The 246,422-nt window shown below is 38.9% G+C and overlaps 2 protein-coding genes across 2 annotated transcripts; one reads left to right on the forward strand and one right to left on the reverse strand.

The window, feature by feature from the left end:
• Window positions 1-13,568: 13,568 nt before the first annotated feature.
• On the reverse strand, window positions 13,569-213,492 carry ank2b (ankyrin 2b, neuronal). The gene is made up of 46 exons (XM_062444328.1): window positions 213,201-213,492; window positions 89,977-90,078; window positions 84,228-84,326; window positions 81,922-82,020; window positions 81,638-81,736; window positions 80,054-80,239; window positions 74,178-74,276; window positions 73,219-73,317; window positions 72,507-72,605; window positions 71,206-71,403; window positions 70,937-71,035; window positions 69,828-69,926; window positions 69,584-69,682; window positions 69,259-69,456; window positions 65,828-65,926; window positions 65,125-65,223; window positions 62,920-63,117; window positions 62,604-62,702; window positions 62,248-62,346; window positions 61,665-61,763; window positions 61,390-61,488; window positions 60,962-61,034; window positions 57,176-57,317; window positions 56,215-56,302; window positions 55,905-56,005; window positions 52,324-52,548; window positions 48,523-48,677; window positions 48,199-48,410; window positions 47,454-47,658; window positions 47,263-47,359; window positions 46,928-47,156; window positions 46,627-46,752; window positions 46,318-46,440; window positions 45,023-45,055; window positions 44,720-44,741; window positions 36,978-37,055; window positions 36,699-36,830; window positions 36,436-36,585; window positions 36,095-36,329; window positions 35,705-35,762; window positions 18,909-19,001; window positions 18,270-18,353; window positions 17,973-18,137; window positions 17,639-17,827; window positions 17,383-17,474; window positions 13,569-16,433 (listed from the first exon to the last, which is right to left on the reverse strand). The coding sequence occupies exons 1-46, from the start codon at window positions 213,285-213,287 to the stop codon at window positions 16,178-16,180; spliced, it is 5,817 nt and encodes a 1,938-aa protein (XP_062300312.1). The 5' UTR covers window positions 213,288-213,492; the 3' UTR covers window positions 13,569-16,177.
• Window positions 213,493-226,900: 13,408 nt separating this feature from the next.
• aco1 (aconitase 1, soluble) lies at window positions 226,901-240,526 on the forward strand. The gene is made up of 21 exons (XM_062445442.1): window positions 226,901-227,021; window positions 228,475-228,607; window positions 228,725-228,893; window positions 230,019-230,156; window positions 230,269-230,338; window positions 230,436-230,619; window positions 231,673-231,812; window positions 231,898-232,069; window positions 232,369-232,469; window positions 232,555-232,671; window positions 233,690-233,849; window positions 233,953-234,088; window positions 234,991-235,075; window positions 235,325-235,481; window positions 235,841-235,965; window positions 236,054-236,158; window positions 237,026-237,168; window positions 237,296-237,443; window positions 238,068-238,190; window positions 238,517-238,702; window positions 238,790-240,526. Exons 2-21 carry the CDS (start codon window positions 228,499-228,501, stop codon window positions 238,904-238,906), a joined length of 2,685 nt encoding a protein of 894 aa, XP_062301426.1. The 5' UTR covers window positions 226,901-227,021; window positions 228,475-228,498; the 3' UTR covers window positions 238,907-240,526.
• Window positions 240,527-246,422: the final 5,896 nt, after the last annotated feature.

The raw sequence follows: 246,422 nt of genomic DNA on the forward strand, positions 1-246,422 counted from the left end.
TTGAAATAACTGTTGTAGTATGATTATCAGGTGACCCTTGTTGTGTAGCATGATTTTGGTGAGTATACAGTGTATAATATTAACGCTATTGACTTTTTTTCACAATGAAATTCCCCACAAATAGGCAAAAAGATTTTTTTCTGAAATAACTATTGTAGTATGATTATCAGGTGACCTTTGTTGTGTGGAGTGAATTTGGTGAGACTACAGTGAATAATAGTAACGTTATTGACGATATTTCAATATAAAATTACCCAAAAATATGCAATTTTTTTTCTCCTGAAATAACTGTTGTAGTATGATTATCAGGTGACCCTTGTTGTGTAGCATGATTTTGGTCATCCTACACTGTATAATATTATCGCTATTGACGATTTTTCACATTAAAATTCCCCAAAAATAAACAAAAACAAATTTTTCTGAAATAACTGTTGTAGTATGATTATCAGGTGACTCTTGTTGTGTATCATGATTTTGGTCATCCTACACTGTATAATATTATCGCTATTGACGATTTTTCACATTAAAATTCCCCAAAAATAAACAAAAACACATTTTTCTGAAATAACTGTTGTAGTATGATTATCAGGTGACCCTTGTTGTGTATCATGATCTTGGTCATCTTACACTGTATAACGCTATTGACGATTTTTCACAATAAAATTACCCAAAAATATACAATTTTTTTCCCCCCTGAAATAACTGTTGTAGTATGATTATCAGGTGACCCTTGTTGTATAGCATGATTTTGGTGAGTATACAGTGTATAATATTAACGCTATTGACTTTTTTTCACAATGAAATTCCCCAAAAATAGGCAAAAAGATTTTTTTCTGAAATAACTATTGTAGTATGATTATCAGGTGACCTTTGTTGTGTGGAGTGAATTTGGTGAGACTACAGTGAATAATAGTAACGTTATTGACGATATTTCAATATAAAATTACCCAAAAATATGCAATTTTTTTTCTCCTGAAATAACTGTTGTAGTATGATTATCAGGTGACCCTTGTTGTGTAGCATGATTTTGGTCATCCTACACTGTATAATATTATCGCTATTGACGATTTTTCACATTAAAATTCCCCAAAAATAAACAAAAACAAATTTTTCTGAAATAACTGTTGTAGTATGATTATCAGGTGACCCTTGTTGTGTATCATGATTTTGGTCATCCTACACTGTATAATATTAACGCTATTGACGATTTTTCACAATAAAATTACCCAAAAATATACAATTGTTTTCCCTCCTGAAATGACTGTTGTAGTATGATTATCAGGTGACCCTTGTTGTGTAGCATGATTTTGGTGAGTATACAGTGTATAATATTAACGCTATTGACGATTTTTCACAATAAAATTACCCAAAAAAAGGCAAAAAGATTTTTTTTTTTCTGAAATGACTGTTGTAGTATGATTATCAGGTGACCCTAGTTGTATAGCATGATTTTGGTCATCCTACACTGTATAATATTAACGCTATTGACGATTTTTCACAATAAAATTCCCCAAAAATATACATTTTTTTCCCCCACTGAAATAACTGTTGTAGTATGATTATCAGGTGACCCTAGTTGTATAGCATGATTTTGGTCATCCTACACTGTATAATATTAACGCTATTGATGATTTTTCACAATAAAATTGCCCAAAAATATACAATTTTTTCCACCCTGAAAAAAATGTTGTAGTATGATTATCAGATGACCCTTGTTGTGTATCATGATTTTGGTAATCCTACACTGTATAATATTAACGCTATTGATGATTTTTCACAATAAAATTCCCCAAAAATATAAAAAAAATGTTCCCCCTGAAATAACTGTTGTAGTATGATTATCAGGTGACCCTTGTTGTGTATCATGATTTTGGTCATCCTACACTGTATAATATTAACGCTATTGATGATTTTTCACAACAAAATTCCCCAAAAATATACAATTTTTCCCCCCCTTGAAATAACTGTTGTAGTATGATTATCAGGTGACCCTTGTTGTGTAGCATGATTTTGGTCATGCTACACTGTATAATATTATCGCTATTGACGATTTTTCACAATAAAATTACCCAAAAATATGCAAAAAGATTTTTTTTCTGAAATAACTGTTGTAGTATGATTATCAGGTGACCTTTGTTGTGTGGAGTGAATTTGGTGAGATTATAGTGAATAATATTAACGCTATTGACGATATTTCAATATAAAATTCCCCAAAAATATGCAATTTTTTTTCTCCTGAAATAACTGTTGTAGTATGATTATCAGGTGACTCTTGTTGTGTATCATGATTTTGGTCATCCTACACTGTATAATATTAACGCTATTGACGATTTTTCACAATAAAATTCCCCAAAAATAGGCAAAAAGATTTTTTTTCTGAAATGACTGTTGTAGTATGATTATCAGGTGACCCTTGTTGTGTAGCATGATTTTGGTCATCCTACACTGTATAATATTAACGCTATTGACGACTTTTCACAATAAAATTCCCCAAAAATATACAATTTTTCCCCCCCCTGAAATAACTGTTGTAGTATGATTATCAGGTGACCCTTGTTGTGTAGCATGATTTTGGTGAGTATACAGTGTAAAATATTAACGCTATTGACGTTTTTTCACAATGAAATTCCCCAAAAATAGGCAAAGATTTTTTCTTCTGAAATAACTGTTGTAGTATGATTATCAGGTGAACTTTGTTGTGTGGAGTGATTTTGGTGAGACTACAGTGAATAATATTAACGCTATTGACGATATTTCAATATAAAATTCCCCAAAAATATGCAATTTTTTTTCTCCTGAAATAACTGTTGTAGTATGATTATCAGGTGACCCTTGTTGTGTAGCATGATTTTGGTGAGTATACAGTGTATAATATTAACGCTATTGACAATTTTTCAATATAAAATTCCCCAAAAATAGGCAAAAAGATTTTTTTTCTGAAATGACTGTTGTAGTATGATTATTAGGTGAACCTTGTTTTGTAGCATGATTTTGGTCATCCTACACTGTATAATATTAACGCTATTGACGATTTTTCACAATAAAATTCCCCAAAAATATAGAATTTCCCCCCCCCCCTGAAATAACTGTTGTAGTATGATTATCAGGTGACCCTTGTTGTGTAGCATGATTTTGGTAAGTATACAGTGTATAATATTAACGCTATTGACGATTTTTCACAATAAAATTACCCAAAAATATGCAAAAAGATTTTCTTTCTGAAATAACTGTTGTAGTATGATTATGAGGTGACCTTTGTTGTGTGGCGTGAATTTGGTGAGACTACAGTGAATAATATTAACGCTATTGACGATATTTCAATATAAAATTCCCCAAAAATAAACAAAAACACATTTTTCTGAAATAACTGTTGTAGTATGATTACCAGGTGACCCATTTTGTGTAGCATGATTTTGGTGAGTATACAGTGTATAATATTAACGCTATTGACGATTTTTCACAATAAAATTCCCCAAAAATAAACAAAAACAAATTTTTCTGAAATAACTGTTGTAGTATGATTATCAGGTGACCCTTGTTGTGTATCATGATTTTGGTCATCCTACACTGTATAATATTAACGCTATTGATGATTTTTCACAATAAAATTCCCCAAAAATATAAAAAAAATGTTCCCCCTGAAATAACTGTTGTAGTATGATTATCAGGTGACCCTTGTTGTGTATCATGATTTTGGTCATCCTACACTGTATAATATTAACACTACTGACGATTTTTCACAATAAAATTCCCCAAAAATAGGCAAAAAGATTTTTTTTCTGAAATGACTGTTGTAGTATGATTATCAGGTGACCCTTGTTGTGTAGCATGATTTTGGTGAGTATACAGTGTATAACATTAACGCTATTGACGATTTTTCACAATAAAATTCCCCAAAAATAGGCAAAAAGATTTTTTTTCTGAAATGACTGTTGTAGTATGATTATCAGGTGACCCTTGTTGTGTAGCATGATTTTGGTGAGTATACAGTGTATAATATTAACGCTATTGACGATTTTTCACATTAAAATTCCCCAAAAATAAACAAAAACACATTTTTCTGAAATAACTGTTGTAGTATGATTACCAGGTGACCCTTGTTGTGTAGCATGATTTTGGTGAGTATACAGTGTATAATATTAACGCTATTGACGATTTTTCACAATAAAATTCCCCAAAAATATACAATTTTTCCCCCCCCTGAAATAACTCTTGTAGTATGATTATCAGGTGACCCTTGTTGTGTAGCATGATTTTGGTGAGTATACAGTGTATAATATTAACGCTATTGACGATTTTTCACAATAAAATTCCCCAACAATAAACAAAAACACATTTTTCTGAAATAACTGTTGTAGTATGATAACCAGGTGACCCTTGTTGTGTAGCATGATTTTGGTGAGTATACAGTGTATAATATTAAGGCTATTGACGATTTTTCACAATAAAATTCCCCAAAAATAGGCAAAAATATTTTTTTTCAGAAATGACTGTTGTAGTATGATTATCAGGTGACCCTTGTTGTGTAGAATGATTTTGGTGAGTATACAGTGTATAATATTAACGCTATTGACGATTTTTCACAATAAAATTCCCCAAAAATATACAATTTGTTTCCCCCTTGAAATAACTGTTGTAGTATGATTATTAGGTGACCCTTGTTGTGTAGCATGATTTTGGTGAGTATACAGTGTATAATATTAACGCTATTGACGATTTTTCACAATAAAATTCCCCAAAAATATACAATTTGTTTCCCCCTTGAAATAACTGTTGTAGTATGATTATTAGGTGACCCTTGTTGTGTATCATGATTTTGGTCATCCTGCACTGTATAATATTAACGCTATTGACGATTTTTCACAATAAAATTCCACAAAAATATAAAAAAAATGTTCCCCCTGAAATAACTGTTGTAGTATGATTATCAGGTGACCCTTGTTGTGTATCATGATTTTGGTCATCCTACACTGTATAATATTAACGCTATTGATGATTTTTCACAACAAAATTCCCCAAAAATATACAATTTTTTCCCCCCTTGAAATAACTGTTGTAGTATGATTATCAGGTGACCCTTGTTGTGTAGCATGATTTTGGTCATCCTACACTGTATAATATTATCGCTATTGACGATTTTTCACAATAAAATTACCCAAAAATATGCAAAAAGATTTTTTTTCTGAAATAACTGTTGTAGTATGAATATCAGGTGACCTTTGTTGTGTGGAGTGAATTTGGTGAGACTATAGTGAATAATATTAACGCTATTGACGATATTTCAATATAAAATTCCCCAAAAATATGCAATTTTTTTTCTCCTGAAATAACTGTTGTAGTATGATTATCAGGTGACTCTTGTTGTGTATCATGATTTTGGTCATCCTACACTGTATAATATTAACGCTATTGACGATTTTTCACAATAAAATTACCGAAAAATATGCAAAAAGATTTTTTTTCAGAAATAACTGTTGTAGTATGATTATCAGGTGACCTTTGTTGTGTGGAGTGAATTTGGTGAGTATACAGTGTATAATATTAACGCTATTGACGATTTTTCACAATAAAATTCCCCAAAAATATACAATTTGTTTCCCCCTTGAAATAACTGTTGTAGTATGATTATCAGGTGACCCTTGTTGTGTAGCATGATTTTGGTCATCCTACACTGTATAATATTATCGCTATTGACGATTTTTCACAATAAAATTACCCAAAAATATGCAAAAAGATTTTTTTTCTGAAATAACTGTTGTAGTATGAATATCAGGTGACCTTTGTTGTGTGGAGTGAATTTGGTGAGACTATAGTGAATAATATTAACGCTATTGACGATATTTCAATATAAAATTCCCCAAAAATATGCAATTTTTTTTCTCCTGAAATAACTGTTGTAGTATGATTATCAGGTGACTCTTGTTGTGTATCATGATTTTGGTCATCCTACACTGTATAATATTAACGCTATTGACGATTTTTCACAATAAAATTACCGAAAAATATGCAAAAAGATTTTTTTTCAGAAATAACTGTTGTAGTATGATTATCAGGTGACCTTTGTTGTGTGGAGTGAATTTGGTGAGTATACAGTGTATAATATTAACGCTATTGACGATTTTTCACAATAAAATTCCCCAAAAATATACAATTTGTTTCCCCCTTGAAATAACTGTTGTAGTATGATTATTAGGTGACCCTTGTTGTGTAGCATGATTTTGGTGAGTATACAGTGTATAATATTAACGCTATTGACGATTTTTCACAATAAAATTCCCCAAAAATATACAATTTGTTTCCCCCTTGAAATGACTGTTGTAGTATGATTATCAGGTGACCCTTGTTGTGTAGCATGATTTTGGTCATCCTACACTGTATAATATTAACGCTATTGACGATTTTTCACAATAAAATTCCCCAAAAATATACATTTTTTTCCCCCCCTGAAATAACTGTTGTAGTATGATTATCAGGTGACCTTTGTTGTGTAGCATGATTTTGGTGAGTATACAGTGTATAATATTAACGCTATTGACGTTTTTTCACAATGAAATTCCCCAAAAATAGGCAAATAGATTTTTTTTCTGAAATAACTGTTGTAGTATGATTATCAGGTGACCTTTGTTGTGTGGAGTGAATTTGGTGAGACTACAGTGAATAATATTAACGCTATTGATGATATTTCAATATAAAATTCCCCAAAAATATGCAATTTTTTTTCTCCTGAAATAACTGTTGTAGTATGATTATCAGGTGACCCTTGTTGTGTAGCATGATTTTGGTGAGTATACAGTGTATAATATTAACGCTATTGACGTTTTTTCACAATGAAATTCCCCAAAAATAGGCAAAAAGATTTTTTTTCTGAAATGACTGTTGTAGTATGATTATCAGGTGAACCTTGTTGTGTAGCATGATTTTGGTCATCCTACACTGTATAATATTAACGCTATTGATGCTTTTTCACAATAAAATTCACCAAAAATATACAATTCTTCCCCCCCCTGAAATATAATAATATTAACGCTATTGACGATTTTTCACAATAAAATTACCCATAAATATGCAAAAAGATTTTCTTTTTGAAATAACTGTTGTAGTATGATTATGAGGTGACCTTTGTTGTGTGGAGTGAATTTGGTGAGACTACAGTGAATAATATTAACGCTATTGACGATATTTCAATATAAAATTCCCCAAAAATAAACAAAAACACATTTTTCTGAAATAACTGTTGTAGTATGATTACCAGGTGACCCATTTTGTGTAGCATGATTTTGGTGAGTATACAGTGTATAATATTAACGCTATTGACGATTTTTCACAATAAAATTCCCCAAAAATAAACAAAAACAAATTTTTCTGAAATAACTGTTGTAGTATGATTATCAGGTGACCCTTGTTGTGTATCATGATTTTGGTCATCCTACACTGTATAATATTAACGCTATTGATGATTTTTCACAATAAAATTCCCCAAAAATATAAAAAAAATGTTCCCCCTGAAATAACTGTTGTAGTATGATTATCAGGTGACCCTTGTTGTGTATCATGATTTTGGTCATCCTACACTGTATAATATTAACGCTACTGACGATTTTTCACAATAAAATTCCCCAAAAATAGGCAAAAAGATTTTTTTTCTGAAATGACTGTTGTAGTATGATTATCAGGTGACCCTTGTTGTGTAGCATGATTTTGGTGAGTATACAGTGTATAACATTAACGCTATTGACGATTTTTCACAATAAAATTCCCCAAAAATAGGCAAAAAGATTTTTTTTCTGAAATGACTGTTGTAGTATGATTATCAGGTGACCCTTGTTGTGTAGCATGATTTTGGTCATCCTACACTGTATAATATTAACGCTATTGACGAATTTTCACAATAAAATTCCCCAAAAATATACAATTTTTTCCCCCCCTGAAATAACTGTTGTAGTATGATTATCAGGTGACCCTTGTTGTGTAGCATGATTTTGGTGAGTATACAGTGTATAATATTAACGCTATTGACGATTTTTCACATTAAAATTCCCCAAAAATAAACAAAAACACATTTTTCTGAAATAACTGTTGTAGTATGATTACCAGGTGACCCTTGTTGTGTAGCATGATTTTGGTGAGTATACAGTGTATAATATTAACGCTATTGACGATTTTTCACAATAAAATTCCCCAAAAATATACAATTTTTCCCCCACCTGAAATAACTCTTATAGTATGATTATCAGGTGACCCTTGTTGTGTAGCATGATTTTGGTGAGTATACAGTGTATAATATTAACGCTATTGACGATTTTTCACAATAAATCTCCCCAAAAATAAACAAAAACACATTTTTCTGAAATAACTGTTGTAGTATTATTACCAGGTGACCCTTTTTGTGTAGCATGATTTTGGTGAGTATACAGTGTATAATATTAAGGCTATTGATGATTTTTCACAATAAAATTCCCCAAAAATATACAATTTTTTCCCCCCTGAAATAACTGTTGTAGTATGATTATCAGGTGACCTTTGTTGTGTGGAGTGAATTTGGTGAGACAACAGTGAATAATATTAACGCTATTGACGATTTTTCACATTAAAATTCCCCAAAAATAAACAAAAACACATTTTTCTGAAATAACTGTTGTAGTATGATTATCAGGTGACACTTGTTGTGTATCATGATTTTGGTCATCCTACACTGTATAATATTAACGCTATTGACGAATTTTCACAATAAAATTCCCCAAAAATATACAATTTTTTCCCCCCCTGAAATAACTGTTGTAGTATGATTATCAGGTGACCCTTGTTGTGTAGCATGATTTTGGTGAGTATACAGTGTATAATATTAACGCTATTGACGATTTTTAACAAGAAAATTCCCCAAAAATATACAATTTTCCCCCGCCCTGAAATAACTCTTGTAGTATGATTATGAGGTGACCCATGTTGTGTAGCATGATTTTGGTGAGTATACAGTGTATAATATTAACGCTATTGACATTTTTCACAATAAAATTCCCCAAAAATAGGAAAAAATATTTTTCTTCTGAAATGACTGTTGTAGTATGATTATCAGGTGACCCTTTTTGTGTATCATGATTTTGGTCATCATACACTGTATAATATTAAGGCTATTGATGATTTTTCACAATAAAATTCCCCAAAAATATACAATTTTTTTCCCCCTTGAAATAACTGTTGTAGTATGATTATCAGGTGACCCTTGTTGTGTATCATGATTTTGGTCATCCTACACTGTATAATATTAACGCTATTGACGATTTTTCACAATAAAATTCCCCAACAATAAACAAAAACACATTTTTCTGAAATAACTGTTGTAGTATGATAACCAGGTGACCATTGTTGTGTAGCATGATTTTGGTGAGTATACAGTGTATAATATTAAGGCTATTGACGATTTTTCACAATAAAATTACCCAAAAATATAAAAAAATATTTTTTTTCTGAAATGACTGTTGTAGTATGATTATCAGGTGACCCTTGTTGTGTATCATGATTTTGGTCATCCTACACTGTATAATATTAAGGCTATTGATGATCTTTCACAATAAAATTCCCCAAAAATATACAATTTTTTTCCCCCTTGAAATAACTGTTGTAGTATGATTATCAGGTGACCCTTGTTGTGTATCATGATTTTGGTCATCCTACACTGTATAATATTAACGCTATTGACAATTTTTCACAATAAAATTCCCCAAAAATATTTAAAAAATGTTCCCCCTGAAATAACTGTTATAGTATGATTATCAGGGGACCCTTGTTGTGTATCATGATTTTGGTCATCCTACACTGTATAATATTAACGCTATTGACGATTTTTCACAATAAAATTCCCCAAAAATATACAATTTTTTTCCCCCCTGAAATAACTGTTGTAGTATGATTATCAGGTGACCTTTGTTGTGTGGAGTGAATTTGGTGAGACTACAGTGAATAATATTAACGCTATTGACGATATTTCAAAATAAAATTCCCCAAAAATATGCAATTTTTTTTTCTGAAATAACTGTTGTAGTATGATTACCAGGTGACCCTTGTTGTGTAGCATGATTTTGGTGAGTATACAGTGTATAATATTAACGCTATTGACGATTTTTCACAATAAAATTCCCCAAAAATAGGCAAAAATATTTTTTTTCGGAAATGACTGTTGTAGTATGATTATCAGGTGACCCTTGTTGTGTATCATGATTTTGGTCATCCTACACTGTACAATATTAAGGCTATTGATGATTTTTCACAATAAAATTCCCCAAAAATATACAATTTTTTTCCCCCCTGAAATAACTGTTGTAGTATGATTATCAGGTGACCCTTGTTGTGTAGCATGATTTTGGTGAGTATACAGTGTATAATATTAACGCTATTGACGATTTTTCACAATAAAATTCCCCAAAAATATGCAAAAATATTTTTTTCTGAAATGACTGTTGTAGTATGATTATCAGGTGACCCTTGTTGTGTATCATGATTTTGGTCATCCTACACTGTATAATATTAAGGCTATTGACGATCTTTCACAATAAAATTCCCCAAAAATATACAATTTTTTTCCCCCTTGAAATAACTGTTGTAGTAGGATTATCAGGTGACCCTTGTTGTGTATCATGATTTTGGTCATCCTACACTGTATAATATTAACGCTATTGACGATTTTTCACAATAAAACTCCCCAAAAATAAACAAAAACACATTTTTCTGAAATAACTGTTGTAGTATGATTACCAGGTGACCCTTTTTGTGTAGCATGATTTTGGTGAGTATACAGTGTATAATATTAAGGCTATTGATGATTTTTCACAATAAAATTCCCCAAAAATATACAATTTTTTTCCCCCCTGAAATAACTGTTGTAGTATGATTATCAGGTGACCTTTGTTGTGTGGAGTGAATTTGGTGAGACTACAGTGAATAATATTAACGCTATTGACGATTTTTCACAATAAAATTCCCCAAAAATATACAATTTTTCCCCCCCCTGAAATAACTCTTGTAGTATGATTATCAGGTGACCCTTGTGTAGCATGATTTTGGTGAGTATACAGTGTATAATATTAACGCTATTGACGATTTTTCACAATAAAATTCCCCAACAATAAACAAAAACACATTTTTCTGAAATAACTGTTGTAGTATGATAACCAGGTGACCATTGTTGTGTAGCATGATTTTGGTGAGTATACAGTGTATAATATTAACGCTATTGATGATTTTTCACAATAAAATTCCCCAAAAATAGGCAAAAATATTTTTTTTCGGAAATGACTGTTGTAGTATGATTATCAGGTGACCCTTGTTGTGTATCATGATTTTGGTCACCCTACACTGTATAATATTAAGGCTATTGACGATCTTTCACAATCAAATTCCCCAAAAATATAAAAAAAATGTTCCCCGTGAAATAACTGTTGTAGTATGATTATCAGGTGACCCTTGTTGTGTATCATGATTTTGGTCATCCTACACTGTATAATATTAACGCTATTGACAATTTTTCACAAAAAAATTCCTCAAAAATATAGAATTTTTTCCCCCCCTGAAATAACTCTTGTAGTATGATTATCAGGTGACCCTTGTTGTGTAGCATGATTTTGGTGAGTATACAGTGTATAATATTAACGCTATTGACGATTTTTCACAATAAAACTCCCCAAAAATAAACAAAAACACATTTTTCTGAAATAACTGTTGTAGTATGATTACCAGGTGACCCTTTTTGTGTAGCATGATTTTGGTGAGTATACAGTGTATAATATTAAGGCTATTGATGATTTTTCACAATAAAATTCCCCAAAAATATACACTTTTTCCCCCCCCTGAAATCACTGTTGTAGTATGATTATCGGGTGACCATTGTTGTGTAGCATGATTTTGGTGAGTATACAGTGTATAATATTAACGCTATTGAGGATTTTTCACAATAAAATTCCCCAAAAATAAACAAAAACACATTTTTACGAAATCACTTATGTAGTATGATTATCAGGTGACCCTTGTTGTGTAGCATGATTTTGATGAGTATACAGTGTATAATATTGAATATTATTTTTGAATATAAAAAATCCCCAAAATTATATCAAAACAAATTTTCCCAAAATAAATGTTGTAGTATGATTATCAGGTGACCCTTGTTGTGTGGAGTGAATATAGTGAAGACTACTGTGTATAATATTGATGCTATTGAAGGGAAATCAATTGAACGACAGCACATGACAGTGTTGATATTGAAGTATTATACACAAGCACATTTTGTAACAATAACTGTTGTAGTGTGATTGGAGTGAATTTGGTGAGACTACAGTGAATAAAAGTGGAGATATTGAATATTTTTTGCTTTGGTACTGCACTTTGTAGACGGTCCCTAAGCGCTCGCCTCTCCGCCCGCAGCGCATAGAGAGCAATATATTTCCTGCAGCCTGGATGACGGCTCGTTTTGGCGAAAATGAGTTTGTAGTCAATAGTCTAGCTTACTACGATGGGAAAGAGACATTTTTTATTTTTTAACAATGTTTCGTTTATGATCTATTGATCGCTGAAGTTCGAATCTGCCAATCTCTTTCTAACTTTACCCAAGTATAATTACATTAATGTACAGGTCTACTGTGAAATGTGCTCTCTTCTTTATTAATAATGATTTCACCAACAACAATAAGTTAGTGGTTACTTACTCACAGTTCCTGGAGTTGAAACATTGATGAAGAGGAATGAGGCTGATGATGATGGTGAGTGACGTCACAGGCTGGTGAGAAAGCAGTGTGGATGACGTGAAGCTGAGCGGGATTTCTATTCCTCCATACAGTCCTCAGTATAACGCCTACAATAGAATAACAGTGTTTCTCAGTCACTGAACTCACTTAACACTAGCTCCATTACTTCTCATGCTGACTTCATGTAGCGCTTTCAGTAGTTCACAACATGAACACACACTAGCGACATACACTAGCATTAGCTGCTACTTCAGTTAGCCATAGGTGCTAATATAACTAGCGATTAGCATCTGTATTTTACACATTGCATGATGGTATTTACCTTTTGTAAGTTGTAATATGTCCGTTACTCTTTGGTAACACTCTGAATTCACCAAAGTAATGAACTAAACACGTCTCAGCAGCGTAAACTACTCTCGTAAACACAGCTGCTCTCTATGTTGTCTGATTGACATGGATTCACTCTACCGCGGTCACCTCAACGTCCCGCCCCTCTACCTTTCTGATTGGCTGACAAGTAGGTAACAACCAATGCAATTAAACAAACGTCAAGATGGACAACCCGAAGCACTCTTGTGTGTACAGCAAACTTGAATGCAATGAACTTCACCAACACTACATTACCTGTGCCTTTAGTTAACTATGAACTGTATTAAACAGCCCCCTCCTATATCATAACCCATTCCTTTCTTCCCTTCTTCATCTATCTATCTATCTATCTATCTATCTATCTATCTATCTATCTATCTATCTATCTATCTATCTGCTCAACACTTCACTGAGGTCAGGAGGTCACATATGTCCAGCAGCTGTTAGAAAGAACCACATCACTTCACATTTGACACATTTACAGTTTTATTTGTCTGCCATGTACACACTGCAGCTGCTATGCCTTGTTAGCGTTTCAGGTTTATTTTTTATTTTTTAGTAATAATTTTTGATAAACTCATACATGCCCGCATAGATATTAGCACTGTTATATGTATATATTGTTATCACCATGGAAACAAGATGCTCAGTTATCAAATCGGTGGTCTCTTTTTGACATGTTCTTTTTATTCTTTCCATTGGATCACACTCAAAGTAAATGGCAACGTGAGGGTCGTAGTGTTACACAGATAAAGGTGTGTGAACTTTAAATGAACACCAAACACACTTCATCACTCTCCACATGATTTTTCTACTGACTTTCAAACTGATTCCTGTTCGTCTACAATGGCAAAAAAAAATAAATCTGTCATTACTTTTAGATTTAGAACACATTCAAACACACACACCCAAACACACACACACCACTCTCAGCTTCAAATGCCAGAGAGTATACAGGGATCACCAACAGACAGCAATAAATAAATAAGGAAGTATGTGTGATAAACAGAGCAGTGGTTAGAAATGAAAGATGATGTGTTGATCCTTTGATAGCAGTGATAACAAGACAGAAAGTTAAAGCAAAGCATCTGTTCTGTGTGCAGACTCAAATTTTAAAGGACTATTCTGCTTTTTTTCCCTTTCTGTCAATAAATCCCATTCAAAAAAAGACCAAAATCAACAATGTGTTCATCTCAATATTTCAGCTCTTAAATATGCAGTGTTATTTTTTAAAAAGGCTCAGTATTTCCTAAAACAGCTGGTAACTGTTGTTTTTAGTAAATGTTACTTATATAAGGGGAAATAATGCATTTTCCGCTGTAGTTCCATACACATTTGTTGCTCTATTTCTATAAGCATGATTTTACATGTAGGACTGAGTCGATACAGTTAAGAGAACATGCAGTTGAAATATTTTAAATAGTCTTAAAACTCACAGCAAAGGGAAAAAAACATCATTATGAAGGTTTTTTTGGCTCCTTTGTTGATCAGGACTTAAATGAACACTCAAATGATTTAATGTAAATCTTTTGGAAAGTTGGAGAATTTAAAAGTGAGGGTTAAAAAACAAAATGTTAAATTGGTAGAAGTGACTTTGAGTCCCGAGTATTGGTTAAACTCTAAAAAACACTTCTAATTTATAACACCAGGCTTTCTGTTATAATTTACAGTCTCTCTACAGCCCTGACGACATCACCATGACATCATCGGTTATTTTCATTATTATTTATTATCCGACTTGGAAAATATTGGCTCGTAGGAGAGATTATATAACTGTTTTCTTGGGCCGAGTAGGACTTACCATGATGAGTAGCCTGACATATAAAACATGAACACAAGTCCACTAATTTGAATAATTCATCAGGACAAATTAAATGTAAAATGTGTTACTAATATTTCACTTCATGTTGACTCATTTATCCCATAATAAAAATGTAGTTTGTAGTCATGCGGTTTCAAAATAAGAGCATTGATAATGTATCTCATTAACATGTGATACAGTGCAGCGGTGTGGCTCACTGATGTGTTTTTGGATACACACACAGTATTTGTTATAGATCAGCTCATTGTCGGTGTCTGTCTTTTTATGGGTTTTGTTGACAATAAGAAGAAAAAAATAGAGGTCTAATCCTTTAAAAGTCTCAATGGAGGACAATCATGTGAGTGCTGCAGTTTGAGGTGAGGAGGAGCAGCAGCAGTACGTGAGGGTGAAACACAGCTCAGGAGTTATAAGGGCAGCGGGGTTAAGTGCTCGATCTGCATCAGGAAACATTCCTCATCACTACTTTCTTTCACACGACACGTTGTATATACACACACAGAGGTGGCGGCTCCGTGATGGATAAAATGTGAATGCACGACACACGTTAGCAGGACAGACACGTAAACAAAAAAAACAAAAAAAGAGCAGATGCATGATGGGAAGACAAAAGGTGTGTTCACACAGCGTTGAAGGTGCACACCTCTTTGTAAACAGATCAACAGGTTGATGTTTGGCTGTAAAGAGTCCATGATGATACACTCATTCACTCCTATGTAACATTAATCTCTTCTGTACCGTGGCCATTCTCCAGCTGAATCGGTGCATGTACAGCAGGTTTAGGTGGGCTAATGTATTAAATGCTTTGATTTTTTTTTTTTCTTTACTTTTTTTCTCCCCAGTCCAAGCATGATTTTTTCATCTCCTTTATGTACAAATGTTTACAAGAGTTCTTCAAGAAGAGGCCCGTGCGTGAGGCGAACGTCCAAGATGCCCCATTGACTTGGATCCACCTTTAGTGTGTCGTACCTTAATCACACCACAGCAGCCAAAAGGTAAAAAGAAGGGGAAAGCCGGAGTAAAAAACAAAATTCATCCGACAAAAATGAGGGGTGCTATCTTTGGTCACAAAAGGAGCAAATGAAACACAAAATAAAGCACAGAAATACTGTTCCATTATTCCACAAAAAGAGAAGACAGGAAGAAAAAAAACAATCCAGTGATCAGCGAGGATAACAAGAAAGGGATCTGGAACAACGTGATCTGAGGAAGAGTACGTCACCAAAGGCTTCAGTGGAAGATGTAAGGAAGCAGCAGCTCAGTCAAAACTCTCCTCCTCCTCCTCCTCCTCCTGCTCCTCCTGCTCCTCCTGCTCCTCCTTCTCTTCGTCCTCCTCATCGTTTTCCTCCTGATCGTCCTGGCAGTAGCGTTGGAGAAGCCGGTGCAGGTGTTGCTGCAGTGCGTCGGGCTGCAGGGCGTCTGGGGTGTCGTCCAGACGCTCCAGGTGCACGTGCTTCCCCTGGGCATCCCTCACCACAGTCCTCTTCTGGGTTCGCGATTTACGCATCTGGCTTCTGTGGAGAGGAGGGACAAAGTAGAGGAGTTACACCACATCCCAGCTGACTCTGATAGACTGGTACTCAGTGATCATGTCTATAGGCAAACTAGGCTTTACTCCATTAAACAAGCCAAGACTGACAATATTTTTGTTCTGTCTTAATATGGAAGTCCAGGTCTGCCAATATTAAAATAAAGTACTTAAATCAAATAGAATTCTTAGTTGTGCATGTATGTACACATTATTATTATATTATAAGACTTTTATGATAAAAGGCGACATTATGAACTAAAATGGTCATTGGTGAAAATGGTGTTATAAAACAAAAACAGACCGGACTTTGAATGAAATCAAATGGAATGGCATTATGTGAACTCAAATGGAAAAAATCTATTTAAAGTTTATTTAATTGTTTAATTTTAAAATTGGCAACTTCAGACTTCCATATTTTCCCCACTGTTTTTTAGTCCTCATCCACTGTTATTTTTGCAAAGGTGCAATCCAAGCATTTTAACTGGTCTTGTCATATTTATATACTGTAGTTTGACCTGATCCAAGCAATTTACATTTACATGTGACCCTTAACCAAATTAGTAGACTAACCAGGTTAAGAGTGATCTGTCTATAATTGAACTGTTGTCCTGGAAACACATTGCAAACCATGCAATTTTGCCGGCATTACATACAGTGCCAGTCAAAAGTTTGGACACACTTTCCCATTCCCTTAAATGAGAGTGTGTGTCCAAACATTTGACTGGTACTGTACATACTTTTACATACATACTGTTTAGCCTTTATGTTCATAGATTTGGCCATTGTTCACATCACTCAGGGGAACATTTTATTAAAGGTTAGGCAATACAGCTAAATCACACTATGCTTCCATGTTAATCTACAAAATGCCCTTTTAGTAAACACTCGTGTCTTTGTGGTCATTTCTACACAATCCCATGCTGCAGTCCAACCTTTTAACCACAGAACCGTCGTCCTGCACAATCTCTTTCTCTACTAAATGAGGAAGGAGCACTTTCCCAAAGCCTCCAGCATAACTCAATGCCTGGAGGAGAAATAATGATGAAGGAGAGAGGGATCAGGAGGAGAAAAGAGGAAAGACAAATACTAGAAACCTGACATGACCTGCTCAACATCACCAACAGAGGATCTTCTAAACATCTAATGTTTGATTAAAAAAAATACATTTTCTAGTTTGGACACACTGACCTTCTCAAAGTCCTCTCTGGCTGAGGGAAGATCTGCAGCCAGCGAGGAATCTCCCATCTGTTTCTCCATCCTCTCGCCTGTCACCACGGTCGTCTTGACAACCTTGCTAACTTTTCGACCCTGCACAGGCTCCACCTCGAACTCTGATGCCATGGTGGCACCCAAGGCCAGGGGCTCTGAGAAGGTCAACTGAAGAGCACACAACAAGATGTCAAAACCCCTGACTGTTATGTGTTCACAGTATTATGTGGATGTTTCAGCTAATTCTTGGATGATGGTGCTGCCATTAAAGTTCAACAAAATAATGTCCAAGTAGCATGTAGGGGACACAGACCTCTTTCTGATCCCCTTCACTACGAAGAACAGTTCTCTTCACCACTTTGGAAACAGCGTCCCCCTCTTCTATCTGCACCGTCTCCTGGTGAGAGCCCTCAATGGTCACTTCTTGTGTCTCCATGCCATCCGCTGACACATATTTACGAATCACCTTCCGTGTGATCTGATGTAGAAGACAGACAGAGAATCATTTTTCATCATGTAGGCCATTCATTTTGGAATAGTACTGTGGTTTTAAGTGTACATTTGCAACACTTAGTTTTTATTGTGTGATTGTGTTTGAATATTCTCTTACTTTCTTAACTACCATGTTCCCATGCTCATCTGTGTACTTCTCCTCTGTGACAGTCTGTTGTGGGATATCTGGTAAAGTGTCCGCCTGTAAGAAAAAAAAAAAAAAAACATACAGTCAGTTTGACATCATGCATAGAGGAGCAGCCTTTCAGGCTAAATATGATATAAGACACACAGACATTACACAAAATTGATCATCTACAGTCTATGTTGAAGCCACTATGTGTTGATGTTTTTTTATTATAAAATTATTTCAAATCATTTTGACGGCATAGAAAAAGCGACAATCCTGGTGAAAATTGAAAGGTGGGGAAAAATGTTAAAATTCTACACATTGTGGCTTGAATTTTTCATCATTACATCTTTATTATTACTATTATAGAACACATAATGGCACAGACATGACAAAGTTAAAAGTAGATGAGTGTGGAAAAAACAAAAAGGGAAATAAATGTGGATTAGAGGTCCTCTTGCATTGCATAATTGCAATTAGGGCATGTTCTGTGGCATTAGAATATCCAGGGATGCCAAGAGTAACATGAAAGGTTCCCACAAAGACTAAATCACTAGCACTAAATCTCTACTACCAACTCATCCTGCACCACACCACAGTGCTGCACAGCTGCATCATGTTTATTACCTGAATGATAACTCTGCGTCGGACCACCCTGGTGGTCAGCACCTCCTCCTCTGAGCTATCAGAGGATAGCACCCCTAGCTCCTCTGTTATCTCCTGGGAGACAGCACACAGCCAGCATGGGTCAATATAACAGGTCTATACAGTTACTACAGCACACACCTGCAGGCAGCGGCTGCTCCTTCTTTTCTCTTGACCTCACTTTTATGTCAGCTCGCCAAAATGATTAATGTAGAGACAAATGGAATGGGGAAGTAAAACGATATTTGTACATAATAGTGATATGAGATGAAGAGAAGGCACAGTTATGCAAAAACTTTGAACTGAAATAAACGTGCAAGGATGGTAACAACAACAAGCAAAAATCTAAAGATGCAAATGGGTGTGGATGTGAATAATGTTCATTTTCATGTTATAGAATCTGTTTATAGCACCTTGTGACTGTCCACGTTATTTAATTCAAACTGCAAATACATCACACCACCACTTTGTAAACCACCTTTTCAGTCACCGATGACACAACATTTAATATAGCACCTCATCAACGTTGTTACATTTCTGTTATCTTGAAAGTTTAGGCAGTCATGCACAAAGCACACATTAGCCATGTTTAGTCTGTAAAAGTCAATCTTGTGTGTTTTATCTTCTCAAGTCTCGAATGCAGCACCACAACAGCCAGTCTGACCAGGCAAAGATACCAGCCCGTGCAGCATTGTGCTCATGCTCAACTTCTTACCCGTCCCAAGAAGTCGTCATCATCATAGTACCCTGCCTGATCTCTGGAAGGAAGCTCCTCACACACAGGGTGCTCACTTTCTGTTCGACACTCCCGTGAACCCTCTGAATCATAAGCAAATTCACCTAGACTTTCACTGCCAGAAGAGAAACGCTTGTAATCCTCTACCCTCAAGAAAGGTTGACCTGTATGCTGAGTGCTCCTCCTCAGGAAAACCGTGCCAGGGCTACTCCCAGGCATTGGGGATGGTGGTTCTGATATATGATAAGGCATCTCGTACTCCAGTGTCGCTTCTTCTGGCTCAGAGTTGTCTGAGAAGCCTTGTTTGCAGTCGTAGAATTCCAGATCTGAGTCAGATTGCTGTGGAGATTTGGATCCTTTTTGGAGTTCCTTCGGTCGTACCACTGCTTCTTCTGATTCAAATTCAGAGACTGTTGTCTCAAATTCTGAGAGGACTCTATTAAAGGCTGGGGAAAACTCTAAGTCTTGAGCAGTTTCAGACTCTCCCTTGGTACTGGCTTCAGTCACAACCTGAGCTGAACTGGAATCACTGAACACTGGAGACACTGGACTTAAATTGTTCAAGGAAGCTTGACTACATTCAGAAACTCTCAGGGACTGATGTCCTGAGAACACTGCCTCATAATCTGGCGGAACCAAAAATTGACTTGACATGGGTGAGAAAAGCTCACTGGATTCTGCTTCCCTGGGGGACAACTCCCACTTGGAGTACTCATGCGATCTGCCCAACTTTGGACATGATGTTGTCTCAGATGCAGGTAAAACAGGAGTAACGGTTCTGTGGGTTGTGTATGAGCTCTGGTCAGGTAGCTCTAGTGTTTCTGGTGTGATAGACAACAGCTTGTGTTGCACCTCATCTTCAGTTTGAAACTGCGTTTCCTCTACTCTCTGAAGAGGAGCCTGTAAGTGAATGTCAACATGATCTAAATGAGTTAACTTTAAATCAGTTAACAGGTTATATACTATTATGGCCTACATTTTCACCAGGTTAGCATCATCGTGCAGTGATAGGTCATTGTCCATCTAGCCAACATGTCATTAGTTTTAAAATAATGTATGTGAAGCCAAGACATGCATCTTTAGCATCAGACAAGTAAAGAATTGCAATTAATAATATTTCAATTTGTCACTGTAACATTCCTGACACATTTCCACCAATTCTGTTCATCCCTGTAAAATTTGCCTAAAAAGACTAGACAATACCCAAAGTCAATTGAAAGCTGTTTTTGAACTATTTGGAGTACATGCATGGTTTTGGTCTCCTTTAAAAGTTAACACTGGAGATTATTCTCCAAAAATCACCGTAAGTGCTACTGGCACTGATGTTTATTGCACTCCATTTTGTTATTAGTTATCAAGACACACTGAGTGATTTCCTCCATCCAAGACGCATGTTAATGACTTCCACGACAAGCACAGTGAGTCTCTGCCATGCTCTCACTCTTACCCTTGGGGAGTCTGTCTTGTTCTTTAGTTCCCCAGCACAGATGTGTAGAATCTTCTCTTCCTTTCCTTTTACATCTTCAACTGGTTCTGGCTTCATAGAGAAGTCTTTTTGGAAGTCTTCTTCATGAACAGTGATTTGGAAAGTTGAGGTGCTTTCAGCTCCTGATCCTAACTTCATCCGTTCCACATATGAAAATACTTCTGACTCTGATTCTGCCATTTCTAACCCGTCAGGGTGGCCATGTCCATCCTCAGATTTTGTCTCGATTGATTTATTAGGTAATAAAGGAGATGTCACATGACCCAAAAGTTCTAGTTTAGAGACAAATTGATCTGTAGACTCAAAATATAAGCCTAATTCGTCGTCTGACTCAGCAGTTTCAGGACTCAGTGGCCTTGGGCTATCGTCAATCCAACAATCAATAGGTAAGGCAACAAACTCAGAGTCTGATGAGAAAGACACTGGTGAAGACGATCTATCAACAGCTGTGGCATCCAGAAAACATGAAGACAATATTCTCATAAACTCGGGTACTGGTGAGTCAGGCAACAGTCGTCTGAACTCATTGACAGATGATATGGATTCAGGTGAGGATGGTCTCTCAGTCTCAGTAGCTCTTGATGATGTGACCATAAGCTCACATTCTGAGTCTGAACCCACTGATTCAGGTGATGATGACCTACATGTAGTAGTGGTATATGCATCCAATAATACGGTAAACTGAGGAACAGGGGAGTCAGGAGACAGTGACCTGTTCTCATTGAGCTCAGGCATTGATTCTGGAGATGATGCCCTGTTGTCAAGCATTTGCATGGCTGATTCCATTGACATAGGCCTGTATTCAGGCACTGACTGAGATGATAAAGGCCTGTTTTGCTGATTCTGATCCTCTGACAGTGCAGATTCTGGAGATGATGGTCTGCATTCTGCAAACTTCTGCAAAGATTCCAAATCCAGTGGCATATAATCTATATCTGATGCTAAAGTTTCAGGTGAAGATGATGTGGATCTCAAAAATGTTATGCATTCTGGCAAAGCCTTCCTAAATTCAGGTAAGGGGGAATCTGGTGAGAGTGGCCTAAACTCATTGACTGATGTTACAGATTCTGGTGATGATGCTCTTACATCTACCGACATGGCTGGATTAGGGGACATGGGTCTGTACTCTGTCAAGGATTCTGGTGAATAGCATAAATCATCCTCTGTATCAGATACTGATACAACCACCCAGTCATTATCAGACTCTGTTAGTGCCTCAGTCACAGGTATTTCAAATGTATATTGGCTCAGTCTGTATAAAGCTTCTCCTGACAACATGTGTTCAACTATTGGTGCATGTGACTCTGAAACAGGTGTGTCTGATGCAACATGTGCATTTGAAGTACATTGAAAGTGATCAGCCATGGATGTGTCAGGTGTACCAAACTGTTGTGTCACCTCTGAGATGGATTCTGTGGCACTAGCATCTTGCTCATTTTGTTCTTCTACTTCCTTATCTTGTTCATCACCTGTAACACTCCTTTCATATTGTATTGTGCTGCCAATATACTGCATGACCCCTGTTTTACTGCTGAAAGTTTCTCCCACATACTGTGGATCATGAACTTGAGATATCAGTTTCCATAGCTCAGCATCATAAACAAGTTCATACTCAGCTACCATGATGGTGGATTCCTCAGGCAGGGTTGGAGCCATTGTTGTGGATAAAACAGTGCTATCAATGGTTGCTTCTGTGGAAGTTGGGACTTTTAATACAGTTATTGATGATTTGGGTGACAACAGTAATTCTTCTTCATCTGATTCAATTGACGCTGGTGATGCTAACCTATCATTTGCACAAAAGTGGTCTATGGTTTGTAACAAATCGTCTGAATCTGAAAATTCAGTGGGTGACATGTCTCTCACAGTCATCACATCTTTTACAAATGCCTTCGTAAAATCAGGTATTGGTGATTCAGGGGGAAGGCATTCACCATCTGATCTTCCTGACTTAGCTGATTGTGGTCTGTTGTCAATGACTTCTATGTCAAATGAATCAGAGTATGCAAAACCGTATTCCATGTCTGACAATATTGATTCCGGTGATGAACATGCATAAAATGTCTCTGCTGTTGCAGTCTCAAGAACATTTTGGGTAAACGAGGGAAGAGGTGAGTCGGGAGACAATCCCTTGTGTTCATTAAGTGATTGGGTAGATTCTGGCGATACTGATCTAATGTTCTTAAGATACATCAGTGTCATAGGTGACAACGGTTTGTACTCTGGTATGGATTCAACTGACAGTGGCCTCTCTTGTACTTCTGATCCTACTGACTCAGGAGAATCTGGTCTATCATCAATACCATACTTCATGGCTATCAAAAACTCACTCAAAACATATTCAATATCTGATTCAATTGATTCAGGGGAGGATGATCTATACCCAGCATTCACAATAACACGTTCAGGTATTGCTGGTCTGTATTCAGGTATTGGTGAGTCTGGTGATAGAGCCTGGTATTCATCTCCTGAGCCAGGTGAGGAGGGTCTGTCATCATAAACTAGTGATCCCAGGCTTATAACGATATATTCTACATCTGAACATGTTGATTCAGGGGATGTGGACCTATGTCCAAAAAGTGTCTCAGGTAATTGAAACACTAAAGGCATAAAGTGAGGTACAGGGGAATCAGGAGAAAGTCTGATTGATTCCTGAGATTCAGGAGAGGAAGGTCTGCTTTCCCCGAATATTGGGAAAGGTAATTCCATTTCCAAATCTGACAACTCTGACTCAGGTGAAGAGGACCTTAAATCCGTATGATATATGTTGGACTCATGTATTGCCTGTATAAATTCAGGGATGGGTGAGTCTGGAGACAGAAGTCTAAATTCATCTTGAGAAGAACCTGGAGATGCTGCTCTGTCCTCACAATGCCAGGGCATATTCAGCCTCAAATCTGTCTCGAAATCCTCAGATGAACATAGTGATTCAGGTGATACGGATCTGTATCTTATTCCTAATATAGTGGGTGCACTCATAGTGTACTGGGGTACGGGAGAGTCTGGAGACAAACATCTAACTTCAATGTCAGACAGCCCTGATTGACGGGATTCTGCCCTGTCCTCAAAGTCAAAAATCTGGGAAATCAAGGGAGCATACTCTACTTCTGAAGCTTCTGATTCAGGAGATGATGATCTGTCAGATATAAACTTAGGATATGTCTCTAGTAAAGCCTGTCCAAAGTCAGGTACAGGGGAATCAGGAGAAAGTCTTCTGTATTTATTTAAAGACGCTAAAGACTCAGGGGAAGAAGGTCGGTCTTCTTCAAACAATGGGAAAAATAATTCCATTTCCATTTCAGAATCTGACAACAATGATTCAGGTGAAGGGGACCTTAAGTCTACATGTGGTATACAGGACTCCTGTGTCACCTGTGTAAATTCAGGAATGGGGGAATCTGGTGATAGAGACCAAAATTCATCTTGAGAGGAAGTTGAACCAGGAGATGCAGCTCTGTCTTCAAAAAGCCAGGGAATACACAAATCTGTCTCCAAATCTTCATCTGAATATACCGATCCAGGTGATGTGGATCTATGTGTAGCTGTCAATGTGGTCGCTTCAAAATGGTTGTATTGGGGTACTGGAGAGTCTGGAGACAAACATCTAACTTCAATGTCAGACAGCCCTGATTGACGGGATTCTGCCCTGTCATCAAAGTCAAATATCGGTGAAATCAAGGGAGCATAATCTACTTCTGAAGCTTCTGATTCAGGAGATGATGATCTGCAAGATATAAACTTAGGATATGTCTCTAGTAAAGCCTGTCCAAAGTCAGGTACAGGGGAATCAGGAGAAAGTCTTCTGTATTTATTTAAAGATGCTAAAGACTCAGGGGAAGAAGGTCGGTCTTCTTCAAACAATGGGAAAAATAATTCCATTTCCATTTCAGAATCTGACAACAATGATTCAGGTGAAGGGGACCTTAAGTCTACATGTGGTATACAGGACTCCTGTGTCACCTGTGTAAATTCAGGAATGGGGGAATCTGGTGATAGAGACCAAAATTCATCTTGAGAGGAAGTTGAACCAGGAGATGCAGCTCTGTCTTCAAAAAGCCAGGGAATACACAAATCTGTCTCCAAATCTTCATCTGAATATACCGATCCAGGTGATGTGGATCTATGTGTAGCTGTCAATGTGGTCGCTTCAAAATGGTTGTATTGGGGTACTGGAGAGTCTGGAGACAAACATCTAACTTCAATGTCAGACAGCCCTGATTGACGGGATTCTGCCCTGTCATCAAAGTCAAATATCGGTGAAATCAAGGGAGCATAATCTACTTCTGAAGCTTCTGATTCAGGAGATGATGATCTGCAAGATATAAACTTAGGATATGTCTCTAGTAAAGCCTGTCCAAAGTCAGGTACAGGGGAATCAGGAGAAAGTCTTCTGTATTTATTTAAAGATGCTAAAGACTCAGGGGAAGAAGGTCGGTCTTCTTCAAATAATGGGAAAGATGATTCCATTTCCATTTCTAAATCTGACAACAACGATTCAGGTGAAGAGGACCATAAGTCTACATGTGGTATATAGGACTCCTGTGTCACCTGTGTAAATTCAGGAATGGGGGAATCTGGTGATAGAGACCTAAATTCATCTTGAGAGGAAGTTGAACCAGGAGATGCAGCTCTGTCTTCAAAAAGCCAGGGAATACACAAATCTGTCTCCAAATCTTCATCTGAATATACTGATCCAGGTGATGTGGATCTATGTGTAGCTGTCAATGTGGTCGCTTCAAAATGGTTGTATTGGGGTACTGGAGAGTCTGGAGACAAACATCTAACTTCAATGTCAGACAGCCCTGATTGACGGGATTCTGCCCTGTCCTCAAAGTCAAATATCGGTGAAATCAAGGGAGCATAATCTACTTCTGAAGCTTCTGATTCAGGAGATGATGATCTGCAAGATATAAACTTAGGATATGTCTCTAGTAAAGCCTGTCCAAAGTCAGGTACAGGGGAATCAGGAGAACGTCTTCTGTATTTATTTAAAGATGCTAAAGACTCAGGGGAAGAAGGTCGGTCTTCTTCAAACAATGGGAAAGATGATTCCATTTCCATTTCTAAATCTGACAACAATGATTCAGGTGAAGGGGACCTTAAGTCTACATGTGGTATACAGGACTCATGTGTCACATGTGTAAATTCAGGAATGGGGGAATCTGGTGATAGAGACCTAAATTCATCTTGAGATGCAGTTGAACCAGGAGATGCAGCTCTGTCTTCAAAAAGCCAGGGGATACACAAATCTGTCTCCAAATCTTCATCTGAATATACTGATCCAGGTGGTGTGGATCTATGTGTAGCTGTCAATGTGGTCGCTTCAAAATGGTTGTATTGGGGTACTGGAGAGTCTGGAGACAAACATCTAACTTCAATGTCAGACAGCCCTGATTGACGGGATTCTGCCCTGTCCTCAAAGTCAAATATCGGTGAAATCAAGGGAGCATAATCTACTTCTGAAGCTTCTGATTCAGGAGATGATGATCTGCAAGATATAAACTTAGGATATGTCTCTAGTAAAGCCTGTCCAAAGTCAGGTACAGGGGAATCAGGAGAAAGTCTTCTGTATTTATTTAAAGATGCTAAAGACTCAGGGGAAGAAGGTCGATCTTCTTCAAACAATGGGAAAGATGATTCCATTTCCATTTCTAAATCTGACAACAACGATTCAGGTGAAGAGGACCTTAAGTCTACATGTGGTATATAGGACTCCTGTGTCACCTGTGTAAATTCAGGAATGGGGGAATCTGGTGATAGAGACCTAAATTCATCTTGAGATGCAGTTGAACCAGGAGATGCAGCTCTGTCTTCAAAAAGCCAGGGAATACACAAATCTGTCTCCAAATCTTCATCTGAATATACTGATCCAGGTGATGTGGATCTATGTGTAGCTGTCAATGTGGTCGCTTCAAAATGGTTGTATTGGGGTACTGGAGAGTCTGGAGACAAACATCTAACTTCAATGTCAGACAGCCCTGATTGACGGGATTCTGCCCTGTCCTCAAAGTCAAATATCGGTGAAATCAAGGGAGCATACTCTACTTCTGAAGCTTCTGATTCAGGAGATGATGATCTACAAGATATAAACATAGGATATGTCTCTAGTAAAGCCTGTCCAAAGTCAGGTACAGGGGAATCAGGAGAAAGTCTTCTGTATTTATTTAAAGACGCTAAAGACTCAGGGGAAGAAGGTCGGTCTTCTTCAAACAATGGGAAAGATGATTCCATTTCCATTTCTAAATCTGACAACAATGATTCAGGTGAAGGGGACCTTAAGTCTACATGTGGTATACAGGACTCCTGTGTCACATGTGTAAATTCAGGAATGGGGGAATCTGGTGATAGAGACCTAAATTCATCTTGAGATGCAGTTGAACCAGGAGATGCAGCTCTGTCTTCAAAAAGCCAGGGGATACACAAATCTGTCTCCAAATCTTCATCTGAATATACTGATCCAGGTGGTGTGGATCTATGTGTAGCTGTCAATGTGGTCGCTTCAAAATGGTTGTATTGGGGTACTGGAGAGTCTGGAGACAAACATCTAACTTCAATGTCAGACAGCCCTGATTGACGGGATTCTGCCCTGTCCTCAAAGTCAAATATCGGTGAAATCAAGGGAGCATAATCTACTTCTGAAGCTTCTGATTCAGGAGATGATGATCTGCAAGATATAAACTTAGGATATGTCTCTAGTAAAGCCTGTCCAAAGTCAGGTACAGGGGAATCAGGAGAAAGTCTTCTGTATTTATTTAAAGATGCTAAAGACTCAGGGGAAGAAGGTCGATCTTCTTCAAACAATGGGAAAGATGATTCCATTTCCATTTCTAAATCTGACAACAACGATTCAGGTGAAGAGGACCTTAAGTCTACATGTGGTATATAGGACTCCTGTGTCACCTGTGTAAATTCAGGAATGGGGGAATCTGGTGATAGAGACCTAAATTCATCTTGAGATGCAGTTGAACCAGGAGATGCAGCTCTGTCTTCAAAAAGCCAGGGAATACACAAATCTGTCTCCAAATCTTCATCTGAATATACTGATCCAGGTGATGTGGATCTATGTGTAGCTGTCAATGTGGTCGCTTCAAAATGGTTGTATTGGGGTACTGGAGAGTCTGGAGACAAACATCTAACTTCAATGTCAGACAGCCCTGATTGACGGGATTCTGCCCTGTCCTCAAAGTCAAATATCGGTGAAATCAAGGGAGCATACTCTACTTCTGAAGCTTCTGATTCAGGAGATGATGATCTACAAGATATAAACATAGGATATGTCTCTAGTAAAGCCTGTCCAAAGTCAGGTACAGGGGAATCAGGAGAAAGTCTTCTGTATTTATTTAAAGACGCTAAAGACTCAGGGGAAGAAGGTCGGTCTTCTTCAAACAATGGGAAAGATGATTCCATTTCCATTTCTAAATCTGACAACAATGATTCAGGTGAAGGGGACCTTAAGTCTACATGTGGTATACAGGACTCCTGTGTCACATGTGTAAATTCAGGAATGGGGGAATCTGGTGATAGAGACCTAAATTCATCTTGAGATGCAGTTGAACCAGGAGATGCAGCTCTGTCTTCAAAAAGCCAGGGAATACACAAATCTGTCTCCAAATCTTCATCTGAATATACTGATCCAGGTGATGTGGATCTATGTGTAGCTGTCAATGTGGTCGCTTCAAAATGGTTGTATTGGGGTACTGGAGAGTCTGGAGACAAACATCTAACTTCAATGTCAGACAGCCCTGATTGACGGGATTCTGCCCTGTCCTCAAAGTCAAATATCGGTGAAATCAAGGGAGCATAATCTACTTCTGAAGCTTCTGATTCAGGAGATGATGATCTGCAAGATATAAACTTAGGATATGTCTCTAGTAAAGCCTGTCCAAAGTCAGGTACAGGGGAATCAGGAGAAAGTCTTCTGTATTTATTTAAAGATGCTAAAGACTCAGGGGAAGAAGGTCGGTCTTCTTCAAACAATGGGAAAGATGATTCCATTTCCATTTCTAAATCTGACAACAACGATTCAAGTGAAGAGGACCTTAAGTCTACATGTGGTATATAGGACTCCTGTGTCACCTGTGTAAATTCAGGAATGGGGGAATCTGGTGATAGAGACCTAAATTCATCTTGAGATGCAGTTGAACCAGGAGATGCAGCTCTGTCTTCAAAAAGCCAGGGAATACACAAATCTGTCTCCAAATCTTCATCTGAATATACTGATCCAGGTGATGTGGATCTATGTGTAGCTGTCAATGTGGTCGCTTCAAAATGGTTGTATTGGGGTACTGGAGAGTCTGGAGACAAACATCTAACTTCAATGTCAGACAGCCCTGATTGACGGGATTCTGCCCTGTCCTCAAAGTCAAATATCGGTGAAATCAAGGGAGCATACTCTACTTCTGAAGCTTCTGATTCAGGAGATGATGATCTACAAGATATAAACTTAGGATATGTCTCTAGTAAAGCCTGTCCAAAGTCAGGTACAGGGGAATCAGGAGAAAGTCTTCTGTATTTATTTAAAGATGCTAAAGACTCAGGGGAAGAAGGTCGGTCTTCTTCAAACAATGGGAAAGATGATTCAATTTCCATTTCTAAATCTGACAACAACGATTCAGGTGAAGAGGACCTTAAGTCTACATGTGGTATACAGGACTCCTGTGTCACCTGTGTAAATTCAGGAATGGGGGAATCTGGTGATAGAGACCTAAATTCATCTTGAGATGCAGTTGAACCAGGAGATGCAGCTCTGTCTTCAAAAAGCCAGGGAATACACAAATCTGTCTCCAAATCTTCATCTGAATATACTGATCCAGGTGATGTGGATCTATATGTAGCTGTCAATGTGGTCCCTTCAAAATAGTTGTATTGGGGTACTGGAGAGTCTGGAGACAAACATTGGTAGTCGTAGAGAGAAGAGTCTGACTGTGAAGAATTTGCCCTCTCCTCAAATTCAAATATCGGAGAAATCAATGGAGCACATTCCACATCTGATGCAATTGATTCAGGTGATAATGACCTGTCGCCATTGACAACAGAATATGGAGCAGGCAATGATGGTCTGAAATCAATTATGGGAGAATCAGGTGAAAGTCTCCTGTATTTACTGATTGATTTTAAAGACTCAGGGGATGAAGGTCGGTCCTCAAATAACATCAAGAAAGGTAATTCCATTTCCACCTCCAAATCTGACACTGACTCTGGTGAGGAAGATCTACATTCTATGTATGTCTCCTGTAGCATCTGTCTAAACTGTGGAATTGGGGAGTCTGGTGAGAGAGCTCTAAATTCATTTGGAGAGCCAGCTGATTCAGGAGAGGATCTGAAACTTGACATCAATGTTGCAGGTGAGAGAGGCCTGTACTCTGATTCAGAATCAGGTGACAGTGGTCTCTTTCCAACTTCAAATACTAATGACTCTAGAGAATCTGGTCTATCTTCAGTATCAGATGGGAAATCAATTAACGGTTCATACCCAAGATCTGATAGAACTGATTCAGGGGATGCTGATTTGAACTCAACAAATGATGGAAAACGTTCGACTACCCTTACTATGAATTGAGGTATAGGTGAATCTGGTGACAGGGCCCCGCATTCATCTCTAGACGCCATTGAATCAGGTGATGCAGCTTGACACTCATCAGATACTGATGCAAATGACTCAATAGCAAAAGGGGTAACATCAAATAGTTCACTGTCTGACACAGGTTCAGAAGATGGGGCGCTGTGACTTCCCATGGGAGATTCAGGAAATGAGACAGAAAATTGGGGAATGGGTGAATCTGGAGACAAAGATCTATACTGATCCACTGACTTCCCTGTCTCCTGAGATTCAGACCTCAGAAAACTCAGTGACTTCAGGGCCTCAGATGACAGAGCTTTATATTCAGCCTCAGAATCAGGTGACATTGGCCTACCTGTCTCTTCTGCATCTGAATCAAGAGGAACTCTGCATGCAAAGGCCTCTACTACATAATGTGGGTCATGTAGTTGGCATATTAGCCGGTTTGCTATAACTGTTGCACCAGCACCTGATTGTCTTCCTTCAAGCATGAGATCAAGTGATTCAGGTGAGTCTGCTCTCTCCTCTGTAAAGGACTCTGAAGATGAATAGCCATATTCGACATCTGAAAGTACCGACTCTGGTGAAGAGGACCTGTACCCAAAAGCAGATGTAACTGATTCAGATATGACAGGTCCAAAGTCCGGTAAGGGTGAGTCCGGTGATAATGGCCTGTGTTCATCAAGAGATATGACTGAACTAGGTGACGAAGGTCTGCTTTCATGGAAAAGAAAGGACATGCACATGTATGATTCGTCATCTGACACTGCTGACTCTGGTGAATACGGCCTGGATTGTGCAATGTTAGCAAACTCAATAGAAAATTGGGGAACTGGGGAATCTGGAGACAAGTACACTGAAGACTCAGGAGAATCAGATCTGAGCATACTCATTAATATCAGTTGCCCAGGTGATAAAAGCCTGTATTCTGACTCAGAGTCAGGTGACAGTGGTCTCACTTCTCCCTCAATCTTTGCTTCCATTGCATGTGTTACACATGCATCAAATGGATCTCCACAGTCCAACTTCACAATATCCTTTGATCCTCCTTCTTTCATACCTGCATCAGCTGGTACATATTCAGTCCTTGTTCCAGCATACTCAAAAACACCCGTTTTACTGCAAAATGTTTCACCAACATATTGAGGGTCACGTATTTGAGAAATGAACTTCCAAAGCTCAGCATCATAAACAAGTCTATAGACTGGCACTGTGATTACTTTTAGGGGTAAGGGTTGACTACTATCATCCAACAGTCTCTCTGTTCTCTTGGAAACTTGTGATTCTGGGGAGTCAGGTCTCTGCTCAGAAATACATATGTCTTCACTTGATGGTGAATATTCAACTTCTGAAATAATTGACTCAGGAGAGGACGATCTATAAGCATTAACTGAAACTAATTCAATCAGCCCTGTTTTGAAATCGGGTATTGGTGAATCAACTCTGTAGTCATCTCCAGAAACTGAGTCTGGTGAAGATGGTCTCACTTCAGAGGAAAATTGTGATGGATAAATTGCCCCATATTCTAGATCTGAACAAACTGAAACTGGTGAAAAGGATCTTTCTATCATAGGCAAAACAGCAAATTCTGGTAAAGCCTGCCTAAACACAGGAATGGGTAACTCAGGTGAAAATGGCATTTTTTCATCAACAGATTCTGGAGATGATGGTCTGCTCTCTGTGCAGAGTAATGACAAAGACACAGACCCACATTCTAGATCTGATACTATTGATTCATGGGATGAAGACCGATCCAATGTAGAGTGAACATCTGATTCTGGCAGAGACTGTCTATAATCAGGAATCGGTGAGTCTGGTGATAGTGCCCTGTGTATATGTATAGATGCTACTGAATCAGGAGACACTGACCTGTCCTCAAAAAGCATTGAAATGTTCAAATAAGCCTCCAGTTCTAGATCTGACAATACTGACTCGGTTGACACTGATCTGTGATAAACTTGAGGGGGTCCAGAGAAAGAGGCAAAGAACTGAGGAATAGGAGAATCTGGTGTTAAAGATCGCTTACTATCTACAGATCTCCCCGAGAGGGAGGAATCTGGTCTGAGTGCATCCAGCACCATCAGCGACTGTGGTGACATTGGTCTATATTCTGCTTCAGAATCAGGTGAAACTGATCTTTGGTCATTTTCTGACTGGAAGGTATCAATTTCATCTGACTTTTCCTGATAAGACTCTTTCTTTATTTGAGCAAACAGAACCACTGTTTCACTCATGAAGGTTTCTCCTATATACTGCGGGTCACGGATTTGAGAGATGAGTTCTGCATCATGAGCTAAAGTTTGGACTGGAACTGAATATTTCTCAGGATTTTCTTCAAAAGATTGTGACGGAATACATGTTGAAACTTTTTCTTCAATTTTGGACTTGTCTAGTATAGCTGTTTTGGTTTCAAACTGCTTTTCTCCACTTGTCTCCTCTACAGCAATTGTATCATGTGCTGTTTCAAGTGCCATGTATTCCCCAAGAATTGTGTCAGGTGAAGGGGTTGGCAATGCCCCATTATCATTTAAAGAACCACTAGAATCAGGAGATAAAGGCCTATTCTCAAAATATGATAGCAATGGCATGGCCTCATACTCTGTATCTGACAACACAGATTCGGGTGATGATGAGAGATAATTTATAGTAACATCATGACACACATGTGGTGTATATTGTGGAATGGGGGAATCTGGTGAAATACATTCATATAATGTGTCTGATTCAGTGGAGGATACCATAATGTCTAACATTGCAGACTGTGGAGACATTGGTCTGTACTCAGGCACTGACTCTGGTGAAAGTGGTCTTTCCTCAATATCAGACAAAGATATAACAACCCAATCATCATCATGCTCAGATACTGATTCCAATAGTTTTGGTGGTGTGTTGTCTACATCAGATACTAATTGCTCAGTTGATTTCTGTCTTTGATCAGCAATTATGGAATCACATTCTATCTGGTCAGATTGTATTGATTCAGGGGAGAAAGATCTTTGTGCAATGTCAGATATAACCAATTCAGATTCATTTTCAGATGCAACTGAAGCAGGTGATGAAGGTCTATCTTCGTTGTAAAGTGATACTAGAGAGGTAGAACCATATTCTACATCTGAACATACTGATTCAGGTGAAGTGGATCTCACAGAAATAGCCGAGTCAGGCTCATTGTGGCTAAATTCAGGTATAGGTGAATCAGGTGACAATGCTTTATATTCATTAACAGATGCTACAGATTCTGGGGATGAGGGTCTGTCTTCAGAAAGTGTTGATAACAGAAGTGCCGTTTCAAATGCCATATCTGATGATGCTGACTCTGGTGATGATGATCTACACTGACAAGTTGTAAAAGACTCAGAGACAGCTTTTCTAAAGTCTGGGATAGGAGAATCAGCTGGAAGCCGACAATGTGCAGTGCTTGACTCTATGGATTCAGGGGATGATGATCTCATGTCATGGAAATCAGAATACAAAGGCACTTGCTCAGAAGCTGTAAAAAGCCACTGCACCATTTCTAAAATGACAGACTCAGGTGATGATGCTCTGTCTTCTATGTCAAAAGTTAATGACTGAGGTGAGATAGATCCCTCATCACTATATTCACTGCCTGGTGATACTGGCCTTCCAAATGGTCTTTTGTTTGAGACCATTGGTGTTAATGGCCTTTCCTCTGCTTCTGTAGGTAACAGCAGAGATGTGGCTCCTGGTGCACTTAATAATCGTTGCCCTTGAACAGAAGCCCCAACATCGCCACTTTCCCATGGGAAAACAGGGGGTGGAAGGGGAGACAAGGGTCTGAATTGAGGTATGGGAGAATCGGGTGCTGTAAAATTCAGTTCATTTACTGATGACACTGATTCAGGCGATGAGGCCCTACTTTCCATCAGTATTATTGCTGTTGCACATTCAGCTGAAAGTGATCTATCATGGTCTAAGCTTTGAAGATTAAAAATTGTATCACATGTGAATTCATGTAAATGGCAACCATATCCAGATTCTTCACGCTCAGGTGTAGACTCCACAGATACTACAACCTTATTTTCACGTGACATAAGCTCAGCTGATATTGCTTTATCTACTGCATGAACATCTACCATCTCAAATGTTGAGTCATGTGACATGTCAATGAAGCTGGCTGAACTAAATTCTGTTTTTTGAAATTCAAACCCTGGACTGGTATGTCTGACATCTGAAGAACCTGCTAATGCCTGAGTGGTTGTATCTTGAGTTTTAAGGTGAGCTGAAATAGAGGCCTGGTAAACATCAATCTCATGCTCCTCAGAGTGTGAAACATTTTCAATAGCCTTTGTAGGTCTAGCAGCTTCCTTAACATCATCCGTTCTGACACCAGCTTGAACTGCATCTTCAGGGGATGTATTCATAGACATTACAAGCACATTCTCATTATCTGAATCAATCATCTCATATCCATACAGGACTTGATAGAGTCGATGTGAAACTTCATCTATGTGTCTTCTGTCCTGCATAGATACTGTTGTTACAGTAACAGGACCAGAAGGAAGCACAGAAGGAGGCTGGGGTTTTTGTTCACTTATCGATTTTTGCGTACTGCTTATCTTTTGAGAGTCCCCCTCTGTCACTTCATCAGTTTCTTTAAGCTCCATTGAAAGTTTCATGAAGTCATGCTCAGCTTGCTCACACTCAATCAAGCTATCTCCAAAATCGGTCATAGACAATGGTCGACTGTCACATACTCCTGTTCGGGAGCTATTGGATGACTCTCGCCAAGGCACCGGTGACAAATGATGAGTATCAAGCTCGGTATGGGTGGTTTGTAGACACTCCAAGCTCCACTCCTCACCTCCCTCTGCTCCCTCATAACCTGCAGCCCCCTCATCATCACATGGTTCAACAGTGGGGTAAGGAGGTGGGGTAATCACGGCACATAACTTGGGTTTCCCTTTGTATACGGGATCAATTATATGAGATCGCAGGTTGTAGGGGGAGGTGCGGTACAATGTGAAGAAAGGACTTACTTGTCTAATACTGCCTTTGTGTACTGAGTCTGTCAATTCCTCTGTGAATTGTGATGAGCTGAAAAAAAAAACAAAGCATGCATTCCAATATGCCGTTACTAGATGGCTGTCATGATGAATTAAAAGAACAGAATAGCAGGTGATTAATCTTTCATATAATATTTATATCTTAATAATACAAAAAACTGAATATATCCAACAGTGACAAACACTACTAATTAAAGGTATGTACACTGAAGCAGTACTAATAACATAATATGTATTTAAAATGAATCTAAAAGGTCATTCCTGTTTGATTTTGAAAAATTGTGTTTTCAAATTTATAAATAATTTTTTTTTTTTTTTTAAGAAAACTGTCACCACATTAGTTAAACTTTCTCAATAACTTACTATGTTGTTTCCATCTCCTTTTGAAGTTTCTCTTTCTGGGCATTTCTAAGAAGACCTGTTGCTATGGAGTCTGTCTCTGATCGCCCCGTCATCTCGTGAAGCGATGACAAACTAGAGGACAGATCCTCTGCTGATACCATGGGTACCTCCTGTCCAGAGCCTGGGCTCCTACGTGTGGCGTCTGTACGCCTGCCTGGCCTGGGGCTGTCAATGTCTTCATGAAGGGCAGAGAAACCTGACAAGGCATAGTAGGAGGGATAAAGAACAAGTTAGTATAACAGGAAAGCAGACGATTAGAACTTTCTGCGTATACTGCTTCAAGGTAACATTGGCTTGTGTACCTTCACTATGATCCAGTGCTATGGTCCGCTCTATTTCTGCATAGGTATGAGATGACGTCTCCTCCTGACTGGACTTGATAATCTTGGTTTCAATGAGGTGAACAATGTCCATTCGATTGATCTTAGTGAGTGTTTTGATCAATGTTGATTCTGTCAAAACACAAAACTGGTTAAAAAGTTCCACTTAAAATTTGAATAAAAATGTTTACTTTTTAGAGTGTATAATACCCTTTTAGAGTGTATGTAACTTTCTTATCACTAACCTGATGCATGCTTTCCTTCTTTCTCTGCCCAGAGATTCAAAAGGGCATGGCTTTGGTCTTGCAGTGAGTTGGGATTTTCAATCCTTATCAGGTTGATTCTCTCCTCACTGAAGTCCAGTTCTCGAGCCAACTCTGAGGAGAAAAAGAAGATATAATAATTATAATGAACATCTGAAAATGATCTGAAGATACATTTGAAATGTCTGAAGAGCCTGACAAAAATGAATTATTAATGTATATTTTCAGCTCAATAGCATGATCAACTAAGGAGTGACTCACCTGTCCAGCTGAAGCCCAGGTGGTCGGCTATAATGGCCAACCGTTGCTCTTTTCTCTCTGCTTCATCCTGTGGATCTACTGCAAATACCACCAGACAGCCATGAGCGGACAGAGCCGCAAGATATACCAAATCAAGCCACATTCACAGACGGAAGAAAATATTCACTGGCTTTCTAGGTTTTGTTGTACTGACACTTTTTCCTTTGGTTCATTCATAAAATCAAATTAATTACTTACAACAATAAATAATATGGCTAGAATGGATGGTTTTGATAGATCTTGTAGTGACACTATCAATAAGAATTATATATTTCAATCAGTAGAAATGTACTGAAAGTACATGTAATCGTTTAATTATTTACATCTGAATCTTTAAAAGGTTTTAGTCACTAAGTTGTTTTCACAAGTTCCATAAAGCCTTTAAGTGGGTCTTGAGATTAACAGCACACATAGAAGGAAAGAGAGACGCCATTATAAACACAATCACAGCTCAAGCGACAAAGCCACGAGGGTTCTTCAGTTACAACGGGAAACAACTACAAGAGACAGAGAGGCAGCACCTTTACAGCTACAGTGTACTAATGAGGCACAATAGATAGAGAATAGCCCCTTAAACTGGGGGGATACCTTGACTTTGGACTTTATCATCTGGGATTCGCTGCATCTGTGTCTCAACAGGGTCGTCCCACAGTGGTCTAATGGGAAAGACGTCTCCTGAGGTAGGGAACTGCATCTCAGGGAAACTTTCTCTTTCTATGATTGATGGATCAATGAGACTGCTCTCGTCATCTGAGTTGGCAGCTTCGTCCTCTTGTTCTTTCTCTGTCACGGCCTGTGCCAACCTTTCCACAAGTTTTGCTGCTTCATCACTTATCTCTTCGAAGAACTCAATGGACTGCTTGCGTTGAACACTTTTCTCTTTAGTGGGTGTTGATGACTGGGATGACTGACCACTTTTGCCTCTGACTGGCAATCTGGACTGGAAGCCTTTCGATTTTGCTGACTCTGCACTTGTGGGACGACCCTGTTCTTTTTTAGCAGATGGCTTGGTAGACTCCCCCTCGCAGAAGCTCTTGGCTTTGGAAGATGGTGTCTTGGTTTTGACATCCACAGAGGGACCTGCATCTGTCTCAGATTTTCTCCTTGAATCCTTTTTTACAGGGACCTTAAGCTTTTTGTCTTGGGTGGATTCAGCACGCTTAACAGTAGAATCAGGTTTGAGAGAGCTAGCCTTGATTGGAATTCTAGATTTAGACTCAGCAGTGAAGGAGGCCTCTTTTTTAAGAGTGCTTGAAGAGGAAGTTGCATGAGATGGAGAAGGTATAGTGGATTTACCCCGACCTTGAGGCGCAGACTTGGCTTGTGTTTTGGCTGGAGTCTTTTTAACACTACTGGAAGCACTTTGTTTGGACTTTCCTGTTGGTTTGGGGGCTTCTATCACTGACTGTGGTTCCTCTGGAGAGGAATCAGAGGACTCTTGGCCCTGCTCAGAGTAAACTGATCTAGTGACTGTAGTTTCTGCTGTTTGTACATTCGTTATCATTTGGTCAGCGGAGTTTGTGTCTAAATCTAAGGATCCTTCATTTCTGTCTGTTTTAGTCTCTAGACCTTCAGGGCATGTTTGATCTTTCTTTGGTGGTTTGGCTGAGGCTGAAATGCCCATTTTAGGGATTTTAGATTTGGAGGCATCAACTTTAGAGGCAGGCTGATCGCCTTCAGATGAGGACTGAATCTGAGAATCATCTGTTTCTTTTAATTTCTCATCTTCCTCAGTCTTAACCTCTAGTGTTAGATTAAGGCCAACTTCAGGTTCTGCTGCTGATCTCCTACCTTCTTGACTGGCCTCTTCTAAGACAGGCTCCTCTAAAGGCTGTTCACCTATCTGGAAAAAGGCAAAACCACCCCCCTCTTCCTCATAGCTCCTTTTAGTCATGTCAATAGCACCACTTCGGGTCATCTCAAAGAGCTTCCCTTCTTGGAACAGAAAAGGGTTGGGCTCACTGGTAGGAGTGCTCTCTTCTGTAGGTGTTCTACCAGGTGTTGTGTCTGGAGTTTCTTGCAAAGACTGACGATCCACCACCAGATTCAAAATCTTCTGTTCCTCCTCTTTGACACGAGCTGCAAAAGCGGCGTCATCCTCCCGCATAGCAGACCATGAATCACTGTCAGCCCTTGCAGTGACACCTTTTGACTCAGTTCTGGGAGCTTCCAGTCTATCTTCATCCTCCTCTGTGTCATCATAGATACAGGCCTCTGGTTTGAAAATTCCCTTTGTTTGATCAATGGCAGTTGCACCAAGTTCAGCCTCTGATGTGCCTGTATGTCCCTTTTGATCTCCCTTCACTTCATCTGTTACATTGTTACACCTAACACCTAACTCTTCATCATCCTGATCATCTTCTTTTGTTTTTGATTTCCTTAAGCTCTCCTCCTTTTGCTCATCAGTTCTGTTTTCAGTGTTTGATGTCACAACAGCCTTTTTAGCTGTACTTTCTGTATCAGCTGTTACAGATGACGGTTCCTGTGCAGTTTCCAGTTGGGATTTGGAATGTTGCTGGTCTGAGACAGAGTGAGGTCCCTCTGAAGTGACACTGGTTGTTGTTGTGTTCTTGACCTCTTTGCTGTGGGATCCGTCATGCAAACCTGCTGAAAAAGGAGAGGGAGGTTGTACTTTAATATGGGGATCAACAAAAAGAGCTAACTCTGACTCTTCAGTGGGTCTATTGAGCCCACATTCACTTTGCGATAGCTTCTCACTTGTGGGCTCTAATGTTTCATAGCTGTCATCCCCTATTTTGGCATCAGCTGAGGGAAACACATCTTTTCTACAGTTCTTTTTGGTCCTCTCTTCTTGCTCCATTTCATCAAATGTTTTTATTTTGGCTGCCATCTTAAACATCTCCTCCTCTGGAGTGATTTTTCTCTTAGCTTCATAGCTGTCTGATGTATCCTCTTCTTCTGGGTCTTCAGGGATGACAGCCGGTTTGAATTGAACAGAGAGGAATGTATAGTCAGGGGGTTTGGGATTTACCTCGTAACTTACCTCTTCTGAACTAGGAGTGTCAGGGGAGAGGGGACTCTTACCGGAACTTGTCATCTGAGATGTCTGCTCACAACTGTCATCATCAGCACTAGCCTCATGGTCTCGGAGCAGCCTACCACGAAAAGCATCTTGGTGGAAGTCTGTGGCTTTGGAGGGCTCTGGATGGCTAGAGGATTTACTGAGTGGATCTAGTGTTGATGGAAAGGATGGGTGGCTCTTTTGCTCTACAGGACTGCTCTCTAGGGAGTCATGGGGGGGTGATTCCTTGGTTGGACTAGGTTCAATAGAGTCTGGGGACCTATGGGAGGAGTTTTCATCCATAAGAGGACTACCGTCTAGAGAGTCTCTGTGGCTTATTGTCAAAGAGTCATCAGCTAATGGGCTGAGAGCATCTGAGTCTTGTTTTAAAGGCAGCTCTAAACTTTCATGACGCTGATAAGATGATATAGAAGCTGGAGAACCAACTAAAGGCAATGCTAGCTGACATTCAGGGCTGTCATCATCACTAAGAAATGTTTCTACAGTCTCTGAAATTCTCTTTGTAAGCTTTTGAGGTTTGGATGGCTTAGACTCACTCCTCATAACAGATATGGACTCACTTGTAGTGTGGTCATCTGCAGCCTCGATGGAAGAGACAGGGAGGGTCAATTCTGTAGACACGTGGTCACCAGTGGTCCCTACACCAGAGTCTCCAGAATTCTCTGTGTCTTTACTTTGTTTTTTGACTGTTGTTTCAGTTGCTGCCGAAGCTTTAGAGGTCTGGTCTCCATTTTTGGGAGAAAGACAGAGACTTTCAGGGCTTGTATCTGGAGTGGCTAGACCCTCATGTTTGTAGCTGTCCTCAGAGCTCAGATGAGGGGTTCCATCTCCAGAACTGGCACTTGGTGAATCTGCCGCACCTTCATGCTTTAAGCTGTCAGAGCTATCATCAAGGCCACCATTTCCAAAGTCTGCTGTCTCATTTAGCTCTGAATGGGTGTCATCAACTGACTTGGTTTCTTTATCTTTGTCTTGCTGAGTGGTCTCTTTCTTGCGAGGTTTGGAATCCAAAGATACTTCATGTTCTTGAGAGATTTGTGAGGTTAATGCTTTGGTCATGGATTTAGACTGTATCGTTTCTGATTTTGTGGTTTTCTCTGATCTCGAAGCAGTGGAGGTTTTAAGCTCAAATAACCCAGTCTTTCTCTTTGAGGGGTCCTGACCTGTCTGGAATGCATGCATCAGCTCTTTAACTGACATGGTCTCCTCAAGTTTTTCAGATTCAGCTTTGGGAGATTTGGGGGTGCCCTGCTTTGATTTAGGGTTTTCTTTGGCTTTTGGAGAAGGCTTGCTTGCAACAGGCAGTTGCGAAGGCTTACTTCCAGTGACCTTTTTGCTCTTTTGCTCTGCTTCTACTTTCTGTTGTAAGGCTTTGACTTTGTCCTTTATTGACCCAATGGGAGTTTCTTCAACCACTGGGGATACAGGTGATGCTGGGGCAGGGGCTGTAGGCACACTAAGAAGAGCACTTGCTTCTGTCGATTCCTCTGCTTGTCCCTGGTCTTTTCCCTTTCTTCTGACTGGCTTTTTAACATCACCAGCAGTGGTTTTGTCTTGCACTTTGGTTGGAGTGGTTGGTTTTGCACTTTTGCGCAGTACAACATCAGTGAATCTTTCTTGGGCAGCTGGCTCTTTCTTAGCTTTTATTTTGGAGCTTACTGGTCCATCCAAGAGGTATTCTTTGAGATCACCGCTGTCCTTTATGGCTTTAGGTCTGGGAGCCCCTCTGTTAGCTCTAGTTTCACGCAAGACAGGCTCTTGAATTTCTAATGCTGCCATCTTTTTGGCTTCCTCAATCTCACTGTCTGAAAGGAGAACCCATTCCTCAGCCATTCTAGCTGCCTCCTCTGCCACCTCACCCTCATATGTTCCACTTCTCAGTATCTCACTGACTTTCTCTAGGTCCTCTTTGACTTTCTCTAAGTCCTTCTCCATTATTTCTAATGGCTCTCCAGAAACCTCCTCAGTCCCTTTCTCTAGACCACACCCTCCTAAGGGAGGGGATTTCTCTGTGGAGTCTGCAGTCAAGATGGCAGTCATTTTGATCAAATCTTGTTTCATCTCTGACACGTCGGATAGGAGGTCTGGATCTCGAATCAGCTCTGATTTCAGGGCTGATGTCTCCGTCTCTTCATCTTCCATAAGGAAGAAGAACAAGTAAGGAGTAAAGAAAATCAAAAATTCAAATGAAAGGAGACAGACATTGGAGAATGTGGTCAGGACAAATTCGGAGCACACTGCAGGGATCATAGGACAACAATTTCACAATGGGTTCTACATCAGGGTATCAGAGGAAATGGGCTTACACTTTCATATGTTTGTAGGGAACTGTGGTAAAGCAAAAGCTAAATAATACCGATGGGAAAGACATGAGCAGGAAATAACTTGCGTATACACTCAGCACACTCACACTCACAAGACTAAAATATAGAACAAAACTAAAATACTTTAAAAAAAATCTATAATAACTATAGGACCACGCAAGAAACAAACACAGAAAAAAGAACAAGAAAGAAACAACATCAAGACATCTCAAGACGCAAATGTCAATGTGATGACAGGCAAAAATGGATTGAAAACAACTGAGAATGCTAGTTGTATCTTTTAAAGAAAGCCAGTGACAACTTATAAAACATATATTGATTTGCCATGCTTTAAATTTAAACAAAGCAGATCAATTTATTTCACAGAAACTAAAAAGGAATGAAGACCTCAGCAATACTAGAAAAAGACATCTTGCAGGGAGGGACAGTATTTTAATTCCCTTTGCCCTCCATTCTGCCTTTTGCCTATCTAAACATTTGAAAGATAACGTAAATGGAAACAAAAATAACACAAAACTGTATACAAAACCATAAGCAAATAGTTTTACGTGGGAACATTCCAAAATCAAAGGACAACAACTCATTAACAAGACATTATATACAGTCATACAGACATTCAAGCACACGCATACACATTTATGTAAGGCAAGTTATTTCCATGCAAAGCAAAGGGAAGTGCTGATGGAAGGGTCAAGGTCAAGAGTGAATGAAGTGAGTGGAAAGTTCAGAGTACTGATTAAAACCCGCAATTGCAGGATAAGAGGTGCTCAAGATCAAGAGTTGCTTGTTAATATGCCTCATTCAGAAATGTGGTGAGTTCTATGGCTATTTACAGAACTACTACATAAAGTATCAGTATTGTTTTTATTAAAAGTACGTATTGTACGGTAACATACATTATATCCATAACAGATTACCCATGCATGTACCATATATTTCATATGTAACATGTATTGTTTTATTATGAGATTAATTTAAAAGCTCAAGTATACTGTATTTGTCTGGTGCTATTTGATTCATTTTTACTATTGCACTACATGAACAAGGTAGGGAGGGTAGAAGGGAAAGGATTCAGATAGAGAGGTGAGAAGGTTAACTATTCTTTGCTTTACCATTATACTGGAGGAGGAAAACTAATATTCTGGCCTCTAATTTCCTGGAACTGGGTGCTAGCACAATCCCTAACACCCGATTTCAGGATCTCGGAGCGCAAGCACATTTGGGTGTGAGCAACTAACTTTTGGAATTTGGGCGACCAAAGGTAATAGGAAAAACCTGACGCACTAACTGCGAAGCTGCGGCAGGAGTGACACATTATTGGTAAGAGGACAGCAGTATAAGCTGGTGGACTCCAGGTGTGCTTTAGTCATGACAAATCACATCAGCTCCTCTTATCTCCTTAAAAAGCTGCTCTCATTCCCTTCATGCTGCTATATGATGACTCCAGTTATTTAACTAACTGTGAAGGATTGGAACTCATACATCCCACATGCAGTTGCCAATTACATTATTGACAATAGTCAATTATTGATCTTACCAGTACAAAGTCTGGCCAAATGTCATTTAAAGGTGGATTTTGATGTGTATTAACATCTTTATTTTGAAAAATATATATAATAATGAAAAATACAGAATCAAAATATGTGAACTTTTTTTTATTTTTGTTTTGGAGAGGTCTATCTGTGCACTAAACCACATAAATGTTTTGTTTGTTCTGGCTCTGCTGGTCTGAGTAGGTAAAAATGCAGGTGCATTTATGCCAAAATAAGCAGCCAAATTGCATTGCGTCGCTACTACTGCTGGCTTTTGTCCAGCACAAAATTAGAGGCCATTGTCTGATAAAGATCACCACAGTATGAATGCATTTCATTTTCATGTACATACGTAGATGGCAGTGTTTAACTCTTTCTCCACATGTCCAATCTCAAATTTTGAAGGGGAAAGAGTTAAATGGAAGTCATTGAGTCAGATGTGAAATCAGAAAAAAGGAAAGTAAAAAGTGAAGTTAAGCCTCAGGTGAAACATAACATTGACATGAGGGAGTGCAGGTAAGGCTTATTTGTTCGTGTGACAAGACAAAAAACCTCAAAGCAAACAAAAAAACAAAACCAAAAAAAACAGGAAGCTTAAAAGGCTTTAATAAAATATATATGGTCTACAAAGCTGGATGTGTCAGTGTATCAGTCTGGCTGTTCCTCTGCACACTACATTAGGCTAATCACCCATACAATATCACTGTTATTGTCATATTAGTTTGATTAATAAAGACATGCAGAGATTTGTATTGTCATAGAATATATGTTATACTCAAAATGAAATAAGAAAAAATGTCTTACATTTCTGGAGCGTAATGATGGTCTGGAAAAATACATAGAAATACACCACAGTTAGTCTTATTCCATTCACTGCATGTGCCAACATTTTCTAAAACTACTATTACAAATTATTCTTCAAGAAAAAGAAACAAAGGGCACGCACAACACAACAGCAAAAATGGAATATGCATCTGACACATCACAACAAACATAGTACGTCTAAAATCAATACATTTTATTTAGTGATGATAAGAGAGGATAGACAGGATTAATTAGCAGAGCAAGTTAGTAGAATAAGGACGGGGAAGCGGTGGCTGCTTTTACCTCTTCCTCTTGCTCTTGGTCTGAATCGGACTCCTTTTGGGAGCAAGAAGCAGCGAGAAGCAGAAAGATGTACAGATAAAAACAACAGCAATATTAAAGGGACAAAAAGACAAGTGGGGAGAGGGTGTATGGTTACCATAACAACAAAGACAATCAGTCAGTGTGATTTCAGAGAAGGCCAAAGAAGTCTTTAAGGCTGCAATAGGTAAAACATTTTAATATAGAAATAGATCTAGCTAGTTAGTCTGAATAATATATATAATATGTTAATCTCTTTTTGATGTACTACATCAGAGACAAGCCATGCTGTGTAAGGCAGGGCAGCTTTGGTTCAGGAGGTTGAGTGAGTCGTCGGCTAACTACAGGGTTGCTCTTTCGATCCCTTCTTCCGCCTGCATGTCAAAGCGTCCTTAAGCAAGACACTGAACCCCAAATGGCTCCTGATGGCTGTTTTTAAATGCAGCCATTTACTATGTAAATATTACTGACATTACATTGCATTACTTCTACATCCATTATATCCAGATTGTTGTAATGTAATGGGTGCGTCTTGAAACTGGCTCGCTGGGTAATTTTTACAGTAAAGCAGCAACCAGCAGTGTTATTAGCACTGTTTGATACTTGGGACGGGAACATTAAAGGTAACCTGTGGAGTGTTAGTATTAACAAAAAAGTTACGTCTCTGTTCCTCACTAGAAATAATTGTGTGTATTCTTGAGCACTAATACATGTGTTTAATGCAGTTTCTTCTAATGAAACATCTGTAAAGCTAAAAACTTGTTTATATCCACGTTTGCTAGCTAGCAGTTTCTCTTTCTCTCTTGCCTTTGCTGACACATAGCTACGTTTCTTGGCATGTTACCGCCAACAGCTACACAATCAGTGAAACAGTATGGCACAGTCTGTCATGTGTGTTCTTGTACCTTGCACTACTAGAAACAAAATGAGGACCTGCTCAAAGGGGGAAAAAACACTGCTACATGTCATTACTAGTGGTCAAAAATGACTAAGAGTACCTTTAATATAAGAAATAAACTGCATACTGAAATATTTGAGAATAAAATAATTGAGGTTATGCTTTGGTATTACATTGTTGTAATTAATAAGTAGGAGATTAGCACAGATTATAGACACAAAGTGTAAATGGGCACAATTGCATTATAGCTTAGTTTATAAAAGCAGCTACGGTAATTTATTTAATGTTAAATTTAATCATACAACAATACGTTTTACTTAAAAACCTAACAAGATATGGAATAGAGAGTGTCCTCTGTTATTAAGTGTGGTGTCCTTACCTTACAGTATGATGGGAGGGTGATGTTAAGGTTGCATATGGCATTTTGGGTTAGTGACCTGTAGTTTCTGGGTTCTTTCATAAAGGACAGACGGCCACATGGCTCCTGAGTGTTGTCTCTGATCTACAACAACCAAATAGTTTCGCATAAGTCAGTTTTTCATCTGGTAAATAATCAATATTGCATTTAACCAGAGAGAAGTAAATATGTTAAATTATCTTTGACAATTGCCACAATAGCATACAAAGCTTGTGCTTGTTTTATGTGTGAAATGAACAACAAACAAATATTAAGGTTAACAGTGCTTACTTTAATGAAGAGTGCTATTCTGTTCTCCTTAAAGGCAAAGAAGCTGAAGAGATGATGCTGGCCACTTTTGGTGAGGGGAACAAGGTTTCCAAAGCAGTCTGCATAGATAGGCTTGCCCTCCAAGACCTGAGAAGATGTACACAGGGGTTAAATAACAGCATACAACCAACAGTCATCTTCTTGTTTGTTTAAACCCTAGTATTCCACTTTACCCCCATGCAGCAGTCCATACATTTCTCAAGAAACATAGCCTTCACCCTTGAAGACAATCGTGGCTGCCTGTCTGAGAGGCACTTCTCACCTCTACATCTCGGCTGCGGGCCACCTCAGTGAAGTTCTCCTGCTGCTCCAGTGTTTTGTCGATCTTGTCGTCCGTCATGCAGAAGCAGCGCAGGCGGGCCTCAATGGGGTCGTGGGTCTTGGCAAAGATGACAAACTTTGCCATGTAAGGGACACAGATGATCTCCCTGTACACCTGAGTGGAGAAGTTGACAGATTCCTGGACTTGCCGACAGTCTATGAGCCAGAACCTAAACATTAGAAGGGGATTAGAAAGAACCAGTGAGGTTAGGTGATTATCGACTGGTCTCGGCCATAGATTGTGTTGAGCTTTATCAAATAATTGTTTTGTGTTACCTGGCAGACACATTGGTTGTGAAGGAGACGCAGTCATTGATAAACGTTAATGGAGTGGTTCCTGTTATATCCTCCCATTGGGCAGGCGTTGTTCCACCTAAAAACGGACACAAACACATCATTGACAAATGAGAGAATGCACATTTGTCTGCGGTTGGCCTATGCACAGATTTTCGAGTTAATTCTCTAACCAGTGATACTACAGAGCAGTCGTAAGGTGGGAGTGTCCCCTCCGAAACCATTGAGGACGGGGTCCGAATTGCTTTTGGGGATAGGGATAGTCATGGTGATGGGTTTATGGAACTTCCTTCTGCGGGGCTCCAGCGTGACAATGGGGCTGAAGGTGGCCTTGTTCCCCAGGATCTTCCTCACTACGTCCACATTCACTGGCTGGGCCTGGGAGAGTAGACAGAAAATGCAACATTACCCCCTATGACTAATGAGAAGGATTAATGTCTGAGCTATGGTCAAGCACTGAGGATGGTACCCGGACTCAAATTTTAGCAGAAGTGAACTTTGTACTAGGGTTGTTTACTGGCTGACTACAGTCTATACCATACAACAACCATCTAATCTAACACCCCAGTCAGGGTCACTTTCATATACATGGTATGGAACTACTAAATTGCATTCCCTTTGGTAGGAAACAGTACCAACTAATTTCCTTTATATCTTCAATGACCACTTAAGAATTTAAACTCCCGAAAAAGGGTAAATAAAATTGAGTTGGCTGATATGTCTGCTGCTAACAAATTGATTTACCAATGTTTGAGATCTCCACAAACCTTGACACAAAAACACTGACATAACTGTCTACTGGATGTTATGTTTCCCAAACTTTCAGCTGCTGTAATAATGGCAGCTACTTCTACTACTGCAAGTTACCTAAACTACAGGATGACCATTGACTTCTGTTTGATGATTTTTATCAATTACCTGCAGGCCAACCCTGATCCTCTTGGTGAGGGCACCCTCAGGAAAAACTGCCTGCACTGTGGGCACAACAGTGCTGCTCAGGATGCCTCCTTCGGGACCAATCAGATTACTGTCTTGTTTGACGCGTGACACCACTGCAAAGTATTGTGGGAAATCTCTGGTGATGATACGGCAAGTACGCTTCCTCTCGAGCTCCTCCGGTGTGTCCAGCTCTGGGGCAAGGAAACAGAGAGGGAACGATGTCAGTGAAGTTAACCTTAAGAACAAATGTATACTTCTTCGATCTCTCAGCTCATGCAGCAGTCTACACCAGCAGAGACTGACCTTCATCCATGCCATTGAGTATCTGGTTAAGTTCCTCTTGGGTGTGTTCACAGTGATGCTCCTTCCAGCTCTCTCCTGTCTCACTCCTCAGGATCACCAGCTCCCGCTCCTTCCCCCGCAGAGCGGCAAAGTGGGGAATTTCCACGATGACTGGACTGGAGGGGTGGATGGCATAAGAAAGTAAGTACAGAATGTCATAAACTATAACAATGTGCCTGTGGACATGTGTGTGTAATTGGCATGGGACTGACCCTTCTTGGATAAGACCATTATTCAGGGTCGATTAACGTTTTCATATATATATATTTTTTTGTACAGTGTTCACCTGTGTTTCTTTTCCCTTCAGTACAACAATGCTTACAGATGTAACCACGATTCTAAGAAGTTTTTGAACGACAGTGTGTAATACTTGGGATGTCCATCAAGTGCACATAAACATTATTTTGTGTGACCTGGGTGACATAACAACACGCAGTAGTCATCTCTTTCTCATCTTTTTGTGCAAATAGCTAAACAGCTAGCATTAGTTTGCATTTGATTCTCATCGTCCTATTTTTACATCAACAAACATGTACACTGTGTATTGTTTATGTTGGTCTGATTTAAACATGGCTTAAATTGCTCCAGCATTAACTGCAACACCAGTACCTTTGGTATTGGTCTTGAATAAAATGTGCTGGATGGTGCTGTAGCCAAAAAAACATGGGTGTTAGAAGATGCTAATTTTGCTGTAGCACAATGCATCATCATTCTGCGACACATTTCTTTAGCCCTTCAACTATGCACAAGTGCACCAGGAGAATTCACTTTCGGAGTGTACCTGGCAAAAGTGTTTTAATTCTACTGTTGAACTTGTTTTGATAATGACAATTTTCAAGATTGGCAGTGCCACACAGTGAGCTACTTAACTTACTCACGACAATGTAAAATGCTAATTCTGAGCAACGAGTGTTTTTTACTAAGGAACATCAGAGGCAGATTATGCAGTTTAAGAAGTTATTGCTCTGAAAACTAAAATAACTAGTGTCAAAAAATAGCATTACCTACAAAGGGTGAGTTACCCAATTTAAGAAAAGTGTTTTGTAGATCAACTATATTTGACACTAAAGTATGACTGTCACTTTAATACTTACCTGATGTGCACAATTGCAACAAGCTAGCTACAATAAATATCTACCAGAAGCATGCTACATTGAGTACAATTCACCAACGTTACAAACACAGTAATTAAAGCATGACTACTGATATTTTCATGTGATATATAAATAGTTGTTTGGCCTTACAGTACATGATAATATTTTCCCTTTTTTTGTAATTTTTGACATTTAACAGTGTTTCAAATTTAAAGCTTAATTAAAACTGGAGTAGCCATTCTTGTACTTTTGTAGTTCCAAGTAGTGGCAGAACAAACTTGTTTTTTTGGAGAGTTTGATGGACTTTCATAGAGATTCCATAATAATAAGTGATATTGACATCATTTTCTTGTATGTTTTTGAGCTGACATTGAAATGGTGAAATATTGCAGAGCATTCAACATGTCAAAACTTAATACTTTACTTTTAGTCCTTCAGAGCTGCACTAAAACGCTCTGAAGGATTACACAGTTAAATACAAGAACCACACTATGCCATCAAATTTCACCTGGTTCTCTAATTACTTGCATGCCACACAACCGTTTAAATTTCACATGGAAAAGGTTTTTTTAACACATAACTATTCAGAAAACAGGAGGTATGAAAACATACAATGCCACAGACTGAAATGCAAAAAGCTTAGCAAAAAAACAAAGCATTAAAGAAAATAAACAGCAATGTGATTTCTAATGATAAATAAGTACTAGTCAAAGTGGAGTACAAGACACTAGCAAAGGCATGGGAGCACAACAACATATAGACAATGTAACATCAAATGGAAGGGTTTGTAAAGGAAAATAGTGAGACCGGCATCCATGGATTGTTTCATATGCAAAACTGTTGATTTGTTTCCACCCTACCCGAGGAATTTTGTCCCTGGCGGGCCAAGCTGGAGGATTCTGCTAACCAAACTCTCTCCCTCATTAAGAGGTGGAGGGGCATTGGGTAGGTGGAGTTTACTGAGTGATCGACCAAGCGTCCACGTAAGCAGCAGTGAGGAAGAAAGAGCACACACAATGTTTCTGTTGGGTGCAAAATCGAAGCCCTGAGGACTGATGTGCTAAGTGAGATTATAAACACTGGCATTTTTTTAGCTGCATGTCAATGGAGACCAAAAGTGCACAGAATTAAATAAATAAATAAAATTAAAAATAATCATATGAATAATGACATAATTGTGAAATATTCATACATAAAAACTCAGCTCAGCTCACTGTTATGACATGTTTCGCCCTGCTTCTATCCACACTAAGAGTTTATTTCAGGTCATTTTTTATTACATTCCAGCTGTTTTTATTTCAAAATGCCTGTTTGAAGTTTCTATTGCACAATACCATTTTCCCCACTAAGCAGTTAGAATGAGATTGCTTCAACATAAAGCCCATGGTGTAGTGAAATAAAACTAACGGGAATATTTTGTAATAAAAAAACAAAAAAACCTGCTGGAATTCAATAGAAAAAACGTAATAAATTCTTTTTTTTGTGAACACAATTAACAACAACACGAATAAGAATAAGAATAAGAATAAGAATAATAAGAAAAATAATGATAAAATCGAGATTTAAAAATATATTGGATTATTTTAAAATGTTATGGTTATACAATTATTTGGTGTGTAATTACTTTTGAACACCTTGGGCCTCCATACATGTCACGTTTTTGTAGCCCTGTATTTTATATGGTACATGGTATTTGACATTTTTTTTAAGTTTCAGATAAACTGCAGGAAATATTTCAAATAACACAAACAAAAAGTGATAAATTACATCATGGGGCTGGTTTCACTGCAGATTGCACTGCATTCAATTCATATAAACATAATGGTAAGAACAACACATTTCAGTAGCTTTAATCAGAGAGAATCTCTGTCATGTCAGTCATTTATAGATAGTGGATAACCGGATTATGAGTTATTAAAAGTGGAATTACATATGTATTGGCAACTCAGAGTGTAGTATGTATGCTTTTGTTCTCTGCTATTTTAAATATTACCAGTAGAGGGCAGAGTCTGAGGCTACATATCAAACCATCATGGTGCAATATACTGGAGGTGATGTTCATTAGAAAGGCTTTTTCCAGTAAGGGTGGGGAATAACGATTAAAAAGTGTTAGACTGCAGCTGTTAAGAAAGAAAACAGGGCATGCTGAAGAGCAAAGATTAACAGATTCCTGCCGCTTGAAAAAAGCAAGAGCAAATACAGAAAAAGTTTTAGTAAGGCAAAGCCAAGGGAGAAATTAATCTGAAAAAAAAGGGCAGCAAGTTGTAAGCGTTTCATTACAAGGGACACAAATAATTGACTATAGCTTAAATGTAGAGGTAGTGGTACCTCTTCTTCTGGTTTACACTTGGAATATAAATCACTTTATAAATTTAGTTTTTCCATTTGATTCTATTTCATTTCAAAGGTTGTTGGCATAAATCATCCCAAACTACACAAAAACAAGTGTTAAAAAATGAAAAGGCGCAGGTTCCAACAAACAATATTTTGCCACTAATTAGTAATGAATGACACTTTATCTTCATGTAGTATTAGTATATCTATTGCTGGTATCTGCACTCTTTTATATTTCACACTTTTTTTGCTACCTCTACATTTTCCTTCTTCTTTTTAATCCTCAATGTTTACTATCTTCCATTCATTCATTCATTATATAATCCATCCTTACCCAAGGAACTGGGCTCCAGAGGGCCCCACCTCGATGAGCCTGCTGGCCAGGCCCTCACCCTCAACCATGGGGGGCATGGTGGCCAGACGGTGCCTCTTCACCAGCCTGCACGTCACCCGTGTGGGTGCGCTACACTTCCTGGGCGGGATGATAATGCGTAGGCCATTGTGTCGGCAACCACGCATGGCTCCACCTCTGGCGTCCACCATGAAGCTGACAAGGAAGCTGAGGCAAATCAGAAGATATACACAACAATTAAAGATGTACTGTGCATCAGCTAACCCCATTAAGTTATGAGAAAGTAGACACCAAACCAATTTGGCAGTGCTAACACATTAGCTTGAAGTGCATTAGCTTGAGGCGCATGTTGACTGATAGGTCATTAGCGATACGATGTAATTGCTAATCTGAAATTTGATACATTTAGTGTCACAGAGTTGGAACATTTAAATGAAATATGAAATCGTCTTGAACTAGAAAGGACAAATGTGCCATCTCCGTGACAACTAAGCAGATTTCATGTTCTGATTAAGAACATGAGAAGCAGTTGAAAGTGCTGGGAAAGTTTGCTAACATTAGCCACGGTAAGCTACTGGTCCTACCAAACCAAGTAAAGTTGTAGCAGCAACAGTTTATTTCTTATGACTTCAACTTTTCATTTGTAAAAAGAGGTTTTTTTCTCCTTCCTTTTAAAATATGATATTTTATTCAAATCATTAATAAGCATATATGCCATATAATCATAAACATGAGTGTTTCGTCACTATAAGAAGCCAGTCTTCTTCCTATCACTTATCATAGTATATTTTACTGATATTGCCATGCCGACAGGGATCTAAAGGGGAAAATTTGGTGTCTATTTCCTCAGTGCTGAATGGGCAAAATGATAAACAGCTCTCTGTAAATCTCCTCAAACTGCATTCAACGTTTTGAGGTTACGCTGTAGCTTGAGAATCTTTCACCTCACACTCCATGCAAAGTGGCAAATACGCACATGGATAACACATCTATATGAGTAGGGGGGTACAGGTGTGATGAGGTGATATTACAACGTGATACAGTACCCAATCTTGCTTTTTGCAGTGACTTCAGTAAAGCAAGCATAACAGAGTTTAAAATACACAGAGACGTGTTATTGAATTCAGCAACACGACCAGCAAAAGTTAGAAGACACAAACTGTTGTCCTCCATGGCTGTAACACAAGCTTTTACTTCAATATAATAAGTACATTAAACTAATCTTCCTGGTTGCCAGATATATTATAAATCATATCTTTCTTCCTTAATGAGATCCAAAGACTTGTATGGTGTATAAAACTGACTGAATATTTTTTATACCAAAGTATTCTTCACACTAAAACAGAGTATGATACGTATGTTAGTTGAAATGCTCAATTCACAAGACATTGTATGAAATAAACAAACATGTCCTCAACTTTCATCACCTCTTTTTCCTCAGATGTCCACATTTTAGTGCTAGTCTTCCAAACTTGCCAAATCACATGATCTATCCATGTGGAGAAATCATCTCTTGACTTGGCATATGGAACCAGAATTCATATTTTGATCATTCGAATCGGATTTTAAACCGAAGAAAAGTATCTGAGGCGATGACTGTTGAGGACAGTGACACGTACACCTCTCCGCCAGGAGAGCACACTGTGAGGAAGAGGAAGAGAATGATGAACATGAGGAGGACAGTGACTGAACCAAGGTGCAGAGGGTCACCTGCTGTGGTCTCCATGATCACGGCACGGAGAGGAATGGCTAAAAACAACAAACCACATCAGACAGAAAGGAATCAAAAGTCAAGCAGAAACAATTCAGAGAAAGTGAAACCCAGGAAAAACAGAGCAAGGAGGAATAAGCAGAATAAAGAAAAGAGTCCATTTGTTGTGGAGGACACCGAGCAGATGAAAAGACTTTTCTGACCATGATGTTACACATTCAACAAGTGCTGACATGATATATTTAAATTGTATTCTGCATATGTATTGTAGGAAAGAAATCAAATGTAAATTAATGTCATTTTTACGGTATGATCACCAAAATTGTAAATATGTAAATATTCTATGCTTCTCTTTTTTACTTTAAAGGAATAACATGCTTATTTAGAGACATAGGTTTATTCAACTTTATTCCAGATGGATAGATGCGAAGATTAATATTAATCTCATCATTCTGTGTGTTGAGTATGCGCTTGCCAGGAAATGGTTAGCCTAGCTTAGCACAAAGACTTACGTGTAAACAGCTAGTCTGGGTTTATCATTCAAAATGGACCTACCGACATCTCTAAAGCTCCCAAACTATCATGTGTGAACAACAGTTTTTATCCATCCACCCAGAACTTTCTATCAGTGTCTTCTGCTATAGCATGGCTTTCCAGATATGGATCAGTGAATATAGGAGAATATGTGTATCCACCACGACAGAAGATCCTAATTGACGTTACATTGGTATTGTTTCTGTGGTACTGACACGTACATTTTACACATTATGTGCCACCATCATGGAATCCCGTGCTAAGAGGTTGTGGTCATTTCATGTATTTTTGTGAGATCAGGTTAGTTTGGGTATAGGTCAATGTGATGATAACACTTCAGGAAGCTGCATTTCAACACGCAACTTCCCATAAAACCACAATTCTTCTACATTTTTGTTGGAGCATGGATTAAACTAGTGAGATACAAAATATGAATTATAGATCTTTTGGACAAAGCCAGGGTACCTAAGTTAACCATGGCCTGTGTTTAAAACATGGGCATGAGATGGATATCCATTCCATTCTAATATCAAATAGAAAGGTCTGATATTTCATGTGGACCTCATGGGAAAAGGAAACCACGACTGACACTTCAAGCTAAACCCCAAATACCTTTTCTAGACCATGCCATGTATCCCAACAGCTGTCACACTTCAACCTGCTGAGAAGACCTTCTAAATTGCTCCAAGTATGAAGCTACTTGTAGACTTTGTTAATAAATGTATACTTTTCAATTATGGAAGTGATGTAGAGAATAAATAAACACATGTGTGACTTCAAAACCCAATAGGACTGCAAAAAGTAGTGATTTTGATTTCATGATTTTTAGATTTTTGAGATGGGAGTGCCTCACAGAAATAGTTAAAAACGTCCCTATTATTACATAAATTGATATCGTTTTAGATTTTGTATTTCCTCTTTGATAATTATCTTCCTGATTGCTTAATTATTTTGCTGCTGAAAGCTGCTTATTAAGACAACTGGAGGATTAGAGACAAATTACAAGAGATCAGACCATTGTTACCAATCAATCATATGCTAAATGTCTTTATGTGCCCTGGTAAAGAAGTACAACATATTCACATTAACAGATGCCAAGTGAGAGAACGCATTCCACTCCAAGCTCTGGTAACAGATGATTGAAACACAACAAATTAAGAAATAGCGTGATTACATGTAATTAACTACTTGGAACATAATAGCAGCTCTGCTATCAGGACCTTGGTGAGATTAGTTAATTTTCTATGCATATTCATGAATCTACAGGATCTGATCTTGTCATTGTTAATCACATTTTATTTCCTCTGTCTATACGTACCCAGAGTGGATTGGGCTGGAGGATAAAGCCACGTTGTCTAGGTTCTCTGTACCCCAACTCAGCCGGTATGAATCCCTCTCATTATCCCTCGTAAGCGAAATCTGGAATCAAAGAAACAATCTCTAATTAGACAGAAATGACTGCATGTTATGTACCAATACTGACGGAAGAGGAGGATGTATAATTGACTAATCCCAATTTATTGACATATCATTTCACTAAATGGATATAGTGGACTTAAGTAGATAACCTGGAAAAGAACAAGTCATACAAGCTACAAATGTATTTCACATGTATTGATGTACAGTACCTGGTGACTGGTGAGCATGTCTTCCATCATGGACTCATGTTTAGGGGAGTAGTAGCCGTGGTGGGTGGGTGTGAAGGACCTGTCCGAACTGGAGCAGAGAGGAAGAAAAGACAGTACAATTTAAAGAGTGTTCTACCCTGAACCTCGTGATTTAAATGAACATCAATAAGGAAAAAATGTGATTGAATGAGTGAAATCATTACAGAGATATTAACATGAGGGCTGGGTATTTCTAATGTTGTCCCACAAATAACTGTAAAGCAAAAAAATTGAATAGATTTAAGTCAGGAAGCATTCAGTAGTTGAGAGCTTTAGATACTCAGTGATCAAATGTACTGAGGTTCCATACCCAGCCCCCACAGAGACAGTTACTACTGTAGTGCTGAAGATTTAAAAGCCAGATATTTGGCCGGTGTCAGCACATACCTTTGCAATCGACTATGGAGGCATGAACAAGGGAGACCGACGATGAAGTATGAGCAGGAGAGGTTTCAAAACACACACACAAATACAAACAGAGGAGGTTAGTTGTTTAGTTTGTGCTCCTCAAGAGGAAGTGTGTAAAGATAACATCACAGTTACACACTCATACATTGTTAAGTTAGAGCAGCCATCCACAATAAACAGCAATAATCAGACAGTAATCAGACATATAACAGAGCAACATTACTGAGTCTCACATAGCCTTTTTTTTTTTGGAAAGAGCACTTTGTGTTGTGAAAAACCCCCAAAAAGTTCTTGTTGCTCTAAAAATGTGCACGGACCATCTGGAACAGTTGTTTGCGCCATAGAGCAGATGAGAATTTGCTTGTGCGTGGAGCAGATGGGCGTAAACATTTATTCTGACTGATTAACTTGGAATTATTTGCAGCCCGTGAATGGACCTGGATAACAGATTTATTTATCCGGCGAGAGTTTCACTTAATCCTTGCTTGCCCCTCAGTAACAGAGCTGGATGTACCTGTCAGTGCGCCCCCCTTCCAAGCTGAAGCGGAGGTAGTTCATTCCATCCAGATACTGTCCAGGCAAGGAGTCATCACCCAGCTCCCTGAGGTCCTCGGCCCTTAGATACTCGCCTCCGTCACCTGTCATGGTGTCATCGCCTTGGAGGAGCAGATAAAAGAGGGAGGGTGAATTGGGTTTTTTGCCCTGTACGTTCACAAATGTCAAAAATAAAGCAGAATGTTATGACTATCTTCAGTTCCCTGAAAGAAAGGAACACAATACAACACAGGGATTCTACACTTTAAGTGTGGTATCAAGTAAACTGACTGAAGGGTAACAACATTAATTCAACACCTGATGTACTGCATCAGCTATATGTCACCTTCTGTAGAACACTCTCTTGCTATATACCTTTCACTCTTTATGGAGTCAACTGGTCTCATGCTAACCAAACATCACGTTCAACATGATTGAAAGTTCTTTAAAAAAAAAGCTAATAAGTGGACCTTTAACTAAGATCACAAGTACATTCTATGTAAGTTTTATCCTTCACTGCATACAACATTAGCATACTTACCATTTAGCTTCTTACTCTTTAAATAATACTACTAGCTTACTATCACTCACTATATTGTGATCTACTTTATTAGCTTGAAGCACCAGGCTAAATAATGTATGGTGGTTGCAGCTATTTACAGTATGTGACATCTTGTAATGGGCAAGGCTGGATTAGTCCCCCAGGGGCCCCTGGGCAATAAAGCTCATGCTTGTTCCACTAGTAGTATTTTTCCCCACACACTTGTTGATACAAACTAACCACAGTGCATTGTGGCCTGTTAACCAATCATCACTTGCCAAGCTGTCAAACTGACAAATAAAATGGCCAATCATGAGACTTATTTTCCTGGAAACAACTTTTATTTTATTCCTGCTGTCAGGCGGAAAGCTTGTAACTCCATTTTTAGTTTTGGACAACCTATGTTTATGTCAGCAACAATAACAATCAACATCAACAGAATGGGCCATGCCTTACATCATATTTTTGTTGAAAGTGCACATTTTTTTCTCCCATCATTGAGGGCCCCTTTCTGCTCAAGGGCCCCTCAGATTGCCCAGACTGGCCGTTTGGTAGATCTGGCCATGGTAATAGGTAAACTGATCAAAGTGACAAATTTCCCCAAGACAAAAAGTGTAATCCTTTAAGTTTTGATGCTTGTCTGTAAACCATTACCTAACCTTCTTCTTTCACTCTGACAGCCAACAGATTGATATCACTGCAGTCAGTGACAAAGCTCTAGTGCTGTTTCACTACTGTACAGCATGGGGTAGCATCACTATTGGCTGCAGGTTTGCAGGTAACCTGGGCCACAATGCTTTGAATCATATGTTTTTCCTTGTACATTAGGACTACATTGGCACTCTCAGGCCCCTCTGCTTAAAATACAGAGGAATGAAATACCATAACAGACAGATGAGTAAAATTTGTGATGGAATGTCCTCTCCAAATTATTTAGTGTACCTTCTATGCCAGTGTCTTATATCCAATATTGACAGGAGTTCCAAATCATGTTCAAACTGAATTTGTATATAATATATAAATGCAGTGCTAAGGGATAGTGGCATAACAACACGGGCCTGAGAGTGCAGTGTGTGAGTCTGCATATGATATTGTAGTAAATGTAAGAGTTGTAGCTGACTTTCCTGGCTCAGGTCTGGCAGAAAGCATTATGCTAGGCCAGCAGAACAACAGAGAAACATACTGTAGTTAGATAGAGATGTTCTCATGCCAATAGTGTACAGGCTACCTGGAAAGGAGAGAATATAAAGCACATTTTAAAATAAAAATGTATCACTCACTGTGAGGTAGTTCATGCTTTCCATTAGCTCTCCATTAGCTCCCTTTCTCAAACTAGGTCACAGCTGTATTTTAATTAAGACAAAAATAATACTATCCACTGAATCTGCCTACAGAATACTCATTCATATTCCAAAAATGTTGCTTAACAACAAAAACATCTCTGGGCCATTACATCAAATGAATCCTGTAATGCTAATGCTAATGCTAACACCCACTTGATACAGCTAGAGCCTCATGAGTCGAGGTGGGATTAGATGAGCAGGGAGTCAGTCTTTTCCTTTTGAGGTTAGAATTAATCTTTGAAGTGACAAAACTGGGAGCAGTCTTTTTAGGGATTAGCTTGACTGTTGGATTTGCTCTGTATTTCTTGTATTTTCTTTGAAGGATAAAAATGTTCTACTCAGGAATTTCTCCCTCGACTACGTTCAAGTGTTAAACAGAAAATATGTAAGTTACAGTAGGGGGTAAAACTTATGACTAGCAAAACAATTTTCACTCCTAACACACTTATTGTTAGCATAAACACTATAACGAGGAAAGAGCTAGCATCCAAAGTTCACCTCTGAAGCTCACTAATTAACATGCTTTGTTAAAGATGTTTGTTAAAGATAAAGCTGTTTTTTAGTCCATTATTTGAACATTAAATTAATAAAGATGGTCAAGATAAGCAATGAATCTTTTTAAAATCTTTTATGTGTTTAAAATAGCATATTTATACCTAGCTAGGCTAATATTCCCTGAGCTAACTCCACAATTGTCAGAGCACTGCAAAGTGTAGCTTTCTACTCAAGAATATTATATACATTATATCAACAACTTATATCATTATGAAACCTTGTAAAATATAGTCCATTAATTGAACATTAAATTCACAAAAGATGATCAAGACATAAAAAATATATATATATATATTTATATGTTTTATGTGTTAAAACTATCTTTTTTATACCTAGCTTGGCTAATATTCCATGAGCTAACTCCACACAGACATGAGATTCTTTTTGTTCTTTTCATCCTACTCTCAGAAAAGAAAGCAAAAAAGTATTATTCCCAAAATGCTGAACTGTTTATTTATATATAGATGAGGAAAGTAAGTCGATGCCCAGATAAAACATCTCATAACAAGACCCTCGTGAAGGAAATCTCTGTTGGAAGTACAAGTTTGGCTTCCAACCACTTTCTCTGTTAGTATTCTGGCACCTAAGCAAACATCACAGGCTCATTCAACATGCGGAACACACTACCCTCCCCTGCTGCTAAAATCGGCACAGCAAGCCCTCACACAAAGCGCCGTGCTGAATACCTTCAAAATCCATGGGGTCGTCTAACATAGCATCATCATCAATGGATTTAAATTCTGTAGGTGGACAGCACAGTCATTCACTACCTCATAAAATCTAATCATACAGAGACTCTATGATTTAGGTTCAAAATTTAGGCCAATTCTTGAAATAGAAAAAGGCTCAAACTATGACATCTGCTATGGTCGCACAGGCAATATTTCTGCTCAAAAAGTATGAAAAAATTGGCCTGTAGAATTCCTCTTTTAAGCTCGTGTTTGGTCTCCTCCAATGGAAAACATCTAGCTCTTTATCTGTCAGATGATCACTTTTCTCTTCCAGCTACTAACTCTCTATGTGTTTCCTGATTAAAATCAGTGTTTGCTGCTGCTAAAAACACAAAGTGGAGGCTAAAAATCACAGAAGAGGACTCTAGAGTCAAGTGATGATTCTAGCAGTAACCAAACATGTTTTGTTGCTGTTGTTGGAGATTTATGAAGGCTCGTGTAAATACTGTCACAACTCGTCAATCAGATGTGTCTTTTTATTATCTAATTGCTCCATGGTTTTGTTAGCTCCAACAACACTGAAAGCTCTCTTTTCATTTGTGGGGTAGCATGTTGGTGGTGAATGTTGACAGGCTCCAGTGTGAAACATGACTCACCCTCTTCATCCGATACATCCAGCACTTCAGTCATGGTCTCTGGCACGTTCAGCTTGTGTTTCTCCGTCACGGTCTGGCAGCATAGGAGGAAATGAATCCCATTGACTATTGTTCATACCATTTATATGTCAACTTCTTCTAACAATACAAACACAATACTTTGAAAAGAGGACTATTGGTTTATTATTGTACAGTTAATTCTTAAGTTATTCTAAATGAATACTATGATATGGGAGTTTCTGTTGTGATTGCAATTGGGAAAATCTGAATTGTCTGAGTACTACAATGTATCCAAGCTGATGCTAAATAATACATAAGTGTCTGGAAAAAGCAAACAAACATGGATACCCTATGTCAGCCAAAGTCCAGCCTTCAAAGTTATTAATAATTAATGGATACTGTCATATGTGTGTGTGTGTTTGACATACCGTTGTGGTGGTGATGATCTCCTCTGTGACGACTCTCAGTGTGTCCACCACAGAGATGTAGCCCAGCCTCCGAGCAATACCCAGAGCAGTGTTACCATTCTGTACAAGGACACACAGTAAATTAAATGTCTATGTGTTTACATCTGTGTGTGTGTGTGTGTGTGTGTGTGTGTGTGTGTGTGTGTGTGTGTGTGTGTGTGTGTGTGTGTGTGTGTGTGTGTGTGTGTGTGTGTGTGTGTGTGTGTGTGTGTGTGTGTAATTGTGTGGATACATACCACAGTGACAGCATTGGGCTTGGCACCAGATTGCAGCAGCACATTAATGATGTGTGTGTTTCCTTGCTGGGCTGCCTGGTGAAGGGGAGTGTATCCATTCTGGGAAGGAAAGAAGATGCAAAAATGTATCAATAAATTAATGTATGGTCAATATCAATAGTATTACTTGAAGGGTCACATTATCAAACCTTGTCACTAACTACAGAAAATAAATATATATTGAAATTTAATTAAAGTATCTATTCTGGAAAAATCAGTGTTGAAAACAATGCAGCAAACCTTCTGGATGTTTAGGAAGCATTTATTGCATATTTCAAACTTTCTGCATGTTGTATCATTCTCTCTGATCTCCTTTTGCTTCTTTTTATACACATTGTGAAAATCATTATTTTGGGCATCCACGCTACAAATCTAATGCACACACACTGCCATTGACACAGACTTTATGTGACAAATATTATGAACTGTTCCCACTACTATTAACTTCTCTTTCGTCATCACTAACTTTAAGGTAATTTAATTAAAACATTTTTTTTAAAGATCATCTGAGAACTACAAAAAAAGCGTATTATAGCTTTATTACCTTGGTCTTGGCGTTCACACTGGCTCCGTTCTGGAGCAGGAAGTTGACCATCTTGGCGTTGCCATAGTGACATGCTACAATAAGCGGAGTGTAGCCCAACTGTAAAAAAAAAACAGACAATCAGTTTGAATTGTCCAATCTTGAATAACACAGACAATACACTTACAAAAGTACAAACAAACCCAGTTATGATGAATTTAGCAGGATTGAAGATTACATTATCTTATAAATAGAGGATGTCATGTTCAGATAAAGCATCCTTGGGTGGAACAGTGAGCTTCTTCCTCTTCACTAAGTTAAATGCAGCTAAATGCAATAAAATTAAGAAAGCACTTCTATTTTTTTTTGCTTCATACTTTGGTCTGCTGGTTGAGGTTGGCTTCGTTTTTGGCAAGGATCTCAGCAACAGGGACTTTGTCCTCCTGGGCTGCCAGATGGAGGGCTGTGAGGCCACTCTGCATGGGGAACACACACACACACACAAAACAGTTAATCCATTTACAGCAGCCAAATTCAGATTCAGATTAGTATCCTGTCCATTCTTCATTGTCAAAATGAGCTTATTTAGCTCAAAATTCAGACTCTACTTGCTATTTATAGCAATTCTACATGCTGTGTTTGAGATATTTTTGATGCATTTCTCAATCATCCATCCCACGGTTCCTGTAGTACCTTGGTGGGGACATTGATCTCGGCTCCCTTGCTAATGAGCAGGTCAGCCATTTCGGCGTGGCCCTCCTGGGAGGCCAGATGGAGCGGAGTGACACCCTGCTTGGTCAGGATGTTGGTCTCGGCTCCGTACTGCAGCAGCACCGTGGCGATGTCCATCTGGTTCTTCTTAGCCGCAATGTGGAGAGGAGTGTAGCCATTCTAGTTCATGAGAACAGAGAAGACACTGATGTCACTACTGGTAGTTCACTGAGATGACTTGTTGTTGCCTTGTCAGCTGAACACTATCACGAACGGCCACAGTATCGGTTCAGAAGTTTATTAGTAATGAATGCTTTATACCATTTTACCAAGTTTTTTTGTATGGTTTTAAAGTGTGGTAATATTTCTGTTTCCAGCATCAAAAAAACACAATCAAGAATCATATGATCTAACTCAATGATCTGTCCATCTAAAGACTGATATATCGTATTCCTCTGTGCTGGACAGGTTGTATAAAGTAGGTTTAGCAGAACTTTTAACAAAATAAAAGACTTTATTTTAGGTTTAGAATTTATTTTAAGGTTCTTGTAATCACATACTGAGCCCTGCACAATCCGGCACCTGAGCACATATGTGACCTTCTCCATCCTTCTATACCCAGTAGATCATTGAGGTCAGCTGACCAGGGCCCACTGGTGGAACTCTCTCGTTCCCCCCGAAAACAAAAGGTAATGAAGTAATAGTTTGAAATCGTGGATCCAACACTATGGAGATGTCTACCTTTAGGTTTACGCTCTGCAGCCTCTTTAGGGCTGGTTATCGTTTAAAAAATGACGATACCAGTACTAATCCAAGTACCCTTAAAGTGATACTGATACCAACTGAGTACTTCATTCAATACCCATTCCACATTATGTGCACTTGCTTTTATCTGGTGTAACAGGTGTGTAGTGTAGTTGCTCTTTAAAGCGTTTAGGTGACATCTTGGCTGCTGAACTGTTAAGCATGCTAACTCAAATTCACCACGACTTCAGCAACACAGACGGGCTGTAGCTGCTGTGGCAATGAGCCAATCACATGTCGCATTAATTGAAGAATGCTTGCGTTGATTGGCTCTGAGCAAGTCCATACAAATAGTCATATTTTATATCTCTGGGTGCAAAAAGGATCGATTGCAGGTATCGTTTGACGGGAGACGTTTCGATACTACTTGGTATCGATTTATTTCCTGAAAAGTATCGAGTACCAATACCTAGCCCTAAGCCAACAGAAGTCCCACCTGTTTAGATTGGCCTTTCTCTCACCTTAAAATGTTTTAGTTTAGTCTGTTTTTGCATCTATATTTTCTATTAATTTAGTCTTTGTTGCTTTTTTTGCTTCTGTCTCATTGATTGTATGTTTTTATTGCCTTTGTTTTTTTAATGTTTGCATTTTTTTTAACGTCTTTCAAATCTTATTCTGTGAAGCACTTTGTGAAATTCATTTCTGTGAAAGGTGCTACACTAAAATGCATTAATTAAAAAACTGGAAGTTGTGCGTGTAATGATAGGAGGTCCAGATGTAAATGAAGTCAATCTTTATATCTCCGATAAAAGAAAATGACACAGCTGTTGCCAAAATGTGACATTAGGCCATAAACTTCTTAATAAAAACAAACAAATGCAGGTAGTACATGCAATGGTAGGAGGTCCAATCGTGAGTTAGTTTGAAGTGTCTCTAACAAAAGAATTAGCTTGTAATTTTTTTTACCATCTATTGTCAAATCCCTCAAGAAGCATCAGCTTAGGTAAGCTAAAAATAACAGATATGCAACATCAGTCAGGCTTAATCCTGCACTGCACAACTAATCCAGTGTATTGATAGTCCTATTCAAACATTATTGAGGATAAAACTGTAGAGACCAGTGTTTTTTAGTCTGTATTTGTTCATCTTTTAGTAAATCTGCATGAAAGGTCATGTGTGAACTGTAAAGATGGATGTACAACACTGGATTACTTTTGATATTCAAGAAAAAGTCTGAATGTGATTCATAGAAGGCAACATCTAAAGTTATAGGAGTCTGGTTATGATGTCTATGTGTGAACTAGACAGGAAATAAGATTATTTTCACCTTCTGGCTGAACTGTCCACTACTTGTAACATTTTACACCCGACGTTTAATTTTCCTCTCAGACTTCTCATGCCTCCCAGCATAGTGTCTGCAGCAGTTAATGTGGAGACTCTCACCTTGGCCATGGTGTGGGGGGACGCTCCTTTGTCCAAAAGCAGGAGCGCCACCTTCTGGTTATCGTAATGTGCTGCGACATGGAGCGGGGTGAGGCCATTCTGTAAGGGATGGACGGTTAGCGCACAGGGATTAAATAGCAGTTAGTGCAGCGAGAAGCCAGTAACACCACACACACACTCACACACACACACACACACACACACACACACACACACACACACACACACACACACACACACACACACACACACACACACACACACACACACACACACACACACACACACACACACACACAACACAAACAATTAATTAAAGGTGACTTAGAATGCAGGTTGAGATGAATTAGAGTTATATTAGACAACAAAAGCTGGAGGGATCACTGGGCGGGTCCTTGTTATGACGCAAAGAACATATTCAAAGAAAAGAAGGAATGTCGATGTAAAAAAGCGTCTGTTATCAGATTTTTTTGTTGTCTGGAATAAATTATAGTTAATATAAATTAAGGAATGGCTGACTTTATTCAGACTAGGCTTACCGGTGCTCTTGTAGACAATATAACCTCAATACAGAAAAATAGCAACACAATTCAAATACTTTTTTTAAAAACATTTTTATGTATGAAATAAGCTGCCAAAACTAATCAAATTAAACATATAGTATATATGATACTAGTTGGAAAAGTTTGGTTTGGATGCATACCTTCCCAGCAGAATCAGGCGGAGCACTACGCTGCAGCAGAAGTTTGGCTACATCGAGGCTGCCGTACTTTGAGGCCACATGCAGGGGAGTAAAACCTTTCTGTGGAGGGAAAAAACACACGAAAAGAGGTTGAGGAATGTTTCAATATAGTGAATGCAGGTTAACTTCCATCCTTTATTTATTCTCTGCGATTCAGTATCTTTTATCTCCAGCGTGACTGAGCCAAAAAATGATTTCTGAATCAACAAAATGTCTACAAGTGTTATGATTGTATCTCAAATCACTTCAGACAGTCAAAATAAATAAAAATACTATTCCATAATGGATGCAGAGAAGGTTGGTACTGTGTACAGTATATATGATGTGAACATTTGCTTTGTATTTGACCTTTATGTAAATGAGTGTTAATTGTTAATAATGATTATGTATAAATGACCCTAGCCATTTAAATCAATACAGCAACTGTTATATTACTTCAGCATAATGATGAAGAAGAAGCTTCTGATAAAATATCTTCACCATTATGTCTTCTCTGTCTCCCAATAACACAGCATGTGATTGGCTGAAAGAGTCAAAACAGCTGCCAGCAATCTTACAACAGGAAACACTTATTTGTAAAGGTCTAAAATGAATAATAAATAATGTAAAATGATGTAAAATTAAAGGTTATATTAATTTTAGAAAGTTTCATGAAGCTTCTGAATGGATAATAAGGACAAGTAATAGCTCACTATAAACACTGTTATCTAAGTCTTAGTTTTCAGAAGGCTTAAACTGGGGGTGTGGGGTCCTTTAGGGGGGCCAAGGGACACTTCAGGAGCTGATGAGCAAAGTGAAGAAATACTTAACCTCACTTGTAATAGTTTCATATTTGTAGGTATGGTTTAAGCACTTAATGCCCTCATTAAAGAGGTGACAGTATAATCTCCTTATACCTGATACACAATCTCATCAAATAGGATTCCCTTGAGTTTAATGCCTGGTGTCTGTTTTGTTGGTGACATAAAAATAATTAACAGCCCCTAGTCTGTTCACATGCTGATACAGTTCACCTGAAACCAAAAACATAAATCAGAGTATTCTAACTTTCACAGTGCAGCCAGCAGAGGGCGCACTTGTAACTATTTTGAAACACCAGACTGGAGCTGACAGAAACCACATGACCAGTGTGTTTACGACCCAGCCCTGCCCATGGAGGGAGCAGTCCTTTGTTTGTCAAACCCTGGATTATATCTGATCTGGGAGGTATCTGCACAAACAGAAGGGAGACGATAAAAGAGGGGATGGATGGAGGAAAGAGGGGGAGGGTCTGTTAAGACTGAGAAAAAAAACAAATTAAACACATAAGCTGGGATGGATGGATGATGTTACACTTGTGTTACTGCATGACAACAACTTTCCCTGCTTTGGTTTCCGTAGCAACAGCCACACCCTTCACACCCCCCCAGAGAAAAGACAGGGAAAGAGACCTCAAGAGTGAGAAGGGAGAGAGCAGAACCACTGAACCGTGACGGACACATCAGAAGGCGCTTTGTCCGACCCTCCATACCGTATGAATTAATTAAAGGACTAATCTGTCCTAAAGTGGATGCAAAGTGAATGTCTTGACTGTGCAGACTCCTCCAGTAAAGACCTCTACGGTGATGATGATGAATCACTTGATTGCGTACAGTCTTCATGCACATTTCAGAGGACAGCAGCAGCTTTACAGTCCCATCAATCTTTCATCAGAACTGGGTCACGTAGAAACGGAAACATGCAGCTACTGTAACACTGTAACCTCTTTATCTGATGTTCAGTAGAAGCCACAATGTCATCTTGACTTTGAGTGTATTTACACTTAAAGACACATTTCTCCCTGTCTCTCCTTTCATCTGTACACCTTGTACTATAAATACAGTAGTGAGTATGGCAAACTTTTGTTTAATTCACTGTGCATTTTTTGTGTATTAGTAGACCTGTTACAATAACTACTTTTATTGGACGATATATTGTCTCAGAAATAATCGATATTATAAAATACATTATTGTCATTTGAAGATCATTTTATACCACTGATACAATGACAATATAATAATATAATAATGCAGGGGGGTGGGGGGTGGGGGATGGGATTGGAGAGTTGGTGCTGCGCTTCTATAAAAATACAGACTGTCATTATGGTTGGGAACAGGACGTACACAGTGAGGAATGGAGGACACTACTTGTTTAGTCAATGTGACATGATTAGCCTCTTAGCTGCTAATGTGAAGTGTGGCAATACTGAGGTCAAAAAAAGATCAAGGTCATGTCCATGTACCATATGATGAGTCCATATATAGATATGATGATGTCAATAATTACATTTATGTATGATAAGTCAATAATTATTACGACAGGACTATATATGACTTTCAATTGATTTGTTTGTTCTGTTGTAGGAACTGTCCTTATATCATACCTACATACATACCCTTACATACCCTGTCCCTAACATAGGAAACGAATGATTTCATCCTACTGTTATCTGCTATATAATGAACCATATAAAACATTTGTCACTGTGGTAACCAAATTCCTCCACATGACTAAACAACTGCCATTTTGACTTGGGCATCACCTGAAATCTAACATTAAAATGCTAAATGAAACCAGACTATGTACATTTATTTATAGAAATAATACAATTGTCCTCCCACAAATTGAAAACACTGAAGAGTTTTACTGCTACACCCTCAATTGGTCTGGTATGACCAGAAGCTTGTAGTTAGCTCACTTTCTGGCACTACTTCACATACTTCTAGAGTGCACAGAGAAGGAAAACAAGTCTAAAAAGGTCAAAGCTTCAGCAACAACTAAATTGTTAGACCTAACAATACAGTTTTTTCTGTATATTACAAGTGTTGCTGCAGCTTTGACCTTTTTAGCTAACTTTAGACTGATTTGTTGTGTTACTGACATTACTGATTGTATGTACTCATGCTACTGTTACACTATGTTTTAGAATTTACTGTACCATGCCATTTCGTAAAAAGGCAGGTATTAAGCTAGCTTTAAACCCTACAGAAAGAAGCATTGTTGTTCAGTTAGGGCACCCCAATGACAGTTAGCTTAAATTAGATGGACATTAACCAGATTTTTTATAACTGAAATGGAAGACTGATGTTCTAAAATGTGGCTTACGTGCTTTATGTTTCATAGAATCTGTTGAGCCTACTTAGAAATTGTACATTCAAATTCAAGAGACAGTCCTTCAGGCTGTAGCTGTTGTTCCAGTTTTTATACATATTCCTAAAATATTTAATCATTCTTTTAATTCACAGCCTCATAGACTATTTTGTTTATGACTGACTTTGTTCCTCATTAAATCAAATTCTGAAATTCTGAAGGTAACACTGAAATCTCCTGAGTTGAATAATCATGTTTAAAGATGACAAGGCTCCTCCACCCACCTTGGTGGCCAGTGAGTGTGAAGCCCCGGCCTCTAGCAGGACAGAAGCTGTCTCCACCTGTCCCTCCCTGGCTGAGATGTGTAGGGGGGTGTAGCCATTGGTTGTGGCAGCATCAGGATGGGCCATGTGTTGCAGCAGCAGCTGGACAATCTCTGTTTTCCCCAGACGGGAGGCGATGTGGAGGGGAGTCTGGTCCTCCTGAAGAAGACACAGTAGAAGAATGAGGACTTTTCACAGGAAATAGAAGCTTATCCAACAAAATGAGAAAGAATGCACCCAATCACACAGTGATGCTCTTTCTGATGACATCATTCAGTGATCTCACCCGAGCCCTGGCGTCCACAATGGCTCCGTTCCTCAGCAGACATCTGACCACTTCCACCTGCCCCGCCCTGGCTGCCATGTGTAACGCTGTTTCTCCACGCTGCACACATCATACAGCATCATATCAGTCAGCAGGGTCAACCCACATATTATCAAAATAATAAAACGTCACACAATTACTTGAGAATGCGTTATCAAATTGTTTCCCTTCTCACTCTCTGATTGGCTCATGGGCCATCACTCACAATGTTGCTGACATCTGGCGAGGCTCCATTCTGGAGCAGCAGCAGCACGATGTTCAGGTGACCCATGAAGGCTGCCACATGGATGGGAGTCAAACCAGACTGGACACAGGAGGAGAGGTAAAGGAAGAACAATAGGATCAAATAGCATGTCCAACATTGAAAGATTTCATGTATTATTAAGATAAAAAGTACATGATGTCATCTGGCAATTCATAGTTATTTCTGGACAGCAAGAGTTGGCAAAAGAACAGATAGGAAGCATTATTCAGAAGCTGAGGACAGAACTGTTCACAGACTTAAAAGAAAAGAAAAGCCACTAAGTATGCTAAGGTATTGACAAAAAGACCAGAGTTGATCTTAAATCTTACCATCATGTAACCTATCCAGACTTTAAACACTCTATATAAGAATCTAATTATTTAATTCCTACATCAACATCAACCTTTTCTCAACTGAACTGCATCATTTCCTCTAAGTTTTACCTCCACTTTTCAAACTGGATAAACATGGTGACTAATGCAGAAACCTGGTCAAACTTCTTTTAAGTTAACCACCCACAGTTGTGTAATACATTTGTAAAGTTACAGTATGTAACTTTTGAAAGAAGAAATAACACAATTATTGCTATATGGTCATTTTCTTAACAATAAGTGCTTGTTTTAACATTTAAACATGACTAATTGTCACTTGTAGCTACAGTGGTCATTCACCGAGGCCTGCATGGTCTTTGCTTGGCTTTAGCTCTGTATATGAAAAAACTTTAGCAATGACATTTTAAATCTTCTTGCGAGAAAGGTACAATTGGAAATCATTATCTAAGTGTGTACAGTATGTGTACAAATTCAGAGGTGTTTACTGTTTCAACAAAATGAATATTTTATAGCATTGCAAACATCAGCAAACATAAACTATCGTGACAATAGAGTGGGTTAGCAGTGTCAGAAGGATATTAGACTTTAAGTATCTACGTGTCATCTCTGATATCACTTTGTGTGGTAAAGCCAGACATATAATCCCCAAACGACCACCACACATCTGGGCGTCGCAGTAGATTCAATGATACTCTTAACATTTGTGTGGATCCTCTTTCAGTCAGGGGTGTTAAGTACCTCAGTGATGGCCTGGATAGAGGCTCCATATTTCACCAGCAGCTCCATCACTTTCACACGGTTCTTCTTACAGGCTATGTGCAGCGGAGTGAAGCCATTCTGTGGAGAAATGGAGTACACAAATACTGAAAAAATCAACCTAAACAATATTTAATACAGCTGCTTCTTTTTTGACAATATCATGTGTTGTATGTCCTTGTTTAATTATATTTCAATCCTCTTGGTCCGATATGGACGACAGAAAGTGAAAGGATATCTTTGTGGCATACCAGTGCTCTGGCGTTGGGGTTGGCCCTCTTGTCCAACAGCAGTTTGGTGACTCTGTAGTGACCGCAGTGTGCCGCCACGTGTAACGCTGTCAGGTAGTCCAATGTGACATCATCCACAGGCGCCTTGTGCTGCAGAAGGTGTTTGACACATTCCACGTGGTCGCCTTGTGCCGCCATGTGGAGAGGAGACAGACCGTTCTGAGAAGAGAAAGTTATACTGTAAATATAACTCTACAGCTTCTTACATCATTGTGTGTACATAATGACTGAAAGAACCCTCTCATCAAAGAAAAATCGGTTTAGGGTGTGAGTGAGTTTTTTATATATGAACAAAAAACAGCTAGTTAGCAACTAGGTTAATAAAGCATTTAGCAGCTACATATTTTTCCCAGGAGTTGAAAGAAACCAAAAGGAGAGTAGATATTAGTCTTATATTTGTCAGGTGGACACAATCATGACCTCAAATGAATGCTAATGTTGCTCTGTGTCTGCTAGATATATCAATAGGTAACTGCTAGCCTATTTATGTCCAACATGTGTTATGACACAGCTTTATAGTGTTTTCTGATATTGAATACCTCTGACAGAGAGCATGCTGTTTTGATGAGGTTCAAACAAGATCTTTGATACAATACAGAGATATATTTGTTTTGGGACATTTTTAGCCTAGCTTAGCACAGAGGCTGAAAGTATGAGAAGCTACAGAGAACAGAGATATGCTAGCTTTATCAGAAGTGCCAAAATATGCCGTGAGAAAAGGCAAACTGAACGATACATCCAGCAGTCACCTGAGATGTCTTGATAAGAAAGTAACAACTCAACACTTTTAAAGGCACTATGTCTTTGTTTCTAGAATTGATGCATCTGATAGCATAGCATAGCATAGCATAGCATAGCATAGCATAGCTATCTTCTCAACTAGCTTATTTCCCAAAATATCCTACTGTTTGTGTTCAAATAGTTTGTGACCACACCATGAAAAGATTCAAGCATACGCAGCTGTTTTTTGATAATAGTCATGTAATGTAGAGTGGTTCTATTTCATTGACTGAGTATAGGGAACACTTTGTCAAATAAGTATGAATTAAAGAGTCTGGAGAAATGTCAGGGCAACATTCTTCTGTCCACGTAATAGCTACTGTCAATCTGCCCAGATCTGAATGAATATAAATGGTGAAATGCTAGAAATAAAAAGGCATGGGGAGAGTCCACACTCTTCAGAGAAAACAAATGAAAAGTACAATGTGAATGGACGGTGTTCCACAGACGTAGATATTTGTGAAAATGGAGCAGTAACACACCTTGGTCCTGGCCAGCAAGGGTGCTCCTCTCTCCAGCAGCAGCTCCACAGCTGTATCGTGTCCACTCCGAGCCGCACAGTGGAGGGGAGTCAGCCCGTCCTATGGAAAAACACACACACACACACAAAAACATATTCATAGTCATATAACATGTATGCATATTAATAGACACAGTAATGAAGTGACACTGACCTTGCATATCAAAGTCATAACTTGATTAAAATAATCCAGGTTAGCTCATTGTTATGAGCAGAGTGGTAGAATAGGATTTAACTGCTACAACATATTATTTCTACACTACAAGACCCTAATTAAAATCAACCAGGAACAAACAAATATTGTCATTTTTATTAACACGCATTTTACTTTACTAGTATCAATATAGCTTTTCATTTTTAAGTAGTTATTCCCTTTATACAGATGTATTCAGTGACTAAGCCGGGCTGGATGTTGTTTGTTGTTTGTATGTCAGAATCCAATACAGCTAATAAGTTGCCTGCCTTGACTGATAGCTGGCACTGATACTGAATTTAATCCACTGACCCACTGGGATCAAACTGAACTGAAAAAACCCCCTAAAAAAAACAAAACGTGACTGGCTCACATCCACATCTGCTGATTTCTAATGGTGATTATAGTAAGTGGCCGTCCATTTGTTGTTACTGCAGATGTAATTACAAGTAATTACACATTATTGGTTCTGTTCACTCACCCTTGTTTTAGCGTCAATCTGAGAGCTGCGGTCCAATAACAGGCGAACCATGTTAGTGTTGCCACGCTTGGAGGCCACGTGTAGGGGAGTAATCCCATTCTGTATGGAGGAAAAATGCAGGTTTTAGTCAAATATATTGCTTAAATTGCTGAGTATTGCTTAAATGGTACAGCTTGGTTAATGGTAGAACACACACCTGGTATTCAAATGTGTGTGTGTGTGTGTGTGTGTGTGTGTGTGTGTGTGTGTGTGTGTGTGTGTGTGTGTGTGTGTGTGTGTGTGTGTGTGTGTGTGTGTGTGTGTGTGTGTGTGTGTGTGTGTGTGTGTGTGTGCGCGTGCGTATGTGTGCTTGTAGATATTGGAACCAAAATACAGATTCAGGAGTAAAAGATGAGGGGAGAGCAAGGGGAAGAAGCGAACTGAGAACTTTAGATTTGCTGACTGTGTAATTCAAATGTGCTTCAGTTTCAGCTTAATATCCTGCACCTTTAGCAAACACAAGCAGCCACAGAAAATATAGCCTTTGGTTTTGCTTGTGTTTGCAGGCTTTGTCAAAACATAAGTCACATTTAGAGAGGACACCCATAAAAGGACACACTGCATTCCTGCACCGGCACTGAACTTTGGCATTTGTAAATTGTACGTTATAGATTTGTCAAAAATAAACTTAAGTCTTACAGCTACTCTAATGATGTCATTGAGATGGCATTGTGACCTACAGCAGACCTCCAGTAATTCACAGAGCTACAGTAAAATACTGATGTTATAGAGAGCCTCAGTAAAACACTAGTGATGTAATAGCGACATACAGGGCAGGAAATGTTCATATGCATGTGTGTTGTACATTATTTCCATTGATGTCATTATTGTTATTATTATTATTATTGTCATTATTATCATTAAGAAAAAAAAATCAAATGACTAGGATTGAATGTGTGAATGTGGGTGTGGTATCGTACCCTTGCTGTGAAGTCAACTGCTGCCCCTCGGTTCAGCAGCAGCGTGGCCACATTGACGTTGCCATAGTGGGCAGCGATATGCAGGGGGGTGAATCCACTCTGCAAGACAGACAGGAGAGAGAGAGAGAGACAAAGAGGAGGAGAGAGGTCAGATGTTAGCCTTTCATTTATGTCCTTAAACTTTGACCTGTGATTCTTGACCTCTAGTCTTCCCAGCATGCAGCAAGTCACATCAAGCATGACAAGTGAAAGAAAAGTCAACTGAAATTAAAGAAAGTGAAAATATCACTGGAAAAAAAACAGTTAAAAAATAATGCAAGTCAGAATATATAGCACCCATACACACAACCCCCCCAAAAAACACAATTAAACCCATGTCACTTCCATGCAGGTTTTAAATCAAAGAAATAAAAATAAAGAAGGCCTTTCCTAGGCTTTCCAAAACCATTTGGAAATGAAAAAAGCAAAACAGAGAGACGTACAGTACACACAGATCAAAATTGACATGAAAATAGACAAACGATATTACAGTAACTGTCAAAAATCAACATTGTCAAATTATAGTAAAATGAGGCACATAATGAGGAAGGTACGTTTCTGATCAACACCAAAGTGCACTATGTTAACTGTACGTCATAGAAGTATTAGAGTTAGAAATGAGAAGTATATGAGAAAAGTTAGAGATTGCAGAGCAGGTTGTAGGAGTTGTGAAATTCTTGCCTTACCTTGCCATTCTGTAAGTGTTGGTCCGATTTAATGTGAAAAAGTTGTTTACAAAAGTGTGAAGAATACAGTGACTAACGTGATGGTTTAAAAACTTTACACAGTCAAAAAGCTTTGAATGGTGCAAATTAAGGTAGCGTGGATGCAACATGCTCTTCAATGCCAAGTCTTTGACCAAGCAGGTATTATATTTTAATGCTTTCTCATGCCATTATTAACTAACACTGTATGTATTAATAAACGAGTTAAAGTAATAGACAAGTAATTTGTAATTAATCTTCTATAGCAGAGCATGCATTTGATATACTTGATTAGGAAGCTGTAGTATGGGAGACCAAAGCTGACGATATTAAAATTAAATCATTTCATCAATTTGAAATTTAATTTTCCAGCCATGTGTACATGATGAGTAACAAAACTAAATAAAAAAAATTCACTTTTATTTTGTTTGAGTATAATTTCAGCCCAAATTTACATTAATTCAATTAGTGTCCCACATTTCCTTTTGCACTTCATTTCTGAGGTGGTCAGGCCCTCCTATGCCATTATCTGTAATGTCTAACAGGACATTGTTATTATTTTCCATTTAAGCTCCCTCCAAGTATTTAAATTTACTATTATTTCCTCAAGTGTCTTTAGATGTATTAATATATATTATTTAATTAATTAATTAATTATTTCTCTGTTGTAGGAAATATTCCATATAGATTGGAAATTGCTTTTTAACCTTCATGTAAAAAATATATTTTTGAATTTAAATAAAAAAATATATTTCTACACAAGCATGGAAAATTAAATTTTGATTTCATTTTTATTATTTGATTTTAATTGTGGCATTGTTTTTATTCTATATAGGAGCAGTGGAACCTAATATTGGCAATTATTTACCCATTACTGGTTCATAAGTAAAGTAAGTTCATCTTTAAATCATGCAACACAACATAAATAGACAGAATAACAAGACATTTAGACAATATACATTCATAGCTGTTCCAAAAATGTATCAGCACAGTATCCATCAAATCAAAACCTTGAAGGGGGGAAATGTTATCATTTAAAATGAACATCTCAATCATGATGTTGTTTAGAGATATTTCTAAATGTACTGAGGGTCACTTATGACAAAAAAAGTCTCTTTCAGATCAATTGACATTATTAATATAAACTTTTAAAAAAAGGATGAAAATGCACACAGACGGAGTATGAATGAAAAAAAAACCAAAGCCAAAAACTAAAGATAAGCAGACTGTGTGTAGGACTGTGTGTGCTGGAGTGCAGAACACAGACGGCAGTAGCATGGCCATTCCTGTCAGCCGTGCATGTTGGCCTCTTAATATACCAAACCGACAGAAACTGTGGAAACTGTAAAATGAACCAAATTATTATTTGTTTACACCATGCAGTGCTGTGGAAGTGAAAGAAATAAAGGTGGTATAGAAAGTAAAGAGAAATAAAGAGATGGGCCCCTATAGTGAAGTTGTGGAGAATTAAAGGAGCGTGTGTATACCTCAGTAGTCCTATTGACCATCATCTGAAGCAGGAGGGATGAGGAAGGGAAAGATCGGTTCAGTTAGACTTGTTTGACACATTACTGAGCTGTAGGCGGATGCACAGCAGCTCAGAGGCAGCTGTAAAGTCCGATGTATACTGGCAAGTGACGTGGCTGGGGTGGGTCACATGTCTTTAATGCGATTTCCAAATGTAGCCGATATCAAGTTCATACAGAGGTGACACTTGTCGCAAAGAAACTGAAACTAATGATTGGTTTCAATATAGATCAATCAGTCCAGAATTCCTTAGATTAATCGATCAGTTGTTAGTCTGTAAAATGTCAGAAAGTACTACTAATTATAAAATCACCCCAAAGCCTGAGTGATATTGCTCATTTTTGTCCGACCAACAGTCCAAATCCCTAAAAGACTCAGAGCTAGAACTAATGAATGTTTAACATTTCTGCTTGATTAATGACTTCATCTTATGAATTGCTTTAATTCACTGATTACCATAACTGTAACCAATTCAATCTATTATATAAACTTCTTCTTAACAAATCATCATCATGTCATGTTACATCAGTAAAATGAGCACTTAGCCTGCTTAGTCATTAACATTTTGGGGAAAACTTTGCACTTCTTTCCATTTGTCAAACTATTCCCAGAGTGTCATTAAAGTCAGACTGTGTAACTTTTGAAAGAAAAGGAAAAATGCAATGCTTCCTGTTTAAAATGAAGAAGTTGAACTCATAAGCAATAAAATGTTGTTCAATTCAGTACACTAAGGGGTTTTGCTTCTACAGCCTTACTTGCTCTAGTCTAGTGTGACCAGCAGCTTATGGAGGCTAATGTTAGCCATCGTCGTGTGACTGATAGTGTGCTAGCTTGACAACTATTCTCTACTCTCTACTACATTCTAACATATCACAAATGGGTCTTCTGGGTCTTATTCCTTTCAGCTTTGAGATTTCAGGAAATGGTGACATTGCTGCGGTTATGTTGGGGGTAAGAAACCCGAGCAGTGAGACGACCAGACGGGTTGTAAACAAGCTAACAGTTAAGCTAGGTTAGCTAAACACAAGAAAATAACGTGTGTGCAAATCTAGGTTAAGTGCATCACAACCGAAAGGTAATCATTTAACCGTTTGCCTTATTTTCCTCTTCCCAATAAGTTTGGCAAACCTAGGAGTTAGTTATAACCTTTCTGCTTGTGTTTCCTACACTTGGACTTCTTTTTTCTTTTCCATTTATAGCTGTTCTCTGAGTTTTTCTTATGAGTCATATTGAGATGGACTGCATTGCATCAGCTAAACCACAAATGGCATTACACTGATACATGCATATACCCATAGTAGTGTTTTTCTACATTACAATATAATTAGTCTTTTGTCAATATATAGTTGCTGTAGAAGAAATAGTTAACATTCAGGAGTTCATTTTCATCGTTGTCACTCTAGCCACGTCACTTAAAGCCACTATTCGGTATAAAAGAAACAGTCACAACCGTAAATTATTCCTCTAACATCAACAGGTAATTGTATCTTAAATATAACCACCACCCCATCCATCCATCCCCTGTACCCCCACAATAGGTTGCATGCAGCCTTTAATATCACCACCATACAACCTGCAGACAGTGGCACACTCCATGCAGTGGACAGTGCTACACTTAGACACCGGTGCAGCGAGGGGATGATGGGGGGGAAGTGTGTGAGAAGAAGCATTTAAAGAGAGAAAGGAAAAAAGAAGGAGAGAGACCCAGTTAGTGGCAGGACCAAGAGTGACGCGGCAAGGCACAGAGACACTCAACGAAAGAGAGATAGAGAGGAAGAGAGGAAGAGAGAAATAGAAAGATGCATAGACAGACAGATGGAAACACCAACACAATACCAGCTTCAGGGGGGAAAATAAGTCATGACAAGTTAGTGATCTTCTGTCATAAACTATATCATACATATATATTTTGATTGATACATGGACTCTGTTCACACCTGATTGGTGATTGGTATCTGGATATTTGATCTGAATAGAGGGAAAATATGCAATAAATGAAACAGTGTAATAAAGTGAGGCGTCTCGTCTTCCAAAACACCTCCAGAGTCAGTCAGATGTCGTTAGTAATCTTTACTGTGTGTTCCTACGAGTTTTTGTAAGATACTAATTAGAGTGTAAAACATGCGTGAATTTTCCATCCCAGTGTTTCCCCTATGTTCATTCTGCAGTGATACACCTAACCTGACCATGCTTACGTAAGGTGGACTGACCTTTAAAGTGGACCAGCTATTCTTATTTAAATGTCCCCCACATAATAGGAGTCAACTTTGGGGAAATACTGCATCCTGTCTTGCCTGATTCCGTTCTTCTTCCAACAAGTCTTCGAACCTTGCCAAAGCATGGATTGTTTTGCCTTTCATAACACTGTCTGATCTGGTGGCCCTATCTTGAGTGGAGTGACTGCCTTCCTAAGCCATTACAACTGACAGTAAGAAAACACAGTCATAAGACCTTTTACTGATCTGCTTCTGCTCTAAGTAGCCTTTGATTGGTTCAGGTGTTGGATACATGGTGGTCCTGGCCAGGGTTAGGGTTCCTGATATACAACTGAGTCACAATTGAGTTGACAATGTTTTCAGTCCCCATTGAGAGTTGATCCATAGGGGCGTTTCCATTGCAGGAACTTCGGGTTAATTTTACAGGGCTGTGGCCGTTGGAGCGTGTCTCCATATCAACAGAAAGCGCCAAAATAAAACGATTATGCTACTATCGAAACTGTTGCAGAATGATTACGTCACCTCCAGAGTCCAGTTGGTCCTATCAAGGTCCTACTCTGCAATGAAGACACAACGGCTGAGAGGACCAAGTGAGAGGACGTTCCTGTAAAGTTCCCGCCTTCTAAATTTTATCCGGAATTTCCTTAATGGAAAGGGGACTCATGACTAAAAGCTAGTGGTTCCATCAGTGACGATGATGGAACAATTTAGCTGGTGAGATTAACTTTGCTAATCTATCTCTGCTTTTAAACCTCTTCTTAAAACATTCTTTTAAGTTCTTATCCTCTCGTGAAGCACTTTGTAACATTGTTAAGCAAGGTACTACATAAATAAAGTTTATTACTGTAGGCTGAAACTCCATCACTACTGGCAGTAAAGCCGATACTACAACTACAGCTCAGCCCACACATAAATAGTCCACACTCTTGTACTGTGATATCATACTCTAGGTAATTGTTTGTTGCCAGCTTTCCACCTACATGCCTGCTCTGCATACTGAGCAAGAAAAGTGAGACCATGTCATTATGTAGATAGGATATAATGAGAAGACTGTGATCAGGTTGTTGATTATCAGGATCATTTATCCAGATACATATCACATTTTATTGGCAGATGTCAACAAGGTCTTTCCACTGAAAGAGTCTACAGGTATATACAACCTCAGTGTTAGTATGTTTAAAAGTTTACATGAAATCTTGACTGGTTTTCAATGTGTTACCTATTGCATTCTGTACGTCAAATATCAGTAGATCCTACCTAGCCAAATCCCTTTTTTAGCTTCACAAAAGTTATTATAACCACAGTACGGACACTAGCACAAACACGTACAGTAGCGACACATTAGCTTCCATACATGCACACCCCAACTCTAACAGTGCCGTTGACATACCTTCGACTGGACATCAGCGTTGTGGTCGTTCTGAAGAAGCAGGGCAGCTGACTTTGTGTCATCCTTGCGGGCCGCAATATGCAAGGCAGGCAGGCGGACCTTTCCTTTAGTATCATTCTCCAGTAATACGGACACCACCTGGTTGTGGCCCTGCTGAAGGGCGATGGCCAGAGGGGTGAAGCCATCCTGGTTGAGTAAAAAGAAGAGAGGAGAGGGTGGATGAGAGGAAAGGTTGAAAGGATTAACTACATCTCAAAGTTATAGCCAATATGAACATATAAAGGGTTGATAAAACGCATTGATTGGGGTTAGAATTGCCTGTTTTATAGTGGCTCAGGCTGTGAATTCAACATTAATGTACATTTCTACAGCACTAAATCCATTTTCTTTCAGTAGTTATTTCCAGTTGCTTCTACTTTGCTTTTGTTTGGGTTGCCCTTAAGCTACTGTCAGTGAAAAACTGCATATTCAAATGTTATTATATTACATTTAAATCAAAAGTCGTCCAGGAGAGGCTGTTTAGCTAGATGGTTTTAATGTAAAACGTCTGTGCAGGAAGCTTCATTGACAATAGGTTAACAGCAGCAAATGGAAATAACTGTTGTTTCATTGATAGAATTAGTGCTGTGAAAATGTACATTTTTAGATCATACTGTATTTATCAAGACAACAGGTAAACATGGAGGAAACATTGAGTTTGCATCAACAGCAATTAATCAGTTCAACCGACCATCAATTCAAAACCGAAGCAATTAAAACAGGAGTGGAAAATAAAATATCTATAAAAAATATTAAAGCACACTTAACAATGGAAGAAACACATAAAAAACATATCTGTTATAAGCCTGTTTCAAATATAGGCCTACCCTCTGCAGTAAATACAAGACTACTTTTTAACACAGTAACTATGCTTTGTTAGGTGCTACAAAGGAAGGAAGGAAGGAAGATGCCTTTAAAAACTACTTGCAAGAACAAATGATTAAGTGCTGTAGGAAGTGTATGGGGAGTGTTGGGATTTATGACCTGTTGGAGGAGAGATCCTGACAGACCATAACTTCTAATCAACCCTTTTGTCATGACAAAGGTTCTGAGGCGGACTTGAACCAAAGGGATTGCAGTTACATGTCATCAATCTTTAGCCATCAAGCCACAGAAAACATTCTTTTGACATTCCTGAACATTTCCACGTTTTAATCATTACTTTACATTACATTTACTATTTCTCTTATTGCCCCTTGACTAAAAATATCCAAGTTGTGGTAAGCATACACAAGCTTTCTAGGATAGATTCTAATTAGCTGCGTGATGACATAGTAGAGTCCTATGTGGTCATCTTCTAAAAGCAGTAGCTCAACAAATCTAATGTCTTTAGGCGTTAAATTAGTGAGCTTTCAGGTTGTTGGTAAGCTTATTTCTTAACGTTAGAGTCAGGCTAGTTGTTTCCCCCTGCTTCCAACACATAGACCACATCTTCTTATCTCATTCAAATATTAAAAGTATTCCTTTACATGCAGTACGTAACCAAATTCAGAAAGTGTCCCATGTACACACTCGCACACACACACAAACACACACTGCTCTCACCTCTGTAGCAGTGCTCTGGTTGCCTCCATTCTCTAATAGGTATCGCACCACATCCATGTGATTCTCCTGGGCAGCCATGTACAATGGAGTGAATCCATTCTGCAGCACACAAACAAAAAGAAAAAGTTACATTTACTCAACAAAAAATAGCCCAAAATAAAAAACCCTGGCTCTCGAACGTGATTAGTGATGCGTAACACAAGAGTTGTCGAGAGTGCTCTTGTCAATGACTTTTAAAGAGGGCGGCAGAAATAACAACAACCAGCAGAGTACAGATTGCTCACCTGCGACTGCGCGTTGATGTCAGCTCCTCGTTTGACCAGGATCTTCACTACTTCAGCCTGACCAGCTAGAGAGGCTATGTGAAGTGCTGTGTTTCCTTTCTGGATTGATGAAAAACACAAAAAATCACAATAAGAGGAAGTACTGACTTATACAATAAAGACCACCAAAACAAGTCACAACATTTGATATCAGCTTTTTTTCCTATCTTCACGATCTAACCACATTAAAATATATATATAACTTTGAATTATTAATAGTTCAGCTGTGATGTGATGTTCCACTATATTGAATGGCTTTCCAGAAGTGTTCCTTTAATAATGTGGTTTAATAAATCATTTAAAAGAAAATAACAATAATAAGATAAGAAGTTTGCAGAACTGAGTTTCAAGATTGTAACATTTTCCAGCCTATGAAACCCGATCTTTCTTAACCAAACCAGATACATGAACTCTTAAACAATGTTTTGTAGTATGTAGTTGCATTCTGGAATGACACGACATTGGAAACCTGCTCAGTAACAAGCCAGGACTTTCTGATTACAGTTGTTGGAATGATCAGCATTGCTTAAAGAGAACCTATTGTGCTCTTTTACAGATCTATATTTTTATTCTGGAACTATACTAGAGTAGATTTGCATAATTCACAGTTTAAAAAAATGTCCTATTTATCTCATTCTGTCCCTTTATGCAGCCACTCAGTTCAGCCTCTGTCTGGAACAAGAAGTCTAAGCTCCTGTCTCTTTAAAGACCCCCTCCCGATGAGCCCACTCTGTTCTGATTGGCCAGCTTTCCGAGAGCTGTTGAGGGGCAGCCATATCAGAGTCGTGTTAAGTTACTGCTGAAGAAAACCTACAATTTCCCCTAAGCCTGTGAAAGACTAAACAACAGGAAGCTTTTATTGTGAGAATATAGAGGCAATGAATTAACAGAGCTTGGTTAATGCTGCCAGAAACCCGTCGAAGCAGGATGTGGAGATATTTGGAGCTCTTTATTAAGCAGATCAGAAATAATGCAGGGAGGAAAAGTACAAGTAGAAACAGCCACAGTGATGATGATGTTTGATGAGGACATGCAGACGACTAGTACACCTCTAACAGGTAAACAACTTGCTGTGTATTGGAAAAACAGCCCCAGCGTGCCAGCTTGACTCGAGTCAAGGCTCAGTGTGACTTCCCCCAAAACAATGGAAATACACCATAAATTTAGCAGAGTGGAGCAGTGAACTCATGCTGTGTATGGAGCAGATGACCATATAAAGAAATCTACCTTGAGCAATGCAAACAGGGATTACTTTAACATATGTTTACCTGATTATTTGACATATTTAATATGAACATTTGATATTGTAACTTTATGACTGAAAATATAACCATAATAAGTCCTCTTTTTCACTATGCCACTGCACATTTCACTTTTCTTTAGTACTCTGCTTTCTCACCAGGCATGTCCAAACTATTCCATAAAGGGCCTTGTGCCTGCAGGTTTTTGTTCCAACCAATCAAAAGCACACCATACGATCAAACAACTGTCCGAAGACTGAGATCAGTTGTTTCAATGAGTCAAACCTGGTGTGCTCCTGCTTGGTTGGAATGAAAACCTGCAGCCACATGAACCTTTATGGAATAGTTTGGACACCTTTGCCCTAAATCATCTTCAAAAGGTTGTTTTTCTCAATGAATGAGGTCAGTCATAAACTTGGAACTGGTCTTCTCAAAAAGTGGGTCAAGATGCCAAACCCTCTCCCAAAAAGTCCCTTCTGTGTTCCTCCTCAGCTCTTTTATCCCGCACTCATACATGACCAAAGAAACTTTAGAATGGCACTAACAGCACCAACCTTAGAAATCCTTGACGCAACCAAATAGGTAACTATCTAGGATTTGGACTCTGGTGAAGTCGTTATATCAGTTAGTGCCCCTATAAGTGTCTGCCAGGTGTATGGTTTCAGTCGAAAGTGTCAGAGAAAAGTTGTAGGTCATGCAGTTGTAAGAACGAACTTTGTAACCACAAAGTGTAAAGGCCAAAAACCTTTTGGAACTGTCCCACACTGACCCAGCCAGAAGTTATATCAGTCATATTAGGGGCTTTAGCCTAAATGTGCATGTATAGTACAGTTGTAGATAGTTCTAGTTTGTAATATCACAGTAAGAAAATTACTTCCAGTCAATAGGGCTAAATCCAAGTGTTAGAAGAACTCAAGTTAATTAACATACTAGAAATAGCTGCTATGCACAGCTCCCTATTAGAAAGTTCCAGTTCCTTCTTTTCAGGAACTGAAGTCTGCCCAGTGAGAAGCTGAGATCTCATACCTTTGTTGAAGAATCCACCGGGGCGCCTCTGTCGAGGAGCTCCTGGACCAGGTCCACATGGCCCTCCTTGGCTGCCAGGTGCAGTGCATTAAGACCATTCTGGAAAAAGACAATGGAAGAAATGTCAGGCTCAAAGTGCAGCGACCCAACAGCAACAGGGTATTAAAAAAATCCAAATGGAAATAGCAGGGTTTACCTCCTCCTCCTGGTCCATAACTATCTGAGCCTTCTTTTTATTCTCAGTTTCTATTTCTACATGTGAACAGTCACTCCTTCATGTAGAGGAGGGACAGACAGAATGATATCACAGCCAGATATCAAAGTTGGGTTAGATGTTGAGCCATGTACTCTGTTGTGCAATAGAGTCACTGCTGACTGAGTATGGAGTTAAATAGTTGGTTGTGTGTGTGTGTGTGTGTGTGTGTGTGTGTGTGTGTGTGTGTGTGTGTGTGTGTGTGTAGGTCAAGCAAATTTCCTCTCATTTTCTATTCCAAGTTGTTGTGTTATACTCAAATATTTTGTATATTATATTTGGTATTGATTTGTGAAAGCTGAGACCATAAACAGATATTGAGGATTCATTCTAAAGTAGCACAAGATCTAGAAAACCATTTCAAAAGGCCAACAGAATCTTGTCATTTAATTTAAAGCTGGTAAATTTCATTCCAAATACTATTGACAAATGACCTTTTCTAAACCTAATACATGGTAATCCAGACTGGTGTTTGAAGTTTCACGTTGTAAATCACTCATGACCTCTATTAATATCTGTATTGGGCTCCTGGGTGTCAGGTGCTGCATGGTTGGCAGGGAAAAGGTAGGAGGGGCTTGCTTTGCTGTAAGATGACTCATAGACATCAAGTGAGGGAACAAACTTAGATAGAGATAGAGATGGTTGATGGGGTATTAGATCTCAAGTTACGATAATTTCCTAGAATTAACGTTGGTGCTCAACCTTTTTAGAATGCGCTCATTGAAATGTAAAGCTGGATTTATGCAACATTAGCACATTCATTTGGAGTCATGCTTTTGTTCACCTGCCCCAAGTCACTCTTTTCAGCTGTGTTTTTGGTCTCCACCAGCTTCTGAGAAAAATATCTGGCTATTTAGCTCCCAGATGTTCCACTTTCTGATGAAAACATGCTGCCAGTTACTGCTGGAAATGAGGATGAAAACAGGGTTTGTGGGTCAGAAAACCAAAAAAGGCTAAAAGAGGCTTAAAAGCTCGCTAGCTGAGGGGAACTATGAGCAATGGCTTTCATATTACACATAGTCATTTTTTCTATGATTGAAAAATATTGATCAGTGGATTTTTTAAATTGCTCCACTAACAGCCTTCCATTTTCCTTCATGCCTTTAAGCAGCAGTTTGGCGGTGAATCTAGGCCTAGTGGTTCCCCTTGTCCCCTCTCCTCTTCCAAGTGACCCACCATTGATTTAATAACCCTTTCAGCAGTCCGAGCATTAGGCTGCAGTTTGAAAAGAGCCGCTGAGTCGATAAATAATGTCCTCCGTGACTGCCAAAGCAACCCTCATCACACAGCTCCTTGAGGCTGAAAGTCCCACTGGGCTCCAAGGGTCCCTACAGAGTGAATGCTCGTCCTAGAATCATCTGACTGTTCTTGTGTTTGCATTGTCCTGAGATATTCCACAGCTGGCAAGGGGCGTGTTTAGTAGCAAAGCAGAATATGTGTTTCAGTTTACATACCTTCTCCTGCCGGCCTTGTATCACTGTACAATTATATCCAATGTCTTGGTACCACTGTATCTAAGAGTAGAGTGAACCCTTTATTCTGTTTATTGTAGATGCTCTTTGGTTTGGGATCCATGGCTTTACTGGATGGCTAGTCTATACAGACAACTGATCTATGCTTCTGTGTTCTGTTGTCTCGCAGTTGGATTGGGGTTTTTTTTAAAGTAAAGGCCATCTTTCAAGTGGCTTAATATGGTCGATCAAAGCTGAATTAGCATTTGCTCGAGACATGTCATCTGTTCTGGAAATGTTGCCAAAGTTCCAGAAAAAAAATGAAAGGAAAGAAATATATAATATCTGACACCTCATTTAAAGAGTTGTTGGTCATGTCATCATTTAAACACTGCTAACAGGTCACTGACTGATCCAGCATACAGTACATCTGGTTGACCATAGTTCTCAAGAGATATTTTGTCAACTTTATTCCCATTAATATCTGAACCTGTGAGTTGTAGCCTGGCTTTGTGGGATGCAATCAAAGATTTGTTATTTTGTTGCTTGGCCTTAGAAATTCCAAGAAAAATTGCCACAAAAATGATGATAAGCATCGCCGTTAAAATAATAATGCAGAACACTACGGAACAGCAGGGCAGACCAGAATTCCGCCCTCTCTGGCTTCTGTTAGACACATTTCTTTATCTGAGAACAAGCATCAGCAGTCTGTTTGAAGTAGCACCTGTCACTGTTCTCCTATGAGAGAACTGTGACGAGACAGCAGAGATGAACAAGCTCCTGTGTCTCTTTGGCCCAAAGGACGTCAGACAGAGTTTGATGTCAGATGAAAAAGTTGAGTCCAAGTTCAAGTCCATATTGTTCCCTTGTGGTCAGGGAGGAACGTTTTTGGGTATATCCCACATCTCATATATACTGCAATCACAAATTAAAGGATACTCTGATTGTAAAAAAAAAAAAAAAAAAAGGAACATAATAGTGTCCAACTCCCCGACAACCCTCAGGAGCCTTATTCATTTTTGTACACACCTCACTATGCCCTGTACTCACCTGCAGCAAAGCACTATACCGTTTATCATTCACCATGGCCTGTCCACCCACTTACCCATCCATAATAGCTGTTACCTCATTCTGTCAGCCCACATGAACACAATCACTTAGGAGATCATTCCCAATTATCTGTTAGATCTATTACACCATGCAGCCATTTTAATGCAATGTAAATGTGATGTGGGGAAAATTTAATACAGTAGTCGTGAATTTGTCTCGGGGGGACGGGCCTGTTATTCAGAGTAAATACCGACTCATCAGTGCAGTATGTTATTGAGCTATAATCAGCATCAGAGCAACAGTAAAACACCCATTAGTCCCTGTGGGAAAGTTCAAAGACTCAACGGCATTTTTCAGGGAATTGCTAAACACTATTTACAATTAGCAGGCTGCTAAATTAATATATTATGCTCAAATATTATGAACCCACAGCTGAGACAAAATATGAAACAGGGAAATGCTACACAGTACTGAAGAATTGTTTACTCTATTCCTTCATTGTATCCATGGAAAATACAGGAATATCAGACCTCTAGACTGGGTCAATATCACACAATATCTGGTTTATTATTGGCTTGTATAATAATCTAAAATGTTAGCTATAGCAAACATCTGCATATTTGCACACTTAAACAAAAAGCAACATTGGCATTCATTTGTAGTCAAGGTAATGTCAGCCTGATGAGTAAGTCCAATATCGCTTTTATTTTAGCTCCGTTTTGGTCTCCACCAACCCCTGAGAAAACGATCAGCTGCTATAGGCTCCACTATGTTCACCAGATATTCGCTAACTTTGTCAATCTGTTTTGTGCTGAGCAGGTAGTGGTCCGTCACAGTAATGGTCCCATGAGTGTCTTCTTGTGCAGCTGTAGGTTTTGACGGATTTTTAATGTCTTTTTTTGTAAAAGTGAGTGATGTTTGTGCTGTTTGTACATAGACCTCAAACTGCTCTCACTATCAAACATATCAATAACCTTTATGTACAGAGTGAACATATTTTTTTAAAGCCTACATTTTTTATCTTAATGGTTTTTTGTACCCACAACACCACTGGCAATCATTATTAATCATGAAAGTCTGTAAGGTTTTAAATAATGTGATCATGCCATTTTTTGGACATACACATCCATCATGCACAGTAAAGTTCATTTCTGATTTGTCATATGTTCATAATGTGTCTTTGTATTTAGGAATACATGTACAACATCAGCTTCAAGGTCATAATAATAGATGGGTACAGGGTATCACAATAAGACTGAATACATTTAAACATATACATTCAATTTCATATAATTCCAGTTGTAATAACTGTAACCTTGTTACAGTAGAATTTATTTAGGTTTTCTTAGAGGCTTAATATACTCTAGAATGGATTAGGGCAGTTGCTTGCTATTCACAATTTGAACTGCCATTCCAATGTAGGGGATAATTACACACTATATCTGAAATGATCTTATTGAAATCCACTGTGTACCCACTTGTACCCCAGCAGGGAGGCGTTTGTATCTCTTGCATCTTCTGTTGACCTCAGTCAAATCGGCTATAGTTGTTCTCCTTAATTCAGAGCAGATGATCTAGTGACCCATGCTAAATGGATAATCACAACCCCAAACCTCTGTGAAGTAATTAGATTTTTCTTTAAAAGATAGAAAAAAATCACAACTTCTTTTAAATTTGAGGCAATTTTAAGATCACAACAATAGAAACATAGCTCGAGAGGAAGACACACAAATACAGGAGCTCAAAATATCCTCAAGGACACAAGTGATCAACATCATTCCAAATATAAGTAGGTGATAACAAAAAAGTCTCTACTCCCCACAGACACACCAGCAAATCTTACATTTCCACTCCATGTGACTTTTGTTTACCAGGCTGGTCATTATGACTGTTGCTAGGACAGGACTGTTTACATCATATCAGGTCTCAATGACCCCCCCCTTGTCAATGACTGGAATGCTAATGGGCTTAGAGGAGACTAGATAATGAGTGGTCCTAAATAAAGAAACTCTCTCTGATTAAACACAGTATCGTCCCCTACAGGGATGTAAGTATTTAGTACGTGCCTATGCAGATTAGCGGCATGAAACGTGACAAGCCACACGCAGATACATTCTGTGGATCATTTCAATATCGAAAACATATGTTTACTATCTAAAAGTAGTGTTCATGTTTGTCACCTATGGTTACATGGGTGTGAAAAATGTTCCACCTTAACATTTCCACCCCACACTTTCTTGTTAAGGCAGCTGTGAGTTTAACACTTTTTGATGAATGGTTTGACAAGCAAAAACCACCCTTACTGTCTGGGATCAGTGGTAACACACATGGAGATGATCCGACAATGAGAGACTAGCATGAAGCTACGTTACTCAACATAGTGTCTGCTAAATTGTTAGCAAGACTGCTACTGGACTCATTTAACAAGGAAGTTAAAGCTGCATTATACAATATTTTATATCAGCAATGAATTAAAATGATGATATCTTATGTAAAAGGTTTTAAGCTTTGATAAACCCACTACACACTATGCCCAGTACCAAACAACAGACAGAAGAGCAAAAATTGGCGAACATAGTTGAGCGTTTATCAGCTAAACAGTCAGTCATGAACTTCTGAGAAGTCGGTGGAGACCAAACCAAAGCTAAAAGAAGACTGAATATTGAAATTCTAGACTCGGGAGATCAGAAATGCAACTTCGAATGAATGCGAATGTTGCTTCATGTCTGCTTGTTGTGTAAGCTATCATGTTTACCACAACAAGGTATAAGGTGACAAACCTGTGTCCATAGGTTTATATTGCAGTGTCCTAAGATTGGCTTGTGGGGAAACCTCCAGGCATGTTTACATAAGTATTTCCATTTTTTTGCTAAACTCCAATCAACATATGTCAAAAATGATTGTTGTCTAATATTGTACAGCTCTAGGGTGTGTGTGGGGGTGTATGGGGGGTGTTATGTATTATGCACGCTACAGTATGTTCTCTGTCTCCTACCTGATTGCAGGTGCTGATGTCTACTCCTCCTTTCAGATATTCCAAAACTTTGTCGATGTTCCCTGCCCTCGCTGCTCGCAGGAAACTGGTGTTACTGTCAGACTGGAAGAGACACAAAAGAAATACAATCAACTCTAGATATATATAAAATATATATATAAACATTTCCATTCAAGCAAAAGAGGTGATACATTTAAAGGAAAAGAAAAGGGAAAAAATGCACCTATATATACAGATACATGCTAATATATTTGTAATAAAAAGTAATAAAAATGATACAACAACTTATGTTAACTATATACACAAGTAAAATAGTGATAATGTGCACATACCTAATGGTTCTCTATTTCCTTTCATTTATATACGTATACAGTATATACACACACCCGTGCATACATATACATACACACATACACAGACACACTTATCAGTGAAGAAAATCTAATAATAGAATCTATATATTAAAAAAGGTGAAGTTGAAGTTGGCATTGACCATAATATCACGATAAATCATTATCTATCTAAACTGTGCAGCCAGTCAGTGAAATATGCTTTTCCTTTGTACACAAACAATGCGTGTGTCCGTTTTTAGGGAAGGACATGTCCCCTGTTTTTGGATGCTGAGAGAGCTGCAGTTGGAAACAGACCAGGACAATAAGGAGGCAGAATGATTCAGCATTTTTTCCTCTTGGTGCATTCGCTAAAGCTCAATCCTGGCTCACACTCAGCTTGTTCAAAGCTCTCAGCTCTCTCTGCTCCTGCTGTGGAAAATCACTGTACGATGCTTCTCTTGTACTGCATTCAAACTGCGTTACTACCTTCAGCGGGGAGGTCAAGGGGTCAGCGACGGTGTGTTTTCGAGCAGAGCAGGGATCTCTTATTATGCTACCAAGGTCGCAGTTTGCCTAAAATCCTCATAAGCCAGCTTTTTTCAGCGTTGACAGATATTAAAGTTGAAGCGTGGTCTGTCCTTTCCTTCATCGCAATCTGTCACTCAGTAATCTCACCCTGCTCACATGTTCTCAAAGATCAGGGGGAAGGACGCAGCACTGATGATGTGTAAAATGAGCAGTGACATTGCAGCAGTGATGTCTACTTCATACACATACATATATAGCTGTAGTCTGGTGTTTGTGTTGGACCTGCAGTCAGCTGCTGCAGAGAACTGCACTGCATCACTCAGGCTCACAGATACTGGAGCTTTCTGCAAAGCAAGTACAACCACCTCAAAGGACCGCACTGATGGTTCTCCATGTATTACACACACTGTACATTTTCAGGTTTACATTAAAAGGCAGCCATTCATTTCAAGAATATTTATGATACAATACAAAAGTGAACTTGCAGAGACTTGAAGGCTGTTTGAGAAAGGAGTGTTTTAGAAACTGTCCTTGTTGTTGTGTTCAATGATACTCAAGTTGTGTGTGTTACACCAAAAACTATTGCATTCTTGAGCTTTTTGTTGGAAATTCAACCTCTGATAAATACTCCATTAGCAACCAGAAGGAGCCCCCTACTAACCACTGGTCTGTGGTGATTAAAACTATTTTATTGAGGACAATTATCCGAGCAACTTTTGACACAGGCCCATGACAATACAGGCAGCCAGAACTGGTAATAAAGCAGGACATGTGTCATTTTAGCTGATATTGAGAAATTTGCAATAAATCTGACCACAATAAAAGTGACGCTTCCAAGGCCCCTGAGGGTCTGGGACCCCTGGGTATTTAACTCTGATGGTAATCCAGCCATGCTCATAAGATAGCATTAGGGCTTGGTATCGGTTACAAAATTACAATACCAGCACCAATACAAGTACCATTAAAGTGACACTGATACCACCTGAGTACATCATTCAATACCCATCATGTGGAGCATTACACTGCATAAAATGCCACCACTCCTCCACATCTAAATGTTTTGATTTTGACACAAATGCACAAATACCACAAATTCTCCACCACAGACAGGTTGTAGCTGCTGTGGCAGTGGGACCAATTGATTGGCTGTGAGTAAGTCCATACAAATAGTCATATTTTCTAGCTCTGGGTGCAAGAAAGTTCGATTGCAGCCGCAGGAATTGTTTGACAGGAGACGTTTCAATACTACTTGGTATTGATTTATTTCGGTTGATACCATAAAAGTAGCGAGTACCGATATCCAGCCCTAGATAGCATTGTCTTCAGATAAACAACATAAAGTTACCATGTAGTGTTACTTTCAGTTTCCCCCTGTTTCTGGTCTCTGTGTTGGCTAAACACATCCTGTCCTTTCTCTGTACTGGATACACAGACATTCATATGACATCAACCCTCTCATCTGACTTCTGGGTGATTTCACAAAAGGTCAGAGTACTCCACTAATGAAGTGATCACATTGTAGGCTCTAGTTCCAAGTCACAACTCCATCGCCATTGCCAGTTGATATGTGTTAACTTGTCAGGATACACCATTGTTGTACTTCCCAGCACTCAACTGCATCAACCAGAAAAGCAGCAGTTTTGTCAGTCACCACTTGGATTGACACATTCTGGTCGGCACTACAGACAAAAAAGTCAAAAGTTTAGACTCAGCAGAAGCTGTATATGTTCTTATATATTACTGTAATATTGTTTGCTGTTACATTGTCACAGTGCAAAGTCTGCTTTTAATATAATAGGAAACTTTTCAGTTCAAGTACTAGTTTTCATTCTTGAACTGTGAATTAAAACTGTGACGCTTTATTCGGTAGCACCATCATTTTCCAATAATTTCCACATAATTTCCTGGAAAGAAATAAAATGTAATTTGGTATTATTCATAATGAAAATAGAAATAGAAATCAATTGTATTGTTTTTCAGAGAAATGTCTGTGAAAGAACTGCTTTATTTAACTAAAACATGCTGATGCAATTGATATAATAAGGATATAACCATTAAATTGCTTAATCAACAAATAAAATGTGGAAAATCTAAACATTGTTCTTGGTATATTTAAGGGTCGGGGGGGGACTCAACTATGTCAATCTTTTTAGACTAAAATTATAGAAAAGTCAAGCATTCTCAGTTACAATAACATACAACAGAACAGAAAATAGACCATGGAAAGATTTCATACAGCCTCACAGGGTTAGTATTGTTTTCCGGCAGCACTGTACAAAGCAGCCATTACCACAATCAAGCCTGTCTGATAATATCCTCACATTCCCTCCAGAGCTGACGAGACACATTATGCAAGACCTTGCCCTAATCATCTTTCTGCAACTGGCGGGGTTGCTACAGTGGCACTTAGACCGGAGAAAGACATGACTCTCATACAAGTGAGGCTTTTGAATGGAAAGCACTTTACATTGGAGAGAAAGAGAGAATTGTGGCAGCCAGCATCCTACAGAAATGGTTTCATAACTCCTGGTTATAAGGAGCTTAGTCAGTTTGTCACTCTCTTTTGAATGTGCTGTGCAGATCAGAAAAGCTGTTCTGACTTTGACTTTCTTAGGGTGACTCATGGTATTACTGGTAATGAATACAGACAGAAATTTAAAATAAAAGTTAATAAAGGAACATGTCAAGCATGAAGGTTGTTTCATCTGCTGTTGAAGAAACATGAGTGGGGTTAAGTGAAATAAAAGGTAGCACCAGTATGTGTCTGTCATACATATATGATGTGGGTTCCTATTTATCTTGTGTCTAGACAGCCACGTTACTTCAAGACTTAATCTAACCTGCCAAGCGTGACAAAGCACAGTCCTCCATCAACACATTACATCAAACATTCATTTACAACGTCTTCATCTGTGCAATGCGACGAGCTATATCAATAATGCAAACCTCCTCCAACATTCTGTGAGAGACCAGTGCCCAGGCTGTGAGCATCCAAGCCCCTCCCAGTTACCACGGAGACAAAAAAGCACTGCCCTCTCTGGAGGTAACCATGACAACAGGGCTTTCTGTCTGTCAGCAGAGCTAGCACATAACACATGAAGGGCATTGCTTCCTTTAGAAGTGCCCATCAAACCAGCTGGCATTGTGCCACAGCATCACTCTCATTCACATGTGAGATATAACAGCTCTTTATGTGTCATTGTCAGTTATATAATCATATATTGTGTGGACAGTTCTTACTTTTTGTAAGATTTTCTGTCAATTTACCAATTAGCTAATTAGCTAGTTACATCAAAAATAATCTATTTGTCCACAGAAGCTTGTTGCTCTCATGCTAACACACACATTATGATTTATACTAGCTCCCACGTTAATGAGTTGCATTTTTACTTCTCACTAAATATAATTGTAACCACATCTTTACAGCCTTCATCAAGGAACAGTACTTTGACAAAAGTCAAAAAGGTCCAGAAAAGGCGTGGTTATAATTAGGAATGGCCCTACTTACTGTATAAGTCATTGGAATGCTTACACTGTTATGACATGTCAAAATGTTGAATAGTTAGCTCACATTTCAGTGTACATTAGGTGATTAGAATGTGCATTAGGCAAGTATATGGCTAACATTTGTATGACCATACAAATACTAACTTATTGCTAATGCTAGCTTAGCATGGCTAACATGTTATCTATTAATAAGCTGGCAGTTTATCAATTCCATAACTAAAACACTGGAGCCATGCTAGTATTTTCAAATTCACTTGTTAAAGCTGCATTAGCTAATTATTTTAGCTATTCACCACATAAATCATTACCCAGGCCTTCATAGTCTCCTTTAGCTCATTATTTTTGATTTTAGAGCACAGTAGCTTACATTGCAGGTTATTAGGATGTGTATTAGGCAAGTATATGGCTAACATTTGTAGCCTATGACCATACAAATACTAACGTATTGCCTATGTTAGCTTGTTGTTTCTATTGCTAACATGATAGCTATTAATAAGCTGGCAGTTTATCAATTCCATAACTAAAAAAGCTGAGCACTGGAGACATGCTAACGTTTGAAAATGCACTTCTTAAAGCTGCATTAACCAATTATTTTAGCTGTATTCAACACAGAAATTCATTAGCCAACTCTGCAGTTCTCTGGTTCTTACTAGCATTGTTTAGCCTATTATTTTTGATTTTACAGCACATCAGTCTCACTGCTCCTCTCAGCCTCATTTCGAGCAGTTGATTTCAGGAAACTAGATATGAAAAAGCTAACTCACTGTACTGCAAAGTTAGCAACTAGCCGCTAAAGAGAATGGAACTTTTAGCAGCTGAATAGCCAGATATTTTTCACTAGAGTAGAAGGAAGCTAAAAGAGATTAGAGGAAGTGAATATTAAAACTTATATTTGTTAGCTGGACAGAAACACAACTCCAATATGTTGGAAATGTTACTCTACAGTATGTTTCCTGAAAGCAGGCAGTTGCTTACACATTGATGCTAGTCATAGCAATTTTTTAGATTATTTTAACATGATTTGCCCTCTAGTGCCTAAAAATGAAATAACCTAGCTTTAACCTAGCTTTGTGGACTACTGTAGCCACAAATGACCACTTTACTGCATGAGTGTGCATTAACAATTAACTGTATCAACTAGTAACATACTTTTAATTTTAAACTCTTGTAACCTCAACAGTTTAAGATGACATTTAGCCCAGATAAGAACAAGACACACACAGTACTGTATGGCAACTGTGTTGATTTGATTGAAGGAACACATTCTATTCCTAGCTGTCAGGACGTAATAACATTATCTGTGTTTACTAGCAACTGCAACTCTCCTGATGGTGCTGGCTGTGTTTATGTGTGTGTTCTCATATTAAAAGCTCCTTTGGGTTGCCTTGCACACATAAGTCCATGGAGCAGCACACAGCCACAGAGCGATTTAGAGATTACAACAGCACTTCAATCAACACAACCTATAATCATTATAACCATAAAAAGACACATTTAGCCGACTGAAAAGCTGCTTTTCTTCTTTACTCCCAAAAGCTGACATTTTAGCGGTGTGAGAAGTTCACCCCCAGCGACAATAAAGACATAAAGTATTGCAGATCATTCATACACTGTAAAAATAGCCCGCTGTAATTCATCATCCTTAAGCTGACATAACTGGAACTCCTGATATATTCAACACATCCACCTCCCCTGTGCTTCCATCTCCTTCATTAACATTATGATCAATGTCAGCTGACCTGCGTACAGTGATGCCGAGCCTCGGAAGACTAATGTAAATGGCCCTCGGCTGCTTCAAGCCTATCAGAGCTGTCCCTGTGGACATAGCATACAGTCCATCAGTGCAGGACCAGCAGGATTATGTGTTTCAGCTAAATTTAGATGTTAATGCAAATAACTTCCATGCATCCATGTAGTGGTTTAATACAATGCAGCAATACAGAATAATAGATATATTATGTAATGTATATTATGTAAGGAACACAGTCCAATCCTCCTCCGTATACTGTATGTTATATTCTGACAGGACAGTTTCATAACCTGACATATGACAAGTCTTTAAAACAAATGTATTTTTCATGACTGTTAAATTGAAGACAGAGAAGCTAAATAGGGATCAGTAGGTATGAAGTGATCCGAGAGAAAATCTCTAGCGTTCCAGTGAGTTCCGTGGCCGGAAGATTTGAGGAGAACTTCAAAGCTGCGTATGACTGTATCAGTGTAAGAGCGGGGTCAAAGGTCGTATTTGCTGGGGCCCACCGGAATAGACTGTGGCTAAAAACAGGAGGTGGGTGGGACTTGGAATGAGTCGCTGCAAAACATTATTGTCACAAACATGATGTAGGAAATAGTGTCCATACACATGCTGCGCAAGTAGAAACCTGGTATTAGTGAAAAAGACATTTTACTGAAGTGATACGAGCCTCACTTATTTTAGTAATCAGGTATTCTAACTGATTATTCCATGGATAAATTGAGTAATCTAGTAAACTGGATGCCTTCTGCTGAGAGGCTGAAGCATTGACGTTGTGCTATTGTAATAGGCTAGTTCGGTCTTACATACACTGTACATTGAGTGAGTTTTTATGTTGCTTCAACTTAAATGATCCCAAACTTTGGACTTCCTGTCGTTTTTCTTTGTCCTGTCACTTCTCTTCATCCCTCACTGTTGAAATCTTTGCCATCAAATCACATCTTCTTCACCTCACACTGTAGTGGTTTTGACACTTTTACATAAAGAGGGGTGCCAGTCAGAGTCACATCTGATAAATAGTTATTATAAAACAGAGAGAAAATAGCTCCCTCAAACCAAAGAAAACAATAAAGTAAATAGCAAGTAGCAATGCAATGTACATCACCAAATACCAACACTGCAAAAGCAAATATTCCACAACTCGATTCAGTTTTCAATAGGTGTAACAACCCATTTGGTAGCCTCTGTTTTCCTTACAACCCCAAAACACTTCAGTTCAATCCAGTTTCACAAACATAAAAGAAAGTCGAATTAAAACTTGGCTTGGAGTTTCAACCACAGATCCAACCAAAGAAACTATAAATGATGGAAGGGTCATTACATCACTATAAAGCACCTGAACACACATTGGTTGGTGTTAGTCATAGTTACCATAATGGTAAATATGCAGATCACTCCTTCATCTCTAACCTATCAGTTTCACAGGTTATCAGTCTGGGAGATGGAGACACATTGCAATGAAATTTGATATTAATGTTTCCCTGATGTATCCTAATGCAGCGGTCCCCTAACTGTTCAAGTGGACTCGTAAACTTGGTGTAAAGAAGATCAGATTCCCCAAAAATAACTTCAATTTGACCTGTAAGTAACAATTATTTTCATGTATTGTCATTAATTAGTCTTCTGATTTGTCAAGTCAATAAAACATCAGAAAATGTGTAATATCAATATCAGACTCAGGTATATTATCATTATGACAACAACAATATTACTCTTGTTCATAATGTTACTATGTTTTTTACTATATTTTGTACTACTATTGCTTTTATTGCTTGTGTACTTACTTATTATTTATTGTTCTTTATTCTTTCTATGTGTTCTATCCACTTGCTGCTGCAATATTATACATTTCCCCACAGTGGGACTAATATAGGGATATCTGATCTTATCTTAAACACATTTTAAAAGCTCCTTCACAATGTCCTAAAACCCACTGCAATGTCTTCAAATTCTATGTTTTCACCAGTCATCAGTTTATAACCCCAAAATATTACAATACGGTCATATATGACAGGTAACACATCAAATTCTCTTTTACAACCATCTAGTTTGGTATTTTGCTTGAAAACAAAATCTAAATGATTAATTGATTATCAAAACTGTTGCATATGAAGTTTCTGCCAATCAACTAATCGTTACTGCTGTACCTCAGACACTGGGCTGAAGCTGAACTTAGCTTATATGTTAAAAACTGGAATCCAAGCATCCACGTTGAGACTTTGAGACAATCATTTTACCCGCTTGGAAGAAAACTCTGATATCGCTGTTAAAATGACAAATACAGCATGAACACCTACACATGTAGAGTGATTAATGCATCCCATCTCTGTGTCTACCACCCTCACACCAGAGACTGACATCCATAAAAAGCACTAAGTATCCACTTGGGTGTTTGGCAGCCAGTGTAACAGACAGTACAACTGTGTCGAGTCAGAAAACTGATGGCAAAGGGTCGATGTGTCTGACTTCACACACACACACACACACACACACACAGTGACTGTTTCCCCACTGCAGTAATGAAGCTCATCTCTATCTGTCACACTGCTTTGCTGTTAAATAAAAGTATTGATTAGTGAAGCTTTCGTTTGCTTGTATTAAGGTTAGATTATTGTACAAGAACTGTTATACAAACTTAAGTTAATGGTTTGGTGGAATGATTTCTGGTGGTTCTGTTACCCAAGATGCCAAAAAGCTTTGCATTAACAACTGAAGCTATTAAATCATATGAATTAGTTTAGTGTATTGAAAGCTGAATTTAGGTCAGAATCTCCCTTCAGCACTTGAATACACCACCAATGATGACTTTGCAAAACATTCTCTATTAACCACATGATTGGCGAATAGTTAATTGCATGTTGATTTTTGTACGAAGGTATTAAATCGATATAAAAAACATATAGTATACTTTAGATCAAAAATGGCGGCATTAAGATCAGCTGTGTGTATGTATTTGTGTATGTTGCCCTGGCTATAGCACTCCTATTTGAATCAAGGTTTACAACATACTCTATCATCTCATCTATTAGAGTTCTTGACAGGTAGCTTGAGACAATCTACACTTAAAATTCTAATCTGGTAAAACAAGGCAATCACAACAGGCCAATATCTATTAAAAAACTGCCACTTAATGCAAAAGACCATTCATCTGGAAACAAGCTGAATAAGGTCACCCCTGACACATATTTCTAAAATGTGCTTTAGGAAAAGTCACAAACTAAGACTCAGCACTAGACTAAGCAAGTCATAGTCATGCCCTTGTATTCCTGGTAGCACTGCAGCATTATATTGCTTTTCAAATTAGCCACAAGAGTCCACATGCTGCTGTGCAGGGATACTTTAGGAGCAAAAATGTCACACTGTCCTTTAAGGGGGTGAGAAGAGGGAACAACACCTCACTCCATCCCACACACACACACACACACACACACACACACACACACACACACACACACACACACACACACACACACACACACACACACACACACACACACACACACACACACACACACACACACACACACACACACACACACACACACCCTTACACACAAACACGCAATCTTCTTAAAAAAGCCCAAACTTACCTGGGTAATATATCAAAAACTGCATTGCAAGATACACATCAGTACAGATTCTTATATCAGAAGTATAACTCCATAGCAATGAACACTAAAAAAACAGCTTGTTCATGACAGCTACAACAAACAGCTGACTTCAAGACTGTGACCAAAATAAAAATAACTGAAGATTTAAAAGCGTTAAAAGCGAGAGCTGACACTGACTTCCTACTGTTTCAAAGATTTTGCTTTAAAAAGTAACCCAAAACATTTCTATCTGTGTAGATCTCCTAAAATACCCCCAAATCAATAGTTCAGGAGTGTCCCAGTTGCCTGAAGTTGCACTACAGGCTCCACCTGCCAGCGTGGGCTCTTACCAGCATCAGTGGAGGCAGTGGAGGAAAATGCTCCACACAGTAGTAGTCTGGCAAAGCATTCTGGTCCAGGTTAGACTGGCTCCCTGTCGTCCTCAGGCCCTTGTCCGAGCCACACACCTTACACATGGCTGCATTGCCCATGCTGCAAGGAATTCAAGTCTATCCCATCAGAACGTAAAAGAATCTAAGTGAGTGCATTTAATCACTTTGCTAATCCACTCCCTGTCCCTGCTTCACCTACCATCCCCCTAAAAAACTTTACAGGCTACCATCCAAGGGGGAAAGACCCCCTCAGTCCTGGCCCAAACCTCACTTCTCTTTGGCCTTAGCAGCGCTCCTGTCCCTGTTGGACCTCTTGACTGGACTCGCCTCCAGTTACTACTGCCAGCACAGCGGTGCTTGCTAGCTCTTCCTCATTGCTAATTCCAACTCCCTGACCATTGACAACCCCCCCCCCTCCCCTCCCTCACCCGGCTATTTTTACACCCACCAGCCTAGCTATGCATGTGGAGAGAGAGGGTGGTCAGCAAAGGGCAGTATGTCAAAACAGGAAGAGGGAGGGGGGCACCACATACAGTACTCACTGGACTGATATAGGCCAATAATTGTAGTAATAATTTGTGATTGCAGGCAATGATGATACAAAAGTTAAACACATTTATTCCAAAGGACACACTAAATGTCTGCTATCTCTTATTGGGAAACAGTGGAAACCAAACATTTCAGGCTTCCTGTGTATGGCTTAACATCTCTGGCACAATACACATCTCTAAACCTGGCATGTTCCACGGTCCATGTCCAGGTCAATCACTGTTTTCATCCCTCAATGGTGACCCTGTCCAAAGGCTGCTAATGAGGCACTGATCTATTGGTCTACATGTCCAAACAGACCGATACAATCCTGATATGCATCAAAATGTCTAAAATCTATACTGTATGTCTTTATGTCTTGGACAGTTTGGATAACTATCTAAATATCATGGTAGCATCTCACACAAAGCACAGCTGAAGCTAATGGGAATGTCCTTATCTATGCATTAAGGCACTAATTATGCTCTTATTCCATTGGACAAATTAAATGTTTAACCCAATAACACTGGGTTAAAGGACAGGGGAAGTGGAATGGAGACTGAAATTAGCCATCAAGCTCTGTAACTTGCTTCTTCTGGTGTCCTCAATTGCACCTCATGGCCATAGTTCCATATTTAGGTCATGTGATGATAACTGATCCAACGCCGTGACAAGTGAGTGACTCCCATTTGCTAATGAAGGCCATGAGATGTGGTTGAAAGCTCTGCGTAAAGCTTATAAGCGCACCTTAAATTTAGACTACTTGTCAAACGATGGCAAAAATAGTCTCTAGTCTGGAATTTGTGCATTGATTATCATCAACCAACCAGGTAACAAGAACATCAAGATGAATATATGTTACATAAGCATTGTCAACCAGAAAAATCTGACTGTTTTTCAATATCAAGGTATAAACTGTGTCTCCCACTACCATGAAAAGTAATATCAGTCTCATAGTGCTAAAGAATACTGATAATTAACACTGTTAACATGTCCTTCCCCTGATTTACCTTGAAGTGACACCTATAAGGTTACATATACAACCCGTGTAACCTGCCTCCATGTGACCTTTTTATAAATGTCTTCACCCAGACTGAAAACTAAGCCCTGCTTTTACTGCATGCCTGCTAAAGCTATGCGGCAACTTAAAGAGGAACTGTCATCTTTATCTTTAAGAAAGAAAAATGGCAGTATCGATGTTAGTACTGGTGGTCACTATATCACTTAACCCCTACTGGTGACTTGTGTTACTAGCAGTATACTGGGCACCAGTCCAGCCCCTAAAGTGACTTTTCTTGCTTATTGGCGTTGTGATCACTAAACCTCACGTCGTGGACTGTTTAATGGAAGCAGGCATGCTCTTTGGTTAATTCAGATCTGTGTCAGACCGCAGCCCAGAGCAGGGCTGTATTGATTCTGTTGGACTGAATGCAAATTAAGCCACACAGACCTTTTCATAGTAATTGATTGGCTGCAAAGAATTAATGGTATGGCTGTTTAATAAAAGCTTCACAAAACAGGTCCCATGTCTACATGTATATACCATCCACGGTCAGATGTTTGTTTGTACTGACCCTGTGTCCCTGTGAATGTCCTTGTCTGATGACATCATAGCTGTAAATGTCTCCATTCTCTTTGCGGTCTTCTAAGACATGACCAACAATGCCCTCATTGTTGAAAATATCACCCAAACAATTCTCATTCACTGAATATGTTAGCGTAGGGAAAAAGACTGCTCATTGTTGAGCGCTTCACTGACAGCACATGAGAAATCCACTTTGGAATTTTCAATGAATGAATGAATGAATATAAACTGAGTAAGCAAGCGAGTCATCGTCACGTTTCGAATTTCTGACAAAATTGCACAGGAGAAAAAAATATTAACATACAGTATCCACCACAGGCCTCCAATCAGAGATGCATCTAGAGCTTCATCTATGCCATTTACTCCAATATAAACAGGCAAACTTTTATATACTGATTTATTGGGTTGTCTAAATAAAAGTGTTGGGGGTCATCAGACTCTAATTTCGTCACCTGCATAGCTGAGAAATTTTACACCATGATGTGCTATAATTTCACTGAGAGGAAGTGTGGTTGGGTTCTAATAGCTGGTACCATTTTGGATGATTCTCCACATTAACAAAAACTTGGATTTGTGAAGCTCAGGGTATTTCAGAAACTACTTATAAAACCCTATTTTGCGTATTTGCAAAGAGTAATTTACAAAACATTTCAGATAATTATCTAGCAAATGTTAATATCCATTTTTATGAACAAAAAACACAAGTATAATGTTTACCAAATTATGTGTACTGAGTATTTGATTGTATATGTCTGGGTTTGTGCTCTTAAATGTTAAGTTATTTATGTGTTTCTGTTTGTATTGAACCCTAACCTAAGTGAATGTATGTAAAATGAACTATGTATAATGTTTTGCTTTTATTTTGTAGCCCAGAAACAATACAAAGAAAAAACGATTGATACAAGTACGGAATACTGAGTAACACCATATGGAATGGAATGAATATATTAAACATCACCACAAAACTCCCCTTAAAACAGTTAGAAATGACTCTTCTTTTGGAACTAAGCCAAATTTCTTCGCTAAAAAACTTCTGAATCAGTCGATCATGGGAAACGTGATTATACTGAAAAACTATATCATGGCAAAATGACGCCTCATTGCCGAATTTACAGGCTGAGAACTCTGATGTAGACTAATTGTTTCCATATAAAAAGATATTGAAGAAACAAGGACATTTGGAGAGGAATGGATAGAATTTGCTAAAACTTCTCTGTCATTTCTGAATTTCAAAAGCATTGATATATACTTCCAAATGGTCCCCATCATTTTAACTAATAACATAAAATTGCTGGTGAGGAAACAGTTTGTAACTTCGAAAACTACGTTATAATGTAACAAAATGTGATAACAGTCAATCTAAGCTCCCTCTTAATGACTGTCTGCTCTGTGGAACATACAGTACATCCTCAGAAAAGTTAAACTGGTCAGGTTTATGTTGATCTCATCATAGAAATAAGAAACCAATCACAGGTAATTATAAATAATGACATCACATTCCTGAATATGGGCCTGTCAGGTGAGGCAGTATATGACCTTCAACAGTTTAACATGCTGGAGTCAGGTTCTGTGCTGCAGATGTAAAGTGAGAAGAATGCCCTGCTTCTCTTATGAAAATATCAAGCCACGTGAACTGTGGAGGGGTGTGGGTGGGTGCTCATGTTTCGTAGCAGCATCCCATACATGCAAATATGCACACACACACACACACACACACACACACACACACACACCAATTAATACCACACACACGCACACACACACAGCCAAAACAGATAGGTAAAGGTCAGACAACATCATTTATCAAACATAGTGTTCAATTACTTTCTAGGTTAGTCAGGTGAGGTTGACATTATCATTACATAAAACTCAAGATTACTTCTCTGGTATCAAGAAAACATTTTAATAAGCTGCTCAGGGCTCAAAATAACTTGGTGTTGGTGTACTCACCACAGTGGCTTTTGTTTAAGAGCAAGATGTTTGCAAAACCTTCTGCTGATGTGCAGTCGCAAGTAGCAATTACGGGTTAATGGCACATTGAATTTCCCTTCATTTTTCAAGATTACTTTGAGGCTCTAAAAACATCATCAGACGACAAGCATGAAACAAGAAAGACCCCTCCCTTACTTCTGTTTTCAAACCACTGAACTATTTATCCAACCTTTAACCTAATAAATAAGTCCTGTATTAAATGGTTTTGCCATATGAAACATACTTAACGGATGGATTATATTAAGTTGAACTTTTTTTTCCCAGTCAGCAAAGTGCTGTTATGGTGGTTGTACAAAGTTTCAGCACTCTTACATAGAATACCAAGATCAATATTTTGTGTATCACATGTGGTTTAGTCTTTTGGTAGGTCCAGGGAATACTGTGACTTTGGATAAATATTGAGTCAACACATTCTGTCTCTTGTCACTGTTGATTTTTCATATATTTTAAAAGACCATATCAGATCAATTCCCTAACCTTAACAAAAAGGCTTTGAGTTACCTCAACACACACATGAAAACATTAGCATAGCAGTTATGTTGACAGTAGATACAGACATGTTTGGCAACTTTGAAGATATAATTAAATCTGTTTCATTATTATGTTGATCCAAAAAAACGTTATCTGGGCAGCATTACATCTCTTTCTGAATGTATTAGCGGTTGCAAATTAGCATTAGCATGACTTTTTAGCATCACTAGCCCTACTTTTAGGAGACAGGGTCTGTTTATGTGTGACATGCTAAATGTGTTTAACAGTAGCACAAAAAGGAAAAAAGTCATAAATTCAGTGACCTTATTCAGTAATATCAGTCACACAGTAGTATCTATCTAAAGTTTGCTAACATTAGCCACCATAAGCTACTTGTCATACCGGACCAAGTAAAGCAGTAGCACTAAAACCCCTAAGTGTGTTGAAGGGTGGAAGGGTGCATTTATTTGATAACTTAACAGGAAGATTTTCTTATTTCTTACTTTAAAAAGTTGCAGTGTTGCTTTCAGTGAGGGACATTTAAAAAACCCAAAAGACACAATGTCAATATGCAGTGACAACATCACAAACATTCATCTTAAATGTTAATACAATCAAAATTTCACCTTTACTCACATATAGACATCACTTCAACTCTGTTTACATCCATCACTACTTAAACACACAATGAGGTAAGGCTTCCCTCTGCTCTGTCAACCAACAGACCTTTTTAGTTTCATTAACCTTCTCCTAGACATAATTTACTTAACGTCTCCTTCAATCTCTTTAACCAGCCGTCATCTGCCGATTCACTCATCCAGTTAGGGGACCTAATTGCTATGTGTGCGTGTGTGTGGAGACAAAGGTTAAAGTTTGCCCTGCACAGGTGGGCTGTACAATTTCTTTTAACTCATCGTTAGTTTAAACAGGAAACTCCTCTGTTTCTGGACTACCCAAACAGATAATGCCCCCCACACCCCCACCCCCCTACCCTGCACTTCTCCTGTGGGTTGTTAATCCACTGGGTGGGGCAGGCATACAAAACAAATGCTTTTAATCTGTAATCGACCATATGGCTCGCTGGCTGCGGGAGGGAGGAGTGGCGATGGGTAAAGCCCAGCATGTCCTCATAAGGAACATGACAGTATAGATTTAAAATTCATCCAGCAAATACGATCTACACTTATTTTCATGCCATCTAGTGGCCAAAGTAATTACCTGATGAAGTATTCAGAAGATATTATTATAATATATTAATATAAGGTGACAATTTGCCTTATAAGAAGGAGGAGGGGGGTTTGGTGGATGGCTAGGTAGTTAGTTGGCAAAAAGTGGATTTAGCTACAGGAGACCGCTGTTCAATCCCCATTTCCAACAGGGAATGTTTTCAACTGTTGGGACGTTTTTTGTTTTTTTTAAATGGTAAAAAATAGTAACATCATAAAAGTACATTACACTCTTATGGTTCACTCTAGAGTAGAGACACAATCAACCTATGTAATCAGTTAATTATGAGGATGTGTTACTGGCCTTATGTTCCTGCTGTGTGAGAAATGAGATAGAAGTGATGTGATGATGATGATGTGTGTAGCAGGTGTATAAAAAGGCTTTGCTGATTTTATCTGAAAGTCATTCAGTCTCAAATCATATCGGTGTAAATTGTCATGGTAAAATGTAGCAGCCAAATGCTAACAAGGGGTATAACACATTTCAATTTAAGTCATAATTCTGGTTCATAATGAAAAAGGAATCAATATAAAGGTATACTATACAGTATTTTCCTAAAGCGCAATGTATAGATACATATAAAAATAGTCCCTCTCAATCATCACAGTGTGTTTATCTGAAGAATTTCTGCTCTCTGTCTATATTTTCTTATGCTGTACTGTGTTTGGGACAATTTTTGGGAATCAACCTTTCGGCAGTAGGTGTGTAGCCCCCAGCCAATAACAGCGTGCTGGTGTGAAGTCCAAACTCGTAGCATAGCAACCAGGTTACATATCTCTCTGTGTCTCTTTCGCTCTCTCTCTCTCTCTCTTTCTCTGCTCTGTCTCTGTGTCATGGATGCCTTCAGAGCAGCAGGTCTGTGTGTCTGTTTGACCGAGGGCAGAGCTGAGTCACATACAGAGAAGATCAATACTAACATAATACTTAGAAATAAAGGTAACAATAGCTTAAAGATGAACTGGTGCATAAATCAGCTATGGGGAACAAGAAGGAAGTTCAGTCCATTTAAACAGCTGTGGTAGAGCAGGTCGTCTACTACTCGGAAGATTGGCGGTTCAATCACCGGCTCCTTCAGGCAGAATGTCAAAGCGTCCTTGGGCAAGATACTGAACCCAAAATTTCTCCTGATGGCAGCGCTAGCGGTGTATGAATGTGTGTGAATGATTAGAAACTCCTCCTGATGAACAAGTTGGCACCTTGCATGGCAGCCTCTGCTGTCAGTGTATGAATGTGTATGAATATGGGTGAATGCTGTATCGTAAAAGCACTTATAGGCGCTATATAAAAGCAGTCCATTTAGCATTTAATAGACACATGTAATGCAGTGGGGGGTGCAGACAGTCATCCAGGCAAACACAAATCTGGGATTTAAAATCCAACATCAGGCATACATGTAGATTTTAATCAGTATTAAACACACTAAATCTCAATCTGAGATTTGCACACAGTAGTGTCTATCCATGAGGAACGTGCCACGGCATAACACTGCTATGAAAAAACATTAAAGATGAATTACAGAAGTTGAAGGCCAGGTTGCTATGGAAACACAGATTCAGACATGGTTTAAGCATGGATTTTTTTTTTCTTTTTCCTTCAAAATTACCTGCAGAAAATGGCTTCTTTAGAGGGAAACTTTACATGAAACGACACATCTGATTAACTGGAGAGTGAAAGGAGCTGTTTGACATGCTGAGCAGCTCTATATTTCCCCGAAGACAGAATGAGGTTTGACTGAAACAGTTCCTGGATAAATATGTTCTCTGGGTATTGATGTGTGAGTTACACCTGGGAGGCCTCATTATCATCTCGACTTTAACTGGATCTCAGTATGCAAACTAGGTAGGCGACAAACATGGTTCATCCCAGGTCAACAGACGTGTTGCAGTAGACTCTCGAAGGGCCTCGAAAATGTACAATCAAAGAAGACAGGTGACATAAGAAGACAGGTGAAGGCATTCTTAAGCTACTTTTTGGTAGCTTTGTAACTAAGTTAACATTGCTTGTACTGGAAGAAGGTAATCACTACTAGAGGAGAAGCTTGTCCATCACATGACCATCATTTTGGCACATCATTGCAGCCCTCCAAGAGTCTTCTGTAGTGGCTCTACTTATGGTTCCTTTGCTGGAAAAGGGCTCATCTGGAGCTTTTTTGACAGGCAGCTTGAATACTGATGTATTATCCATTTTGATACATGAAACATTCATTTTCTCACATGGAGAAATTCCAGTGACTTCCACCTTTTTTTTTACTAAAGTCAAACCAGATGTTGAAGAATTAAGCAATTGCTGTAGTCCTGCAGCTTCTGTGAAACCTGTTTGTCCAATCAGAAGAGAGTGATGGAGACTCCCTTCTGATGAACAACCAGCTGCTCCACTGAGACTGACAGATGCTGACCTACACCGACCCTACACACACACTATGTACACACATACAAATACTGTTTATATATTACACAAATTAGCATTGTAACCCAGTGTTAACCTGCTTAAGGGTCAAATGAGCCTGACCTCCCAGCACTAATAATAAGAATATAATTGAAAGTTGTGTATCACTATTTACATGTATTTTATAACGCTAACATAACAGTCACAACCTAGAAGTTCTGTTAATGCTGCTGTTATTTATCTTTAGTTTTTGTTGTATCCTATTAATAATACTTTCTCTAATGGTGTCCCAGTTTCTCTGAGCGCCTCATTAAACTTTCATCATATCTGATCTTAAAAATAACAGTGAAACAAAAAATTTGTACCTGGAAATATTGAGGAGGAGAGAGAAGAAACAGATGGGATATCTGAGGTTTAGAATTAAGGATAAGGTTTTGAATGATCTTCACAGGTGAACCAGGACTTTGTGAGATGTTGCATTTTCATGGTCAGAGTCTTAACCCCTTTTTTTACCAGGTCACTCTAGAATCTGCAAATGTTCTTAGACAATATTAAGTATATTTCACAGAGATCTACAAAATATTAGCTTAAAAACTAAACCCATTTTCAGGTAAGAACTTCCCTAGTCGTCTTAAGGTACTCCACCGATTCCATACAAATTCTATGAGGAAGGGAGATGCTACTGAGTTGCATTATGGTAAAATGTAGGATCCACTGATTTTAAAACTTGAGTCACAGAGGGGATTTTTTGATAAGTCTCTCACATGTTACCCAAGTTTATGAAAGTATAATTTAAAATTGATGTAGAACTCCTTTAATAAAATGCATTTTTGAATATATAGGAAAAACTCATGGAGAAAATAGCTGTACAAAAAATGAAAGATTTCAAGGAAAGGCTGATTTACAATGAGTAAAATAGAAGTAGAAACATAACAACTCTGGAATCAATGTTACAATGAAAAAAATTACATAAGTATTATTTGTCTGCTTGTCTTTTCAGTCTGTCTTTAGGGGATTCTATCATGCCGTGAAGGACAAAACACACACACACACACACACACAGGTACTAAAACTTGGCGTTGTTGTTGTCTGGACTGAATCCAGTGGGGCAAATTAATCTCAGTGAGCTTCTACTCCAGCTCTGTTTAACTGAATGCGACTATAACATTGTTGCCTCGCAACCCCTAGCATGCCATCTGAAAAACACACACAGTGAGAAGAAAGTGGTGTGTGGAGGGATGTGAACCTGCCGAAAATAGATGGCCAAACACCCACAGAGCTGTATGAGACGAGAAGAAGAAGTGCTCTGATTGGCAACAGAAGAAGAATAAGAGACGATAAAGCCAAATAGGAGAATAATGCAGGAGGAGAGAGCAGATAGACAGACGACTGCCGCGGATGGAGATGAAAATGTGAACACTAAAAGTCACACACACACACACAAACATACACAGTCTCCAGGTAGTAACACGAATATCACACCTCTTGGCACCACCTCCCTCTGCCTGGAGTTCAGAGTCTGTGATTTTGACATTGAATTTCAAATTATCGCCTCTTGCTCCACAGCATGTTTCCTTTTGTTCTTTGCTCCATCCTTTCCTCTATACACTCTTCTCATTTTCTGTTATTGCATTTCTGATCTCATGGTTCACTCTTTGTCCTTTAGTATCATCTCAGACACAGATATCTATATAAGAACTGAAGAAAGTAAACCCTAAATAGATGTGGGGGTTTTTTGTAATTTGAGTGAACTGACCCTTTGAAATATGCATACAAGGTAGAGCAATAAATGGTACTGTACTACAGCTAGAGATGGTTTAATGGTAAATAGTGAGAGTACTCCATTAAGATCTAAATTAGCTAAAGAAATCTTTACTTCTGCGAAAAGGCGTTGAGGCAGAAAATTCTCTGTCAGAGTAAGCTCCTTTGGGTGATCTTTACCCTTGCATAACTAAGCCACACATCATCTGCTATACCGCCCTGTCCCTCCAACTTTGGACCACATCTCTATGATGATGGCGTATAGCGATGTGGTCCAAAGTTGGTGTCTGCTGGCGTCACGTGTTTTCATTTCACATCGACAAAAACATGAAATCAAACCTTTCACTGTCGGATGGTCAAGATGTAATGGAGACCCAGATGTCTGGCAACATTAATAAGCTGAATGGGATTCACAAATAAATACAAATGACTTTTAATTTAGAGTAGAAAGCAAAAGACACAGCACTTGGACAGTAATGAAAAACTAGAAACTCCAATAATAATACAATAACCAACTCGTGCTTCTACTGCTGCCATAATACAGTACTATTAACCAGTGTGTCTCTGCACTTTCAGGGTAGACCCTGCTGTTACTCTTCCTAGTGGATTTTCCCTCCTCTCTTGGTTGCCATGGCAATAGGATTGGTATCTCTCCTGAGCTGCAGCGTCCCATAGTGCCACAGCAACCAGATTATAAATGCTATAATCCAGGATTTTGCCAATCCCAGTTCAGCGTCAAACAGTGGTGTCTGCTCAACATCCATGTACCATCAGCTGGGTGTGTGTGTGGTGGTGGGGTGGAAGTGTGTGTGTGAAAAAGGACATTTTTCCTAATTTATAAATAAGAATTTATAAATTGGATTGGAATTCCATCAAAAAAACTCAATCCAGAACAAAATGCAATCTGTTCTGTTTTCCTGCAGTGCCAAAATAAAAATGGACCGTTCTTTTCAGCCTATAAAATTAGTCTGGAATCAGAACACAGATACATAGATAGAAAGGTGGTGAGAGGGGGAGTAGTAGAGAAAGAGATTAACATCTCCGCCACATATATTTACCCTTTGCACCGCATCAGCTGAGCATGCAGCTGTGGCCCGAGATTAGATGTAAAAACAGACAGAGGAGTGGCTTTGCCAGCAGAACAGATAAATAATGTAATGCTCTGGAGGGGGGGGGGGGGGGGGGGGGGGTCGGAGAGTCCGAGTAGCATCCAAAACAGCCCAGATGGAATGGGCTGTGGGCTTGATGGAAAAAGAACAGCATAGTTTCCCCCCAATTTTCTTTAACTGACTGTATGATCTTTATCAATGGGTAACCTGAACTCACCCTATCGTGACCTTTGTGATCAGATTCCAAAAACAACAACAGTCATAGCGGTGTGCACCACCCACCCAATTTTAATTTTTGAGTGTTTGTGTACTCAAAGGCCTCAGAAGGCTTCAAACAAACCAGCTCGTAAGATGTACTGCCTGAACACATCCAAAGGCAAAATTATTCATAGCTGTTCCAAATGGCCACACTCAATGAGGGAAGGTCTACAACGCCACCCTTTCACACAGTCTCTCCTGATAAACCATTAATGGTGTTGCACTCTGTTGTACACACAAAAAGTGAAAGGAGTAATTATGTCAAGAACATTCATGGGTAATGCTTTACATAGACAAGGGTTAATGCGCTTAATCCTAGTTTGTGCAGTGTCGTCTTGTACATTTGGTGTAAAACCAGCTTTAGAAATAAAAGCACCACATTACATTACATTATTGCTACCAGAGGTTTCAATTAGATTGTTGGAAGATAAAAAGTAAATATAACTGCTGAAAATATCTGAAAAGGGTTAGTATCTTCTTCAGTATCAGTTATCTCACTGTTCTTATGAATGAGTAACAAGTGATGTATCCATCTCATCAATGTCTTCACCACTTGGATGATTTGGAAGCAGCAGTAGTGGTTGGTGGGAGCAGTTATCTTAATTTTCTTTATGGAAATCAATGAAAAACACAAATTTAAAGTCCCTCTCCAATCAAAACGATGGTTCTTTGTTTCTACAGTTGGATGTATGTTTGTTTTCACCTGCTGAAAGTGACATCACAACCAGTTTGGAAGCCAATTCTGATCCAATATTCAGCTTACAATATTAAGCCTCCAGGGCACAAACACAGAGAATGGATTTAACAGTGAAGGTCTTAAGAAGTGTCTTAATAAATGTCCGGAGGGGTTCTTTAAGGGTAACTTCTACAAGTCAACTTAAAACAACTTGTACAACCACTCTGGTTACCATGTTTAGTAAACCAGCATCCTAGTCCTTCCAGCAAAGGTCTGATTGATTCAAACTGGGGTGTAAAAACAGCCGTAAGTGAACACACCACCAGATGTATTGACATTTGGAAATGAGGCAAATGATTCAGAGGTCTAGAACCAGGCTGAGACTGCAATTGTTGGTTTCAAGTCCCAAATAGTGGTCACTGACTTGTAGATCCTACAGTGAATAGGACATGCTTTCATTGGCTACATTGGTTTTCATATTTAGAGGCTTTGTTGCATGAGACATACATTGATGAATCCAGGCTATAGAAAGTGATTTAATACAGTATTACAAAGGGTACAATTTTTGCGTCAAACACTCCTGGTTTCATGCGTATGTTCCTCTCAGTCAGTGCTGCCCACGTACAATAGTAGAAAGTGCAACAAAGAGAGTAGAGAACTCACTTAGACCATCACAGGTGTTCTCATGAGTCACACACAGAGAGTCACAGTCACACATATATTATTATGCTGCACCTGGCAAGCAATTTCAATAGAAGTGCATTTATTTTCCCGTCCATCCTGCCCCAACAGCTTTTAAATCTCTCTGAAAATCTGAGGTCCATCTACTCATAACCAAACACATAATACTCTGAAAAGGTTAATGCTGAAATGCACAGTGTCAAACACAAATGGCCATAAAAATAACTGTGACAAAAATGGCAAATGGATTACTACTGCATTGGGGCCCTAAAGCAGATTAGTGTTACTCCATCAATATCCTGTTATATTTTACAGATAGAGACAGAAACAAAATGAAAGAGCCAGAAAAAGAAAGACTAGAGAGGGGAAGATTAAGGGGAGAATTATGTAATCGTTCAATTCATTTCAATTAGACTTGGGCAGAAGCCTCATAACAACTCCACTGGGTGAGTTGATCAAGTAATTAAGAATAAAATGTCAGAGCAAAACAGGTTTGTAAGAGAAGTTTTTAGCTGAACAGCTGGCACTGTCGTCAAGGCAACTGCCTCTTGGTGAGAAGTTACATTTTATCTGCAGTCATATTGATGTAGAGATTTTTTCTTTTCTCTTTTAGCAGAATTGTGGACTGCAGAAGATGGAACAAATGTGTCATTGCAGTTCAGTCACGAAGAAAACAGTTTGTCAAGGCCTTTTGGATGTTTTTCCTGTTAGCTACAGTGATACTAACACTGATATGTTGAGTAAGGTTTAATACTACAATGTAATCAAAGTGTGGTTAAGGTTAATGGTACATAAACTATTTGTATGTGTACTATACCATTTAATGTAAAGGAAAGACAGTGGTCATGGTTACATAATGAAAATGTCAACACTAACTTGTCTTCAGTTTTTCAGGCAAATGCTTACATGCAACCTACCATCCCAACCCCCACACTATTGCTATTGCTATACATTGCACTAGATAAACACCATACTGTTCCAACATTGTACCAGGTGGGCTGGCAGGGAGGCAAAAACTCTATCCAAATACAATGTTCCTGCTGGGGTAAACTCAGTTGAACTGCCCCATGTCCGATTGCCCTGGTGTATAGAATGTACCACTGGTTGTTAATTCACACTGTCACAGCATTACTTTTACGGTTACAGCATGAGGGCGTATTTCATTTCCCAAAGATTCTCTTGAGTCAGCTGCTTTATGGATGTCACTGTTCGGCGGCATGACTGAGTGTAACAGCAGCGCAAGAGGAGGAGAGTCGTAAAGTCATTGAACTGACTCAGCACTGTCGATTAAACAGCAATATCTAGCTAATGTTTGTTTGTTGTGATATTAGCTATTGTAATCTACTGTACAAGTAAGGCTGTAGAAGTAAAGCTGCATCCATGAAATTGAGCAGTGGTGCGTTTTTATTGCTTATTAAGTTGACTTTTTAATCGCAAGAGCAATGTTGTGTTATGTCTTCTGTCAAAAGTTAGATCTTACTGCTTTAAATGAAGAAAAAATGACCAAAACAAATGAATTTGTTGCTATAGAAAGGCTGTTTTGTGTAGCTTTCTTCAATATGGAGTCAGTGTAAAAACTGAGGTGGGTGAAACTGAATGGCCGAAGGAGAGAGACGGAGTGGGATGAATTTGCTTTGGTCGTGTTTAGAACAGATAAAAGGTGAATGCGCATTTCACAGCTGAGCAGCGTCCTCTGCTACTGCAGATGTAGACAGGAGGGAGAGAGAGAGAGAGAGAGAGAGAGAGAGAGAGAAAATGAGCCGAGAGAGGGCAAGGAAAGGCATATGGAAGGAGGAGGTGTGACAGGGAACATGTTCGAGAGAAAGAAATAACAATCGAGGAGAATCAAAGCAGGTGAAGGGTTGTCTCCTTCAACCCTCGTTTGGTATATTATACCTGCAGAGTGCTTGTCTGGATTGCACTGCAGTGCTTGTGAGGGAAGACAGAGCAGAATGAAAGAGAGATAGCGAATAAACCAGCTCATATAAGTTGTGTATATTAGAGCAGAGTCTTAAGACATAATTGGAATGCATGAAACAGAGTCCTGCTTTGGGTTCTGTTCAGATAACAAGAAGAAATGTGAGGAGAATAATAATAAAAGGAGAGACAGACAGGACAGATAACTGCTACAGGAAACTTTACAAATGCCAACGCAAATGATCATTCCCTGAGAAAACTACTTCAGTGGTAAGAGACAATAGGAATAACATAACATATACCTACCACTGAGAAGCACATATGTGTCTGAGAATTTACTCTCACATTGGTGCACTCATGCTAGCTGAATGAAACAACCAGTCCCCTAAAAAAGATATCTGGAAAAAGGATGCTGTGGTCTGCTTACACTTTAAGCCAATTTAATAACACTGTAAATTGTAGTTAAGATTGACATGTCTGTCAAGGTAAAGTTGTTTCCAAATTGAAATAATTATGAGAAAACTAAACTAGCTTGTGTTAAGCCTAAGCCTCTACTCCAAAACACACTGGAGCTTAAGAAGTTAACCCGAACAACCATTAGCTAACTAACAAACCAGCAGGCTAAAGACAAACTAAACTAGCTTGACTTTGGCCCTAAACTCTACTCCATAACACACCTAGATGGAGTTTAAGAAGTTAGCTCTGTTAACCCTAACAACCATTAGCTAGTTAACAAACCAGCAGGCTAAAGACAAACTAAACTAGCTTGACTTTGGTCCTAAACTCTACTCAATAACACACCTAGATGGAGTTTAAGAAGTTAGCTCTGTTAACCCTAACAACCATTAGCTAGTTAACAAACCAGCAGGCTAAAGACAACTAAATTAGCTTGTCTTTAGTACTAATCTCTACTCCAAAACACACTTAGCTGGAGTTTAAGAAGTTAACCCGAACAACCATTAGCTAACTAACAAACCAGAAGGCTAAAGACAAACTAAACTAGCTTGACTTTGGCCCCAAACTCTACTCCATAACACACCTAGATGGAGTTTAAGAAGTTAGCTCTGTTAACCCTAACAACCATTAGCTAGTTAACAAACCAGCAGGCTAAAGACAAACTAAACTAGCTTGACTTTGGCCCCAAACTCTACTCCATAACACACCTAGATGGAGTTTAAGAAGTTAGCTCTGTTAACCCTAAAAACCATTAGCTAGTTAACAAACCAGCAGGCTAAAGACAACTAAATTAGCTTGTCTTTAGTGCTAATCTCTACTCCAAAACACACTTAGCTGGAGTTTAAGAAGTTAACCCGAACAACCATTAGCTAACTAACAAACCAGCAGGCTAAAGACAAACTAAACTAGCTTGACTTTGGCCCTAAACTCTACTCCATAACACACCTAGATGGAGTTTAAGAAGTTAGCTCTGTTAACCCTAACAACCATTAGCTAGTTAACAAACCAGCAGGCTAAAGACAACTAAATTAGCTTGTCTTTAGTACTAATCTCTACTCCAAAACACACTTAGCTGGAGGCTGAGAAGTTACTGTAGCTGTTAACTTGAACTACTATTAGCTAGTTAAGAAACCAGCAGACTAACTAGTTTTCTTCACCAACACATTGGTTTAAATAGCTGATATCCATAAAGTTGGGGAGGTTTATATAAAGAAATATGGCTGTGAAATGAATTGTAGGACATCAATTGAAAACCTCAGATCTAGTGTGTAAACTGCATCCCTATAGAAGTAGACTCCATCCAAAAGGACCAGCAGCATTAAAAAAACAATAAGACTATATGTAATTTCTACCGAGTTCCACTGGACTCTATGAATTGAATCAGACCCTATTAAGGTCCTGGGTAGGGTCTAGGTTACAGTAGACCTTTTAATTGTGATACAAGCTGAGTCAGTATAGGAGTATTGTACTGGTTTGCAAGTAAGTAAGCAATTAGGGTATCAGTAGGACTCCATACAGTATATGCATGTGTTCATATCAGCAGAGTGGTCTATAATATTTGTTTAGCTGTGTTATAGTGTATGTCCAGGAGTAGTGAATTCATTTAGAACACAGAGGTAAAGTTGAAGAAGACTACATTACAGATTCAGGCATTTGCGGACCAATGTTTTGTTTTCTGGTTAAAAATGAAAGACAGACATATTCAACACTGTATTCTCCTTGCTTGTGAATGGCTATTTCGATAGTTTACGGAGAGTCAACAGAATGCAACTGCTGTTCAGTCAAAGATTAGATTTAGATTGCTTCAAATTTACAATCCACACTGAGCGATCTTCTGCGCTGTGTGGCGCACTGCTGAAGTACTCCTTAATGTGTCTGGAGTCTAATAAAAACTCAACTGCAACATCTGCTACATCTTCTTGACTGCCAGTACAGCATATAAAACAACCGGGGAGATCATCGAGATGTATTGTGACGTGAGGTCGGCAGTGTGTGCCAAATTAATCCTCTCCCCCGGGACACTGTTTTACATTGAGAGAAAGACGAATTCATGAACACGACACAACTAGAATTTCCAGTATCTGACTATTAAATCTCCACCACTACACCTACAGTGATTTCTGTACCTTATTGAGTGACGGGTAAAGTGGGAAAATAAACAAACATACAGTATATTGAGGTGAACTGCATAAGAGGCCATGTACCTATTTTCGTGTTATGTTCTGTACATCTCTGTTATGATTCCCTTTAGAATGACTAAGTGGGCCACTTGTACATTTAACCTGACAAGTTTTATTTATTTATGTGGGTATATTTCTGTAATGTGTCTGTAAAGTGCATCTCAAAGTGTGCTTCCTGTCGTGTTTGCTTGTTCTGTGAGATCCCAGGCTGGTAAAAGGTTGGTAAGTTATGAAATGGAATCTACAAAGACAATTATGTGCAGATCCAGACCACCACCTGTTTTAAAGCAGAGGGCATTCCCCAGCACCTTGAAAATATTGCCCTGCACGTACTCTACCTCACCTTCAGAAATGATACCTTCTGCAACCTATGAGAAAAGTTGGTTCAGTATCATTTAGAGTCAGATTATCGTGGATCAAAGGTTGCAGTTAATGGGAAAAAAACTGTCCTCTCTCTGGCTTAACTACATTTGTCTTATTTTCTGTAAAGACACCAAATGTTAACATTGGGATCAGGCCCAGAGCAGTAAAAATGTAGGATGGATATGGCATCTAATTGCAACTTAACACTTCCATTTTTTTCTGTGAGAAGCTTATGGCAGCCAGCTTTGGTTTCTCGATTTTAATCATTTTTATTCCATGAGTAAGTAAGTGAGTCATATCATATCTCTGTCTCTACTCAAATATGTTTTTTAGCCACTGGTTATTTACAGCCGCATGGTAAATTCAGTATAATGTACATTTCCAAGGCAGAGGATAAACATGAGGATGAACGAGGAAGTGTTTGCATTAGCAGCAGTTGAGGTAAACAAAGAGCCAGGCCAGTCAAAGTTACAGCTTCTAGAATACAAATCCACTGTATCACTGTACAACAGGAAAAGTAAAAAATCCTCTTCATCCCTCCTGTTTACTGCCTTTACACTGATGCACATTCTTTAAAATGCATTTTCCCTGCTTATGTAATTGGTGATGATCCATGATGATGACGTATTACAGAGGAAATCCAATATTATATGCACAGTGTGTTTCAGCATTTTATAAGAACATGCTTTAGCCATACACTACCCAGGCCAAGACCCCTGATACCCATTAAGCACCATTTACATGGGGTTAATGGTTTTTCCAGCAGGAGTTGACTCCTGGTGATAAAACTGTGATTTGACAGCAGTGTGCGCTGTGATGTAAATGTCTGCCCTCGGGCCCTTGGTGGACAATCCACCAAATTGTATCTATTAATCATTTTTAGGTGTGTGTGTGTGTGTGTGTTTGTGTGGGTGTGTGTGTGTATATGTGTGGGTGGGTTGAGAGTGAAAGACAGGGCACACCAATAATCCCATGTGATAATCTCCCTGGCAGTTCAGTCAATAATAACAGCAGTGACAGGGGTAAGAGAGAAAAAGACACTAAAACAGGACGATATCAAAACAGTTACAAAGGTTAGGACCAGTCTTCTGCTTTGAAAGATTATAGTCTGTACAGTGAGGAAGTTGGAGTGGATGGATGGGTCAACAAAACATCTGACATTTGCTGTTTGTTTCCACACTATTACTCAATCATCCTTTAACCGTAACCACATGGTTATAACTGTAACCAGGACAACAAAGGTAGTCATTTTAACTAAACCACTATGTCTCTCTAACCTTCACAAAGTACTTATTATAACCCAAACCATTATCTTTCCATGAACCTAACAAAGTCGTGTGTGTAACTCAACATAACCAGACCTAGACTACAGGGTTGTCACATCATAAAACATATATTTTCCAACAGTGACCATGGTTTTGGAAGGCACCAATAAATAATGTTGTCCTCCTGAAAACACCTTAATGTCTTGTACAGGAGGGTAGGTACAAATACATATCTTATCGTTGAAATCGTCAAGGTTGCCCATTCACCCGATACAAATTTTGTCCCAATCAGACCTCCTTATCATCCACCATATCCCCATCAAACAACAGAAGTGAATGCTGATTGGTCAATTTACAAGTATGTCTGTTATTTTGCTTTAAAGTTGGAATTCAACAGGGTTGCCAGTACTAACCCTAATCCTAACCCCAACGCTTCCATACAAATCATACTGGCATCAAGTAAGTAAGTATTTATATAGAACCTTACAAGTGTAGAGACATCACAAACTGCTTCAGAGAAGATATGTCTTTCCTATCAAATGTATCCAGTTGGCTGTATGGTTTCACATGAACTACAATGATCCTGCACACAATCATCCGCACAAACCTTAACCCTAAAATGACTTGTCGCTGTAAACACCATCACTATAAAAATCACTGACCATGAAGATACAGCATATCTCAGCGGTGCACCTTTACCAACAAAACCCTAAGCAGTAGCCTTTTGTGTCTATCCATGTGCAAATAGATTGAACATACACTGCGCACCCCTAGCAATGCACCAGAGGACAGATCTGCGTAGGTACACCTACAGGGAGACTCCTACGAGCTATTTGTGGGAATTTGACTGTGAAATAGTGTGTGTGCCCACCCAGGGAGGGTTGAAGTTGAAAACAGCAACACTGATTCGGAGTGATTGATGCCTGGTATGGCGGGTAATGTACAATATTGTGGCAGGTACATGATGACGAGATGAGGAGAGAAATTAATGACGGATTTGAGGGAGATCCTACAGCAGTGAGCAAGATGAGAAGAGGACAAGCAATGACAGCAGCAGGGATTGTGTTTGTCTGTGTTCTGTTAGAATAACAGCTTACTGGGATCTGATTTTTGGGAGGTTTCGGAGGTGACAACAGTCTGATTGTATAGGTCTCTGAATGCAGTTTGGTGCTTTAGATCAGTGGCAATCTTTGTTGAGGTTTGTCTTTGAATTAAATACAACTGATTCTATAAATGAATCCCACTCTTTTGCCCACTGAAGACCACTAGACGTTAATGAAGGTGGAGGTGAAAACAGAGATGAGGACATGATGGACAATTCCGCATTTCTTATTTATTGACTCTGATAGAATCATCTTTGCTCTGTAAAAGGTGAGGAGACACTTTGGTGATGATGATGGTGATGATGATGTAGACGGGGGGTGACTGGTAGCAGGATGGAGTAAGCGGTAACACACTGATTGGTCACATAAAGCGGGAAGGGATGAAGAGGTGGATGATATCACTGACTCTCCCCTGTACCTTGCGCTTGCGTTCAGCTCGTTCCCGGGAACGCTTCCTCCTCTCTCTAGCTTTCTCCAGAGCCTTCAGGTCTGGAGGTTGATCCATCTCGGACCTGGCCTTCTTAATGTGAGCCGCAGCGTGAGCCATGGCTGCCCTCTCACTGTTCCCGCTCGAAGAATAAGAAAGAAACTAATGCTTTTAGATCTCTTTCAGAAGTCCTCTAAGGGAGCTCGCCTCAATGGCAAAGAAGCCAGACATCCAATCGTTTAGAAAGAAAGCCCCCCTACCACCTCACCAGGTGACTCTCTGTTTTGCCCAAGGGCAAACTGTCACAAGTGTTAAGGTGGAGAGAGAAGAGGTAGTGCTGATATCCTCTAGTCCTCTAACCCACCAGCTCTCTTCACCCATGCAGAGAGCGTGAGTGTGTGTTGCAAGCCTCCCTCCCTGCTGCCTGGATAACTGCATCTGAGACAGGGATAGAAAGAGATGAGGGGTGGGCCAGTACACGCCACCAGAGGTAAACTAGAAGACCAATAGAATGGCAGGGAAGCCAGAAAGAGTCAGGGAGGTAGCTCCTCCCCTCCCTTTACCGCTCGAGCTGCAGAGGTAGCAGCAGATGCTCCGGGAACCTGGGAAGCCTCAGATTTGGACTCTCCAAATACATGACTTCCACTCACCATGCATCAGAAGGGGGGGTATTAGTTGGGGGATTATAGGAAAGCGGGGTGAGGGAGGAGCAGTGGGAGGGGATACAGGACACGGAAGCATCAGTGAGGGTCCTTGGGAGAAAAAAAGAGCAAGGAAGGTACCATTTCTACTGAAGTCAGAGGGGGTAAAACCTAGACTATGGTCTGTATCTTTATCCAGATCAACTTCCCCCTTGAGTAAGTGTCAAATGGTACAGTCTGCCTCAGTGACTGGGAGACTTCACAGCTCCAGAGCAAACAGACATACATAAATACAAACACAAAAAAAACAAGTCACCTTTTGTCTTGAGCACACACTTAGTTTTCTAGCTTGTGGTCATAAAAATAGTAAAGCTGCATATGAAACTGGATGTATATGTCAGCTTTTCTGTGCAGTACAGAGTTCAGTGGTGATGTCAACTTCCAGTGAACAAGCATCAGTCCTCACAGTCCCTCTCCATGGTGCTGAAATCACAATGCCGGCCATGTAAAAGCCACTGAAAGGCAGCAGAGGATATCTAACCAGCAGTACAAACGCTCATAATGAAGCAGCCCTGAGGGAATGCAGTGGTATTGTGTTCACTGGCATTATTAACATCGATGTCACATTTCAGGCTGCCTATATGAAACCAACCATCATCTATTCATATTATATCCCACATTCACTACACATAAAATATTCATTATTTGTATTTAGCACCAACATAATGTGCTTTCAATAATCAATAATATCCAAGTCCTTGCTAGACACTATAAAGACATCGACTGCAATGTTTATCTTGTCCAAAGGCCTCACCCCTTTTGCTTTTTGATACATTGGTGCCACCTGATGGCTGGTCCCAACATTACAATCACAAAGTGGATAGTGTGCACATCTGACCCGAAAAGACAAAAGACTACACATACAGATAAAAATGATCCACATATAATAAAGAGATCATATGATACAAATAAAATCCCCCAATTATCTCAAATTGATTTCAAGGTATTTCAAACTGGCTGGCCATACAATAACTTAACATAGGCAGTGGTTTCTAACATTTTCTCCATGTGACTATTTAAAACTAAGCAATACTGTACTGATGTGCTGATGTGAGTATGGACATAAGTATACAGTATTTAACAAGAAAAAAAGTTGTGAACTATTTGGGAACAATTTGGAAACCATTGGCCAAAGGTACAATGTCATTAAGATGGTTAAGATCTCCCAGTGGTGGTGATCTGAAGATAAAACTTCTCTAATGTGAAACTCTTTATATGAACACACTGAACTCTGTGTGACCCCATTACTAAGTCATCATATAACTTCCTTAACGTGCAACAAAAGACCTGACCAAAATGTCATCTGGTGCTGTATGCCTTCAACAGTCCAAACGTGGACTTGTTTTTCTCATGTATAACCACCTTATTCTGTTTTTAAAGAAACGTGTATTGTTAACCAACCCAACTCAATATCACTTCCTCCTACCACAAATAAATGCACCTTTATTACATAAGAATATGTAAATACAGACAGTTCACATGTTCTGAATTATGTAAAAACAGACTCATTATATGAGTCTTAATATATCTATATCAGCTGACACAGTGAGTGGTTGCTACAAAGTTATTTTGAATAGGTGTTTGCAGTGTGAGGTGCATTCATCCAAGTGTTGTCAGTCTGTTGCACATATAGGATATTGTGTATTTTTGTCTGACTTTGCATCTGACAGTGTATTTATAGCTGCACAAACACACAGCCTGTAGAAGCACAGCTAAGCACTAAACCCATTGAGAGTCAGTGTGAACAAACAGCAACAATAAAACTGATTTATAAGAGGCAGCGCTGAAGCACAACAACAACAGCTAAAGAATATGAGCCTAAAAGAAGATTAAACTCCCAGTGCTGGAGGAACAGTAAGGCCAAATGTATACATGCTTTTTATTTGTGTGGTTTGAAGTGGTTCAGGTTATAAAGGAGCTTTCAGAAAATGTAAAAGCAGATAATATGATTGGGAAAATACCCAACTGGATTAAGTAAAGATAAGAAGTATTAATATGTAATGTTGAGAATCACAGCATTAAAGAATTACTACAGAGGGTGGAAAATGACCACAACTACAGACTGAAGAAGATGTAAAAGCACCATGTAAAAATGAGAAGTATATGAAAAAGCTGACTTTTCTCTTCAAGTAATCAAATGATTCATTTATTCTACTATGTGTAACATGCTGTAAGCTCCTGTTTTGTCAGCACAACGTTTTTATTAATTTGCTTTATATATTATCATCACTGTTATCCTCATTTTCTTTTATTCTATTCTCTTTTTTGTTTTTTCTGTTATAAGCCTTCTATATAATGGGATGTAAATAATAAAGTGGTATGAAGTGAAATAAAGTCGAAAAAACAACAAGACTAGTTCCAGAAGAGCTCACAGGGTAAAATACTGGTGTGTGTGTTTTGTGCTTTGTCAGTGTGAGTCCTAGTTTAACCTGGAACACAGCACTGAGGCAGGTGCCCGTGTTAAATCTGCCTCTGATACTAATCTTGTCCAGATCCCGACCAACACAGAGGGTGTGTATTATATCAGTAATCTGCTGAGGGTCTCAGAGATTAAAAGGATCTCCAGCTGCTTCTACCTTCTCAGGAATCCTCAATGCCGGAAGATACATATACGAAACACACACATGCACACTGTTGTCACGGCCTGAGTGTGACCCTGATAGTGATGTGACCTCCGAGCCTTGTGGGCTCAGTGGAATTTAGCTCAGGTAATTGGTTCAGAGGAGACTGGGAGGGATAGCCAAGAAAGACGATTAGGAGAAAACATGTATGGTGTTAGCGGGTCATTTGTAGTGCTGCTTTTAAGGGTAAAAATGTGCAGCAGCTGAGCAATGACATACTCCTAATTCTTAATATTATGAATATAGATATTGTTTTGAGCTCAGATTGTGTCTGGACAAAATCACTGGTTTAATCTGAGAGTTTAGGTCAGAATCCTGCAAAATATATACTAACTGTGGTTTAATGTGAGAAGAAAGAAGATGACAGATAGGAGAGTGTGTGTGTGTGTGTGTGTGTGTGTGTGTGTGTGTGTGTGTGTGTGTGTGTGTGTGTGTATCATGACAGTAGCAATGGATTAGACCCAAGGCCATCTGGTTACCTTAAAAACAACTGTGTAACACACACACACACACACACACACACACACACACACACACACACACACACACACACACACACACACACACACACACACACACACACACACACACACACACACACACACACACACACACACACACACTTTTACTCAGCTGATGATGTGCTTGACCAACAGTTAAAATCAACACATAAATCAGGAGCAGGTGCAGCAGCTCAACACTACCTACAACACGACCCTGGTCTGAACATCTCTCCCCAAGCACTGGAACTTACCTAGAAGAGAAGAAAAGACAAACAGATGATTTAGTTAGGAATAGTTTCAAAAATATGAATGATATCCTTTAAATATTTGATGATAAAATCTTGAAAATTGGTATTCAGGATAAAGCTGCTGCAGTTTAAAAGGGCAAACTTCCCTTAAAACATCTTTAAATGCTTCAAAGTTTAATACAAACTTCATTTGCCCTTATTTTCACAAACAAGTGATTTATTACATCATTGTGACATCACATGTAGCAGCTGTGAACACTACATCAGTCAAAGAGCAGGGACCCTGGGACTGAATGAACACCACAAACAGACATCATCAGCTGTCTGAAGATCACCAGAGCTGAACCCCTCTCAGCACTGACAGGGAAGAGGTCAAAGGTCACTGAGGAGGAGTCAGTGGATGCAAAGTCACATCCCAAAGATCATACTTGAACAGAGACCAGAAACTTGAACCAAAATCATGACAACCCAGCAAACACTGGTTGATAAAGACTGTGAGATTACTTAACTAATTTGATTATACCTTAAATTAAGTGGCTGAACTCAGCAAGTAAGCAACATAGCATTAGGCCCTTTTTAACACATCACAGTTAGAAAGGCTCAGGTATAAAGTAAATAAATGAAATGAAGGATGGCTGAATTCCATTTAGCTGCTTCAGTTTCAGGGTCCTGGCATTGTTCAGCTGGCTGGCTTGAATAGAGTAGAACTATAGTTAATGTTATTGGTAACATATTTTCTTACTATGACAAATCAAAAATGTCAGCTGTGAAAAAACCCTTATATAATATAATATAATATTGTCAACAAAGTCAAATTCAGTTGTTTTAACCCTTTCAGGATAATGCAGTTTATTACAATTTAGGTCATGTTGTCAGATTTACAGTCATTATTTCTATCAATAATAGTAACTTTGTATTCAAAGAGGTAATTGCTGAGATTTGGGAATGGGGTGACATCATGTGGTGAAAATCAAGGGCCACAATTTATATCTAATGACTATGCTATGCTATGCTATACAATACTATATTTTACTATACTATATCTTACTATACTATACTATATTTTACTATACTATATTATACTATCCTTTACTATACTATACTATATTTTACTATCCTTTACTATACTATGCTATACTATAATATACTATACTATATTTACAATATTATATTGTACTTTACTATACTATATTATACGATACTATACTATACTATACTATACTATACTATACTATACTATACTATGCACATATTTTTTTGCTAAAATGTAAATTTGGGTTTTACAGAATCATCCAATATGAACATTGTTTCTGGAGAGAGGGTTGTATTGGGAGATTAAGCTGAAAGTGAACACACTCAAAATGCCAATGATATGCCTACTTTTTATACAGGAAATAAGCCTTTGCACTACTCTAGTTCAAAGATGAAACTGGTCTGTAAATTGTGTATTGTAATTTTTTGTGTTTTTTGTCAGTTGCTCATGCGAACATTGAAATTGGTTTTGCCCACTGTAATCATTCCTCATGTTCATACTGCCCATTAGAAGATCCCTTTCTAATGTTCTTTCAATGTAAGTGATGGGTCCAAAATCCATATTCTGCATTTGGTGCAAAAATGGTATTAAATGTTTACCTAAAGTTTTATTGTCCAAATCAGTCAAATCCAAAGAATAAAATTAAAAGTTTGTAATATTAGTACAAAATTCCTTCTTTTTTCCGTTTCCATTTAACTGCTGAACAGGAAAACACTCTGTGGAAACACAAAGGAATTTAATGCTAAATAGTTTTGTTTGATTCAAGCTCCTAAAGCTTCATATTAGCTTCAGGAAGACTTTTAAAGCATTTTTCCTACAGTATTATTACTTTGTATTTTCCCCCACTTCGCTAATATTGTGCACCATTGTTACAAAGTCTCCACATCAGTCTGATATTCATAATAAAACATATTTACACCTTGATGTGTTTACTCATTTTCACATCTCTGGTGGCACAGCAGACACAGAGACGCCACAAGTAACACAAACATCTCCGCAACCTCCCGTAAGAGCCTGCTTTCCGAGACACGGGTGCCCCTTTGGGGAGGCGGGGAAGGGTGGATCCCTCGGGTGCAGAGCAGACAAAGGGGCTACACTAACCTGGCCACGCCTCAGCCTCTCCAATACAACACGATTAACAACACATTTATTACGGAACTGAGCTTCTGTCTCTGTCTAAATCTGCATTTTCAAGTGATAGCAAACATATGTCACATGTGGAGTGTTATCTCTCTCTATTGTGGCTGTCTGTTTAATGTATTGCTCACCTCTGACATGCTAGCATGAGGGAATCCAAACCATGGGGGGTTGGGTAATGTGTGTGTGCGTCCATATATTTTGTATGCATGTGTGTGTCTGTGTCGAGGCCCTTGGCGGGGTGGGGCTGGGGGGGGTCTTTTAATTTATCACCACTGCCAAAACAGCCAAATGACTGCTGGGATTGAGCTGTAATGTATGTGTCAGTATGCTGCTACGCTAGCTAGATAGAGCCAACACACAACAATGGAGCAATTTAGCAGCTCGAGTTTCTCCCAATGTTCTTATGGCACCCAAGGGACTAATAGAGCCCTGATCTGTCCACCATCATGTTACAGCTCTAATGACAGTAGCTCTAATGTCTCTTTATGTGTCAATGGTTAAATGACAAAATGATGCCCTCTTGTATATTTAATGTTGTTGACAGAGATGTTTCTGTTGTTAAGATTTCAGTACATACAATAATTTGCAGTCATTTCCATTGACTTAAACTAGTGGCAGTGGAAAAATGTCTTTAAACACTGTCCTCTGACTGTCCAGCTGCCAAATTCCAGATGTTTGAAGCTCATCTAAGACGGTTGCCATCTAGGTTCAGTTCTTACCATACACTGTATTGTGGTATATGAGAAATAAGGAGTATTCTCCCCATGAGTTACGCCTCTCGGGCAAGTGACCCTAACCATCTGATTGGAGGACGATGGACATACAACTGATTGACTTATGGCTGCCGGCCATAAAACCAAAACAATGAGCTAAAAGATGCTACAATGCTGTATAGATAAAAGGGAAATTGTCGTTTTGGGTGATCATTCACTGTGGATGTGTTACAACTGGTGACGCCTGGAGCACCCCTTATAGCTGAGTGGTTACAGCACAAGCCATATACCTTCAATGTCCCTGGTTCAAGTCCGGCAAGGGACCTTTGTTTGTGTCATACCCCTTTCTCTCTCGCATTGTTTCCTGTCTGCCCGTCTGCCACCAACTGTCCAATAAAGGCAAAAAAGCCCAAGAAATAATATTTAAAAAACTATTGGTGACACCATTAGACATAGTAATTTGACCCATTTCTATAAGCAGAAACATGGATTAATGCAGCTTCAAGGTTTTAGAGAAGGATTTAAAAAATGATTCTAAATATAATTGAAGCAAATATGTAAAAATAAATGCACAATATCACAATTTAAACCAAGCAGTGCCTTTACTTTCTCATAGTAACACTCCCAACACAGCGGCTGCTCTCCATCGCTCATTGCCTAGCAACAAGGTTGTAGGGCGTGTTCAATAGCAGCAGTGAAGCAAGGGAGGGTATACAAAAGGCTCTCCATGGTGTAAGTGTGTGTGTGTGTGTGTGTGTGTGTGTGTGTGTGTGTGTGTGTGTGTGTGTGTGTGTGTGTGTGTGTGTGTGTGTGTGTGTGTGTGTGTGTGTGTGTGTGTGTGTGTGTGTGTGAGAGTGTGTGTGTGTGGTATAACCCAGTCTCCTGGGTTTCATTAGCACAACCTTTCCTCACCTAATGAGCTCACACAGTGACACACACACACAAGCTGAAAACTGAGAGGTCTTATTTTTGAGTGTATGTGTATGTGTGTGTGTGTGTGACAATGACACCTCAAAAGTGCCATTATCTGATTGTCAGATGACATGAATGGAACAATCAAGTGTCCCCATCTCCACCGATAGTGGACACAAAAGCGAGCATAACAGACAGAGAGAGAGAGAGAGAGAGAGAGAGAGAGAGAGAGAGAGAGAGAGAGAGAGAGAGAGAGAGAGAGAGAGAGAGAGAGAGAGAGAGAGAGAGAGAGAGAGAGAGAGAGAGAGAGAGAGAGTGGGCGTGGTGGGGGGAGTCGATTCATCAGCGCCCAACCCAATCGAGCCAAATGAGCCATCCCAGAATTCCCCTGAGGCTTTGATGACATCATCCATCGCTGCTCCCCTTGCTGCTTCACGCATTATTCATCTTTACACAGACACACACACATCTTTAACACATCCCAGTTTCTCCTCTGACGTCATATTAAAGGGCTTTGTGCAGATAATAAAACTTAAATGGAGAACACATATAACACTACCAGTAACTGCCCCTAGGTGGAGTGTTCACTCAATAAAGTAATAAAGGCCCTATCAGTCCCCTTTCTTGCCACTAAAAATACTGGATATCTAATGATTGATATAGACCAATTACCAGACCCGACCTATACTTTACAGGAGTATCAAAATACTCATGAAGATATGACATCACAACAGGTCAAAAACACAGTTGGCCCCTCTGGGCTGGGACTGACTACGACCAACATTATACTGTATACCGTAGTCCTTTTTAAAAAGCACTTTTAAAAAGTAGTGTACTCTCATAAACTTGGGGGACTTCCAAGAGACAGTGCGTACTGTGATTCAAGCTCAGAAAACACTGGACTCTACATTTCCTATAATACAACCAAGAGCATTTTATTAGATTTTTTTGGTTGACCCTTCTTTCTTGGTGAATCTAGGAGTGGACCCTTAACTACTTTCCTTATGGTCAATGCTCCATTCGGAAAGCGGGGGTAAGAACTGATATAAGACATATTAGACATATAATACAAATGGTATTGTTTTCATATTGTCAAAACAATAAGAATTTCTGTGACTATAAAACCATATGGATGGAAAATTGTGTCCACAAGAAAGTGCTACACAAAATAGCTACATTACTGGAATACTTCAAATTAGCTTACTTAATTATTCAGAAATAGTTATTACATTCAAAAGTTGCATAATATTTAGTGAGGTGTGCTATATACTTGTTGTAAAATACTGCTGGTAAGTCTTGTGCGACAGTATATCAGATATCTTAAAAATGATACTGACAGCACTCAAGTCTTCACTTGAAATATATTAGACGTGACAACTGTACGTTAGCTAACTGGACGTTTGCTAACGTAGCCTTATAACTATATGTTAGCCAAAATTATTCTAGCTAACATACTAGTTTTAAATGACACACAGGACAAGTTGACAGCACGCAGTCTTCAACTGTAATGTACTTGACATGAGCTAACTGTACATTAGCTAACTGTATGTTTGCTAACTTTACATTAGCCTTATAACTATATGCTGGCTATATTTATGCTAGCTAACATACACATTTTAAATGGCAGAAAGGAAAAGTTGCTTTTTAGTACTGAATGTTAAGTAATGCTCTTAAAAAGAATTGTGACATACTCATGCTTTAAAAGTACCTCTGGATTCTGACTGGTGTTTACTATCTGCTAGCAGCAGTTTTTGTGACTGCTATAGTTAGAACTGCTATAGCTAGAGAAAGATGCTTGTAGTCAGCTAGATAATCTAAGTATGTGCAGACAAACTCCCCACTTTATTTGAGTGGTAAAAACATAATCATAGACATCAGTCATCATCAGATTGTGATGCATATTCATCAGATGACAGCTTACAGTTCATGTTGGTGACGTGTACTTGTACATACAGAAATATACTTGCTTTTTAGTATCATATTCTTAAATACACAATTATCCCTGGAATTACTCCCACCCTTCCATATTTTGTAAATGTCCGATCGGATTATAATAATTACTGTGCAGTCACATTGGGCTTATAATGCTTTATGAGCACCACATTAACTCAAGTGTTGCACACTGATGCAAAGAAGTGCTTAACAAGCCTTATAGCTTTTGTCTGGCTAATGAGTCTCTCTGATTTTAATCCAGTGTGAAAAGATGGAGCAGGGAATCCTGGTTATGGGGGATTAGGGAGTAAAAACCCGGGAAGAACAGAGCAGTTTCCCTCTGAGAGAGTGGAGAAACCATGTCATGCACTTTAGTCATCTCCCTTTAGTCATCTCCCCACTGACAGGTCTAATAAGAAGGCGAGGACATGACACATGAAGAGAGACTTTCAGCTTCAGTTCTGCTAACAAAAAGACAGCTAAACTAAGAAAAGTCATCAAGTCCTGGCCACATCCCAGTCATAACTGCAGTGAAAATATTTGAGCAGCACAAGTGTCTCTTGCTCATGAATGAAAAATACAGATAAATATGGATAGTAGCGGTTGTGTCTCATTAGATGCAAAAAAAAAACCCTCCCCCCTTCAACACCACCATTTAGTTTTACACCAAATTATACGCAAAATTTGTTGTTGACCTTTTCCGGTGTAAATGATGAACTTATACCAAATTTACACTAATTTCAAATTTAGCTCCACATTCAAAAAATTTTGTGTGCCAATTTCACATTTGTTACACACAAAATTCAACAAAAAATTTCAAATGCTGTACACCAAATTTAACTCCAAATTCACATTTCTTTTACACCAAATTTCAAGACAATAGCAAAACATCAATTTCACACCTATTTCAAATTTGCTCTACAATAAAGTTTTGCACCGATTCCCATCAATTTCACATTTGTTTTATGACTTGTAAAACTAATTCAAATTTGTTGTACATCATATTTTACACCAAACCCACGTAAATGGTACATTTGTTGTACAGCAAATTTACACCAAATTCAAAATCTTGATGGCATAAGTGAAGCATTACAGATGCGCAAACCTGCTGAACATTTGAGTTGCAGTACAGTTTACATGACACAACAATAACATAACAAGAATAGATGTTTAGAATAGATCCAACAAGCCAGTTATTGTCAGTGAGAACGAGAGGTGGACCCATTAATCAGATCTTACCTGGCCTGTTGCTCCAACCACCATGCCTGCGCTCATGGGTCCCCCCCAAAGAGGCTCTAACACCCTAGGGTGAAATATATCCAATGTGTCTATGACTCCAAGTATCCAAGCCAAGTGGGACGTGTGCGTATTGTGCGTAATGTGTGTGTATGTGTGTGCGATGGGGAAAGGGGGGAAGCGGCGCAAGTGCAGGACAGTCTTGCAGACTGTGAGTGGATTAAAGTGTAACGTGCTGGAGGTATTAACACACTGCAGCCGAAACACATACACACACATACGGACGTGTACACACTGAGGGGTGTGTGCATTCTTAGAGGAGATTATGTGGACAAAAATAGGAGTCTTTTCTACTGACCTAGAATCAGACTGTTGCGATAAAGAGACAATGGAGGGCGGGCGTGGCAGAGACCACACACACACACACACACACACACACACACACACACACACACACACTTACAGGTAATGTAACAACACAACAGGTACATTGTCTTCTTGGGTATTTACATGGACTTACATTCATTTCCTGGAGAGTTACTCAAACCCTTACCATAACCACTACTTGTCTAACCCAAACCTTAACAACTAACCCCAAAAACTGTCCACTTGGACAAGCTGCCCCATACAACTGGTCTTAAGTCTGGTTTGTGTTCCTGAAACTGACTTAAGTCATACCCATACACACACACACACACATTCACTGATCATCATCATCCAACATTCAAAACCAGGCAATTCCTGAATGTAGGCTTACCTGTGGCTAAGTTAGCAACTAACAAGGCAACATGTAAATAAATGATATAGAGTTACTGTGAGCTGCATTTCTCCAGCTGTGCCAAGCTACGATGTTACTGGGCCGATGTGTTCTTCAAAGAACAAACAGAAACCAAACTGAATTTAACCGTATGAAAACTCCCATTACAAGCCAACCCTGATATTGTCAAAATGACTGAATTCTGAATTGTAAACCCTGACACTACTTTGTACTGAAAATTCACATGTTTAGATATGTACTGTAATCATTATGACTTTGTTACAGACTTAATTATCACCCAGTGAAATGGTCACTGTTGGTCCACTGCAAATTTTAGCTCCAGAGCTGAGTGCGGTTGGAGTAAATTCTCCCCCATATCACAGGAGCAGATTAATGTCCAGTCAACCTGTTTAATCAAAAAGCACCCGTCCTGCCCCAGAGGATTTGTAGGGTTTATAAGAGATGTTGCATCATCTGCTTATTGCTGCATCTAAGGTTACACTAGTACACTGGGGCCAATAAAGACTTTTGTTAGAGATGTCTGAGTGGCTCCTATCAGTGATTCTTTCATGTCATGGAAATGATGAATTCGACTGATTATATATATATATTTATTTATTTTTGGGCTTATCAATATTGTACGTGGTCTCAGCTGAATATATTGAATGTTGGCAGAATATATTGGAAGTCCTCCATTCAAGAAGAAACAGCAGCCCCAAGAGGAAACTATGCTCATTACAACACACAATGGATGGAACAAACCATTTACTGTTGATTATGCTATTCTCAGAGTCTTGGTTTAAAAATGTAAAGCTTGTCTAACAATGGGTTATTTCGGCAGCATGACATGCACAGCAATTTCAATATTCCCTTATACAGCTGGAAATACTGGTTGGATGGTGACACCAGAGGAAAGGTTAAAGGTCAATAAATATATTAGGATTCATTATCAGGCTAAATTGCAATCTGATAAGTTGTTTAGATATGTTTTTATTAGCAATGCACAAAGAAGGCTCAGAAAAGCAGGCAGTATTGTAAGAAGCTCGGTTTAATTTGGCCTAATAAACTAAGTCAGGATTAAACTGTTAAGCTTGTGCAGCCTCACCTGTGAAAACAGGCTAGTATTGAGGAATAGATTCACTGCATATACTTGGGATAAATTATCATGGTAACTTTGGTAAGACTTTTTAAAATCTTCTTCATGGCAAACATTTTTCCAAGTGTTGGACCAATGAACTGAGGCCTGTATCAGTCAAACTATATTTGCAATGTGGTTCTGATAAGTTTGATACATGAAAGATGTTACAATATATTTGAGTGCAGTTTAGATTAGCAATGGGCTGTTGTGTCTACCTGGAAATAAAGACACTCTCCTAGCTTGTATGAGAAGGAACATCTGGCCAGCCGCATCCATCCATCATCTCCTATACCATACCATATGTGGGTATGGGTGCATGCTTTAGTATGCATAGGTCAGTATGTGTGTTTTGGTGTGTTTCTATGTGTGCACACCACATGTTAAACTCACAGCTGCTGTTTATTTTCAAGATTCATGGTCGGGGTGGTTATGTAACGACTACACTATTTGCAAAAAACAGGAGTAGAAATAAATTGGATCCTGATGGATTAAGTAATAGAGCTATTTGCACATATAGTGTGCAGCATCACATAATTAAATATGGAACACAAAATGTCAGCAATTCAGGAAAAAGATTTCATATCCGATGTCGGCAATTACTCAATTTACAGATTAACAAATAAATGGTATATATACTGTTTGACACGTCTGCATAGTGCTGATGATAACGGTACCCCTTAATCCCAATTCTCAGTTTTTTTAAAGTTGTATATAATTATTTATTTAACTGGTGGGAGAGGCAAATAGTTTGTGGAAGTATTTCTAATAGCTTTCTAATTTCTAATTCTCCACTTCCTAAATTTGATGTAAATTAAAAAAAATAAAATAAAATAACAATTAGAGGATGTTCCATTAATATTAATTTCCTATCAATCAATGTACAAACATGTCATTAACATGATTGTGTTGACTGCTCCATTAATAAGCCTACATCTTGTGTATCTCTCTGCACTAGACACAGACGAAATTGATATTGATCTACTCACTCTTTTTTTTTTTTCTATGTTCAGAAGGATTGGTGTCATTTACTTACAATGGTGACTAATGATGACAGGTGAGGATCACAACAATGTTACTTTATTCCAAGAAGCATGATGACACACCATTTTTGTCACTTAGCTTTCACTTAATCAACTTTTGTAAATTATTAAATCAGTTCAGTTTTTCTTTTTAAATATATCTTAAAACATTAAAGGGGACCTATTATTCCGTAGTATTCCAGTATTTTTATATAGTACAGTAGCTTTCCATGATTCACAATTCCAAAAACTCCCTATCTTTCTTTAAGGCCCCCTCCTACTGAGCCCACTCTGTTCTGATTAACCAGCTTTCTGGCATTTATATCAGAGTACTGGTAAGTTACCGCTGATGCAAACCCAACATTCCTGCTTCACTGTTTCATATTAAAGGCTTTTAAATGGCTGCCGTGTAATAGGAAAACACTCATAACGTGCCACATATATTTACCTTATTATTTGACACTTTGGCCACGTTTAATATGAACATCTAACATTGTAACATTATATATATGACTGAAAATAAGGAAAGTCATATTAGGCCCCCTTTAAGATAGTCAGCACTGCACCTTGCAAACCAATTAATTACAATCAACATCTAACCCTCAAACAAACAATGTTTTGTAAGAATAGTGTGCATCGTTGACCAAATATACTATATATCATATATTTGATACATGTACACATGGTAGATAGATGCATAGATGCATTACACAACACCACCTATTTACTGCTGGTGTTTGTATTACACAGAATCAGTGTAGTAAACAGTCTCTGTCAGTAGGTGCCGCCACAGCTGAAGCAGCATTTGTATTCATATTTACCAGAATAATGATACTGTGATGAAGAACTGACCAAATCAATAAAAACACTGTAATCATCAATTGTAAAAACCCTCTATCAAACAAATTGGTCTTTATTGTAATTACAGAAACTATACAAATCTGCACCAGCCACTGTGCACCTACTGTATAATGGCCTCAGCGGGGGGTTGACATTTGGCCCCACCAACCCCCTGCAGCGTGTATCAATGCTGTGAAACAAACTCCAATACTGCAGCACACACACACTAAAACATACACACACACACGCAACAGTACACACATCCAGCATGCACGTGTGACAACAGAAAACACACATGAACATACAAGGTGATGCTCAGGTACATTTATGCGCACACATACACATGTGCGCTCCATAGGGCTACTGAATAATGGATACAGGCTAAGGGGGGAGGAGGTGGGGAAGGGGATGATGATTATTCACCACAGCCTCCGGACACTAGAGGTGGGGGTGGTGGCGGCTGGAGGGGATGCAGAACAGAAAACATGGGCTCATTACACATCGTGAAGACACATTTCCATATGCTGTATTGAGGGTTTTGGATTAGCATCTCTTGTGAAACACACACAACCTTTCCTTTCAGTCCTTTCTAGGGTTAAGGTTAGGCAGCACTGTAAGGGTTAAAAACTGAGTGACGACCCGCTTGTGTCAATCAGTCAAACAGTGATGGAGAGAGGCAGGACGTGTATGTGTGTGTGTCTATGTGTGTGTACCACAGCAAGGTAAATATCCTGCATTTGATGGGACCAGGGGTGGAAGGTGACTCGATGGAGAATCACACCACGGGTAACAACCAATGAGATTACTTCAAAATCCAATTCCCATTGGCTATTACCCAACAACCGTTTGTGAATTATTGCACCAGTGCAGAATGAAACCTTGATTTAAAAGTTAACATTGCAACAGCTCCTATACCACCTTATTAAGATGGTAAGAGTTTGATTTAGGTATGAATGTGATATTCACCTCTCTGTATGTTCAACCTCTGTTATTGACACTCTGACCAGTATTAAAATGTAAATGAGGATTACACTGTATCCACTTTACCAGTCCCCCTATAGATAAAATGCAAATATGTGGAGTTCTATTTGTATCAGCTATATTTTGTAGAGGATTTATTATTACAAAAAAAACCTCAAATCTGTTCTATGTGTTATACATTTATTTGCAGATTATTTTTTCGCTATAATTCAGTGTAGTTCTCTTTTAAATTCAGCACTCTGTGAACTCTCGAGTTCACCTATTCGCTCACTCAACCTGACAAGTGTTACTCTACAAATACGGAGTTCAACTCAGTAAATAAAATCTGATTTTAAAAATTGACTGTCAATTGGACGGGAACTTATAACTCCCACTAGTGTAATACACACACTGATGAAACAGCCTTGGAGAGACGAGTTTAGAATATAAATCAGGTAGTTAATGTGGAAAATAAGCCGTGCCTCCAATAGACTGTCTCATTCAAACCAATTAGACTGTCTGTGACCTCCGGCTGTGGAGGAGACTCCACACCAGAGCTATTCCCCTTTTGACCCCGCTATTGTATTTGATTAAATTCAAATCCCACTCCTTTATTTGAACAGTGACACTGACCGAAACACCAACAAAGATCTCCAAGACACCGATGACAGCATTGCCTTGTCTTTCTTTCCTCTATGTCACTTCTGAGAAGCAAGGGGTGGAAGGACGCGAGGTGCAGTGGAAGGTCTTGCGTAACAAGGCGATCTTTCTGTACTGATGAATAGGCTGAACTTCTTGCCTTTTGCTCTCGCTGTTCAGTGAGCTGTCATGTTTCCGGTACTGCTTTCACATGTATGACTGGCCTTGTCATTTGGAAAGAGCCTTTAATTCTTCCTAGGCCAGTCGTTTCCCATGAATTTAACCCTGTGACACGTACGAAGTCTGGAACGTGAACCAAACACTCAAAAATGTGCATCTTGTACACAGTACTGTTGCTAAGGTTTCGCAGTACTTGAACCAGGGTTAAGCTGCATGTTTAGGACAGGAAAACCATTTTATGTTTGATTTTTGCTTCAATAAAATGATATGATGAGCCTTAAAGGTGTCAGAGCAACTATATATCACATTACTATAAATCACATTTGCTTATATTGCTTAAGTCTCAACTGAAGTGGGCCTTCTATGTATTGTAGTTTCACTTTATCTTATTTTTATTACTGTTATCAAATAGGTTTTACTTTCTATTTTATGTCACATTAATGTACAATTTACATGATTTGATATTCTTTTTATGTCTTTTCATGTGAAGGACCTGGTGCATGTAATTTACAATGTTTTAAAGCACTGTGAGCTGCATTGTGCTATACAAATAAAGTTATTATTATTATTATTATTATTATTATTATTATTATTATTATTACTTCATGAGAGCTGGCCTTCCACTGACTTTTTATTATTATAGCATCATTGCATTGTTATTGCATCATTGCTCATCTGAGTATTATATAATATTGCATCATTTATTTCACAACAGGTTTATCCCATTGTCAATAAGTCATGGTTGCTCTCAATGGAGCTATACAGGAAACAAATAATGCATTACAGGACAGAAAATGGAAATTTGTTCTTGTAGAATTTTCTACCAATACATGCACAAAGGAGACTTGGGTTTTATTTTCATAGCTTTGGTCATTGGTTCTATGGTTCCAGTATCAGGGTATATACCAAAGTAAGTGCAGAGAGGTCCAAACAGCAATATAACAAAAAAAAAATAGGTCAAATGGGTCAAGAAAAACCCAAGTCAATGTCAGCAGTTGTGTTAGTTAGTACAACGTTATCATAATCAACAGAACCGATGGCGGGAGCTACAAATATTAACCCCCAATATAATCCTAGTTTTCCTTTAAGAATGTGCATGTTAATATTTATCAGCCATTCCTCAGCTCATGCCTTTCAACCCTGTGTGTCTATCTTTAGCTTGGTTCCTGTACACTGAGGTATAGCCACACTGAGACATTACATTTAACTACATGCTGACCATAAGACAGGCAGTGTGGTGTTACCCAGGGTTCTAATCGAGGTCCCTGTCTCTTTCAGTGAGTGGAAAAGCATGTTCTGCCATAAAACCCTCAGGGACAGCTTAGCTATTAGTTTCACACTATCTGTATGGTCTAGAACCAAGGTAGTCTCAGAGGTCCAGGAGAGATAGTTATTGATAAAACCAACAATTGTCTATTATTCCTAGTGATGTTTTTTCTTTCCAAACACCTATCTATGTTGGGTCGAGGTTCTGATCCAGCTGATATTGTATGGTCTATTCTTGGTTTTAAACTGAACATCCAGTGTATTGACACGTGACCTGGCATTAAGCACTTAAACTTAATTCATGGCAAAGAAATGAGTCAGGAAGTTCCATTTGGAAATTGGTAATTATATTAACTGTGGAAACAGATTTGACAAGGTGCTTATGTTGTGATTGTTTTAATTAGTGTGTCTGAGTGTGTATGACGATTGGTTTGTGATTGTGATGCAAATGAATCATCTTTTTTTTTTATTCTTGTGTATATGTAATGTGTTCTCAAGTCTCATTTGCAAAACAGGTCTTCATCTTAATGAGATTTCATAAATAAATAAAGTTTAACCAACCAAATACCAACCCTAGCATTAAAGCAGTCACACATGGTGCATGAAGCCAAATGTGCCATGGCATAAAACCTCTAAATAACCAAAACACATAGATTTGCACTACTCTTATTTTTGTGCAAACATGTCACATTTCAAGTCCTGATGATGGGAAGCCTTGTCAATAGTAAATGGTAAATGGACTGTATCTATATAGCGCTTTTCTAGTCTTTTTGACCATTCAAAGCGCCTCAACATCAGCGTGACGACTGACAAGAGAAGAGTAAATCTGCCATAGAAAAATGCAGGGGACACCACCAGTTGTCAGTGATGGCTGACTGACAGGGTGTGTGGAAAAATGATAAGCAAATCAAATAGGAGCTTTGGTTTTAGATGTTACTCGCCCCCTGTCCTGCCATTCCTTTTATCATGTTACACGGCACTACGTGTCACTCAAGCATTCATAATCCACTGGGGGGAAGAATTCAGATTTTACTAAAAAGCAGCAGATTTAGCATGTCTGTCTCTGTGTGTGTGACTGTTCGTCTATATGTGAATGGTGAGGATAATATTGAGCTGCATCTATAAAGACGCCCGTGTGTGTGTGTGTGTGTAGCGTGTGGCGAGGCCGTGCCAATGGGATTAGCAGAAACAAAAGGTGATGTTGGCGGTGAGGCACAGTGAATGGGCCCCCACTACAGAGCTGAGCTAACTGGATTAGCCCAACCACTGTGGGCTAGACTGTCATTAGGGCTTCATGGCTTCATGCCTCCAAACACACAGATGGACTGTGAGGGGGGAGGGAGGGAAGGGGAAAAAGGGAAAGTGTAGAGAAGGATGTTGAAAAAGCAGTAAGAGCGAGACGTTGAGCTGGAGCTGCTGAGTGTGAGGCTGATGGATTAATCAAAAGATTAAGGGGAAATAAGACTAGGCCAACAGAGATAGTAGGCGTGTTGCCCACACAAATGCTGCAAACACTTCTAAGCCAATCATTCACAAATACCACACCTGGTGTTCTTCTATTTTTTAAGCCATATTCATCAGGTTCTTAAAAACCCTTCGAAACCTTGGGTGTTTGCTTGTTTTCAATTTCCATAATTTATAGGTTTATGGCATAGTCACTATATATCACCTAATCATGCCATATATCACTTTTCTGATCATTTTTGCATATGAGAGCCATGATACATGCTCTAGGAGGCTTTTTATGGAGGAAAAACACTACAAATTGGTTCCAAAGGCAACTGGAAATATTTTCTCTAGGATAAAAATCAAGAAACCAAAACAAGTACAGGTGAAGAGGTCAATTGAGACTTTGGAATTAAAAAGACGGCTTCAATATCCCAATATAGTCAAAAGTCAAAGAATGGCAGGCAGACTCTATACGTTCCATTTTTATGCAAACGCTAAGGGGTAACACACATATACACACCTCTGTTGTTTATCTCAGCACCTGAGCTCTCAGCCCCAGGCCAACAAGACGAGGAGGGTAGCGGTTCAGGCTTTGGTGGGTACAAAGACACACTTGGGCACACAAGTATGCTCCTGCAAACACACACCCAACAACCAACTAAAGCTGAAGAGCTTTTGACAGAAGCTTAAGGTTTCGGATTCAGTTCACAACACTGCAAATAACAGCAGAAAGTACAAAGGTGCACCCCTGGGACCAGGGTACTATCAAACCCTGCTGGAGCCAAAGCCAAATACAACAGAATGACCCTTTAAAGGCCTCCAACTGAGTGGACACAGTCCTACAGTCCAATAAAAAAAACAAATCTCACACCACAGCAAATCTCAACAAATCCCCAGCGAAACCCCTCAGCCTTCACTGAAAGGTCAATCTTCAATCAGGAAGTTTGGGGGGAGGCAAGCTGCTGCAGAGGCACAAAATGAAACTCTTTTGATGTGGGGTGGGGTGAGGGGGTGGGGAGGGTGGTCTCCATGCCTGCAGTCTGTAGCAAGGCTGAGGTCAAACACCAACATCCACAAGCACGGTCAGGACTGATTTGGCTTGAGTGGTTACATCATGTAGCTCTACAGCACAAAGAGCTGCTGGGTAACAACCTCTTCACTCTTTTCTATTCTCTGCTCAAACATAGAGCCTTTATTCAAAGACTCTAGATCCACTAGACTTAAAGGACCATACCAGTGTTTTTTGTAGGTTTTAGCTCTGTAACCACAAATGATACAGATTTAACAATTGCTGGGCATTGTCAAATACACGTACAGTTTGATGCCTGAACAGTTTAATGTTAGATGTTTTCAGTTCATTTCCATATAACATGGTAATAAGAAGAAAGAAAACTCTAGAGACTTGCTCAAGTTGTCTAATCCATCGACTTTTTAAAATCAATATTTGACAAAAGTTAATACAGACTTATTCACTGACTTGACAAAAAGCTTGACTTTGACAGAGGTAATGCAGGCAATGGTACCTATCATACATCTGAAAAGGGCTTCATCATCATTATCTAATGTCCAATAACAGTATTGTAAGAATCATTTTTTTCCTACAATATCTGCACACGGCAACTAAAGTTGCAGTTCAGGTTAGGGAAGGATTAGTAGGAGTACTCTGCCAATTTAGCATTACACTCCTACAGTATAACATTGTTGGACTCATGATGGACAGTTGAAAAAAATCATTGTAGGAGAACCAAAGATATCATCTCTACATTTAAATGTGTTACATCTACCACTTCAACCTCCACACTTATTCTCGTTTTGCTACATAAAGCATTGGCACTTTTGTGAATCGTCCAATAAGACCACAGTTTCTATGGGTCCAAAGCTGTTTCTCAAACACTCTGCTAATAGATTTTTGTATCCAATCATTACCTGGGATGGGTAAAATACATCAAGTAGCTGGATATATTAAGTAAATATATGCAAAACTGAACTGTGCGTTTTTATAAAATACTTACATACATGAAAATACTTGGAATTACTTTTGATATGTGCCTTAGACCATGGGGCTGAGAGGACCATACATCAAGTAATTATCAAATGCCTTATCTTTGATTTGTCGATCAGAATGTAATGTATAGAAGCCTCTAGAGTCGAACCTTCCAGTGAGGCAAATTGAGCATGTCCTGGATGCAACATCACATCAGAAACTCACTGGAACAATCCAAACTACACATAAGTCATTTGAGAAATAGAAGCTTTTAGCCTCTTTACCTTCTACACGGAGGACAGATGGTAGGTTAGCAGCGTGCCATATGTATAGACTAAGGCATTCTGGGAAATTATTCTGATTAGCTACATTGAATCTGACAGCTCTGGTTAACGTCAAAGCATTAACCTCTGTTGGTTAAAAAAAAGTAGTAGAAGCGCTTTGCACTTTGCTTCCTTTTCTCTTGTAGGTGGTCTCATGTATTTACAGAAATGACTGCAGGGTTTTATAGCAGATGTATTTCTTGAAACTGTACTAAATTGCTACAGGGACAGTCACTATCATTAAGATCATCTATGTGTCAAGGTAAACTGAGACAGTTTCTTTTGTTTCTATGGAGAGATATAACAAAAATAAAAAGGACTGTAGAAAGGATAGACATGTCAGGACAGCCGGCACTGCTATTTTTGAAAAGAGCATCTGTTCTGAGACATCTCTGGGGCAAATATATAGTTCTGGAGTTGAGTAGTTCTGTCCAGTTGAAGCCGGACAAAACCTAACTTCCATTAAAAATACAAAAAACACAGATTTACACACATTGACAACCCATACAACTGATCTGTGAATGCTCAGCCAATGTCTGAATATAGAAAAAAGGATGGTACTTGGTAATCTGCAGTCATCACCCCATCATGGTTGCACACACATTTACAAAACATTTTAGATTTGCCCAGATCCCCAAGACCAGCAGGAGCCCTGCCCTAAGGTCAGCCAATGCTGAGGCCCCAGAGGTCAGAGGCCTCTGAACACTGGCTTTGTGGCCTTGTCAGTAATCCCTCTTTACTTAGAGAAGGATTGGCAGGAAGTACGAAAATATCATCACTTCAAAGAGTTGTATTCTCATCTGTGACTTAAGTGACAGCAGTCTTACAAGAGACAATGGGATAAAATAAGATAACTATGAGATTATTCTATTCAATCAATTGACTGCCCTCCAGAAGATCTGTTTTTATGTTATTTAGGGGAAATGTCAAGTAAAGTCTCAGGTCAATGGAGATAAGTCCCAGTTAAGTCTCAAGACATCCAGGTCAAGTCTCAAGTCAAGACCCAAGTGGCTGAAGTCAAGTCAAGTTTCAAGTAGTTCAAGACAAGCCAAGGCAAAGTCTCACATCTGTCAACTTAAGTCTCAAGTCAATAAAACAAGTCTAACTCAAGTCTCGAGCTTTTCAGAGCAAGTCTCGACTCAAGTCAACAGAGATAAATCTAACTCAAGGTGTACATGTACATGAGGGCAAGTCCAAGTCAAGTATCAAATCTAGACAAGCCCGAGTCTATAGGAGTCAATAGAGACAAGTCCAAGACAAGTCTTTCAAAGGAAGTCTCAAGTCATGTAGAGTAAGTGTCAAGTGCTCAAGGGCCAGTCAAAAATCAAGTCACCAATTATTCAAGACAAGTTCAAATCAAGTCAAAGGACTTCATTAGTAAATTGGAAGTCAGCAGTAACATTGTTGATTTGTGTTGGACTCTGGAGTGAAAATGTACACTGCCAGATGTCCAGAGCCACTTTTCATCAGTTGAGAAGTCACACCAAGCTATTTATATGATGAATGTGTTAAAAAGCTGCAAAAGCACTACGTCTTTAAGATGTAAAATTGTTTTATGTGAAAGTCTAACACATGATCAATTCTTTCCACCTTTCAGATTGTTGCTTTTTACCTCATTTGCCACCCAGGCAGCATGTATGAACATACACACTCCTCAGGGGTGTGATGTGTCAAATACCAATATTGTCTGTGTCTTCCTCCTTCTCTTTCCAATGGCTGCTCCTTCACACTAGGCTGAACTGGAAGCCTCCCCCAATTTGCAACCCCCCTTGATCCAAACCCCTACCCCCATTTTTCTATTGTTCCAGCTGCTGTATCACACCAAAATCACCTACAGTACTGTCAGTCAAGTCAACCAACCACACCCGTGTTCAGCTGCCAGGGTTTTTTTCTTTTAACCATCAATTGCCATGCAAACCTAATGGAAAAAAAGCTTCTATACTTAAAAACACAAAGTGGCATTTTTTGAGCTTGGACACTTGCATCTAACATAATGCACAGACAGTCAACAAAAAGCCAATAAAACATAATGCCAAAGTAGCATAATGCAAAATGAAGTGAATGCTAACACAACAGAATGCAAATGTAAAGGAATGTCTATGTAATTTAAGACTAATTACATGCAGCAGATTCAATGACTTCCAGAGACAAACATTCTCCTTTTCGTACCTCGTCTAATGTCTTGACCAGAGAGGTTTCGGCGGAAACTTAATTACTGTCTGGATTACGTTCACTGGCAGTGCTTTTCCTATTCTAGGAAACGTCATGTTCTTATAATGCACACAGGTCATATGGAGGAGGTCAGACTATACAATAGACTTCTGTATCAGTGTAGAAACATATCCTGCAGTCAGTGCAGTGTATGTAACCAACCCTAACCTGTGCTCAGGAAGGTGATTTGTGACTTTATTTTCTTCTTTCAAGTCATCTTGTGTTAATTGTTTTGATCCCTATAATCTGTGTCCTTTTTCTCACTATCAAGCACATTAGAATGAGCTGGAGATGAGTTAATACAGTAATTCTAATAAGATCTGCTGTATGTGTACAGTATGAAGTGAATATTAAGACGACAAACGGGGAGGCCTGACAGATTAATAAACACCAAACCAATACACCTGCACACATCTATCTATCTATCTTTGAAAGGCAAAGGTTACACAGTATGTTTTTTAATCAAGCTGGATCAAGGCCATTTCTAGCACGGTGTTCTGTGAAATGTGTCCTCTGGGTGAACACCCAGCCCATCACGCACACACTCTGTTGTAACCTGGTAACCTTTCCTTTCCAATTACTTTTGGTGTCTTTCTATACGCCTCCCCACGGTGTTACCCACAGGGCCCAGTTTGGTTCCTCAGGAGATACAGTCTGGAGATTAAACATGGAACTACCAATACCAAAAACAAAACGCAGCTTTTATATCTGTCAACTTGTTAATGTTATTTCTTTTTCTATTTAACCCTGAACAGAATTACCACTGAGGGTGATGGATAGTTGAAAATCCAGGAAAACACACACCAATAACAGAGATCGGCCTTGGGTCAATAGCTCCCCGGCGCCATCTCATACCAGAGGCTGGATGAGAGTCTAAATCATCATCCTCTCTGTATTATAAATCTCATATCCAGCATTAACTCTATCCATAAACAATGTGTACAGTCAGAAGATCGAAAGTAGGGCAATTAGATGCCCACAGAATTCATATGAGCCAGAGGAAACTGATTTAGAGTCACAATCCAATTGCAATTCCTGTATTCTCTCATGATTAAAGCGGGTGCTTTATCTTTATGAGACTATGCAATTCAAAATAAAACATTCTTCACAGAGATGCAAAGTTCAATTCAGAAGTAAAACAAATGCACCCTTCCACAAAACTACACACTAAGATGCTTAAAGCTACGACCTATATTGGTCTGGTATGACCAGTCCCTTATGGCGGTTAATGTTACCTAATGTTAACAAGCTTTAGATGGAATTGCTATAGTTTTCTGGGTTCATGACTATATTTTACCATGTAGAAAGCCAAAGTCCTGATGTCACTTCCTGTCAAGCCACTGAGTATTTATTTAATGGATCTTCTGAAAAAGTTAAAGTTCCTGGTGTTTACTATATATATTCTAATGGGTATCTACTACTAACATGTAATATTATAAGTGGAACCCTTTGTAATCTTAACTAAATTAAAAACTTAGCTTTTTAGCATACAAAAAACCTATAGCTAACATGAAAATCTAGCAAATATTGACCATATATTTACTAAATCAACAGGAAATGGTGTTTGTTGATAGCAGTTAAAAACAGAAATATGAAATAAACAATATTTCATCATTAAAAAGAAACTACCATCCATGTCTACACCACCAAGAAAGGTTATGTTACAAGGCTTGATTTTATAATTAGCGTGTGTTCATTTGATTTTGAATGAGGTTTCATTACTTTCTGGAACCAAAAGTTCATTTTGGCTTTTCATTTGTCACTTGTGGGTGATGTTTAATAAAACATGTTTATATAATCTTTTAAAAAACAGAATATTGTATAGACATACTCCATTCTAATTCTGCTTCGGCTCACGCTTTCTTCTCCTTAACTGCTACTGTTTGGGCGTTTCGGAATAAAAGTGCTTTAATGACTTATGTACATCAAGCTGGAAGCTGGAATTACACCCACGCTCTCTTAGATCAACCCCCAACTTAACACGCACCGGTAGTTTGCCTAATCTTGATTCTGTGGCACGAGAAAGGCAAAGAACACAAACCTGTTTGTAGAGTTCGAGTCTCCGTTTATATGCTTGAATGCACAGTGATCACAGCTAATCTTTGTCTCCATCCTCACCAGGTTGTATTACACTCCCATTTAAGTAATGTAGGAGAGCAAAGCACAGGGGAGCAATATCACATTCCAGCAGGCATTTGTTTTGTGTAGTTGATTGCTGGGTGTACTGAATGTGTTGCTCCCACCACCGCAACTACAGCTACACGTTTTTATCAAATATCAGATTACATCCATTCAATGATTATACCCTTCATGGGCTGCAGTGGAGCTTTTGTTCTGAGAAGATAGATGTACAGGTATTATGCGTAACAGTAGGTTGCAGTGACTCGCAGAGAGACCAACGAACAGACCTCCCAAACCTCAAAATGTTCTGCAGCCCCATGTGTCAACCAAGGACATTGCATGAGATGTCTTCAAAATCATGTATAAAAGAAAACTGCAAATCTCTGAGAACTAAGTATGTTTTTAACAACTGACATATAGTATATAGAAATATAGAGGATGGCAGCAAGGACAGCAGAGACAGGAGAGTGAGGTCAAGCTCAACTGAGCTGCGGCTTTGACCTGAAACCTGATCAACTGGATGATTCAATAATTATCACTCCTGGCAAAATGCAAGATGCTACTGTTTACTTGCCATTTATGTCCAGGTTTAAAAATGTTTCCCTCATGCTTTGTGATGTCAGTGGTCCCAATTACAGTCGTACAAAACAAACATGTAAAAATTTAAATGAAAATCACTGTTTAGAAGTAATCGTAGTAAGTGAATATAGCCCACTGGCAAGTAAAGAAGTAGTGCCTTTTGCATTCTCCTTTCTTTTAGATAGATTCAGGAAAGTGTGAGTATGTGTATATCTGTGTGTGGACACAGAATATAGGCCACAGGTGCCATGGAAACCAGCCAGAGGGAATAAAAACTGAAACAAGCTGGAAAAGAAAAGGAAACCTGAAAGAGAGAAGTAGGGAGAGGTAAGATGCTGGCAGCAGGAGTCATATGAAATTCTATAGTCGAGGCAGAATTGAGCAAAGGTAAAGAAACACGCCTACAGGCTTTACATTTAGCAGAATTCCACTTTTTGGGTTTCTGATTATAATTTCCAAATATCTTGAGAGATTTCTCAAAACCTTTTTAGGTTATATTTTAAAAAGGCATTAAGGGTACAACAATTTTGCATGCTGGGATGTTCCGTGTCCCAGAATTGCACCCTACTAGACGATCAAGTTCATGATTCATTCAGGGATCGAAGCAGAACTTCTTCTCCTGGGAACTGTCTGGAAAATGAAAACCACACAAAACACCATTGTGCTCCTCAGCTCTGTGACCTTTTCATCGAGGCCAGAACCTTCTGTCAAGACCAAACAACTTGCATCATCTTATCCATAGAAGTTCCATTGATCCACGCAACCACCCCCCAAAGTCCCCAGGCATTACTAATGGATAGATCCTCTCATCAATAAATAATCCCTGGCTGTCAATAAGTGAGATGAGAGACGCTTGCTTAGCGTTGGACTGAGCACTCCCCACTTCAGCCCAGAGCTGGCTTTCAAACCTGTCATTACACATCAATGTAGCGCTAAAGCAGGCCTGACGCTCTGTGGATGACTGTGTTTGGCAGTTCATCAGGGAAATTGTCATTTTGGTTGAATCTGTCAGTGAGGAGTTCCTGTGGACCCATTGTGCTACTGAGCTAAATTAGAATAATTTTTAAAGTCAGTCCAACTTTGAAAATACTAGAAAAGATCCACCTTTGAGAACATGTATGAGAAGACTGGTTAATAAACACTTGAAAAAATCAGTAACTTCAATATGTCATTATAGTAAATTGCTTGACAACACATAAATAACCAATCACCACTACAACCATTGGTATCCCTCCCCTAGAAAGGGACAGTAGGTTAGGTTGAGTTAAAGACAGATTTGTTGAGCTTTGGATCTACCAGCAAGGCAAAAACTTTTGAATGAGTCTCTCAAAGTAATACTCGGTACTCTAAAGACTTTGGAGAGTTGTGTCTTATGTTTAAGGTTTATATAAAAAACGCAAGTGAATTCCGTTAGCATGGAGGTCTAACAACCTTACACCTATCACTGTTTAACTCTATAGTAATATGTTGGACACTACTATGTTAGAGTGTAGGAAAACTCTGAGCTGCTCTTTTTTGAATTTGAGGAACACTCCAACAACCACAGCCAAACTCATTACCCTAGATAGTGTTACACTCGCCAAACTCATGTTGGCTTTCAGTGTGTCATCATGTAGTCTAAACATATTTGAGAATGTTTTAAAAATAGTCAGCCAAAGACAGAGTTTTTAACCAACTCACAAAGTTCAAGCTAATTAGCTAGCTAGCTAGAGCCTACGAAATCTGCCAGTGACAGTTGTCATTTCAGTGGGCTAAATCAATGGTTGGCAGTTAAGAATGAAAAATCTACTTCGGTTTGAAATCAAGGACCCATTATTTAAAAAATGACTGATTCTTGAGAGGTTGATTTGGCACTAAATTGCATACATACCATGCTAGACTTAAAGCTTAGGCATTAACTTAGGCAGTAACTAACTGCCATCTATTTTCAGACGGAACATGGTTCAGTGATCACAGCTCATGCAGCTCTCATGAGTGACTAACAGAGGGGCAGTGAGGCACTAAATGAGGTAGCCCTGTAAAAACACTGTGCCTCCACTTTACTCAGTCATCTGGTACGGCAGTGGGAAGGAGCTTCATTGAAGTTATTTCCTGATACATGTACTCATCTACATCAGACACAGATATTGAGATAAAATGCTCATTAGATGCTCTTCTTAGAGTAAAAAAGAAGAACAAGAAGCTTTGCCCCCTTTAAACAGATTGATGGATGTTGAGAGAGTAGCCACACCCTGACTTTATATGTACCAAGGGAGTAAAGCTCCTCCTGAGTCAGGGATTTGTTCAATACAAACAATGAAAGTGATTGATGTAATGTTCAATTAAATTGAACACTACAAAGATAGTGTTCTGTCTTTTAGAAATTAGAAATATCTCTCAATTTCTATGCAAAACCACTATATTCTCATATAAAGACAGAGTCATACATGTTCTAGCTGTGGTCAAATTTGATACAAAAAATTAAATTGAATGTCACTTTACAGATAAATATTTTTAAAAGGAAGATGTGAGAATTTTCTGCCAAAGTCTTTGATGTTGCCTCAGATGTTTTCAGCAAAAGGTTTTCTTTTTGGCGGCAAGGCTCTTGGTCGCCATGGCGACGTCTGGGTGTCATCCGCACAGACCATCTGTGTTTCTGTTTGCTGTCCAAAAAAACAGGCAGCATGGTAGGGTCAAACGCACACACACACACACACACACATCAAAGCACACTTGTGGACACCAATAAAAAACACTCTTTAGTAGAACAGTAAATCATGAAATTGAAAATTCATACTGTGCATACACTAGCTCATATTCTTAATAATATGAATGCACAGATGTTTGCTGGCACACACACACATTCCCTTCCTTTACCCACAGAAATAACAGCTGGAGATCTAATACATTAGCCTCCAGTTGAAATGATGGCCTGCAGCTTTCCAGCAGTACACACACACACACACACACACACACACACACACACACACACACACACACACACACACACACACACACACACACACACACACACACACACACACACACACACACACACACACACACACACACACACACACACACACACACACACACACACACACACACACACACCACTGAATGTCAGTCCTGACTATAACATAAACCTAATCCTAACACTCTCCATAACCCTTGTCTCAGCATTAAAACGGCTCAAGATTTGAAGCTTGATTCTTTTGTCTCGTGTTGAGCTGAGTCACAGTATGAACAGTCACTGGAGCTGCTAGACACACTGTGTACTTCCTATTTATCTTTAGAGTTATTTCCAGAGAAATCAAACCAGATAGCAGGAAAGTAACCCAGTAACACTGTGACCGCGGTCGATAACAGTGCTCCTGTTAGAATCGACTTCCTCTGTCTCTGCCTCTACTAACAAAGATCTCCTCATTTATAACCATTTATCTTTGTAAATAACAAGCATTACTCCGGCCAAGAAAATTTGCTAAATGGAAAGACAAAAAAAAAAAAAAAAAAACTGACTCAAATTTAATTATGCCACATATGCTGGTAGTTTGTTAAGAACAAAAGAAGGATACAAAGTGAATAAGGTGAATGGGATTTTTGCATGAAAATCAGAGGCTATTTCGGGCATATATTTGTGACAACAGCCTGTTCAAATGTCAGCCATCCGTCAAGAGGTGTGTTTGTGAAAGGGTTGGGGGGTCTGAAAATTTACCAGTCCTGGTGGGTGGATGGTCTACTGTGTAGACAGCAGAGGAAATTGGCTTTCATCAACTAACTGATCAGATATGAGTCACGGATGCCATTTATAGCCCTGCATCTGAGAGCAGATCCAATCTAATAGGATTCCAAGGAAAAATGTGAGTATATTAGATTATATTATTATTAGATTAATATCAGATTATATTAGATTGAGGTGTTCTACCACCATATTTAACAAATCAGAATGAATCAGCAAGACTGTGACTGTGGATTAAAGTTATCCAAAAGCTAATAGTTCTGACTGTATGAAAGCCAAAAATATTCAGAATGTTCAAAATAAACTGTCACCAGAAAATGATCCAACCAAAATGTTATTCCTGGCAGCGAGTTAGAGCCTTCATATTTCGGATAGGTATCAAAACTCGGCCTATTTGCTCTTGTATGGCTATAACCACACAACTTTTAGCATTAAATTAAGAGAGTACTTCACCCATCCACCACTCCAATTTTGACACCCTTACTTTCCACCTCTCGACAAAAAGGACACTCTAGTTCTTGCACTGGCACTGAATTATAGGACTGGACATCAATCATGTGATACAAAATTGTCCAACATGAAGGTTATGTCCAGGAATACTATGAAAAATACCTTTTTTGTATCAGGAAACCTCAGGTATAAGATTGGCATTAGTGTTCATTATAGAATAATTTAAAGGCTTCTCATAAAAAACACATAAAATGTCTGTGCTTTATATTTGTCATTAAACTAGATCAGGCAAAGCAAATCCAATGTAGATCTTTCACTCTCAGATATCTGTGGCTCAGCTTAAAAGCCAATAGAAAAGACAGGCCTGAGTCAACAAATCCAGATGATTTGCTGTTTTTTGGCTGAATACAACGTTTTTTTTTCCAGTTGAGAAACAGCTGAGTCACAAAATCCCGATCTGTCCAGTGAAACAAAACACCGATGTGACTTTTCCGAACTGTCCTCACACTGTAGGACAGAAAGCCACGAACCTGAAACCTTACTGCGCTCATCAGAAAATGAAACCTGCGTCATCATCATCACCATACTCTTCCTCACCTTGAAAGAAGCTATATTATGATCATCGGATATAGGCTGTATTGGGTACAGTAAGGCTGTGTTTCAAACCTCCTTTTGATCAGTGCAGGGTGGCGGGGGGTTAATTGAGGCAGTGGAAGATTAAAGTGCTTAAGACTTTCATGAAAGAACCAAGAACACACTGTACCAAACTAAGGCTTTTTACCAGCTGAAAACATCAACTCAACTGTGCGTTTGTGTCAAAAATGAAAGATTACAACAGCAGTTATAAGCAGAACACCTTACCCTGAATCAATTGCCCTGCACACAGCAAAGATCAAATCCCATAGGTCACCATAGGGGTGTGTACGTGTGTGTTCTAGTGTGCCTGTCTAAGCATGGGGGAGGGAGCGTATCAATAATTCATCCTTAGATTCTGATGGCCCCCCTGCTGCCAAACACTTCGCCTCGGCTTCCAACAACAATTGACATTAGTAGATGCAGCATTGCGGACTTCCTTCTTCTTAGCCTTTTGCTTCTCTCTAGCACTTTGGCTCTGTTTAAGTGTGGAAGCACAGGTACATTGACATCTCTTTTGTCCTGCAGTACTCTTGTTTTCACTACAGTCACAATGGGTACAACCACTAAAACTACTTTGTGAAGGTTAGAGACCATTGTTGTTCATGGTTAAAATAAAGGAATGGGAAACAAATAGCAATGAAAGATGCATCCTTTGTTGGATAGGGTTAGGGGTAGGGGATTAGGGTCATGCTACTTCTGTCTCTGTTCCTGACGTACAAGAGTCAAATCATACAGGCAATAGAGGTCTGTGTCAGTTAAACGTGAACATCCTGTTTAAGCTTTTACACTCTTACTCCAGGGCTGAAAATTTGATCCAGGACAAATAATTGAATTCAAAGTCAAATCATTAGATGTACTGAACACGTTCCACAGTTCTGAACTTCTAATTTCACACCTTTATTGGTTTGCCTAGAGAACTGATTGAAACCCACAGTCTTGTACCATCTTGCATGTTGACTTTCTTCAACACCATTCCCTTAGTTTTTTGTATGAATTTGTCATAGTTCCATACCCATTCAAGAGCTGGAAGTGCTTGAACCACCAGTCATATACAACTGTCTAGAAGAAGAAGTAACTTTGAGTATGGTATTGGGTAAGATACTAAGTACTTCTTGGATAATTTAGTTTACCAGACATAAGACATGACCTAACCTTGCCACACCAAAAAAGAAATGTTCTTATATATATTTTCTGTTGTATATCAGTAGAAGCTGATTAAAAAAACCTCAAATATAGCTTAAAGGTTACACATGACTGGATACCAAATGTTCCCTGTAATTCTTTTGATTTTTGCATATTTCCTGTGTTTGCGCAGTACTGGCTAATAAAGAAAAGAAGCAAGCTTTCTTGAATGGAGGCATAGCTGAGCTTTCAGAAGAGACTAATTGGTCATTATTTCTGCATTTGTCCATGAAAAAGCCCAAAAGACAAACTGCACTTGTCAGAGTGAACTAATTACAGTTTGTGGTGGAGAAATGGTACAAACAGTCATAGAAAACCCCCTGCTGTCATTCCACGAAGAACTCTCTATAGTCCATGGTCAGTGTGGATAAAGTTTGAGTAGGATGAAGCTTCAGGAAAGACATAGCATTGAATTTTAAATATCAACCACATGAGCCAGTATGTAAGCCTCAATTCCCTTGAACAACCACACACAAAGTACACTGAAATGTAATAAGACTTGTGTCCTTGTCGCCTCAGGAAAAAAGAATGGACTGTCATATATAAGAAAAAAAAGATGGGAGAGAAATGGAGGGAGAAATTCAGTCAGACAGCAACAAATGACTGACGTCATGTCCACACTAATGTAGAAACATTCAAAAAACTAATTTTCAAATATGTCGACGCATACAGACACATCACAAGCAGCAGCATCAACCACCTTTTCGTCACCACCAGATATTGAACCCCTCGGTTATTATTATCAGTTATGGTAACATTGTAAAGCAATGACAGGAAAAAACAGGAAACAAGTGCAAACCACAATGTTCTTCTGTGGCTCAAATATAACCCTGAGTGCAAAACGATTATTCAAATCCCACCACGTAAATCGACCTCTGTACTGCGTGTTAGTGGTAACAGACACTTTGTTGGTTGCCAATGAAGAGCAGAGGAAGACGAGATTCAAAACTTTTTTGGTGTGAAGGAAAGCTACATGATATTGCCTTATTGATATCTTGAAAAGACAAGAAAATCGTCACCGTGATTTTGTTGTTTTTGTGCTGTAAATACATCAAATTACTAGAAAAGTTGACTTTGTATCAAGCTTTATGCATAGCTACTATAGTCCGCCTGGTTTTTTCGGCTTATCCAAAAATCGGTACGATAACGATACACTGGCTGCTATCATTTAGTGGGGTTTTGTACATTTAACAAAAATTTTAGATTTGTAAAAAAATCCCATAAATAATTTTTTTTAGAGACGTAACCAAAATACACAGTGAGCAAGATATTTTACTACCAAAAAATAAACTTGTCAGCGCGCTCTGGTGGACAAACCATGTAACAGACACTCTTTCTAAATTACCTCAAATATGTTTTTGTCATTTCTGTACTGACATTTCTTATTATTATAGGCTGAGAACATTCATAATAATAATTAGATAATTGTAGATATATCTGCAACAAGTAGATATTACACATACGTAATCTAGGTCGAGCCAATTTATTGGTCGGGCTGTATAATATATTATATTATAATGTGTAACATTAAATATAACAAAATATACAATAATATCAATAATAATGCATTCATTCTTGTATTAAATCTGTATAGAAAACAGAAGCTTGCAATGTTTCTGTGCCTTGGTTAAAAGCTGACACACTGGTTGATTGAGGGGTAGGTGTGTGGGTGTGGGTGTGTGTGTCTGTGTGTCTGTGTGTGTGTGCATGCTCATAGATGTGGTTGAACATATGAGGCTGATAGGATAAGAAAAATCTCCTGATATCTGATATGTGTGTGTAGCAGCGCTCACAACAACAGGCACACAAAGAGCGAGCAGAGCAGAGCAGAGCAGAGCAGGGACCCACCCTGTGAGAGGAGACGCCTCCTACTACTCACTACAAGAGGTGTTCACAACAACAACAACACACAGAGATAGAGAATGAGAGGATGGAGATGGAGAAAGCAGAATGGATATGAGGAACCAGTGGAGGAGCAATCCATTAAAGAAAAAAGGTGGAATCAGCAGAGATGGAGAGCTTCCACTGGGAAATGGCTTTCCTCTGATGATGGAGATGATGGAGATGGAGGTTGGAGGTGGAGGTGGGGAGCCAAACCAAAGCAAGCTGAACACCACTCCCTGACACAACAAAATCACTTCTGACCAAAATAATTAAAAAATACACACTTCTTCACTGTTCACCACCTGCTCCACCTCCACTAACCCGGGCTCCAGCTGTCTTGCTGGGGGGTTAATCAGGTGGCGTTTCCCTCCTCCAGCTCCAGCTCCCTTTACACTACTCACACACTCTATACCATGTGGCTCTCCATCTATTCATTTACCTTCTTGGGTCTCTTTCTCCTCTGTCCCAGCCCATTGAGGCGATCGCTGGGGTCCAGCCTGTAGTGGGAGTGGTTGTCCTCACTCATTCTCTCCCCCAAACAACCACTTTTTCCTTCTTGTTTATTCCTCTTTCCTTTTTCTTCTCCTCTCTCTATCCACTCGTCTTGTCTCGTTCCCCCTCCTCAAGTGAACTGAAGCGAGCCGACCTCTCTCCTCTCTGGTCCTCACTCTCTGTGAGGGTGTGTGGAGCGCTGAGCCAGGCGGAGGGGGGAGTGTTCAGGGAGGGGGGAGGAGAGAGGAGGAGGGGAGGGGAGGGGAGGGAGCACAATGGTGTTGCTATGGCAGCAGCTGCCACCACCAGTGTTTATCTGGAAACCTCGCTGGAGAACCAAAATAGTGGCTGCACGCGCATGTACACACACACACACATACATGAGCAGCTTCTAATTTTCTCGCTTTCTTTTAATTGTTTTTTCTGTCATAACAATCATTTGAACCCAAATAAGCGAGGTCAAACACTATTTTTCAATTGCAGAATACTGTAAAATGACACACCTGCCTGCTCCAACAAGCTAATAACTTACAGAGAAAGGAGATATTAATGAAAGAAAGACAAAAAAAAATGTAAAAATTGTAAAAACAAACAAAAAAAAGTAAAAGAAAAAGAGAAATATGAAGGAAAGCATAACTCTAGTTAGTAAGTGGATAATAAAAAGGCTGAAAACAACTTTAAAATCCATCATTTGGCAACAAGACTGAGAGTCTAAAGCAAGAATGCTCAAAAGAAAACCAACTGTTGGACAAATTTCAATTTTGACCTGTCAAAGTCATGGATATGTGCACCAAATTTCATAACAATACATCCAAGTGCTGTTGAGATACTTCAGTGTGGTCCAAAGTGGCGAACCAGCCATCAGAACTCCACCACATGACTCCACATGCCTGCTTCTTAAATGTGAGGATTTGTTGCCCCAAACAAAATATAATGTACAATCAGAGCTGTAGTCAAGATTTCAGATATACTGAGGTTAAGCCTCAAATCCATTCCCCATTTCCTGATGATTAGTACCAGAGTTCAGAGTTCTTTCTAGGAAATTATGATGAAATGTAATATCTGTAAAATAAAGTATTACTATTTTATTTCTAAACTTGAAGGTGTAATTTCAAAGCGCTCTCCACACTGCCAGGAACACAGTTATGATGGGGAAATACTAGATTATTCATTTATTATATATAAAATAGTACATTCTAAGAAATTTAAAAAGTACTCACTGTATGTCATTTTTAAACTCCCCCTGAAGTTGTTAAATCCCTCATTTTCCACAAAAAATACACAAACCACAGCATCATTGTCCTCAATATCTACAGACCTGTTAACACTGACATAAAAAAGAAATAGTATAATATATATTTAGATATTTTTGATCAATCAATCAATTCTTTAGTCAGTAAAATGTAAAAATATGTCTTCTAATTGCTTGGTGTGTCTGTTGATCAACTGGTTGATTGATTAATTGACTTATTGTTTCAGCATTAAAAATAAAATTCATCTAAGGCTACTATCACATAAAATGCGACGAATAGTCAATTACAGGTCATTAAAAGGGAGGAGAATGTGAATGGATAGACAGAAGTATCATAGAATAGAAGTAGACTGTGTGTTTCTGTTAACATGCTGACTGGTTTTAAATGACTGTAGAGAATGTGAGGTGACATCATACTTCATGTTTTTCTGCTCAAATGTGAAACAGAAGCCAGTGTGTGTGTGTGTGTGTGTATTCATCATCCTCTACAGATTCAGTCAATAAACTTCCGCCCAGCAAGGATTACACACCCAGACACACACACAGCAAATCCACAACGCCTTGTCAGTCTTTGTTGTCTGAAGGCAGCCAGGTCTTAAATCCATGTGTAACCACACACCCCCTCCTTCACACTCACACACACACACACACACACACACATATATATATATACCCCCCTACCCACACACACAGGCAGCTTCATGAGTTCTTTTGAAAAAGCATTGATTGCCTGGATCTTAATGATGGCCTCTGGCTATGGGCTCACTGTCACAGCAGGCTGAAGCAGCATCACATTGATGCTGATTAAAAAATTATGTTTTCATATTTTTCATCAGCATCTCATTCTCTGCTCATATATACATTTATTTATTGTATTAAAAACAACATGTGCATTTTAATTTTATAATTAATATGTTTTTTGTCTCATTTATGGAACCATTTATATTCTCCCCATTTTAGCATTAACCTCCACATTCCCTCTCTCAGTCTCTTACACACACACACACACACACACACGTTAACACCTGCTCTGTCAGCTGCTCTGACAGCTCCTGGTGTGTGTGCGTGTGTGTGAGGTGAGTTAAGGTGACTTAAAGGGACATACAGACTCCCTCTCCTCTTGGATAACAGCCAGTCAATCAGCTGTGGTTAGAGCAGGGCTGTAGGCAAGATTTTAGATACTGAGGTAATGAGCCCAAATCCCCACATGCAGCCCCCACCCATCAATTTATTGACCATAATACGCACATAAGATAACCATTATATGATACATTTAACATACTGTTACAATCCCTAAATTCCAGAAAATAAATATGAGAAAAAGGGGTAAAAACAGCTGATTGCTGATTTAATGGCATCAAATGAAATTTACTGAGCACATGTATAATCCCCAGAGGATGCACACTCGAACTTCACACTAGTGCCACCTTTAGGATAAAATGTTACCACTATACACCAGTTATAGCTGTACATCCATGATATTTGTTGTGTATATTCTTGATCACCAGAACGTTTTGGAGACATTTAATGTTGGGATCCAAATGGCCACATGGGTTTGATGTTTTTTAGGTATAGATGAATGGGGAGAAAAAAGGTATGTTTTGGTCTTTTGTAGCTTGGATGAATCACTGTGATTGATATTACTGATTCATGCTCCCCAGAAGATGACCCCTTCTATTTTAGACACTCAAAGCTTTACTCTAACATCACCATCATGCCAAAATGTCATCTCTGTACACTAGTTATTGAACACTAACCAATACGTTTCTCAATGGTGTAGATTTGACACTTTCCTCTGTTTTACATGACTGGAAATCAAATATCTTTGAGTTTTGGATTGATTATGGACAAACAAGCTTTTAAAAGAGACAGTTAATCAATTCATTTTTAAAAAACTGATAGAAAAGAATCATTAGTTGTAGTCCTGTCCCTTACTTTTCACCTAGCAGTTTAAACCATCAGTTTTGCAACCCTTCACTTACAAATGATGTCTGCTGCTACACCCTTTAATATTGGGACTCTTTGTGTATCTATCAACCTGTTACTGAAATCAGTCTTGCCAAATGCCAGAGGGTACACCTGTGTGTTGACACCAGCCAGTGGCGAGGAGGGAAGGGTGGTGACAGGAGCAGATGGAGGAGAAGAGGAGGAGAAGAAAAAGAAAACCAGGGGGATGATGGAGGTGTGTGTTGGAGGTTTTCCCCCCCCTGTGTTTCTGCGTTGACTTGCATCCAATCAACTCACCTGACCGGACCAAACCAGACCTAACACTGATACTGTCATCTTCATCATCATCAAACACAGGCAAATATGTTAATTGTCCACCTTATTAGCTCAACGCCATCTGTTGCATATCTGTGCACCAGACTATTCATTTACATCTTTCTGGGGTCTTACAGAGGGAGACCCTTCACTGAACTGTAGTTGCACACTGTCACACTACAACTCACTGTAGGAAAGATCATATTCTAACAAGTCTGTTCTTTTTTTGGCAGTCAATTAATGAAAAAACATACTTTAAAGACCCGATGACATGCACACATGTCGTGGAAACCTGCTACTTTCCGAAAGACAGCACACCATGCAGTGACCTCATGATGCGCTTGAGTATAAGCAAAAAACCCAAGCAGTGAAGTCATCAAGAGCACCACTTTTCTGCTCCCCATTACATTGTCTATCAGTTTACAGTAAGGGTTGAACCCTTAATGTCACCATCATGTTGTTTCTACATGGACTACAAAACAAGGGAATAAAGATACCATCTCATGGGACGTCTAATTATATATTCACACTAAAGCTGTAATGTTTCATGCAGAGCTTATAATTCATTTCTCGTTTGAAAAAGGGCTCAGAGAAAATCATTTCCATCTATTAGTTTCGACTGACACACTTGAATTGATCATTTACGTTACGTAGCAAAGTCTAGTCTTTCACATTATCATAAAGTGTATGAACAGTGTTTTTATCTGTGTTATTTTGTGTCTGTTACTGCTGTAAATGCAGCCCCCGTGTGTCTTTATGCCAGATGTATGCCTCTGCTGCAACTCAATCATGCAAATAATTAACTTTAATTTGATTACTGTATTTTCCATAGAGAGATGAATGGAGCTGACCAACTGGGGAGCCAGAGAGCTTAGATCACATGAATCTTAATTAAACAAGAGGAAAAATTGTCTCTTAAACAAGCAACGGCTGCTTAGTTTGACCTCAGTGTGGTGCTAGAGGAAAGGTTCAGTTCGGCAAAATTCAAAGGATTCATCTTCAGTGGGGCATGAATGTGTGCAGTTAATATCATGGCAATCAGACCATTAGATTTTAAGATTTTGAGGAGTACTAGTGGACATTTTGGCCATACTGGTGACAATGACAGAAAAACAGTAACATTTATTCTCTGGGGATGAAATCAACATCTCTAGGGTGCTGCATCTGTGGATCAGCAGCAGTTTTGTTTTTTGGTTGTATTTATAATGACTGACTGCCAAATTGCCCCTGAGGGACATTTAAGTTTTACTCTACTCTTTGCGATTTAAAGTCAGTGGCCATGGTAGTGTCACCAAAAGTAATGGACTAGCCCCTCAGGTTAGAAACAGGTTGCTGCCTGAAGTTAAGGAGTTTGGATTCATGTTCACAAGTGAGAGTGAGAAGGGCCAGGAGATCAACAGATGGATTGGAACAGCCTTTGGGGTGATGTAAGTGTTGTGCCAGATCGTCATGGTAAAGAGGGAGCCAAGCCTGAAGGCAAAGCTCTAGAAATTTCCTCAATGTACGTTCCAACTCTCATGTATGGTAATGAACTTTGGGTAATGACTAAGAATTGAAATCCTGATAGAAGTCAGTTGATGTGGTTCGGGCATCTAATTAGGATGCATCCCTATGGAGGGTTTTTTGGCATGTCCAACTGAATGAAGACCTTCGGGTAGACCCAGAAGACAGGATATCTCATCTAAGGGTGGAACTGAATCCGAATACGGTATTCGGAAAAGCACAAATAGTGGCTTTGCACAAATATTATTATTATTATTATATGAAATAATTTGTTATTTTTAAGGAGACAAAAACATGAAAAATAACAATGCACAGGTCTGTAAGTCTGGTGGAAATGAGCTATAGCAGTTGTCTGTGGTTTAGGACACTGGGGTTCTTGACCCAGTGTGGGAACCCTTTTTTGCAAGGTAGTTAATTGGAGAACACTTAGAGTATTTTAAGAGTATTGTTACTCTTATTTCTACTTTTAATTGAATACAAATACTTTTGCTGCTTAAAGAAATACAGATATAAATACTTGGCTCTCTGTATATCCCTAATCCTGTCCTGCCTGAGAATGCCTCAGGATCCACCAGAAAGAGGTGAAGAGCAGAGAGGATGTGGCTGCAGAAGGGGACAGCTGGACAACCTTGGACAGAAGGATGGATGCATGGATGGATGGCCCACAGTAAATTTTATGGAAGTCTGGTCCCCAGGTTTTAAACTACTACTACTACTGGACCGATGGATCAGAGGTAAATCTTGAGCAGATGGTGATACGAGACCTTAGATCAAGTGGTCACAAAACCTAGGAAACCATTTGTTAAAGCAATCCGAAACTATCGTCTAGGGACCTTGAATAGCCAGACCAAATATCTGGTCAGAAAATGTTGATATAATTTGCTGACTTAGGCCTGTGAGAAGACCCTGGGGCAGACCCAGAACATGCTGGAGGGATTATATATCTCTTCTGGCCTGGGAATGCCTTGGGATCCCCCGGAAGGGATTGGTGAGTGTTGTTGGGGACAAGGATGTCTGGGTTTCATTGCTCAGCCTAATGCCACCAGGCCCCAAATAAGCAGCAGAAAATGGGTGGATGGATGGTTGGACTAAACAATGCTAATCTTTATGTTTGAAGGACTTCACTCCTATACAACCTCTTGTGCAGTTCACTGTTTAGTGAGGAATTCAGGCATAAATAAATAAAATGCTCTATATCTATGAGTGCACTTGATCAGATGATGATGATGTAACTAGGAAAATACAGCGACTGCAAGAAAGCAAAGCACTCCATTAGGTATGTGGTTGGCGTAGATGAAGAGCTTCTTCAGAGCATAACACCCATAAAAACAGAGACTTTTTCAGTCCTGTATGTACTAAAGGACAGTTTTAGAGCTTTCATCAGGCCAGTGGAGAAGATACATGTCTTTCATAGTATTGCGTCAAAGGAGGAATCAAGCACTGAATTACAAAACAACACAACAAAATCTTCATCTTTCCTTTGACTACAAGAACTCTTGACACCATGACATATGACAAAATACAAACAGTATGTATTCACTTCTTGAACCTTTATGTGCAGTTCCTTAAACACTGCAGAAAGTCTTAAGCTTTCACAGCTTGTGAATGGTCATTAACATTTAACAAAAGCAATATTTTCTAATGAGACACTATCAGCAATTATATTCCCTTCTGGCTCATGTTTGCCTACAGAAAAAGACCTTCCAAGTATCATACCAACAACAAACACACATACACACAGTCAAATGACATTTTCAACTAGTTAAAAGAACACTGCCAACCTCAAAACTTATGAGTAATCAAGTCTTTACATTTCATAGCCATAAAGGTGTTGTATTACTTTCCCTTGTGAATCTATAAATGGCTTCCCCACCTTTCACTTTGACAGGGACGAGATCTGATACAGTAAAATGACAATGACAAGCTGAATGACAGTGTTAGCAGAATTTACTTTTTGTCCTTCACTGCATCAAAAAACACAATTAAAGAGGCTAGTTCAATTCAAGACTTGCAGTAATCTTCAGAAACACCAAGTAAGTGGATCCTGTGTTCAGAAGTGAGTTTGATAATGTCAATGTTAAGATTTTCCTGACAACCTTGTGATCATGTGAATAATGACTGCTTCAAATGAACTAGTTCATATGACCATGCCCAAAGGCACAAGTGGTTATAACTGTTCTCAATGTCCAGACTCAAAGGTAGGACAAAAAGCTCATTGTTACAGCGTCCTCCTAGATGTATCACACTGCCTATTGGATTTCCCTCCATGAATTCTGTCTTTTGTATATCTCTGAAGCAACGGCAAGTCAGACAAATGGAGATAACAGCGCACACTTACCGACATTCCCTCCACAAAGGAATTCACGTTTTTGAACTTCTAGTACACGTGAATAGTGACAAAAGTAGTTGTGTGAAGAATGAAAAACTTTTGCTCATCCCCTCAGATCTAAACCAGCAACCCATGTCCTTCCTGTTTGTTGTAGATTTTATGCTTTTGATGTAGAAATGTGAGCTATACATTTTGTATGTATGTTTATTTCTTCCATGCAAAAAGATCAGCCATATTTGTTGGAGCATCTTTCCAACTAGTGTTTCTCTCCTACAAATAATAATCACTATGGAGTTACAAATGTCACACTAAAGACTGAATGCTTAACCAAGTAACTGAATGGAATTTTTGAGATTTGTGTGTTTGTGTGTGTGTGCTTGCATGAGAATTGTGTACTAAAAGAAAAGCCGGAACAAGTGAATTCTTTGTTCTACTCCTATTTAATTAAAACACAAAGAAGAACCCAAGATTCTTCACTTTATGACCCAAAGAAGAAAAAGTCTTTTGAGACAATTTCCCAGACTAACTCTGGAAACACACACACACACAGGCCCCAGTGACATTGACCCGGCCTGACACCACTTCCATTAGGATGCCTGACTGTGATGGGTCGGGGAGGAAAAACCTGCGTTACACACACATACACACCAAGACAAAAGGAACTCCCACATTCCACTGAACGCGCCTCCCGCCTCGCAGCCACACACACACACACACAGAACGCACACATAAAGGCTTCCCAGCGCAATCAAAGTGATTTAGCAGCAAACGACTGAGAGTCCTAAGGAGTGACTTTGAGGGATGCTATTGTGGACGCGTCTGTCACTTTTTAACAAGAGCTGGAGACTAATCTGTACTGACATGCTGGGAAGAGAGGAGCAGAGAAAACACAGATGAGTAGAAACAAAAGTAGTGTAAAAACAGCATGAAAAAAAATGAAAAAAGAAAGTGAATAACTTTTCCCCCTGAATACCCATGTTGCTTGTTTGGAAATTTCACCATGAAACCATGATCTAAAATATTTTGTATAAGACATACTAGCTTTTGAAAAAACAAAATTGCAAATGAATGAAGGAATTAGGATTGAGAGATATTTTAAATTCTATGCTTTAGGTGACAACAAATCTATTCTCACAGTACCTAAGCTTCTATTCTTCTCTTTCAGTAATACTTGGAGTATTCTTAGAGAACGGGGGGATTAGCTTTCAGGAAAGACCATGATTATGCACGAGTGTGGATTACTCAAAGGGCAAGTGGGGCAAATACCCCGGGGTCTCAAACCATAAAGGGCCCTGGTAATCCAGTGTTTCACATGGCCCAGTCTCACTAGGAATTACAAGGTAAGATTCTGCAGGATATAAAGTAGTCTCAGTCTACTGCCAAAGTTCATTTTATCATTCAGTGTGATGAAAAGTTATTAGGTAGGGGTAATGTGTTTACATTTGATCTTTGGTTTTGTGACTGTCTGAATTGGTAAATAGGCAATATAGCCATACAAACTTTGCAAGGCACAAAAATCAGTCTAAATGCTAACATTAGCTGGCAATGTGTTCACAATGACAATTTTGTTAAACAGCTATCATATTTACTTGGTCAACAACCTACTTAATGGTACTATGTCAGAGGTTATATAGCAATGCTAGTAGTTCAGTGCTTTGAGCTAAATACTACAGTGGAGGCATATTAGCCATTACCACACTATAATGCAATAAGATCAGGGCTGTGAACTGGTCAGATGATTGCAGTGGACTTCTTCAGCCCCTAAATGTCCACAAATGATTTAATGGAGCTTAAACTAATTGCTTTATTTATGTCACCTTTGCTATACTGTAGTTGCCGTGAGTAGACACTAAAACCATAAGAAATTTAAAACAACACTAGCACTAAATCTTAAACATTTTACAGTTATGCTGGTTTGGCACAGCCTTTGTACTTTGAATTTGAATACTTATGCAATTGATTGGACATTGATCATTATGCTGGCGGTGGGTCAACTCAACATGTAATTAAAACGATTCAGGATGAAAATAAACAATAATAACCAAACATTTTTTTCTGGTGTGAAAGTGGCATTTGAAAAAAACAGTCCATGTCTCAATTTTATAATCCACGACCCTCAAATGTACAGTTACTGAAGGCTAGAAGGAAACCTCCTTGTTAGATTCTGGGAACCTCGTAGGCCTATTGGTAACCATGCTATAAATAGGTTCATTTTAAACAGGCAAACATCATGAAAATCTCCCTGTTCTGCATTTAAAAGCCCAACCTGTTCTTTGTATCCCCACCCTTTGTACCCCTCAGTGGGCCACGTGCCCTGTCAGCTGGCTGCCTGCCTGGTAGAAGGGGTGTGGGGGGTGGGCAACTGGCCAAGCGCCAGGCTCTTTGAATTTTTTATGAAAGGGTAGAGAAGTGGGGAGGTGGGTGGGGGTATCAAAGGAGGGTCAAATGAGGGGGGAGGAGATGGAGGGAGAACAGAGAGGCAGAGAGAAAGATAAGGGAGGTCATTGGACACTAATGGGACAGTGAAAGAGTATAATCTCGAGTTGGATCATGGTAAGAGAATACTATCAGATTCAGATATTCTGCATATTAAGTTGGTGCTACTCTGATGTGATACATATTAGAAATTCACTTCATTAAGATTTTTTTGTGTACAGTATTAAAGTGAGCGCACTGTCTCTGGTGCATTTCCCTCCTACTACATCCTGGATTATGAGACTGTCTAATCCTCCACAGATTGTACAGTCCATTGAAAAACACTCTACTCAAGACTGAATAGAGCCATTTAAGAACAATTGATCCACACAGGTCCTGAGGTGAGTGCCTGCTTCAGGGCTACAAAAAGCATGGTCCTGAATAAAAATCCTCTTCACATCTCTTGTAACTCCTCCCAACGTGCATATTATTGTGTCCACTTTAGTCTCGGTTTTTCTCCTTTTATCCATTGTCGATGATATTAAGATATGTTGGAATCTTTGAATGTATCACAATGAGCAGTTCCAAGTTATATTTCAATGACCAAGCAAACCTGTATGAAGTAAGTAGTAATAACTTTCAACAAAAAAACTAATGTGTAAAACCAATGGTTTCTTAGATTTTTTATGTACCATAACGCAACCAGTTTTTGTAATAAGGAACCCAAAGTATGATTAGCAGCATGGCACCAGGGATGGCAATGTAAAACAGCTGTTTTGGCAGTTGATCCACCATTTTGGTCCAGAATGAAATATACTCACTGATACTGTAAGGGTTAGCATTTCATACAGACATGTATGGTCCCCAAAGGTTGAATACAAATAACTGTGTGCCAAGGTACAGCCTAGAAGAGCTACTAACATGGCTATTAACATTGCTACAATATCTGTTATCTGTTAATTATCCGTCTGCCATTGGTGATGAGTAGGTAGTGGACACTGATTTTGGATTGCATTTTTATATAGCTCTTTTGTCCAAAGAGTTGTACATTTTGCCTCTCGCACAGACTCACACGCCGATGGCAGTAAGCTACCATTTAAGGCACTGGCCTAACAATTTGGAGCAAGGGTTCAATCTGTTTAAGGATACTTTAACATGTTGACTTGAAGAGCTGGGGATTGAACCACCAACCTTGCTTAGTAGATGAACAGCTCTACCTGCTGAGCACCAGCCAACACCTCTAAAACAGGCTTTAAATCTTCATAGAACTGCTGAGCTGGTGGTAATTCACAGTGGATTCGTCACTGCCAGCAACACCTTTCACATCATACTCATTTGATCCATTGTTAATATAACAATATTGCTGGTGCAGCTTTAAGTTTAATCTATACACCTATAGAGAACAATGACAACAAATATAATTTACATTAGTTCAAATAATTCTACTGAATTCTCCTTGGATAACCCATTTTTACACTTATTTCAATAAATGCTACAATTATTTGGACAGTCGACATACAACCACAACTCAACAAGATATACAGTACACTGTACATCTCCAACATGCAATCACAATCTAAGTGAATGAGACAGAGAATAACAGCTGCAGGGCCTAATGATGCTATTGGCAGTTGCTGATGACCTGAACAGGACGCTGGCTAAAAAAAGAAATGATGAGGGATTGATTGCGCTAACAGGCTGATCCATAGCATGACGATATTACATCTGATCCAACCTCCGATTCTGCCGACGAGGCAGCTCGGACTGATGAGGCAGGGTCAGATCAGTCATCTACTAATCCATGCCAGTGAATATGAAGGAGATCGTGGTAATGATACCTTTCTGTAATTCAGAAAGGTATTGATTGAGAGGCTTGCAAATAAGGACAATGCACAGACAGCAACTTCAACACTGAGTCATTCTGAGCTGATACAGTATGTGATTCAAACTTGCGCTTATTACTGTTCTTTTAAGACATAGCTCACAAAATTAGTCACAAATGTATTCAATTCTTAATGTTTTGGCTTGTTTTTGTAAAATTGTACCATCTTTATTGATATCCGAACTAAAGTTATGCCATTAAGTACCTTTACTCTTGAAAAAACTCAAGTAAATTAGTTGTGCTGACCCAGTGTAACCGAATTTCTTGTCTAGGAGTATCATTTTATAGATTCAACCATCTTCCAGCATATCTTTTCAGAAACAGGACACTACTTTTATGATACAAACAACAAATTCAGCAATACACATTCAGAATATACAGTGTATTATATTCCAGCTTGATAGTGAGGAAGGAGGAAATTTAAGTCCCATTTAAGTCCTCACTGTTACACAAACATCAATTTTCTACAGTATGTGTGTCTCCACCTGGACTCCCGCTGAGCCACTTCCTCCGATGCCTTCGGAAACAGCGTTGCTATAGTAATTGTATCTAAGTGAATAACCATAGCAACCATTAGGATGCTTTTGATGACACAATGGTAGCTGCTGGTTTTTCAGTGCTGGTGATCAAACAGGCCTTATGTTGTCAGAGGAGGATGGGGAGAGGACGAAAGAAGGCAATGGAGAGGTAGAAGAGGAAGACAAAGGAACAAGTGAAGAAGAGAAGAACAAAGGAAAGCCCAAAATGGGAAATAATAAGTGAGGAAGGAGGAAGAGGGATGGGAGGGGTGCAAAAGGAACTTTTTTTTTTTTAAGTATTCCCTGAAGGCACCGCCACCCTTTCTAAATCCTTCTCCTTTAATAATTACCTGTCAGGGGTATACTGTGGAAGTAGAGCAGCATCTGTTTTCTGGCTCGGAAAAAAAGGAGATGGTGATAAGTAGCTGTTTCACCCATGCTGTGTTACATTTCATATTGAGCCTAATTAATGTCAGTGGCTTCCAAAGGAGGTACTTCTTTTTTAAGTAACTGTCAGTATGGGTCAGATAATCACTGGTTTTACTTAAAGCACCGAATAATCTTCATGAATGTCTCTATCTGCTGCTTTCATACCTTAAATCTGACACCTCATTACTAAGTTTAAAGTGGTAAATTCTTGAATCTTGAATCTTTCCACCCAAGATTCAAAGATTTGAAAGATGGCCTTGAATAATATACTTTAAAGGGGACATACAATGCACATGTCAAGGTCTATATTTATATTCTGGGGCTGTATTTGAATATCTTTGTATGAGTTATAGTTCAAAAAACATCTTATTTAACTTGGTATGGCCCTTTATGCAGCCCCTCAGTTCAGCCTCTCTCTCTGAAATAGGGCGTTTTAGCTCCTGTCTCTTTAAATCCACTCTTTTCTGATTGATTAGCTTCCTGAAAATGCATCATGGCCGATATCCAGCTACTCGGGTGGCTATGTCAACAAACAATGAAACATGCTGAGCTACCTTAGCAACAACCGTAGCAACCAAGGCTACACAGTGGACAGACATTTATGGGCATGCACAACGAGCTGATGTCAGCTCTTCAGCAAAGTAGAAAAAACTGTCATCAGTGAAGCACTTAGCACAGGTTGAAGCCCTGCTTTTGACTTGCAAGTACTTCTATGTATGTTAACCTCTAGTTTTGTAACTTTGATATCTGACATGACCGTAAATGTGGCCCCTTTAAGATTTTAAGACAGAGGACAGAGGAGGACATGATTTTCTTAATCCTCACTGCCCCTCCACCCGCCATGCCCTCAAATCCAAATCGACAATCTGCCATTCTACCATGTGTTACTGCTCTCATGAACATGAGTCATACTCAGAAAACCAAAACATACTACACGAGCATGGGAATTTTTCAGCGTGCTCAGTTTGGACAAAGCAAAAATAGTCTCAGTGTGTCTCAGTGTTGAGAAGATAAAAAAGAAATGGCCTCAGGTTTGTATTTATAATCCTTAAATCAGATTTTAAATTGTCAGATAGCGCTGAGGTTGTGCTGTCAGACCAGCGAGGCGGGGAACCCTCATCTGTCCCGTCTCCAAGGAAACCCTTGCTAGGTGTCTGTCTGTTGTCAGGGCAACAGGGCAAAGAGGAACGCTGGAGAGGAAAATACCAATGGAGACGAGGGGGCTGGAGGAAAGGGCTGATGGGGAGATGACAAAAACAGGTGGGGCCACAGACGCTCATGATTCATGATTTCATGTACACACATGGTCAGATTACATATGAATATGCATAATGAGTCATATGAATATAATACTGGTTCCAGAATGTATTACAGTCTTGATTCAGTGTTACAGAAGTGAACAGAAATTGCATCATCCACTGGAGATCCAGGTCTTATAAGAATGTAATCACTATTTTAATAGAATTCTTGTACTGCGCTCGTTTATCTTGTCCCTCGTTACCCACCCTGCTACCCCACCCACCTCCATCCCCAGACAAGTTTAGGAGCAGCGGTTGTAAAAGAATGAGCTTTCATTGGCCTAGTTTAACAGAGCTGTAGGGGAAAAGAGCGAAGAAACAAAAAGAGGATTATCTGTCTGTGTGCATTCAGTCTGCTCTTAAAGTGATCTATAAAAGGTGAGAGTCTGGCAAATACATCACCATATATAATATAACAAGTACTTCATATACTGTATAAACCATTACAGAAGCGATCATCCTGCCAGTGTGACATTATTATTCGTATGTCTACACATATCAGTTCTAAAGCTGTCCTCCAGAGATTTTCATCAGACAAAACCATGTTTGACACTAAAATGTTTGATATCAAAAAAGGGGACTGGGGGGTGTGCTCCAACTAATATGAGATCACACTGCTCAGCCTCCTGGGTAAAGCTTATGTCAGAGCCTCTGGCTGATTGTCAAACCTCAGGTTCAGGAGGAATAATGCAGGTACCGTTCTGACCATGGAACAGTGGACCAGCTCTTCACCCTAACAGTGATACTTGAGGGGTCTTGGGATTTTGCATATCCGGTCTACATGTGCTTTGTGGACTTGGTCCCTTGGTACCTGAGTTGTTGCTGTGAGCCATTTGGTCCTTATATAACTGCAGCTCTCTCAGCAGTAAGTCACACTCGTTCTCAGTGGGTGTTTGGGTCTACCAAGGTTGTCCCTTGTCACTGATTCTGTTTGTGATTGTCATGGACAAAATCTAAAAGGCACAGCTGGGGGAGGAGAGTGTAGAGTTTGGGGACCTCAGGATTGCTTCTCTGCTTTTTGCAGATAATGTGGTTCAGCTGGTTTCAACACATTGTGACCTCCAGGAGGCACTGGGAAGGTTTGCCGATGAATGTGAAGCAGTCAGGACAACGTTTTTAACTCCATTACCATTCTGGCTGGATGAATGCATAATGCACATAGTTTCCTGCTAACTTCTGGGTAACTCTGTAACTTGAATGGGGATAAAATAATTTAACCATGCAGCTCTTCTAGACCTTCCAAATGTTATGGGACTGAATGGATCAAATGCTGATCATGAAACGAGTTATTTCACGGCAGTTGTATGACACTCAAAACAATATCCATTATTATACAGCTGGAAACAGTAGCGATGGACTAGACTACGGTAGAGCTTACGATATAAGCATGTGTTGACTGTTTTTGTAATTACTCTCACCGCCAGAAGGTGGAGACAAACATCCTGGACTCCACCTTTAATATATTTTCGATGCCTCAGACCACACATTTGATACTCATTACGACTAGTGTTTTTTCAGCAATAGCCATTCAATCTATGCTTTTCATATATTAGTTTCGAATGTTACAACCAAAGTCTACCTTTCCCTGACAAATATTTAACTTGTGTACCCATTCACAACAGACTCACAGGAAACAATGTTTGTATGTACTGAATGTGATGTGGAACAACAGATGTCAGTTCATGTTCAACGCTAACCAATCACACCTGCTGTTTTCACTGTCACAGCCAGTAAATTACATGACAATGACCTGCAAATAAAGCCCGCACTAACAGTAAGATAGTACATACTACTCATTGAAGCTTTATTGTTCTTCTTTGATAGAAAAAAAAATAGAGTAAGTACCCACACACTGGAACCTATTTTATTAACAGCAACAATTCAATAACCACAGACCCTCCTCAGGGAAATGTGAGAAACTGCGTATAACAAGTGGACTAATAGAGGACCAGGTCAAAATCAGTCCGAATGTCAAAACCACAGGAACAGGTACAGGTAACAAACAGAACAGGAACAGGCAGGATCAGGTTGGTTAGAACATGAGTCACTGAAAGCAACTATGACAAACTGGCAGAGAACAAAGGAAATGGACTGGTATAAGTAGTCGGTTGGGTAGCTTCAGGACAGATGAGAAGCGACAACAGGTGTGTAGACGAGGAAATGTGGGACAGTCTGAGGGCATTTGGTGGAAAGATTGAGGATGGCAGGTCTGGGGGAGTAGGAGGAAGGTACAGGGCCTGGGAGAAGTAAGCAGGGAGTAGAAACAGAGAGACATGCAGAGGCTTGGGGGATAAGAGAGTGTGCTTGCAGAGAGGGACTGATGAGCAGATTGTGACAAGTGGGAGACCAATTTTGGCAAGTTTGGCCGGAGTACGTTAAAAAGAAAGTAGTTCCACATCCCATACTCCAATATTGGACCAAGCCTGATGTCATTTTTGAATGTTATGTTAATGCATACAAAAATGTATGATAACAACAGTATGTGAATGGACTAATGTTAATGGTGTCATGGAACATTGTGGAATTTGAATCATTTTAAAAAGTTAAAAAGTGAATCTTTTTCAGCAAATTCACAATGGTGGTTTAATACTTTGTGAGGTCTGAAAGTACATATTGGTATATTTGTTACATTCATAGGTTCACATGTAGACTCATTTAAAATACTGGTGGTTTTATTCCCTTTGGAGATGCATAACTGTGTGGACTAAGAGAAAACACTAGAAACAAACTAACCAGATGGTAAGCACATGCAGAAAATGATATGTATTTCTTCTTTACATCTTAGCTTTGGCTTTAAATAAAGTGCATTTTACTAGATCTAATTTTCCTTTCGAATCATAACAGCAGGAGGAAACCTGTGAGAGATGCATGAAAAACTTGAATCTGCACCAGAGAGGAAATGATACAATCAGTTGCCTCAAATTCTATCAGACTTAAGTTGGTGAATGGCGCCCTCTTGAGGATTATTACTAACACTGCATGAATAACAATTACTTGCATGTGAGCCATTGGAAGATGAAATGGACATTAGGTAGTATCATATGATAAATTAAGTAGCTGCTGTTAAATAAAATATGGATGATCAATGACCCAATAAAAATGAATCTCAGTTTGAGGTTGTTCCACCAGGGGGCAGTGTTCATACTATGTTCAAAGAGGTTTTCCAGTGTGTCTTGTCCTCTTCCTCTCTTGACCTTCTCCACAACACTGTTACCTATTGTGAGTGCATTATTCTTGGCAGCGGCTCACATGACGCACTAATGTGTCAAAGCTTTCTATCAAAGACTCTCTTACACACACACAACAGATGGAGCAGGGGAGACATTTACTGTCCAGGTCAAAAATAAAACAGTTGACAGTTTGCCATAAATAAAAAGTGTGCAGCAGGAGTCAGATCTGTGTGGCTGGCATGAGCTCGCACTGTGCTGCTGAGCTGGTGTCAGGTTACTGCTGCACCGTCTGAGGGTTCAGACAGACAGAGTCAATGTAAAATCACCTTAGACTTAGCTGTACAAGGAGCAAAGTAGAGCTGCTATAGGCTGTAGTTTCAATTAAAGGGACACCACCGATTCCTAATGTTAAACTCAGTATAGTACCAGTTGGAAAGGATTATAAAGCAAAAAAAATGTTTTTTTGTGAGTCTGGAGCTTTGTCAAGTCTGATTAAAAATAACCCTGTTGACATCATCAAGGTTATCTGACCTAGAATAGTCAGTCCACCACTTTGGTCCAGACCAGTGGTCTCCAACCCTGCTCCTGGAGAGCTACTGCCCTGCATGTTTCCTCTCCTGATTCTAATTATTAGCTTGGTATCAAGCAGATGAGCCTTGTCAAGGGCTTGATAGTTTAATAATTACAATCAGGTGTGTTAGAGGGGAGATACCTAAAACATGCAAGGCAATAGCTCTCCAGGAGCAGGGTTAGAGACCACTGCTTTATTGGATGGACTTTCATGACATTTTGAGACTCAGTCTGGACAACCTTTTCACTTTTGATGTGACATATCTCAACATCCATTTAATGGATTGGCACAAAATGTGTTATGGACATTTGTGGTTCCAAGATACATAGATACATTGTAATAACTTACAGTACACTGCAAAAGTTTTAGGCAATTTAGATGATAGATTCTTATCCATAATTTCCAAACATCCCAAACATACAGCCACAGTCAAATATAACTATTTTGATGGATAAGAGGAACAAGGAGTCCTTCAATAGATGGTTCAGCCTCCACAGAGCCCTGATCTCAACATCATGGAGTCAGTCTGGGATTACATGACGAGACAGAAGCAGCTGAGATGCTGAAATCCACCCAAGAACTATGGAAACTTCTCCAAGATACAGGAACGACCAATCTGTCTAGTAACCAAGTACATGAAACACTGTGTGCTATTGTAAATGCAAAGCTGCTCACACCAAATATTGGTTTCACTAAGGTTTTTCTTCCTTCCTGCACATTATATGATATTAATTGATCGATAAAAACATGCATTTAGCCCAACCACAGTCTTACAGAGCTGCTAGCATGGCTGCAGACTCTTAAAGTGCTTTCAACCCTACAGTATAGTTCCTTTGCTCTGGTAACAACAGACACAATGCACAGTCACTCAAAACTGCATGTTTGTGTTGCTTGTTCAGAACTCATTGATTAAATTCAGTCTGGACTGATTGATTTTCAGCAAGCAGGATGTTGTAGACGATACTCATCTCACTTATTTATGCAGAGACAGTCAATATAAACACTTTGTCATGATGTGAATACAAACAGCACCATGTTTCCTCCTAATCGAATGGTGGAAAACCACTCTTTTGCTTAAGTAAATGCATTAATACTACAAAGTAAAACTACTCCATTACAAGTCCTGTTTTTAAAATCCTACAAAATAAAAGTACTATCAGCTGAGTATTAAAAGTATTTTTTTTTTTACAGAAAATCACCATCTGTGGCTGACATATTACCACTTATCTCTCTCTGTCAGATTAATATAGCAGTGTAAAAAAGAACTATATTTCTCTCTGAAATGAAAATTCGCAAGTCTAATTTTGAGGTATTTGTGCTTTCCTCAATACAATACGTAATAGTAGTAGTAGTTCAGGTGTACTATTTTCTTTTGGAAACACTGACATCTAGTCTTGTGGTGTTTGCCATGGTGACTCCACAACATAGACTTATAATGGGTTGTGTTGTACAGTGCATGAACTAACAGGCTTGAAGTTGAACTGAGCGTACTGAATCATCACTGACTGAACTGACACCAGCACTGAAGCTCCTTCACTGATGACTGAATGTGCTGCCATCAGCCCAGCTGTAATATACAATATATTATATATACTTCCTGTTTAAAAGCTCACTGGAAGACAGCAAAAACTACAAAACAATGTGATTAATCAGTTGCATATAGGTATTCACTGAGCTTTTTCTAACACTGATTGGTCAATAGTAACTTATTGCAGATACATCAGTAATGGCATATAGGTAAATGTGGTAGCACGCACTATTTGGGCGTTTTTTACAAAGAAATATGTCCAGGAGATCCTGTTTAATCTGTTCTGTATGGTAGCACTGAGGGTCAAAACACAACAGTTCACCAAACGGAAAAGGTAGGGACAGCAATTCTTGTTTGTCATTGGGCAAAACCCAAGTCTAGATTGGTCAGTGTAGTCTATTATAGGCAAACTCCTACAGATGCACTAATTGGCTGTAAATGTATAGTGGGGTACTACTGGGCCTTTGTCTTCAATAAAAAAGCTGTCAAGAGAACCTGGCTGCAGATGAATGGATGTAAAGCAGGGGTTCCCAGATCCTGGTCCACAGACCAGAACATTTAGCCCTGGACCACGAGTGACCATTTGATTTGGTAAAATAGCTGGATAATAATTCTATTAGTTTGCAGACTATTATAGGCTGTTTTGGGAGTGATAAGTTGGCACAGTGTGTGCTGCATTTTTCCTCATCACTCCATGTGATGTCATTGCCAACCTTTCTCTCTGTCTGCATCAAGACAGAATGGTCTGGGCCAATACATCTTGAGGTAAAGATAGACAGAGAGAGAGGTTGGCAATGACATAACGGGGGAGTGACGATGCCTTCTCTGTGCTGCTATCAGCTGCCTCTGCTCCATTAAATATACAGTATGTTACTTTTATAAAACTCCATTAAATCATCACATTCTGAGCAGCATGCTGACCAGGGACCACTAAAGACTGAGTGATTCGGTTATCATCGGCCTACAGATGGTGAGCTGTCACCCTGATCAGTTAGTTTGGTACTAACGTTACGTTTCTCGGCCAAAATGCCACTTTTGCAGAATCATGCGTGTTCAGTTTTTACTAAATTATGCATTTCCACCACTTCAGATCACGGAGTTTGATGATTATACTGATAGCTAGCAAGTAATTCCACACAGTACTCACATCCAGTCTGTGGAAGTTGGATGAAAACTACTCCTAGTTAGCTAGTTTAGGACTGAAGAACTTCTACATTCACACAGAACACCTTCATCTACTAACTGTGATTAACACAAACAGCAGTGGAAACATGCTCAGCTTGGTTCTGACACTGCAGTAATAGTGTTGGTGTCAGTGATACTGTGATTTAAAAGAATATCCTGTATGAATAGATACAATGATTTGTTGCAGAGCTGTTAAAATGGATTGCAATAGATCATACAGGTGTTTCTATATTTGTGTGTGCTACCCATGTACATCATTCTCCATTTTATCACTCTAGTATCCCTGTGATCCTTTATCTGGTATAAAAGTCTCGGTCCAGACTCTTGAGCATCAGTTGTAGTCGAGTCAGGTTGCTAGCCGCAACATTAAATGAACGTGAGGGACTCAGTGTCTGTTTCCCAGAAGTCTGCTGCCACTGGAGCCTGTGCAGACACACTAACTCAATACAGCAGAGAGACAAATAATGTTTCTGACCATGAAAAAAAGAAGCTGCATCAAGAGCGTAATCACAACTGAGGAGAAACAGCCCCTGGATCCAGCCTGCAGCCTGCAGGACTGATGAGCAAAAGATTCTGACTTGGTTCTAAGTATTTAGTTGTTTTTTTTCATTGGGAAAAAATATACCAAAATGTATCAAAAAGTGTCATTAATGAAGGATCGTAATTCAAAAATACTACTATACCAACCTAAAATAGCAAACATCTGATGCTGAACAAATGTCACTTTTAGATAAGTCAACTTTATAATCATCCACTGGCATGATGCCACATGATCAGTTAAGACAGGATGCTGGTCTGCCACAGTCTGCTGTTTCCACATCCACGACACCGCCCATCACTGCTGCAAGATTCAATCACGACTAAATTGACGCAGAAAAGACGGAAAGCAACAACAAACCGATCCGACCAACAATCAACTCTACATCCGACAGAAAGACATAAAAACACCGAGACTAAAGCCACAGGGGAAGCTAAGACAGAAAAGTGGAGTTACCTAAAGTGAGGTGCTTTTATAGTGTTGCCTTCGTTAGATCATGAATGGTTAACTTTGAGAAATTAATAAAATTGTTTGCCTTCATATTTATATATTTTTAACCCTAAACCTCAGTTACACTGTATGTGCATCATATTTAAATTTACCCTCAGATAGTGTCGTAACAGTTTTTAGATGCTTTCTAGACAGCACAGCTTAAAACATGGTCTAAACCTGAGGCTAATTACACAACAACAGCTTTTATAATATGATTTTATGTCAAATGGTTGGTTTTTTTTAAAGCTTGTTTTGCTCTCTCCTGGTGGCTAAAACCCTTGTTAATGCAGTTATAACAAGTTAGGCTGGAAGTACATGCCTCTGTAATATGGGCAGGTCACTGCAGCCACAGACAATGTCACCAAGTCTGCAGTGCAGCACGCCTTTACTGTGACGACCTGTCTATCCAACTACACACACACACACACACACACACACACACACACACACACACACACACACACACACACACACACACACACACACACACACACACACACACACACACACACACACACACACACACACACACACACACACACACACACACACACACACACACACACACACACACACACAGGCAAGATAGAAGAAAAAACCACAAAGAACAAAGTGTCACAGGGTCAGGAAGTGTGATCATAAAGTCACACACACCATAGTACTCAAGGAACATGAGCACTGTAGAGCTCATGTTCCTTGAGTGTGTGTGAGTGTGTGAGTGTGTGAGTGTGTGTGTGTGTGTGTGTGTGTGTGTGTGTGTGTGTGTGTGTGTGTGTGTGTGTGTATGTGTGTGTGTGTGTGTGTGTGTGTGCAACCCGACTCATAAGAGGGTAAACAACAGAGGCTCATTTTTACGACGCTGTCACTTTCCTTAAAGTGCTGAGTCATGCTACAGTCTGCCAAGTCAGAGCACATGATTCATGTCAAACTAAAGCTACGTCTTACATTTCAAATGATTAGATAGTGAAAATATATTCTAATAATTATTTTGAAAAGAAATATCGTACATTATTAGTATAGTATAGTTTTTTAATGTAGTTTAAATTCAGGAGTTATTTTCACATCCAGCTCTGACAGATGAGCTGAAATTGAATGTAAAAGTTGAGTCTGATAAAGGAAAGGCTTTTGGCTACTAAATGGATACAGTGAAAATTAAAATCTATATAACTTCACTAAATGAAAACCAGATACTTCAATTCATTTCTATTGTATATTTATCTTTATGAAATTTGACACCAAATAAAACCTTAAAACATAAACAATAAGAATACTTATCAACTTTACTTATTTTGCACATTAAAAAATACATTTTGTAGTGTTGGAAAGACAAAATTGTGGTCTTTTTTGGTCATTTTTGGTCACTTTTTATCTCAAATTTGGAAAATGTAACATGCAAAAAAGATGAGATGTTATGTAATAAAAAATAGTGTTTAATCTTTTGGTAAAGACTTAATTTTGGCCCATGGTATGTAATTGAAGTGCTTTTTGGGGGAGGGGTTTGTTTGTGGGGTTATTTGTGGCCTGGGGTGGATTACATTATGTAATGTGTGGACTGCATTGCTTACAGGGTCTAATTATAATTATAGTATCTACAATTAGATGGAATGGAAGATAATAATACAAAAATAAAATATATTGAAAATGTATATCTAAATGTATTAATAATTAATAAAATAATTAAATAATGTAGAATAGTATTGTATAAAAAATACAGTAAGTTGCACTATTATCATTATTTTCATTATTATCATTATTATTATTATTATTATTATTATTATTATTACTACACTATTTGACCTATCAACCATTGAACTAGGGATTTAGCATGATACATATCTAGGAAACATGTCTAATACAGTATAAGCAGCTAAAGCGTGTGTTAACAGCAACACAGAGATGAATGTATTATATGACTTGTCCCTGTTGTTCCCTGAGGCACAGCACCTCAAGGTGGCAGCCTAGTGCAAAACCAGCCCTGCAATAACACCACAGGTCCTCTATCTCACTGGAGAGAGAGAGAGAGAGTGTGTGTGTGTGTGTGTGTGTGTGTGTGTGTGTGTGTGTGTGTGTGTGTGTGTGTGTGTGTGTGTGTGTGTGTGTGTGTGTGTGTGTGTGTGTGTGTGTGTGTGTGTGTGTGTGTGTTCTTTAATAGCGTTTGTGAATGCAATAATCTACTCTCAGATAATTCAACTAGTGTAGAGAGTTTGGAGAGGCACTGGCAACCAGCTGGTGTCGTTTATGGACTGAGTGCCTGGAGCTCCAATGCTTTGAAGGAAATAATGACATTGGAAGATAGAATTAGACATCTGAAAATGACAAAATGATTTTTTTAGGATGGGGTCGAGGCTAAAGGAGGAATACTTGTTCTTATTTGTCATATTTTATAAATTGGGGAGGAAAAGAACCTGCTTTTACAGAATATTACCACAGTGACTTACAGCACAACAGCTTTAAATAAAATATCAGTGCAAAGCGTCTCTGATGTTACTACAGAGGCCAGATGGAAATGTCACAAAATACCAGCTGTCTTCTCTGTCTGTCAACATATCTTATCAGTCTAAATCACATGTGTGAAAACGCTTCCACTGCCTTTCATGTGACCATATTTTCCCCTCAAACTCAATGTTTTTCTCTCACTGAGCTGTTTCCACGTCAGGCCTTTAGGTCTTAGCAACAATACAAAGATTACAGTAAGACAGATCCATACATAGTCCAATAAGAATAAAAAATGCACATCAAAGAGAATATAAAAGCATGCTCAAAGGGAAAAGTCAAGTATCAAAGGGTTGTATGAACCTTTGAGAATTCATCCTACAGGAAATTAGCAGCTAATAGTTTAATTAGACTGTTTTCTTTATGGCGCTTTTCCACTACACAGTTCCAGCACGACTCGACTCGGTTTTTTTTGCGTTTCCACTAGGGATATTAGTGGTACGATCCATCTTTCTCTGCATCTTCCTCTCCTACACAACCAGCTTCAGTGAAAGCCAAAAACACTGCAGCTCCAAAACACAATCATACATTTTTAATGGATTTAAAGGTGCACTAGTCAATATTTTTTAGATAAACAATGGATCAAATGAGTACATGTAATGTGAGGTGTTGTTCAACAGGAGCAGGGGGGGGGGGGGGGGGGGGTGTTCTGTGACTTTATGATACTAAATCTGCAGAGGGAGGAGGTCGAGGTCAAGGCTGGATGCGTACCCTCTGGGGCCCCTGGGCTCTGATACTTTACTAACCACTAGGGCTGGGTATCGTTTAAAAAATTACAATACCAATCCAAGTGCCCCTAAAGTGATACTGATGCCAACTTCATTTGATACCCATCGTGAATAGAAACATTAAATTGCATAAAATGTCACCAATCATCACTTGCCCTGCTATCAAACTGACTAATAAAGCAGTCAATCATGAGACTTATTTTCCTGCAAACAACTTTTATTTTATTCAGATTGGATAACTCTGCTGTCAGGTGGAAACAGGTGGTTTTGGACATACTAGGTTTTCCGAACAATCAACATCAAAAAAATGGGTAACGCCTTGTGTTGCATTTCGGTGGAGCCTGAAAAAAACAAGTGCGGTTTTTTTCTTCCATCGTTGAGGGCCCCTTTCTACTCAAGGGCCCAGATTGCCCGTGAGGTCGATGTGGCCATGGTCGGGGCATATGGATGGGAATTTGAGAGGAACACAGAGGACAGCTGCTCACTACAGTCCATGTTAGTTTCTTTTAACCATGACTTTCCCTAACTTTAAAGTATTAAAACCTGAGGTATGTAGAAATGCTCCCTGCAAGTCAAAATTCAGGGCTTTCTTGTATTAAATTATATCTAATTCCTCCTCATGATGAGTCTGAACCCAAACAAGAGGTTTTTCTAACTTCAATTAAATATCTCATCTCATCATAGACAACTCACCAACATGCAGACAAAATCCATTTTATCTCACAGCCCCTCCAGACTACTACACTGAGAGAAGACAGCAAAACATCAACACATAGGTCAAAGGTCACGAGGGTTCTATGCTGACTGTGTGCTGCCTTTGTCTCTCAAAGCTTTTGCTTCCCTGACGTGATAGATGGACTCCTGCTACAGAGAGCCGGAGCTCTATTGAGACAGACTGTTTGGGAAAAGAGATGCCAAACAAAAAGTTATTTAGTCAGGCTGGAGGGGAATCTAGTCCCTTTGAAAGATTTGAATGAAAAGAAACAGAAAACCTCTATGGATGGCGTTCCCTCTCATGGCTGCACTGGACTTGGCAGATCATATATTTCCACTACTGGAAGAAGAAAAGGAGGATCAGACTAACTTTTTAAACCAGTGTTGGTACTCCATCTGACCTTGCTGAAACAATGTTGCTACGTCCCAGATTTTGGAGGGTATAATGTAAAGACAAGCAGCAGAAATGATGTCCACAACTACAAAAATAAGGCCAAAGGTTGTCATAAACCAGAATTATACTTAAATTCAAGCAGCACTGTCCACAAATCACCTTTATGGACCATACGTTTCCCCACTGACTAAAAACCACATAAACTGTACTGCTGACCATCTCATTGATGTTTAGATTGATTTCCTGTCCTCCAGTAAGCCGTTAATTCTTGTCTCTCTATGATTTGCAGAGACATTTTACAGACGTTAAACCGCCTGAAGATAGGTTATAAAAATGTGATACAAACATGTGAAAGAGAAGTGAGAAGCCAAGAACTGAGAAGAAAGCAGGGCCGGAGAAATTGGAGAGAATAGAAAATACCCTGAAAAGGGACAAAAAGAGGAGAGCTAAAACATAAAAAGACAGAGGACAGTTTCTGTTTCCCCTCCTGGAGGTTCCTGTTCTGAATAGTTGCTGCCACAGCTGCCACCTGCTGAGAGCACACAAACACACCAAGGACAGTTCAGGACAAAAACTTCTCTAGACTTCTTTGGCTAAACTGAAAGCGATGAGGGACATGTTTGAGATGTCAGCTGGGAAAAAAAGAGAACACTGTAGTAAGAAAAAATGAAGTAAAAGTGAGATGTTTAGATTCTTGGTGACTGGGGCTTTTGTTACTCAGTGCCAGACAGAACCAGGTCTTTATATTATAGACAGGTCTTTAATGTTAATCACTCCTGTTCCCCGGTTAATGGACAATAAAACACTTCCCACATGTTGATCTTTGTCTTGATAAATTCAGCACAATGTCTACCTCTAATAACATTTTACCTTTTCCCCTGAAAGACAAATGAAACTTGTCTAAAACATTTTTTTTCTCATTTTCCTTTATAGGCAGGCTATTAATGTGAAGAAATAGAGATGTCAGCACTCACAAATCACTGTGCATTATAACTTTAATGGTGCAAAGCAAACAGATGAGTTTCAGCACAAGGCTTTTCAAAGTAGAGATGTCAGTGTTGAACTCTGAAGGAAGCCTTGGGCTGAAACTGGTCTGTTTGCTTGTGCTGCTGTGCACCATTAAAGTTATAATATACAGTGATTTGTAAGTGCTGACATCTCTATTTGATTTTTTTGGGTCAGCCCCCAATACTCTGGGAGTTGAGCATGCCATTTCTTTTGTTTAGTTTTTTTTTATGTGAAGAAACAGCAGGAAGTGTTGAGTTTTGTTGACAGCCGCTTAACATCGATCAAAAGTACGACAAAGAAGTAACAACTGGAATTAATTAAAGTATGAAAACATTATTTCTAGAGCAGCAGAGTGGGGAGTATAACATGACTGTTGTAGTGATGGAGTCAGTGCTGTGGAAATGTACAATATACGAAATGTATTGTATCATTTGAGCTTTTGTAGGACAGAAAAATTCCAAACTCTTCTATTAGCAGCCAACCTTTATTTCTATGTGCTGGACATACTCTCTGCTTGTATTTAAGATTAGGACATTATTTGAATAGAACCTTTAAATATGAGAATTAACAACATTCATGTATGAGTGACTGAGTATATGACTTCTTCTTACTTATCAGCAATCATCATATATACCCAGATACAGTATGTCTGTTATTTGTTAAAGCATGGCTAACAGTGTTCTGTGTTTGTAAATGGTAAATAGACTGTACTTAAATAGTGCTTTTATAGTCTTTTGACCACTCAAAGCGCTTTTACACTTTAAGTCACATTCACCCATTCACGCACATTCATAGGCAAGGCAAGGCAAGGCAGTTTTATTTATATAGCGCATTTCATACACAGTGGCAACTCAATGTGCTTTACATAAAAGAAACATTTAACAGAAAAAATTGAAAAAACATGGAATTTGAGAAATAAAAATAAAACCCAATCATCCAACACATACATACCCCCCCCCCCCCCCCCCCCACACACACACACACACTAATAATAAAAACAAAGTACAGAAACATAGAAAGAGAGAATAAAATACTATAATATTGAGTATTAAAAATAAGATTGCAGCATAAAATAATGATTTGCTTTAAAATCATTAAAAGGACAGAGTGCAAATGAAAGATTAAAATTTAAAGTGCTTTGAAATAAAGAGTTCAATCATAAGCACAGGAGAAAAGAAGTGTTTTTAACCTGGATTTAAAAATATTCACAGTTGGGGCTGATTTCAGTTCTGCCGGTAGTTTGTTCCAGTTGTGTGCAGCATAACAGCTAAAAGCTGCTTCACCATGTTTAGTCTGAACTCTGGGCTCCACTATCTGACCTGAGTCAGTAGATCTCAGAGCTCTACTGGGTCATACACTGATGACAGGAGCTACCATGCGGAGCGAATTGACATTCAAACACCATTGGTGCAGCCACCGGGAGCAATTGGACACATCAACATGTGGACTGGAGGAGCCGGTAATCAAACCACTGATCTTCCGATTACCAAACGACTGCTCTACTTCCTGAGTCACAGCTGCCCAGTTGCTGCTCTCTGTAAAGCAGAAAACTATCAGTGCAATGTTACTTCAAGGCCAAAGGTTGTATAATTACATGACAGACTAGCTGTGGTCAGGGATCAGTCTCCATCTTATCAGAGAAGGATACTGTGATAATAATTGGCAGGTATTTCAACCACAATCAACAAATGTACTATGTGACCACTAATGGCACTGAAAGACTCATATTAAAGCTGTTGCTGAAAGCTGGAAAAGAGATTTGTTCTTAAGCCAGAGCAAGGCTGCGGTTGATGCATATAATACACGACAAGACCGTATGGAGTCTTGCTGTGGGAGGAGAGGCATGACACTAAATTAAATTTCCCTTTAGTGCTTCTGTTGTGTCTGGCATGTCCTTATAGCACATGTTATTTTGTGTTGACTGTCTGTTAATTTGAGCAGTCAAATAAGCTGCATCACCACTCTGGACAACATGAAGATTTGTGATTTTTGTGTTTTTAGATGAAACCACTTGAAATTCATGTGGCTTATGACCACAGAGATTGGTTGATTGATCATTCACTGTCATTGATGATTAAAATCTAATTCGTTTTTTGTGTCGTTTTTCTCTTAAAAGTCTTGAGAAAAGCCAATGAACTGTGATAATCTTGCGTCTTAAGAGGGTATTTATGGTTTCTTGCTTATAATTGAAGATACGAAAGCCTGTCCTCTAAGGTAATTAGCACGAAACAGCAGCTATATTTCCCAGTGGATAATAACAGTGTTACAGGTTTGCTGTTAGTAAGCAGATGCAGGCTCAGGCACTTAAAATGTTACATATTATAAAGGTTAACCTACCTAAATTACAAGGCAAACTACATACATCAGATTCCTAAGCAGTTTGTTAGAGTCTCTCTCATTTTTTTACCAACTTAGCAGCACGTTTTATGCTTTGGGAATTACAAAAGTTGATGAGTTGATCCTAAATCAGGCAGTTTATGAGTTGCTCTTATCTCTCAGAACCTCATGATCTCCCCAAACCCACAGAAGATCCAACAACATCTACCGACATAGTTATCAGATCAGCAGTTTCCAGTTACTGAACTATCTGAAAGTTCACTTGTCAGTGACGCAGAGCCAAATCTCACCTGCTGTAAACCACAAAGTGAGCAGAAAAAAAGAACCTGCTGTCAAACTCTCTGTATTTTTAGATTTTAAGGTTTTTTTTTTCTTCATTTGTAAAGAGAAAAACAAGGACACCTTCCTCTAGGGAATAGATGTCTCCTGCAGATATAAAAAGCAAAAGCTTCTGGGAATCTTACTTTACACAGGCAATGTAGACATAGATGCAGCAAGAGGCAACGTAATCTGTAACCAAACTGCAGCCAGGCCTATAAGTCATATCACTGCAACCATTTCATAACTTAGGAATCATGTGAGAGCAGGTGTCAGTATGACTCTTCTCTGCTGAATCTGCAATGACACTGTAACAACCAATCAGCTTCACTTATACTGACATATAATGACTGGGAATACCAATGAGGTCCGACCAGGCTGATGCATGCGGTTGTGTTTAGAAGGCATTATGTTAACATCAAACTGATCATTCATATTGATCTAGGTGGCCAACAGATATTAACCCTAAACCACAATGTAGACTGATGGAATTCATGAAGGCTTTTAAAAGTGGTAATCTTGAACATCTCCATTTCGTTCTCATTGGCAGCACCATATGGCAATAAGTGGTATTCACTTGACCTCATTGCCTAGAGTGCATGCTAAGCAAACTGAGGACTGAGTTGGTTTCATTAGGTCCGCAAACCTTCCCTGGTGGTTCAACCACTGGCTGATGGAAAGTACATCATTCACGACATACGGTTTCAAATAATCTGCAAATACAAGAGCTTTCATCAGTGGACGACAGGCTCAATCGCCACTGTGTTACTTAATTTAGTGATAGATATAGTGACGTAACAGAATCTTCGAGATTATAACGAAGAAAAAAACAATAGTCTTACGGCATAGTAAAATAAAAGGCCCTAAAACAAAATCAAAGGAGCAGAGGTCAATATAACTTACTCAGACAGAATACCATAGATGAAGATGCAGCAGGATACTAAAAGTATCTTGATCCAAAGGAAATATTCTAAACTAAATATCAACAATAAGCAGTTTCCCTTGGATGCTAGAAAACCCTTCCACCTGAGATGTAGGCTAACTGAATAATATTGATTACTTGGTATGGTATGGTATCTGGATACAATAGGAATACTAAAATGTATCTAGACTATGTAGATAAACACATGTTGCTCTTATTCAAGCCACCTTCTACCTCCCTTAAAGCTAACCAAACCATCAATCAAAGTAAAGTATTTTCTAGTGAGTCAGCTAAATAGCATACGTCAACTATCAGGAAAAACAGTACATCTTCACACCAAATGTATCATTTGGATATCATGACATCAACATTCCAGAAAACACCACAAGAAATGAGCTAAATATGCACATGAACCTTTTGTGTATTAGTACCAATGCAAATGAATACAATATACATACAATACAATAGTCGATGACTTCGTAGCTTAATAGCAAACTGAGAAGCCAGTAAATAGGAAAACTATTTCTTCTTCTGCTTTTGAACTGAACTGCACATTTTTTGACCACCACAAATGAAATTCCCTTCACCGCTGTTGTATTGAGTCAGAGGAAGATATCTCCAAGATTCCTGTTTGTACAAACAGTACACAGGTCTGACATTTTATATTTCTTTATGTTTGTCTTAGTATCTTAGACAGCATGTATATCACAGAGTATCAAAACAAAAGTAAATGGGGGAAAAAGGAAGATAGTATCCTTTCTGTCCTCCCATATCTGATCAGATGCAGCTTTGGTCTACAGAGATAGACTGGGGCATTATCATTCCTTTAGTCATCACGGAGGCAATGCGAGTATTGCAAAACTAAAAATAAAGCTGTGGAGAAGCAAACAGAATGCACAATTTCTTTGACAGTAAAGAACCAGAGAGAAGAGGTACGGATACGGATTCATACAGTACAAGCCTTTCCTACAAATGAGTCTGTTATTTGGCTCAACATTGTAAAGATCTTGCAAAGATATTGGACACAGGACACACGGAGTACTATAGAGACCTAACAGTTACACACACTTGTAATTCCAGAATACACAAAAGGTGTTCATACAAACAGGAAAAATGTTTGGAAAAAAAAGAAGTAGAAACCTTTTTCCCATTGACATCCAAGTTATATGTGGTAACATTCTCCTAACCTGCCCTCAGCATTGCTTGACTGGTTGCATTGTCTGCCATGTCTGGCGCTTAATGACTTCCTTCAAACTGTACCACAGTGGCAGCACTTCACCAGCAACTGCTCCATCATTATTTCCATCTTCACTGCCCTGGAAAACTTGGATAGCATCGTCCTCCACATGGAAAATACCTTAACAGGAAAGCTCTAGACATTAGCTCTGCATGCTAAACATGACCAGTCATTCATTTAGTATGTACAGTATATTCCTGGAGCCTAGGAGGGTCTGGTCAATAATAGAAACAACTAGACTTGAATTGTATGACCCTGAAAGCTTCACTAATCAAAATGTAGATGTTAAAACTAGTTGAAACATCTAAAGAGACAGAAAGTTTTCTCAGTAGTTAAAAAAAAAAGTGAATATTTGATTTACATTCATTAGATGTACACAAACAGGACTCTAACTGACAGTCTGATGGTCATGGTGTAGGCCCGAGCCCTCTGTAGGTTTAACTCTGGCCAAACATACAATACATTATACATCAAATTATTTAGTTTATTCCATCAAGGTATTATAGAGTTTGCTCTAAGTGTGAAGGTAGGCCAACTTACCATTGCATCATTCTTTACTACTTTCACTTATGTTTCAATACACAAATGTTTGTGGTGCTCCATGCACTTCATATTTAAACTGCCAAACAGGAAGTGGGAGGCTCCAAAGGGTTTTAAAGTAGAGGGAACCCAGACTGTACCATGTGGGTTGGAGTACAGAGGGGGACTATTCATTGTTTTTGGGAATTAGTCTTTTAAATTACTCTAACAATAAGTTAGTCAATGTTTCCTATGTTAGGACACTCTGAATAACAGGTAGACATTGTCCATGTTGTTTTTAATTAGAGGTTATTTAGAATACTTAAGTGATTGTAATCTATTTGTGGTTTGTCTGGAGAGGAGGGGCTACTTGCATAGAAACAGTAGGGTAGGCAGAAATTGTATTTTGGGTGGTCCAATACAAAAATGAGCAGGCCATCTTTTCCCAGAAAAACAGAATTATGAAAAGTTTTATGACGCAACATCCTGAATCACAAATGCAATAACAGCAGAACTCTCAACCAACAGAGCATCAATCTATAAAGTTTATACAGAACACTGTAGACAAAAAGCCGTCTACTATAGCCTATCCAACCTAAATACAGTATATTTTCATCGGCAAGACTGGCTTTGGCTCTACAGCACACACAAAGTGGCAACTAAACATAAACCTAGACTGCAGAGAAGGTGCTAAATCAGACAGAAAGCACACATGTAACATTTTCCTTGTGCATTCATTATAGCCTACAGCCATTGTTGCTTCATTGCCAGTCAGCTCACGAATGATCAAGTCTGCACATTTTAAAGATAACCGTGTGATTACACTCTATTCCAATTAAGAATAGAGTGTAAGCACTGTCCATACCACTTTGGTGAGAAGCACCTTGATCTCCAGTCTGGACTGTTCTAGGAAATACATACATATTTGGCTACGGTAAATGGTAAATGGACTGTACTTATATGGTGCTTTTCTAGTCTTTTGACCACTCAAAGCACTTTTACACTACATGTCACATTCACCCATTCACACACATTCATACACTGATGACAGGAGCTGCCACACAGGGTGCCAACCTGCTCGTCAGAGGGAAACTAACATTCTCACACATTCATACACCGTTGGCGCAGCCATCAGGAGCATTTTGGGGTTCAGTGTCTTGCCCAAGGACACATCAATATGTGGACTGGAGGAGCTGGGAATTGAACCTCTAATCTTCCGATTAGTGGACGACCCCTCTACCTCCTGAGCGACAGCCACCCCAAGCCCAGCCGCTATGAAGGTGGTTCATACGTCAGACCAACCGAGAGAAAGCATACTGCCTTTTAAGACTCTAGGAATATATTGTTACAAAGAATGGATGACTGATGGTCATGTGCTGCTTGCAAAGCCAATTTTCTCCCTTTTGAGTGGATCCAAGGAGCACAAAAGAAAGAGCTGATTATTAATCAATCATCTTATTGTGTGATCTCCACTTGATTCTTTTCTAATTTAAAGAAAAGCCCAGCTACTCTCTCGCTTCATAAATTGACACACACTGTGACAACGCCACAATAACAGTGCTAAAAGCCTGCTCATCCTCAACTCACTAAGGTCACAAAAGGTCAGACAGGCACTCACCCGCAGTCTGCACACTGCCATGGGTAAGGACACTTTTGTTCTGACATCTACATGCACAGCATATAAATTAATACTCTTACATAAACAAACAAACACTATCCACCTGCATTAAAGAGTAGCTACACCCAGGCTAGTAATCTCTACAGAGCCTTTTCGCCTCTTTTAGCTCACTGTTTTTGTTTTAGCTGCTATTTTTCTCAAGAGACTCAACTAAATCTAAAAGGAGATTGGTGGTACAGTAAAAGATCTGTATTAAAAATGGGTTGACAGTAGAGTGCACCCCCACACTACACCCCTGTTAGAGATATTTCAGCTCTAACTTGACACAGATAATTTCACACACACACATCTTGACACAGTTTTCAGTGCTGCCTCTGCTGAGTGTATATGTGATATTAAATACATTTGCACACACACACACACATGCTGGAAGTGTGGTGTAAAAGAAGGGAAAAGAGAGAAGAATTAAGAGCTGATGTAAGAAGCCAGGAATATGCATGCATGTACGTGTGTGTGTTTGTGAGTATGTGTTCCTAATCGTGATTGTGTGGGACATCTCGCGCATCATTGGCATCCAGGATTGTGAGCTTACTGAGACACAAATAAGCACGCACATTTTTGTCATTATCTAATTTTTTTTGATCCAAGCCCTGATGCCTCTTCATCCAAATACCACATTTAACAGAAAGAATCCGCTCTGGATCCACATGCTTCCCAGTCGCCTAAATCTCCCTTGCTGTTATATGCGACAGACTGCTACCACCTATGAAAGGCCAGAACTGAGACACATTCCTGGCAGACGAAGCTCTGCTGCTTCAAATGCTTCAGGATTACTGCAGCTGTATTCATTTAAAGCAGGATGAAGGTGTAAGGTGTTACTACAGCAGGCTAATGCAGGGCAAATCTCTGAGGGAGGATCACATCTCTTTCTGCCTCTCTCATCCTCTTTTAGTCCTTTATTCACTTTGCTACTTGGAAGTGGCCAAGGAAAAAATAGTCACAACTACGCTTGTGCTTCTGTGAGTCTACTTGTAAAAGAAAACTAGACCTGAAATTGTTAAAAGTTTAAATGTAAAGGTTGTTTTTTATCCTCTCTTGAGTGGTGACTAAAAATATTGTCTGTAGTAAATTCTAAGCAATTTATCCAATAATTGTGGAGATATTTCAGTCTGGACCAAAGTGGTGGAAGCTATGTTGCTAGCATGGTTCTAAAACACTGAGTCATGCTAATTAAGCTATGATAAAAATGTTGATGATGTTTTGTGGGAATTTGTTACACTTCGGTGTTGCTGTGAGTGCCAAAAAATATTTTTCAAAAAAATTGTATTTAACTATTTGTATGTAACTATTTTATGCAATAAAAAACAATATTTTGTCTGAAACAGCTTTTCTAGCACAGCTACCTAGAAACCAGAACTATAAGTGACTAACTAGCTATCTAGCTTACAAACGGATATTAGCATTGTATATTTTTCACTTGACGAATATTCAGCAAAACCAGGTGCTATACCAGACATGTCCATGCTTGTGGACTTAAATTACAAAGCTAATGTCTAATGCTAATGTAAGCTAATGTAATGACATTACTGCTTTACAGTAAATTAAATTAGTTTAATGCTGTTAGTGTGCAACTATGATGGATTAGGATAATGTGGAACACTTTTTGCAATTCTGACTTGTTCACCATATTTACATCTGAATCCAATACATTATATCAACATCTAATATCATTATGAAATCCCTGAGATGTTTCCTTGTTAAATCAGAAAACAAGTTTTAGATATTATACTCAAAAGGAAAAAGGCACATATATATTAATATTACTTGTGTCAAATAATTTCAGAATTAGTAGATTTTATAATCTGGGACATTATTTTTTTAGGCTTAGAAATACTTTGATTTATACAAAGCAGCCTTATCTGCCAACACTTTCTGAAATGTGCGTACCCATATTTGTTCATTTAATGGTGTAATTGTGTTTGTTGTTTTGCTTTCTGCATGAGATTGTTAAAAAAAACTAGTAGCATGTATGTTCGCATGTGTAATGTTAAACAATATAACTTACACAGTTTGCATATACTAGTTAGCTTTAGAATAACTGAATAGAAAAAGTTGTCCCACATTAGTCAATGTCCCACATTACCCTAATCCACCCTAACTAACTAGCTAGCTATTTAGCCTACAAATAGGTATTAGCAGCGTATTTTTCACTTGATGAATATTCAGCAAGACCAGGGGCTACACCATATGTGTCCATAGTTGTGGACTTTAATTACAAAGCTCATATCTAATGCTAATGTAAACTAATATAATGACTTTACTGCTTTATGGCAAATGATTTTCATTCATTAATTTTCATTTGTCTGCCCCTCCCTCTCCAGCAGAGGTAATGTCAGACTTTGATTTATCTTTGTTGAGACCTCAGATGTGTCGGTCACACTAAAATGTGGAGTTAATGTTGCTGTCAGGGCTAAGTGGAGGTCTTGAGATATTACAGAGCTGCAGCTCAACACTCAGCTGACTGACGCTGGGGGTTTCTTCTCCAACACCCCCCTTGACCTTGTTGACAGACCATGATTGATATTGTCTTTTCAAGGCTAATTCTGAGATTTGTGGATTAATATTTCATTGTAGGTTAAGTGGAATGATCACAGAGCAGGCTCATAGATTGTAACACCATAACAGATCAGCACACTCAACAAACACCTCTAGAACAGTTACACTTCAGTGTCCCAAATGAGTACACTACTCACATCCTAAACAGGCAAGCTTGATTTCATTACTTTTAGTGCTTCTTAGTAACTGACACCACCTTTGGCTGATGATATACATTTAAAAGCTTTAGCTTTAATAGAATGGTGAAGTTCTTATAGCTGATCTCTGTCCAGAGGAGGATTTTATTAAAGTCTGTAAAGCCTGCAATAAATTCTGCCCTGCTCTTCTTTAACCCTTTCAACATTTTGCTCCACTTTCTATCCCTTTATTTGCAGGCTTTTAACAAAGACACCACATGTTAGCCAGGCTGCCAAACTATGTTGTTATTTTGAGAATAAGTTGGGCTACTCAGAAATGTCATCATTTAACAGTGGCACAGAGCCACTGCAGGGAGGGAAAGTGGAGCTTAAATTAAACGGAACATTTTCATAGCAAACATATCTACTTGTCCAATGCCGGTCTAACTATTGACAGGATTCATTTCTGTACTGCATTGTAAAATTTGCCCTTACAGAGCCACCAGTTATGTGTCAAAAAGAACATTAATTAAGTGATTATTTGTTTGTCTGCCAGTTTGCACTAAAAAGCTTACAACATGATTGGCTGCTGTTGGATGGATTCAAAGTACATCCCTTATCAGGAAAATGACTAGTCGCATCCTTTTGTGTAACATAATCTTTTTATTTTTGGACTTGAGGAGTATACAGTATCTTTAGAAACCTAGTGTACTACATTATGTCACTCTTTGGACTGGAGCAATCTGTCAGATGGGAGGCAGCATATTTGAAACACAGTGAAAATGTTTTTCTCCCAGCATACTGAGGCTCTGCCCCCTTTCCAACAGTCTGACAGTGAATGGCAACAAAGAGTAAGACCAAAGAAATGTCAGGCATGAGAGAGAGAGAGAAAGTAAGAAAAAAAAAAGACACATGGTTCTAATTTCCGACTTTATGAGAAGTGAAAACCTGAGACAAAATAGAAACATTTTTGTGCAACAAAAGTATTTATTTGTACTAACATTTTCAAACAAATCAAGAGAATGTTTCGTCAAAATACCAAAAACGTAGGGTAAAGAGGTAAGAAGAGAAAGAGAAGACAAAAGAGAGACATACAGAGAGGAGCAGCAAGGACCAACATTTGGCCATTTTATCTAACAATCTGTCTCTATGGGCAAGTATCCAAACTGAAGACCAAGTCCAAAGATCAGCTCTGGAGTTATCAGTTATTTAGAAAGCTGTTAACACTTTCATGGAGTCAGTCATAATGACACATTTCCACAAAAGCAGTCCAAAACACACTAATGCCATCATATATACTCTTATAAACTAATACACAGCAGGGTAGAGTCAGCACTGCTCACACACACGGCAGAGCATATGACAGATAAGGCAGCCAGCGGTCAAAGGTAAGGTGCCCAAACACACATACGTGTGCACATGTAGTACATGTGAAACACACACACACGCCTACAAGCTGTACTAACTGAGCGAGATGAATGGATTAGAGCCCCCTGCTATGGAAATACAGAGAAAGCCAGCACACGTACGCTTTACTGCCAGGCTATGGAAGTCTAAATGTGTCAAAATTAACTAAATAAATACAATTTTAATGGTGTGTTTTAGAAGTCGGAGAAAGGCATAAAAAGTCAATGGAAAGATGGCAAATATCTCTAATTTCTAATTGATGCTAGACATCAGCACAAGCAGTGTTTAAACTTAAGCAACTATGTAATGTAATTGGTAAATGTATGGAGACAGGAGGAAAAATAAGAAACTAACAGAAGGCACTGGAGTTCCTGGTGAATTGTGAGATAAGTGAAAGGCTATATATATATACACACACACATCAATATTTGTTTTTCATTTAATCAGAACAACAATAGTCATATAAATAAAAATAGAAAAATACAAACCCATGAAATGAAATTGAACATAGTAGTTCATCAGATCAGCAAGTCTACTTCATTACATAGCTGACTTTTTTTATCGAGTGACAATTTTATTTAAAAATAACATTTTTAATGACAGTGTTTATGTCACAAGCACCCACCCCCTCACACTTCAACCAATCACACCTCTCCATCGCTCTATGCTGAGGACATGAGATTTCATTCAAGATGTTTCTGTATTCATCATTTTTCTTTCTTTACTTAATTTTGATCCACACGGAATTCCATGCATGATAAGACATTCCCAAAATAAGCATAAACTCAAAGGTTTACGTATGTAAACAGACATGCGTATGATTTACCAGGCAAAGAAATCTCAGGAATAAAGAGAATTGGCAACACTCTCTTGCACACTCACACACATACACACACAACCACTTGTAGTCAAGTGTATTGAGAGATAATAAGCTTTCACACAGACATCCAAACCATTACATCAGTTTGACCAAACTCTCGAACAGCTGCAACCACAGAGAGTCTGCAGCAGCATGGAGAAGCAGAGCTGCACAAAGATGAGGAGGATGCCTGAGCTGATTTAACAGGATATGAACACTGGCAACAAATTCAAACATAACAAGCCCTCCAGGAACACCAACAGCTTCAATAGCATCAACACGTGAGCCTGTGAAGAGGGAATGACAAGAGAGCGAGGGATAGAAGAAGGAGGTCAGAGACTAATGGGGTATAGTAAGAGAGGAACTCACATGTTTTAAAGTAATGATGTAATAAAGAAAATCATTATTATCATTATATTATTACTGCATGGTGCATTGAAAACTGTAACCTCATTATAATAAATGAGCCTTTGCTACATTAGGTCAAAACAGACAAACAAACATATGTTTGATTATGAGAATGTGTGTGTCAGTCAGCAATCTGGATAGCTTGGTTGTTAACGAAACACTAAGTTAAGAGTGACACATGTGTACCATGTTTCATAATTGACTGCAAACCATTCCTCAAGTCAGCAATAATTAACAATAAATAACCTTAAACTGTTACTAAAATCCTTTTGTGACCACTATGGTTTGGAAAGTATGTATGTTTGTCAGAGCACCAACAACTCTGCTACCCTTCAACAGATTAGTACAGGGTGGACACATTATGGCACAGGCCTGATACATTCCCCCCCAAAAAAATCTGATTCATCTTCTTAGTATTCCAAACATTTGACCTCCACCCAAGTGTTAGTGTAGTGATTGAATGTTTCAGTATGAGAGTCATCTGGATCAGAGGTACACCATACATCTAGCACCACAGCAGCAATAAGGCTTGAGCTAAAGCCCAGCTTGGCTTAGTACTACTAAAATACTAATCTAATTTCTACACAGAATATATTCCATCATAGGATTAGAGCACCCATCACATTTTTTTTTCTTTTTGGTTAATGCGAAAAACCAGCATGACCAGCACCGAGGATAATTGATTTCACTCCTGAGTACAAGCACAATTTGACACATAACATGCAGTGCAGTGTCATTGAAAGTGAAAGTGGATTACATTAAAGATTCTTGAGGAGAGATTTGGGCAGGCTCGCCCAACAACACCCAGATACAAACACTCTCTCTGGGATACGATGTGTCACATTTCACCCCTTAGCTGACATCATGGACACACATTACAGCATATTGTTTCAAAAAAATAAAAAATAAATGCTGCAAACGTTCCAAGTGACCTCTTACTTTAAAAAATGTCCATTCCAGAGAAGAATGAGAAATTTGGACTTGGGGGACTGTACAACTGAAAGTCATTACATTTAGTTAAGGCTCCAGTTCCACCACAGGGAAACATTTTTCACAAAGCCAACCCAACTGTGTTGATGTAGAATAGCATTACAAGTCACTTTACAACCTCATGGGTTACTTAGGGACTGTACAAAAATGATCAGGACCAAAGGGAGGTTGAATCTAAGCCCTACCAAGTTTTATTAACATTTATGTTTGTCTATTTTCTTTCTTTATTGTTCTGTTTATTTCATGATTTCATTCTTTCCCTTTTTTGTGTTTTTTCTTTCTTCCCTCCTTTCTTGTATCCCTGTTTTCTGTTGATACAGAATGATTGTATTTTGATCCTACTGGCTACGAGTCAACTGTGACAGGAAAAACAAAGCTCTAATTCAGTGTTTTTAATAAATCTCGCGAGAAAGGCTGATATAAAATATAGAACAGGGGTGAAAAAATTTAAATTACACTAACCCCCCTTCAGCAAGAAGAACTATTACCTTCCTCTTTTCTGACCCCCTGTTAACTCTGACACAGTCCCTTACATTTCCAGAATCATATACTACATTTATCTGTAGAATCATAACCTTTACATTCTTCAAATACCTTTTAAAAGTGAAACAATATTGAGAAGAAATGCATGAAATCCTCAAAGAAATTCTTTTATGCATTCACTGTGTGGAAATTTCCTGCCAAGTAATCTTGCCTGCATGCGCACACACAAACACACACACTCTTCCCCCTGGCTGATGTCCATGTGCAACTACAAAGCAAAGCAAGCGTATGTGTGATGATGAACAGCGTGAAGCAGTTCATGAGACTACGGTGAAGAACGTGATGAAAATGACAGTATGTCTTCAATGTGCTTATGCAGCATCCAGCAGACAGGGGTCCTCATCAGCGATATTGATCCGCTGTGCGTTGGAGGGTGAACAGAGTCTCCTTATGCTGTAATGGGGGGTTCAAGCCCACTGGCTGCTGGGCAAAAATAACCTTCACCTCAAGGTCTGCCGAACGTCAATTCTCATTCACTGACAGCACAGAGTAGGAGGGGAGGTAACCACTCTGATGGATGTGACAGGCGACTGTGGATAGGGGGATGTTGTGGTTGTGTGCAGGCGAGTGTGTGCGCACAGCAGTACTAATCAGAACCGCAATAATTTGAGAGATAATTTTATTTACAGTAAAGAAACAACCCGATGAGAGAGAAGACTAATCAATCATACGTTTTGCATTGGTGACTTACAGGGTTGCAGTTGGCTCCATTTGTCCAGCACAGAGTTAAAAAAAATGTTACACAAGCAGAGAGTGAAAGAAGTAATAGGAAAGATATTTACAACATTTCTTCCACACAGTAAAGTTAAAGACAGAAGGTAGTGGAGGGAAAGCAGAGCAACTACGTTTATTGGAAATGATTTGAAAAACATTACTAGATCAGGTCCTGTCAGACTATAAGATATTTTCATAGAAGAAGAATTGCATTACGAACCGAGCAAAACAGGCAACTGCCCTGAGGCATAGAAGACCCCAGGTTCTTTGTGTGGCAATTTATGGTAATTTAGTTTAAATTACTTTGTGTATATTCACAATAAAGCACAATATCAGCTAAAATGATGAAGAAAGGAAAGCAGTAACAGTCTAGTGGAGAGGCCCTGTTCAGTCCTAATAGCCCTAGTATGCTTTAAAGTGAGGAGTTTGTCTTATCTTCAAAAAGCATCTGAAAGTCTCTTTTTGACAACGGAATCACATGAGGCCACAAAATAGACAATCTGATAATCACGCCAACTTTATGCAATGTCATTGTAAAATATTGTGGTTCCACTATCAGTTCGATCCATCTCTTAGTTTCTATTGCCAAACAATTCCCTGGCCTTATTTAACATAAACATGGTTCCATTAAATACCACGCAGTGGGGTAAACAGATCTTAAATGTGTGATCAGATACTGCATATCAACAGATACACTAATAGAAGAATCAATATTGGAAGTAAAAAAAATCAGTGCATTTCTTAATATAAGATGTTGAGACATTGGCTTCTACAATAAAATAATAAAATCAGAGTTATCAGTGGCTTGAATACAACATTGTAACAATTTATATTGAAAAGTATATAAAGCCACTTAATATTCTACTTGATTGCAACAAGGTGAGATGCCACAAATTTAGGTGAGTCCATGCAAGCCAAAAAATTGCAGTCCTACCAAATCTTTATAAATGTTCTTCAAATGTCTTAATACCAGGTCCTTTTGAGTTCTGAGAGGATGTGCTGCCACACATAGCACACACAGAGGTACACTCCTGCACACAAAGTACATATCTCACAAGCGAACGGCTAACATCCATTTAGTTAGTCCATTGGCTATTTACGGACTGCATATACGGTCCGGCAGTCAAATTCCTGCAAGGGTCCAATAGTGAAAATTCACTTGCTGTCTGTATGAACACACCTCAAGCAACATTCGATACATACATCATACACACTACAGTCTTCTCAGATGAAACTGTAGTATTAGAGTTTGGGTGCCACAGTGACAGTAAAATCTCCAGCACCTCCTTGAAGGTATTTCAAATGAATCAAATTCCTCCACTGTGAGCCAGCAGCTGCACAATCAGCCAAAACTCAACAGGCTGTTCAAAGTGAGAGATTACAGTATACGATCTATGATTTCTGTTAAAATGTTTAAAATTGTCACTTTGTTGTCACACTAACACACAGACATACACACATACACATAATCATAATATCACTCAAGAGGCTCTGTTATTACAAGTACATTCACAAGATCAGGTTATAATTATGGAACACGTGCGATGTTCTGAGTGACACAAATTAGTTTTGTTCTCTGAACTGCATTAGTATCAGCATCAGACAATGTCAATACTCCAGTCTCTCCAATAAAGCAGCTCATTGGCATTCTGCACATAAATACCAACACAAGCTAACAAGGAAAATCATTTCTTCATGGAAACTGTATACACAATAAAGTACACAAGATAAATAAGAATATGGCACATCTCAGAACATGAGAAGTATTACCCTGGTCTGCTATGGGTTACGGTTAGGGTTAGGGTTACGGTTAGTTTTCCAAAGTACCGGTGTTTCTTTGTTGGCTAGATGACACTGCAGGTTTACCCAACAACTCACTGCACTAGTTGTTGTGGCGTAATGCTCACTTCAGATTTAACATGGAGTTATGGTAATTTTAAGATAGCTTGATACAAGTTTACAACATTTATAAACTGCCAAAGAGTAATGGACTTGATAGTACCTTGTGTTCAATGGCGTACATCTGAGCTAACCAAAACGGCTTACAGAGTTCCCCAAGGGTCCGTTCTCAAAACTCTGATGTTCAGCATCTACTGTATACTCCTACTATGACAATGGAAAACAACTAAATATCTTACCATAATTAATCCTTCACTAAGCCCATGCCCACTAGCTGCTACACCTGTCAAGCTTTGTACTCAAGCATTGGTACATACTGTATATGGTTTACACTGTGATAGGATGGTTACTGTATCACTCAAAATTCATACTTATTTTTTGAACAATGGGTCCTTGATTTAGAGAATTGTAGAGTAAAGAAGACTACTCATTTCTACTCAGCAACATTTGATTTTATTGGTTGAATTGACCATTTTTGCCAGCATACTGTATAAGCACTAGCTAGCTAGCTACCTATTCTACCAGTGAGTAGGTTGGAAACTCTGCCTCTATCTCTAGCTAACTAGTTTTTAAACCTAAAATCTTTTTTTTTTCCTAACCCATAACAAAACCACAACACAACCCTGTTCAGACGCTAAATGAAAAATATACTTTCAAGCAAAACAAAGGTTAATTTATTCCTATATATACACTAGTGCTTAGATATTTTAACAATATGTTATGCTTCTGCAGGACAAATGTCCTGAGACCTTAGGTCACATGTTTTGTTGGGCTTTTCTCCACAAATTCAATAAAGAGCAGGACAGAGTTGCAAAAATGAGCCTGACACAGCAGCATTGAGAACCAACTCCCTTACAGTAGATGTGTAAATTCTGAACAGTACTTTTTCTAATGTATTCTGTATCCCCATTTTATCCCCCTTTTATATACAGTCTATGATCCCCACAAAATAAGGTAAGCTAATAAGGTAATGATACACTCACGGGTATTGTAAGTAACCCTGATTTTAAGAGCAGGTGAAAACACTTGTTTAATCTATTACACAATTGCTCTTGATTTAAAAAATTTAAAACAGATTATTGTTTAAAAAAATCAGTGTTCACCTTGAATCCCTAATGTTAACAATGTCAAATCCTTTGTGTAGTTCTGGACTCAAGCCTATTTTAACATTCATATTAAGACATTTAAATCAGCCTAAAATCACCTCTGAAAATAGCAAGAATTAAAGAACTGAGGGCAAAGACTTGTATTATTTAATAGGCTTAACTACTGTAATGGCGTCTTTATAGATCATATAAAAGTCAGTCCTGGAAACAGATTATATAGAGCTTATACAATAGAGACAAGATGCATTCAGTTTCTATGGAACACATATAAATCCTATCAGAGACAGAGAAAAATGACTGACCCATATTTATAAAATACATACAGAGCATAGTGGTCTAACTCCTTTTTGAATATTATTGTGTTATTCAAGCCCATCTAAAATACACTCTTTCCTGCACTCGTAGACTATATCTGGTAAAGGAAGCAGAGATGGATGGCCACTTCCTCTGACCTCTCAGATTGCTGCAGGTCATATGATAAACCAGCCTTAATTTAGATACTACTTTAAATAGCTGTGTTTATGTTAAGGGAGAGGGTATGGTGAATATTCTTGATGACTCAATCATTCGTCTCTAATCCAACCTAATTAAAATCCTTTATCAGAAGCAAAACCTCAACCGTTAATCTACACAAGAGAAAAGACTGTCTCAAAATCGTCTGTCTTTGAGTGTTGCTGTTTAAAACTGTTCATTCAGTGTTACCATGAAGAGCCTGTAGCACGAATCTAAGGAATCATGTGCTGCAACTATAATGTGCAGGCTTAATATTTGTTCATGGCAAGAGATAAGACAAATCCTTCAGACAAATGAAAACTCAAGAGGCTTACACATTCAGATTAAGCTTCAAGTACATGCAAGAGCACCATGGGATGATCTTTTGAACAAAGAGACTGGAAGTCACTGTAGAAAATGAGTTTTGATGGCCTTTTTTTGCGAATTTTGCCTTTAAGTGGCTATTTCCTGAAATGCCATTTTATTTCCTTAAATAAGTGTGTATCTAGTTATAATGTTGTTATGGGGATTACGTTACACATCCAGAGCAACACATGCAGAGAAACATTATCATCCAGTTGGAGTCATGTTTGTTTCCACCTGATACATTTAAGTCCAATAATAATTTTTCTCAAGAGTTTGGTCTCCACTAACTACTGGAAATATCTGTCTGTTTAGCTGGTAAATGCTCTGCCATGTTCCCAAGCTGGTTGTTAACTTTGTCTGTCTGCTGTTTGGTGCTAGGTAGATGACGTCGATATAGGGTGACTCATTTCGTGGAGGTGGGTTCTGGTGTATAGCTGGATAGCTGGGTGGCAACGGGACATTGCGGTATTTACTGTTGCCATGATGATGAAAGTTGCATAACTTTAATGAAGTAGAAACCCCGTATCAGTGATAATAGTGATTTGTAACAGTTTTGGAACGTGACATACTACGGTCCTATGGTTCGGTCTGCAATGCAGTACTACGGCCACTAGATGGCGTAAACCTAACTATAGGTTGTTTTTAACTCGCTAAATTTCAGGTTTATACCATTGTTTAATTATGAGGATGTGTTGACCAAAACATTAAATTTGAAGACCAAAAAAAAAAAAAAGAGACTTAAGCGCTCTGCAGGGCTGATGGCAACTGCAGAAAATGTTGATTGGTACAGCTTTAACGGTGCATGTTGGTAAATGTATGTTTCATTTACCAAGCAATCATTTAACACTCATTCTTACTCAGTTGGATATTTTTACTTTAGACCTGCAGCAAACAAGTATTCTCTGAAGGACTATGAAGACTGGTGGCCCAAGCATGCTGTCAGCCTTCCAGAGGGTCTGATGGGTTTCTTGCCAAGGCCAGAGACACAAAAGACCATGAAAGAAATAGAAAAGAGCCAATTGTGTTTTTTTGGGGAATCAGACATCTCCCTGAAATCCGCCTCCTTCTGTGACGACCACAAGTGCTGGCTTTGTCCCCTGGAGGCTGCTGACCGCACACAGGGTGCTATTCAGACTGCCTTCCATGCACACACACACACACACAAACAAACACACAAGACGAGCCTCCAGATCGCACTTGATGCTATCGATCACTGTGCGCCAGCTGTTTCACTGCTGTGCACTTCATATGTCCTGTTTGTCCTCTTGCACCCAAACAGACACTTAAAGACAGACATAGAGACACTTTATATACCACCCCTGGAGGCCCAGTGAAGGCATGCCACCAATGTGACACATGCCCACAGCCCTGTGTCTGGAGGGCTGTCTAAATAGTCCCCATGAACCCACTACATTGCAAATATGCTGTCAGCGCCTTCAGATTCACATCGGAGAGTGTCAGTGAGAGGCTGAGGAGAAGAGGAGGTAGTGAATGTGCCTCAGGGGAGAAAATCCACAACCTTAAACTAAACACCTAAACTTATCACTGTTACCCAGAAAATCTGCTTGAGGTTAGGATCTAATATAACCTGTGGGGATCCAAGGACAAAGGTGCACATCATGGGTTCAAGTCCAATTTAAACCTATGAGTGACATTCCCTCTGTCCTTCCACTGTTTACCATCTGTTTAAATGTCTACAATAGGAAACTAAGGATGAAAGTGGTATGAAGAGGAAGGTCATGTTACAACTCAGGACAATTGAGGACATGTGACAGTTCTTTGTTGTGTCTTCTGATCTACAATTTGCTTTCATTTCACACTGTCCCTTATCAGAAAAACAACAGCATTATGCATGAGTTTGTAAAATCTTAGGGCATCTGATGATCCAATACCCATCTTATGACAAATAAAGCAATATTGCATTGACAAATGAATGTAACTGATAACTGAAAAACTGTAATGTGTATTAATCACATCTGGCCAATACCCAGTCTGCTTTATAACGTCGGTATTGGCACCGATACGATTGCAGTGGATCAGTGCATTTCTAAACTGTGCTACTAATGCCAAAACTCAACATTGTTTAAATGTCTGGCAAACTGCTTAATAGATAATGATTATGTGAACAACATAGTTGAGGTTTTAGCTTTAGTTTAGTGCCAAAGAAAGGGTTCATGAACTGCTTAAAATCAAATGGGAGGTGGGGAGCATGAACTTGTCCATTAAATTTTCATTGAAATTCATGAATTTCATGTTCAAACTGGAAATTCTGGTGGCAATACTTGAAAAATCAGGCAGTCCACCCAACATATTAGGATACAAACACTGGAGGCCATTTTCAAGTCCTTAGTTTAGATTTGTTATGAGAACTTGTATTTAAAAAAAAAAGAAATTTGATGGCATTCCAGACCAAAGTCTTGGACAGACGGGATGCCCCGCCGACCTCACCATCCTGAGGCCTCGACTAATGGGGCAAAAAATAGCAGTCACTGAAATGTTCCATAAAATTAAATGATCTATGTTTCCTCTAGTCGGGGCTCTGAGGTAATTTACATCTCTGAATAGAACTGCTTTTGTAATACATAACTCATAGTTGAGTTGCAGTTCTATTACTGGTAGTCATTGTTTAGAACGGTGTACTATAGAAGTCATACATTAAAACTTGCTCTCATCTCTATGTTAAAAAGATAGATACAACACCAATTAAATAAAAGATTGAGATGATATTTGTGTTTCTGCTTTATTGAGCTGTCCCCAGGCCTTCATCACAGCTCATGGTTGGCTTGTTGTCAGCTGATGTGCCACAGGGCAGGCATGTAAAGGGATTGTGGGGATAAAATGATGAGCAGAAGAGAAAGAGGCAGCGATATGATGTTGGCTAATGAAAGGATTCAGTAAAACAACATACGGCGAGAGATCAAAAGAGAACAAAGGGAATGTATGAGTTGAGGAAGAGAGGAGGAGAGACCGTATGAATGAACAACATAAAAAGATAACCCAGAGGAGAATGAGCTCTGTGTCCTCATTGGACAGATCCATAGCTTTGGATTTACTCAACACCAGCATGACACAGCAAACTCAGCTTGGTACATCTGTTTAATGCCAGCTGAACCGCACATCTGGGTGGTATGATACCTGCCAGACTGTCCACCAACCCCCTCTGTACTCTGATTCCTGAGTAATTATAGATAGGGGCAGCAGCCAAATGGACAGAGGGAAATTCAGCCTCAGATCCAAGTGATGGAATGATTTTCCAGTGTAAAGTCAAGGGAAATGTAAAGCCTTGTATAGGCTCAACAAGCTGCAAGGTCAAACAGGCAATACTACAAGGTAATATACAATGTATCACTGAAGTTAAGGAAATGTCATGGTTATGGTAAATAAACTATTATTAAAGTCCAACTGAAGTTAAATTGTATGTGTTTTTCTACTGTAGAATACATCTGTAAATGCTCTTGTCCTGTTTTCTCCATGAATAAAAGAAACAAAAAAGGGAAGAAATGATGTTGCCCCTCAGTTTTGCATTTATTCATCAGAATACCACAAGTTCTCCATGGTTGTTTCCATACAGCCAATCAAAACGCTTCATTTTAAACCAGATTTGCATTTAACAGTAACATGGCAGTCTATCAAAGGCAGAGCAGATGGTCACACTGAGCCTGATAGCAGCATGCTACTGAACAACAACCCTCATTAGCTTTCCTGGCAAAGTGTCCTTCTTATCTAACTTACAAACATTAACACATCTTAGTTTCTTTACAAAAGGCAGCATAGGCAAGCATGTTTTAATTTAGTGCTTAAATTATTCCCTTCGCAAGACCAATGTGAAGTATATTGTGAACTTCCTACGCTGTCACTCACAGACTAGCATTAAAAGAGCAGTGAACCTCCAGCAGTAACAAATGAGACCGGCTTACCAACACACACTACATCACTAACACAGCTAAAACTAACTCTGAGGTGAAGAAAACAACTTGGTGCTCAGTCTGTTTCACCTCAAAAACCGCTCAGTGTGTTGGACAGCGACAGCTTTCCCCGGAGCTAAGAGTGCAGCAGAGATGCTACTCACCACTGCTGGAGACATCATGTTAATAACAACACAACAGAGCACCCTGCCTCCCTCTCATTTTGTTATCCTCACACATGCACAAGACTGTAAGATAGGTTAAGTTAACTTATAGGACCATATTATTTATATGTTATTCTATCGAGAATCGATTCTGAATCGAATCAGACACCTAATAATCAGAATTGAATTAAATCATGAGGTTCCTGCCTTCCAGCTGCTGAGACAAAAAGGAACATTTCTGATATTTCCTCTTTTTGTCTATTAATAATTCAAAAGAAAACAATTGACAGCTCAAGTCAAAGCCAGTGCAAATTCATGGGTGTAAACTCAAACATTGACATGGAAGAAAAGTTAACTGTTACCATCTTGGCATCTTCATAAAAAGCTAATGGACCTTAAAATTGCAGCAGCTCTTTCCTTGCCTAGATGTCACATATCTGCATGTCTCTATCTGTAGTTCTGAGCTGCTGCTGCTTTTACCTCTCTTGTCTCTTGGGGTCTGAGTCCACTCTGCTCCTGTGGCTCTGCTGTTAGATGATACTGACTGTGTCCTTGTTACATAATCAATAGTGTTTAATGTGAACACTAAACATTAACAGCTTTCAAACTGCCTTGTATGGACCAAGCATTAAAAGCAGTCCTCACAGGTCCTGTCAGGTTAACATCAAAACTGCATAGGCTCAGATGTTTTTTTTTACATTTTATATTCTCTAAAAGGCTCCTAAAAATCTCTCTAAATATTCCCGTCTATATAGTCAAACCTGAGTTTTGTTTCCCCCTTCCTCCCCACCCTGTGGCAGCATATAAGTGGGATATTGACTGAGGTGGGTGGAGGGAGGATGGCTGAATGGCAGGGTTTGTTGGTGCCGGTGGGCAGGTTTAGGGATGGGATTTTACAGACATCTGCTGATTTTTTATATCAAACGCTCATAGGTGGATGTGCTAGGTGAAAAAAACGAATGGGAAATGAGTCATGAATCATGATTTAATGGCCCAACTCTTTAAGTTTCTGTCCAAATAAATGTGATCTTTATTTAAATAAATAACTAAACTTTGTGAGTGAACTGTGTATAGTGTGAGTAGAGTTTAGGGTTAGCCAGCATTAGTAAAACATGAAAAACATAACATTGATACTGCCTAATAGCAACACAGCAGCTTGAGAAGCAACACAAAGATGCACTGACACTGTACAACAGTTTAGATTAGTTTTGTAGCTTATGTCTCCTTTTTTTCTATAAACATGGCCACATTGCTTATGTTGCTCCTTGGCTTGGTGTAGTAGTTTCCAGGCTTAGCTGGATAACAGCAGCTCATTTAACAGCTTAACAACATAATTGCAAATGCCAAATTGTCAGTTTAGGTGCTAAATGCTGTGGTGCTTATTCTTAAACATCACTACTAACAAGTCTGCCTGGTAAGATAGTGTAAGTTTATTCACATACAGTCTGAATATCCCTGCTTGCTATAAACCCTCCACTCAGAGGTGTCTAGATTAAAGGAGACTGGTTTTTTTACTGTAAAATGAGATGAAAGTGATTTCCATGGGACTTAAAGAAACTAGGTGATGTTTGATGTTTCCAGGAGATGAACAGAAAACTGTGACTATATGCACCAGAGAGAGAAAAAAGGGGAAATCTGTAAAATAATGATTATGCATTGTATTATTACATCTAATCTGAGAAACTTTAAAGATTTGCTACATGCTATAGTTACACGTGTATATAGTTCAGGCCATTAGTGTATTGCTCCTCATATATTCTTAAGTAGCCTTGTTCTGCTGAGAAAATGCTTAGTCACGTCCTGCAAGGTGGAGGCAGACAGACAGAGGCGGATGCTTGGATTTGTGACTGCAGAGGAAGAAACGATGTGCCCTTAGTTTGCTCTTATATATCATACTGTTCAAATACACACTAGATGGATACACATGCACCGACTGATCCTGTCTGTGTTTGCTACATAGGTGTTATACATGTGAAGTGAGCACATATGCAGCTTTTTACTTTTCTAAAGGTGATAATTGGATCTACTGGTTCAGTTTGGTCTGTGCTTCATTGTAGCAGTGTGAGGGTTCAGTGACATCTCTTCAGGTGATGGATCTAAGTGTCAGACAGCAGCAGGAGACACACACACCAACCTCCATTACCTCTCTACAATAACTCAATGTCTTTGATCTATCTCCTGCTTTCTGTTTCTTCTCCTAAGGGTTAGTACATTAATAAACATACTGTATTTGTGTACATATTTACTGAGAAAAGGTTTTTAAAATCTGTTTATTTTTCTGTAATAACATAACACCCACTATAGTTGCTATTTTCTAGAGGGCATGAATTGTTACTATCACTTGCCATACAAAATCAATTCCGACAGCCTGATGTTACAGGACAACCTGTGGCTGTGAGTTTGACAGTCTGGTAATTTGCCATTCCCATTTGAACCCATCAAATAAACAGCCCACAGCTAACAGAGACAGCTAACGGTAGCTACACCCCCTCCCTTCTATAATGCAGGATGAAGTCAGCACTGACTGTGCCAGAGCTGCTGGTGACTCAGCAGGAGTTAAAATAACATGAAAAGTAATGTTAATTGAAATCAGTCCTGGAGCTAACAAGATAGGCTAACTAGCTTCTACTCTCAGAGCAGTATGAATGTTATAAAGGAACAGACTCAAAATCATCTCAATGGTCGATTCAACCATTCAACATGGAAAAATGATTAATAATTGAACTTATTTGCAGCTTGAGGTGTCTCTTTTATAATGGCGGCCAATGGCAAAAATACTTCTCAACATGAATGGAATTTTTCAGTTGTAGTGCCGCTGTTGGCCACTGAGACCAACTGGCAGCAAAGCTCAAAATACATCCATTGATGTTCACCAACAAGTAGCACACCACAGAGTGACAACACCATCTGCTAATAATGCCATCATTATAATATGATAACAGCATACATATAGTTTATATTACCTTACACAAAAACAAAAAACAACAGCTTCAAAATCATTTTAGCCTGGTGTACAGTTATCCCTTTAATAAGAATATTTTCTGTTCTTCCTAGCTACTGCCGTCTGACTTCCCGACCACAAACAACCAGAACATCGGCATCTGACACTGATGAATTGTACGTTATTTACTGATAGGCTGATGTTAGTCAACAAGGGGAATATCGGCCGATACCAATATTTGGCCAATAGATTGGTGCATCCCTAGTACAGTTTGATCACCTTATGCAGAAAGTTTAACTCATTTAAATTTTAAGCTTTAAAAAAAAAGATGTTAGTGTAACAATTTTACTGGTCACCTTATTTCTCTTCTCCACATATATCTGGTTTACCTGAAAGGTTATATTCACAGCCTGTCTGACTGCCCCATCTGATTTCCTTTTATTGATTTCTGTGTTCCCAGATCGTAGCAATTAACTTGGTGAGAACAATTTTATTGCTGCCAACAACAATATATGGCCAAAACTACAAAAGTAAGGATTCAGGCGATACATTCCCCTTCAGATTCAAATCCCTGTTTGAAATTCAAACCTTAACTCAGTCTCCCTCCTCATCAGTCCACATTTCTGACTGAGCTACAAAGACTGAACTGAAGCCTAATGTGTTACCTTGGTGACTATCATATTAAGATCCTTTAATGAGTCACTACCAAACCATTACATCGCTCTTTTGCCTTCTGTCCCTCGTTCTGTTTTCATCCATCGACATGGTCACAGTCTGATTTTGTCTGTCACAATCTGACCTTGCTAGAGACGGGGGGAAAAAAGAGTAGCAGATGTCCTCCTCTACAGGGGCAGACCTGGTGGCAAACTACACAGTCACCCCCCTCCAATTCCCCTATCCGTCATCACTGGCCACGCACTCCTGTTTGCAAGGTTAATCACTCCATTTTACACACCCGGAGATGAATGTCCTGAAGGCTTCGACGGCTAAAAACAGGAACTTTCTTTTGTTTGAGGACGGAGCTACTGAGGTGAAATGAAAGGAAGAAGCTCATTTGTTCTTCGTGGCGGTGTAGCCTGGAGGAAGTCATAGGCTTCCTCAGTGGCTGTGAATGAGTGACTCAGTTCATGCTCCCTGATGCATAGAATTTCATCTGATTACAGCATGTCTCAAATTATTCTATGTTCGTACAAAAATGAGACCCTGCCAGAGAAAATATTGCAGGCTTTAGCACATTCCTCTCAGAATCTGGACTGATCCGTGTCTTTTACCGACCACAAGAAGGCGCCAAAGTTGAGGATTCTTGAATGCTAATACAAACTTAAGTCCATAATACAAAATTAAAATTGTCCACAGAAGCCCATAATGATTATATGATTGTACTGATTATAAGAAAAAGAATATAAGAACAAAACAACCTACTTAGCTGATCAGTGAAACCTCCACTCATGTCTCAAACATCATTACTCCCTTAAGGAAAGTGAGTCCAATAGAATCTATGAATATATAAGTATTTATGATGATCACACATTTACAGGTTGAGAACAAAAACAAAAAAAAACAATAAAACTAAATTCACGAGCTGTAAAATGTGGACTTTCAGATTCAGATTTTTTTAATTTTAAACTACCTTGTTGAACAGTTGTCACTAAAATACATTGCTTGTATCGTGGGTGCCTAAAAAAAGGTGTTGAATGCATTTCCTTCCTCAAAACATTCGCAAAACTCTGTCTTTGAATAGAATAAAGTCTGCATTTGTTTACATCCATGTTTGCTAGCTAAGTTATCTTCTTGCCTCTTGAGGGCACATGCTAGTTTTTCGACACATTACTGCCACTAACTGTCTAAAAGTGGAACTGCATGAATTGGCCAGCTCATCTAAAGATTGCTCCATTGCACCAGTAGTGGTCAAAAACTCCACAGATGTCAGTAAAATGAGGACTTTCTGAAGCTGTTACAGTAGGCCCAGCAGGGGTTAACCCTACACTTCACCTGGGTGGCAAGCAAGACAATGGTACTTGGCTTGGGTCTTGAGGAGTTTTGGAATGTATTCACTGACAAATACCCTAAACTGTACACATTGCACTCACATACTGACAACTTCATATTTTCTTTTATGGTCACTGCAACCTCACTGTCACACACATGCTCTCTCTCGCTCTCTTTTCCTCTCTCTCTGCAGTGAGATATTCCATGAAGGAGCTACGGTACTTGTATAACAAAGATGCTTAGGCCCATCGAGGGGTCAAGTCAGACCCTGTAGGCCACCTGGCTTGCAATACATTCTGCATTGACAGGACTTGGTCTGAGTTTTGTACAAACTCTTATATATGATAGAAATGAAAATGCTGTGTCATTTGATTGTTCACATTCACAGACTCTCAAGGACCTGAGACTTTACTTGGACTTGCCGTAAAATATTTAACAACCGCCTTTTTGAACTGATATATAAAATATATTTCAGGTGCTAGTCAGGTGCAAAAAATAGAGCACATTTTTAGGGAAAGCAATAACGTTGATATTGCATTTTCTGATGAGATGGACTCTTAACTTCTCAAGCATACAAAACAGTGAATAAAGTCTTTCTGAAAGTTAAAAGGTTGAAACATCCATACTCACATGATAACAGGGAAATTCTTTGCAGTGGTAATTTGGAGTGCTTACAGGAAATACTGCAACTGTGGTTGGATGGAAAACACTGGCTAATAGACAACAGACACATCATGACTGACTGTTGTAGCTGTGGAGTTTGACAGTCCTCAGCAATGCCTCTTAGACTTAACTACCTAATGTTTTTCAATGTCCAGACAACTTCAAATCCCTGCAAGAAACTTCTGTTCTAGCAATACTTAATAAGAAATACTTAAATAAAAAATGTATGTGTGCTCTTAAAACTTCAACTGGTCTGCCAGCTTGATTGAGACCCATCAAGATGGTATATAAGCTATCAAATATGTGATGATATGAGGTAGTATACAGCTTGTGCACAGCAAGGTCACACAGTTTTTTTGTGTTTTTTTTATTCACAGAGGCCGGGTTACATCAGAGGGTAGCACAGCACAGTTTATCCATGCGACCTCACAAAATATGTGATGCTGGAAGCTTTCTGAAGAAACCACTACTCACAGAGCTGGTCATGAGCACTGACAACTGAGTCTGCTACACATGAATCTGTGCCACAGTTTCACAAGATCAATCATTCATTCACTAGATCAATGAGCTCATCAAGTTAACTTGAATGGTACTGACAAGCCAGTGGCTAATGCATAGTATATAAGGTTACAACTTCAGCATTTTTTAACTATAAGCCAAACAATGAGAATAAGCAAACCAAATGAAACAATTTAACACTTAGAATAAAGAAAAATTGTGAAGTCACAGAAGATGTTATGAAAGGTTGTAAGTGGTGATAGTGGATGTCTCATTTGCTCTCAGCAGGGATGTGATTGGATCTTTATGACAGATATTGGGTCAACTTGCTGGAATACTGTCCTCTCAAGAAAAATTAGAGCATCAGTCATTTCAGCAATGCCCAAAAGCAACATACAGTATGTAAGAGATCAAGTCCTCTAGCGTCCATACTAATCATGTCTGTTATCCTTGTCATATTTACTCCCTGAAAATATGGGAACACCAGAGGCTGCAGTCCGTTTCTTTTAACCCGTGAATGTGGGAAATCCTGTACCTTAACCAAGTAATAATAATTGTGACCATGGTGACAATTATTTAAATTTACCTAATCAAATCTTAACCATAGTGGTCTAAGATCATAAAAACATTAGAATTTGGAAAACTTGTTGTGTAATACATGACTGTCAGAGCAGTTAACATGATGAATATTCAGGTTGGGTTCAAATCAGCACAGATTCTTGATCAAACATCACACAAAGGGTTAAACCCTCAAACTAATTCAATATATAATGGTTCTCAAACTACAGCACTGCAACGCACTATAAGCCATTTACCTCAACCAAACAGGGTTATATAAAAGTGGATGCCACAGCTATGATGAATCTGCTTTGGACTGTCTGGCTCTCCGTTCTTCAAAAGGTCGGCACCATCATGATAGCGCACTATTGGTCAAAGGTCAGCTCAAATTCTTATATCAAGGTTGACCAGCACTGAACTTGGCAATTCCATTGAAATAAATTGATTTTAGTCCAAATTTTTGCCATTTATTTACCGGTATGACCGTAATTTAATAAGACACTAACTTAATTACCAAAAGTAGGTAAAGGTCTACAGTGTAATGGATCCACAGTAACCTGATGGATCACTACTATAAATAAGCATGTGATCTGTATGTAAGTTATTGCCTGAACCGATAACCTTCACCAGACACTGTCCTTAAACATGACCAGCCCTAATTACATATTTTCAAAACACACACCCAGCTTTCGCATGATTTACATGCTTACACACTGTTTGCACTTTACTATCATCAATGTGCAGGATTTTTGGAGTACAGAAATCCTAATAAGCCAAACTGCACCTTTAGATCATTTCTCACAGACCCGATGTGCCCTCTGTACTCAGGTTGAAGAACAAGCTGCCTGAGCTGTACATTTGACATTCACTTTGCATTCCTGCCACCAGTCATGTGAACACGTTAGGACATCAGAGCCACCAGATACTGATACCACCATACACCTGTTGTGAAGGCATCAGTTTGGAGTAGGCCCCAAACAAATCACCTCTGCAAAGACAACATGTTGTATAGTGGCACATATCCATCTGTGTTTATCCCTGTCTGACAGAAACACATGTTGGCTCTCTTATGTATGCCTCATTCACAAGCACACCACCATAAACTGCAGTTTGGTGGGTCAGAGAAAAGAAAAGAAATTCATTCATAATTCAAAACACTCAGGACTATGATTTTAAATGCAAAAATAAACCAAAAAGTGCAGCACTGAGTGGGCCACACTCTGTAAATAGGTGGGTGCTGACAGTGCATAGGGTGATAATGTATTTCCAACATCTCAAGCAAACACCACAATCATTAGTGGCTCTGGATAAACAGCAGTAATAGGATTAGCAGTCCAGAGAACTTCATGACTTTCCAGCAATCATTTGGACAGAAATGCGAGTGTCACATTCAAGGAAACGCCTGCTGTCCCTTTACGGGACAAACTATCCTCCACCACTCCAGTAACAAAATCAGCAACGTGCAAATAGCGTGTCAGCAGCGACGACACGCCCCACCAAACTCCATTAAAAATCCCTCAATTTAACGTTTTCCTTGGGCGTCAGCAAATCTGCGTATGTGACGGAGGATGACTCAGGCGTTTGCAAAAGTCTGATAGCGTCTTGTCAAATTCGGCGTGCACTTGATTCAACAAATGACACTTGTTCCAATAAAATCTAAACTTTTACAAGAGATCATGCAGCTTCATTATAACTCATCACTGTTTGTTTTGTTGACCTGATTACTGTAAAAAAAAAATTTATATTTGGACATCATCTCAAATTAAGCATGATTAATTAATGAATACAAGCCGAATTAAAGAGTAGTTTCTGATGAGTCAGATCATCTAAAATCAAGCTCATGCACACTTTAGTCTTTGCAGATGCCGTAGTAAGTCTTAAAGTGATGTTTTTTTATAAAGAGTTTGGTATGTTGATTTCTCCACATCAACGTGGAAGGAGCGCTATCGGACACGCAAAAGGGGCTCAGGCGCTTACCTGTCGGGTGGTCGCAGACTGCTCATTCTCGCTGGGTGAAGGCGTCCCTCCTTCCAGCGATGCTGGGGTGACCGGAGAAGTAGCCATGTTCCCCCGGTCAGTCACTCACTAACAGCTGCTCCTGGTGACACTTTCCGCGGTGTCGTCCAGCATTCAGCCCCGCTGCCCGCTGCTGCTGAGAGAGGACCGGTGACGGTAATGGTTTTCTATCCCTGCACAGTGACTCTCTGTCCGGCTGCACAGTGGAGCCACTGTCCCTTCTCCGGACGGTGCTCGTATGCTTGTAATCCGGTAGTCCAGTCTAGTGGGATGACGTTCTACTCGGGTCTCTCACTCACTCACTCTTTATCTCACACACACACACACACACACACACACACACACACACACACACACACACACACACACACACACACACACACACACACCTCTGTCACTTTTCTTGTCTTTCTCATTTCACTGTGCTTTCCAACATTTCCAAAGTAGCAAGATCATTTTTATTTTATATTTTTATTCTTGTACTGTGTGACACATCAGTGAGTGTCTGCGTTCGTGCGTGTGTTTATGAATCTGGGTTGCTGCACTTCCTCCAGCACTGACTGGCAAGTCCCTTTTATTTGAGCTCCTGCAACAATTTGTTGGCATGACAGGAGTGAATCCCATGTTATGACATGTGTATAATACAATAAAACAGGTTAAACAATTCCATTTCTTGAAGCAGAATATAGATAATTCTGTGCTTGTAGGATGAACACATGAGGTAAATACATTTGTACACTGTGTCAGATTCCTGCCACCCACACACACACTTTGTGTCAGATCTCACACTTTTCTGGTCTTGACGTTGCACGCCTGCTTTGAAATTCATCCCAGCAGTTGTAAGTCCACTTGTCATATTACGACATGATCTTCTACACTTGGCCTGCACACTGATGCATGTTAGGTTGTGACTTTTTTTATTAGAAGGCTACAGGCAATCTGAAAATGGAGCTAACAAATGACAAACCTTGTAAAGGAATTGTACTTGAAAGGCTGGTTCTCAGCACTCTTTTAAAAGGAGACAAGTGCAACAACAAAAAAGCAAGGTGCTCCTCATCTTATGACATACACCTGCCCCTCACCCTGCAGCAGGCTGTGGGGGATGGTGCTGGTCTCTGTAATGGGGGGTTGGGGTATCAAGAGGGATCCCTCAGCCGTTGGAGCGGTCACAGGGGATCCTTGGCAGGGGTGTGGTGCTGAGATGGGGATGAGGAGGAGGAGAGTTGAGGAGGGGTTGGTTCTAGCTTATTGGTTAAAGTGATTAAAGGGCGGTGACTGCCCCTCTGAATGACCCCATATAAAAAAGGCAGAATGGGAGAGGGGCCTCCTCACCAAAATCCAATCTTCCAGGATGGACAGATATGCAATAGATGTATGAAAGACCAAAACAATTATATTATGGGGAAAAAATAAAGTAGATGGATTGAAAACATATTTTCACATATTGTATATTTATTTGTAATCATGTGTCAATGTCAGGAATCTTCTGTACTGCTTTGGCAATATAGATTTCTGATTTGTGATGCCAATAAAGCACATAAACAAGAGGCAACACATTGATTTTTGGCTACCATGTCACTGAACGGTAGGGCTGGTACTGGAAATGTTTGACACTATTGACAATTTAATATGAGGGTTTTGGTACCATTAATAATAAAACATGTACACTTCTCTTTATTGTTGTCTAAACACATGCAGTTGTACTGGAATTAGAATTCAAATTTGGCCAAATTTAGATTAAATCAGGAACTAACTGATCAACTAATAAGTCAACAATACTAAGAATCAGACATTCACATCTGGTACCACACACACATTTAGTTCATTACCAAAAAAAGTACTGAGGTTCAATACCTGTACTCACTGGTACAGAAACATGAGTCCTCAGATTTTATTTCACAGCTGGTTTCAGTCTTCATCTCATCTTTTTCCGGTTGTCTACTGACTCCTGGTTGACCACTTTGACCCCTTCCTACTAGATTCTGTGAGCAGTTTTGATCTGGTGATGTTGTCTTTTTACCAATTTAATGTTCCCCACACAGCTGCTGCATGGAATTGTTTGGAGCATTGTGCTTTATTACAGACAAAAACTCCAGTGTGTTGCTTCATTGTTTTGTTTTTGTTATTTGAAATATAGTTTGGCTCTGACTTTCATAATATGAAATGGACCGTCTGTTACCCAGTCCCTCAGTGTTTAACACTTTCCAACAACACTGACCAATTCTTCTCTTCTCCTAGTTTACAGCCTTAAAGCAAGAATATCCTATGTAACCTTTGAAAGAGGAAGCAACACAATATTCCTATTAGAAATTTAAAGTTCAGATCAAAGCAATAAAACATACTTTTCCCTATTCAGTAGTTGTGCTGCTACAACTTTATTTAGTCTGATACAGAAGCTTATGATGGCTAACGTTCGCTCATGTTAATCATAATACTGCTGTACAGTATAACTGACAGTTTTAGCATTTACCACTGTCCCATAATATGAGCCACAGTGGCAAGGGCGCCGCCAGGGATTTTGAGCCCTATGAAAAGACATCACATTGGGCTCCACCACAACACACATAGGTCATGCCAAACATGCGCAATTGCTCTAACCGCAACTCTACCTGTGCAGGCCTTTATTTACTGACAATGAGCTGTGATAATATAATAGGCAACTCAGTGGAAATCACTAAATGATGAAAGACTGACACTATGTGCTGAAGGCCAGCTTTTACAGTCCAAATGTATTCTTGATGTTAAAATTCTTAAATGGAAATTTTTATCTATAAAATGATATAATGAACAAATCAGTAGTAGAACTAAGTATATGACCAATTCTTATCATTGAAAAGGATTTAATCATTCTTGTTTTCATAATAACATAAAAAAAGACATTCACACAAACTTCCCTCAGTAATGTTATGTGTCATGTCATTCAACACACTGTTGCTCACCTCATTCTTCAGTTTGCAATAGGGCTGCTATGATGATTGGGGGGGGGGTCTGAAGATCCATTGGTTGGTCCTGGCACCAGAAGCAGAGACAACTGAGTTAGTATGGATAGCTTGTTAAAAGTTTACCTGCATTGATTAAATGTCAGATAAAACAGGAGTAAAATGCAAACACTCTGAACTTTCTGTTAAGTTTGTGTAAAGTAAGAATAAATATGTGTTCTGAGTTTGACATACCACAGAAAAGTGTTTCGTTAACCACCCTGCCAAATTCTCCCAAACGCTGTGGGCGTGCCCGCCGAGTTCTCTTAAGCCCCGCCCCCTACCAAGTGTCACCTGTCAATCAAAGTCACCACCTCTACCTAAAACATGGACGCTATGTCTGAGAGCTTTCTGCCGCTAGCTTGGCGGCTAACTCGGCGGCTAACTCAGCTAACTGGCTAACTGTAGACTAAAGTAGTAGTAGCAGTATTAGTAGTGTGCTGAATGTATTTATACCTCTACAGCAGCAGGGGCGGGTTTATGCTAATGTTATAAGGTGATTTTTTTTTCAGACCCGCCCACTAAATCCTGAACACAGACATTTTGAAACACAGTTTGTGAAGCCTAGCTCCAGAATTCAAATCTAAATGGTTGAAATGCTTTTTACACATTTTTGAGAAATACATTTATGACCTATTTAATGTGTTTAGAAGACAATGGCTGAATTCACTTTACACAAACTTTAAGATATTAACAGTAACTAATCTTAGGGAAGCAAAAGTAACATGAACCTGTTTCACTGTGGACTAGGTTAACTTCCACCACTCATGGACTAGACCCACCTTCGTATGAAAAACTGGGTGACATAAAGTCTCCTTCTCAGTTCTCTCTCTTGTCATTCTTTTCTTTGCTTTCATTTTTGGGAGCCTACTTGTATTGTATGAAGCAGTTGAAACTCACGTAGCTTCTCCTAACTTGTAATTTACCGCCAGTAAGTGTCTCACCTGGTTTGGATGCAGGACTGAACCATTTCATGTAAACAAAGGGGGGTGTTTGGGCACAACAGAAGCTTTGGAGGGTTAATTTTTACCAGAAACAAGAAAAATAAAGCGTTAGTTTCATGAGTACATTGTAAATATATTAATATACATATAATATTAATGATGATAAGTGAATTTAAAAAATAACTAATATTATTCTAATATTTTTGGGCCCCTGTCAGTCACAGGCCCATAAAATCATCCTAACTTTTTAGCTTAGGGTGTAATGCCATATTTTGGTAAATCTTTACATGAACATGTCATTTTGATTATGAGTACACCAACAAACTGTAAATGCTTTTCAATAAACCCTAAAAAGTCTGGGTTTAACACAGAATTGGGTGATAATTTATACCGTATGCTTTATAAACAGTCAAACCAGACCAGGTTAATTTTGAACTGGACAAAAGTTGCACAGTTGGCAGGAAGACAACAGGAGGATTAAGCTAAAGCTGATCAATACCTGTGTTGTAATTGTTAAAATCTATATAAAATCACATTCACCCTTTAAAGACAGGATGACTTTAACTGACACCTTTTGCTCCTGCACTCACACCCATGAGTGGTGGGTGGGGTTTCTGATTCAATTAGCCAATTGATGGTTGGACTACAGCAGACAGAACAGAGCTGCCAGTGGTAGCTGGAAGAAAGATGGATGATGTAATATTTCTTAGTGGAGGAAGAACTGGGAGCAGAAGGTTGCAAACCTTGTTAATCAGAAAAAGACAGATGAGATGGAGACTTGTGCTGGACAGATCAGAGATCATAGGGTAAGGGCGTAGGGTTCATCTCAGGATTTCATTGTCTCTGAGCTGTGTGCAGGGTTTTTATATGCACGAGGGAGTCTGAGAGAAGGCAAGGAGGTTATTTTAGCATTGTGCTGAAATGACTCAGTTCACCTGTCAAAGAATATCACAAGTGGGTGAAAACACTCTATGAACAAGGACTGCAGTGGCCTCAAGGGAGAAACAAGAGTTTCAGCCTGTGGTTGTGTGTGTTAGTGTTTTATGAATAAACAGACTTATTGGCTTGGGTTGATAATGGCACAGTATGTAATATTCTATATAAACTGACCAAGTCTATGATCAACAGTGATACTTTTCTGGCTTGCAACGCTAGGAGTGATGCATTTTCATGTTCTTGCATTGTTGCATTGTGTTTAATAACTTAAAGGTATACTACGGTTTATTAAAACTTGGGTTTTTCATAGCTCAGACCATTGGTTGTATTGGCTATGAAAACACTGTACTCACCAAAGTAATTGCAGAGATCTCAGAATGTGCTAAAAGTCAGATTGATGGGGCAAGAAACACAATTAGTCAGACAATGATACACGTTGGATATAAACCAGCAGTTTCATGAATTTGGAAAGGTACTTTGTTTGAAGATAAAACTGAAAGTCAGTGCAGCCGTACTGTTGCTTATAAGTACAGTAAGTAGAGCATGGATGTATTATAAGAGTTGTATACCGGACCGAAAAAGGCGCCCATTCAATCCTATAAGAATTACTCAGCTGGCGCACACGCCAAAAAAAGTTTCTAGCCTCCGGGTTTGCTTCTACGTTATGTGACCCACCAAATATGTGCAGCAGTGTTTCCCCTGCTGGCCCCGTCCACGAGTTCCCGCTTGGCCCACAGACTTCACATTGTGATGACATCACAGATTTGTACCTACAGCTGGGAGAATCTTGAAAGCCAAAGGTGTCACAAGGCTTTTTTCCATAGCCTGGCTTACTAGCTTTTTTAAGAAGCACATAATACAACTGTACAAATGGCAAAAATGTGACCAAGCTTGTAAATCAAACTGCTGCCTCTATTAAGTTTTCACAAACGCGACTCAAATGCAAACATTGAGTTGTCGCAGCAGTCCATCGACAGCTTACGTTTCTATTGAGAATGTCGTTGCTGGCACAGATATGTCACCCGCTATTGGTTATTTCACAGGACCAAACTGAAAATCTGGGACAGGGTAGTTGTCCAGGAATGAAGGAGCTGTAGATATTGCACAGGGAGTGGGAAGAACGGGGCAGTTATCGGGGGACCGGCAGTTCAATTTTGCCCCGGGCCTCCAAACAGGTTTATCCACCCATGAAGACACAATTTATAACCCAAATGTGAGCCGAATCCCACCACAGCACTGGAATCTGAAGTCATGAAGATATTGATTGAAATGAATGAAAAAGATTCATAATACAGTCACTAAAAACAAATATATGTGAATGTAGCTCAAATTAAACATGTACATGTGATCAGATGCAGATAATGAGGTCAGAAGTGTTTGGAGACTCCAGCAGCGCCTGCGGTGGTTCAAACATGAATCAGTGACACGTTTATCTGCGCATGATCAAACATGATGTTCCCTGCTGCTCAATATTCACCTGTAACCTCTGAGAATGTCAGGACATGTCTAATGTAAATGAATTAAACCACGATCGAGCCAATTTCACGGAGTCTAGAGTCAGGTTTCTCAAAGCAGAGTAAAAGAAAAAAAGATAATTAGTAGGATATTGCTGGGGGAAGCATCATGGATGTGCTGTGCAAGTCTGGAGGGAAAGGGGATGATTGCAGCGCTGGTGTGACGTCATCCTCTGAGTCAGTGCCTGATGAACTGAAGGCCGATTTGTTGAATCTGATGATGTCTAAAAATGGTTTGAAGGCGGGTTTTTTTTTTGTTTGAGTCAGACAGAATATTCCAAATCTGAGGTTTTAGTGCATCAAACCCTGAAAAAGACAATATTATACATAGATACATTGACATCAAAATCAAAGACAGCAGACAGAGAAATCATTTAGAGTGTTAGCCTTCACATCCAATTTAAGCCATAATTACTATGAGAGGTTGTGTGTGTGTGTGTGTGTGCGTGTATGTGTGCGTGTGTAGTGTGAGGCTGCTAGGCTGAATGGAAAAATGCTTCTGTGTCACAGGAACAGACTGAGCTGTCAATCACCCTGTCACCTTCCTGCCTGGTGTGGCTCTGACATTGACAAAGGACACCTGGACAGCTGAAGACAGACACACACTGCTCCAACACACACACACACACCGACACACACACACACACACCGACACACACACACACACACACACACACACACACAGCTGCATAAATTGGAGTTGTGTTTTATAAAATCTTTTACTGTTACACTGCACTTGGAAAACCAACATTTAACACAAATCAATCAAGTTATCACTGCAGAACGCTGAGAAATTAAGCGTTTAGTTAGCTCAACTATAATTAAATCAAATATAATTGAATGGAATAATGCACATATTAGAACTTACATGGTAACGTAAACTTGCTCTGAAGTCTACCAATCATGCATTTTGGAACATACTCAGATATGTGTATGTTTATATTGTGGCTTGTCAGTGAGAGGAATGTTTTATGAAGACGAGGACGGTAAAAGAGTTTGTTACTGCTGGACTTAAACAGACAGGATTTGAATAGAGAGCATGCATTACATGTGTTCCTCCTCTCATGACATTCTCAGCATTGTCTGGTCAGGGTAGCGGAAATAAATGCTGCAGCAGCACCACCTACTGGACCTTTTAGTGAACAGGAGTTTTCAATATCCAGTCTACAGTGTGTGTATTCTTTTCTATGAGCATATTAAGTTAACACCAGATGATTTATAAAGTGAAACTCACTCAGAGCCTTAAAAAGTCAATGCATCCTTGAACTAAAATTAAAAAGGAGGGAATGGTTGTTCTATGCCAGAGGTGTCCAAACTATTCCATAAAGGTTCATGTGGCTGTAGGTTTTCATTCCAACCAAGTAGGAGCACACCAGGCTTGACTCATTTAATCAACTGATCTCAGTCTTCAGACAGTTGATTGGTCAAATTGTGTTCTCTTGATTGGTTGGAACAAAAACCCTGCAGGTACATGACCCTTTATGGAATAGTTGGACATGCCTGGTCTATGCATAATCTACATCAGTAATCATCAACCCTGCTCCTGGAGAGCTACTGCCCTGCATGTTTTAGGTTTCTCTGCACTCTAACACACCTGATTCTGATAAACAAGCAGCTGAAGCTCATCAACAGGCTTGATAAAGAGTTGATTATTAGAATCAGGTGTGTTAGAGTGCAGAGAAACCTAAAACATGCAGGGCAGTAACTCTCCAGGAGCAGGGTTGGTGACCACTGATCTACATAGAGCAGGTCTTAAGCAGCCTAGTTGGGATCGGGTCTAAGAGACAGGTTTATGGTTTAAAATGAAGTAATCATTTAAGTTAATTCTGTAAGGCCAATTTGAGAAAAACAGTCTAAATATTGTTGACCTTGCTCGAGTAGCCACAACAAAAGGGAGACACACCATGGCGATCAGTTAACACAATATTTTTATTTAATCCAAAAAACAAAACAAATTAAAGTGGTGCCAAATTAGATTAAATTATGAAGTGTGAACATCAGTGGCATCAGTAATGTACGTGCTGGGTGATGGATGTGTGCGAGTGTGTTGTAAGGTGTGGAAATCAAAATAACTACAACCAAAACTGCATTTCTGAAAACCAAAACCAAACCAAAGATGGGGCCTGTGGGTAGAACTAGAGGAGAGAAGGTTAACAAGGAAGTCTGAGCTCTCACACAGCATCTTCATGAATGAAAAATGAATCACATATAAGCTACCGGCCACCGGGCCCAGGTGCCTGAGTTACTGCAATCATCCTTTACCTGCAAGGCATAGGCTAACCACAACCCCACATGAACCCACAGATCACAATATATATCAGGTTTTATAGCAGTTTCTGATTCCTGCGTTTGAGGATAAATCAGTACCTTTTGAGGGCAGGAGGTGATTCATTTTGTCTCTAATAGTTAGAATCTTATCATAAAAAGAAGCTCATGAAGTTACCAATGAGAGTTATAGGAATACATGGATCAATAGAGTTATGACTCTTTGTCAGCTTAGCCAAAGTGCTGAAATCAGTGTTTTCACACAGTAAGAAAACTGTGTATAAACCAGGAGGAAATGAGAATATTAATGATATTCTTATGGTTGATGATCCAAATCAGCTCTCAATGAATCTGTTAAAATTAAATTAAAAAAATTACAATTCAATGATAATTCATTAGACAATCCTGTAGTTTCTCATAAATTCAAAATGTGGTGTACTTTGTAGATGTATATTTGTATATGTTGGGGACTGTAGGCTTTGTACAATCGTGTTACTTTGTAATTTTGTTTTCCCATGTGAACTTTGGTACTTCTCTCAGTGTGGGCGTGTGGGAAATAACTTGACTTGTGAACTCCTGCCAAAACAAGTATAATATTTTCTATTGATGGCAGCCTTCTATCTAAACCATTTCTCTTGTTGCTCTGTGTACTCTGCAATCTGCATGCTCTCTATCACTTGACCAGCAAGTTTGAAATGATTAGGACGTAAGGTATTGAAGATACATTCATTCTAATATTAATGGTTTGTCCTCATGGTGGCGCTAGAGGAAAGGGAAAAATCAATAGGATTCATTCCCTAAAGGTCATGAATGTGTACCCCAAATTAGAAAAGATTTGGATGAAAGATTTTCATACACTAACTCTAAAACTGAAAGTTTGACCTGATGGTGGCCCTTCAGGAAAGGTCATGTCGTCACCAAAACCAATAAGGTTCATCCTATGTGGTCATTAATGTCGTCAGTAAATTTGAAAAGATTCAAATGGAAACATTAATTCTAATTTAAAAGTTTGGCCTGATGGTGGCACTAGAGGGAAGGCAAACTAGATAATAAGTTTCATCATCAAGGGGTTATTTCTGTATTCAACAAATAAACAAAGTGCCTGACACAAAAACGTAGTCACAATTTTATTTTAATAATAAAAGATATCCCTGAGGTCAGATTCACCCCAAGGATAACATGTGTTAGTAATATTTGAGGATAATAGGAGGTTAAATCCAACAAAAACCTTGTTATAGTATTGTAAACAACAGAGAGACTAGCATGATCTATTTCCCCTTCAAGTATAATGAACAGTTGTGTTTATCAAATCTGAGGAATGTGATTAATGTACCTATTAAACTCAGTGATGGTGTCACCATGTATGCCCTACAACTACACAAATGCATTGTGGGAAACAGTGGCACTGGTTGACATAGCAACAGAACGTCCTGTTGCCACTGGCCATAGAAATCAACCCCTATCTGAGTTTATTTCTCTATTATTCTTATGTACCATAACTCATTTCTCCTCTCACCAGAATATTGTGCTTAGATGGGTAAGTTATTCTATATAAACCATATTTCTTCTAATTATATTTATTCATAGCCTATGTGTTGCTGTTATTAGCACTGTTTCGCACAATGTATCTGGTGTAGTTGTAGGGCTATTACAACACCAACACTTAGTTTAGTAGGTACATTAATGAGGTTCCTAAGATCGCACTTTCACAATATTGATGTTATAAAGTAAAGTATCATTTTATCAGGAAATAGCCTGCTTAAAAAAATCTTAATAACATTTTTCTCAATTATTTTGATTCCGCACCCACATTTGGTTGTCCCAAAACTAAATTATTAATAAAAGCAATAGCCTGAAACAACAATGTACCGTCTGAGCAATTCATGGTAATCGAATTCAGGGTAAGTATTCAGATTTACACACATACTAACACACTGATGGCAGCAAACAATCATGCAAAGTGCAGGCAACAATTTGGAGTTCAGTACCATAAAACCAACAACTGAAGTTGACAAGGGCACCACCCTTGTCAGAGGGGTAACTGTCTGAAAAATGTGTCACATCTGACTCCAATACACGTGCATAACAGTTTGTTTAGACAAAAGTCAAATTCAGTTATAGCACCATTCCTTTAACTCTCAGTAGTGATGACTTTATGAGTTTCTTTAATGATAAAATCTTAACTATTAGGGACACAATTAATCACCTCCTGCCCTCAATAAGCACTGATTCATCCTTTAACATAGGAAACTTAGAAACTGCTTAAGGAAGTCTTTCCCTCTGTTAGCACTTCCTTATTAGATATGATCAATCTGTCTTTAGTGACAGGATATGTACCACAGTCCTTCAAAGTAGCTGTCATTAAACCACTTCTTAAGAAGCCTACTCTTGATTCAGAGGTTTTAGCCAACTATAGGCCCATATCTAACCTCCCCTTTCTCTCTAAGATCCTCGAGAATGCAGTTGCTAATCAGCTGTGTAACTTTCTAAATAATAACAGCTTATTTGAGGATTTTCAGTCTGGATTCAGAGCTCATCATAGTATAGAAACTGCACTGGTAAAAGTTACAAATGACCTCTTAACTTCATCAGATAATGGACTTCTGTCTGTCCTCGTCCTGTTAGATCTTAGTGCTGCCTTCGACACTATTGATCATCAAATCCTGTTAAAGAGACTTGAACATTTAATTGGTATTAAAGGAACAGCATTAAACTGGTTTAAATCATATTCATCAGATAGATTTCAGTTTGTAAATGTTAATGATAAATCCTCCATGCAAACAAAAGTTAAACACGGTGTTCCTCAGGGTTCAGTGCTTGGACCAATACTATTCTCCTTATATATGCTTCCTTTAGGAAACATTATTCGGAAACACTCAATACATTTTCATTGTTATGCAGACGACACTCAATTATTTCTATCAATAAAGCCTAATGCAATCAACCAACTAAACTACAAACATGTATTAAGGACATAAAGGCCTGGATGATCTGTAACTTCCTGCTATTAAACTCAGAACAAACTGAAGTTATTGTGCTTGGCCCTAAACACCTCAGAAACACATTATCCAATGATATAACTACTCTGGATGGCATTACTTTGGCCTCCAGTACTACTGTAAGGAACCTAGGAGTTATATTTGGTCAAGATCTGTCCTTTAATTCCCACATAAAACAAATTTCAAGGACTGCCTATTTTCATCTGCGTAACATTTCAAAAATTAGACACATCCTGTCTCAAAATGATGCTGAAAAACGAATCCATGCATTTGTTACTTCTAGGCTAGATTATTGCAATTCATTATTATCAGGCTGTCCTAATAAATCTCTAAAGACTCTCCAACTGGTCCAAAATGCAGCTGCACGCGTTCTGACAAAAACTAGAAAGAGAGATCATATTACTCCAATTTTAGCTTCACTGCATTGGCTTCCCGTAAAATCAAGAATAGAATTTAAAATCCTTCTCCTCACTTTTAAAGCTCTTAATGGTCAGGCTCCATTATATCTTAAAGAGCTTATAGTACCTTATGTACCTACTAGAACACTGCGCTCCCAGATCGCAGGCGTACTTGTGGTACCTAGTATCTCTAAAAGTAGAATGGGAGGCAGAGCCTTCAGTTATCAGGCTCCTCTCCTGTGGAACCATCTCCCAGATTCAGTCCGGAGGGCAGACACCCTCTCTACTTTTAAGAGTAGGCTTAAAACTTTCCTTTTTGATAAAGCTTATAGTTAGCCAGCTCCTAGTTTATGCTGCTATAGGCTTAGACTGCCGGGGGACTCCTACCTCCTTGTTGTGATTTGGCGCTATATAAATAAAGATTGATTGATTGATTGATATTAGCATCTGCTGAAAGCTTGACAGACCTCTCGGTTGCTACACACGGTTGCTAATGTAGGATTGGACAGTGGCTGTTTAGGGGAGGGGCTTAGCGAAGGGTCAATTGTCAGACTATATACAATACATTATCTTGTGACAAGGATGATCTTGTTCTACCATCAGAACAATGTAAGCACAATAGTCACGTCTTAATGTGTGTACAATCAGGATAATAGTCAGTCAGTAGATTTTAACATACATGATGTTCACTCAATGTTCAATGGTGTTCACTCAATCAGCATTTCATGTAACATAAGTGGTGTCATGATCAGCAGATTATGACACACACATACACCTAATAATATGACATAGTTCCTCATTTGTATCAGAGAAGATGAATAATAAGAATTCCCATTACACATTTGTGGCTGGTTTTCATCATTTTGGCTTGTGGGACACACAGTTACGGTAAGCTTGTTTTTTATGTTAGGTGTGTTGCAGTGATAAAAGAGCCTAAGAAATAACGTTTTGCTGTCTTTTGGACTCATTTTAACAAGTATGTGTATGTTGTAATATACTCCCATTATCAGTTCAGTTAATGTATTTTTTCATTTTCAATTTATTGTGTTAAATTTACTGTGTTAAGTGTGATTAGAGAATAGCTTTCAAGTGTTTCATTGTATTATATATATATATATATATATATATATATATATATATATATATATATATATATATATATATATATATATTTATTTGTGTTTCAATTGTTTTACATTCACATTATTATTATTTCACATTTCATGCTGTTAATATTTAAGCTAAATATGTTAACAATGTAATTTTGTCACATAATTCGTGGCATTTTGTTCACATTTTATTGTATTTTATGTCATTCACATGTTGAGTCTGCATTTATCCTGACTGAGAGAGGTGTGTTGCAGTGATAAAAGAGCCTAAGAAATAACGTTTTTGCTGTCTTTTGGACTCATGTAAAACAGTTTAACAGAACACAACGCAGACCGACCCAGTTACATTTACGTGGTATTAATTAATCTGGCTTAAAAAAATATATTCAGAAAAGATGACCGGAAGTGAGCAGTACAACCTGACTAACTAAAAGAAAGAAAAAAATTGGAATAGACGACTTCTGCCTGAGGGGGCAGCAATACGCCGTTGCTGCGTCAAGCCTACCAAACCAGAAGAAGAAGAAGTGAGCAGTACAGCTGCTGGCGGCGGAGCAGTAGGTTTGTATGAGAGCAAGCTGCTGTCAGTGAGACGATAACAAACGGCCGTGTTCTACGGTGTCTACTTTGCTGCTGATACAGGTAAGTCTGTACAATCCGACGACATTAAACTAACCATCTCCTCAACTTGTCCTACAGCAGCTTTGCGTATGTAACGTACAAGAATCCCCCTTCGCGTTGTCATGCAGCACAGTTCAGCCGCAAGCTAACTAACTTTGCCTGTCAAATTGAAAAGCTGTACGCTGCCTTTATGTCAACGCTGTGTGGTAAAATTCTGCCAGTAATATTCATAAAACCGCTCATTTCATTTAACGTTTCCATAGAACATACATACGCTTTTTTAGTTAGTAGTAGTAGCTTGACCAAGAAGCTAATGCTAGCTGACCTCAGAGGGCCAAGTGAAGTTAAAGTGTTGTAAACGGTGTAAACGTAGTGTGAATGCAGCATGAACGAGTGACAGGAGGTAGATAAAACACACTGTAGAAAATATTCAGATATTTTAGTTTTTAAAACATCATTTGTAAGCTGTTGTTCTCTTTTTTAACACTCGTGTCGATAAATTAGCTGATGGCAAATGATACTTTAATGACTCCTTGTTTTCTAATGTTAACTTTTTTTTTTTAAAACAAATTAATTTCACCAAATAATGAACATTTTTAATAATGTTGTAAACTAACCATAAGCACCAGTACAAGTATTTGTCATAAATTGGTGTGTAAAAAAAAAAAAAAAGCTTTTCAGGAATATTTACGTAATATGAGTAAACATGCAACGCTAGCTGACGTCACATGCCCATGTTTGGCTGTTACCAAAAAGCTACAAAGGCTGCTCATTTTTAATATATTCAATTATATTCATTTAAAATGATCACTATAAAGAATAGAGTGGTGGTGCAGGTTGCTCTGACCATGTTACATCACAGTGACGTCAGGCCCATAGTTTGACTTTGCACCCTGCAGTAACATTATTGTTGCAACTTGTATTTCAGCCAGACAGTTAAAATATGTGGCCGTTCAGGATATGCAGGCCTGGTCCAGTGCTGCACTGATCAGCTCACCTTTCACACAGATAACGCCTCTCCCGAGCAAATCACATGCAGATGAAGCTCAACTTTTCCTTTTTAAGATTGTGCACTGACCATGTCCAAACCCACAGCCACATTTCACAGTTTAAAGTGTTTCACTAGATTGCTAAAGAGGTTTAGTTATGTAAGGAGGTTTGTAAAACGTGGGCTGAGAGTTCACCGACCCTCAGCCTCGTCATTGTGAATGGACTGCAACCTGAGCTAATACATTTCCAAACTGAATCTGGATTGACCTCAGATTGTAGTCAAGGCTGCATAAGTCTCTCTCTCTATTTCTCTATGTAATAAGACTATTCATTCATAATTGTAGTCATTTGATCTACATGTGCTCTTGTGAACATATAAAGTGTGACTAAATGGAATATTTGTTTCCTTTCATCCCTGCTTCAGTGTTATTAATCATACTGTGTTAAAAACAGGCTTACATTTCTTATATTTCTTCTTTTTTAGATTCATAGAGACAAACAGAGGAGGATGTCTGAGACTGTGAATAACCCTTTCCAACATATTGTTGAGTCTCTGGACTCCAAGGTCCCAAACCAGCAGTTCTACAATCTTACCAAACTTGGAGATCCCAGATATGGTAACAACAGATCTTAATCAGATGTTTATATGAAATCTTTATGTCATTGGAGTTGTGTTTTAGTAGCATATATATATTCCTGAGAAGTTTACCATGTGAAGACGTTCCGTTCCTCAGACCGTCTGCCGTTCTCCATCCGGGTCCTCCTGGAGTCTGCCGTCAGGAACTGCGACGAGTTTCTGGTGAAGCGCTCAGATGTGGAAAGCATCCTCAACTGGAAGCAGACCCAGACTCAGACTGTGGAGGTGCCGTTCAGGCCGGCTCGTGTCATCCTCCAGGACTTCACGTATGTCTGAACCCTTCTTTTGTATCAGACTGTGAGTGAGTCAGTACTATAGGTACTGTGAAGTCTGACTCTCTCACAAAGTCATGGTACATTATCAGGGTCATTTCTACTTGGGCTTGGAGAGAATTGATTTGATACAGAACATTTGTGAAAAATGTAGGATCCATTGTTTTTGGAGCTTGCCCAATCATATCTTTGCATCTAACTGCACAGACTTCCACTGTTCTATTTGTAATCTGTCTCTTGTGAGTATCCCAGCTTTATACACATGTGATACTAAATTGTTGGAGTGCCTTTCAACCTTTTAGTGGCTAGAGGTTAAGACGCTGACCATGAGCTGCAACATCCTCTGCTCCAGTCTGGCTGCTTGGTTGGAGTCAGCTGTGTGATAAAATGATAAACAAAGGATCAGATTAAGTCTGGCAATACTCTTTAATTTTTTATTACTGTCAACAAATCTCATACAGACCAAAACCAACAATGAATATATTCTACTAACAAGTGCTGTGTGTGTTTATCTAAAGCCTGACATCTTGTATTCTTCTGTGCCATAGAGCTCCATTGTTGTCCACAAAAACTAAAAACGCGTCATTGAGCTAGTGGGTCACATGTTCCTTCAATACCATGAAACCAACAAAAACCAACCAACCAAACCAAATGCAGATTAAACTGCAGTTCAAAGTAGTTCCCAACAAATACACTATTTCTTGTTTGTGTTTGTTAAAAAGTAGCGCTCAGCTGTTTATAGGAAATTATTGAGCCTTTTTAAAGATTGTATCTCCAGTAGGAATCAATGGGTTTCAGCCTGAGTGCCATAGACAGGCTCTGGAAGTTATAGTATGGAGGAAAATTGTTGGTGCTGGCCTCTTCTTGGCATTTGTTGACAGTAAAAAAACCAACAACACAATATCGTGTCAGTCTTTTCCTTTAAAGCATCTCGAATATTTACATCTAATGGTTTCTGTATATGTTAATGTTGTGCTAATGTTATTAAGATACAGGTGATCTCAGGTGGTCTTGAATTTTAGAAACATTAACCTGATGATCAGTCATCATCATCAGGCTTAATTAACCCTGATGATGATGATGAGTGATTGACTGGACTAACTCAGAGCTGCTCTGCAGTGGTGTCCCTGCTGTGGTGGACTTTGCAGCCATGCGTGACGCTGTGATGAAACTAGGCGGCGACCCTGAGAAGATTAACCCTGTTTGCCCAGCGGACCTCGTCATCGATCATTCCATCCAGGTGGACTTTAACAGGAAGTAAGACCGGGTTCATCAGACTCTTACCATCATGTCACCATCAGCTGATGCACACTGTACTAATCTGCAATTAACAAACATGCACATATTTTACTGGCTCTTTTTCCTCAAGGTCTGACAGCCTTCAGAAAAACCAGGATCTGGAGTTTGACCGCAACAAAGAAAGATTTCAGTTCTTAAAGGTATGAAATGTTAATAATGAATTCTTCTTTATATGTAATAGATATTAATTCTGAAGAGATTTCTTTAGCCTGTGATTATGTTCTTTTCCCCTCTCAGTGGGGCTCTAAAGCCTTCAGGAACATGCGCATCATTCCTCCCGGTTCAGGAATCGTTCACCAAGTCAACCTGGAGTATCTGGCCCGGGTGGTGTTTAACTACGACGGTTACTTCTACCCCGACAGCCTGGTGGGAACAGACTCTCACACCACCATGATCGACGGCCTGGGAGTTCTGGGCTGGGGTAAGATGATGGTCGCCAGAACGGTTTATATTATAAACAGTTAAACACAAGTTTAATTTATCATTAACTTTGTGTAGTTAACCCACTTTTCTCTCACCCTGCGCCATCCACCTAATCTGTAATGTAACAATGAGAATTTGTTATTTTACAGATGTTTGTATCAGTATTTTTGAATTTCATCCAGGGTGAGGCTAGCTGTTTCCCCCCGCTTCCTGTCTTTATGCTAAGCTAGGCTAACCACATTATCTCATATCTGAATACTTAACACACAAACATGAGATTGATATCTATCTTCTCATCTCACGCTCACCAAGAAAGTGAATGAACATTTCTTTAAAGTCTCTCATATCATGTAAGTACAAATATTCCATCAGGGCTGTTTTATGGAAATATTGGACTTATGTGATTTTTTCGTCACTTATAATGATGCACCATGGTTAGTTTCATAAGCCAAAAATTGACACCCATGTCTAATTTTAGTGTCCAGAAAACACATTCATGGATAATGAATTATTACATATGAGTATATCCATATTTCAAAGTAGAATTTTAACTAGTTTCTAAATATGTAACAAACACTTGACCACAGATTGGAATAGTCTATCACTGTTTACTCTTTACTAAAAAATAACACTACAATATGCCTTTTCTACAAAGTTGCTGAGGCAGCAAAAACTAACATGAACATTACCTGAATTAGAAGAGAATAGAATAGTTTGCCATTGGACAGGTAAACAACCAAACTGCTGTACTGCCTGAGTGGAGCTCAAATACAAAGACACTTTTAAAAAGTCAAATTTAAATTTAAGTTAAAATTTTACACACACACACACAAATTCAAACATACATACACAGTACTTAATACCTACGTATACAGCCGGATGCTGCTTGTGTTGCACTTGTGTAATAGTATATATGTATTGCACATGTATAATAATAATAAATAAGAATATTGCTCTTCATTTTATAGGATTTTTTTTATGATGCCTTGAATTGTCTATGAATTGTAAAGTGATCATTAAGTTGTGAATAAGTGTATGGTGTCACCTTCAGGTGTGGGCGGAATAGAAGCGGAGGCCGTGATGCTGGGTCAGCCAATCAGCATGGTTCTACCTGAGGTGGTTGGATACAAGTTGTACGGGGCTCCAGACAAATTCATAACCTCCACAGACATCGTTCTCACTGTTACAAAGGTATGTGGACTCAGTTCAGTTTTCATGCAGCTGTTACGTACTTTTATCATATGCAGCATCGCTGACGTCACAATCTTCCTCTCAGCACCTCCGTCAGGTGGGTGTAGTGGGGAAGTTCGTGGAGTTTTTCGGCCCGGGTGTGGCTCAGCTATCCATTGCTGACAGAGCCACCATCGCCAACATGTGTCCGGAGTACGGAGCCACGGCAGCTTTCTTCCCTGTGGACAACGTCAGCATTCAGTACCTCGAGCAGACCGGTGAGTGTGAGATTAAATTCATTTCATGTGCTGAACCACAAGTTTGATTTGACATTAAACTTTGTCAACTTCAGAACTATATAATACATCACATTTGGTTTTCCACTATGATTATTTGAAACCAGCCTGCACTTACTAACTTATCAGTGTAGCAACGTGTGGGGCCATATATGCAGAAAAATATTGAAGATAATAGACGTTTTCTTCATACATGGTACCCTGAAGTGAAAAGGATTCTTGATTTCTTAACACACTTCTTTATGCGTTTCCTTCATTTAGTCTCTTTTGTCTTGATTCAGGGCGAGAAGCAGAGAAGCTGTCCTACATTACAAAGTACCTGAAGGCAGTGTCCATGTTCAGAGACTACAATGATGTCTCTCAGGATCCAGATTTCACTCAGGTCAGGCTCAATATCATGATGAAGCTTTAGCAGTGTCAGCACAGAATGTAATGTCACTGAACTACCATCACCGTGTTTCTCTCAGGTTGTAGAGCTGGATCTCAGTCAAGTGGTTCCATGCTGCAGCGGCCCCAAAAGACCTCAGGATAGAATTGCTGTTTCCAACATGAAAGAAGACTTTGAAACATGCCTAGGAGCAAAGGTAAGTGCTACTCCCATCATGAAGCATCACAGGAAACACAGGAGACATCGTGGTCTGTGATACTGGATTCTTGGTGCCGATTTGAGGGAGTGAGATATCAATGCATCAAATATACATAAAATACAGCTTGTATATCTTTTTTTTTTTAAAAGCACATATCAAATGGCATAAACACCGATACTGATTAATCTGTGAGAGGCCAATATCGGCTGACTGAAATATAAGTCGGGCTCTAATTAACAAGGTTGAAGATACTCCCTAACCAAGTAACATTAAGGTACCCCCCTCCCACAATGCAACACTCCCCAGTTTTTTAAACATGATTGCCAGAATAAAATATGGTCACACATTTGGGAAAAATAATTTATAAATGATTTTGCCCCTATGTAGAAACATAACTGCCAAAAGTAACTGTTTTAATGTGATTTCTAGTTGATATAGTTGTTTGCTTCTGATTGAATGACACTAATGATGATTCCAAGCAACCCATTTACACATTACTTTAATAAGACATCACTTAAACTGGAGGGGCAGATTACCCAGACAGGAATTAATGTCTCAATGGATATTTATGAACCTATGGGTTCAACCCAATTTAGTAAATGACTAGTTTAAAACTAGCTAGTAGTTACTAAGAACCTACCTAGTGATTTTATAACTACTAGGATTGAAGATTTAACCTCAAGACTTTCTGGTACAAAATGTCACATACATGATCTTTCTGACTTGCGCTTTACTCAGATACTACTTGAGTTAAATCCTAATCTTGCCAGTTTTAGATCATTTAAAAAAAAAACTTCTTTTATGGCTGCATGTGTTTTTAAAAACCATACTTCTTTTATCAAATAAAATAAGAGTTTGTATGTAAGGGATCAGATAAAGAAACTCAAACTCAAGCGATACTTGGCCCTATCGGTCAACAATAGTGTTATTTTGATGTTCAGTGTCTATAACTTCACTGATGTTATTGTCAGTGCACTGCTTAACTCACTCCACTTTTGTTTTGTGTTGTTTTCAGCAAGGCTTCAAGGGTTTCCAAGTGGCCCCTGAGCGTCACAGCATCGATGCCCCCTTCCAGTTCAACGGGAAAGAGTACACGTTGAACCACGGCTCGGTGGTCATCGCCGCCATCACCAGCTGCACCAACACCAGCAACCCATCTGTCATGCTAGGAGCCGGTGGGTTGGTTTTTTTCACTTCATAATATTTCTGGAATATCACAGAATGTATGGGGAGGCTGAAGATTTTAATGAAGAGAAATGGGTTTTTTTTCTCTCTCAGGACTCCTTGCTAAAAAGGCAATAGAGAACGGCTTGAGCGTGAAGCCTTACATAAAGACCAGCCTGTCGCCCGGCAGTGGAGTGGTCACATATTACCTGAAGGAGAGCGGTGTGATGGAATACCTCTCTCAGCTGGGGTAAGATGTCTTCGGAACAGATGATCCCACACTGGACACTGATATGGAAGGACGGAAGACAAAGATACATGATGTGTTTACAGAAGTTCACAGTTGAGGTGGACAATATGAATAAAACCTATCACCGTATAGGTTCTTTTATTTTGAAATACAGATTTATGTCAGGATATAGTACAAGCCGGCACCTTTACTCAGCTGAAGATCATTTCTCAGTTTTAAAAAAAAAGCATCACTTAACAGCAACAGAGTCAAATAGTGTTGCAGCATCAGTTCAGTTTTCTCCAATATGAGCATCAAATATCTCATGAAGAGTAAGGTGAATTAGGCTGCCTCTAAAGACTGTAGAGTTTCGGCCTTTTCAGATAACAAAACGTTGATTACAGCTAGAGATATACAGATATATAGAGATAACATACAGCCAAATCTCTATGATCTTATGGTATATACTGTATCATCATATTGCTTAAACTTACACAAATAAGTGTTATTTTAAGTCCTCCCAGAAAAATAAAATACTAGTTGGACTGGTATTTAATGGAGATATATTCCCAACAGAACAGTCAATATCTGCATATGTAGGTAATTAAAAGGAAACGTTAGTACAGAAATGCCACAGATGTGTTTGTCCACCAGAGGGCGGTGACTGGTTACTTTTCTCAAAAACTGCAAAATGTGCACTACATATGACAATCCTTAAAAAATATAAATAAGGATCCTTATTACAAAATATGTTAATGCTAAATGAATATTGAACAATGTGTTATCTTCTTGTTACCCTAATATAAAGTGTGTGTCAGTGTGTAAGGTCTATACATGGAACAGCCAGCTTAAGTCAATATGAAGCTAAAGCTCTAAAGATAACATTCCACCTTTAAAACCATTATTTTGTCTCCTCCTGTTAGCTTTGAGGTTGTTGGCTATGGTTGCATGACGTGTATAGGCAACAGTGGGCCGCTCCCAGAGCCAGTGGTGGAAGCCATAACTCAGGTACCAGTGGTTTATATTAAAGAGGCTCCACTCCTCAATCTATACTGAGCTGTTTTTCCCTCCTCATCTTATCTTTTTCTTTTCCCAGCATCGCCTGTGCTTACATGAGTATTGTAGACTCTAATGTTGAGCTTTGCTTTCTTTTAGTTTTTCTGCTCTCATTCCACAAGCTAAACATTAATACATTTTAAAGCATACTAGTCTTTTTCTATCATGTGAGGTCTTCACAGTGATGTGTGTGCATTTCAGGGAGATCTAGTTGCTGCGGGAGTTCTGTCAGGAAACAGAAACTTCGAAGGGCGAGTTCACCCAAACACCAGAGCCAACTACCTAGCTTCTCCTCCGCTTGTCATCGCCTACGCAATAGCTGGCACCGTGAGGATCGACTTTGAGAAAGAACCCATTGGTGAGTAACTACACAGAAAAAAAGCAGTTGAGTACACGATGTGCTGGTGGGCATGCTGTTGGATTGGATACAGTTTGCTTTAGTCATTGGTTTTCAAAATTAAAAGTAGCACAAACACTAGTTATAATGTGATTTGACAAGCTTGACATTCATGATAGCTTCCAGGCTGAGTCTATGAACGTAAGACTGACGTATATGGAGGCAGTACATAAAGATTGATTCTGTTTTACATTAGTTATTTTTAGGTTGGAAAAGAGGCTTTTGTGTGTCGTAGGATTTTTTATTTAGTTTCACAGCCAAAACAGTTGTTGAGCTTGAATAAGAACAACATGTTTTCTCTTTTTTTTTGTCTTTTATAGCTATTAATTCTGAAGGCAAAGAGGTTTTCCTGAGGGATATCTGGCCCACACGGGAGGAGATCCAAGCTGTGGAGAGACAGTTTGTCATTCCCTCAATGTTCAAAGAAGTCTATGCAAAGATTGAGGTAGAGTGCATTGTTAATGCCATAGCTGCTTAAGGACTCACAGCAGTCTGATGTAAATGTGTGATGGAATCTTTTGGTGTTGTTGCAGAAAGTGAACGAACGCTGGAACGCTCTGGTCGCTCCCTCTGATAAGCTGTACACCTGGGACCCCAACTCAACTTACATCAAGTCACCACCATTCTTTGATGGTTTGGTAAATAAACTAATATATAACCATATCTTCTCAGAGATATAGGAATGCAGTTATTGTATGGAAGTTGAGGGCTGCCAATTTTAAGAAAAGCATTTTAATTAAATAGAAAATCCAACTTCAGTGGGTTTTTTTGTAAGATGTATAAAAACACAAATTTAAGATTTAAAATTCTATTTTATTGTTTTTATTTTTTATTAAACCCTGAAACAATTGGTATATTCCAAAGATAGCAGTAGCATAATAACAATGAAACTGAATGTGAAAGAGACTGTAGTGTGGATTTTTCAGTTGAATTTGTATAACGGCCAGATGTTGGCTCATTTTCAGGGAACATAAAAGGGAATTGGCTTTTTTTTTTCATGTTCATGTTTACAAAAGCAAGATTCTTCCCAGGCTTTTATTTTCTTTTTTTGGTAATGAAATCTGTCACGGCCAAACATCAAAACCACTGGGAGGAATCTAACATCTATATTGTACTCTGCACTGCAGTCAGAGGCCACAGGTCACCTGCTCTGGTTGCCAATGTTGTGAAAAAATAAGCAACTTTTTCTGTCTAGCAAGTAAAGATACAGTAGTCTGGTTGCAGTGTTTTGCTTCAGATTAAATGAGTGCATCTGGACTTCCATACTAGAGTAGTGTTGCTACTAATACCTCAATTATTAGTATAACCATTACTATTTTAATGAGTACAATTATTACTATTATTTCTACTGTAACTACTGCTAATACCAATCCAGGATACTCCCCTTGCCTCCCTGCCTGTCTGGGATTATGATTGGCCTAGAGTCACATGACCATAATAATTAAGTTGTTCTATACTACAGCGTTTTCAATCAGAATGTTGTCTATCATCTTGCTTTAATTCAGACTATGCAGCTGCAGCCTCCCAAGTCCATAAATGACGCCTACGTCCTGCTGAACTTTGGCGACTCAGTTACCACAGACCACATTTCTCCTGCTGGGAACATTGCTCGAAACAGCTCTGCAGCACGCTACCTGACAAGTAGAGGGTGAGTCCTGACTGCACTGAAGTGTGAGAAGATGGTCTTTCCAAGCCTGCTCAGAAATGTATCCGAAATTATCCTCGGAATCCACAACCAAGACAATATAAAAGCTTACTGTTATGTGTTTTGACAGTTTGACCCCACGTGACTTCAACTCTTACGGCTCCCGTCGAGGTAACGACGCCGTGATGGCCAGAGGGACGTTCGCCAACATCCGCCTCTTTAACAAATTCCTCAACAAGCAGGCGCCGCAAACCATCCACCTGCCAACCGAAGCAGTGGTGAGCACACGCTACATCTTTCTATCTCTTTGTAACACACTGTGGCAATCTTTGATCTCAACTGTGTCAGTTGTCTTTGTCTCATTTTCATAGTAAGTTGTAGGGAAAAGCAACCGCATGGTAAATGGTGTGAATTTGGCCGGTCCCAGATGAACCTTGACAATAATGAGTCAATAAAATGTCTAAAAATAGTGAAAAATCAGTAAGTGCTTTAAAATCGATGGCAGCAAAAGCAGTTTCTGACTGAAGGAGACAACGACTCATTCATCGTGTTCATTGTGTTTACTGATCATTGCTGAGAGATCAGACACTTCCACCCTCACAGTAGCTTTTTTTGGCTCCAGCAGCCATGAAGGAAGAACTATATTTAGACCTGTTTCCTTTTTAATTGAAACACAGCTAAGTGAGGTTCCTGAAATAGTTTCTATGATCCTGGACAAGATACTGCTGTGGAATAAATGTGACTACGCCTACAAACTAGCCAATTGGAATCCAGCATGTCATATGTCATGTCATATGCTCCATCTAATCTTTAAGCACACATCACTGTTTACTCCTTATCTCACCTACATAATGTGAAACATTGTAATAACCTTTCTGTGTTGTGGTCTTTTTTTTGTCCAGTTGGATGTGTTCGACGCTGCAGATAAATACCTGCAGTCCGGAGTGCCTCTGCTGATTCTGGCAGGGAAGGAGTACGGCTCAGGCAGCTCCAGAGACTGGGCGGCGAAGGGTCCTTTCTTACTGGTGAGGGTCACATGTCCTCAGTCTTCCTTTATTTACCCATCAGCACCATGAAAGAAAATAACAATTCATGCATTATGTTGCTGGGTTTTTGCTATACTGAGCTAGCTTTTTCTGGCGTTTTCAACTGCATATCATGGTGTTCATTAGTCAATAGTTTGCTTATTCGTCATCATATGGTCAAGATATGAAACTTGACCTAAGTATGGACAACTGAGCAAACTCAGTCCACTGATGAAGACCGTGAGATTTGACAGAAAACTCTAGAAAAGGCAAATGTCAAGCATGAACATCCACGCTTAAATGTTTCTGTGTCTTTTTTAAATCAGGGTATAAAAGCAGTTATAGCCGAGAGCTACGAGCGGATCCACCGCAGTAATCTGGTGGGGATGGGAGTGATCCCTCTGGAGTATCTGTCAGGAGACACCGCTGACAGCTTGGGACTGACCGGCAGGGAGCGCTACACCATCGTTATCCCAGAGAAGCTAACGCCCCGCATGATAGTCGACGTTAAGGTATGTCAAGAGTGATCGGGCTCATTAATCCACCGTTCACGTGAGTTTAAATGCGACGCTTCACATTTTCTCTTTGCGTCCTCACAGCTGGACACAGGAAAAATATTCCAAGTGCGGATGAGATTCGACACTGATGTGGAACTGGCGTATTTCCACCACGGAGGCATCCTCAACTACATGATCCGCAAGATGTCCGAAAACTAACGAGAGCCGTTCTTCTCAGCTACAGTCCAACACGGAATCACCACAACGAGCAAGTGTAATGGTGTAAAGACAGAAGAATACCGTCCAGGAATAATCCAATCATCGTCTATGTTCGGTGCAAAGTGCCAATGCTGCTACTACTGTGAATATTTAGTTATGGTGTGCAGGGTAGGATGATGCTTGATAGGTAAATACAGTCAACTTTTTGTTAATTTCCACCAGATGTCCTCCAATATTTCATTTTCCTAAAATGAACTCATTTCTAACCTGCTCTCTGTGTGTGTGTGTGTGTGTGTGTGAGGGTTTCAAAGACAGCAGAGCACTACAGCTAAACCAAGGCATGAGGTACATGGGTCATTCAGTACCACTCATTGATATTCAAGCAGGGAGCTTAGTTCTGAACAGAGAACAGCTCAGATTTAGAAAAATCTGGATGATTGTTTTATCAGTCCCAAATTGGGTGGGATTATCGGATTGGAAGGACATGGTTTTGGGGGAAATTTGAGGTTGTACATGAAGTTTTTAGTCTCACATGAAACAAAGCTCCCAGGCCAGAATCCAACCCGGGACATTAACCATTCAGTTACCAGGACACCTCATTTATGTAGCTTCTATTCTAATTTTTTCTTCTTTATTCTTGCACAGTAATCAAAAGAAGCTGATTCTAACAATCCCTGCTATGATGGGGGAATAACTGATCAATGAACTGATTATAAGCAGTCCTAGTTTACATCATTTAGCTAAATCCACTGGTTAAAACGGATGGCTAAAACTACAAAAATAAAGACAACAAGCACGTCTAGTAAACAAATTGTTCTTTAGAAACTGAGGATGTGTGGAGATTAATATTCATTAACTCCACTTGTTTTTTTTCCTGGAGCTTTCAACCACATCTCATGATTTTTTATTCCTCACCATCTCTCCTGAATGTGATATCTCTTACAAGTGCTAAGTGGTATTTCTAGTTAGGTAGAGTCTGCTCCGTGACAACTGAGCAAACGCCACTGGCTAAAAAAAGACCATGAGCTCTGGTTGAAAGCTCCTGGAAAAATCTAGTCAGTGGACTTTGAGTGAGGTATGTTTTTGGAAGCATTGGTGGTGATGGACCAAGAAAATCATGTAGGAGGAAATAAAGTTGTGCACTGACTGAGAGAGAAGAACATTATACTGAAGTACTTTATTACAGTAAGAGTAACCTGACTTTGCACATGTGCTGAGAGGGAACCATTGTTCCCATTTCAACACATTTCAGGATGTCATTTTTATTCATAACCAAACATGCTGTTTAAATTCATGTTTCCTCTAAATCTTTTTGTCTCTCTGATTTAATATATAAAAATCTGCCTGTTTGTGTTTCAGACATTCCACTGTAAAGCTGCTTTTGCCAGTGTGTCACGTTAATGTTATTGACTGCCTTAATAACATATCTGATCATAATATATCTTCAAAGATGTCCGTCTCCTCTTACTCTTGTATTTTAAAACACTGATCATTTTCATTTGAATTGAAGACTGATAAACCTATGTTGTTGTTTAATAGTTCAATTAAAACATGTCTGAACGCATTAAGCCATAGAACACTGATAAATAGAATAAAAAAGTGATTTTCCTTTTTTTGGAATGTGTTTCCTGTCATTTATAATTTAATTTTTAATTATTTTTAAAAATGTTATTAATTTGTATTTCTTTATTTTAATTTTAAGTATTTGTATAGAGATCCATGAACAACATTCAGCTTTAAACATCAAACACCAACACGATTACAAGACTGTACTGGAATCCTTTTTGTTTTTATTAATACTCTGGAGAATAGGAACCTCGAAATAGTCCCCCATAAAAAGTCCCTTTCATTCCATAAATAGGCTGCAGACTGATTATGGAGCGCCCTCACTCATCCTGGAGTTCTTTTTAAAAAATTTAAAGAGTTTGGGCAAGAAAGTGACTGTCTAAGCCACTCCTCACCAACTGTACAATTTTCCAAAAACTCAGGAGGAGATGAGTTTTGTGGTTGGCTTTTTCTATATGGTGCAGTTCCTGATATTGGCCAGTAGATGGTGCACTGAGTAGGTTTAGTGTGATGGAGATTAGACATGTGAAATGCTGACATTTCATTGTTTTGTCTTTGTATTGTACTAACAACTAATTTTACTTGTGTTGATACAGAAGAACATACAGTGCCAGAGCTTCAAGTGTCCTCAGGTGGTAGATATCCAGCGTGGACATGCATGGTTAGAGCTAGAGACATTGAAAGATGCCTTGAAGCCTGGTTTCCCCCTTAAACTATAAATATAATTTAGAAAAAGGTACAAATCACATACAGACTGTATCTAACATCACTGAAGCTGCAGTATATGATTCACTCTGTAAAATATTCAACCCAATACACATAGTTTATGCAGGGCACTAGCAACAGTTTTGGGGATACAGAGGCCAAATCCCTCCATTCTATTTCAAAATAAATGCAACGTCTAATTTACACATGGTTGAAGGATATGAACAAAAGTCAAATGATGCAAGAACGTGTTGAAGTTGTAACATTTATCACAATTTATGTATTCATCTATTCAAACATCTCAATTATAATTCCCAACATGTCTCAGGACTAGACTTCTGGTAGGAAAATACTGTCATTCATTGATTTTTGATAGTCCGAATTCAATATATTGAGTCTAAAAACAGTGTAATGAAAAAAAATATCACCATGTGTTACTTTGATGTATTGTAGAAAATAGCTTGTCCTTGCTAAAATGCCCACATTCCTGCCTCCATGGATGGAAATATTTGAGTTGTCTTCTGCACCATTTATACACTTTCCCCCAAAAAATTCAGCCTTACATTCTCCAGTATATTACTCAGAATCTAATAATAGCTGTAGAAAACAACATACTTCAAACGGAGTCCGCTTTTGCACTCAAAACCCCTTCTCAACCATTGTTATTCTAACTTGCACGGCTGCATAATAAAGAAGAGATAGTGATACCGCTGAAGGGAGGGTGAACTCTGACTGGCAGTGTACCACAGTGAAAACAGACACCTTCATCACCCTTCTTTCCTCCTTGTTACATGTACTCTTCTTACTAGAGCCGACCTGTATTTTTAGGGCTTTTTTATTATTGCCCAGACTGAAGTGATGAAGTTAACATCCTTGTAACAATTGGTTTTTGTTACAATTGTAAAACCAAAAGACGGATGTATTTATTTTTTTGGCTCATATGCTTTTGAAGTTACATATCTGCTTCTACACTTTGGTCAGTATATTGATTTAACACCAACTCCACACGAGGATGATCTTCTCTCTGTGGCTCATGTTCCACCAGCCGTTTGTGGGTCAGAACGTCAGAGTAAAAAGAGGCAGAGGGATGGAAAAAGCCGGTGGGGGGAAGAGTAGTAGTTTGTGCGTGTGTGTGTGTGCAACGTGTGCAGCTGGCTTTTTATGTCAAACATGACCCTGCCAAGGTCCAGCACACCTACAGCATGTGCATGGGTTCACACAGGAATACATTATGTACTGTGAGCTGAGGATTGCATATCAGCGCATGGACAGAACTCATTTGAATTATTTAAACCTTTGAAAACCTCAGACTTTAGATCACTTAACCAAATGAGCTTAAATCTAAAGCCAGTTACCCACTAAAAGACAAATCTGTCTTTACTTTAGAACTTTGCACAATTAAAACTACTTAAAGGAAAAGTTCAACATTTCGGGAATTCGTTTTTGCTTTCTTTGCAAGTAAGATGAGAAGTTGGATACCAATCTCATGTCTATGCATTAAGTATGAAGCTGGAGTCAGGATGTTAGTCTGTTGCCATGAAGACAGGAAGCAGTGGGGAACCACCTACCAGCACCTTTCAGTCTTCATGCTAAGCTAGGCTAACACAATTCCGACTCCAAACTATTATATTTAACAGGCTACTGACCTGAATGCTAATGTAAGCATCGATATTAGAATTCAGCTATTTGGTGTTAAGCTGACACTGAGTATGAAATGTTATTATCAAATGTTCCCATGCTTTAAAAACATGCTAGTGTTTAACTCGTACTGTTTAGCTAGCATATGAATGTTAGACAACCATACGCATGTAAACAATTAGCGAGAATTTTTGGAGGTATTGTGTCAGCTGAAGTTCCATTTGATCTATTCAATAGTTCATTCAACTTCCATCAATGTTGCTTGTGTTGCTAAAACATGCTTGATGATCAAAAGTGGACTAGTTATAACTCAAATCTAGTGCAACAATCCTCTACAGAATTTAAAGGACCAGTGTGTAGGATTTAGTGACATTATGTTGTAGATTACACCTCCTCTCACTCTCCCCTTTCAAGTGTAGGAGAATCTACGGTAGCCGCGAAACTTACGAAATATGCGAAAGGCCCTCTCTAGAGCAAGTGTTTAGTTTGTCTGTTCTGAGCTACTGTAGAAACATGGTGGTGCAACATGGTGGCCTCTCCCTATGTAGATATAGAGCTCATTATAAGGTAACGCAAATATTCTTATGTCCGGGTAATTATACACCAATTAAAACAGACTTTTAAACATTATATTTCCATTTCTGCCAAGTTTTTTCCACTAGATGGCACTAAATCTTACACACTGCACTTTTAAATAAATACATTGACATAATCATGACAGTTCTCTATGTAATTTATTCAGTAAAACTCAAATCATCCATATCAGTGCTCTTTGATACATCAGCTTACATATTGGTGGAGGGTTTTCACTTTTTCAGCAAATAACATACCATAATTATACCTCCACCTCTAGAAACTCATAAATCAAATGCATGTGAAAATACTGTAATTTATTAGTGTCGTTCTTCAGTCACCCCTGAGTACTTCACTAGATAAGATACAGTAGTCTTTCAGTCTTACATTCACATACTTAACACTGATTAAACGTTGATAGTTTCAATGATGCTTCTTCTCATTAACAGAGCAACACAAATGTTCTATTGAGGTAGAAACATCTCTTCTAAAAATGGATGTATTGTTATTTGATAAATCTCTCTTGAGTTGGTGTTTGAGAGGAATACCTAAACCTGAAATGTGATGAAATAATACAGTACTGTAGGGTTAACCCTTAAAGGAACATTTTGAGGAGCTCTGAAGAAGCTTTTTAAAGTGCACCATAACAGCATGATTATCACAACCAGTCAAATATGGTCCCTGTGTACTCATTCCAGTGACGTCCTTCTATAATCGTTTTCTCATTGTGCAACACAATTCAAACATTCAGGTTAAAATGTTCAGTTATGAGTAGAACTAATACAGTGTCAATCATACAATTTCCAAAATTAGACAGAGACCAACATAAGCTGACTGAGTTCAGGACAGGACGAAGTCAACAAGAACACGACATTTTGACATGAAAACACATTGTGAAAGCACACATTATTCAAATGAACTCTTTAAAGCGCCATGGTCCATTTTCATTGTGCAAATTAACTCAGAACAAAAGTTTCTTTTTTTTATAATTTCTATTAAAAACTGATTTCCTCTCCCCTGATCATCAGGTATGTTAAATATAGAGCAGCACTGGAAAGTTGGAAGGGATTTAGTGTCTTGCTCATAGACACTTCAGCAAGTTCTAGTTTTGAACCCAGACCGTCTGGTTCAAAGGTTGTCCATCAATTTTTGTTGTTCTTGTTGTTGACAGAAAACTGAACCTGCAGCTAAATTGTATACAGCAGAAAGACAAAATGTCAATAAACTGGTCGTCAAACTAAAGGTGTCTGTATTTTGTGCTAATTAATGTAGCTTTTTGAATTTTAATTTTGAGCTCTGAAAAAGCCTAAATCTGAGACCAGACCTGGCTAAACCTAACTGATATTGACCCAAAGCTATATTCTTGTTTCATTTGATCCGTTACTGACTTGCCAGACTAGGGCTGTGTATCAGTACTTGATACCTTTAAGGTTTCGACCGGAATAAATCGATACCAAGTTGTATCGAAACGTCTCCCATCAAACGATACCTGCAATCGATCCTTTTTCTACCCAGAGCTAGAAAATATGACTATTTGTATGGACTTGCTGACAGCCAATCAACGCAAGTGTTCTTAGATTTTATGTGACATGTGATTGGCCAATTTAATGCTTCATGATGGATATAGAATGAAGTACTCAGTTGGTATCAGTATCACTTTAAGGGTACTTGTATTGGTACTGGTATCATCATTTTTAAAGACATTACCCAGCCCTATGCCAGACTAACAAATCTTTTCTGGACATTGCATATCTACTTAAAACACACATGGACGCAGACCTTTGGCACAGTCAGAGAGGCAAAAAAGAATTTCTTAATAAATTGCATTTTAAGTAACCAAACCCAAACCCATCCCAAGTTTCTGGTTAAGGGTGGTTAGCTGAACTCTAGAAAAAAAAACAACAACGAAGGAATAATAGTGCCGCGGACGTCTGGACGGTATTTTGACAAAAGGTGTTAGCAAACACTCATTTGTGCAGGCAGGATATTATCATACAGCGAGTAAAATATTGCTAACAATAAGGCTAAACCTTGCTTCATGCAATTGAAAGTTAAACATATGGTCGTTTCTCCAGTGAGGTTAGCATTTAATCTATTCTAATGAATCATAGCCACAGTTTGTGCTACTTGAATATTACCATTACAGTTAAGTCCCAGAGCTGAGAATCTGAACACTTTGAAACACCGAGGTGATTTCACACCAGAATCCTCAATCAATAGTAGGATTCTACATCACAACAAACAATAACATACTATACATCCATGCCCCATTTGTACAACACCAGATAAATATGAGTGGCTTATTGAATATGAAAATATTAAATTAAAAAATAATGGAAAGTAGCATCACTTCAGACAAATTGAGCAAAGGCATTTTCTCATTATTATCTTTGTTAGGAAATAAGGGTGCAACTTGGGTAAAAGACTGATAAATCTTTCAGGGGTCAGAGGACCTTTTTTTTTATCTAGATAGAAAAGTACAAATCCTCCTCACTATTTATCAGTATACAGTATTTATCATTCAGAAAAACAAATGATAAGACTTGAATATAATGGTAGTACATAAGCACAAACTAAGGTTAGGTGAACATTACAGCATCTATCTCACAAGTGCAAATCTATCCAGGAAGTTCCTGATGATGTAGTACAACTACATTATTGCCATGATTTCAACTATCACTCTCCCCAAGCTATGGCTTTTTTTTCTTCTGAGGATTTACTACAAATCACATGACATGAAAAGACTGTACAGAAGACTCTGATCCTCATTCCATCTATGTTCACAATGCATGCCTTCATGCTGGAACTGCTGCTCACATCTGGTTTTGAATGATTTCACATACATGAGCTGTCAGGAAATAAGATGTGTGTACCACATAAGTTCCGCTATGCTTTCATTTAGATTAGAAAACATCCCTCCTGCATCACATATGATCTCAACTAGAGCACTTAAAGGAGTGTGGACATAACCTGTGAGGAACTAGTCATCAGTGTAATGAAAATTGTACATACAGCAGATGTATTCTACGCACCA

The sequence above is a fragment of the Scomber scombrus genome, chromosome 23, assembly GCF_963691925.1.
Source record: "Scomber scombrus chromosome 23, fScoSco1.1, whole genome shotgun sequence".
NCBI lineage: Eukaryota > Metazoa > Chordata > Actinopteri > Scombriformes > Scombridae > Scomber > Scomber scombrus.

What these genes read in the sequence shown, in the direction of transcription:
- ank2b (XM_062444328.1), bottom strand. Translation starts at nt 213,287, where the DNA reads ATGGCTACTTCTCCGGTCACCCCAGCATCGCTGGAAGGAGGGACGCCT. An exon ending in CTATCCAGGCCATCACTGAG is followed by an intron (nt 69,927 to 70,936) that starts GTACTTAACACC and finishes TCCTGTGTCCAG; the next exon opens with TCTGGTTTGACTCCCATCCA. An exon ending in AAGGAGATGGAAACAACATA is followed by an intron (nt 35,763 to 36,094) that starts GTAAGTTATTGA and finishes TTTTTTTTTCAG; the next exon opens with CTCATCACAATTCACAGAGG.
- aco1 (XM_062445442.1), top strand. Translation starts at nt 228,499, where the DNA reads ATGTCTGAGACTGTGAATAACCCTTTCCAACATATTGTTGAGTCTCTG. An exon ending in GAATACCTCTCTCAGCTGGG is followed by an intron (nt 234,089 to 234,990) that starts GTAAGATGTCTT and finishes TCCTCCTGTTAG; the next exon opens with CTTTGAGGTTGTTGGCTATG. An exon ending in CGCTACCTGACAAGTAGAGG is followed by an intron (nt 237,169 to 237,295) that starts GTGAGTCCTGAC and finishes GTGTTTTGACAG; the next exon opens with TTTGACCCCACGTGACTTCA.